This window comes from Prionailurus bengalensis, chromosome A2 (genome assembly GCF_016509475.1).
Source record: "Prionailurus bengalensis isolate Pbe53 chromosome A2, Fcat_Pben_1.1_paternal_pri, whole genome shotgun sequence".
NCBI classification, from domain to species: domain Eukaryota; kingdom Metazoa; phylum Chordata; class Mammalia; order Carnivora; family Felidae; genus Prionailurus; species Prionailurus bengalensis.
The window spans coordinates 126,294,229-126,582,586 of NC_057348.1; the positions used below are offsets into that span (position 1 = coordinate 126,294,229).

The following is a 288,358-nucleotide window of genomic DNA, read 5'->3' on the forward strand; positions in this document are numbered from 1 at the left end:
CAGTGTGGAGGTTCCTCAAAAAATTAAAGACAGAACTACCCTATGACCCAGGAATTGCATTACTAGGTATTTATCCAAGGGATACAGGTATGCTGTTTCTAAGGGACACATGCACCCCAATGATTATAGCAGTACTATCAACAATAGACAAAGTATGGGAAGAGCCCAAATGTCCATTGATGGGTGAATGGATAAAGAGGTGTGGTAAATATATACAATGGAGTATTACTTGGCAATCAAAAAGAATGAAATCTTGCCATTTGCAACTATGTGGATGGAACTGGAGGGTATTATGCTAAGTGAAATGAGTCAGTCAGAGAAAGACAAAAATCATATGACTTCACTCATATGAGGACTTTAAGAGACAACACAAATGAACATAAGGGAGGGGAAACAAAAATAATATAAAAACAGAGAGGGGACAAAACATAAGAGACTCTTAAATATGGAGAACAGACAGAGGGTTGCTGGAGGCGTTGTGGGAGGGGGGATGGGCTAAATGGGTAAGGAGCATTAAGGAATCTACTCCTGAAATCATTGTTGCACTATATGCTAACTAACTTGGATGTAAATTTAAAAAAATAAATAATAAAAAAATAGTCATTAAAAAAACGTTGAAATATTTTAAAATGGGCATACATGAATACATGTGCTTCTTTTATAATGGGTCTAATAATGACAGTTATTTCAAAATATTTATGGCCATAAATGATATTTTAAGAAATGGTCAATCCTCATTAATCAGGATTCTGTATTTGTGAATTTGCCTACTTGTTAAAATTTATTTGTAAGCCCCAAGTCAATACTCATGGCACTTTTTCAGTTATTTGAATGGTGAAATTTTCAGTCATTTGACCTGTATGTTCCCAGCTGAGGTTGAATCAGGCAGTGCTCTGCCTTCTTGTTTCAGCTTTTACACTGTAAATAAGTGTCATTTTCAAGGTATATTTATTGTCATGTTCCGGGCATTTTTATGCTTTTCATTGGTGGTTTCACTGTTTAATATGCAAACGCAGTGCTAAAGTGTTCTCGGGTGTTCCTAAGCGCAAGAAGGCTGTGATGTGCCTTATGGAGAAAATAGATGTGTAGATAAATTTCACTCAGGTGTGAGTGAAAGTGCTGTTGGCTGTGAGGGGCACCCGCTTGGCTCAGTGGGTAGAGCGTGTGATGGTGACTCTTGATCTAGGAGTTGTGAATTCAAGTCCTATGTTGGCTGTGGAGCCTACTTTAAAAAAAAAGTGCTCTTGTCTATGAATTCAAGGTTAATTAACAACTATACATTAAATAAGGTGTCTTTAAACAAAAGCCACACATGAAACAAGATTATGTATTGATTGGTTGATGATAATGTTGTGACCAGAGGCTTGCAGAACAGAATCCTGAATTTCCCTTAGGAGCAATGGTTCACTATTTGCTAATTCAGTGTTCCGGATGACTTTATGGAACATAACGCCTATGAATAATGATAACTGACTGTGTCTGCAGCAAATATAATGTGCTATGTAAAATATTAGTGACAGAAATACGGCTGTCTTGTTGCCTACATTCATAATAAAAGGAAATGGTCTTTTAGAAGGTCTTTTACTTTTTATTTTTTAAAATGTTTTATTCTTTTGGAGAGAGAGAGCATGAGCAGGGTAGGGGGCAGAGAGAGAGAGAATCTTAATTTTAAAAAACCTTTTATTTATTTTTGAGAGAGAGAGAGAGAGAGACAGAGACAGAGGGACAGAGTGTGAGGGGGGGGAGGAACAGAAAGAGAGGGCGACACAGAATCTGAAACAGGCTCCAGGCTCTGAGCTGTCAGCACAGAGTCAGACATGGGGCTTGAACCCAAGAACCATGAGATCATGACCTGAGCTGAAGTCAGACGCTTAACCAATGAGCCACCCAGGTGCCCCATAGAGAGAGAGGGTATCTTAAGCAGACTTCACGCTCAGTGCAGAGCCTGATGGGGGCTCAATCCCACAACCTTGGGATCAAGGCCTGAGCCAAAATCAAGAGTCAGACCCTCAACTGACTGAGCCACCTAGGCACCGCAAGAAGGTCTTTTTTTTCCCATTCAAATTCATAAGCACTCTTAATTCTGGGGGAGTAAGGTCCCCATGGACTGTAGTTAAGAATCTCTTTTCTAGTGGGATTAACTTGGTGACAAAGTAGGGTGGGGAAGCAGTTCAAGTTCCTGGGGCTTAGATCCTGCTATGTTGTGTATCAATACAATCTCATATAAAGATTTTTTAGCTGATCTACTTTGACTGGGGGCCCTGGAAATTTTTTTCACCAAGGCCCAAACCCAAAAGGCTCTATCCCAAATGAAAAATGCCTAGCAGTGGTGGTGGGGAGATAAAAGTTCTTGATAATTGTTAATGCAGAAAATGAGGAGTTCTATTTCAATAGCAAAGGGTAGACAGGTCCTTCATCTGAAAACAGGAGAAACAAATGACGGTATAGTGTTGAGGTATTTAAATGAAGATTATAAAGGAGCCCATGCCTCCCCACCAAGGGTCTCCAGGAGGATGGCATCTTCTCATTGATTGCTTTCCTTTTTTACACTTTCACACTTTTTACCCAAGTGCGATCCCGTGAGGCTAATTTAAATATGTCAAAAAAGAGGCTCCTTTTGTTTTTAAATAGCAAGAAATAATGGTGTGACTTGGAAGGCAACATTAATGTCTCATTCATTCACTCACTCATTCATTAATGTATTCACTCATTCACTCATTCATTCATTCATTCATTCCCTCTTCATTTAGTACTTCTTACTGAGCACTTATTGTGGGGCAGGCATTGTTGTAAGGCTGTGGATACAGGACAGGATATAAATCATGTGAACATGACTGACCAGGAGGTTATCTCCTGGAGCTTCTGTTCTGGTGCATCTGCCCAGGAGGCCACTACAGGAATGAGGAAAGGGGATGGAGAGGGATGTGAGCCACCCTGAGGAAATCCTTCACTTGCCTCTCAGAGGCTAGTACTCACACACTGATTCTGAAAAACTGGAGGCTGAAGACAGTATCTCAAGAGGAACCAGTGCAGAAATATAAGAATAAAGCTGTCCCCTACAGCTATCTTGTAAATTCTGGACACTCAGAAGTTATAGGAAGTACACAAAGCACTTTATGGGGACAGAACATCCCTAAGCTAGAGAGAAAGACGTGGTTGAATCTCAAAGAAGGAACATGTCTGGAATGGAGTGGAATATACAGATGGAGGTAGAAGTGGACATACCTCACCTAAGGGCTCCTGACCCCAGGATGAGGGTCTGGCCTTGGACTCTAGTTCTTAAGGAGATAATAGTGGTATTTAGTACTTATTTAATGCAGTATTTGTGTTATATATATATATATATATATATATATATATATATAAAGTGAGATGGGAGCACCATTCTCTCCTTTGATTTCATGGGACCATGCTGTAGGAGTGAGGTCAGGGCTCAGGATCCAGGCACCGCTGCCTCCCCACCTGCACCTGTTCAAGTGGAGAAGGGGAATGGTGGTACTGGTGATATTATTCCCCAAGGTGGGGGCTTCAGTCCCTAAGAGAATTTAAATAGGAAAAAGTGGCAGGGACAGAGATAACCTCTAGGGTTGGAGAAAGAAGGTGGTTGGCCTCAGGATAATTCAGTCTGGGAACCCTTTCCCTGTACTCTCTGAATCTCCCTATATACTCCCTCCAGTTTCCTCCAATTTTTAAAATAACTCTAGTCCTTCAGGGCCTTCTGGGAAATGACTAGGTCTAAAATGAATTCTCTATCCCCCCAACAAGAGCAACAGCAATACAAGATAACCAACTTCACAAGTAGTCTGGGAAATAGAAATTAGAATAGCAATAAAGTAGCTTGGAAGCATTTTAAACAGAGGGAAGATGAAATAGAATTCTTTCTGAAGGAATAAAAAATTTTACTGCTGTGTTCCCTGGGTATATCTTGAGACTAAACGATTAAGATTTCAGATTAAAAAAAAATAAAACACTACAACAAGTATTGGTATTTTGGTGCTTAAAAAAATAACATGAGATATTGGAACACCAAAACCAATGATGTACTTACCAAGACCCTGTTAGGGGACACATCCCGCAAGAGGAGACAGATATACCAGGTTTCCAGAGCCCCACACCTCCACACCCTCATAGTCTCCAATTCGTTCCCCTCATCTGTATTTCTTGCTGGCACCAAGCAGTCTCCTGGCAGCATGTTGGTCCCCTGTTGATCCGCCTCCCCAGGACATGTACTGGTCATGCTAAACCAAGGATTCTGTCCAAGTGACAGAAATTAATGGTTTGACAACATTTTGAGTGTTTTGGCCCCTAAAACTGAAGCTCGCCCGCAAACTGGCAAATTAATCTTGTGAGCAGAGGCAGACTGACCATAAAGCTAATAAAGATTAAGTTTTAGGGTCCCTTCCAAAAGCCTAGAAGGGGACCAAGCAATGTGTTTGCATGGTTATATAGTTTGTAAAATTTGCAAAACTGGGATATTCTAAACACAATTGCTTCTTCTCTGTTATACTTTCTTTTACATCTGGTGGCTGTGGGATAGCCATGGGCATTTGGAGTCAGTTGAAGTGGATATCCATTTAGGTTGGATTTAGGTTGAAATATTTATATGGTTTGCAGTCATTTCTGTGCACAGCTGGGTTACTGCTAGCCATTGTGGTATAGGAGGGGCTTCCAAGCGTGCCCCTACTGTCCATCAGTATTGTGACAAAGGTGCAGGGCCAATGGGCAGAATCACAGTATGAAATTATGCTACAGCTCCCAGCGTGGGAAGTGTGTGGGTCATGGAGGAGAAACAGGGCGTGAAATGCACAAAGCTAGACGCTGGTCCATGTCAATGGATGGTATACAGTGAGTGGGAGATTTGGTTTGTATTGGTGCCTAGTCAAAACAGAAGTATAGGGGCGGGGGAAAACAAAAACAAAAAACCAAACCAAAACAGAAGTATATTCGTATGAGGAATATATTCAATAATAAAGCATACACAATTATACACACACCAACATTTTAATTTTGTCTTTATTGAGACAAAGATTTAGGTTCAGGTGCTTTATTTGGGAAGCATCCAAGAAAGCAGGAATGAGGGAGCAATGAGTGATAGTAGGCAGGAGAAGGCACCATCGAAGGCATCATTGCTATGAACAAAGGGGATGATTCTGTCCCTGAGAAGCACACTGAATGCCTCCCAAACTGACCACTAAAGGAAGATGCTGATGCATTTATTCACGGTTTCCTGGGACTGCTGGGGTAGACCTGCCCCACATCTCTGGGCTCTGTCAAGCAAGTTTTGAAGGCAGAATGTGGGAAGATGTGCTCATGTGAGGTGGGATGCTGGCAGTGTGATGTGGGTCTCGATATACACCCACTGACCCCTGAATCCACGGCTGCATCAGATATGGGCAAGGGAGGTGACACACCAATGAGAATGGTGTGCAATAGAATTTACCAGAATTCCTATGCTTATATGGACACAAAACTTTAACAATACTTGAACAACACTACAAATAGGGAGTGTGACTGTAACAGATCCTACTCAAAAGAAATTGGATAGAGGTCTTCCCAATGTGACAATTCTAAAAGTTTACATGACTTTACGAATAATGAATTGTGGAGCTGCAAGAAACTCTTCTAAATTATCAGTTAAAAAGCAAGGCATTTCACTTTTCTGTCCTTTCTTTAGACAATGATATCACCAAATCATTGTTCTGGGAAAAGACGATGAGATTGTGCAGCCAAAGAAAGAAAACATTTTAAAGAAAGAAAAATTGTCACATTTTTCAATCATCTGGATTTTAAACAAATTTGTAATTTGTTGTGATTTCTTTTCTCATTCTAAATAAACATTCAAGTCGGTACCTAATTTTGTGTTTATAGTCTTGTGCTCTGATGTGAGAGTCCTTGGCAGCCAGCCACAGCCTCCCTAGGGGCAGTACCCACTTGCTGGCCATCTTGAAGAAGCAGCAACAGAGCAAGGACAAGTCCTGGCACACCAAGACCCGGGGTAAGTTGCCGAGCACTGCTGGACTTCTCGTTTGTTTTTAGAACAATTAGCTTGAAAGGGCACACTCTCTTGTTTGGAATGGCATCCAAAACACTTTATTAAAGGTTACTTGGAAGGTCAATTGGAGGGAACTGATCCTTGAAACACACAGAATCATGCTGTCATTTAGATATACTCCAAAATCAGAGAAAATCACTTTTCAAAGTTGCTGCTGGAGTAACCAATGAGTCTGTTAAATGGCAGCCCTATAACCATTTGTTGAATGAATTTACCCAAGTTTTTGCCTCACTGAGCTTTCCAGGAATGCATATCCTGAAGGCACTCAGTGGCCCCCTTGATCTCCAAACACCTGTTCAATCTGAGGGTTGAATGGATTCTCCTTTCCCAGAACCTGGGGCCAATGAAGTTCCACTTTCTTCCACAAGCGATCTGCCAACAGCAGCAAAGCCACCTGCAAGAGAGAACCCAAAGGAGGAATAAAAGGAAAATTACAACAAAATAAAGAATTTAGCAGCAGGATTTATTGTATTCTTTGTATGGTGGGCAGACTCCAGAATGGTCCCCATGATGCCTACATTTGTGTCTTTGTATGATCCTCTTACCTTGATGTGGGTGGGACCTATCACTTGGTTCTAAACATGGGATATGGATGTCACTTCAGTGATTATGTAACATTGTCTAAGATTCTGCTTTGCTAGCAGTCTTGCTTGGGAGACTCTCCTTGTGGGATTGATGAAGTAAGAAGGCTCGTCAGGAAGTCCACACGGCAAGGGGCTGACATCCAGCAAGAAGCTGGGTCCTCAGTCCTACATCCACAAGGAAATGAATGAATTCTGCCAACAACCCAAGTTATTCTGAAGTCAATTCTTCCTCAGGTGAGTCTCTGGATGAGGACGTGGCCCGGATGACACACCTGGATGTTAGCCTTGTGAGATCCTGAGCAGAGGAGCCAGTTAAACTGTGCCAGCACTCTGACCCACAGAAACTGTGAGTTCTGGATTATTTTGAGCTGCTACCTTTGAGGTGATTTTTTATTTAGTAACAGACAGCAGGTGCACATTTTCATTTATCTGTGGGCAGCTAATACCGACTGCAGGCCTCAGTCTTGGTTGGATCTTGGGATGGATCCTTCCTTCAAGGAACTCCAGTCTAGGCAGGGAACCAGACATGCAAAATGACACCACCAAACCCACAGGGGGCGCTGTGCGAGGCTGCAAGGGGAGGAGGTGCCAACTCTGCTGCGGGGGGCAGGGAAGGGGGGGCAGGTCCTCTCTGAGGAGGGTGATGGCAGAGCTGAATTTTCAAGGGAAGTTCACCAAGATGGATTATGTGGGAAACATTGCACCTGGTGGAGGACACAATGTGTGTAAAGACAGATGGTGTGGGAGAGAATGGCATGGTGGGCAACTCTGGGGGCCTGGGAGATGAGGCTGCACGGTCACTGGGTTGAAGCAGGCTGTGAGCACGAAGAGTGTGGCTGGGGTGCCAGGGTGAACAATGATTGGCTTAATGCACAACAGGCCTGTCTCTGGCTTTCCCAGCTTAATGCCCACTCTCAGGTTGCTTTGTTTTACAGCAGGTCTCCCTTCACTCGTGATGTTAGCAGGATACATTCTTGGTTGTCCAATCCTCTGGCTTGTCATTAACATGCTTGCGATGAGGAGCCTTTCTCTGCAGATAATGCCTTATTTAGCAAATGGGGCCTGGCCAGGTATTGAGGCCCTAGGTGGCTACATCTCCAAAGGGTTTTTTAATACTGAAAGATAAATGTGATTGCTGAAGACCTTAGGGGGGGGGCACACATTATTCATGGCAGATGCTCAGGGATGTCCCCAACTTTACTCAGAAGCATGTGGACTTTGTCTCCAAAGGGCAGGTCCCATTCACCATTCCTATAGGCAGGGCCTCCAGCTCCCCGTGTGATGTTTGGCAGCCCCCTTCTACTCTCTGGGCTGCAATTCTCTCACTTGCAAAATGAGCGGACTAGAGCAAACGGTCTAAAGACCTTTCTGGGTCTAAATGGTGTGTAAGGTTTTAGCAGTTGTTAGAAAAAACTAGAACTGGCTTAGTTGCTACATTAAATAGCCCCAGTATTTTAATACATTCCTGAACCTTCTGAGGTACACCCGAAATTCTATCTATCCAGCAATGTAATCTTGATCATATCCATGTGGTGTCTAATAGAAACTCACCCTACCTACCCACCACATATACACATACCACATACACACCCCTAACACCACACACATCACATCACACCACATACACCATATCCACCCTCTTCCCCCACATCACAGACACACACACACACACACACACACCCCTCTACACTCATACCACCCCTCCCCCTAGGCTAACTGTCAAGCCAGCAGATTCCTGGGAAGGGGGTGATCATCTCTCACATGCTAAGCAGTGTCTTCGAAGCTCTTGTGGCTGTTTTTCCTGCTATTTCTCAACGAAGGAGGCTGCTGCCATGTCTGTGAAAGATCACTGCTTCTTCTTTTATGTTTTTTGCCTTTCTACTTGGTACACCTAAGCTGTCTTCTTAACAATTATGTGAAACCAAGGCATTTGTGGTTATTTATTTCCCAATCTAAATTAATAGAGGAGGAGATGGGGTGAGGATACGAAAAGGAAAGTTAAAAGGAAGGAGATCAGCTTTCAGCATGTGGTAACTGGTTTGAAAGCAATTAGTTGGCTGTCACTCTAATGGAGATGAAAATATTTATGAATGTGCACTGCTAATATATTGGGTCTAAAGTGAGAGTGGCATGGCTATTATTAAACTAGAGACTTGTGATAAAATGACCCACTATAATCATTCACTCATGTGACAAACATTTACTGAGCACCTACCATGGGCTTCTCTTATAACCAACCTCCTATTATAACTCCCATGATGCACAGGGCAAGGCACAGTCACCCTCTACCCTCATTACTCCAACTTAGCCATTCCTTGAACATGAACCTTCTTCTGTGCTTCCCTAGTCATGGTTTAAAATAGTAAAGCAATACCTATTCACTGGAGAAAAATTTAAAAAGACAATTAGGCAGAAAGAGAAAACAATAAAAGTCATCTGTAATTATAATAGAGGTAGCCAATGTTAACAGTGGGTGTAGAGCCTTGCACGTGCACACACATACACACACAAATTGAATCCTTCTGTAAATATCATTTTATAATCTGCTCTTTCTGAGGTATAATTTACATACAGTAAAATTAACTTCCTGTGATAAACAGCTTCATGAGTGTTGACAAATGCATACACTTGAATAATCGCCCCCACAATCTGTAATCTGCTTTTATTTACTTTTCTTTATATTACAAACATATTTCTGTGTCACTAAAGGTAGATCTACATCATTGTTTTTATTCAGTGCACAGTACTCCATCACATGGGTGCAAGATAATTTACTTCACCGGTGGAGACTTTTGTCACACATCTCCCTAACATTTGTCCTCAGGACAACGGACAGGGACAGCCTCCTCCTGCCAGCATACACAACCTCTGCAGCACGGAAGGGGTTCAGAGGCTGCCTTGCTCAGTAACCCTACCAAACACATGCATGGGATGAAATCTGGTCTAGCAGAAGGCTAGCTAATAGGAGGTTGTAGTTAAGTGGGATTTTCTGGTTAACGGAGGTAGGCCCTTCAGAGTCTCTTCCTTTGCAGTTGACTCAGCTGTCTGCATGCTCTTGCAAGGCTCCAGCTGCAGTGAGTCCAGATAGCTGCCGCATGGGTAGTGCTGCTCTGGTCCACACACCACTGCCAACTCCAGCAGGTGTGCCCCTTCCTCTGGCTAAGCCCACATCTGAGGAGCACCGGTGCTTTTTTTGCAGGCACACCTGCAGCCTCAGTGCTTTTGTGGGATATTGCCACGCATCTGTCCACCTGCTGCTGCTGCTGCTGTTTAGGGGTCCTCATGCTACCAAATCCATGTGGTGGTCAGGGGTCCACTGCAAAGGCTCCTCTTTGAGGTTTTCATGAAAGGAGCAACAAAGCAGGGTGACTTAATGCCCCAATGTCCTATGTGAGTTTGGCAAAACAGGTCTTTCAGTTTTTATCTGTAGCCCCAGAATCTCTCAGGATTGAGGTGTGAGTCCAGAGAGAGGAGAATGGGAGGAAACTGGTGTAGTTTCTTGATTGGATTCTTGCTATTAGCCACCATATGGCTTTTAGAATCTCTCTCTTCTGATGACAGTTTTTAAATTGAGCCACACTTCTTTGCTCAACCACATTTATACTTATGCTGAGTTCTTCTCCAGGAGAGCCTCTGGTCCTCCAAGCAAACATAACTGTGTGGGGTCCACCCCACAAGTTCATGAGACACATCTGGACACAGCAGAAGCCCAGCAGTGGTCACTGCTGCACATAATCCAGGATTCTTTCACGTGCCTGTTTCATAAACTAATTTCATGTATTTTGCTACAAAAATAGAACTCTTTAGTAAGACAACTATAAAATCAAACCCTAAACAGTAACTACCTTTTTGCAATATTTAAAAGAAGAAATGCAATTCAAAGCAAGATTGCATAGGTTTTACCAAAAGCTTATCATCCCTGATCCCTTTTAAGTTGAACCCTGGCTAAATTTAACTCTGGGGTTTTATGAGACCAAAGTTAAAAATGCACTCTGAATTTATTTTTCCTGTAGGAAGAACATTTCTGGGCTATTTTGGTAAGATTGCTTTTTAAACGCCTGCAGGGAAGTCCTAACTAACCACAGGGAAGGCATGGCTTTGCTTCTCGGGGCTCTTAATCTGCCCACAAACACAGTCTATTGGACCTGGTTACCTTTGGTCCAAATTAATTTTAAATTTGTAAACTGACAACATGACAATGATGTAAGATGGATTTAAATACTTACATGTAAGGAAAAAGGTAAAGTCCCGGCTCTAGCCCCTCTGTGCTGACTCAGTGTGTCATTCCAGAAGCACTGCTACTAGCTGGCTTCATGTAGAAAGCAAAGTGAAGAGATATGGTCCCTGGTGCCTAGGCAGGGCCAGCCTAAAATGACTGGGTTTGAGGGTTCCCTGGCCCAGAAGGCCCTCCTCTCCACCCTACCCACTACCAACATTGCTTCCTTCTTAGAGGAACTCCATAAGTCTGCTCAGGACTTCGGGTTCCCAGGGGCTTACATGCTGAGATAAACAAACCCCTGAAGACTATTAACATTTAATAACCAATTATATATATATATATATATATATATATATATATATATATTAAAACCAAGTATATATATAATGCAAAACCAATCCTTTGATTATTTATCTTATGTATGACTCTAGTATTGTACAAGGTCCAGGGCTCAAGAGAAGGTGGAGATGATGTCATGGAAACTTTATTGCTTGCAACGAGAGGTTTAGGAGGATGGTTTGAGTTGCTGTTGGCTTTATGAGAGCAGAGGGCTGTGCTGAGCAAAGCTGCTAAGGCAGGAGGGGTCAGGTATGTTTAGCTGAGTGGTCTCAGAGTAGTCAAGGAATCTGGACTTGATGTATGTCTGTGGCTCTTTCAGCATTTTTTATTTACTATTGTCTGGTTTTAGGCAGAGATCTCCTAAGTGTCTCTTCAGAGGCTTAATTTCGCAGATATTTTAAAAAGTGATTATTTGAACTGGTAGAATTGTTGCCGCTTCTACAGGCCACAGACCTGGGTCTTGGGTCTTTGCAATATCATTTCTTTTATAAGTCAGGCTTCCTTTGCATTTTGTCAGCAGTTTGGCTGCCGTTTTCCCCTCTTCACTACATCTTCTCTTGCTGGAGGCAATGGGCAATGGCCACAATTTGATCCCATGGCCCAATCTATCCTTGAGAGTGCTTCCAGTTCTCAACTAGATGCTGGTGATTTCCAAACCTGTGTCCCCTAGCTGGGCCCCTGTCCTGAGATCAGAACCCATCAATTTGATCTAATGCTGATTTAGACAATTCCGTCTGGATTTTGTGCAGGCACCCCAAATTCAGAATGCTCAAATCTGCCCCTTCTTCTTTGGGGTTCCTTGACTTGGCATTTTTCATTTCTGTTCATCCAAATGTCCAATCCTGTGAGTCATCTCCTTCCTACCCACCAAACCCCATCAACCATCATGTCCAGCATTATAACCTTCTATGTCTCCCCCTCATACTAAAGAAGTTATTTTTTAAATTTCTGGTTCTACATTTGGGGAGTGAGATGAAAAGATAAAGCAGTTCTCAGTCTATATTGGGAGATTTCCTTTGCCTGGTTATTTCCATCAAAATATAAGCAAAGATGGTGGATGTAATTTGGTTAAAAAATTATAATGTATCAATCATAACACAACTCATGTTTGTACTTAAACTTGTCTTCCTAAGAAAATTGGAGAAGTTGAGTCAATAGTGGTTAGACACTTCCGCTGCTTCTCTAGCAGAATTTTAGGAAGAATAGGCCAATAAGATAAAACCTGTTCCCCCTTTGGTGTTAAGGGACCAGGGCCAGCTGTTTTTGCTTGGATAGGAATTGGTGAGACGGCATTTGAACAAGTCCTGAATCTACTCCTTTGGTTGGTATTCTGTCCATGCCATTAGCATGAGGTCCTTAGACCAACATTGCCCATCTTGCTCTTTTAAGATGGAAAAGATGTGGACTCCCATAGCTGACCATGTTTTGTGGACCATGTGCTTGTGTGTGTGTGTGTGTGTGTGTGTGGCAATTTTAAGTGTTAGTTTTTAAACTATTAACATAAGGATCTAAAAGGATCCATTAACACTGCCTCTGCTGTAAGGTGCTTCATTGGGAGGGGAGTTTGCAGGTTCATCCAGAGGCTCCTCTTCAAGGCCTCAAGTCACAAGTCTATCCTGTTGTGCTCGCATCTGCAGCTCCCACCCAGACCCCCTCCTGAGCTCTAAGCTTGCATATTATCTGCCAAAAGGACATCCTCATTTTGGATGTCCTGTAGGCTTCTTGAGTCCAACATGTGACAAACTCCTCAAACCACTCCATCCTGTGTGTTCTTTACCTCAGTGAGCAACAGAATCATCCATCCAATCTCTCAAGTCATAAAAAGTGTTACACTAAGCATCTCTTTCTCTTTCACCCTCACATCCAATAAACGACCATGTTCTGTGGACTCATCTGTGAATGGAACTCCAATACAAACCTTTCTCTTTCTGCCTATTCCTCCTGGGCCATCACCTCTCACACACAGAAGCTTCCTCCAGATGGTCTCCCTCCCTCTAGTGGGGCCCTACTGCACCATTCTCCAGGATGCTACCACAAGTCTGGTTATTTTTCTTTCTTGCTTAAAAACCTTCAGTGGCTCCCTCTTCCCCACAGGAAAAAGGTCAAATCCCATACAGGCGTTACGTAATCTGGTCTCTGAATACTTCTCTTGATTCCTCTCTCTCAATCCCCCTCCCATACTCTATGTTCTGGCCTCACTGCGGCACTTTTACTTCCTCCAACATGCCCTGTTTTTTTTTTTTTTTGTTTTTTTTTTTGTTTTTTTCATTCAGGTCTTGGCCAGTGCATTTTCTCTGCTCAGAACACTTTGTGCAGACCCTCCCTCTTCTTTGCACTTGACTAGCTCTTGGTCTTAGCTCTGAGTGGGCACCTCTGAAAACTCTTCCAAACACCCCTCTCTCCCATCCCATCCCTCACAATGCTCCCATTATACCGGGCTTGCACAAATGGAAGCATCAACCACTTTCTATTTAATTATCTGTTCACTTGTCATTCTTTCCCTCTATACTATAATCTCCTTAGATGGCAGGGGCAGTTTCTTGTTCACTCTTGAATTCTTACTGTGTTTGATATGGGGTGGGCACTCAATAAACATTTTTGGATGGCACGTTGCAGTCTGGACTCTTCAGTTCAATATACATGATGAATAGGCAGGTTTTCATCATGGCTACCCATTGGTGCCCACTTGCAATGTGGCTCCACCATGCCATCATCCACTACCAGCATGTGAACAAATCTCTCAGGAATAACATACAATTATGGCACATACCGATTTTCAGCTTTTTTATTGTTATTCATTCATTTATCTATTTATTTATTTATTTGTTTGTTTGTTTATTTTGAAGTAGGCTTCACGTCCGACGTGGGGCTGGAAGTCACAACCTTGAGATCAAGAGTTGCATACTCTACTAACTGAGCCTACCAGGTACCCCCCCCCCCCCCCCCGGTTTTCAGCTTTTGACCCTGTTCTCAATAATTAGTTATAGGCAAAACTGTTTGAGTGCAAGATAAAGCCTTAATTTGACACACTTTGAACCCTAATATTATTTTAAGTGTCAGGGACAGGATGGTCTTTTGATGGATCAGACAAATAGGTCCAGAAGGATAAAACAAAGCTATTTTTGACCCTCTGCTTTTTAGTCTGTTCCTAATTAACTCCTTCTATATTTCTTTATATCCTCAATTCTCTACAGAATCAAAAAGGTAAAATTCTGTGACTTGTGGGAATAACAAGAACCACTACCTAATTATTGCCAGAAAGTCTCCATATTAAAAATTACTCTATAACGAAAGTCATCATTTCTGTGGGGAGAAGAAATCTAGTATTTAGCCAATTCCTAGGCAATAATTCTGTTGGATCAGTTCATCCAAATGAGACACAGGAAAATTAGATATTCTGAGGTGGATTACTTAGATTTATTTATTTATTTATTTTTGGTTGTTGAAAACAGGGAGATTTAAATGCTTACTTTAAATTTTCCCAGCATTTGTGGGACTCCACTGTATATTCATCTGTCAGTGGAGCGGCACTTTTTTGTTTTTCCCAATGAGGCAGTTCTCAGCCCTGTCCGTAGGTGCTCCCTGGAGCCTACAGTGCATTTCATTCAAGCTCCTGAGGGGATGGCCAGCTCTCCCTGTGGCCCAACTGACCACTGAGACAGGGGCCATGAGGAGAGCACACCAGGATGCTTCTCTGGTTTAGACCCTTGTCACTGCCACACCGTACCCACCAAAGGCTAGGCCAGAAAGACTACAGTTGCAAAGGATTGCCAGCTTTCAAAATTTGAAAAGTGACAGAATTACCCCCATACTTATTCATTTGTTTTTTAAAGGAAGAAACATCATGAGCAAATCTAGTATGCATAACAGATAAAAGTGGAGCTTCCCTTGTTGAAGTTCGGATAAAGGAGAGCATGAGGTAGGAAGGGACAGAGTCCCTCCAGCTCCCCTTGCTCTGGGAAGAGGCCAGAGTAGAACTACTTTCTAGAATTGTACCTTGGAATCCTAGATAAGAAACAGCTCTTACTGCAGGATATTGCTAAGGACACTGTTCTCCTCTCATTCAGTGTCCTTTCTGGAAAGATCCATAGAAGAAATTTCTCATAGGTCTCTCTTCCAGGAATCCTTGTGATTGTTTTTGAGTATGTGACTTATTTATTTATTTATTTATTTACATATTTATGTATGTATGTATGTATTTATTTATTTATTTTAATGGGGGCCATGACTTATGACTCTTTTTACATCAGTCCCTAGACCACACAGCTGATTTTGTAGGCTCTCACCAGCAGTTTCTCAGGACCACCCTGCACACATTTTATGAACTGTAGACATTAAGTGAGGAAGCCAGGTATCATTTCTATCTTATTGGCTTTTTACTCTGATTTTCACTTTATTTTACTGAATCTTCTATTTTACACATGTGAATACATTACCTCAAATTTTTTCTGGAACAAAATGGGATAATGATAAACATAGATGCATAACTATATTTTAAATATAACCCAAGATATAGCTTTCAGCCACTGCTGTGTGATTGCACTTACCTCATTGGGGTGGAATCCATCGACTGGTTCAATGAGCTGCCAGGGCTCCCCGCCTCTCTTCTGCCACTCCTCTGTCACTGCAGGGCACACACACAACCAGAGGATTAACTGCATGCTTCTATGAGTGACCAAGTGACTGCCATCGATGTTAGAGAGCAAGGACCAAGTGGAAAATGTCAGAGCTGCCCACCACCCCTGGGGCGATGCTTACTCAATTGTGGCTGCTCTGGGCTATTATCTCTGTCTGGAGGCTTTCTGAATGGAAATGATCTTCCCATTGTATGGTCTTCTTCTTTTTCCTAACTCAGGAAGAAAATGTGTGGGGGTATTAGGTGAAGGTGGTTTGTGCAGTGAAGAGGGTGGTGAGAAAAGGTGAGCTCTGAAATATTCAACATCAATGTAAATTTACCTCATTTCTCAGTGGGTGAGTATTGCAAGAAAAGGAGGGAAAATTAAACATTTTGTTAACATCTCTTTATGTAGGCTGCCATTTCCAGATACTGCCTGTGTATGTCAAGAAATCACCATTAAAAGTCATAGTTTCCCAGAAATATAATTACATAAAATTATCTCAACATCACATTTAGAGTGAGTATGGCAACAGAGGAAATATTATGAGCCCCAAAGTGATGAAAAGCAATAAAACTGCCCTTCAACAGGAGTAAGAGACCAAGAATGTCAGTTGCTCCAAGGCAACAGCACCATTAACTCTACAGTGTAATACTACACAGCCAGGAAGAACTCCTCAAGGAAATTCCAAGTCCCTAGAGAGCCTCCAGAAATAAATATTTGAAATGTACTGCTCCCAGCATCACCAATACCTTCACTTCCTTGCTGTCCAGAGAGGGGAGCAAGACATAGATTTTTCCAGTTCTTCCCCCTCCACCTGACAAAGACTCAAGAGCAGGGATGTGCGCTCTCTTCGTTCCCCCATGCCCCTCATCTCACCCCAAGGGAAGGAATGAAAATTCTACTGGAAGCTTTGACTGGGCAAGTGAAGCTTGTTCCAGAGCTAAATCAGTACATTGCTGCTTTTGTAATTAGTCCTAATATCACAGTGTGCCACCCCTGCTTGCTATCCAATTCCTGTACTCTGAGGGGCTGCAAATACTGCTGCTCTTCTCAGAGCTCAGGGAAAAATTCCTGCTGGTGGTTTCAATCCCTAGACACAGGATCACCAATTTCTGTTGTCTTCTTTCCTGGCAAAATGGCTGCCCTTGAGCCATTCCTTCATATTTTGCATCTGGATTTTATTGGGAGTCAGTGACAACATATTCCTTCCTTCCAGGAAACATGTTCCTGCTGCTGCACAAGTCCCCATCCCTCACCGCTACGAGGGAGTCCAACTTTAGAAGAACTGGCTTAGCATATAGAATAATCCAGTAAGTGTTAAAATAAATGCCACAGGTTACCAAGGCTACGATCAGACTATTAAGAGTGAAAACCATTGTTTTCTCACATGATTATTGTGTCTGCAAGGGTTACCAGTCATTGCACATCTGCAGACATCAGTTTTATAACACTTAAAGGGAGAATCGATAACTCACAGGCAAGAGGCTAAGGTTTTACCTGTGTTGTGCCCAGTGTTAGACAGAGTGACCCTTTTACATTTGTTTATGTCAGGGGGAAATTTTGCTTTCTTAGAATGAATGCAACACCAGACAGTGGTCTTATTTCTTCGCTGATTTTAGAGGTGGAGTTCCAAGCAGGGGCAGCATGGGAAGGTGGTCTGTTTTCCTCTTACTTGGGACCATAATTAAAAATAGGTAAACAAATTGCTATTTGCTCAGAAGACCCGAATGAAGCTTCTTAAATGATCATGAATGATCTCTCAGGATTTGGTGCATAACGTATTTTCTGTATCTGCAAAGTCAAAGTAACTCTGCTAATGACCAGCTTTTCAAAGATGCAATAGAAATCAATGAGGAAGAGTCACAAAACACTTGATAGCATCTTGATGAACAGTAACACTGGTAGATATTTAAAACAAGAAATCTGAGCTCTGGTCAGTACCGTGAAGTCATTGGTTGTTTTACAAACATACACATGGGAAGAACTAAGAACCCAGTTTATTCCAATTGAGTTGTCTTGGAAACTGAGGGCAGGTGGTATATTTAAGCTGTCAGTGTAAAAATGGCCTTGTCGGCCAAGCAGCATTTTCCTTCCTCTGTTTGGGAGGTGTGGTACAGACAAAGAAAAAGGACATCACCTGCTCAAGCTGGCATTTCCTGAAGGAAGGAAAAATTGCTTCCTCTGTTTAGCTTATAACCAGTGAGAGGATGAGTCAGCAAGAGACAAAAAAGAGTCTTTGGAGATGAGCAATAGCCTTTCACGGTGGGACTGAGGCTGTCAGAGTGGAGAACAGATAGGTCTCATGCCTGTCCCTCAAAAGACAGGGACCCTCAGTTGCAATTTGCTCTGCCACAGGGTGTGGACATGTAAATTTTGTAGGAAAAAATGAGGATATTTGTGATGCAACAGTCAGCTCAAATACAGCACTGAAAGGAGCAGGGAGATTTTCTTGTGACCATTAAGATGCCGGTTTATTTTGGGATGAGCACTGGGTGTTGTATGGAAACCAATTTGACAATAAACTTCATATATTGAAAAAAATAACTGAGAACAAACTGAGGGTTGATGGGGGGTGGGAGGGAGGGGAGGGTGGGTGATGGGTATTGAGGAGGGCACCTTTTGGGATGAGCGCTGGGTGTTGTATGGAAACCAATTTGACAATAAACTTCATATATTGAAAAAAAAAAACTGCAGGCCTGGGAGCCCTGCATTTGTAACTAGAGCCCAGGTGGTGTGGATGCTGCTCATTCTGAACCCCACATTGAGTAGCAAGGGTGTGAGGGAACGGTGCTCTTTCCTGGGCACTGACTATGTGTGTACCAGGCACAGCACTTAGGGGAATTGCACATTTATTTCATATAATCATCACAAAGATCTGTTATGAAGATATGGTATCCCCAGTTCCAGGTCTGGAAAGGAGAGTTTAGACATGTTCAGGGAACTGCCTACATTCCCAAAGACAATAAATGACAGAGCTAGAGATTACTTTGGAAAATGAAAAGTCCCATGTGAATGTTAGACATTATTATATTTTTAATAACTTTATCTATATTCAAGGTTGATGATCATCAAAGATCACTTGGTGGTGCATTTGTTTACACCAGGAATTCATTAATGAGTCCTTAGCTCTGCATTTTAATGAGAGGTTATTTATCAAAATGTCTCTCCCCATGAGAGAATTATGTATCACCCGGGCAGGAAATCTAGTTAAGGGAGATCAGTCCTGTTGAAAAGATGTTCAGACTTGAAGTGTTAGAGTGTGCAATGCAGTACTTGTCAGCTAATGTAAAATTTGATAATTCATGATGGCCATCTGCTTCATCCCAGATGCTGGGGCTGGGGTTGTTGGTGGTGGGGAGATGGAGATGATAAACTCTGGATGAGACACCTTCCATCATTTGCATACGCTGTAAAGCTTTCCATTAGCATCATCTCAGCTGGCAGTCAATCAACAGGAGGTTTTTCTCTTGTATAACAAGTGCTTAGCAATGAAAACGAGGCTGAGAGGAATAAAGTCAATAAATAACAATTTTTCAGAGTCAAGATGTAAAGGATAAATCAGTAGCTCCGATAATCATGCCTATTTTTTGCATGGCCGTCCATCAGTGACCCCAGTGTCTGGACAGAATGCTAGGAAAGAAACAGTGATATTCTTTCCAAAAAGCTGGGATATGGATTGTCCACTTTACCACAAGCAAATCTGAGGTCCCTCCCTTAAAGACTCTCATAAGTTACATCATGTGTGGGGTCTGGGAGTCTGCACTGCTATTGAGTCTGTAGGTAATTTCATGTGCATCTGGGAGGCACCGCCTTATCCCTCTTTTCTGCCACACTCATCTTTAGGTAAGCAAGGCATTGGTAAACAGGCAAGAATGAGTTAGGTGATTCCACTGATCTGCTGGCTCCTGGCCCAAATTTGTTTCCCACTGGTCATTGGCTCTGTTGCTTCAGGAATTCTAAAACGATGCTGAAATGAATAGGTGATGATAAACTTCCACTCTCCCAGAGAGGGTCTCACACTTCACCTTTTTCTAATACGCAGAGCTATTAGTATGTCAGAACATACAGGAGCCTCCCCACCCAACCTACTGCCTGTTGCCTTACAAACACTTTGCCCAGTCAGGCTCTAAATTGTAGCTGCTACTTCTGTCTTGTGCCAACACCTCCTTCCAGCAAAACTTACCTTCTTGGAAGTCAAAATCTGCATAGAAAAGATCGAAGTTCGTAAATTTCTGGCTGGTTGCAATATTTTTCAGTGTATTGGAGAGTTGTTTTGCTCTCTGAATATAAAGGAAACAGGGAGAATTCTGTAAAGCCTACACTTCAGTGAGACAATTCAGGCAGAACAAAGAAATTGATAATCATCACCCTCACTCCAAGCCCTCAGCAGTGGGTTGCTCTGCACATTACAGTCTAGTCATGTACAAGTGGCTAACGAAGACACAAAACTGTTAAGATTCATTAGGAATAAATCAGTGAAAATTAAAGTAATAAGATACCGCTTCTTTCCCATGGGATTGGCAAAGAAAAGATGAATAATCATGATAATACAGAATATTGCTACGGGAGAGGTGACTGAGAATGTCAATTCGTTTAAACTTTCCAGAGAGCAATTTGGAAATAGGGATCAAACCCTTAAATCTGGCATACACTTTGACCCAATAATTTTTCTAAGAATTTGTCTGAAGGAAATAGACAGGGTATAGAAAAAAATATATACACACACAGGTTCATCACAATGCTATTTTTCATATTGAAAAATTGGAAACAACCTATATGTCCAACACTAAGGTGAAAAATAAATCATGGTATATTCATATATGGTATACTTTAAAATGATTATAAAATTATGATGTGGAGAATAACTTATGAATGTTAGAAGGCACAAAACAATATGTGTATTCTGATACTATGTAGGCAAAACCCCCAAAATATCTATGAAGGTAATATTGGAAAAACATACATACATATTGACTTTGGGTGGTGGGATTTGGGGTCATTTGTGTTGATATTCTTTGTGCTTTTTTACATTCTCCAAGTTTTTTAAATTGAAATATACTTCTTTTGCAAAAAAAAAAAAAACAATAAATCTCTTACAAAGAGATTATTCACCATCAGTGAAAGAAGTGTATGAACCATGGATTCCATCAGAGAAGAGAGGAAGGCTATCGAGTACCTGGTCCTCATGTACCTTGGGAGAACACCAGTCATACATGGGCCTATCCTTGCTCACTTCTCTCTATTCCTACAAATACGCCTATGACCAGCTTCAAAAGGGGTGTATGTGTGTACATGCATGCACAAGAGAGGCAGGCACACACAGAGACAGTGACCGAGAGACACAGCAAGAGCCAAAGACCCAGAGCGAGGCAGAAAGAGAGAGACACGGCACCCCACATTCTCTCGACTTCTCAAGAACCCTAGAAGTTGACATTTTTATTCATCAGCTTGGAGGCCATTGCCCTGCCCAAATCCCATTCGCAGCAGAAATGCTGCAGTAAACACCAGGAAGGAATAATCAAAGATGGCATCAAAAGACCTACTACAGTCCTACCTCTGAAGTGAGATTCCGGAGTGTCTTGTTGGAGGACATCCAGCTGTGGCAGGGGCTGACCTGAGAGTAAGAAAACACCACTTTGATGACAGAGGAACAAGGCCTGTAACAGGGAATGTGGCCTTGGAACAGGTCAGTGTGGGCTCACCTGGAGACAGTTCAGGAAAGAGTAGAAATGTGCATAGGTCACATCCTTATTCAGCTGACCTGGAAGACAGAGAGGTCTGGTGTGTTGTACATATTCAAATATAGCAGCCAATGAAACACACTTGTGGGTGACCATGTCTCTCCTGCAGAAGGGGAGCACTGCCAGGGACCTCCCCCGATTTTTCATTCAGCATTGCTCTTGAAGAACACCTGTGCATTCTTTCTTTCTGAGCGCCCTACAAATTCAGACCGAGCTGGGGAGTGGCCCTAGGGACTTTACTCCCATCTCGATCTTCTGGAGTGACTAGGGCAGGCCCTGAAAGGCCTGACCTTATTTGGAACCTAGGTAGAAGGATACAAAGGTACCATACAGACTGAAACGCCACTGACAAAGGACTTGTGGAGTGGTGGCTTTCTCCTGGCAATGATATGAGATGCTAAGTTCCCCTGGGGCACAGAGGGCATTCAAGATGGTAATTGATCAAACCCTTCTTTTCAACTTTATGTAACCCAATTATCTGCCCAATTATCCCATGCTAAGGACCTGCCAGGACATTCTGTGTGTCTTAAGTTCTGACCATGCACTGTCCTGCAGTTTATTAGACTGAAAGCCTACAAAAGAGCTTGGGTGGCCATTGGATGGGAAAGGACAGTACATCATATCCCTTCACAGACCAGTGCATACCTTATTTGAGCCCTAATTAGTAGATATACCCTACATTTATTTTTTGGTGCAGGTTAAAGAGGTACATAAGAATAAAGATGGGGGTGCCTGGCTAAGTCAGTGAGAAGAGCATGCAGTTCTTGACCTCAGGGTTGTGAGTTTGAACCCCACATTGGGTGTAGACATTACTAAAAGAAATAAAATAAAACTTAAAAAAAAAGAATGAAAGTGTTAAGTGCTATATGTGAGTTCATCCAGAGTCTTTTCAAACATCAATTACAGGCCCAGAACCGGTGGGGGTTATTTCTTCTCTCTCCCCACACACCGCCCCTCTCTCCCCACCCCCACCTCCCAGCCTATCCACCCACAGAGGCAATTTGACTTTCATGCTGGGGCTGAGACACGAAACCCAGGCCCTCCCAGATCTCAGGGCTGAATAACTGATGTCTCATCCATTAACACTTCTCTCCCGCTTGAAAAAATAAAGGAAAATAATAGGACCTATCTCGGAGTGAAGAGAAAGATTGAAGGTGACGGAACACAGTCTTATTTTTCACTTATACCTCAGATCGGTTAGACTGAAAGATAGATTCAATTTTCTTGTCACAGAGGAAAAATATATTCTCTCTGTGTGGGTGAGTGAATCCAAGACTGGAAAACCACAGGCTTATTACCACTATTAAAGTCACAATGACACACCAGGCCTCCTCTCTTCTCCAAAGGTGTCTGCATCTTCATATTTTAGATAAATCCCAAGCCACTGGCTTCTGTCTTTGCTTTCATTTTCTGCTCAACATGGAGCCCTGAGCTCCTGTCTTTCTCCAAGATCCTGCTTTCTACCACTGAGGCTTCTTTTCCTCTATTGTGTATGTGTGTGTGTGTGTGTGTGTGTGTGTTGTAATTTGTCTTTGTGGGGGCGCCTGGGTGGCTCAGTTGGTTAAGCTTCCGGCTCTTGATTCTGGCTCAGGTCATGATCTCAGGGTTTATGAGGTTGAGCCCTCTGTCACTGCAGAGCCTGCCGGAGATTCTCTCCCTCCCCTCCCCCGCACTCTCACACACTCTCATTCTCACAATAAATAAACTTAAAAGAAAAAAAGTGTCATTTGCCTTTCTGTATGTGTTCCCATCTGTCTTAGCCTAGACAGCTGCAGCGGCTGACACCTCCAATCTCCACTCCCCATTCTCTATCCTCCGTGTCCCAGTGACTTGGCTCTTGCTCCCTGCTGGTACTACCTCTGAGTAGTAGTACTACCTCTGCAGCCTTCCCTCTGCCATCTTGTTTTTTGTTGTTGTTGTTGTTGGGCTGGGGCTTTGTAATAAACCTTAAGTAGCTTAGCTGGGGCCCTGTCAACCTGCTTGGCCCTGATGAGTCCCCTCTCCCTGAGAAGTGGCCTCTCTCTCTTGCCCTTGTCCAATGGCTGAAGCCTTTTTAACCTGGGGGTGATGGCACCTAAGGCCTGACTATAAGTAAAGCTCTTGCACCTTCCCCTTTCCCACCTGGATTACTCTGCTATCCAGAGGGTCCAGAGATTGTCCTTCTCCTGGATATTGGGAACTCATCTGCTGACTCTCCTCGAGGGGTTAAGTCTTGACATAGCCTTGTTCCATCCTGGCTTACTCTTCCCTCCCTGCTGTCCTACTGCTGAGGTCCCAGCACACCTGAGCATGAGACCACAAGGTGTGTCTTTCTAGGCCTTCTCCCAATCCCTGTCCCCCCCCCCCATTTTCTTGCTTTTCTGGCACTAATTTTAATTAGACAAGTCAATATAGGAAAAATCCTTAGGTGAGTAGGTGGGTCTGTTGAATAGGATAAAGGCATTCTAGTTGTACTTGGGAGGTAACTGGGAAAGATGTAATGAGTTGGTTTCCCTTCTCTCTGGGGTTTCTGCTGTGGAAGGTAGGGTGACTCTGGGCTGGCCATGTGGAAGGTCAGTTGGGAGTGCTTGTGATAGGCTTATGGTTTAAAGAAAGGGAAGCGGGAAAGTAGTTCTTTTCTCTACTTATTAGTGCTGTCAGTTCACTCTTTTTAGGTATTAGTTTTTATCTCTGTAATTTTAATGGTATTTTTGTAGATTGAGGAGCCTGGTATAAAGAGTGATCCTACCTACGTGTCATACCTATAAAGAGGCAGTGTCTGCAACATCCTGTTTAGAAAGTGAATCTGGTGAAGAAAGCTGGTCAAGAATGCCAGGACAGGGGCAAGAGGACTAGAATTATCAGGGCTGAGGAACTACCAGTGTGTGTGTGTGTGTGTGTGTGTGTGTGTGTATAAGGGGTGGGGAGCCTGTGGACTGGCATCCAAAGATTAAAGGGCATGTTTTACCCCTACTGCCTAGAGTAGCAGCTTGTGTCTCAGTCATTTGTCAGTTCTTTAGGGCAGAGTCTTTGGCATTTACTCAATGCTGGGACCATAATTGAAATTTTAGGCACCATACCAACAAAGATCAGCTACACCTCCATGAAGTACCATCTGAATGTATAAAACCTTAGTAAAACCACATGAAATCAGACAGGGAGTAAGCCAGTAATAAAACAAGAGGCATACTACAAGGTATTTTAGAATATATTAGGTTTCAAGTTTAAGAATAATTGGGACAAAATTAAGCTGTTGTTGATGTTTTGTGGCAGAGGTCTTTCAAGGAAGGCCTACTTGCAGGCTTATTTGTAGCCAGAAATCCTGAACTTTTTGATTATATAGTCTAATCCTTCAGGTAGCTCCCAGCCTATGACTTGTACCAGTGTCATTGACACAAGGTGATTTCACTGTCAGGATCTATATTGTATTTTCCCCAATGGAGTTTTCTTTTCTCTCTCTTTTGAGGACAAGGGCTCCATTTTAGTATCGTCTTTACCTCCAAAGCGCATAATAGGTATCTCCAACATATTTATGGAAAGATTGCCTTTCTCATAGACTGTGCCCGAGAGGACTTATCCCTGGTCAAACTTGAAAAGATCTATGTAAGTAGAATCCTAATGTGTGAGATTTACTTTCTGGTGATTCTTCAAAAAGCCTATGCATCTTGCTAGGAATTTTAATTGCTGGTAAGGATTGTGGGGCTGTCACAGACGTTGGCATTGAGGCATTGACTGGGTAGTGACTCAAATAGGGCTAAAAGATGCTAAGAGGGATTTATTACCCCCTTCTCCTTGGCAGGAGTGAGCTAGGAATCTATTCTTGCCCTAGGCCTCCATTACCTGCCGATCTGATGTTGTAGCATTGAAACTTTTCCTAGGTGAATGGTCAGGCTGAGTTCCTACCTGTCCTACTGAGGCAGCAGAGAATGTATCACTGACCCAGGGGATCTCCTTGACCCCTTCTGCTTCCTGAAAGCAGGCAGCCAGATGTAGGGTTTGAAATCATAAACTGTGAGATCATGACCTGAGCCAAAGTCAGAGACTTATCCGACTGAGCCACCTGTGCACCCCCTGACCTCTTTCTTGATCCTTAATGGGTGGCTACAGTCAAGTCTAGAAGTATCCTCATCGTGTTTCTAGGCTCAAAGACAGAAGTAAATGGAACACCCTGTTTATTTGCCTACACAATCCTTAGCACTGTGCCCTGGGAATCAGACTTGGCATTTGACTATTGACTAAGATGAGACCGACCCTAACCTAGGCAGAGCAGCTAAACCCTGAGGCTGGCCCAGAATTAACCTGCTTTATTGCTGGCACATGTCTAGTGGGAGTAAAGGTCCAAAGATTAGATTTGAAGCCAGAGCAGAACTGGGACATAGGGTGATAGCCCTCCCCTCAAGCCTCTCATCTTATGTGAGTTATGTGCCAGCTCAAGGAGAAATGGGGAAGCTGGGTAAATCCCACCTACTTTCCTGGGCTGTCTAGGAAGGACACTGATGCTTCGTTGAGGAATTTATAATTTATTTCCCATGGCAACCAGGCAGCAGGGATAATTTAAGATATGAATAATAACTTAAAAACATTAAACAAATTTTAGAGGGTTTCAACTTTCTTCCTAATTGGATTTTTTTTTCCAAAACCAGGGTTGTTTATATATAACAAATTTGTTCTACCTTTTCCTTCTTCCTCTTTTGTACTGTGAAATGCTAGTGCCTGATTAGTGGCTGGAGAAAGGCCATTTGAGAACAGGGCAAAACCTAAATAAAACAGGGTTTCTCAACCTTGGCACTATTGACATTTTTAGTTGTGGGTGGTTTTCCTGTGCATTGTAGCATGTTTGGGAACATCCCTGGATTCTACTCTTTAGATGTTAGTAGCACACCCTCTCCAGTTGTGATAATGAGTAGGATGGGTAGGTTGTCCCTGGATGAGAACCACTGGCCTAGGGAATCCACCAAAGTGATTGATGAGTCCCCCAAGTCACCTTCTTTCCTTCCCTTGTTCCCTTCCAAATTGCATGGTGTCATTATTGCATACTGTGGTTGAGTGAAGTGAATTATGCATCATATATGAGAGAATTTACGGAGTTGTCTAACCAGAGTTCATGGAAAGAAAATGGAATTTGAAGTCAGAAAACCCAAAGTCAAGTCACCGTTGATGTGATAGAGTAAATTGGAAGCACATCTCCCCTGCCTTCAACTCCTCTTCCCCAGGCATTTCTTAGTATGGGAGAAATCTAGGAATCTGAAAACATCTGTTAGGGGAACTGAAATTTTCAACCCCAATGACTCAAAGAGACATTCTCGGCCCAAATAGTTGTCCTTTGCATGTTCAAGGCAGTCCAGAATGGAGTTAAGCTCTGTGTAAACATGTTACTATCTCTAAGGGTCAGCGTGAAAGCTGTGGGAACAGAAGGAATATGTTTTCCTCGTTGGAGGCTGGACAGTGTTTTTCTTGGATGAAAATGACATTTGGGGCACACTTGATAATTGAAGAGCAAAATGACTTCAGTCTTATTGGTGGGAATCCTAGAAAATGGGTATTTATTGTTGTCCCCCTGGTGACGGGACCAGACTCCTTTGACAAGTGGTTAGAGGGAAACTGCTCATTTTGTGTGTGAGGAGGGGTGGAACTTTCTGAGGGAGGTGGTGGTAAGGGGTTGGCTTAAGCAAGGACTACAGGAGGAGCAGGAGGAGGAGGAGGAGGAGGAGAAGAAGATACTGGAAAGATACAGAGAAGTTATTAATACAAGGGAAAGCTCTCCACCTCCACCCTCTAAGGTGGGCACTGAGGAAGGAATTTCAGGTTTTTCCCTTTAAATTGCTCATCTGACTCATTAGAAACCGCTTGGACCTCCAGAACACTTTAGTAGGAGTTGGTCTAAAGAGGAGGATATGGCAATATCAGGGAAGGGGCAGACCTTTTAATGAGAGATTGGCACAGGCGTTGTTGACGTGGGGCTGAGGGGAGGGTACACAGGCCCCTTGTTGTAGGTGCCTGTCAGAGAGGACTGAGGCCAGCACTTCCCATCCCCCTTCCCTGCTTAATTTTCTCTAATAACACTTATCATCCTCTGACACGCTCCCACTGGAATATAAGCCTATTGGTTTTGATTACTGTGTTCACAGTTATGCAGTGCCCAGAACAGTGCCTGGCACATAGTAAATATTTCTTGAAAGGACTTTCTCCCCCCCAACACCGAGAGAGCCCTGCTACACCCACGTTACATATACAATAAGCTATACAACATTTGGCAAGGTGCCTGCCTCTCTGAGCCTTAGGTTTTTCATCTATAAAATGGAATTAGTGAAAACATCTTACAGGATTGTTTTAAGGATCAGCATGTCAGCCCTTCCTGATGTGAATTACTACTACTTTTACACTGTTTATAAAACGTATGGATGCTAGAGATGTTATTGGAAGTTTCTGGAGATCTTTAAAGTGTTTTAGAGCCAAGGATTCCCAGTGAGTGTGGGAGCAGGAAGCAAGGCCGCTGGAAGATGTGTTGTGTAGAATTTTAACTGTCCACCAGAGTCCACAGAATTTGTTAGAATTCTGGCCACCAGGGGGCACTCACCATTGAGATTTGGAGAAATCCTTTTCCACAAGAGCTTTATCCGCTTATTCTAGATTTCACTTTTTGTTAAAGGAGTTTCTTGATTTAAACTCTTACCTTTCAATTTGTCCTAATTCTACGTTAAAGATTTCTGCCCTTTCTGACTTTGGATCCGGTTCTGCTCACCTTTAGATACTGACCTTTATATCCACACCTCAGTGCTCTTGCCCTTACCTGTTCTGACCTGTGCACTGTGGTGGCATTTTAGGTGTATTCCTATATGGCTCGGACCACATATATTTGAACTATGTATAGCTAACATTGTTAGTTAGTAAACTAACTATATATAACTAACATTGTTAGTACAATTAGCAAAAGTATCTTCAAACTAATACCGAGAGGATAATATCTGTTGTGCAAATTATCCCAGAGAAACGTTCCATTTGGTAAGCCATATAAAATAACATGGCTGCCATTTGGCAGGTGGGAATTTAGATACTTCAGAGTCTTCATGACACTGGAGTATAATTTCTTAGGAGTAGTCATTTCTGGGACTGGGTCAGCTTTCCTGTTGGTGAAAGAAACAGAAAATATCTTAGTAGATAAGGATAAATGTGTACACACACATGATCCCCCCTGGCTTCCTCCCCACGCCCCATACATACAATGTAGTAGCTATTGGTGCTATTTGCAAAATACTTTGGGCTTCCTGACTCTCTTGTGGTTGGGTGGGCCATGTGACTGGTTTAGCCTATCAGACTGTGAGCAGAAGTGTCATACGTCACAGTTGGTGATATGAGAGCCTGTAAAATGCTCTTTGCCATGAGTCTGCACTATGTTCCATATAGCAGCTGCTTCACTAATCTGAGTCCTAGAATAGAGCCCCATGGTGATCCCTGGTGGACAGTGGAGTATGAGTAAATGTTTTTTGCTTTACGCGACTAGGATTTGAGGCTGTTTGTTCCTGCAGCATGAGCTTACCTATCCTGACATACACAGTTAATGGAATCATAGGAGTCTGGTATTATTATTTTTTTGACCCTTTGAATTCTGTAACTTCGTCTTTAAACTCTTCACATATATCACAGTTAGGAAAATACAACCTCTCTGAGAAACAAAATGACATTATGTATCCACACAACATCCTTCTTTTCTACATTGAATGTGAACATACACACATTTAGGAATATATCAAGTTTGAATTAAGCTACTAACTTGCATTATCCTGGGAGTAGATAGAATTTTCTAAGATTTTCATCTACTCTTTAGGGTTAAAACTGCCTTTTGTTAACCTAAATGGAATAAAAAGTTGTTTTCTATTTTGAGCCCTTAAAATCCCAAAGTTACATAATGATCTTATAGTGGTTTGAGTGGTGTCCCTCAGAATGTGACCTTATTTGGAAATAAGGTTTTTGCAGATATTAAGATGATGTCAAACTGGGTTAGAATGGGCCCTCAATCCGAAGACAAGTGTCTTTATAAGAAGAGAAGGTGTTACACAGACACACAGGGAAGAAGGCCATGTGAAGCTGGAAGCAGAGACTGGAATTATGTTGCCACAAAACACAAGGAAGGATTTCCCTTAGACCCTTCAGAAAGAGCATGGCCCTCTTGAGACCTTGATTTTGGACTTCTAGTCCCTAGGACTGTGAGAGTTGTTTGAAGTCACCCAGTGTGTGGTATTTTGTTATGGCATCCCTTGGGAACTTAACACAAATTCCAAACCAGGCGGGGCGCCTGGGTGGCGCAGTCGGTTAAGCGTCCGACTTCAGCCAGGTCACGATCTCGCGGTCCGTGAGTTCGAGCCCCGCGTCAGGCTCTGGGCTGATGGCTCGGAGCCTGGAGCCTGTTTCCGATCCTGTGTCTCCCTCTCTCTCTGCCCCTCCCCCGTTCATGCTCTGTCTCTCTCTGTCCCAAAAATAAATAAACGTTGAAAAAAAATTAAAAAAAAAAAATTCCAAACCAGGCAAAGGAAGTCTATTACTCACAGGCTGGACTCAAGGCATGAGTGACATGGAAGGAAGGGACAGAAAGAAGCCCTGGGTAGATCCACTTTAAAATTTTTTTTTCTTTTTTAAGGTTTTAAGTAATCTCTCCACCCAAAGTGGGGCTTGTACTTACAACCTCCTGAGATCAAGAATCACAGGTTCTACCTACAGAGCCAGCCTGGCACCCTTCCACTGTTATCAGTTTTAAGGGAGCTTCTAAATGACACTGGAAATGTACCAACATTTGAAGTTGGCTTAACTTTTGACCTTGAAATTTATAGTAACATTTCCACAAATGTGCAAAGATGTACATATAAGTATTGCAACACTGTGTGAAATAGTGTAAAGTTAGAAAATGCTAAAAAGCCTGGCTACATAAATTATAGTACACTCATGAAGTAGAATGGGATACAGCCAGTAAAAATAATGAAGTAACTAGATACAGGTGATGGTTATACAACACTTTGAATTACTAAATGCCATGGAATTGTTCACTTTAATTTAATTTTTTTAAATTTGCATCCAAATTAGCATATAGTGCAACAATGATTTCAGGAGTAGATTACTTAATGCCCCTTACCAATTTAGCCCATCCCGCCTCCCACAACCCCCAGAATTGTTCACTTTAAAAAGGTTAATTTTATATTATGTAAATTTCACCTCAATAAAATAATTTTTTTTTTAAATAATGAAGTAATCTGTAGGTGTTAGCATGGAAAAGTATTGTTGATTGAAAAGAACAAATTATAGAGTAGTAAGCATAATATTATCTCATTTCAATGAGCATTAATCAGTCTGTAAATTAGAATTTGCATAGACAAAATCTGGATGCAAATACGTTAAACTGTTTCCATTGGTTAGCTTGGAGCAAGGTGGTGGGGGTGGTTGGTAGGCAGTGATGTTGGGGAAACTCACTTCCTATGCCCTGTATTATTTGAACTTTTAATAACAGATGTTATTTTGTAATCAGAAAAATAACAACAATAAAACAGATTCTCATATTATTTTTATTCTTTCTAAAGTAAGGGGGGGGGAAACTGGACTCTACCTAAATTTTAATGGGAGGAGCAGAAAGCATTGTAATTTTACGTCATTTCCCCTCCCACCCCCCCACCTAGTTCACTTAGTCAAATAAAATCACTTTCTAAATTGCTGCTATCCAGAAGGGACAGGTTGATCCTGGATGCGAGGTTCACTTTGGCTAATTTGTGACAAGCAATATATACCCATACAGAGGAAAAGGCAGAGAAAGTCTGATTTAGGGGTTGTGGGTAGGGTGCTAGTTGTGGATTATATACATGCTTCTACACTACATAACAGGTTTCTTATACCCCCCTCCCCCGCCAAATAAAAGAAAAAGAAAAGAAAAGAGAGAAAGAAGAAAGAAGGAAAGAAAACGTTGTCCTATTTTACCCTAGCATATAGAACAGACTGCTAAATTCATGTTTTTTTACCTTGGGAAAAAATATACTACTTTATGAGTAAAAATCTTCCTAATTTGCATATAAAGCTCTCATAAGGATTTGACAATAGGTTGCCTACCTACCAAGCGCAGAAGGCTGGGTAGGGGTTTTGGCTTGACTTGCATAAGTGTAGAAGTGCTAGAAGGATCTCAGTTCGTGAAGGGGATTTAGGCTGCCTTGTGGGTTGGCTCAATGCAGGAGGACCCACCCAGAGTAACTGGTTTTATTTCACTGTGTGTGTTGAATGTGACAGTGAGGATGAAAGGGAAGCAAGCTGGGTGTCTATACCCTATGTTCAATCACCAGTAAGGGTACCACATACTGCTTATTAACTTTTGCCTTGGTACCTCAGTTTTGTTTTTTTGTTTTTTGTTTCCTGCTGATACACTAGCACTTTGGCACGAAGCAATTATGCTGAGCTATGGCTCTCCACTCACATAAAGCCAAGATGAGTTAAGATGGAGAAAAGTCTCCCAAACTCCCTATTTAATGATTATTTTTTGGCTAGAGACACAGACCTGATGATAACAAAGAATCTGAGCTAATTTGTGCTTTTGCACCAGCACCCCATAACTGAACCAAGCATTACCCAAATGACTAATTACTCAGTGAAATCAAAATGGAAGCCTTGGTGTTGCTAATGGAACATTCTCCAGTCATCTTTGCTCCATCATGTACAGCACATTGATATGTGCATTGTCAATCAAACCCTTCGATGTGCATAGCAAAATTACCTGATTTTTAAAAAATTTTTCTTAATGTTTATTTATTTTTGAGAGGGGGGAGGGGGAGGGGCAGAGAGAGAGGGAGACAGAATCTGAAGTAGGCTCTAGGTTCTGAGCTGTCAGCACAGAGCCTGATGCGGGGCTCGAACCCACAAACTGTGAGATCGTGACCTGTGCAGAAATCAGATGCTTAACAGACTGAGCCACCCAGGTGCCCCCAAATTAACTGATTCTTAAAAAAAATTTTTTTTAAGTAAGCTCTAGGCCCAATGTGGGGCTTGAACTCATGACCCTAAAATCAAGAGTCACATATTCTACCCACTAAGCCAGATAGGGACCCCAAAATTAATGGATTCTCAGTTCAGGCAAGGGCACATGGGTCTAAGTGATAGGTGGTGGGTCACTTCTTCTGGATGCCATAGAAGGTGCCTTCTGACTCTGTCCCTGAAAAATCCTCAATGCCATTTTGGTCTGGGTACTGTTTCTCCTCTGGTGGTTTTTGAGGAGAATTAGCATTAGCGTTTTGGAGACCACAGTTCCAGTGGTTTGGGAAACATCGCTTAGGCCTTCTCTGATGTCCACCAAAGGTTGAATAGGCTGAACTGCAAGCGTCTAACACTCTTCAACCCACGTTTTCTGGAGCCTGTGTGGGGTCCACTCTGCCAGCCTGGATTTGCCTGCACACCCCAGCACCCTGCACCCCTTCTCACTCATGGATGAGCTCCTGCCAGTCACCCAGACGGAGAGGTGAGGGGTTAGGGGAGCTGAGCTCACAGAGGGAAAGCCTGGGACATGTGAGGCTTCCACCGGGGAAAATGATGAGAGAGCAGCCGGCGCCCTCGGCTGTGCTTTCAAAGGTCAGGAACACACGGCAGGGGAAAGACAAAGAGTCTCACCTCCTGGGTGGCTCAGAGCCTGTCCTTGTCCTAATGAATTGTGTCTGATCATGAAAATAAGCCCCGTGACTTGGGTGCAGGGCCGGCTGTGATCTTTTCATTACCCTGGCAGCTATTCCAGCCAGATTTCATCTGGCTGATGCCAGAGAGATGTGCCCCCTCCTAAGGATGAAGGCAAACAGCCTCTGTGGAAAATAGTTCCCAGAACCTGAGCGAAAGCCCAGAGGCTTGTCATGACTGAGTGCTCGGACCTCATGCACAGCTAGCATTTGAGCTTCTAAGCGGCCAGGCAATATAGTCAGCCCTTTCTACAGGCCAGCCAGTTGTAATCACATCTCTGGCCTCGCACTCACCCCCGCTCTAAGAGGCGTCTTGCCATAGACTGGGAAGGAGATGGGAACGCACTGGGCCCGCACTACCTCATGCCTAGAGATCCTGGGTCCCTGGAAGCGGGTGTGCCTTGGAGCATGCTGGCTGCTTGGGAACCTCCTTAGCCTTCCCATGGCCACCCATGCCTCAACTGAGGAGGCCGGGAGATAGAAATGCTCTGAGCATTTCTTTCCCTGCCGGTTTTCCTACCATTTGAGTAGATAGAATGGATTGTTTCCCTCTCCTTGGGGAGCACGTTGGTACCTACCAGCATATTGACTGGTTTCTTCTTAATGCAGTGCTGATCATCTGCCCTAGGTGACATCAGAAACACTGACATTGCAGACAAAAAGATAATGCTTGGGGGCAGGGGAGGCAGACAACCTGTCATAGGGGGGCCCTGGTTCTTTCCATTAGGTGAAAAATGTACAATTAATTATTTCTAGGTCCACTCTAAAGAAAAATGGACCATGTCAATCGGTGTGGATAGTACTGGATGTTTTCAAAATTCTATCACATTGTTGACAATTGCAATGTTCTTGTCAGGGATGTCATGTTGGGATGGGGGCGGAGGAAGGGTTTATGATGTGAGGCCCTTAAGGACATTCCCATTTCCCATGCTGCCCCTGCAAGGTTCTGCTGCTGTAGCTCACTCAAATCTTCCCTATTTCCAGGAATTTTTCTCCTTCTGTATCATTGACCTTCCATAGTTTTTAAGGGGAGTGACAGGAAAGGCCAGGGGAAGCTGGGTTAGCTTTGGCCAAATTGACTACAATCACAATGAGAAAGTTGGATATGTCTATGTTACCTTTCTTCTTAAATTCCAGATACTAAAAGCTGTCTTCCAATCCTGGCCTTCATTCATTTAGCAAGTATTCATTGAGTAACTGCATGAGTTGAGTGAATTGAGAAAGAAGCACATAGCTACATTATTTCAGTACATGCTAGCTAGCATCCTCATGTAAAAAAAAAAAAAGAAAAAAAGAAAAGAGAAAAGTCAAGCAAATATCCCCAAACTTGTTCCAGGACGGACTTATTATGCAACTCATTGCTAGCTTGAGCTTTTTATGAAATTGCTTTGCTCATTTTGGGTTGTCTACTCCACCTTGACGTTCTGGCAGATGGGGAGGTATAGCTGCCATCTGCCTTTATTTTTCTAACCCCACCACAGGACATTGCAAAGTGGGCACCACAGGGACATCCCACACTGCCAACACTGTTCTTTCACCCAAATGCTTGCTGCTTCTCTGCCCAGATCCCTGGCGGGGGGAGTGGCTGGCACAGGTCTCTGGCTGATGTCTGCCTTGCCCTTTGGCTCTTTGGAAAAGGAAAAGCAGGACTGGGCTGGAAGGGCCTCTGAGTAAGCAGGTTCTGTTGCAAAAGTGCAGTTTCAGGGGTTTGGACTCTTGGAGTCAAAGCCGCTTTCCACAGGTGTTCTTTACTCAGTATCACTAGTTTGCTCTCTATCCCCCCCCAGGGGAATATGATCCAGAGGCTAGCAGGGCACTGGCTGATCTGACATGGGTTCAGTCTGTTTGGTGATGGGACTGGGGTTCCTGAAGCTCAGTGCTTCTCCTTCTAGAAGCTCCTTGTGGTCAGGCACTGTGGCCTGTTTGCCATAATGCCCCAGAGCCTGGCACAGCATTTGGCACATCATAGGTCGTTAATACATACTTTTCAAAAAGCGACTGTCTCAAAGAAAGCAAATAAGGCAAGTGTGGATTGTGGAAAGAGCACAGAACTGAGTCAGAGAACCTGGTCTGCATCTCAAACTTGCTACTCATTCAGTATTAGTGAGTTCCTTCACCTTGCTGAAACTGTTTGCTCATCTGTAAATTGGGGACAATCATACTTTTGTCTTAAGGCTGCTGTGGGGATGAGATAATATAGAGTGGTGCAGCTCTTGGCTCATGGAAAGTTTTGTGGGTGTTTGCTATTTACCAGAGAGTTCCATGTGGCTCATCACAGAGGTTGGGACTTTGGTCCCCAGTGTGTTGCTTTGGGAGTCTTGGGGTTCTGGGGAGGGAGGTAAACCAGCCCAAGGTGTGCCAAAGCAGGGTCTGGCACTCAATATCTTTGCAGGACAGCATGGTATCTCTTGGCCTGAACTCACTTCACTAATTAAGTTTACAGCTCCTTCGCTGTGAGAGTTCCAGGGCTCTCACAACTTGTGGAGTTATTGGTGAGGGCAAACACATTTTCATAACATTGAACTGGGTCTTTAACACAGACTTAGAAAGCTTGGTGAGTGAAAGCAAAGGGTGGGCAGTGAGTAGAATGACCTCTTTCTAGTACCACTTGGCTTGGAGGCCAGCTCTGCCATTAATCAATTAATCAAGCAAGTCACATAATGTCTCTTGGCTCTGCTTTTCTGTTTTCTAAAATGGTGGGTGGGTGGGTGGCTACTGGGGAGTTGTTCTAGATCTGATCTCACCTTTTTTTTTTCTTTTTGGCCACAATCACAGGACAGATGGCATTCACATGTGCAGCATATTCTTAGGGGTACACACAATTTTTGAAAAACCTTCCAAAATGGTGTGGGGGAATTAAGGCATTCAACACTTTGAAATCACTACTGATATTAGCAGTTTAGCAAAACTGCTTTCTTACTGTGGGCCATGGGCATACATAAAATTGGCCATAAATGATACACAGTCCTTTTGCAAATGCTCTAAGCCTATGCTGTCTCTGCCATGAATACCTATATCAGAATATAACTGAGGAAGCTATTCTTATGGGGTAGCAGAAATTCAGCCTTATTTTATTTAAAAGGCCGTTATAGGGGCGCCTGGGTGGCGCAGTCGGTTAAGCGTCGACTTCAGCCAGGTCACGATCTCGCGGTCCGTGAGTTCGAGCCCCGCGTCGGGCTCTGGGATGATGGCTCAGAGCCTGGAGCCTGTTTCCGTTTCTGTGTCTCCCTCTCTCTCTGCCCCTCGCCCGTTCATGCTCTGTCTCTCTCTGTCCCAAAAATAAATAAACATTGAAAAAAAAATAAAAAAATAAAAGGCCGTTATATTCAGTTTGGATTCTTGGCTAGTAGCAGCATCTATCTTGTGCTACAATTGAGAACTTGTAGCATGACATACCCATTTGTTGTGAGTTGGAACAGAGAATTAATGGATTGGATCTTTTTAAAAGGGCCTTTCAGTTTTACAGGTTGGTTCCGTTGATTTCACATATGTCTGGGACTTGCTAAGACAGAGAAATTCAACTCAACAGCAGGTACTGGGACGCAGTGGAGTGCAGTGGAGGACAAGGAATCCAGAGTCCAAGAACTTTTAAAACTTTTTTTCTCCATAACTCACCCATTGCAGACATCGTTTCCAATCATGGCGTATATAATGATGGCTGGATGATCCAACAGTGGGTCCCTGGACACACTGAGAAACATAGATGGGATATGAATGGCAAACACTCAGAAGCCATGCTTTGGAACTGATGTCACAGCCTGGATCTGTGAAAGGATCTTTGCGTGCCCCCCCTTTTGGATAACATTTTGCTATTTTTCTTTCATTCCAGTACCACCATTCTCTTTCCCTCTTCTTGTGTATAATCTGTAACCCACTTCCCCATTAGGGAAAGACCACAGAAGTAAACAGAATTGAGAAGAGTGGATTGAAGTCTCCAGTAGGCACATGTGATGCCATCTTTTTAGGACCTTTCCCAGCGTTTTTCATCAAGTGTTACTTGGTTACTTCTGTCCAGATTTGTAGGACATCCCAACATCTGTGTATTGAACTTCAAATTCAAGGTTTTCTCAAACTTTCTCTCTGGGAACCCAGGGCCTTGCTTCTGAATTTTAAGCTCAAAATGAGCACATAAAGCAAGAAAATGAAATACATTTTTTTGGTCTTTTGTTCAGCAACTTTGGCCAGACCTAAATTTGATCCCCTTTGTATGTGTTTTTTTATGATTCTTCTTAAAGAACATATGCAAATTAATCACTTCCTATGCCCACGGGTCCAAGAAGTGATAATGTCCCAATGTTTGGGAGTGGCTAGTAAGGTACTGGTACTCAGTACAAGTGATTACAGGGTAGCCACAGAGGGTTTTCATTCTTTGTTTTTAAATCAGAAACCCAATCTAAAAACAACTTCTTATATCCCACTTTCACTTACCTTTCTATAAATCTGTCCAGGTTTTGGGAAGATGCACCTGAATAATTAAAAGACAATAATTAAAGGTAGTGAGCTCAATTCAACACGATTGGGATGATAGTCTGATTGACTGAAATCATGGAAGAAGCATCACTGTGCAACCAGACATTGTCTGCACCATCACACAGATGGGAAAGCTTCATTCTCCTTAAAGAGTTTTCTGTTTATGTGGCATTATATTAACATGATCCTAAATTCTTTGGATTTCCAAGTCTCAAGATATTTCCTAAGCATGAATGAGTAAGCTTTCTAGTAGATGTGAGAACATGATATACATCTATCACCAAAGAGAAACTACTCCAAAGATCGTTAGGTGAGGGATGAGAAGAAGTAAAAAAGGATTCTTTGAGAACTAGCCATCTCCTTAGAAAGCCCCAGTTAATCACCTGCTGGGATCCCTGCTCACTCCTGAGGCTCCTCCTGGCTGGCTGGTCTGTTCAAGGTTCAGATTGTACAGCTGATATATTTAAACTCCTGTGATGAATGACCACCCTCCCCCTCTCCTTGCTACCACCTGTAATGTATCTCTTCTGTGAAAATTGTATTTATTGGATACTCATTTTATTGTGGACACACTGTTATGTACTTATATTATTAGTTCATTTACACCTTGGCACAACTGTGTGAGGTAGGTATAGTAGTATTCCCATTTTATAGATGAGAAAAGTGAGGCTTACTTAAGTGACTTGCCTAAAGCCACACAACTAATAATATGGAGAGCTGCTTAAACCCAGTCCCTTCTGTCTGTAATGCTGAGCTCTGGCACTGCTCCTTTAGGCTGGGAGTCTAGAAAGAGTGAACCCATATAGGTTTATTGCTAGTTTGTCCCTTGGAGGCTGGCCGGCAGTAACGAGTAATCATCAGCTGGGTGACAAGGGACGAGGAAGATTCTCCTACAATTTCAAGCCTTAGAAGCCTGGGGACAGGTGCATCTTATGACAGAGTCAGTGAGTGTTCTTAGAGATCTGCAAAGAGAAAAGGGGAGTGCACAGCCATGAAGGCCATGATGGCCCGTGTTTCCCTGAATCAGTGTGACCACAAAGTGACTGCCTCTTCTTCAAGTGCAGTAGAATCAAGCTATATGGGCAGTGCTGATGTTCCCTTGGTTGACTCAGGAATGTCAGCACATTAAATGGATGTTGCTTTATTTCCCTTTTTTTTGTGTGTTAAATATACAACCCATAAACTTCACCATTTTAACTTTTTTGAGCATCCAAGTGGCTTTAAGTACATTCACATTATTATGCAACCATCAGCATTATCCATCTCCAGAACTTTTCCAGCATCCCAAATTGAAGACTTATACTCATTAAAGAATAACTAGGTCCCTCATATAGGTGGAATCATAATATATTTGTCTTTTTGTGCCTGGCTTATTTCATTTACCATAATGTTTTCATAGTTCATTTGTAACATGTGTTAGTATATCCACTTTTTTAAAGGCTGAATAAGTTTCCATTGTATGGATCTATACATTCATCCATTGATAGGCACTTGGTTTGTTTCTACCTTTTGACTATTGTGAATGATGCTGCTATGAACATTGGTGTGCAAGTATCTGTTTAGGTCCCTGCTTTCAATTCTTTTAGGTATATACCTAATTTAAATTGCTGGACCATATGGCAATGCTATGCTTAATTTTTTTTTTGAGGAACTGTCATACTGTTTTTTTATTCCCTTTATGTTAGTGAGGTAGGGTACATTTGATATGAACACAAACATAGAAATTAAGAGCAGTCAATTCATCTCGGCACGCATGCATCCATTCACCCTCTCCATTGGTTTGCTGAACACCTACCATGTGCCTGACATACAGTAGGGAGTTGACAAATGGGTTGAATGCAGACTCTATGTCTGAGGAGCAGCATTTAAAGGGGGTAAACACATAACTGAGTGCTGGTGAAAGTTTTAATGCCCATCCAAACCCAACGAGAATGTGCCAGATTTTACAACACTGAGTCCTAAATGTACAGACTCAAAGACTTTCTGGGTGTTAGAGGGTTCCCATCGTTCTCAAGAGGAAAGAGAAGGAGGGCAGCCATTGCCTGCTGACATATCCCATGGTGTCTCACTCATCTCATTGGCTGGCCTTTCATTCAGTTCCAGCCCCATGACTCTCAACTTCCCATTTTCAATAGGATAACAATCAAGAGGTGTTTAATTCTCACTCTTTGATTTTTCTTTTAATGAGAAATGAAAACTAATGAAAGCTCAAGCCATGAGTGGGAAAAAAATTAAAGGACCAGGTCAGGCCAATAATTTTCCTCATTATCCAGACTGCAGCTGGGAATTTGAGGTGCTGAGCACCCACAGAGTTGGAGGGAAATGAAAATGAAAACCTGTCATGGCTTGCCACATGGGCCGCCCCCTCCCAGTGCCCACACCACCCACATCCCTTTGCTGCTCAGGACAAGGATGGCAGGCCAATTGCAACTGGGTGTGGCGAATTTCAAAACAACAATCACAAACTTCCACTCAAGGGGAGAGAACATGCCTACTCTTCTTTACTCAAATGTTAAGGGTTTTTTTTTTTCTGCTGAATATTTATAATATGAGCACAGAATTTTCTGTTTCCAGAGTTGTTGTGCCTTCTATGATTTATATTTCCTTTTGGGAATCTCAGTTTTATGAAATTATGTAATTAGGTAATTTCCACATCACTCTCTCTTCTTAATTCCCGTTTCCTGTTGTCCTGCTACCCTTTTTAAGCCCCATCAACATTTGCTGTCTCTCTCCCTCCCAAGCCCTCTTGTCTTCCTCCTCTTGTATATAGACTTCTTCTCAGCTGCTGATTTTACTGCTGCTGTTGTAGAAAATACTGAAGCATTTGGAACTGGAAGATGTGAGCAGGAAAGAAAGACAGCCCCTAGCCTGTGGGATGTGGCAAAACAAGGGGGACATTTGAAGAACTGTAACTACCCTTAAGAGATCCATAGTCTGGTCTCTACAATTATAGTGCAGAGAAATGGAAAAGGTGTGACTATGAAATAGGGACATTTTATTTATTCATTGAAGTGGTCCAATGGAGAATTAAAGGAATTCTTTCCCCAATTAAAGGAAGAAGGGGGTCTTTTTTGGCCATCAAAGTCTGAATTCCGGCTCATTTAGTGCCTTTTTTCCTAACATTTATTTATTTTGAGAGAGAGAGAGAGAGGGGAGGAGGGGCAGAGGAGGGAGGGAGGAAGAAAGAGAGAGAGAGAGAGAGAGAGAGAGAGAGAGAGAGAGAGAGAATCCCAAGCAGGCTCTGCACAAATTGTGAGATCATGACTCACATTGAGCTGAATTGAACTGAAATCAAGAGTCAGAAGCTTAACCGACTGAACCACCCAGGAACCCCTCATTAATTGCATTTTAAATGAGGAATTGTGCACTGCAAGGAGAGAAGAAGGGTTTCACATAATCTCAGCATTGGTTGTTCTCCCATAAATAAATTTCAGTGTACATTTCCACTGCTGGATCAGTGTTGACCATAGCAGCAATTCCTTCATATTCTGGGCATTCAGATCAACTGGTAAGATGCTTTTCATGGTCTTATAAATGAGCTTGTAACTTTCTGTGCCTGGCCCAGAACAGAAGTGCTCTGTCTCAAATTCTTCATGGGAAAAGATGAAGTATATTTATATATTTTAAAAAAAAATTTTTTTTTCAACGTTTATTTATTTTTGGGACAGAGAGAGACAGAGCATGAACGGGGGAGGGGCAGAGAGAGAGGGAGACACAGAATCAGAAACAGGCTCCAGGCTCTGAGCCATCAGCCCAGAGCCCGACGCGGGGCTTGAACTCACGGACCGCGAGATCGTGACCTGGCTGAAGTCCGACGCTTAACCGACTGCGCCACCCAGGCGCCCCAAGATGAAGTATATTTAAATATAACAGGTCTTCAGAAATTAATGCATTAACTTGATAACACTTATGGACTACTTCCTGTGTGCCAGGCATTGCAATAGATGTTGGGGACACATCAGTAAGTAGAACAGATACAGTCCCTATTTTTATGAAGTTTATAGTTCTGAGGCAAATAATGAACATAAAGTGTGAGGATTCAGAGAAGCCCTGAAGAAGTGTTAAGCTGTGCACTGAAAGAAAACTAGGTGTTTCCTTTCTTGATGTTCGAAGACAATAACTTGTTAATTAATTTACGATAAAATATTTGATGCTTTTTTATACATGATGCAGAAAGAAATCCCAAGTTTAAGGCCATTTTGCTATAACTGTCTGAATAGGACAAGGGAAGATCCAGGTTTCAAGTTCTAAAGCTTATATAACTTGAAGAAATTATAAAGAATCCTCTTTAAGGAAAAGGACACAAAACAGAAAAATGAGACCTGACATAAAGGGAAGCCAAAGTGGGAAGAAAGAAGGGTCTGAACCAATTGTGGTTAGATATCTTAAGTTGGAAAATTTTACAAATTCATATGGTCGCCAAGCTTGGGAGGCCCTCAAGCTAGAATATCATTAGCTTCATAACTCTGCCTCTTGATGCTCCTTAAAGGTCATGTGTGAAGTCTTGGGGCATCAGTGCCAGGTGGGACCTCCAAGAGCATGTGATCAGGCAGCCCATTTTCCAGATGAGGCCCAGGGGCAGAAAGAGACTTGCTCAAGGTCCTACAGCTAGTAAGCGGTAATCCATTTCGGATGTCAATTTAACAATACACATCAGTTATGATTGAACTAGATCATTTTAGTTCCTATATGAGAATATGTGAATTATATTATTCATTCTTCTATGAGACCATGTCGCTGCCAGGAGACCCCTTTCCCACTTCCTGAGTGAGAACTGAAGGTTTTTTTCTCTGTGCCTCTGTCCACGTCTGGGTTTTGGGGAGCCTTGAGACTAGGTCGGGAGATATCAGAAGACAATAAAATGCTAACCTCACTGCTGGTTTGGTGGTACTCATTCTGGTCTTCTTCTTCAATCGACCTGCTACTATTTACTTTTCAGAGTCTTCTAGCACCTGCTCCATACTTTCTGACAAGGCTTTATAGCAGCTTTCAGGGGGGCAGGCTGGGTGGAGCATACTTACTCTATTGTACCCAGAACCAGAAACCTAAGAAGCGTTATAGAGAGTATAAAATGTTCATGGAAAATGTGCTATCATACACAGACATAAAGTAAATCTAATAATGTTTTTTAACTTTCATTAGATTTTAAATAATGCAGATTTTGCTCATATTTTTATAATTGAGGAAGCATTTTGAAGAGTATGATGTATATACATCCAGTTAAAAAATCAGCCACAAGAAATTTAAATTCTTTTTCTCTAAAAATGTTGCTTGCAATAAGTAGAAACATTCAGACTAATACATTGACCTTGAGCTCAAAATAGTAGGCACTTAATAATTGTTGTGACAGTTTTTGCTGGTGTTTCTACTACTGAAAATGCTTTCAAATTCACAAGTGTGGTTCTGAATTTCTATGACAAGCTAGATAAATGATTCCCCAAAACATATATTTTTTAAAAGAATATAATCGCCTTCCCAGAATGGCTCTGATCTCCCTCATAGTCTCATAACTTGACACAGCTTCACAAGCATCCCTCAGCCACGCTGAACTTCTCTCTTCCTCTTTCTCAAAGATATTTTGCCCTTGGAGCCTCTTTGCACTGAGTCACCATCTCCCTCTGCTTTTTGGATTCCTATTTTTTTTTTTCCTGCAGGGAAGTCTGCTCAAACGTACCTTCTCTGTGAAGTTTTCCTCTCCTTCTCCAGGCAGAGGTAAATATCTCTCACCTCCAGAGACCTCAACCTACCTCTATTTTAGTGTCATTTCAGAAGAACACTGATTGTCTCCTTATTTGTCTCTCTTTTCCATGTAGTTATGATCTCCTTGAAGGCAGGGGCTTTGTCTTGTCCATCTTTCTATTTCTAGCACCTATTACAATATCGGAGAAGAAACAGAGGGAGTAGTGGGGGCAAAATCAAGTGGAAAATGAGAGGATGGGAAGTAAGAGAAGACCAAAGGTAAAAGGCACATCCCAGCATGCTTTGGAGCTGATAAAAAAACATGGCAAATTCGTTTAAGCTATCAACACAAGTAGCAGGGAGCTTTCCCCACAATGTCCTTTATCTCAAATCCTAAACAAATGAGCTCTACTGAGGGGCCCCTGGGTGGCTTAGTCTGACTCTTGATTTCAGGTCATGATCTCACAGTTCATGGTTTTGAGCCCCATGTTGGGCTCTGTGCTGACAGCACAGAGCCTTCTTGGGATTCTCTCTCTCCCTCTCTCTTTCTTGCTGCCCCTCCCCCATGTGCACACTCTCTCTCGAAATAAATGTTTAAACATTTAAAAGGGGGGGGGATCTATTGAAAGGAGACCCCCTAGGACTTCAGCAACCTTTGCCATTGACAATTACATAAAAAAAGTAGAAGATATTTGCTTCTGAATTTGCCCTCTATAGGTGGGGAGATTCAAGAGGTACAGGATGGAAATCTTGACCTAACAGAAGAAATGAAAACTCATTCTCTTCACATTATAATCATTGTCAGGTGCCCTGCTTCTATCTAGGTGAGTTGCGTGGAACAAGGAGAAGCCAGGCAGGGCTGTGTAGATAAGTGCTAAGAAATAGTTCCACTTGGATCAGAATGTCTCCACTGTTTAATGATTCTTTGAGATTGAAAGCCTTGAAAATATTAAAAATGGGAACAAATCCTCCTAATATAAGGAGGGAAATGTGCCCCTCTATACAAAATGTATCAAATTGAAATGTTTTTAACTCAAAAGTTTCTATTAAAATCAAACAGTGTATCTTGGAGATACGTTTGGTCCTTAGGATAAATAGGAAGTTTTGATACCTTGCAGGCATTGAGCATATCTGCATTTACCTTTTAGATCAAGCAACTCAAAAACTGGTATTAAAACCTGGCTTTTTTACTGCTAGGAATTTATCCAAGGGATACAGGAGTGCTGAGGCATAGGGGCACTTGTACCCCAATGTTCATAGCAGCACTCTCAACAATAGCCAAATTATGGAAAGAGCCTAAATGTCCATCAAATGATGAATGGATAAAGAAATTGTGGTTTATATACACAATGGAATTCTACGTGGCAATGAGAAAAAATGAAATATGGCCTTTTGTAGCGACGTGGATGGAACTGGAGAGTGTGATGCTAAGTGAAATAAGCCATACAGAGAAAGACAGATACCATACGGTTTCACTCTTATGTGGATCCTGAGAAACTTAACAGGAACCCATGGGGGAGGGGAAGGAAAAAAAAAAAGAGGTTAGAGTGCAAGAGAGCCAAAGCATAAGAGACTGTTAAAAACTGAGAACAAACTGAGGGTTGATGGGGGGTGGGAGGGAGGAGAGGGTGGGTGATGGGTATTGAGGAGGACACCTTTTGGGATGAGCACTGGGTGTTGTATGGAAACCAATTTGTCAATAAATTTCATATAAAAAAATAAATAAATAAAAAAAATAAAAAAATTAAATTAAAAAAAAATAAAAAAAATAAAACCTGGCTTTTTTTTTTTTTTTTTTTTTTTTCTGTGAGCACACTGCATCATGGCTCCCAAATAGAAACATCCCAGTTGTTTTGTTATAAATAATTTCTCTCGTTGCCTCCCAACATTCTGGGTTGAGATTAAAAACTTGACCCAGTGGTTGGGTTTACTAAATACTTACTGAGGGCCTACTTCTGCTTGGCAAGATAATTTCTTTGCTTCTCTCCTGTGCTCTGTGGCTTTTAAAAAATTGTTTTAAAATTTCCATTTTAAAATCATTTCCAAGAAGTTAACATAATTTTGAAAGGTTGAAATAGTTTACAAAAGTTGCAAAAATAGAACAAAGCATTTGCACATATCTTTTATCCAAACTCCCTGAAAGTGAACATCTTTCACAGTCATGGTACAGTTATCAAGATCAGGAAATTCAATACTGTTGTCAAATCTATAGACCTATTTAAATTCACTGATTGTCCCACTCATGGGTCAGTCCAACTCAGACTCAACACTTTCTGGGTCAGCCCAACTCAGGATCACATATTGTATTTAGTTTTATGTCAGCCCAGTCTCCTTTAACCTGGGCTAATTCTTCAAAGTTTTATGACCTTGACACTTTGGAAGGGTACTGACCAATTATTTTATAGAACACCCTTCAATTTGGGTTTGTCTTATGTTTCCTCCTAATTAAATTCAGGTTGTGCATTTTTGTCAAGAATACAGTAGCAAGTGCTCAGACAGCTAGTTAAAGCCACAGAATCTGTTTTGTTAGAGAATAGAGACCATGGTGGGGGGAAGTGATAATAAAAATAATACGTTCTTGTATGTGTAACTGAATTCAGCTCTACCTGGATTAATACTCATTTCTAGTTTGTTTCTTCATCCTTCTTTTACTTTTTTTTCTTTCCTCTCCCTTTCTGAGAGGATCACTTTCGATAAAGAGGGAAGGCTAACAGAGTGCTGGGTCAAGGTATCTAATTCTGATGTTCAGCTGCCTCTGGGCAGGTATGGGTCATCTTGACAGTGTGACAGTGAAGTGAAGATAGTGGCTTTAGAAGCCAGAATCTGAAAGAGGGACAGCATGGCATGGTTGGGAGCAGGCATAGACACTCTCTGACATGGCTTGTACGAGACAGACACGGGTTTACACTCTACCACTGATGAGCTAATGGACTTTGGGTGAGTTATTAAACTTATCTAAGCCCCAGTTTCCTCACCTGTAAAATAGGGTTGCTTTGTGGATTAAATGGGGATAAAGTATGCAAAGTACTTAGCATAGTGTCTGGGTGAGAGAAGGTACATTTTATGAACTAAATATTTGTGTCCCTCCAAAATTCATACGTTGGAACCTAATTCCCATCATCATGATATTTGGAGGTGGGACCTTTGAGAAGTAATTAGGTCCAAAGGATGGAGTTCTCATGAATCAAATCTGTGCCCTTTAAGAAGAGGCAGAAAGCTAGGGCGCTTTCTTTCTGCCATGTCACAAGAGGATACAAGGAGAAGTCAGCAGTTTGCAACCCGGGAGGGGGCTCTCACCCAGAACTCCCCCTGCTAGCACTCTGATCTTGAACTTCCAGACTCTAAAACTGTGAGAAATAAGTTTCTGTCATTTATAAGATAGTCTATGTTTGTTGTTGTTGTTAAAGCAGTCTGAACTAAGCCTGCAGTACTTAATATCAGCTAAAATCTATAAAAGTAGTAATAACAATAGCAACCTCCAAACCTCTCCAGCTAAATCCACCCATCCTGCTAATGGATGCTCCTGAGGAATCATGCCCTGACCAATGGTCCCTCCTAGATGGTATTCCCCAGGTAGAACACAATTAGCTGGCCAGGGCCTGAAAAGACATCGATGTATTCTTTCTGGCTTGGAGCAAGGCCTGAATGGTGGTGTTTCTGTGTCCAAGGCAAGCTCCTTCGACAGTTCTCTTGCTTGTTGAGGAAGCAAGCTGCTTTCTGGCAAATCTCTGCAAGTCTAACAGCAGGATGGATGGTTCTCTCATGTTCACTCTTACTAGAACATCCCCCAAAAGTGTCTTCTCTCCTTCTGCTTCTCAACCCGGGCCTGGTCACCTTGTAGGAGCTCTTCCCACTTTTGACTTGTTGTACATTGAAGTCCTACTTTTACTTGCACAGTCCCTGGTCACTTAAGACCTGGGAGGGGGTCCGAAGCCTCAAATGGCCACAAGGGCCAGGTAGCTAAGCCCATAGTCCACCTGAAGGGCAGGCCACTACTCAGCTCCAACCAATCGTTGCCAGGCAGGGGTGTGGCTGTGTTGCCAGAACTGCTGATTTTCAGACATAGATAAAAATGGGATTTTTATGCAAGAGCTCTCGAGTTTTAAATATGAGCAACAAATCAGATTAAAAACAAAACACTTAACCATGGAGTGACCCTGAAGATTGCTGGTCTAAAACAGTCTGATTTAGAATTTCAGAGCCATGGAGCTTGGATGGAAGTTGAGATTATCTGGTTAAAGCCCTTTATTTTACACAGAGGGAAACTGAGGCTCAGAACAGGGAGGGACTCACGGAGGCTATGGAGCCAGCCAGTGAGAGGTCAGGACCTGAATGTGGTCATGCATCCATTAATGGTTAGTCTTTTTTATCCTTTGTGCCTATTACAGCAGCTGGTGCTCAAAAACACCAGCAGACTTAATATCAGCATGGAGATGAGTTTAGGGTTCGCCTCTCCCCTCACTTTTCACTGGAGAGCAACAGGAATGAGTTGTACTGTGCTGCGGTGCATGAATGAGGTGACTTGCTTTGCCGGTAATCTTGTGGGGTTCATCTCAGAGCAGTGATTTGTAGAAGAAACAGTTGAGCGGCCATCAGGAGGGAGCACGAAGCTGAGCTCATAGCCGTCATGGACACGTAGTACCCTGCTCTCTTCTTCCTCCCTCTCCCCTCCCTCTGCTTCTGCTCCTCACCCCTCTGCTTCCCGCCACCTCCCGCTTAGCCTTCCCAGCACCTTACCATGTAGATGGCCTGAATATAAATTTCATACGCTGCCCTGAATTTTGCCCCTTTACCCTAGTTTCTCTGGTCTGCCAGATTCTCTCCCACTCTCTAGATGGTTTAATGCAAGCTGAAAGAAGGGAACCAGCAAGTTCTTGGAGTGGGGGAGGGGCAGTGGAGTTCAAGCTCAAATCCGGTTTGCAGCAAAAGGATTGAGGTGGGGTCAGGTAGGTAAGGCTGTGACACATGCTGTGTGGCAGCATGTTAAAATTCTCCAAGTTCCGGGGAGCCTGGGTGGCTCAATCGGTTAAGCAACTGACTTCGGCTCAGGTCATGATCTCACGGTTCGTGGGTTTGAGCCCCGCGTGGGGGCTCTGTGCTGACAGCTCAGAGCCTGGAGCCTGCTTCAGATTCTGTGTTTCCCTCTCTCTCTGTTCCTCCCCTGCTCGTTCTCTGTCTCTCTGTCTCTCAAAAATAAATAAAAACGTTAAAAAAATTAAAAAAAAATTCTCCAAGTTTCTTATCTATATACTTCCAGCTGGTCCCCTGCTCCCACTTCTGGCGTGTGGGGGAGCACATGCGTGCACAGAGAGGGGTGGCCTCACACTGTGTGGGAGATCAGGCCTGGAAAACAGAATTCCTGTAAGCACTTTTGACTTTCTGAAAACAAAACGACTCCAAATAGGGGTTTACACTAAGGTTTTGCTAAACCTGCAGAATCAAAGTGAGGAAGGCTACCAGTGACAAAAGACATTCCAGGCTAGTAAAGTCTCCTTGGGAAACTGTGGAGATGCTACGCGTGGCCCAGGAACGGGTAGGTCAGAGTGCCCACCTCTGTAGGCTGTGTGCTGTGGCCATGGGGGCTCAGGGGCTGGGATCTGTGTGTCTTTTAAAGCATATGAGTCTTGTTTATTTTAGAAGTGGATGACTTGTGAATTTTTGTTTACTTAAAAACACATGTTGAATACTCCTTTAACATTTGTTTTTCTTCTACCTTTTATTTTAAAAATGAAGTATAATCTTGCCAATCGTGGCTTTTGCCCACTGTGGAGGTATTCAGGTTGGCAAAGGATTACTGTGTGTGCTTTTCTTCTCTTCAAAGGCTAAATGTAACTCCTGAGAGTTATTTGAGTTTATAAGAAAAAAAGTGTGTTGGCTTGACTTTTCCCTACTACGTGCAGCAGAGGCTGAGCTCAGTGCTAGAGTACAAATATGGTTCCCTCGGGGCTCATGCTCACTATTGCACTGGAAAGTTCCACTTGAAGCAGCTTCAAGCCAAATAAAGGGTGACCAGAGGCAGCAACAGAGGACTTGTGTAAGGTGGCAGGAGTTTGGCTCTGCTGGACGTGTGAATGGGAGCAGTGAGATCAGGCAAGGACAGTGAGGGCTGAAATAAAAGCTAGCATTCATTGACTCTTTACTGAGCATGAGGCTTTGAGGCCCAATGCCAAGGTCTCCAAACGTGGAACATGCAGCATGGGTATGAGAGGTAGTTTGGGGGTCCATGTTTGCCTCACTGGACTCTCAGATGGATATTGATTGGCATCCACATTTATAGGTCTACCTCTGAGAGGTGATCATATTTGAAAACCTTCATCTGCTCCTCCACCTTCTAGAATATTCTAGGGCTCCCAGCTCAACAAGTCAAAGCTTGTTTTCCAGACTCTACTACCCCACAGCTTCCGTCCTTTGCCCCACCCATCCTTACTGCCCCACACTGTAGCTCTCACTTCCCTCCACCCCAATCCTGCCTTTGTCCTACTTTCCTCCAGCCTTGCAAGGGGAGCCCTAGCCCACTGCCCAGGATGCACCCATTCCCCAGGGCTGCCTTGAAGTCCTGCCCATTTCTCCTCTGTTCCTGGCCCCAGCTCCCCTCAGTCACTCTCAGACCTGCTGTCCACCAGGCTCCAATCATTTCCCATTCTTATCCCTTGCTCAGCCTTTTCCTCCCAGAGGAAGAGCCCTCTTTTTCTGTGAGATTCTCCTGGTCCAGCCAGCTGCCCCTCACCCATGACCCTGCCCACTGCTGTCGCGAGGGGCCTGTAGACCCAACCCCAGATGTCCCCTTGTTCTGTCCTTACACTCGGTGAGCAACAGGCTTTCCCATCATGGGTGTTCATCTTTTAAATGTATTTTTGTGTTTTCAAATCTACTTTTTTTTTTTTAAGAAACAATGTACATTGAAAAAGTGACTGATATTTTGAAATGCTGAGGAAATAATAGGACAGGTGGTAGGTGGAGTTTGCAATGATGATGGACATTTAGAAAGCACTGCATTTTTCCCATTCAACCTTAAATAGCCCTGTGAAGTTCAAGTATGTCCTGTTATCCCCACTGTGCAAAGTGGGCCCCATCTGGGTTTTGTGATGAATTCTGCATGTCATGTGATGTAGTTTAAAAATTGGCTTTATTGGAGAAGGGGCAAACATACAAGGCAAGGCTTGTTCCCTGAACCCCATCACTCACTGGCTTTGGGTGCAGCCTTTCCCTCCGCAAAATAGGGTGAAGGCGACCTACTGGGGCTAGCTTGTTGTCTAGGCAACCCAGAGTGACATCCCGGGTCAACTTTGGCAATTGCGTGCATTGAACCATGACCCACATTCTATAGAGATGCAGAAATGGGCCAGGGAAATTAAACTATTTGTCTAAGTCACACACCAATTCCAGCGCCTAAATTCAAAACCAGTCTACTAGTTTACATGGCAAGGAAATGAAATGATTTTAGGAAGCAACAAGAGTGGGATACCTCTGCCATTTGTTCTCTGGGAATCGCTTTGCATCTCTGAGAAGTGAGGTGACATTCTGTGAGGACCCAGCCAACCACAAGGTGTACTGACCCTTTCCCTGTCCCTATGCGGCCCCGCTCGGCAGGTCCTCTGGGCAAGCTGGGAGCTGTAGGAGTTTGCTGCAAATCGCCTTTGCCCATTGTAAAGATTTAGCTGGAAGCTTTCTGGGCAATCAGTACCCAACTTAAAGATGACTTTGGCATTGTACATCTTAAAATGCTTTATAATCACTGGCAATGGTTCATGGTAGAGGTATCTCTAGACATTTTCCAGGTCTTGTTCAGAAACATCAAGATGAAACTAAGAGCTGTTTCTTTAATTCTTACTACACAGTTTTTAAGAAAGTCTTTAATATTCCATTCAACTCTTTCTTCTCTTTCTCCTTTCTCCCTCTCTCTCCACCACCCGCCCCCTCGCTGGTTCTGAAAAATAAGTGTAGCCATAAATATGCAGGGCGTAGAAGGCTGACTTTTCCTATATCCAATAAAAACCCTGGGGAGTAATTGAAATAACTTGGCACAGCTAGTCAGGTTACATTCTGCATAATAGCAAAGAAAACCCATAGTGAGGAAAAGCTGCAGTAAATAGGAAGAAAGGCTGGAAGTAAAACCAGAACATTAAATAATGAGTAATTATGAGGAACTAAAACAATAACAACAGCAGCAATAAAAACCCTTGTAGAATTCCATCCTTAGAAAAATAGTCAAGGAGCATCTTCAAAGAAGATATACTAGACAAAGTCTACATTTTAGGCATTTCTAAGGATTGCAAATTTAAAGAAAAGGAAGGAAATAAGCCCTCCCCCCACTTACACTCTGGCACCTATTTATTAGACTTAACTCTGACAGAAGGCACAGGTTTTGATCCCATTTTGACATGCCTGTTTTTTTTCATGATTAGGCTTCTCTCCCATCTCTTTTTCCCTGTTTTATCTTCACAATCTGAATTTTAAAGGAATGCTGTCAAGACAGCATACCACAAAAGGAGAAACATCTACTACAAATTGTACTTTGTATTTTTGGAGCATCTTACTTTGGTCTTTTTGATTTTACAAAAGATCACTGCATTCATTGTGGGTAGAAAGTAATGTTGAGTTGACAAGTCTGGGGCTTGGGAGAGAGGGAAATGCTGGCATCGTAGGCACAGGGAGCGTGCAGCTTAGAGTCCTATTGCTTGTTCCTGTCCTAACCTGACCCCTTCAACTATGGGATCCCAGGCAAGCCCTTCACTGTTCCTGTACTCACTTTCTTCTAGGTTTTGTTTTGTTTTTTTTTTTTAAGTTTATTTCTGTGTAAACATAAAACCTTTAGAAAACAGAAAAGTATATATAAAAAAAAGATCATCCATAATTGATCAAACGTAATGATTTTGGTATATTTTCTGTGATCTTCATATGTGAAGCTAGTTTTTTCTCTTATTTAAAAAAATATAGTAGGGGTGCCTGGGTGGCTCTGTGGGTTAAGCATCCAACTTCAGCTCAGGTCATGATCTCACGGTCTGTGGGTTCGAGCCTTGTTTTGGTCTCTGTGCTGACAGCTCAGAGCCTGGAGCCTGCTTCAGATGCTGTCTCTCCCTCTCTCTCTGCCCCTCCCCTGCTTGCAGTCTGCCTCTCTCCCTCTCAAAAATAAATAAACATTAAAAAAATGAAAAAAAATAAATAATACACTATAAATTAAACTATACCATCCAACTTTGTATCCCGATTTTTCTTTTGACAGTGTTTTGTCTTTCTAAATAAAAATATATGGCCTCTTCACCATTATTTTCTAGAGTGCGTGATATTGAACACAGGTGTTTTTGTTCTTTGTGTTTTATTATACATTGACAGAGAGCTTTTGACAGCTTTGGGGTTGTTTGTTTAGCTCACTAAAGGAAAAGAGAAAGTGCAAGGGGCTGATATTCACTTTGTGTATATGATGATTCACAGCCAGGTTCAATTCTAACTTTCCACTACATTGTCCATTGTGTTCATCTGCAGAGAGGTGAGGCCAAGCTCTTTCTGTAGATCATCTTAGATCACAGACCAGTGACTGTAGTATCTTTGTTGGTGTCTGAGTGTGGTGTAACAAGCTGGCTACAGATCCCAGCCCTGCAAACTTCTCTGTGATCCCAGGCCATGTTCTTGGTCTCTGTATGTCTCTGTTTTCTCAGCTATAACAGTGTGGGTATCTATCATTAGAATTCCTCAATTCTGAGAAATACATTTTAGCACATTTGACATTGGGTTGAGTCCTGAAATCAATGTGTACACTGTAATTCTTCCTTCCTTTTTCCTCCCTCAACACTCCCTTGAGCTATTATAATCAGTGGTATCATAGGACTGAAGACATATACTGATACTTGCCTTACAGTTTGTTGAAAAAAAAAGCTGAAATATTATACGTAAAGTATTCTTAGCACTTGGTAAGAGAGTAATAAATAGCAACTATTATTTCATTAGTAAGAAAACTTATATTGTTCTTAGACTAGCAGAACATTTATTCTGTGTAGAATATGTATGATAAGACATACATTATTTGCTGCTCATATATTTGGTTAAAACTTGTACTGCCCGGAAAAAGCCTTAGCACTCTTGTGAATTGGAAATGGCACAGGGATGGCAAATAGGTTTAGCTTTACATGCCAAGTCTAACCTGTTGATGGTGATTGTCAGATGTGCTGTATCGTAGGAATTGCTGAGGCAGAATCTGGGTGTAGCAGAGAGGAGCGCCAAGGTTGACTAGTGACATCTTAGGAAGATGGAGTGGCAACACCCACCCTAAGTGTCTGCCATCTCTACATCACGGTGTCACAAAACACTACTTGGCAATTCATTTGGCATTATCCAGGCATTGGTTCATCAGTCAGGAGTTTCACTGAAGTCCTGTGGCAATGGACTGTCTCTGGGTCCAAGGTGGGAGCTGAGAACCACGTAGGTGAGAGGCAAGGACACTGATGTCCTGGGAAACATGGGAAACTGATGGAGACCTGCAAGTCTCCACAACACTCTGAAAATACATTCATTTTCTTAATGGCTTTGGGGATTTCAGATATAAACACTTAGCCATTTATCTTAAAACTCCAATCTCAGGGGTGCCTGGATGGCTCAGTCCGTTAAGTGACTGACTTCAGCTCAGGTCAGGATCTTGCGGTTTGTGAGTTGAAGCCCCGCGTCGGGCTCTGTGCTGACAGCTCAGAGCCTGGAGCCTGCTTTGGATTCTGTGTCTCCCTCTCTCTCTCTGCCCTTCCCCCACTCATGTTCTGTCTCTCTTTCTGTCTGTCTCTCTCTCTCTCTCTCAAAAATGAATAAACATTAAATAAAAAAACTCCAAATCCCACTAGAAATGTGGGAGACTTTGCATCACAAGGAAGGGCAGAGCCTTTGCAATGATCTTGATTTTACTCAGCCCTTGTTCTGCTAAGGCTTGCTTAAGTCTTGCCTCCTGAGCCTTGAATGCCCTGCCTTTCTAGAACTTTGCTTGTGGATGACTGACCTGCTCCCTTGCCTTGGTGTACATCCTCACCACATCTTTTTCTTTCTCTCCTCTGCTGTAGGTAAGATGCTGTATTTGAAGGGCCCTGGTGCTGGAAAGGGAGACTGTTCATTTTATTAGGTGGCCCTTGTTTTCTAACTCAGCTTTTGTGGAACTTATGAAATAAAATCAATCAGTAAAGGCACACTGCTGAAGGCTTCGATGGAAAGCTACATACCATTTCTTGAAATATTCTGGTAGTCTCTGTGATTGCAGTGGTTTCTTTTCCGTAAGCGAAGGTAAATAGAATTTTCTTTAATTCTGAAACAAATACAAAGGTGTATATCAGGACAAATACAAAGGTGTATATCAGGACATTCACACAATTAAGTTCAAAAACCTTTATTTTATTATGATTTTTCAAAATGGATCGTTCAAATGAACTCAGAAGATCAAATCTTTGCACACATGTTTTCTCTAAACTGTCAATACATTATTAAGAGTTGTGGGGTGCCTGGGTGTCTCAGTCGGTGACAGCTCAGAACTGGTGACCACTTTGGATTTTATGCCTCCTTCTCTCTCTGCTCCTCCCCAAGTCACGCTTTGTCTCTCTCTCTCTCTCAAAAATAAATAGACATTAAGAAAATTAAAAAAAAGAGTTGTTACAAATAACAGTGCTATAAAATGGTTTGCATCAATGTAGTAAGACTAAACTTTTTCACTTTTGTGAAGTTCTCCAGAGTCATCCCTTTCTAATCTTTTTTACCAAGAGCTACTATAAGTTGCTTGAGCAAAGGTCATCTTGACAACTGTGTCCATTTTTAAATTTTATTAGGTTTTTTAAATTTTAATTCCAGTAGAGTTAACATACAGTGTTATATTAGTTTCAGGTGTGCAAGATAGTGATTCAGTGATTCTACACATTGTTCAGCGATTTTGAACCTGACCTTCTTCCCTTTCTTCTTTTGGTTGCTATGAGGCCGTGGCACACACCCTTGTTGTCCTTCAGATCTAGCTCTCCCCTTCATTTTAATAGAAGTTTTAGTAGGACATGATAATGTCACAGTGATGACTGCTTTACTCAGCTTCCCTTACAGCCACAATTGGCCACCTCACTAATTTCTGGACGATCAGATAGAAGGGGAAGTATCCAATTTCTGGGAATATTTCTTAGGAAACAATTGGCAAGTGCCCCTTGTTCCTTCTTTAACTTCTTTCTCCATTTTGGTGCCCAGAGTGATCCCATCTTGGACTATGGGGGTATCTCCTACATTGGGAAGGCAGAGGGGTGAGCTGCAAGAACCCCGAATCCTTGAGAACCCGTGGAATTGAGCTCTCACACTAGAGCCGGATTCCACATTTCTGAAATTTTACGTGTGAGAGAAATAAACTAAAATATTATTTTATTTTAACCACCCATATATTGAGTTTCTTTGTTTAATTGTAGCTAAATCTAATACTAATGGACACAGAGTTTAGAGACAAATTTGTGACCAGTATCAGCTTATAACTGCATGTATTTTAAGTCGTTTTCTTGGCTTCTCTTTGTCCCATCCTTGATTTTCTATCTTCTCTTGCCAAGGTTTAATTTAAGTCTAATTTAATGTTATATCCTTTATACTTTTATAGGCTTCCCTAAAATCTTTTTTGAAACAAGACCAGGTATAGACTAATGAATGATAATTAAACTCAGAAGTACTTGATTACTCCTCAAATGTTTGTATCTTCTCTTTATTATAATAACTTCATATCTCACAACCTTACATAAATCATCATTTATTTTTAAGTGTTATGTGAGCCTCACTTATTATATTTTAGTGCTTGCCAACTGTCTCAGTGTTTCATAAAGGTAAACATGTATCAGGTTGGGAACTTGGGATGCACTGAAGGAGTATTCATTTCGAAGCCTGAGAAAACTAATGATAACATTTTTTGATAGACAAGCAAGATGTATGAGCAATATTTAAGTATGGGATTTTTACTTTGTGGTAGAATTTTTAGGCAAATGATTTATTTTATTTTTAAAAATCAAAGCTACCCATGCAAATAATTTTAAAAAGCCAAAGTTGTTTTACTTGAGTGATGTTTAATGGGCCCTACTATGTTCCAGAGACTGCTCTAGGCACCTGGGTCATACTGGTAAATGAAGACGATGAAAACCACTGCCCTGTATTGTTGAAATTCTATCAGGAAAAAAACAGTAAGCATCCTGAATGAACAAATTAGAGAGGATGCTGGAAGGCGGTAAGTGCTATGAAAAAAAGGAGGCAGAAGAAATAGGGTTAGAGTGGTCAGAGCAAGGCTCAATGAAATGGTAAACGTAAGCAAAGACAGTTAAACTATTTATGTCTATAAAGCTTATAGTGATTAACAGCAATCCCACACTCCCCTACCTTCCCCATTTCTCCACTCCCAGAGGCTACTAATTTCAGCCTTAACTGACTCTTTGGGTATATTCTTTCTTATCTCTAAATAACATACTTTCAAGTCCACTTCTTGATTTGTAGTCTATTTACTTCCCACCATAGAGCAGGGGGTTTGGCTATTCACAATTGATGTATGATTGCTTTCTCTTTCCTTCTAAATTCTTTTATTTCCCTGGAGTTAATAGTTGCCTTTTATTTGTTTGCTTAATTTTCTAAGTATTTATCATCAATTTACCCTCAAATTTTTTACAGTTGTTTGATCACCTTTGAATATACTCTAATGGATAATTTATTCATTTTATCTTACAGAAATCTCTCCTGAAACCTCTGGACCTGCTTCCTCTGGACTTGCTTCCCTCTCACCCTAGTGCTCAGTAGATATCCTGAGAGCCCCCATCTTCATCATCCTGGAGATTGTCTTCACTTCTTCCCGGCTTAGTAGATCTATTTTCTAGAAGACCACATTTTTATTGTTTCTGACGGAGAATATTTTAAAGTAATGTTTGAAGGATGTGAGGAAAGTAACTTATTTTTTTTTATCATTTGTATATCTAAAAATGTTTCTATTTTTTGAGTTGGTGAGGTATAATGTGGGCCCAGAAACAGCTTACACCGTAAGTATAAACATAAATAAGGTAAAAAAAATTTAAAAACATATATAAGGTTAATAAGACTTGTTGGGGAGAAACTTCAAGTTCCACTTGGTCTCTGAACACTCATTATCTTATACAAAGGTCTTTAAAATTTTTTTTTAATGTTTATTTTTGAGAGAGAGAGTGGGGAGGGGCAGAGAGAGACAGAGACACAGAATCCGAAGCAGTTTTCAGGCTCTGAGCTGGCAGCACAGACCCCGATGTGGGACTTGAACTCACAAACTGCAAGATCATGACTTGAGCTGAAGTTGGACATTCAACAGACTGAGCCACCTAGGTGCCCCTAGAAAGGTCTTTTAAACAGGACATAGCTAGATATATCAAGGACAGCCTACATATTTTTAGGGAAAGAGGGTTCTGGTGTTTGTAAGTCACTATTTAACAATAATAGTAGATTTATGGTATAGGAGATTATCTGTTAAACAGGAGGAGTCCCAAACATGATGAATCATCTTCTTGCTAGGGAATCAATAGAAAGAAGGAAATAAACCTCTGAGACCATCAGAGTTTGTCTCTCATTGACTGGTGTGGTAGATTAAAGATGGCCTCATTATCTTTGACACCCTTACCCTTAAATCTTGGCTGTTATATGACTTTTTGACCAACGGGGTACGTTAGAAGTGATTCTATGCCAATTATGGCCCCATTTTTAAGATTCCTGGCAACTTTGTTCTCTTGAAGCCCTGATTCACCATGTAAGAAGTCTGACTATCCTGCTGGAAACCATGTCAAAAGATCCCTCAATGGAAATAACCAAAATGTCTTTCAAAAGGTGAATGGGTAAACAAAATGTAGTGTATCTATACAATGGACTATTATTCAGCAGTAAAAAGAAAAGAGCTATCAAGTCATGAAAAGATATGGAGGAAGCTTAAATGCATATTGCTGAGTGAAAGAAGCCAATATGAAAAGGCTATATTCTGTATGATTCCAACTAGGTGGCACTCTGGAAAAAGGCAAAACCATAGACACTGTAAAAGATAAGTGGTTTCTAGGGATTTGGGGAGAGACAGGAGGGATTAAAAAATGGAGCACAGAGGTTTTTGTGGGTAGGGGCAGTGATACTGATATATGATACTGTAATGGTGGATACATGCCATTATGCATTTGGCAAAACCCATGCAAGGTTCAACATAAAGAATACACCCTTAGGTAAACTGTAGACTTTAGTTAAGAATAATATATAAATATTGGCTCTTCATTTATAACCACACTAATATACCACATTAATGCAAGATATTGATAATAGGCCAAATTGAGGAGGAGATGACAGAGTATATAGGAACTCTGTATCTTCTGCTCAATTTTTCTGGATATCTAAAACTGCCCAAAAATTAAAGCCTTTTTTTAAAGTCCCTATCTGGAAAGGAAGCAGGACCCAATATTCTACAACAAACCCAATATTCTAACTCTCCTTCTCAAGCCTCAGTTATGTGAGTCAAGTCATATCTGACCCTTTAACCCAACCACTAGGTAGATACCATCAAGTAACCATGGTCAATATCACACAGAGAGGAAGAATTGGCCAGCCACACTCTTCCTGAATTCCTGATACCCTAAACTGTGAGAGGTAATGAAAATGGTTGTTGTTTTAAGCCACTAAAGTTTGGAGTGTTTTGTTACACAACAATAGTTAACCAGAACAGATGGTTATAGAATTCTAGGTTAAAATCATTTTCCCTCAGAAGTTTGAAGCTATCAGTTCATTGGCTCCCAGCCTCCCAGTGTTGTTGTCTGAAGCTGCTCTGTGCCTCCATCCTTTGAAAACCTGCAGTAGCATCTGTTCAAGAGTTCTGAAATGTTGTGATGATAGGCTTGGGGTGGCTCTATTTGCATTCACAGTGTTAGTCACCCAGGGACCTTTTCAACCTGGAAATTCACATGTGTCAGTTCTGAGAGACGTTCTTGAATTATTTCATTGATGATTTCTTCCTTTCTTTTTTTCCTTAGAACTCTTATTATTTGTATATTGGGTCAGCTGGACAGGTCTTCTAATTTTCCTAGCTTTTCTGCCCTATTTTCCATCTCTTTGTCTTTTGTTCTATTTTCTGGAGGATCTCTTCAATTTCATCTTTAATCCTTTTATGAAAACTATCTTATGCCACTAGCATAACTTCCAAGTGATATTTTTTGTTTTTTGAATATTTCTTTAATTTTAGTGTAACATTCTTGTTACACGAATAAAATATCTTTTCTTATCTTTTTGGAGATACTAATTCTAGTTATTATTGTAAAAATTTTTTTTAAATGTTTATTGATTTTTGACAGAGAGAGAGAGACAGAACATGAGTGGGGGAGGGGCAGAGAGAGAGGAGACACAGAATCTGAAGCAGGCTCCAGGCTCTGAGCTGTCAGCACAGAACCCAACACGGGGCTTGAACCCACAGACCGCGAGATCATGACCTGAGCCAAAGTCAGATGCTTAACTGACTGAGCCACCCAGGTGCCCCAAATTCTAGTTATTTTTTATAGGTAAGATATTAGAGTCTAAGAAAAATGTTTCTCCCTTAGAAAATAGAGCAATAGTTTATTTTCTTGAAGTTGCTTCATCTCTTTTTGTGTTGTCTTTCCACATTCAAAGTTTCCCTCTGATGTCCGATGATCCTGGATTCTTTGTTGGCTTGTACTTAAAAGTGGAAGCTGATTAAAAACTTCAAAGCTGATTGGAAAGTGGACCTCTGGGTGTGGCTTTTTGACTCAGATCCTCACTGTAGCATGGGCTGGTGGGGACTTTCTCGGGGAAGCCCTGCTGTCAGTGTCTGGGTCTTTCCTCCCTGGGATGTGTAGACTCCCTACAGAAGGATCTTCTGCCCTCCAGCCAGGTTGCCAGCACTCTGGGGCTAGGGGTGGGTGGTTCGCAGCATTCAGTATGCATGTGGAGTGGGGTGCTCCTCTTTTCACTTATGTCTGGTGTCCCTCAGTCCAGAAGCTTTTGATATTAGCATCTCTAGAGAATAAACCTCTAGACTTATACCAGAGTAAGGAGAGGCAACTGCCCACCTGTGTGAAGTTGGGAAAGAGTCTCAGGTCTAACTGCTTCTTCAGCAATCTTTCAATCAACCCTTGTTTTTACTCTCACCTCAATTTCTAGAGCTACCAAATATAACCAATCCTCAAGTCTTCTGGGGAATCTGCAGCGTAAACCAGGTTGCTTCTTGACATTCCTTCCCACTGGCTTCGGATGCAGCTTTCTGAGTCAACTGAGTCAGTTACCACTTGTTCTGCTTTCTGGTTTCCAACGTTTTGTGGCTGTTGGCTCTTCCTGTTCTCTTTGTCCTTGTGGACAGATTCATTTACTGTCATTTTAGTGGAGTTTCTCAAGGGACAGAAGTAAATGCTTTGCTCAATCTGCTATCTTACCCAGAAGCCCGAAATGAATACTTTATACTCTGTGTCATTTACGCCCTCTGCCTTGACTGTTTTATTATATTTTGAAAAAAGCAGATGGGAAATGGACATTAGATCTGAGTTCAATCCTAAAATAATTTCACGGTCAATAAAGAGGGGTTATTTTCCTTTGGGAAAGTAATTGTTACCAATATTTAGCCATAAATGTATTTTTGATAATTCTAAAAATGGAATTTATGTACCGAAATACTGTTTTGCTCATGACCTGCTCATGGAGAGCGAATAGTGTATATTAATATTATAGAAACAGTTAGTTGCATCTGTCTTTGCAATAATACAAAATCTTTGCCAATTGGTGAATAGTTTCATTAACATTTCTGACCAGAAATAGTATCTAGACTTTTGAGATTAAGGTTCTGTACTAGGCACTAGCAATCATTTCACATAATCAAAGGTATCGTTTTCTTTCATCCCACCTCAAATGCATAATCTGTCTTATAAATACTAGGGATTGAATTTCTCATGGAGTGTTCAGGAATCCCGAGGAGACAGAAAAATCAATACAGTATTCTGAGAAGCCCATAGCACAATATTTTTGAGATGCTAACAAATTGAGAATGCTTGATAGAAAGGCATCTGTATACAGGGTCAGGTGAATTTGAATTAATAGGAGAAACCAAGGATACTGTGCATAGTAAAGTTAACTGTGATGACCTTTCTGGTTTCAAATCTCCCCTCTTCTTGCTCCTCTACCCCTACTTGGACTCAGGTTTTTCAGTGTGACCTTCTGTTTTTTCCCTTTGCCCTCTGTTGTACATCAAAACCAAGCCCAATGGGCTGGTAGAAGAGGCAATAGCATCAGTGCTGTAGTTTGATGGGGGCAGAGAGGAGTACTTGAAAGTTCTCTTTCTCCTACCTTCCCCAATGCCCAAGATGCTGGTATCCTCAATGTATGGGGCTGAGGTGGAAGCATGCCATATTCAATTCCCTCTGTGACTAGCTCTACCTACTCCAGTGCCCAGGAAGTACAGGCATTTCATGTGAGGACACACTGATCTGCTTTTGATTTCTAACATCAAAATTCAAAACAGGTAAACCTAACACAGAATGTCTACTGGTTGCTCTCCCCAACATAGATTCAGGTAAACACACATACACACACAAACCACTTTCTCTGAGGGCCTTCTTATGACCTACCACCACCATACCATTTCACTATGACCAAATGGAAAACAAAACAAAGAAGAAGACCAAAAAATGAGCCTTATGCATGATGCAGATAAATTAAAGGAGTCAAATTTAAAACTGAAAAAAGTCATCACCTTCTATGTTGACTCAAGGCAGAATTTACTTGGAGAAAGGCAACAACAGCTTCCCCAAAAGGCTTAGCATATCCAAGGTTTTGGGGATAAATTAAGTCTGATACTATGCAAACAACAGTGATGTATCAGGTCCTGGTGAAGTTTCTGAGGCTATTTCTGTCTCTCTGCAGAGCACTGCTAGTTTGGGTATAAGTTCTGACACCCTAATTAAGGCGAATCGTAGAGAATGAGACACATGAAAAAGACTAGGGCATGTGGAAGACTAGTAGCAGAGACAGTGAGAGATACATGGTAACATCTAATGTGAAGGGTTAGGGCAGGGGAGTGGATTAGGATAAAACTGAATCATTTAGAGACCCGGCAGGCTTCATCCAGGGCCCACTACTGCTGGGAAGCTTTAAGAAAAGAGTGAATAGTTTTCTTTCTGATGTGGGTGGAAGTCAGACTAGCATGGGGCCGGGGAGATGGATTAAAGAATTCTTAAAATTCCTTCTAGTTCTTTGATACTAGATCCCTGTGTAACCTCTAATTCACCACATCATGGAACAATGAAGATTTCAGCCTCAGAGAGAGATAAACATGTAGAATATGACTCGTTGTGTATTCAGAGAGACTAGCAATGGGCTAATTATGCAGGGGTGTGTGCAGTGGTGAGGCTGGCTATAGAGGAGGTCCTAGGAGTTCAGACATGAAAAGATTAGTCAGACAGCATGATAGATTTTGAATTTGGAGCAGCAAATAATGCAGGAAATAGACTTCATGGGCATTGTGTTCAATAATTCATGAGCTGCGGTACTCAGACAAGGCTTCTTACCTGTTAAGTTAACTTCCCACTAAGGTTCCTTCCTCTGTCCTCTGAACTTAGAGCAGCTGTAACTGCTTCCTTCCTGGCTTTTCTTGGCCTCAGATTTGATTGTAGGCCACTGCATCAGCATAAATATTAAACTATGATAAACTGAGAGATTTAAGGTGTTGAGGCTTATAATGTACAAAGATCACTTGTGATACACAAAAGATTGTTTTAATAATCTAAACAGCACTTCTCAAAGGATGCTGTGAAACACTAGTTTCTTGAAATGTATCTTTCTCATTAAATGCATACATATAGAGAGAAAGGGAGAGAGAGAGATTTTCTACATAGTTCGGCGGTCAAATAAGTTTAGAAACGGTTTCATATTATACCTTGGAGATACATAAGGTTTTTTGCCTTATTAAAGGCTCTAATAAGCCTTATACTGAATACATGTGTTTCTCCTTATTTAAACCAGCATTTCCAAAACTTAGTTGCCCTAGGAATCTTTTAAAAAATATGTATGACATCTTGTGGAACTAATGTTTCACAGAAGTGTGTTGGGGAATATTGATGAACTATTTCTTGCTCTCTATGTAAGCATTGAGATGGCCTAAAATCTCAGGTTGAGTTGGTTATAGGAATTTTGCTAGAGAAATTTGGAGGTTGTTCATTTACTTTGATCAACCTGGATTGAAAAATTATATCATTCTGGACAAAACTTCACACCGAGGCTTGACTTATCTATTATTGACCAAATTCACTTGTTAGCAGATCTCTCATTTGTTTTATTCCTTCTATCTGGCTATTGAGTTGATTATTTTACTTGAAAATTGTTCTCTCCAATTTGTTGACTGTGTGGTTATTTTAATACTTAAATGAATTTTGCTAGTTTCTTGTAGAACATTTATTATAGAACATGCTTAGAAGTCCAAGGGCTTAAGCTACACTGATTTATTTTTACATGCATCACATCATGCAGCTGGTGATTCAATTCATTCTGTTTATATTCCTTTTCCCTTATCCCTAGCGTTTTCCCTGAAATGTTAATTCCTGCAAATCTGACTTGATTTAGGCAATCTGAGGAAATGCAAGGGAAGGAGGCTTGTAGATTGTAAAGCACTCTACAAATGTAAAGTGATATCAATATGAACTTATTCAGTAGTTCTTTTATTGAGTACCTATTATGGTGCCACATAATGTGTCAGGGTCTAGGGCTAGAGAGCAAAGTCAAGCCTAATTCCTGTACTCAAGATGCTCAGAGTCTGGGGTGGGGTGGGCGGAGTGGAGAGACAATACATAAACTGTTTTGACAAGTGAGGTGACATTGAGGTTGAAGGAGCACACTAGGAGCACAGGAGAGAATCATCCACTCAGGTGGGGGTTGGCCTGAGGAGGCTGTCTAAAGGAACTGATCCCTGGGTGGTGAGTGTGGAAGCGTGAAAAGGGTAACTAGATAAGACAAAGGTGAGTGTAAGTGCTCATGAAGAGATGCTCAAACTCACTAGTAACCAGGTTACATATTATCAGAATAACAATAAAATATTGTTAGATTGGAAAAAATTAAGAAGATGGACAATCTTCAGTATTGGCAAGGATACAGGGAAACAAATATTCTCACAGACTATTTGTGGGAATATAAATTGGGATAGCTTTTTGGGGAGATGATGAAAAATTAAAATGTATACATTCAGATCTATCCATTTTTTCTTAGATGTTTATTTATTTATGTAGATTTTTTTTAACATTTATTTTTGAGAGGCAGAGACAGAGCATGAGCAAGGGTGGGGCAGAGAGGGAGGGAGACACAGAATCTGAAGCAGGCTCCAGGCTCTAGCTGTCAGCACAGAGCCCAACACGGGCTCGAACCCATGAACCATGAGATCATGACCTGAGCTGAAGTCAGATGCTTAACGGACTGAGCCACCAAGGCGCTCCTCTCTCCATTGTTTTCTAAATAAATTGTCACATGTATTCATAAAGAGAACTGTAGGATGTTCATTATGGCATTATTGGGTATCATGAGGATTTGGAATGGACTGTCCATCAGTACGATGCTATGAAATACCACGCAGAATTGTTCAAGAATGGAAAGTGCTTTGAGAAGTATTGTTAAAGCAAAGCATTAATTTACAGTGTATTATACACTGTTTAATGCCACTTATGGGGATATTTTAATGAAATATTTCTTTATGTACCGATTTACACATGTAATCACACAGAAGGGATCTGAACAAAATCACGCTAAATTGATAATAGGGCTTTCTCCTGGGAAAGGGGGTGGAATTGGGGGAAAGCTTTGGCTTTTTACTATAAATATACCTCAGTATGTTTTGTAAGATGAAAATGTATTCATTATTTGAGTAATTAAATTAAAAAGTGAAAATTTAGAAATGAGTGGAATCAAGGGAGAAGTTTTGCAGGTGAAGAGATTTGTCAGTATATGGCAGGAAGAGTCCTTGGCTAGGAGTTACGGCTTCTACAGATGGTCCTTCTGGCCCAAAGGGCAGTGCACTGAGCCTTCATTCCATCCCTTCTTGCTTTCTCCATCCTTCCTTGCTTCCTTCCTTCATCCACCTTTCTTTCCCTGTTGGAACTTCCTCTCACTAACAGCATACTGTAGGATTTCTCATCTAAAAATGATTCCCCACAAGCTATCACCCCTTTTCTCTTCTCCCTTTAATGGGGAAGGTTTTAATTTTTTATTTATTTTAATATTTATTTATTTTTAAGAGAGAGAGACACACATAGAGAGCATGAATGGGGGAGGGGCAGAGAGCGAGGAAGACACTGAATCCAAAGCAGTCTCCAGGCTCTGAACTGTCAGCACAGAGCCCGACCGGAGAAGGTGGAGAAGCTCGAACTCAGGAACCTTGGGATCATGACCTGAGTTGAAGTCAGGCAGTTAACTGATTGAGCCACCCAGGCGTCCCAAAGGGAACTTACTAAATAAGTTGTTGATGCTCACTTCCCTTATCACCTCCTGGAAACTACTCTCTGCAGTCAGGTTTCCATCTCTCCCCACTGAGACATCTCTGGCCAGTCTCCCTTGATCACCGCCCTGCACCCACAGTCCTCTTTCTCTGTTCCAGTCCTCCTCTGCCTCTGGCAGCATTTGGCTGAAAGTCACTTCTCCTTTGGAAACACTTTCTTCCCTTGGTCTCTAGGCTGCTGAACCCTTCTAGTTTTCTCTCTACTTTGAGAGCTATTTCTTCCTTTTTAAAATTTATTTAGAGGTTTATTTACTTAGAAAGAGCATGAGCAGGGGAGGAGCAGAGAGAGTGAGAGAGAGAATCCCAAGCAGGCTCTGCACTGTCAGTGTGGAGCCCCATGCGGAGCTTGAACTCATGAACAGAGAGATCATGACTTGAGCTGAAATCAAGAATCCCACCCTTAACCCACTAAGCCACCAGGCACCCCAAGGACTATTCCTTCCTTATCTTCTCTTCTGAACCTCTAAATGTTGGCACTCCTCCCCCCAGCTTTTGTCCACAGCCACATTTCTTTTTCACACTCATTCTCTGAAACAGAAGTTCTCAATTTGTTGCTCTCAGAACCATTTTATACTCTTAAAGTTACTAAGGAACCCCGAGAGATTTTTAAAGAAAATTAAATGTGAATTATACCTGTCAATATTATATGTTAGAAATCAAAACTTAGAAATTTAAAAGAATATTTAATTATTGATTCATTTAAAATAATAATAATAATAAAAATAAACCCATTACATGTTAACATAAGTAACATATTTTTTTCTGAAAAATATATATTTTCCAACCCTTCCTCCAATTAGTGGGAAAAATGGCATCGTCTTACACTTTTTCAAATTTCTTTACTGTCTGACTTAATAGAGGACAGTCTGGGTTCTCATCTCTGCTTCTGCATTAAATCTGTGGTGGTATGTTGTTTTGATGGAATTATGTGAAGAAAGTCTCATCTTCAACATACAGTTAGTTGTAAAAGGGAGTAACATTTTAATATCTTTTTAAAAATGTTTATATTTATTTTTGAGAGAGAGAGAGCACAAGTGTGTGCACATGTGCACGTGCATGGCAGAGGGGCAGAGAGAGAAGGGGACAGAGGATCTGAAGTGGGCTCCATGCTGATAGCAGAGAGCCTGATGGCTGGACTTGAACTCACGAACTGCAACATCATGACCTGAGCCAAAGTCAGACCCCTAACCAACAGAGCCTCCCAGGCACCTCTACTTTTTTAGATAAGTATGGACAGTCTTCTTTGATTCTATACCAAAACTTGAGATGTGGTATTACTTTAAAGATTGATTAGTTGTCATGTGGAATCTGAAATTATATCAATGAACTTTTGCACCACATCACATTAAAATGCATTGGTCTATCTTGTACTTTGAATGGATCTTTTACCCATGCATGGTTTTATACATCATATACTGGTCATTTAGAAAATATTGGCTCACTGAGTTATGTGGATATTATAAATGTTGATACATTTTATGATACAATATTGAAAAATCATACTTGTTGCTAGCACTACATATCAGGAAAGTTTTGGGTATTAGGAAGCTGTCAAGTTCATAACAGAAAATACAAGTTTTCAAAAACTCAGAATTTTCTTTGAAAGCTGAAATTTTATGATTAACGGTCAATACTGTCAGTTGTTTTCCTTGAAGCTCCTTCATTTCAGATATACTATCTGCCACATATCCAATCTGAATAACTATAATTTATTTTCTAGATCTTTAAATAAAACCAGTGTTCCATGAAAAACTGACTAATTCAGCTCTCAACTCCCTCACAAAAGTGCTTTTTCTTAAGAAAATAATATTTTTTCTTATGCAGTACAAGTGCTTTATGCATACCTCCCATTTCATCTGATGAAATTATTAAAAAATCATGGACATACTTTAAAAAAATTAATAATTCTTCTGCTCAGTAGGTGAACTTTTCAGGGGAAGCTGCCCTCCACCCCCGGGCTATTTTTTAAAACGAGGGTTGTGTAGAGGTGAAGATCACAGTGACTATAAACATAGTTTGGCGCCACTGCCTTTATTCATGCTCAAATGTCAACAATTTCACCCACCATGTTTTTGTGCCATCAGTACCAATGGCTACACAGTGCAAAAGGCAAATACTGTTTTGGTACTGTTGTGAAAGTAATTTTTACCTTGTGGATCCCTCGAAAAGGCCTGAGAGACCCACCTCTCAGCAGTCCACAGACCACACTTGGAGAATCTCTGATGTAGACTGTATTTCACTCCAATCAGCCTCACCTAACTTCAAATGACCACCTCTCTGGCTAATTATTTGTTTTGCAAAGTATAATTATAAGATGACTAATCATTTGCACTTACATCACATGTAATTTTTGAATAATGGATTTAATAAGGTTATTAAGTCCATTAGTGTTTAGTACTTACATGTCTTTTTTTAAAACATGAAATTAGGTTAGCAAATCTTAGCTGCAAATCCCTTCTCTCCAATTTTCTGTTTTTAACACCCCAAGTGACTTGGTTTGGAATTATACACTGCTTTTCAAAATTGTTCTCTCATATAACGTCTATTGGGTTGGAGAGAATAGATAACCTTTAACACTCAGATTCTAGGACACCGCTCATCAAAGATGTGTGTTTAAATGTCCTTGAATAGCATTACTGTGTCTCTTTTCACAGTAGCTTTGTCTATTTCTTTCTAAGCGTGTACTATGTTTCTGGCCCCAAATAGCAAATCTAAGCCAGTGGCAGAGGGAGAGACATTTGTTCTACAAAATTCCATGTAGTTGGCACCCACTTATGTTGACCTACTGATCTTACTCTTCTCTTTCCAGCTTGATATGGTAACTTCGGTAATTGCTTTTGGTTCCCTTGGCTTTCATGACTTTTAATGGCTAACTTCACCTTTTATTTTTAAAGCTCTGATTGCTGCCCTGTTTTTCCTCCCTCTGCTCTCCAGCTTTGAAGGACTTCTCTACCATTTACCCCTGGCCTGTGGAACTCCACTGACTGGACCATCTCCTGGACCCACTTTCAGAAGGGGTTTTGGGCACCATAAATGCTCACGTTAGATGTGGTTAGGTTCAGGTGCTTATGTTTGTTAAGGGTTTGGAGTTACCAGGTTCTCTTTCTGAGGTTTGCTTAGAGGAAATAGTACCCATAAAGGACAATCAATTATGGAGTGCTACTTAAACCAGTAGCAGGTCAAGTAGCCAGCACCACACAGTGCAGGGCTTATGATGCAGATGCTCAAACTTTATGGCACAACGACCCTGGCCCTAGAGAAATATGGTTCCTAGAAATTTTCAGGCTCTGACCCATAAAATTAGCCAAGTCTTATCTGAAGGCACGGTCAGTTAAGGGGTGGAGAAAAGCATATTTGGTGGGGAGAAGCAGGAGCATATTTTCTCAACAGTTTCCTCCAATGTTTCTAAACCAAGCAGCATCAGGAAGGTAGGATGTGGACTTCAATAACACGTTGCCCTAAAGCCACTAAACTTTAATACTGGGGAGAACTTCAGAGATTGCTAGGTGCAACTCAACTTCAACATATAAATGAGGTCCAGGACTGCTGTATATTCCACTGAAGGCCATACAGAACCAGAACCCTTGTACCTGTAAAGGTGGTCTTCCTCCTACTCTACCACACCAACTCACAGGGCTCTGGAGTTTTAGATAATTGCTTTAACTAGAAGTCCTTCCTTCCTGAATTTTGGTATTGTTTCCCATACTTCCATATGTGTTACTGGGCTTTGTGTTCTTTAACTTAAATAGGATTTTTCTCTTACATTAATTGCTTTTGAACATGATCTGAACATGAAGTACTATTTTTAATTTAAAAAAATACCCATTTCTTCTCACTTACAATTATAGTTCCCTTCTCTAATGTTGGCTATTGGGCTCCCAGCTCCCATGCTACCAACCTCATAGGATGGGTTTTTGTTTTGTTTTGTTTTCGTTTTTTTTTTTTTTTTTTTTTTTTTTTTTTTTTTGTCTTTGAACCACTCAATTACTTTCAGAATCACATTGGGAAAATAAAATAAAACACATGGTTTTAAACGATATTGCTTTTTGAATTTTCTTGAGCCTAAGAGTCAAGAGAACAGATTTTTGTTAACATCGAATCAACTGAAGGATGTAAAGATTTGTGAAAGTAAGGGGTTGTATTTGTCTTTTAATGCATTCATGTAATTTCAATTAGTTACATTTACCTCATAAAAATATTAAATTTTGAGGGAGGAGGGTATGTTGGAAAAAGAAAAGGAAAGTAACCATTTTCTCTCCCAAGCAACATCTTTTTGCTTTCTTTCTTTCTTTCTTTCTTTCTTTCTTTCTTTCTTTCTTTCTTTCCTTTTCTTTCTTTTTTAAGTTTATTTATTTATTTTGAGAGAGACAGAGAGCACAAACAGGGGAGGGGCAGAGAGAGATGATAGAGAGCCAATGCAGAGCCAGATGTGGGGCTAGAACTCACGAAACTGTGAGATCATTATCTGAGCCGAAACCAAGAGTCTAATGCCCAACTGACTGAGCTACCCAGGCACCATGCATCCTTTGCTTTCAAAGGTACATTTTCTAAAGAACATTGTTAATACCCAAAGCATGATGCTGATCACAGATAATAAGAAGCACTATCTACAGATCCAGTTGAAGAGAGAAATCCATAAATTCTATCCCATTTTGATAAGCATTTGGACTCAGAAGGACATTTGCTCAAAATGCCCATGGAAGCTGCCCATGTCATTCATACATGTTGCTTTCTGGGTCAATATTCTTTTCATTCTCCTGATTCCAGCAGAAGAGGATCTTCTAATCTCTAATCTAATCTTCTAATCTCTCTAATATTTTTTACATGCTTTATAAATCTTTGTTCTTTTAAGAAGGGGATTGGCCCAGCCTAGATTATCTGCAGTATATAATTTGCATGAGTTTATAGAAATGGTTTAACAGGACCTACTGCTGGGAGGGATGTCTTGAATGGTGACACACACATGACTATCATGCTGCTATGTGTCTGTTTACTGGCGGAATCTGCTACAACTCAGATTTCAGAGAATTTCCTTTTCTGTCAAAAGGAACTGAATAGATTTCCCCCATTCCAGCTGGGTGGCAAAGAACACAGGCATAGTACACACAAACAGGTGGCAGAAAGAGCTCTTGGAGAGAAACGACTAGATAGCCTGGGGCCCCACAAACACATAGAGAGAAAAGCCCTTGCAGGGTATGTGACCCTACAGCATGCCAGCTGTGCTGCGCACATCCTTAGAAACACAACAGATAAGGACAGTACCTGGAGTCAGTGATGAGTAAGCTGCAGAACCAGATGGAAGTTTTGTAAATGGCAACACAGAGCCTGATACAAGAAGGTGCTAAGTCAGCACCAACTACCTTAGGATAGGGATGACTTTCACCTAACGCACACTTAGCCAGTCACCTCCTTTGTGAGATGGTGTTAGAATGTCTCTGCACAGCCCTTATAAGGATTATAAACCATGAGTGGCTAAAGACTGGCAACTCTCCTCTCCCTTTGTCCCCACTGCCTTTCTCCTATGGGCATCTGTCTGCTGCTGGGCTCTGATAGGATGGTGGTGGATGCAGCCATGGGACTGGAGGGCTAGTGGGATTCCGCACTGAGAAGGGAGCAAACCCCTAGTCTGAGGACAGAAGAGACACAGAAGGACATTGGCTCCCCCTGTCACCCCCTCACTAAAATCTAAAAACAACTGAACAGCCTGCTTGGGAGCAGGAGCTATTTTGGGGCAGAGTTTTTGGGAAAATTAGATGTAGGAGATGTGGGGCAACTGTTGGTGAGTGTGAGCTATAAGTGGAAGAGATAAGGAAACCAGTTTTCCCTTCAACTGGGCCCTGCTGAGTGGATTCTTCTTTCACTCTTTGGATGACTCCAAGGAAGATTTAAACTACTTGGCAATTGTTTTATTTTTTATTTTATTTTTTTAAATGTTTATTTCTGAGACAGAGAGAGACAGAGCATGGGTAGGGGAGGGGAAGAGGGAGAGGGAGACACAGAATCCGAAGCAGGCTCCAGGCTCTGAGCTGTCAGCACAGAGCCTGACACGGGGGCTCGAACACACAAACCATGAGATTATGACCTGAGCCGAAGTCGGTCGCTCAACTGACTGAGCCACCCAGGCGCCCCATCGGCAATTGTTTTAAACATCAGACTGGTATTTCCTCAATGGCAACCTTGTGAAGCTTTAGGTCAAAAGGTGGCTGAATTTTATAGGGTTCAACATAAAGTTAAACTTCCATTAAAAGTGTAATAAACTATATCCATTTCTCATTCATAATGTATTCCTTTGTTGTTGTCATAAAAGCTTTAATTTAGAGAAATCTCCAGGTGTTTTTGTACTGGATTGGTGGAGGCCAGTTAAATTTTTTTTTCTCACTTTCAGTGTTGACAGTGGGGAGATAGGTAAGAGTCTTTTTCCAGAAAGCTGCTTCAGCTTGGCTATCTCTGGATGTGTTCCAGATGACAAAAACAATAGCAAGTGCAGCTGAAGAAAGAGAGGCTAAGCCTGGTGCTCAGGGGGCCCCAGACCACTGGGAGTATGGGGCCCATAGAAAGGGAGCCCCTGATTGACCTTTGAAACAATGCATGCCATGTCTCCCCATGGAGAGGGCTTCTCTGATTCTTAGTCATTTCTCCATCCCATCGCTATTCTCTCAAAGTGACAAAGACTACAGAGAGCAACATTCCTGCAGGTAGAATGAAAAAAAAATCATAAAGTTTGGGCATTGGGGACCAGGAGGACCCCTGCTCACCAAATTACTCTCTGGTGTAGTGTTCCATGATGACAGATCCCACCATTTCACATTAATGTGGGTCCCTGGTCAAGTTTCTTAACCTGTCTATGTAACCCTTAGATTCCTCAACTGTGAAATGCAGAAATTAATGCCAGCTCCCTCACAAAGAGATGAAATGAGAAAAATCTCTACATAACACTCAGGGTAGTGATTTGCATACAGTGAATGTCTCATGAAGGTTACTTCTTGCTCTCCCTATCACTGATACTATTAACATTATTACACTAACCTCATTTTTCATGTGATTAAACTTGAAAACCTACACCTAAACTTGAAAATGCATCCCCTTTGCTTTCCCTATATTCACAGATGATTCCTACATTATTATCAATGCCCTTTCCTGAAGATTGGTTATCATTTCCTGTTTTTTCTCTACCTCTTTCATTACATCAATCTTGTAAATCCTTTAGGGTTTGGGCCCCTGGCTTGACACCCCAAAAGGAAGAGGCTATTGACTAATTCTATGAATTATTTCTTCAATGAATCTGTAGCTCTGTGTTGAGAGTTGTCTTGTGACACATCTTTCTTGTATTATCATTATTTGTACATTTGTCTAATCTGCCCTATTTGATTTTAATTGGTTGCAGAGATAGGTCAAACCCCATTTACCTTTGAAACATCTGTAGCATATATTCCTGATTAGGTAGTAAGTATTTAGTAAGTATTTTTAGATGAATGAGTGAAGACAATAAGGTGATAATCGAATAATTTATTTATGATATATAATGTCCTCCATTAAATAAAAAAATGGGGTGCTAACCTATGAATGGCTGCCCCCAGGCTCTGAGTCAACACCTAATCACACATAGCAAATTGGGTTTGTGTGTCACTCAGATTTGCCATACATTGTCTCTACCTTCAAATCCAGAGCATTGAAGCCAGGGTGATTCCAGGACCTTGAGACTTGTCTATTAATTTTAGCCATTACCTTTATGGATATTAATTTCTGAGAGTAAATAATCAAGTAAACTTTCTTGTCCCTTGAATGAGAAAAAGTCAGTAATGTGTTTATGTCTTATCCACTAGAGGTCAACTCTACAGCCCCTGCAATGAGAATATTCCCTCCTTGTGAACACTGATAAAATTCAATTTGCATTACATCCCCCTGCATAGTGGACTCTATGTCAGTGGTAGGTTTCTTGTATGTTACTCATGTTCTAGAAGCAATTCCTAATAATTCTCGTTTCAACATCTTGGGAGCAAGCCCCATCTCTTGTTCTTTCCTTACATAGATATGTTGAAATGTTTAAAGGTACTCAAACATACATACCCACTAATGGAGTCCAGAAACCCAGTAGCACCAGAGATTTGGGGCCAGTTGAGCTCATTGGTAAGAGCTGTTGGTAAATTGATGAAGGATTTCTAAAGAAAACATAAAGTGGTGATTATAAAAATGGTCATTTGTTTTTTACAGGTAGTAACATTATCCATTGCCTAGGCGGCGTTCTCTGTCTTTCTCACTCTCTTTTTCTTAATCTATTTCTTTAAGAGCTTTGGTATATAAAGCGTATGCCACTCTATCATCAGGGACTTCACAAAGATCAGCATCACTCATGAACTGGCTTCCATTCAGCTTCTGTGAAAGATGCGAAATGCGTGGCAGCTTATACTCATCCCTCATTTGAAAGGGATGCTTCAGTAGATGGGTACACTTTCCACTCTTTTAAATTTGCTGAGATTTTCTCCATATTTATTTTAGATATTCAGGAAATCAACTGCCCAAACAATAATAATACCCAAGCCCCCAGCAAGAATGCCTTCCCTGAGTTCAAAGCCATGTCCTCAGTCAATAAGATAGTGTCTCCTGACCTCCTTGGGAGTCTCAGGCACCTTTGAGAATCTAATTTTGGTTTCTTTCCTCACAAAGATGCACATATATTCAACACGGCCTATGATTTCAAGGGGTTCACATACCCCCTGTATCTCTTACACAGTCTCGGGTTCAAGAACTCCTGACACAGAGTGTTGGCAAAACCAGGATTCATTTGAACCATGTTTCCATGGCTTGTGCAAAATCATGGAGAAAAAACATTGCCAGCTATGTCCCCTTATTATTCCTTTTATAAATGTCCTCTGGGATAAACCTCTACTCTGGTCTAATTTCTAGAAAAAGCTTATCTAGACTGATGTTTTCAGAATAGGGTTGACAAATTTAGCAAATAAAAATAGAGGATGCCCAGTTAAATTTGAGTTTCAATACACAAAATGTATGGGGTGCCATTGGTTAAGCATCTGACTTCAATTCAATTCATGATCTCATGGTTCATGGATTCTGGGACCCATGTAGGGCTCTGTGCTGAAAGCTCAGAGCCTGGAGCCTGCTTCAGATTCTGTGTTGTCCCCTCTCTCTTTCTGCCATTCCCCTGCTCTGTCTCTCTGTCTCAAAAATAAATAGTCTTAAATAAAAAACCAGGGCGCCTGAGTGGCTCAGTCGGTTAAGCGTCTGACTTCAGCTCAGGTCACGATCCTGCGGTTTGTGAGTTTGAGCCCTGCGTGGGGCTCTGTGCTGACAACTCAGAGCCTGGAGCCTGCTTCAGATTCTGTGTCTCCCTCTCTCTCTGCCCCTCCCCTGTTCACGCTCTGTCTCTTAATAATAAATAAACATGAAAAAAATTAAAACAAACAAAAAACCCCACAAAAAACCCCCCAAAATGTGGTGTCTATATACAGTGGAATATTATTCAGTCTTCAAGAAGAAGGAGATTTCTGACCCATGCTAAAAGATGGGTGAAACTTAAGGACATTATGCGAAGTGAAATAAACCAGTTTCATAAAAAGATAAGTACTGCATAATTCCACTTATAGAAGGTATTTACAGCTGTCAAATTCATAGACACAGAAAGTAGAAAGGTGGTTTCCAGGGGCTGGGAGTGGATGTAGAATGAGGAGCTGCCATTCAATGGGTACAGAGTTGTAGTTTTGCAAGATGAAAAAGTGTTGGAGATTGGTTGCACAGCAACGTGATATACTTAACACTACTGAACTGTACAGTTAAAGGTGGGTAAGATTATAAATTTTATGTTGCAAGTATTTTATCACAATTTAAAAAAATGAGTACATAAAAGATTGAATTTCAGGTAAACAAAGAATAATTTTTGGCATAAGTGTGTCCTGTGCAATGTTTGGAACATGTTTACACTTAAAAAGTTGTTTGTTATGCATTTGAAGTTCAAATTTAACTGGGTGTCCTGTATTTTACCAGGGAATCTCAGTGTGGATACACACTCTGAAATCCAATGCTTCCTTTTTGCCCTGGCTGACAGGAAGCCTCAATGCCTGGCTGCAGGAAGCAGTTTATCTCAGGTACATAGTGTCTTCTCCTCCATGTGCCCTTGGGCTTCTCAACATTGAAAACCTATGCCTCCTTTGGATAAACATGAAAACCTTGGGTTTTCCTTTAATGTTTATTTTAAAATGAAAAATAAACTAAGGATAATGTCTAAAGGCAAATCCTATCAAAGCAATTGTGGCACAGAATACAAGTTTTCAAATTTCATATGGCCCTTCCCCTGTTTGCTTCCTTAGTTATGATGTTACTTATGATGATCCTTATCCTGTCTCCTAAAGAGAACCTAAATGTGGAGGCTATGAGGGAAGGAAAAGCCACACTTCTCTCTCATTAACCACTTGAAAATGTATCATTATTATTTTTTCTGATTACAAAGTATACTTGTTATAGAACTCAAATATATAATAATTTACAATATAGAAAGTCTCTCATCACTTCCCCTTAAGAGATAATCATTGTGAAGTAACCACTGTTAACACCTTGTGAGCTACCTATCGACATCTATATCATATCTGTATCTATGCCTATATCTATATCTATATCTATATCTATATCTATATCTAAAGCTATCTATAGATGAACATTATATATGTGTTCAGAATAGGGTTGCCAATGGTTATGAATCTACCATCATTCTTTAAACTTGGAAAACCTCAAAACTCAAGTAGTTTTCCTAGTGTCAGGGTGTGATGGTTCCTACCATCATATAGAGAATGAGTACTCAAAATAAAATAAAATTTATTTCTCAACTGTGGACTGTAATGGGTTGAATTGTGTCCTCCAAAAAGGCATGTGAAAGGCCTAACCCTCAACATTTCAGAATGTGACGTTATTTGTAATAGGGGACCATTACAGATGCAATTAGTTAAGATGAGGTCATACTGAAATAGGATGTGTCCTTAATGCACTATGACTGGTCTCTTCACAAGAAGAAGAAGAAGAGACACAGAGAAACAGGGGCAAGACCATGTAATGATGGAGGCAGAAACTGGAGTCAAAGAACAAGTCAAGGAGCACCAAGGATCGCCAGTGATCACTGGAAGCTAGAAGAGAGGCATGGAACAGATTCTTTCTCAGATCTGTCAGAAGGAAACATCCTGCTGACACCTTGATCTCAGATTTTCAGCCTCCAGAACTGTGTGGACAATTTTTTTAAAAGCCATTCAGTGTGTGATACTTTGTTGCAGTGGTCCAAGGAAACTATGGCATGGTCTGAACTGGACAATTTGCTTGCAGTACTTATCATTCTTATTCAGAGGTCCAAGATAACGACCTTCTACTGTGTTCATTTACTTCTCAAAATAAGTCATGTAACAAACAAATAAGTTCACACATAGCAGTTGTCCTGTGGTGCCTTGCCCTGTTTTCCTTGGCTCTATGAGCTTTCTCCTTCCACATGTCAATCCCAAGGACCCCATCCTTATTCTTATCCCAAGGGTGATTTTCAGCACAGTGGGGGCAGGAAGTGGAAGAGAGGTGACCGGAAAGGATGGCTTCTTGGGATTAACTATGCTGGTTAGCAACAAAATAATGTATTATCATTAATAATTATAATAATTATGTATTAATAAAATAATAATGTGTCAATTATGGTTTATCTCTATCTAAGGAGCAGAAACAGGCGATGGAAGAGAGGCTCCTGATGAATCTTGAAGTACCATGCAGTTCCAGTGACTGGCACTTTGTCACCCCTTAGCAGGAGGCACCCGCCACTTTCTGCTCAAAACTCCACCATTATTGTGAGTCAGATACTCTCTGTTTTGGTTTCTGTTCCTCCTGCCACTATAAATCAAGTGTCTTCTCTGTTTTTTTTTTTTTAATCTTATTTTTTCCCTAGGTCTTTCTGTTTACCATGTGTGTTTGCTGTAGGATTTGAGAATATTCAATTCTTCCAGAGAAGACAAGAAAAGTAAACAGAATGGATGAAACTCATAAGACTTGTTAGGCAGAGATAGTGAATAAGCAGGTGGCTTGTGATATGTAGACAGAATACGTGAGCTGTGTTAAGTGAGTCAGTAGCCTATAGAGCATATTGAGTGTTAAAGGAACAATACAACACTCCCCGATACCACACTCTCTCTCTCTCTCCTTTTTCTCAGTCCTCTGCATCATGACAACCCCAGATTTAGGGAACTGGGCACGGAACTAGGCTTCTGATTTGGGATGGGCCTGCTCTCTCTTTCATAGGGAGTTAGACAGGAACCCTGCTGGCAGGGAGGTGTGCCTGATGCTCTCTGCAGCCTGGAGCAGTAATGGAGGGGATGGCAGTTCTGAAGCGTGCCAGCCAAGTAGGGAAAGGCTTTACTCTAAAAACGCAGAAGCTCTACTTCTGTGTCTGGCTCTACAAAGACAGTGAAACTCCACGGTTTGGATATGACACATTGGAAATGGGTTCCATAGTCTATCCAGCCCCATTCTCAGTCAGGGGTGGGTGATAAAGTGTTTATCTTCCCAGTGGGGGTGGGGGGTGGGGAGAGCAGATGTTGAGAGAGAGTTAGGACAGAGGAGAAAATGGCCAGCAGCCTTGTCTTGGGTAGTGGGGTCTCTCAATTCAGTCTCTCTGGATCAATCCCTTCATCTCAAATATCTGGGAGAATCCTGGATTTCTTGCTGCTCTTGAAAAAAACCCCAACCAGTCCTGGAATCATCCCCACCAGGATTTAAGCTGGAGCAGATGGCAGCTGATGCTGAATCACAGCGGGGACCAGGGTGGCTTTGTATCTCACAGCCGAAGTCCTGGAAAGCCCAGGAAGGTCAGCTGCATAGGTTTGTCCTGGTCACTCAATTAACCTTGAAATAGCATGCATTTGTGCTTTCCTGGTTAAATGTTTCAGACTTCATTTATGGTGTTCTGGTGAAGTTTTACTATTCTTGGCTGTGCAAAACCAGGGGCTTTACCTTTGTGTCAGTTTTGGTATCTCCGATGGCTGTAGAATATTACTCTCTTTAACAGGAATGTTGGGAGGGTCAAAGGACAGTGAGGGGAGCAGCTTGACAAGTAGAAGCTCCACACTGTGTAAAGAATCATGTTTGGGTGGATTATATACTGTCCCTTCCAAGTGGATTGTCCCAGGTTTAAGAGGAATGAATTTTATTGCAGATAATAGAAAACATTTGAGCAAATAGAAGCCCCAACATACTTTTTCTTCCTTAGTAAATTTGGTAGATAAAAATGAGAAGTAATGGCCATTAATAGCAAAGGTTTTATAGACCCTAGCAAAAAGAGAATGTTTAAGTCATATCACATTAAACACTAAAAGCCTTATTCACGCAACATTATACCCAAGATATTTCAGGCATTTAAGGCAGGAAAGATGCAAATTAGGATCTCCCTCATCAACTCCTGCTTATTCCTCTTGAGCATTTTATGTTCTCAGAAAACTTGTCTTAAATGTACCTTAAATGTACATATGTAGAAAGACTTAATGTTTACCAAGAAAAATTTCCCAAATTTGTAAAGAGCATCAGAAACTCAATGAGTGATAAGTCAACTGCCTCATTGCTTCAGATTTTCTTCTGATTTTATCAATGATACACAATGTTTTATGTCATAATTGACATGTATATACCATTTTTGTGTAATATTTTAACATTACTCGTGTGTGTGTGTGTGTGTGTGGGTGTGTGTGTGTATTTCCATGAATTGAGAAAGCCCACTGGTTCTCATTTTTAATGCATATTCAGTAAATATAAAACTTTGGATTTGGGAATATTTTAAGCCCTAACTTCAATAAGCAACTTATATTTGGGTTTCTTAAAACCATATGAAGTGACAGAGAATAATGGCATCAACCAGAAGTTCATTTGGGTCTGTCAATCTTCCAATGATAAAGGGAATATTCTTGGAGCCTTTATTTCACTGTTTCCATTTGAGCCCTCTCTATCCGACAGTGCCATGGACAAATTGTACAGTGTATTCCCTTCTATAGTACTGTTAACTGGGTTAGATCTAAGTTGTTTATTTTCAAATAATACAAAGTCACTTGGAGGAATCTGTAGCTAACTTCTGTTGGAAAAAGATATGAAAAATACCATCAGTTAAATAAGTTCTTTTTTTAATTTATTTATCAGAAACTAAACTCTCAAAGCAGACAGGTTTTGTTGTTTTACTCAAAGAGGAAAATGGCTCTTAGGTTGGTCTTTTGATAATGGAGCAAGAATCTCAAGGCCTAGGAATCAGAGATCGCTGTTTAGCTTTGGGACCACGAGCCTCCAAGCCCTCTTGGTCTGCCACTATTTCATCTATCCTGCAGGTGGCCTAGATGAGGCTGTCCTCCTGCTTTATGCCTTTTTCCCCCTCCTTTGAAAAAATTTTAAATTTACTTATTTAAATTCAAGTTAATTAACATACAGTGTCATCTTGGCTTCAGGAGTAGACCCCAGTAATGCATCTCTCACAGATGACAGCCAGTGCTCATTCAACAAGTGCCCTCCTAAATGCGCATCTCCCACTTAGCCCATCCCCCCCCCCTCCAGCAACTCCCAGTTTGTTCTCCATATTTAAGAGTCTCTTACAGTTTGCTTCCCTCTTGGTTTTTCTTATTTTTCCTTCTCTTCCCCTATGTTCATCTGTTGTATTTCTACACCTTTCAATCTCACAGGCCTGCTCTATGACCTCCTGCCTTCTCAGGCCACTGCCTGGGACTCAGTCTCATCATCCACCCTCCCCCCCTCCTATCTCCCGCCACTACCTTAGTGCATTTCCTTATAGAAATACCAAGTCATGAAACTTCAAGGGCCCTTCTTGTCCCTCGCACAAACTTTCTTGCTCTGGTCCCTTTCCTTTAGGCTTTGATATGTGAATAAATCCTACAAATGAATGTATATTCCTTCATGATGCTTGAATGTGCTACATTTCCCAGGTAACTGCGTTTTAGGCCAGAGGAGAGAAAGGACTAATAATGAATTCCCCCTACATGCCAGGCACTGAGACGGGAAACTTGTACACACTGTGTAACTTCATCAAACAACTCTGTGAGGCAGGGGCTAGTCTTCTTCCTTCCTTCCTTGGTCCCTTCCGCAAACACTGTTTGAGCAACTACCATGTCTCAGATGCTGGATACTACCTTTTAGAAAAGGAACAAGCATCCAAGCCTCAGATGAACAGCGGTAAATTAAATGAGCACACCTCAACCTACTTGGAGATACTAGAAAAAGCCCATTTTATGGTGGCACCTCTTGTCACTGGTCCCGGGCCACAGAGGACTCTTGTCACTGGTCCCGGGCCACACACTTTCTGTATTTTCTGTGCAGAAACTGGGCCATGTGGGACTCAGGAAAACTCTGGCAAACAGAACTCAGAGGGAGTTTGGGTGACTTGCCAAGGTCACAGAGCTGGTACGTAGTGGGGCTCGGATTTGAACACATGTTCTGGTGGGATTAGGAAGGGAGAGGCTTGGAGCAGGCCAGAAGAACCTCAGCTTTCAGTAACCCCTTGTATCTGGTCCTTGCTTTCCCCCTAAGCTGCAAATCTCATGGAATCACAAACTTGGCTAAGCTGGATTGGCTAGTTGTTGAAAATGAGGCTTCCTGGGTGTCTACTGAGAGGATGGTCTCTCCGATACTACTTTGGGTAAAAGGTTCAGAAATCTACAGATAATCCAGGAGTGGCTGCCATCTTTTCCTCTCTGTTTCTCTTATGTGGAAGCCAAGCATACCTTATGAAGAGTACAGAATGAATATTTTTGGGATACATACTGAAATGATATGTGAGCCTACACAGACACATACATACACACCCCACTCACATATTCCCAGGGTCTGTTCTGTCCTCACATCTGCTGGGGAAAGGCAGACTCAGAGAACCACTACCAATCTGGAGGTTTATCTTCCAGTGCAGCTGGCAGATGAAAGTCTGGGAGAGCAGGGGAAGTATATTTCCTCTGGTTTCTGCCTCTCAATCTCAGACTTTACTCGGTCAGGCAGCATCAGTCACATAAGCTAATACTTTGATATAGACAATTTCAAGAATGTAATTAAACTCTGAGTTTGATTCATAAACCTTAGAATCCTGTATGCAGTGAAATGAGTCTCCTATTGAGGTCCTGGTGGCCCTATAATTCATTAAACATACAGAGAGAGAGAGAGAGAGAGAGAGAGAGAGAAGAGAGGAGAGAGACAGGGAGAGAGAGAGAGAGAGAAACACATCAAATGCCATCCTGTGCTAGGTACTCTGTTTACCACTGCACCAAGCAGTAGTAAGTTCCTCCTTTGTGGAGCTCACAGTCTAGAAAATAAACATTTCCTCGCTGGGTACCTTGAAGACTTTCTTTAACTCTTCTGTATCTCAGTTTCTTTGTCTATATGATGGTCTAATAACAGCACCTATCTCATCGGGTGGTCTGAAAAGACAATCCATTTAGAATTATAAGTGTTCAATGAAAGTTAGCTCTTAGTGGTAGTGATAGGGAAGTCCAGAGTGATAGAAAGGACAACTGTCTCATATGTGGGGGTTTGAAAAGGAATCTTGTAAGAAATGTTATCCCATGTGAATCCTGTGAGGTTACTGAGAGGGAGTCTGACAAAAAGGGGCAGGGGAAAGAGTTTAAGCACTGGCAATACCATATACAAAATTCCACAGCTGAATCCATCCTATTACATACAAGGAAGACCAACAAACTCTGCCTGTAACAAACCCAAGAAGCATATATGCCAGTTCTCTATTGCTCTATCTATTGTTATGACCAGTAACAACTGCTCAGCTCCTGGGATGATACCTATTGAAGGCACATTTAAACTTTAGCAAGAGCTAAATAAGTAGTTTTCAGGTAAAAAACGTATAGCATTTCATCTTTGACCCTATGCCAGTCCAAAGCCTTATGGGGCAGTGAAGAAAGTCAAATAAAGATTTCTAGCAAAATGTGACCAGTAGACATAAAGAGGACAGAATGGCAGGCAACAATCTTTCATCATTTTGCCAGAATATAGCTCTTTTTATTTATCTATTTTTTCACCTTGTCAGCTCCTCTTAGTCTCTTTCATTCCCCTTTTCTTTTATTTATTATTTAAGGTCTAACCCCATCATTTATTTATTCGATGAATGAGTTGAGGGATGCATTTATCTAATAGCCCCACACCAAATGAAAATGCATTGTGCAGTTGGATTTCTTCCACAAAATTCAAGTCCTTCCATCATTATTTCTAGAGTGATTGAAGAACTGTATCCAAATTCATAAAACTGAGAAAACAAGAGTTTAAAGTGTCCTGCTGCTATGCAGAAAAAATCACAACCTTTTCTTTCATGGAGCCAGTGGAACACATTTTTTCACAAACAGAAAAAATAACTATTCTAAGGGCCAGGAACAGGCAACAAGGCACGCATATCATAAAATTTCACTCTTCAGATACCTTCATTTGTAAAGGTTTGGTCATTTTTTTGAAGCATTCAAGCTGCTATTTGTCTGGGGTGGGGTAGTTTTCATTTTTTGAGAGGTAACATCAAACATTAGACTCTAGAAGCCCAAAGTCCACAGCCAAGCTACAGGGGAAGCCATCACGGGGGCACCTAATGACCAGGCCAGAACTGGGCTGTCACTCCCCACTATCTAGCTCATCAAAAATGATCTCATTTTCTTCCTCTCCCCTCTTTCACCTTATACCAAGAAGCTATCACAAAACCTCGCTGATTCTATCCTTCCAACTTGCACATGTGACGGTCCTGGGTTACTGCCACAGCCTCTGGCCAGGGTCCCTGCCTTCTCACACTCCCCCCACCATCTTCAGCAGTCTATTCTAGAATCTTGTTGGGGAGCTTTGTTAAGATATGGATCCTGTTTGGGTAGATTTGTGGTGGGGTCTTAGAATTTATTTTTAATAAGTGCCCTAAATGGCTGCAGTGACTGGCCCGGTTTGGGAAACACTGCTCTTTGGGCTACAGTAGCTATTCAAAGTCATCCTCCACATGGCACCACCCACTGCCCCAACTTCTTCTCACATCCCACTCAACTACCTGTGGGCCACTCAGACCTTCAGGCCCGTCACAAGCTCTTCTTCCTGCTCTGCAGTCTTTACTTATCAATTGCTACTCATTGGTCAAGCATTAGCTAAATCCTGACTTCTTTGGCCCTCCTTCTTTTGTGAGGTGCTCTTCTCACTCTCATCACACCCTGTGCATGCTTAGCTAATTACACCTAACATGCCAGCACTAGGGTGGAGTAGGCCAACTTTTTAGTATAAAGGGGCTTTGGTCTCTTTTGTGACTACTCAGTTCTGCCATTGTAGTGGAAAAGCAGCCACTGACAATATGTAAATGGATGTGCATGTTGTGTTTCATTGAAACTTTATTTACCAAAAAAAGGGAGGGGCCACATTAGGTTCAAGGGTCATAGTTTGCTGACTTCTGCTCTAGGCTCCAATGTATTCAGTTTGTGTCTGGGATCCATGTTTAACTGCATTATCTTGGGTAAGTTAGTTATCCTAAGTCTTCATTTCTTCATCTATAAAACACACATAATAATGGGGTCATTTCAGTGCTTTTTTCTCTCAGAGAGAGAGACAGAGTGCCAGCATGGGAGTGGGGTGGTGGGGGGCGAGAGAGAGAGAGAGAGAGAGAGAGAGAATCTTAAGCAGCCTCCATGCTGATGTAGAGCTTGATCCCACAACCCTGGAATCATAACCTGATCTGAAATCAAAAGTCAGACACTTATCTGACTAAGATGCCCAGGGGTCCCTCATTTCAGTATTAAATGAGATAATACTAAGTACAATGCCTGGCATTTGGTAAACATATGGTAATATTTGCTTAATGTAATTATTATAATTGTGAGTTTATCTATCTTTCCAACTAGACTTTAAGCTCCTTGAGGTTAGAGCCGGTTTTTCACGTCTGTGGCCTGAGTTGTTCACCCTTATCTATTTTCTGTGCCTTCAATAATAGAACTCCCACAGTGTTAGCTGGGCACATGGCTGTACTTCCCAGCCTCGGTTACAGCCTAGTGTGAGCATGTGACTGAGTTCTGGACAATGAGGTGTGTGAGAGAGTAACACGTGCCACCTCTGTGTCAAATACTTCCAGAGGATGTGTGTGTCCTCACTTGGTCCTTTTTCCTTCCTACAGGAGGGAGGTGAACAAAGCAGGAGCAGCCACCGTGAACCCAGAGGTGGAAGCTGCATGTTGAGGATGGCCGAACTATCCTGCCAGCCCTGGACTGCTTCCCTCTGGATTATTATATGAAAGGAGACCACATTTTCATCTTAAGTCACTTAATTTGGTGATTCTTTGTTACAGCAGCTGAACCTATACCCTGCTTGATTAATTACTAGTCTTTTAAGAAGGGCTGACCCACCTGCTATTCTTTCTGGCTCTCAAATATGTTACCAACATGCAAACATGAACTTTTTGCTCCTTATTGATCTATTTTTGCTCGGGGTCTTTATCAATCAGTCTTTAAATTATTGGCTCAGTGTTGCTGTCCTCAATTTCTCTCCCTGGAATCTTTGGACCTTCTCTTTCAGAATGCTCCCCTTGGTTTTCTTCTAGGAATTATGGCTTAGCCAATCTGACCAATCTGTGAGCCATTGCCTTGAATAGAAAATCCCTAGGAAATCACTCAGAAGCCAGGCATTTGGCAAGGGCTAGGCTGGGTGATCTCCATTCTTTTTACCCCAAGGAATGGCATGGAGGGAATTAGCTGAATGAATTAATGAATGACTGGAGTGTAGCAATCAATTCCAGTCATCCAAAATTATTTCTAAATGCCAGGGTTTTCCTCTTTCCACATCCCAACTGATTCAAGACTCTAAATGTTTTTTCCTATGATGAGTCAGTTTCCTGAGACCCAGTTTATGGTTGAGGAACTTGAGGGAGAGCAAAGCAAAGTGGTAAATATAATTAACTAGGGGGCAAGAAATTACATCTAGTCTTCGTAGCGCGCTGGATCACACAGGTGTTTACCGACTCATGCTGCCTCTCCCTGAGCAAATCTCCATCTAATGTGCTGGGAGAGCAGGCATATGGGCTGAGTAATTATAAATGCCTTTCAGAAGTATGGTGCTTAAAATAATTTCCTCTTATAGTTTTTCATAACACCGGGTGTTTGTCTTTTTAATTCTTGCAGAAGGCAGTGAGGGCTAAGATCACACATGTTTTCAGAAGAATGAGCCTGCAACAGCATCCTACTTTGCTGGCAGGTAAGAGCCCCAAACGCTCACCTTGAGTGGGAAGAAAAGGGCATTACATTGATCCGGCCTCAAGGCAAGAGCCCGTCTGGCCTGTGCCCGTGAACAGAGAATGGGAATAGAACATTCTGTCTCTTGTGGCCTGATAACTGCTGGAGAAAAGGATTCACCATGGTGAATACAACTCTCTTTTTCAGGCAGAATAAATGAAGTGTAACTAGAATTGAGGCTTCTCTTCTCACTGCTTAGCATCTTTAATCTACTAGCCGGCAAGATGTCTGAGGAGCAGAAAATATAATTTTGTCCAATTTTACTGAACTACAGTCTTTCCTCATCTTGAAAAAATAATAATAATAAAGTACTCTAATTCTTAAGTATTTCTGGAGTCGACATGAATCTAGCCGAGGTAGAATTTCCATATTTTATGTGCACCATGAAAATCAGCCTTTATGCTTAATGGAAGCTTTGGGCTCACTGTAAAATCCAGAGAGCAGGAAGCAGGGCAGGTTAGGGAGAGTCAGGGTGAGAGCTTTGATACTTGCCTGTGCGGTCTGTGGGCTAATAAAGGTCAACCAAACTTGATCTACACACTCATCTCAAAGAGTCCAATGAAGCACATGTGGGCTTGAAAGATTGGAGCCACTTTGCTCTTGGGTGAATATGCATTTTCTGCAGCCAGATTAAGGATTCATTTTGTCCTTGACACAGCACGAAATTCAATCTGCGCCTACTTACCCTACAGACAACAGCCTGCTGGGGGTCGTGCTAAGATTTTATAATAGTACAGGCAACAGCCTTCGCTAGCAACATAAACATTTGGGAAATTGTATTTCAGAATCTCTTCTCCCTCCTCTTTCCCCCAGCCCCAACCCGTCATGCAATTCTGGTTCAGTGAAATGCAGCATTTAATATTTTGGAAATAATTTTCGAACAGATGGGGAAGAGGCAGGAGGGCAGCATCTAATGCTGGCCTTGATGATCTCTCTGCCTCCCTTCCGTTCTCAACAAAACATCTCAAGCAGTGAATGTTTTTCCTTTGAAGGAAAAAAAAAAAGCACGAAAGTGTTTTCAAATCCATTCGTTTTTCTTTGCAATCTTTCTAAGTTGAGATCTTTCCTGTGGCACGGGAAGCTTATTCCGGATCTGACTACTAGGAGACCTCGGAGAGAAGCTAGGGTTGTTTAAGGAGGGAGGAGGGGAAAAACCAGCTTTCTGCCCTCAGCCGAATGAGGCTCAGAACCTTTGTTTCTGCGGAACCAGTAGGGTGATCCTTCACACTCTCTTTATTGAACTACAAATATCTTTCCAGATGAACACACTCCTAATCTAATTAGCTGTAAACAGGCCTCTCGGGTGCCACACTGCTTAACTAGAGGATGGCAAGAAGGGCGGAGAAGAAGAGGCTGTGGCAGGAAAGATACCCACCACTGTGGATTCCTTTCCATAGGCACAGTTGGGATGGGGTGATGTATTTGCAGCAGTGTTTTCTGCTTTTAGGGAAGCAAAGGCCAAGAAATGTTGAAGTCTCATAAAGGGCAGAATTATGAAACAATGAGTAATTGGGTTTCTACAGCACTTCCCTCTCTTTCCAGATGATATGATGTATTCCTTGGCACAGGAGAGAAAGCCAGGGCACCAAAAACGTGGGGTCCTGAAGGGTTTGGTTGATGGTACCTATTCCCACTGTCAAACCCTGAGTGAGGACACACAGCTGGGTGTATGCCACAGTTCCTTACCCGAGGAACCTTGAGATTCAAGCATCAGTCACACGCCTTCCTCTAGCTTCTGGTAAAATCCCATCTTCCTTTTTGTTCCCTAGCCTTGGTGTCAGCAATGATTAATCTCTTCAGAAACTACCTTTGAGTTCTAATACCTATGTAATCAGTTGTGTGTATGAAATGCAACTCCAGTGTAGCCAGTCTCCTGTATTAAATCCCTTCGGTTGGAATGCTTTTATTTTCCTGATTGGTCCCTGCTAAATGTTGACTCTGACGCTGACTAGAAACCCAAGGCTCCATCTGCTGAATTAGCCAAAAGTTTGGGGGCTCTCTTCCTTTGTGGTGACATTACTAAAAGACTCTCAAGTAGTTAGACCCATGGGCAGAGGGTGCATTCTCAGTGGACACTCTCTTGGGGAATCTCACACATTCTAATATGCTCTGGAAATCTTGGGTTGAGAGGCTAGTCCACACTATGCTGAAGGATTCCCATTTTACCCTAAAACATTTTATCTTAGAGTACCTCTTTCCTGGAACTTATAGATGTAAAGAATTTGGAAAACCACTGCAGTACTCCACAACCACATCTTTCTTTTGTAAATCCTCAAAATTTGGACATTAGAAGCAGTAGGAAAACTGTGACAATGGTTCTCAAAATACGGTCTGGGGGGATCACTGGGGACCTTTGAGACCCTCACCAGGAGTTCATGAGCACACTATTTTCATCATAATACTGAGACTTGATTTGCCTTTTTCACTTTCCCTTTTATTTCACTCATGAGGGTACAGGGTAGTTTTCAAGAGGCTACATCCATATATATTAAAACAGATTGAAGAGGGAAGCAGATATAGGGATCCAGCTGTCTATAGGCAGATATCAAAGAGATTCACAAAAATGGGAAAGAAAACTACTCTTCTAACTTATTTTGTTGTTTGTTTTGGAAAATAAAGTTATGTCATAAAAATATGCCTTTTATATTGATGTATTTCTTATTGTTATTGTCAAATGAATTAATGAATAATTCATGGCTGAACCTTCTGACTGCAGAGGGTGGTGGGCAGAGGGAGAAGAGGTACAATCAGTTATGATTCTTCTGGCTGGGCAGATGTCCAAAGCTGGCTCCCTATAACGAGGGCTCTGAGAGGCCCTGCTGGGAACATGGGACTAACCTCCCAGGCAGCTAGTGCACTCTCCTAACCCCATCTAGCCTTTTAGATTTCATGCTCCAGGCCCTGGTCATCTGGAGGTTACCCTCCACAGTGAAGTCATCTGCAGGCGATCTTCTCCAGGATTTTTAATCATCCAGGCTGGCTCTCCCTTCCTGGGGTCCACATCCTTGCCCCAGGACACATACTCTTTCTATCCTGTTGCCTCAGTCACCATGCTTACATTATTCACGAGAGTGTCAGACACCAGCCCCTGTGACCCCAGTCTCTGGAGACAGCTATCTGAGTCTGCTAGTGGTCACCTACACTGAGGGGAAAACACGTTCACCCTTCCCCCAAGGGGAGAGCTGAGCTCCACTGCCATGCTGATGCCAGCCATTCCCTGCCTCAACTCATAGACCTCCGAGGTTGGGCCTTAAGCTACAGGTTGCAGAAATGATTTTCACTCCCTTCTTTTGTATGTCCTGTGGAAAGTGGGAATAGTTGGGGCCTCAGTTGAAACTTAGGTAGAAATAAATAGTCCAGTTTTTAATATCCTATTATAAAACTATCCCAAATTTCTGATGAGATAGTCATCATTATTTATATTTTTTAGATGAGGAAATTAATTTCAGAAAGGATAAGTGGCTAAGCTAGGACTCGAACTCAGATCTGATTCAAGGTCCAAAATTACTTTAAATAGAGATAACTTAGGGGCTGGAAATGCCCCTCTGGGCACTTGCTCTTGACTCAAGGTGTCAGTTTCATACATGGCTCTCATGCTATCAGTTGGGTGGCCATACATCCCAATTTGTCTGGACCAATCTAGGTCAATGCCCATTGTCCTCATATAATTATCAGTCATGATCCCTCTTCTCTCAGGTTTGGACAACAAATTACAAGTTCACCATAACCATTAGGGGTTGGGGGTATTGTGCAGAAGAACCAGAGGCACCAGAAATTTCTTAGGGGGACAGACTCTTCCAGAAGAGTCTTCAAAAGCTGGCTTTGACCCTCTAGGGAAGATCTGCATTAGAGGGGTGAAGTCAGTGAGGCAGTCTTTCCAGATGCAGGGATGCCTGAACAGCCCTGAGTAAAGCCCAGCCAGGTGGGACACTGGCTCTGCAGGGTGGTCTCTTCAGGAGCTGGCTGTAAAGTCCACAGGGTGGGAAGGGTATGAGAAAAATACATGTCCACTGTTAATTCCAGATAACTTCTGCATTTGTCCTTTTCTTTTCTTCCCCATTGTACTCTTGTAGCTTAGAACACTTTCACTAGAAGATAAACAACTAGCTGGTCTCCTTTCCTCTTTTCCTCCCAATCCAATCCATCCTGCTATTGAAATCAGAGTGATTTTTCTAAAATTCAAATAAGACTGCTACTATTTCTCAGTTAAAAACCCTTTGGTGGCTTCCTGTTGCCTTCAGGATAAACTCTGAGTTCCTTAATGTGGCTTCAAGGGCCTTTGAGATCTGGCTCTTATGCACCTTCCTAGACTCTTCTCGTACCTTCTCCACCTTGCTCCCACCTACCATCTAGTTCAGCCACACTAAACTTCCCAGAATGCTGAACCCTCTTACTTGTGAGCCTTTGCGTGTGCTCTTTCTGCTGCTAGCACACTCCTCACTGCTAGGACCAAACTGCCTGAATTCCTTCTTTCCTTGGGTGTGGGGAGTGTGTATGCATCACAGCAGATCTGGAATTTGCTGGTCTGCATTTCCCCCCAAGGCCTGAAGCCCTCTGAAGACCTGGTTCTTTCCATCTTCTTCACCTCTGTGTCATTAGCCCCTATCACACGGCTTGGCATGCAGCAGGTCCCAGGTTAGTATTTGGTGACATTTTGTTTACTTGCCACAAGCATTAAAAGTCAAATAATCAGGGTGCCTGGGTGGCTCAGTCGGTTAAGTGTCCTACTCTTGATTTCGACTCAGGTCCTGGTCTCATAGTTCGTGAAATCAAGGCCGGTGTCACTATCAGTGCAGAGGGTGCTTGGAGTTCTCTCTCTCTCCCTGTCTTTCTCTGCCCCCCCCCCCAAAATAAATAAATAAATTAAAAAAAAATCCAAAAGCCAAACAATCAAAACACAAGACATCAGAACTCAACATATCTCATGGATGTCTGCTAGGCACAGTACTCATGCATACTCTGACTCTCTGTGCAAATGAGGAGGTTGTATAGATAATAGGTTTTAAAAATGAGAAGTTTTTTGGGGGGTGCCTGAGTGGCTCAGTTGGTTGAACATCTGACTTTAGCTCAGGTCATGATCTTGCAGTTCGTGGGTTTGAGCCCCGTGTCGGGCTCTGTGCTGACAGCTCAGAGCCTGGAGCCTGCTTCTAATTCTGTGATTCTGTGTCTCCTTCCCTCTCTGCCCCTCCCCCCACTCACACTCTGTCTCTTCTTCTCTCTCTCTCTCTCTCTCAAAAATGAATAAATGTTAAAAAAATTTTTTTAAAAATAAATAAAAATGAGAAGCTTTTTTAAAAAAAATTTTTTTTAACGTTTATTTATTTATTTTTGGGACAGAGAGAGACAGAGCATGAACGGGGGAGGGGCAGAGAGAGAGGGAGACACAGAATCGGAAACAGGCTCCAGGCTCTGAGCCATCAGCCCAGAGCCCGACGCGGGGCTCGAACTCACAGACTGCAAGATCGTGACCTGGCTGAAGTCGGACGCTTAACCGACTGCGCCACCCAGGCGCCCCAGAAGCTTTTTTTTTTTAAAAAGAAGTGTGATCCATAGTAGCCCAGAAATGAATCAGCTCAATATCCAGTCATGAACAGATGGTTCAGTAGATTATGGCTTGTATACTGAAAAGGATACTATAGAACCCTGACAAATATAATGAATGTAAAGACTAAGTAGCAATGTAGGAAAATGATTATAATTAGTGCTAATTGAAAGAAAGAAGAATGGCCAATTGCATACTTGCTACTCTTGTGACTACATAATGTGTGTGTGTGTGTGTGTGTGTGTGTGTAGTGAGGGTGGAGTTCTGGGAAGGAGAGGAAAAATACTTCTAAATTTAAGATGGTGGGGATTTTTTTTTAACCTCTCAAAATTGGTTCTAATATTGACTTTAAATCTTCTTTTTTTACCCCAATAAGAATAATATTAAAAGAATACTTTTAAAAACCAATCTGATACTCCAAAGTGTTAAAATGGTTCTCTCTGGGTGGTAGAATTAAGGAGAATTTTAATGATTTCTTTTTTTTTTTTTTTTTTTTAAATTTTTTTTTGTTTCAACGTTTATTTATTTTTGGGACAGAGAGAGACAGAGCATGAACGGGGGAGGGGCAGAGAGAGAGGGAGACACAGAATCGGAAACAGTCTCCAGGCTCCGAGCCATCATCAGCCCAGAGCCCGACGCGGGGCTCGAACTCCCGGACCGCGAGATCGTGACCTGGCTGAAGTCGGACGCTTAACCGACTGCGCCACCCAGGCGCCCCATGATTTCTTAATAATTTCTATATTTGCTTATTTTTCTCCATTGAATATTTAACATTTATAATTAGACAAAATCAATACTACAAATATTTACTTTCTTTTGTCTCTCTCTTTGGGAAGATATACTTCTTTCCCCATTATCTTGGGCATGGCCATGTGACTTGCTTTGACCAATACATTGATGGTGGACATGATGCAGCAAATGTATTTGCGTAGGGGGCCTTGCCCTCTTGCATTTCTGCCACTACCACGAAAAGAATATGTTCTGGATAGATTCTAGGAAAAACCAGGAAAAATGAGAGACACGTGGAACAGACCTAGACCCAATCTTTAGCTTGGATCCAAGACCAACAGAGTCTAAGTTAGGACAGCTGACTCTAGACAACCCACAGATGTGCGAGTGAGAAGAAATGTGGATTGTTGGAAGACATTGAGACTTGGGGTGGTTTGTACAGTATTATTTTGAGAAATAATATTTTGATAAATCTTCATTTTTAATGCTAACTTTCTAAGCAAAATCTCTTTTATTCTTGTCACATCTTCCATCATATAAAAGGCATTCCACAGAAGTGGCCCAGGCTTGGAATGACCGTGCTAAATTTTAGCTTGAAGAAGAATGTTAACCTAGGGAGAACTTCTAAGAACACTAGAACATCAGAGGCTTGATGACAAGGTGACAAAATGACACTAGAACTGTAGTGTTGTCCCTAGCTTCAACGCATTATCAACATATTGGTGAGAGTCATGAATCCCAATTGCTATTATGCCCGATCTGTGTTCCACATCAGCTCTATGTTACTGTCATTCTCATGGTCATTTCTCAACACTATTTATTTATTGCCAAAACGTGACAGGGGATGGGGTGGGAACTACAGGTTTCCCTGGCTATCCAAAAGCGGAGTGTTCCGAAAGCTCAAGTTAGGCCACATTGCTTTTCTCAAAGACCTACATTAGTATAGTAACAGCTTTTTTCGTGAAAGTGAAAATTTTCTTTAGATTTCTTTTGCTTGGCAAGAAAAGGGGACTAATATAGGTCTTCTGTAAAGGCAAAAAGGCATAAAACAAACTTTCAGAAAGCATGGCATACCTATAACCTGAACCCCAACCAACAAATGCCGAGTTGCAGGATTTCAAATCAGTTTGTTGTCGCAAATCCCAGATTAAAAAATGTTACAATTCAAATCCCAATTGTCAGAACTCCAGGATGGGGCCAGCTGCTGGGCTTTTGAGAGTGATTTCTTTTAAAGTGGCTTCTCAGCGGGTCTTTCTCTTCCCCAGAAATTTAGCACACTGCAGAACGAGCTGCCAGTTCTGGTGAGAGTTTGTGAGAGGCCGTTCTTTCCAGGAGAAACCCAAGGTGAGAAGCACCGTCCACCTCAGCCTCCAGAGGCCTGGATGTGGGGTAAGGAGGACAAGCACCAAAACATGGACCAGTTTGCTTAGCTGCCACCACGGCCCTGCATGAGTGCATGTCAATCTCCTTTTCATTTGGGTTGAATCTAACACAGAGCTCCAAAGCGTTTGCACAGCCCTCAGATCACTGAAGCCGCATGGCCTTGCCTGAGATTGTTCCTACCATCATTTATAGAGTTTCTGGTTATGTGGCTTGTTCAAGATGACAATGACAGGAAGTGATTCTTCCACCTGTTGGCTGTGTGGCCTTAGGCAGTCTACTCAACCTCTCTGAGTATCTGTCTGTACAGTGAAGTTACGTTCTAACAATACCTACCTCAGAGGGCTTTTACAAGTATTAATAAAGCAGTACTTTGGTGTTCTTTAGCTATTTGCTCAAAACAAAACACAACAATCCCCCAAATCTTGGATTACAATATTTGGTACATACAAAGTACAAATCCACTGAAGAAAAATAAGAAAAAAAGTTACCCAGTGTTCTACGATCCAAAGATACCAGTGTTAACATACCAATCTACAACCTTCTAATTATTTTCTGTTTTTTTATTTTTTATTTCTAAAATTTTTTTTCTCATGTTTGCTCTTAAAAGTAATTCTTTGATGAATACTCATGTATATAGATTCTTTGGCGAATGATCATTTTTAGAGGTAAATTTCCAAATATAGAATTAATGGTCCAAATCACAAATGTTTTAATATCACTTTATATGTATTATCAAATTGCCTTTCAGAGAAGTTCTAGCAACATAAACACTGTTGGTGAATGAACATCTCCATTTCACTATATTTTTGGTGAAACTAGTCCTTTATCATTTTTTAATCTTTATCTGTTTAACAGATGATAAATGATATTCTATTGCTGTTTTAATTTGTCTTTCTTTTGTTATTTTTAAAGATGAAACTATTTTTCTTTTCTTTTTTTTCTTTTGCATGGATGTTTGTTTGTTTATTTATTTATTTATTTACATCCAAGTTAGTTAGCATATAGTGCAAAAATGATTTCAGATTTCTTAATGCCCCTTACCCATTTAGCCCATCCCTCTTCCCATAAGCCCTCCAGCAACCCTCTGTTTGTTCTCCACATTTAAGAGTCTCTTATGTTTTGTCCCCCTCCCTGTTTTTATATTATTTTTGCTTCCTTCCCTTATGTTCATCTGTTCTGTATCTTAAAGTCCTCATATGAGTGAAGTCAAATGATATTTGTCTTTCTCTGACTAATTTCACTTAGCATAATACCTTCTAGTTCCATCCACGTTCTTGCAAATGGCAAGATTTCATTCTTTTTGATTGCCGAGTAATACTCCATTGAAACGATTTTTCTATTTAGTGGTTATGTTCTTGATTATTAACAAATAAAATTTATTATTTTCATGCAGGAACTGTTTGTTATTAGGGGATTTAAATGTTGCCTTATATTTTATAAATTTGTCCTAGTTTTTCATTTGTCTTTTAACTTTATGGATTTTTTGACATTGCATACATTTGAAAATGTTATATAATGAAATCTAGTAATATCTGGAATGGTAATCTGGAATATTTCTTAAAATAATTTGTTTTTTCAGAAGGGCATATGTCTGTTGTTTTCCGAATCTTTGAAAAACTGAGAATAAATTTCTGTGGCCCTCATGTAAGAACAAACAATATCTTGGCAGTTAGGGCCTTTTTCACACACAATCCTCAAAACATCATAGAAACCACTCCACTATTTTCTGAAGCTTAGAATTGAGAGGTAAGTCTGACGCCAAAAGGATTTTTTCCTCCTACTGTGTACCCTGTTTGTTGTTGTTGTTTTGGGGCAGAATGATCGCAAGTTGTTTCTTTATATTTGGAATTAAAAAAGAAAAAACAAGACATGGTAAAGAGATGGTCTATTTGATACTTTGGCCTGGTGCTCAGTGCAGGTTTGGGATTGAAGACAAGGATTCTCTCAACTCAGGAAAGTTATCTTTTATTATTTATTTTGTCACCACTCCCTCTCTGGCTGATGTGTTCTCTTTTTTGGGGTTCCTATTCGATCTCCAGAACCCATCCTGCATGCCTCTTTTCTGAGTTCCAGAATTTGCCCAGCCGGTGGACTGGTTTGCCTATCTTACTTTTTGCATTGTCCAACTTGCTAGTCAGTGTTACCACTGGATTCTCACATCAGGTAATTACTGTTCTTTCTCCCAAAAGTAGTCTTTCCTGATCTCAAATTGCTCCTTTTTCATGTGTACAATCTTCTCTTGACTATTGTTGAGAATCTGAATTTAACATTTTACAAAATGTCACTCTCTCTCCTATAGCAAGCTTTTTTTCAAAAGAGCACTCTTCTTTTGAGATCACGAGCATTTTTTTTATATGTCCAGATGTTTCCCTGTCTGCTCATCTTTACAAAGGGAGGGCTTCTTCTGAGAAGAAGAGGTCAAGCAAGAATTTATAATTCCTGTAATTTAATTTCTCTGAATCAGAGTTTCAGGGTTCCAGGAGAGGAAAAAGGGAACCATGCCCAGAGATGGCCATATGACAAGGGCTTCCCCATTGTGATGAAGTTTCCTTTCCACCTGGCGGGGCATCATTCCCCTTCTCTAATGGACAGGATAGTTCTTGTTATGAACCTGTGGTGACAATGCCCTCACATTTCTTATCACATTGTTTGCAATGAACTGAGCTGAAATGGCTGTGGATGTGCCTTTTATAGCAGATTTTGCTGAGGAGGGAAATTTGCACCTGTTTGGAGTTGGCATCCCATTTACAGAAAGCAAGGGGGAGCAAACACAAAGGCCAGCACATCCGGGATGATTACTGCCAAAATTACTTACCAAAGACATCTGTGAAGCTGTGATCCATTCGGGAGAGATGTGGAAATGAGCCCCTGCTGAGTCTCCTAGCAAAATGATTCCCCTGGGCTGTGAACCTGGGTGGGACAATTTATTTGCATTATTTATGCACTCGAGTAGCTTGAGCCTCCAGATTGGGTGGTTAGGAGACTAGATACCCTGGTGTGTATTTCATGCACAGAGCATCATAACAGTGATGCATTGCCGCTTTTCAAGTGTTGGGGAGTGAGGGAGATCGCATTTCGGAGCTGAATGAGATTTCTAGGCCATCAGAACTGCTAGCTAAGCTGTACAGATGCAGGTGTGTTTCCTAGCTCAGCATAAAACAAACTGCCATGCAACATCACGAGTGAAGGATGGATGAATAAATAAATCAAAACTTTATCTGAACTGAGAAATACACCCTAAATTTTAGCTTTGGAAATTGCTCTCTTGAATTCTGTTATAATTCATTTGAAGAATTCCTCTTATCATGGAGCAATTTTGATTCTTCAAAAATGTTATGGTCTTTTAAAGCCTTTAATCCATGTACACAACAGCACTGGCTGGACAATCCTGGCTGATTCATGGGAGATGAACATAAAAAGGTACCTGTGCAGGCCTATTTGGAGGTTAGGAATCACTTAATCTGCTTCTGAGGCCCATCTACACAATCCATTTACCCGTGGGTGATGCATGTACTCTTTTAAATCCCTTAAGATGCTGAAAGAATCAACTGATGCCTCCCAGAGTCAGGGACACCTCTCTCCCCTAGCTCCAAATCCCCCAAATCATGCTGGAGGATTGTCTAGTCTCATTTCAGTGGCTCCTTATCTTGGGCATCGGTGACAATTAGCTCTCGGACTGAATGCTGAGTGACTGAGCACCTGGACTGAGAAGGTCCAGGACATCAAGGAGGGCTTGGGATGTGGGGTGTCCAAGAGGCTTCCCACAGTGATCCCAGAGCCTCACATGAAGATCTTTTGCTTAGATCTGAGTTTGTTTATTTATTTATTAGTCATTTGTTCATTCATTGTTTATTCATCCAATAAACATTTCTAAACTGCAAACTATGCACTGAATCTTTACATTTTCTATTCCCTTTCTACCCCTCTGAGATTTTAAAGACAATTAGACTAAGTTGATTGAGGGCAAGGACTGTATCACATTTGCCCAGGAAAACTCAGAGCCAAGTATAGTATAGCCTTGGTGCAGAATAGGAATAGGTATTCAGGAAATATATGTTGGATGAATGAATGAATGAATGAATGAACAAATGATTGAAATGCTTTTAAGTTTTACGGAAAAGCATTGCATAAACATAAAAAGTGGTGCTACCAGAGGGTATTGTTTGAGATACTTTAGGTATCACCAGGAGCATATTTTCAGTAGTGTGTCGGTGATTATAGGTTTCTCCTAACAGTACTGGTAGCTCAGATGTCTGGGGAATTTGGGCTTTCGAATGCAGAGCTTTTGCTCAGCTATTTTTGGGAACTCTCAATGGCTGTAACTTGGAGGTCTCCCTCAAGTCACCCAGATACGAATCTTTAGCCCAGTTGACACAGGGACTCAGTCAGGATAAGCCTGGATGTCTGACCTTGTAGTCTATTGAGAAGGACATGAAGAATATGAGAAATGATCACCTCTATTTGTTTTCTTATTTGGAGAAGTGCTAGATTTCAGTTACCTTGTACTCTATCCTAAAGCCCTTTCTGGCCTGATCGTTTTGGTTTCCAATCCCCACATAAAGGAGTCAGTTAAACAAATTCAGTTTTGCTTTTTCTAGATCCATTTTCTCCTGTCTCCATTTTCTGCAATCTTGTTCATGTCTTTTTCTGATTTTTTCATGAAAATAAAGGTCAAATGGTCAACTTTAAATTGTAGCATCAGGCATTTCCTCACTTTGGGTGGTCTGCTCCCTTCAATCTGACTCAGTCTAGAAAAGTGTCCTGTTGTAATAATCACACGAATTTACGGTTCATACCTTCACAGAACTTCTTCTCATATGGAATTCCATCTTTTGGATCAACACCCTTTAAAAGAGAAATGATGAGATTAGCTCTTTGTTTTAAGATTTATGAGACACATACACTGAGGCCTTCCCTAATGGCTTTAAAAAGTACAAAGGCAAATAGGTGGATAAAACCCATTAATGTCTTTTGAGCCCTTAATTCAACGTAGCAACACTGTGTAAATGAGGTGGGCTTTAAGGAGCTGGGGCAGGAATGAGGAGGGATCCAGAAGCAGGACTAGCAGATTCAGGGCAGCGTCTGGAGTGCTGCAGTGTGACCGCGAGGGGGCGCTGTGGACCCACCGGGTGATGGGGCCACAGGTCAGTGTGTATTCTGCAGTCTCTGAGCTGGACCTCTAAGTGTCCTGACATCTCCACTTCCTAAGGACTGATGCTTCCAGAGCAGCGATTCTTGCCAGGGCTGGATCCCTCCCCACTGCCACCCCCCATGGACATTTGGCAATGTCTAGAGACATGTCACAACAGGGGGAGGGGGAGTGACTGGCATCTAGTGGGTAGAGGCCAGGGATGCTGCTGCACATCCTACCATTTCCAAGGGACCTGAATTTCCAAGACTCCAGTACTTGGTTGGGATTTCTTCTATTGTTCTAATTAATTATGTATTTTCATACTTGATTTTGTATTTTGGTATTCTTTTCCTTCATGAGGACTCTCAAATCCTATATTAGCTCAAGACCTCACAATACGTGGGGCTGCTGCCATTGTTGTTTTCAGGTAAGTGCTTGGCCTTCCTCCTTTCTTCCCTCTTTCTGCCTGAAAGCTGAAAATCTGATATTCATAGAGAACTGGGGCACCAGCATTAGATGCCTCAAGAGGTGGGTAGTGGGGTAACTACAGGGAAGTTTCCACCCTGCCTGGCTAGCTTCATGAGACAGAAAAGAAATGGCTGGATGGCGTGGTGGCAGCAAGAGGTTTGCTCCAATAGCTGGGTCGCCATTTGGTAACAGCGTTCTTTATTTAATGTCCTATGACTGAGCACAGAATAAAGGGGTTAGCGGTGGGTGACCTTAGACAAGCTTAACGGGGCTTTGACTGAGAGACCCTCAACTCTCATCCAATCACTGACATCATGTGTGATTGGAGTCTACCCTCCTCTTTCAAGTTGCAGAAAAAGATTTGCTTTTGTCTGTCACCTCCTTCTTTAGGTCTGACTAAAGCCAATAGGTTTTTAAGGAGGGCAGAAAGCAAGAGAACAGGGTTAAATTTGAATTTAGTTGCTTACCCAAATGCCATTACAGTTTGAATCCTCATGTACATCCCAATTATCTGGCCTAAGAGGAAAACATCAACATTGGTTTTCAGCATATACTTATTGCTCTGCGAATGTTAGCTGAATGAATGAATGAATGAACGAATGAATGAATGAGTGAATGAGTGCTCAATGAAGTGTCACCGATAGACAACAGGTTCTTCAAAGAGGAGTGACACACATTATTGTCAGTGGCACACAGAACCCTCCACTTGGCCTTGTTGCCATGATCTTGATTTTGGATATTTTCTGGGCACCCTGGACCAAATCCAGCCTTTTAACAACGGCCTATATTCATGCACTGTGTTGTTGTGGAACAGTGCTGATGGGCAGAGTGAATGAATCTGCCATCCGCCTTATTTACATAGGCGAAGCCATTACAGTGATGCCTCTAAAATCCCACACATCTGGTAAATTGAATGCTTTGGCTCTGTAATCACAGCTAAAATGAAGATTGGCGTATCCCCGCCCCCCCCCCCTTTTTTGGCATATCCAGTTTTTGAACATCAACCTGGGACTAAAATGTGACATGTGCTCCATTCACAGGACCTCTGTCCTCACTCCTAGGGGGAGAGGCTGCTGTTTCTGGGCTCAGTCCTGCATGCAGAAGTCGTGCAGAAGGCCAGACACATGTCCACCATAGCCTGCTGCCTTGCTTCTCTCTCCCACTAGACGGTAAGCTCCGTGAGAGGAGGCCCTTCTGCCATTTTGTTTACTGCCTCATGTTGGACAATTAGCAGGTGCTCGATGAGCATTTCCTGGACAGATGATGAACGAATGCTGTTCTTTCCTCACTGAGCTTTACTTCAGTAGGGACAGGGAGGTCCCTTGTCTCTGCAAATACAAATCCCCTAGGCTGGGGATGGGATTATGCCTCAGGCCTCCTTTATAGAAGTAATTTTCCAAATCAGTGACCAGTGGAGACGTACCTTCTGCCCGGGTATGCCATCTTGTTGCTGTCATTGCAATCCCTCCCTCGCCAGTGATAGCCCCTCAGCGTCTGAAATTGAAGAGCATACACAGGAAGGGTCATTTCCACTGTTACTATCCATGAGGAAGGACAGTCAGAGCTGTCTGAGGGGTACTGACATGTGCAATTTTTAATTTGCATGCAGTCTAGGAACACTAGAGATTACTAAGAAAATGAAGATTAATATGCTAAGACATGCTGTGTGAGGTGACCAGGGCTGATACCACGTAGTGTGTGTGTGAGTGGATGTGGATGTGCTGTTGGGTGTGTGCCATACATGAGTGCATGGGAGTGTAAGTGTGTGAATGTGTATGTATGTGGGCATGTGTGTACTCACAGGTGCAGTTATGTGGATGCATGCTGTACATACACGTGTATATATGAACATGCATGTGTTCGTGTGTGTGTGTCCACTTCCACAAACAGCAGGAACGTCCAACTCTCTGAACTTTATTAATCACCAATCTTCTTAGCCTCCAAAGCAATTTTTTTTTATTTGGTCAAATAATGAATTGTTTTACTGGACAATTTCAAAATCTCTAGCAAAACTGGCTAATTGTGTGGATTTATTATGTGATTGACCTGCCTTGATCCTTGATTTGAAAGAATCAAGAGTCATGATAATGTCAAACAATGTTTTTGTTTCCCCCATTCCCAGGTAGCATATCTGAGAATCCCACCAACTTTGGGGAGTTACATCTGTTACTTGCTTGTTTGCTTTCACAGCGAACATCCTGATATCTAATGTGCTCTAAGTCAAACATGTACACACTCATAAACACACACACGCAAGCTCTAAAGGTAGGCTTAAGAATTTCCCAAATAATTCTCAACACCTTTCAAATTAACTGAAACACCCAGCTGGAAATGGCTTCAGGAGACAAAAAACAGTCTCAGCCTAAGACCCACTCTGATGGTTCATGTATTATTAAGATGACAAAAAAGTGCATAAAAATCATAAAATAGTGCATTGTCAAATAATTAATACATTCAAATTGAATTGTCTTGTCTTATTAAAGGAAAGATATTTGTAGAAAGCAGTACAATATTTAATGAACATCTGGTTACTCTTAACAATACTTACTGGAAAAACACTGTATTTGTCTGAATCTACATCTTTGAATGGCACAGAATTTTTTATAGCTCTAGAAAAAAGAAAACAAAACAGCTGGTGAGCTAAGAAAAAAAAGAAACCGTGTTTGTGAAAACAAACAGAGACATTTCAGATATGGCTATGTTGAGTATGTGTGATAGAAGTCCATTCTAAAAATAAAATTAAGTGCCTCCATGATATGGAAGAGTGCCCGCCAAAGTTTGCCAATCTCTGTTCTCCACCTAATTAGAACTATTTTCTCTCTGATATTAATTTGGCCCATATGGAGAAACGAAACAATCGAATCAACATTTTGGAGAACACGGGATATTGAGGTTGAGATGCCCAGAAAAGAAGGAGACTGCATTTTTGGTCCAATGAGCTCAGCGCTACAGATTGAATTTGTGCCATTTTACACATTCTGTGATGGAAGTCTTTTCTTAAAATTCTACTCTTTTAAACCACTAACTCTAAGAATCTTGAGGCGCTTTAGCTGGCAACGTTCACTCCCATTCATGAGCCCGGAAAACCAAAGACTCTGATGTGATTGATGACCAAGCAAATTCATGCTAAAGCCACAGACGCCTCCCCCAAGTGAGGCTCTCCCCCTGCATCTTCCCTACCAAACTTGTCCCAGCTTCTGCAGGGCAAACACTGCTTTCCCTCTCTTATGGGGTAGCAGGGTAGTGCCATCATATGGCAGGCTGAGGCTATTTTTAGAGCCTAGAATGTAGAGAGCAACATGATCCTTTACAGGATTTGTTAAATGGTCTTTTGAATCAGCAGTTGTGAGAGCCTCAAGGCAAATGGATTCAGCAAGAGCCAGCACGGAGACTAATTGGTATCACAGAGCCTGTCTTATTAACTCTGGGATGGTGGTCCCACCAGAAGTCTAGGTGGTAGGCCTCTCTAGGTACTTTTTCCCAATGTACATATTTCCCCCATGTACCTCTTGGACAGCTAGCGTAGTCTTTAGTTGAGAAAAGAAGGAAACACACACACACACACACACACACACACACACACACACACACAGGGTATAGACCCAAACAGTCATATTTTCAGTCTGGGAAAGGTGTTAGGTGAAAGGTCACAGTTAGTCTGCCTCCCTTGCCATCCTGAGGATGAGAGTTTGAAGAAACAACGAGTTGCCTCTAGAATTAGAAAGCGAATTCATTAAATTAAACTTCATCTGCTTATTTTAAAGGCTCAAAGTAACTAACCAAAACCATACTTTCTAATTTTTTTAATGTTTTTATTTTATTTTTGAGAGAAAGAGACAGAGTCCGAGTAGGGGAGGGGCAGAGAGAGAGGGAGACACAGAATCCGAAGCAGGCTCCAGGCTCTGAGCTGTCAGCACAGAGCCTGACACGGGGCTTGAACTCAGGGACCATGTGACTTGAGCTGAAGTCAGACGTTTAACTGACTGAGTCACCCAGGTGCCCCTCAAAACCATACATTCTAGACACAAGGGGGTTGATTGGTCATTCAAAGTAGCATAAACTGCAATTTATATAAACTCCACAATCTCTTATTCATAGTCTCCAATCCAAACAGCTATGAAAACAGTTTTTTTTAACTTTGCAGAAAATTCATTGGTGGAAAACTTGATCTGAACTGATATAAGGCAATTCATAGGCTTTACCCTACTTAGTGTGAATATTTATACATTTCACTGCTGAAATACAAATATGTTTTCTCAGAAGGTACTGAGAGTGTTAGGTGACGTAAGGTATATGCACCATATGTCACTTTTCTTAAAATCCGGAAAATTCTGAATTTCCGATCACATCCGGCTCCAAGGTTTTAGATAAGACATTGCTTGATGCTCACTAACATTACCTGTGCAAAACTGTATCTAAATTTGATACTTCATATATCCTTACAGGTGTCTAGTTGTATGCTGGAACATTCATTCATTCATTCATTCATCCCATATTCATTCATTCATTCATTCATCCCACAGGCATCTTTGGAATCTCTGCTGTGCACCAGACATGATACTAGATATTAGGGGAGAATATATTTCCAGAAGAGCTTAATGATGGGTAGGAGTAAACAATGCATCAATAGATAACTACAGTATGATGGAGAAAATGCTATAAAGTGTTGTGCACCAAAAGGGAAAACACTTCTAATACTATACAAGGGAGGAAGTGATCTTAAGTTGAGATTTAAAGGATGAGAAAGCATTTTCAAAGCATGTAATTGGGTGAAGAATGTTCTAGCAGAGACGTAGTAGAACATAGCAGAGTTCTAGAAGAAAAGTCATAGGAAGCCTCTTAACATAGTTCTGGGTTCTGAAATTAGACTCTCTGGGTTTGAATCCCAGGTCTGCTCTCTACTTGCTATATAACCTTAGACAGATCATTTCATCTTTTGTACCTGTGTTTCCTCATTTGGAAAATGGGGCCAGTATCTGTGTCTGCTTCCTAGAGCTGTGGTAAAGACCAAGTGAGTGGTCCATGTGAAGCGTGAAGATCCATGCCAAGGATGTGGTAAACACTCACAAAACATGAGCTCTTTTTGTTATTTTGTGCAGTGGTAACAGTTATTCCAAGGATAGTTTCTAGGGCTGGGCAAACAGGAGTCAGGCATCTGCTCTTATGACATTTTAGTTTCTGGAGCCATCTCAAATCCGATCCATGGACCCTCTTCAGGTTTTCAGATTTCCAGGGACACAATATTCTACCCAATGGTCTTGTTGGCTGGAGCAGCTAATCACCCACTCGGGGACGAATGTAAAATATATTTCCAATAGAGCCATTGCTCATTACTGCCAGTTGTTGAGCTAGCAGGCTTGATCCAGTGAGCAACTGTAATTGCAGGTGAATATTATTCATTACATAATAGAGTAGCTATTCAAGTTCAAACTCCCTAAAAGCATTTCATGAAACTGGGGCATTACAACAAAAGCAAACTAGGGAGAAAAAAAGTTTCCACATGTAGCTGCCTCACAACTGAGTCCCAGGCAGCACTCCAGGGCTGGGAATGGTTCTGTTTCATATGCATGTGGCTGCATTACACGCATCCCTGCAAGATGAAATGAGAGCAGAGAAAACCAGGAAAGAATACACCATGGCTCACCTTGGTCGTGGGGATGGGGACTGACATGGTTGGAAGGAGTAGGTCATGGGGAAGAAGGAACAACTAAAAAAGGCAAGGAAAATAATGATGAACTACAGGGAATTAACATAGGATAGGATAGTCTGTCCATGTTTACGTGAAATGATCCATAGGCGGGTTAATGCATATGGAAATTAAATACAAAGAAGAGATTATTAAGAGGGGACTCTCTTGACTTGCCATTGTTACGATAAAAAATAGTATGTAGGCACTGTCAATGCTGACCAGAACAAAACAAAACGAAAACAACAAAAAACTTGATTGTCCCCATGGTAGGTAGTAGTCTGGTATCTTACACAATAAAATAGTGTCTTTTCTTGACTTATGCTCTACTAACTGCAAAGCACTGTGGTAAGTACAAGGATAAAAGTTTTGCTGAGAATGGTGTCCCTGATCTCCAGGAGCTGTGGGTATGTGGGAACCTGATGGGAAGCTGCAGTACCAGAGCTTGATGCAGGAGCAGGCACCGGTGAGCTCAGGGTACTAAGGGAGAGCCCAACGTCTAGTAGCAGAGCTGGAGAACTTCCCACGGTGGAGATACCTCACTGTATTTGGCAGGCATTAGACCAAACAGGATGCTGGCGGGAGAGGCACAGAACAGGAAGGCATTCCTGCAGGAAGGGATTCTATCAAAGGATTATCTAGTAGAAGACACGTAGGTCTTGTCTCTACCACCTGCTCACTGTGCTTAGTGGGTCAGACACTCAGTGTGCTAGAACCTACTTGCTCATCTAAAAGTAGGGCTAAGAGTCAAGGGACAGACAATTGGGTGGCTCTGAGAGTGGCCTTTGCAATCAGGCTGCCGATTCAAAGGTCAGATTTATTTATTACTAGCTCCATGACCTTGGGAAAAAGACTTTACCTCTTTAGATAGGGGACAATAATGCCATCTGCCTTGTAAAGTTGCATTGACAAGAGTTCCTGGTGCACAGACCTTACTGTCCAGTTATCCAACTTTCAGTTATTGTTATTACTGAGCCACAGGTTGTTTTGAAGAATAAATGAGGCTGCATTTAAATGTGCTTTGTAAACCATAAAGCACTGAATAAATTGTGTTCTGGTGCAAATTATATTCAAAGCACAATGATTTTTAGAAAGAAAATGCACCCTGCTTTTGCTTTTTCATAAAAGAAAAATTTCCCTTTTAAATTGGGCCAGGAAAATCCCTGGCCACAGATGCTCTTGAATTCAATTTTTCAAAGGTGGTTCAATTGAAGAGTTGTCACTTTGGGTCCTGCTGGCCCACGTTTGACATAGAAAATGCAATGATGCCTTCAGCAAGAAGGGGACAGGTGTCTCAATTCAGCAAGATCTAGGCATGATGAAATGACTGGGGACCTGGGGAGCTGGCTGCATCTCAGCCTTCCAGCATTTTCTTTCATGTCTTCTATTTCCCCTCCACTGCCCACGTCCTGGTGCTGTGTCCACCCCTATTCATGAAAAGTCATGTTGATACTGTTTCTGGGACCCAGGCCAGCACTTTGCACAGCTGGCTTGCAGGAGCTCATGTGGGCAGATGAACCAGGAAAAGTTTTTCAACTCTTGGATCTCCAAGAAGCTTTGAATATAGGTCAGAAGATAGTTTTGTCCTCTCCTGGGGAACTTTCACAGCAGAGGGAAGATGTTTAGTGGATGTAGCTGCCATGAAACTCATGAGATGAATGATGGAGAAATGTAGGAAAAGTCATGTTGAAATTCTAACCCTGGGTCCCTGTGAATGTGACCTTTGTTTGGAAATAGGGTCTTTGTAGATATTACGAGTTAAGATGACACCATTAGGCTGGACCCTGATCCAATATGACTGCTGTTCTTATAAAAGGAAAAGGTGGACAAACAAGGGAGATGGCCATGTAGGCCATGTAGATTGAGTGTTGCACCTGCAAGCGAAGGCACACCAAGGATTGCCGGCTCCACCGGAAGCTAAGAGGCAAACTGGGGCACCTGGAGGGTTCAGTCCATTAAGCATCCGACTTTGGCTCAGGTCATGATCTCACCGTTTCATAAGTTTGAGCCCCATGATGGTCTCTGTGCTGACAGCTCAGCCTGCTTCAGATTCTGTGTCTTCTTCTCTCTCTGCTCCTCCCCCACTCACACTCTGTCTCTCTCTCAAGAATAAATAAACATTTAAAAAGTTACCAAAAGAAGAAGCTAAGAGGCAAGGAAGGATCTGACCCAGTATCTTGGAAGCAATCTCAGAGGGAGCAGAGTCTCAGAGTAGTCCCGCCAGCACCTTGCTTTCAGACTTCCAGCCTCGAGAACTGAGAGAGGATACATTTCTGTTGTTCTGAGCCATCCAGTTTTGTAGGTATATTATTACAGCTACCCTAAGAAACTACTGTAGCCTCTCAGTCCAGATATGCAGCCCAATTCATCTGCAAGCCCTCGCAAGGAGAGCCAGGCAGGACCAGATACACCTGGCTGCCGAGAGAAGCTATCTCTTTAAAACTCAGTGTCCTTCACCGTGAAATGGAATAATAACAATCTCTACTTTGTGGAATTGTGAGGACTGGATACGGAAATGTTTGCAGGCTCCATGTCCAGCGCCTACAGCAACGTCCGTGTACTATGTGACCCTCTTAGCACACCGTTCCATCTTTTAAAGTTCTGGACAGTGATTCCTATGACACCCAGCAAAACCTCAGACTCAGAGTAGAGCTGGGGTATGGGATTTTAAACGGAGACAGGAGGTCGTGGGAATTTGGGACAGTGTTTTTGTTATTGTTGTTGTTTAAATGTTTGTTTTTGAGAAAGAGAGCGTAAGCGGGGGAAGAGCAGAGGGAGAGGGGACAGAAGACGCGAAACGGGCTCTGTGCTGACAGCAGTGAGACCGACATGGGGCTTGAACCCACAGACCGTGAAATCATGACCTGAGGCGAAGTTGGATGTTCAACCTACTGAGCTACCTAGATGCCCCAGGGACAGTGTCTTTGTATTTGCAACCCTGTTCAGACACATCTGAGTCAGAGTCTTTAGGTAATAGGTTGCACCCTGTGATAAAATGGTCCCTTTCTAGCCTCATGAGTGCCTTGCACTAAAGATGTTGAGTCCCTTCCATGACGAGTTGCCAGCCTTGACTGTGTCTTACACAGCAAGGAGGGGCTGTCCCCACATGCAGCACGGGTGTGCACCAGGCTGCCCAGAAGTTTCACGGGTCACAGCCCAGGATAGAAGTCAGGCCTTAAGGTTCAAAGATAACTACTATGCAGTGTATTTCAGAAATGATTTGTTCAGAGCTCATTTGTCCTTTAGTCTCTGTACAAGTCATGAGCAACAAACACTTTCCCCTTCAGGAAGACGCTTTTAACATCTGGCGATCATTTCAGTCACTGGAAAACAGAGACAACCAAAGATGCCATCTCATGCCAATACTTGGGGAGATAGAAATAGTATACATACAATTTAATCTTCTGACAGATCTTGGCCAAAAACGGGAGGGAACAAATATCAGCACTGCTTCTGGAATATTTCTGGAGAGAAAAAAAAGATGACAAAAAAGTTGCTTAGTTCAAGGAATGGCCCCACAACTTGTAAAGGCCTTTCTTCTCCCGCCGGCCCTATAGTCTGGATTTCTGGACCCTCTTTCCTTCAGAAACTGGGCCATTGTATTTAACTTAATTTACTTCTTGTTTCTGTGCCCACACTCCATATTCACTCTGTCTCTGTGCCTTTGTTCTTGCTGGGGGCTCAGCCTGAAGGCTCCCCCTTCCTCACACAGCCAGCCACTCCTACCTTCACGTACCCTCCACCTCCTCCCTAGAGGATCTGGCCCCTCGTGGTCCATCCCACTTGGGCAACAACATTCCTCTCCCTCCTTGTACTCAAGGGCTTTGGGAAAGGGTTTGAAACAAAGAACATTTTCAAATAGAATAAGCCCAGCCTATTAGGAGAGAAAATAAAGACTAATGGGGAGACATGGCTTGGGGAGAAGGAAGAAGGAAGTCCCCTTTCCTTGGGGCGGGGGTGGTGGGCAGGAAGTGGGGGCAGGTGAGGTGTGCAGATGAAATTCCTCAAGCTTCCTGAGCAAGGGATTTCAGACAGCAGTTTCCAGAACTCTCTAGCTGTGGGACAAATTAAAAGCCCTGGCTTTTCACTGGGTGGTACTCTTACAGTGATTGTGGTTTCCATGATGTTTTCCTCAGATGAAAGAAAAAGACAACACGGTAGAAAAGTTAGAAAGTAGCGTTTATCAGTGAAGGAGGAGAGATCATTGATTTTGCCAGCCTACAGAGTCCTTCAGGTGGCTATGAGTTGTATCAATGGTGTTGGTGATATATTAACCCTGGCAGAGGAGAACAAGGCAACCTCCTTTTCACATTATAAATGAAGTTTTTAAGTATCTTTGTGAAGTTTGCCTAACTTTCTAGGATGAGAGAAACAATCCTGATTGGTGCCTCCATCCATATGCACGACACGGAGACAGAAGAGGCTGTCCTTGTCCTCACTGCAGTCACCGTCTAGTGGGGTGGAGGGGTGAGTATCTCAGCTCTTATCATGCTTTGTGAGGTTTGCAGGGGTCTAGGCATTAACGTGGCTATCTAGGAACCCAGAGGAGGAGGCAAGAGATGAGCCAGAAGTCAAGTAGGAAGGTAGATGTTCTAGGCTTTGTGACCCCAAGTCTGGTCCACAGACTTGCCACAGGTGCAATGTGTGAGCCCCACCCTGATCTACTGAATTGGAAAGCCTGGGGTGGTTCCCTGGAACCAGTGTTTGCATAGCTTGCACAAGGTCATTCTGGTGCTCGCTGAAGTCTGCGAACCACTGCTCTAGCTCCTGGCTGATGCAAATGTGATCACCAACCAGGAGCATTGACCTTGTCTGGGAACTTTGGGAAATGCAGAGTCTCAGGCCCCACAGCAGAGTCCACCTTTCACCATGGTCCCAGGTTACTGGAGCCATCACTGAAGCAGGAGAAGCGTGGCTGCTGGCACAGGGAGCCCCCCACACGACGCCATGGGAGTATCATCATGCTGGGTGTGGCACCTCGGGGGGCGGCTGAATGTTTCACCCTGGCTGGCATGTAGGGAGCCACGAGGACATGGTGAACCATGGAGGAAGGAGACATTAGGATAAGTCTAGGCTGCTGCACTGTGTGTTATCCTGTGGGGAATTCCTGAAGACATTAAGCAGAGAGATCACATTTGTATTTTAGAAAGATAACTCTGGGGGTGAGAGGGTGTCCTGGAGGAGGTGAGCTGGGGCAGATGGACCTGTTGGCAGATAAACACCCTGAGGCCTGATCCTGGGGTTTCTAATCTCAACACTACTGCTATTTTGGGCTGAGCAATACTTTGTTGTGGGGCTGTCCTGTGCCTTGTGGGATGTTTAGCAGTATATCTGGGGTCTAGCCACTAGATGCAAGCAGCTCCAAAATGTCCCCAGATGTTGCCAGATGTTCTCAGGGGAGGGGTGGGGAGGACAAAGTTGCCACTGGTTGGGAACCATGGTTGTAAAGATGAAAGGAGAGGGTGGTTGCGAAAAGGAGGGGTGTTTAGAAGGTTGAGTCCAGAGACCCGGCTGTAGATAGACTGTCAGACAAAAGCCAGCATAAAATTATACTGAAACATCAGTGGCAGTTTGGAAATATAGACACTTTCAGAGTTCAAAGTCAGGTTGCATTTGAATGTTCAAGCTACATCTTTTAATATTTACTTGAATCTGAAGGCCTTGGTCTAATTAACCTAATGACAAGGTAGATTTTAACACAGATGTAACCAATTCATCAAAAAAAATTATATGGACAGTCTTATAATTATTGCACAAGAGGTAAAATAGAATAAAATGTTATAATTGCACAGCTGTTCACTGTCAGAATTCAACCTGAAGGCTGCAGCTGTCTTTGACATTCAGTGGGCAGAAACTCAGTCTAGGATGTGGACAATAGATCATGAGGCTTGCCCAGGGACGTCTCCCACCCCCAACCCCACCCTGAACTCCTCCCATTGAGACAGAGGTTTTAATAATCCAGTCCTTTCAGTCCACGATATGGGAAAGACTAACCTCTTCTAATTTACTTGCAAAGAGGAATGAGACAGACACAGAGGGATGTTACTTCTGCAACCCTCCCTTGTAGTGTGCCAGCCCCTTCCTTTCAATTTGAACTTTGCTAGACAGAGGCAACATGTAGGCTGTGATTGATTCAGCAATGGTTTTAAAATATTGCATCTGGCTGCACGTAATCCCATTTAAGTGAAATTCTCAATCTGGGCTGTCCCTGGGCACAGAGGTCATGTAGCATCTTCACTTAGCAATCTATTTAAACTGGTTTCTGCTTGTATCTTGAGCTTTTCCACACACCAAGGTGTTAAATGAGTACAGAACAATACACAGGGGTTGAATAAAGAAAAAATGTGGTGACTGGGGTAAACAGAAGGCCAAAGGGGAGAGAAAAACTATTCTTGCATACACAGCAAAACTGAAGTTGAATTTCTGCATGGTGAAGTACTTTGCAGCCCTTGCCATGTATTATTTTGCTTGGGTTTAATTGCACTGGGGAGGATGATTCTATTAAGTTGGTAGGTTTTCAATCAGGGATGTCATGTACAGCTGCACAGGTCGTGCACTGCACAGTTTTAATATCTACGTAGCCTGTGATGTGAATGGTGCTTCCTGAAATTTAGTACTGAGGAGGTCTGGTTGAGAGCTACTGGCATAGTGGAGAAGGTAGGAACTCAGAAGTAGCTAGATATCGATTTAAATGATGGGTTTCTCACTTACTAGCTATATGGAATGAGTGAATTACTTAACATATCTGGTCTTTACTCCTCTCATCTGTAAAATGGGGTTGATAACAAAAATATTATTGATTGTGTATGAATTTTTGTGAGAATTAAATAAATTGATTCCATAACTCAGGTACTCTAAGCCCTTAGATGCTCAGTTTTCTGCCAGCCTCACTGAGATGCAGATGTTTTCTGGAACATCCCCTTCAACAATACTTAACCTCCCCCCAGTCTAACAGACTGCACTGAAAGGACATGCAACCTACTGTGTGCTGCTTTCTGCATCCTAGCTGGGTCTGCAGGTATGTCAGCCATCACAGTGGAATTAATTGCAGCCAATATCAGCTGAGCAGTAATTCAGAGACACTTATTTGCATTTTCTGATTCCTTTTTCCTTGATCGCTTAAATCCAGAGGGTAAATACATTGGAAGAGGTTTTTGAGGAGTTTCGTATTGTTGTTGGGTGAAAAAAAAAACCACAACTTTTCTTTTTGGCTTTTCACAAGGAATTACTGGAATCCTGCTCCATGGATTGATGCTTGCAACTCTGATGACAGAAATGAAAAATTGGAAAATCCTAATTAGCCTTTGAGCTAATGCCAAGGCAGTTTTTGCTAGTGAAGTTAACAACGCTGGGAGAGTAAGTTTCTAGAGGCATGTTGAGGAGAAGGAAAGAAGAACTGTATTGTTCTCTAGTTTTGTTTAGAGTTCTGAAGGTGGTCAAGGGTTTCATGTGGTGTTTCAATTTCTTGTTCAATGGCTTAAGCAGATTAGCTAAACTGGCTGCTGTTAGCCTTTAATTACTCACTGAATTAAATAATGATTGGCAACACAGACATTGTGATTGATTAGTTGATTGTGTAGAAATGCCCGAATAGTGCCATTCACCACGTCTCAGCCTTACATCAAAACCCATCTGTCCCCCATGAGCAGGGTTGCCAGGTAAAATATTGCACTGAACATACTTACACTAAAAATTATTCACTGTTTATCTGAAATTCAAATTTAACTGAGCATCCCCTATTTTTATTTGCTAGATCTGGCAAGGCGAGCTGCAAGGGCTTTTCCTCCTCCTTATTTCTGTGTTGCCAAATCAATACCACCTGAGATGTATCGCATCAGGGTGAGTGGCGAGCAAGGTGGCGAGCAAGGTGACGAGGCAGAAGCCAAGGACGAGGGCCCGACCGTGCCTTCTCATCTCTGATGAATGCTTCCTTATTGCCGGGACCTTCAGCCTCGAGGGAAACCTGGTTCTTTAAAGGTTTTCTTTTCTGCTTCCTTTTCGCGTTGGGGCTGATTTGCATTCAGGGCCTAAGTCCCATACTTGACTCCATGATAAATGATTTAAACTAAACATGGTATTGATTGAGTGCTTGGTAAGTTCCAGGCGTGCCACACATCAGCTCTGTTGGTCCTCACACCCATGCTTTGAGAAAGGAACGCTGCTGCTGTCTCTATCCTGCTGACAGGAAAACCGAGGCTCAGCTCAAGGGCAAGTATTTAGGAAGTGGAGGGTCAGGAGGATACAGCCTCCTCCAAAATGGTCTACTGGAGAGCAGCACTCCTCAACTGTGAGTCCCAGAGGACTTCTGGCAAATGCAGGAGACAGTTTTGGTTGTCATGACTGGGGAAGGGCGTCATGGCTGCTGGCATCTAGTGGGTGGGGGGCAGGGATGCTGCTGTGATGTGCAGGAGGGTGCCCACAACAAAGGCGTAACTAGCCCCAATGTCCGTAGTGCCCAGATTGAGAAACACTACTGCGGAAAAAGGGGGAGGGGCTCACCTTCCTACCTCAACCTCACTGCAACAATGGTGGGAGCGGGCTTGGATCTGGAGTAGCCCCTGGTCTTTGGGGCACGCGAGCAGGGGTGGGGGAAGACTGATGCGTCAAGGAGAACAGAGGCATTCTCCTCAGTTGCTTACCAGAGCTGGGGACTTCTTGACAATCTGTCTCGCCTTCTCTAGTGTAAATTTCCATGGCTCCTACAAAAACAAAGTTAGACAACATTACGGCTTGTGTCTCATCTTTCCTTTCTATGTCTTTTCCAAAGTTAGGATCTTTAAAGTCTGTAAGTTTGCAGTGAAGAGATTATCCCGTACATTTGTGATAAAATAATTCACAAGAAGGCAATTTCATGCTAATAACCATCTTTATTAAGGGATTTGCTCTGTGCCAGATGCCGTGCTAAGTACTTTGCAAACACGGTCTTATTTAATTTCACAACAGCTCTGAGAGAGATGACCTTTTTATAGATGAGGAAATTGAGAAGCAGAAAAGCTAAGAAACTGGCTGATGATCGCAGCGCCAGTGACTGGAGAGACATAGTCTGAACCTCTGCCTGCTGAGCTACTGATGTCTCTAAGTAACCGATCCTTGGGTCCAGAAGTGCCACAGCAGGAGGTGGCCAACGGTGAACCTGTGTAATGCAAGGTAACACCCTCGTCTCTTGTTCACCTCCTCTTCCAGTTCAACATCCCCGTTTTTTCACCATTTCTAGAGCATCCAAGTGCATCTTCTTAGTTTACATTGCAAGTATAAAGAGTTTGCTAACTGTGACCAGTAACAATTGTTATAGAATTCCATTTTTGTAGACTTGTGGGCAGTTTGGGGGATGAGTAGCCCTGGGGGTGAGGGGTGGGGGGGGGTCTTTGCTCCCAGCACTGCTTCCCAGAGCTTTCATGCTCCCAACACGTCCTGACCCTGCCACAGTCTTCCTCGTGCTGCTTTCTGTGACACCTGAGCATGGGTGATGGTTTGCACATCTGGGTTCAAACCCCGGCTCTGCTGTTTATTAGTTGAGCAAGTTATACTCTGAGCCCTTCGGTATCCACAGAGGTCCTTCACATGTAAGAAAGCCCTCTTGTTATCATCTGCAACATGGGAATTGATATCCACCTACCTCATAAGGGTGCTGTGAGGATGATGGGACATCATTCATGTAAAGCCCTAGGCCAGAGCCTTCCCCAGTAATCCCCAGCTCAATAATTGATAAGTTGGTTAGGAAACTTTGGTCTTTCAGCCCTAGATTTCCCCTTATCCTAATCGATAAGGAAGCTGGATTAGGGAAGAGTGTCATGGTTCTTACTGCAGGAAACTGAGGACATTGTCCCTGCATTTAAGCAGAAAGAATAGGTACCAGGAGCACCTGGGTGGCTCAGTCAGTTGAGCATCTGACACTTGGTTTCATCTCAGGTCACGATCTCACAGTTTGTGAGTTCAAGCCCCATCATGGGCTCTGTGCTGACAGCACAAATCCTAATTGGATTCTCTCCCTGCCCCCCACTCTCTCTCTGCCCCTACCCCCTCTCAAAATAAATAAATAGCCATTTAAAAAGAAAAAGAAAAAAAAAGGTACTGAAATGGGACCTTGGAGGTGGCTACCAGCAGGAGAGGCCTCTTGGGAGATGTGACCATTGTTGCTAATGCATGTTCAGGACTTGTGTCCCTACTTGACTCTGTTGTGGATTCTTCCCTCCTGGGAGACACCTTCTTCCATTACAGAGCTCCGTAGTATTCTGAAGACCTCAGCCATGCTGGGTGAACGTGGGCAGAGGAATGAACGCTCAGTGTGAACTTGGGTTGGAATGGATTTTCCAGCAGGGGCTTCAGGAAGGAAGGTAGCAAAGCCAGCCACAGCACAGCCTCTCCGGGCTGGCTCTGAAACACTCTCCCTGGCTTCTGCCCCAAATCACACTCCTCCAGCTCACGTTCAAAGGATGGCAAACCATGGCTCTTGTGTCAGAGGCAGCAGGACCGCTGACATCTAAGAGCGCATGTTAGCTACTTGAGAAAGGAGGCTGCTCTCCAGGTCAGTCTGGTCACCAGGACGCTCTCGTACAATGTATGTTTCTTAAAACATTGAAACGCTAACGTGTCGGTTGGTGAACAATTGTGCCCCTGAGCCCTTGAGTGTCCCCACCACAGGTCTGGTCGTTCAGCCTCTCCCTAGGACTCCCTAGACTTCCTTAGGATCAGTTCACAAAGGGTCAAAGTTGTGGTACAGCCTTATTGGCACCTGCAGACTGGGCTCCATCACCACACCCAGCGTCCACTCTGATCGGCTGACAATAGGGACAAAACAGACCATTGAAATCCTCACTTTAAAAACATAGATGCATGAATGCAATGTTGGCTTTTTCTGGAAATTCTGACAAATCCTGGAAACTCTCTGGAAAGTCAGCATCTCGGGCAGAGATCTAAGCATCTCGGACACTAGATCTAAGTGCAAGTTTCTGTTGTGGTGCCCTTTCTTGGCTGCTCTCGTTAGCCTAAAAGTCATTCTCTGCGATACTGAAACATGCTGTTGGTGCCCCTCTGCCTTAATTACATGCGCTCTGCTTCTCTGCCTTGGAAATACCTCTTTTGTTCTAAAGCCCAGCTCAAGCCTAATACAGTCCTTGCTACATGCTAGGTGCTCAACACATATAGAAATAAAAAGTGAAAGAAAATAGTTATGATATTATGTTAACCCAGGAAAACAGGCTACTAGATTTTACATGCACAGAAGAAAAGTCTTGCAAAGAAATTTGCCATCATACTTGTGAGTGACAACTTTTTCCTTTTGGTTCTTTGTGTTTTCTAAATTTTCAATAATGAGCACAAATTCAGCAATAAATGCTTTGTAAAGAAGAACTCAATATATGTTGCCCTGTTTCTTACTGAAACAAAACAAAAATATGCTTCCAGCATAGAGATGCAGTGAGGACCCTGGAGATCTGGTGGTGAAGAGACATTCCTGCTCTCCCAGAGTTGCCAGTCTGGTGAGGAGACAGACCAGGAATGAGCATTGCAAGAGCAAGGGGCCAGAGAGATGGCCTTGGCAGAGTCTTCATAGGACAAGCTGCTTGGATCCCCTTCAGAGACGTAATCTGAGTTTCATCCAGCTCAGTTCTCTGAGGGGATCAATGTGTAGTGAGGGACAAAGACAAGCAATCCAAACAAACAAACAAAAAGCCAAGTGGCAAGTGCTTCACCAAATGCCTTCTGACCCCCTAGTGCTGTGAGTGACGATGCTTCTGGGGTTGCCCCTGGGAGCCCGAGGGCAGGTTCACCTAGACTGGCTCAACCAGAGCACCACTTTCTTCCACAGTTCAAGTGCATAAATGCCAACATAGAAAAGAGAATCTAGATACCAGGCCTGATCTTTTTCCCCCAGAAGAAAATGGATGTAAGGATTCAAAGACATTTGGAAAAGCTCATTTTTTGCTTGTCATTATGATAGGCAAATGGGCAAATTGTTAGCAATGTGCAAATGAAGATAATTGCTATCTCTCCCCGGTAACCTTTCACTGTTGGCAATGTACAGCTTAAGGCATCGTTTCTAAAGTATGAAGACCACTCTTCTGTCCTCTGAAAAATTAAAACTCCAGAATGCAGATACAACTGTAATTGGGGGTTGGAGAGAGAACTTGTGAATAGATGGTGAGCTGCTTATAAAACTTTGCTGGTTGGAAGCCATACTGGTGTTTATGACTCGGCTAGAGCAATCTTCTGAGGCATGGGCAGATTCTCCATCAACAATGAGGGGCTTGGTTCTGAAGTGCTCATTTGATCCTGAAATTTTTATGGTTAACTCCTTCCAGTTTCTCATTACTTTCTCCCTCTGGTTTTAGTGTCCCCCTTATTCCCACTTCAAATTCCCTTCAGGGTCTATTTAACATCCTCATGAGTGGGTTACCAAGGAGGCCCTCACATAGGCTTACAAGATATAAGCCCTCAGCATGGAAGCTTAGAATCTGAAGAACCATGGATACGTATATTGGATTTCTTTACTCAAGAACTTGGAAAATTCCAAGGACAATAGGGCATGGTGTCGTAGTAGGCTACAAGAACAGAGAGGCTGACCGTCTGCAACATCATCAGAGCACATAGGAACACAAATCTATGGTAGTTCACGGAACACTTTCGTCTAGAATGATTTAAGTGTTCCTCCAAACCAGAGCCAGCCCAAAGTCTTCAGACAAGAGGAGAGGCTTGGTAACTACTGATCTTCAGTGGAAGATATTTAAATATCTAGTAGGTCATGGTCTCCGTTGTTATTTTCTATTTGAAATGCATTTGGACTCTAGAGTGTTTGTGGGTGTGGATGCTAGCTTTGCCATTTACTAGTTGTGGGACTTTGGGCAAGGTACTTAAGCACTCCAAGCCTCACTTTCCTCATCTGCAAAATGGGGATCATAACAGCATTTGTGTGTGTGACTATTGAACAAAATAGCACTTGGAATAGTGCTTTGCATATAGTAAGCATGGCATTAGTGTTAACAATTGACATATTTATTTTGGGTTGTTATGCCACCAACACATAGCTGGAAAAATTACAGTAATTACAACATCAGCCTCCCAAAATGTATGCTATTGTTTCCATGATCTTGAAAGCCACCCTGAGAGGAAAGCATTATTTTTCCCTTTTACAGATGAGAAAACAGAGAAGAGAGGTTACATATTGTAACCATGGTCATTCTGCAAGCAGAGCTAATGGTACTGAAGTCTCTAGGCTCCAACTCCTTTCCCACCATTGCCACACTGTTTTCTAAGAATGAAATAAGCCCAAATTTTAACACAGGCAAGGAAATTTGACTTCTAAAATTTCATTGAGGCTTAAGGGAATGGCAAGGGAAATTCACATGGAATGTGGATGGTTTAACACAAAGGATCACATGGTCAGGGGAGAGAACTGATTCTGTATACCAGGGACCTACGCACCTGCGGTGAAACTCATGTACAAGCATAACAGCCAGCATGTGACTGATAGTGAAAGAGAAAGAAATAGACGTTCAGTCAGTCATTACTTTGTGCAATCATTCATTCTATTCATTCATTCCACAAACACTTATTGTTTGTCTATGTTGTGTGACATATTACATACTAGAGATGTAATAGTGAATGAGACATAATCTTCTCAACAAGGGTGTTATAACCTGGGAGAGAAGATCGGAAATAAGATGTAATTAGAATACAACGTAGCAAGAGTTAAGTAATAATTATTATTATTCCTATTTTATAGATGAGGTAAATTAAGTCTTAGAGTGGATAAAGTTCAAAGTCACAGAGCCAATGAGTGGCACAATCCAGATTCAGTTCAGACCCTTTTGGCACAAAACCCATGCTTTTAATCCCCCTCTGGGGGACGTTAATAGGTATGCTAGACAAGAAAGTTGTTTTAAGTTAAAAAAGTTTGGGAAATCTACGAACTAAATACTCCTCTGAGAGAGCCATAACACACATTAGTATTTTCAAGGCTTTCAGCCACTTTGTGGTAAGAAGTACTATGTAGAAAAGCATTTCCCAAACATTTAAATGTTTCAGCCAAAGCATAGCATTGTATTGTCTACGGTAGGGGAAAATGTAAACAAGATAGCATATCGGGGATTCTCCAGAATTCAGTATAATTTCTCTTGACATTTTGGGAGTATTGGTGAATTGGACAAGACATATTCATTAATTGGGTCTTCTCAGGTTTTGTGATGTTAAGGAATTAAATTCTGGTACACTTAGGAGTGAAGGAAGTAAAGAGAAATAGTATTTTTAGGCACAAGTTTCTACCGTGAATAATTTTTAGTGATTGTGTTCTCTACTATCAATTATAGCAGCAGTAGATTTAAAAATTACAGAAAGTGCCTTTTGTTCACTTCACACTTTTGACAGCAGTGACAGGTTCCCACAAAGGAGAAAGCCCCTGGGAAGTGAAACGAAGATTTTAGATGCGTGTTTTTTATTGTCCAAGAGCAGGCATTATGCAGGGGTGGGGAGGTGTTGAGGGTGGGGGAAGATCACTGATCTATTCGGATCTTTTCTAAAAGTTCATTAGGACAGGTTTCTCCACACCTCTAAATTTAATTGTATAAGTTGATTCACAAATGGAGCCAGATTTGAGAGAAGCTCTCTCCAAGGATTTGACCACCCACTAGAGGCAGTGAGTACATAAATAACTGCCGAGTAAGGCAGACTAGTAGAGCCAAGAGAAAGGGGGGAAAAGTGCTTTGAGGTGACTTCAATTCAGTAAAAAGACAAAGGCAGGAGGAAGCTCCTCTGTTTGTAAGGTTTTATCAAATAGTGTCATATCTGGCTTTTGGGTAGGATTTGCTCATCTATTATTGTATCTACATTCCGCTGTATCCTACAGTGGCTATTTTCCAATATGTAGGATAAGGCACACCAAAGCCCAATTTGATTTTCATGTTCTGACAATTCCCAGCTCTGAAGGGCATTTATGATTTCTAGATGTGTGGAAAGAATGAAGTCAGTTCAGCCCACTTTCTTCTTCCAGGGACAAGAGGGAGGGAAGGAAGGAAGGGAGGAAGGGAAGAAGGAAGGGAGAGAGGGAGGGAGGAAGGGAGAAAGGAAAATGTAAAAGAAAAAAGCCACTATATTTAAATCCATTCCCTTTGATCACTGAATATCTCTTCCTCATACTCATTTTACCATTAGCTAAATGTTTCTCTTTCCTATTAGTACCATCAATATATTTTTTTTTTAATTTTTTTTTTCAACGTTTATTTTTTTATTTTTGGGACAGAGAGAGACAGAGCATGAATGGGGGAGGGGAAGGGGCAGAGAGAGGGAGACACAGAATCGGAAACAGGCTCCAGGCTCTGAGCCATCAGGCCAGAGCCCGACGCGGGGCTCGAACTCACGGACCGTGAGATCATGACCTGGCCGAAGTCGGACGCTTAACCGACTGCGCCACCCAGGCGCCCCTACCATCAATATATTTAATCATACTATCCACATCCTTTCCCCAAGACAACACCTTTTTAAACAGCATTATTTTAAATGGCACTCTTCCCATCCCAATATTTTTTCCCCCTGACATTATTTTCATTGATTTTACCACCATCACCTCCAGCAGCATCAATGCGCACAGACAGAGGTTCTTTCTTCAATGCTGCCACGTCTGTGCCCAGGCATTGTCTATGCTGCATCTCTACAATTTATACCAACTCAGCCAGGCAGGGATTAACAGTTCTCATCCCACTTTAGAGATAAAAAGTCAAAGAGTCAGTGCTGGAATTGTCCAAGGCTTCACAACCAACACTTTTGTTTCATTTTGACTGTTTCTTCCCTAGTGTCTGTGTATGTGAGGAAGCTCTCCAGCGCTAGACTCTATGGGCTGTTCTTATTACAGGAAATTGTCCTACTTTTTAACCCCATGATTTCTAGCAAATTATTGGGTTAGTTAGATAGTGAGTGTGGTTCAGTCATTGGGTTGTTTTAGGCCAATTGTTTTGCAACATACTCCATTATTATTATTATTGTTGTTGTTGTTGTTTGACTATTATTCTGTTTGCATTCAGGTTGCTAGATAAGTCTTGCCCAAGGTTTCACAATTAATTTGTGTTAGTTTTCTACTTTGCTTAAAGCAACACAAATTTACTATTTCCTAGCGTGGAGGTCAGAAGTCTGGAATGAGTCTGAGGAAGCTAAAACCAGGTGCCAGCTGGGCTAACAGTCTGTAGTTTCCAGGGGGAATCTGTGGCCTCCGCAGTGTCTAATGGCTGCACCCCCTCCTTAGCTGATGGCCTCATCACTCTACTTCTGTTGTCATATTTTCTTCTCACATTCTGACCCTCCTCCCTCTCTCTTATAAGGAAGGACCCTTTTAATTACATCAGGCTGATCCAGATAATCCAGGATAATTTTCCCTCATTTACCGGTCTTTAACTTAATCACACCTGCAAAGTCCCCTTTTCCATGTAATGTAACATTCACAGATTCTGGGGATTACGATGTGGACCTCTTTGGAGGGGGAGCATTGTTCTGTGCACTATAGTGTTCATTCAACACATACTTATTAAATGATTAATGAGTACAGTGAGTTGTGGTGGGCTTTGGGGAAATTGCAGGGAAAAGCATGTGTTTGGGGAATAAAACAGCTAGGTTATCTGTTCTCATGGAGTTTATATCTTAGAGCAGATGTTAAACAATAATTTTACGATTATGTAGTGTAATGTACAATTGTTTGATTATAACTATAATACATTCTGAAAGGAGGAGGTATGATGAAAGACAAGAAGTTTGGAGGGTCTGGCTTAAGTTAGGGCATCAGGAATAGCTTCTCAGAGGAAATGACTTGTGAACTGAGTTCTAAAGTGGGTGACTAATTAGATGAAGACGAGGGTCAAGAGTGGATGTGGGAGACCACTGATTGAAACCTTAATATTTAACATATCTTTCGGAACTGTTCGAATTCGCTAGTCTTTCTTTTTCTTCCTTCCTTTCCTTTCTTTTCTTTGTTTCTTTGTTCCTTCCTTCCTTCCTTCCTTCCTTCCTTCCTTCCTTCCTTCCCTCTCTCCTTCCTTTTCTTTCTTTCTTTCTTTCTTTCTTTCTTTCTTTCTTTCTTTCTTTCTTTCTTTCTTTCTTTCTTTCTCTGTCATTAACTTTTCTTGAGCTTAGGGAAGAAAGAAGCATATGATGAAAAAAGAAATACTTATTTTTAAAAATTTTTTAAAGTAGGCAAAGAACACTTTCAAATCTTGAATACCATATAAGCATCTTTCTTAGGATCATTTCTTCTACTTATCAGAAAAGGAAATTAAAAAAAAAATAGTGTTTATTTACTTTTGAGAGAGAGAGAGAGAGAGAGAGAGAGAGAGAGAAAACACAAGTGGGGGAGGGGCAGAGAGAGAGGGAGACACAGAATCCTAAGCAGGCTCCAGGCTCCCAGCTGTCAGCACAGAGCCCAATGACAACAGGGGCAAGGCCGGGGATGGGGTGGGGGCGGGGAAGCAGTGGAGGAGCTAGAATTCAGGAGCTTGAGATCATGACCTGAGCCAAAGTGGGACACAACCAACTGAGCCACCCAGGCACCCCTCAGAAAGGGTAATTTAAATTTGCATTATTTCTGCTATATTTTGAAGATTTTTAAGGTCTCTATGAGTTTAATGACTGCCAGATTAGTCTTTAAGCAAGTCTAAGTAGATAAATTCTCCAAGATTCCTAATATGGGCTCACACCAAAATGCAGCATGGAATCTCTATCAAGATACCGTGAAATGCCCAGAGAAATGATTCAACAGTAGACCGTACATCCAAGCACAGCATCTAATGCCTTCCTCTGTTCTCTTAGAGTTTTAATCCTCTCAGTCTTCAGGGAGCAATTTAATTTAGTGGCCTCTGATATTTATAGCCTTTCTGTTTCTGCGATAATTTCTTATCTAATGACCTTCAAAGGGTTTTGTAGAGGCAAAAGACATAAGAGATAGTTGGAATCTCATTTAATTTTCACTTTGTTAATTATGAGAAAAGGATCAGTATTTCCTCCTACAATTTTGGTTCTTTGATCTTCTTTTTCTGTAAACTAATTGTTTGTGGACTTTTCTCGACTTTTTTTCTTTTCAATTTTATATAAGCTCTTTGAATTATGGAAAAATAACTTTGTGTGGCATATTACAAAAACATGTTCCCGGGGCGCCTGGGTGACGCAGTCAGTTAAGCGTCCGATTTCAGCCAGGTCACGATCTCGCGGTCCGTGAGTTCGAGCCCCACGTCAGGCTCTGGGCTGATGGCTCAGAGCCTGGAGCCTGTTTCCGATTCTGTGTCTCCCTCTCTCTCTGCCCCTCCCCCGTTCATGCTCTGTCTCTCTCTGTCCTAAAAATAAATAAAAACGTTGAAAAAAAAATTAAAAAAAAAAACATGTTCCCAGTTTACCATTTTTTTAACTTTGTGTATGGCAGGTTTTTTATTAGTCACATGTATTCATATTTCCCTTTGCAACTTTTGTGTCACAAATTACAAATAAAATTGCTTAGATTTTTCTTCTTTTATGGTTCCATTTTTAATGATTCAAACTTTAATTCATTTGGGATTTACTTTGCTATAAGAAATAAACATTGAGCTTAAATTTTATTTCCAAATGGCTGGTCTTTAGTTCCACTGAGTGAATAAACTAGTGTTGTACCACTGATCTGAATGTTATTTTTATCAAAAACAAGAATGTGTTTGGGTTTATTTTTAGGCAGTATATTCTGTTCCTCTTTAGGCTGACTCTTCCACATCTAGAAGGCCATATTCCCCTGTCATTTATCTCATTGTTCAAAATCTCCTGAGATGTTTAAATAGGAATTTTAAAAACATTGCCAAATAACTCCACAACCGACAATTTGCTTGAATATTGATTTCTCCTCTGTAAAATTAGGATAATAAAATAAGCTTGCAACTGTGTGGAAGGACTTTAGATGCTATATGACAAGTACCTAGGCCAGCTTTTGTTATGTGTGTCACAACTTAAATTGTGTTTGCCATTTCCTTTTATTTTTCAGCCCCTAATGTGTGTCTGTCACACAATGGGGGCTTAGTAAAGGTATATTGCGAGAATAGAAGAATGACTGTGTATGCCTAAAAACCTATCAATTTCACCCAAGACCCTTTTGACCCTAGTACCATTTCTGATTTCAGTTGTCAAAGATATGATTGTCTTCTGGGCACAAATATGGGTTTATTAAGGGAGGTAGTCTGCAAAACTTTATTAACTCTTCCAGAGTATTGAGGTAGTACACACACAAGAATACCCTGAAATTGTAGGTTACTCTTTCCCTGGAATATATGTTCCTTTCACAAGCAACATTTGATTCTCTAATATTTTGCCAAGTCACAGTTAAAGATCAGCCATCATTCAAGAAGGAACTTTCTTTAACCTGAAACTGATGATCACAAAAATGGCTTCTTTATTATTTAATATTTTGTTTTCCACTAAGCTTGGACATGTGAGAAGACACTCATATTATACAAAGTTATGATGGAGAACAGAGGAAGAGCAAATATAAGCTGGAGAGGTTGACCAGACAACCAAATAGGAAGAGAAGCTTAGTTATTTCTATTTAGTTTAGGCTTTGAGATATTAATTTGCTAGAATTGTCCATGACAGTAGCCATGGAGGCTCCAATGTAGTGATGATGACAGAGGAAGTAATTTTTTTCTCTTGTTTCCTTGTTTTTCCTTTTTTTCCTATTAAACTGAGAGCGCTGAATTTATTTTTAAATTCTGTAAACATACTCCTCCCCCCAAAAAGGCAAGTCATAATTATAATGTTGGGAGGATAAAGGCAGACTTTAGAGACTTGGGTCTTATAAAACAGAGATGGAGTAGAGAAGTTTACCTAAATACACACACACACACACACACACACACACACACACACACACCCCACCATATTGGACAAAATGGGACTCACTCAAAAAGTTTGGGGAAGATTAGATAACACATTTAGAAGCACAGTGTGAGCTCACAGAGCTAACTAAGCTCATCATTATGAACAGAAGGGCACTGTTGATTGTACCGAGTGAAATTTAGTGATTCATGAATCTTAGAAAATGTTCAACTTCCTATCCATTTTTAATCTTTCCTAAGCCTTACTACCTGAGATTTTCAATTAAAAGAGACACCAGATGTTTTATTCTACACTTAATGTTTAAAAATTTAAAGTAAGTTCCTGGGATCAGCTTTATTTCTCAGTTGAACAACAAGAATTTGTCATGTGACACTTTCTCATAAAAAGAGTGCAAACTTCCTCCTCCTCAAACCCTTTTATGTCAGCTTCATGGTAATTTGGGTCCCAAGGAAGCATGAATTCCCTGTCTATGCATACACCCCCACACACTCAGCATTGGAGAGCTCTGGTTCCAGCAGCAATCAGACTCACCCTGGAAAAGCCATTTCAAAGTCGGGATTGCTTTCCTAAGGCAATGGTTCTCCCTCACAGTGGTTTATTATTTTTTAAAATAATTTTTAACTTTTATTTATTTTTGAGAGAAAGAGTGTGTGGCTGCGTGCCCGTGTGGGGAAGGGACAGAGAGAGAGAGAGAGACAGAATCTGAAGCAGGCTCTGCACTATCAGTTGAAAACCCTACATGGGGCTTGAAGTCACGAACCGTGAGATCATGACCTGAGTCGAAGCTGGATAATTAACCAACTGAGCCACCCAGGCGCCCCTAAAATAATTTTTAAAATTGGTTTTAATATGGTGTCTGCATTAGAATCACCATTTGTGCAAGATGAGACAGGGAGATGAAGACAAATGAGAAATAACTGGGAAGTTTTTCATGGCTCAAAGATGACATCATTGATAGATGTCATCATTGATAGACTTAAAAAAAAAGATCATAATTGTATTTCATGTTTAACCCCAAATAAACTTTATGTAGTGCTTATTTGAAACGATATTTTATTTTTACATTGGAGTATGTTTAAGGTATGTGTTAGCATATTTACATTTTACTTATATTTATGAATTTTTGTATTTGAAATGTATTAAATACTCCGATTTACTGATTTCAAGTACTTAAAATATATTATGTGAAATAAATAGCAAAGTATCCTGAAATTTTACTCCATATCTGAATGACTCTTCAGCTTGGCATCAGCAGCGCTTCCTATCTGCCCCTTGTCTACATTTCCAGCCTCCCTCCCCCATCCCTCTCCCAGGGATAAATATGTCTATCTATGTTTCCTTTCCCAAATAGAGCTCGATCTGGCTACCTCTCTTCCTTTGCTTGAGACCCCTTGTTCTACCTGTGGTGTTTACATTGAACAAGCACAACTGGTAGAATGGAATCTTAAAGCAAATTCATTCTTGACTCCCCCTCCCACTGCCTCACAGAACTTTAAATGGGTTAGAGGCCCTGGGGAAATAAAGAGAATCTATCTCCACTAGAGCACACACTCTGAATATAATTCTCTTTTAATGTAGATCAAAGTGATGTGAAGTAGGTCTTGAGTATGCCTTTGAGATATCTGTGAATGTAGCATGTCCCTGCAGCTCAGGGCTGGTTAGGAAGGGCATCTGCTGCATGATGTAGGGTGTGCCTTGAGGATCTCAGTGTTAGGGGACCCAGGAGCGAACAACATAAAGCCGAGGAGGCTCCACTCTTGACCCAATGGGTGCACTCTAACACTGATCTAACAAAGATGATTCAAGGTACACATGAAGGAACCACGTTCAATTTTCAGTGTCCAATTCCTGCTTATGCACACACACACATACACATTCCAGCAGCAGGCAATGCCTTGTTTTGTATGCAAATGTAAAGGAGCATATAAATAATCCCCTCAAAGTAGGTAACACAAAACCATCTGGGTGGTCTTTACCATGCAGTCAGCAATTTTCTTCTTTCTGTTCCTTTCCTATCCTTGTCTTGTCCTCCTTTCCACCTCCCCTCACCTCCCCCACCCCCGCCCCAATCCTGGTGCCAGCTGAACACTATAGATTGTTTCTTGCTCAGTTAATCATGGATGGCGTTTGTCATTTTGAGAACACAGTAGATAAAGGTATGAGCCGTGGCTAAAGGATTGGCAAAAACTGGGCTTGGAATGTCAACTGCACTGTAGATGATGAATAGGCAGTTTGCTGAGATCCCTAAATGTGATTCCACTTTTACTTTTGATCCTACCAACATCAGACTCCATTGCTCTGCACTGCTAGGTTCTGCCATGCCAGCTCCCTGGAGCAGAAAGGCCTCCTTCTTCCCTCCACCCTGCAGCATGCATTTCACAGGGGCAATGGCTCCTGTCACTTCATTTGTATTTTACCAGAATCGGAAACACATGCAAAGCAGGATACAAGCAGAGTCTTGCGTGTGAGGAATTACTGGCCCAGGAGCAGTGGTTCAATTAAAAGTAACTATACCCCAGGAGTAGCAGTGAGGCCTAGAGCACCATGGGGAAGAACTTGGGCTTTCAAGACAAACAGGCCCAGGGCTGAATCCTTTTATTGTCACTTATTAGCTGTGTAATCTGTTAATTTCTTCTCTTCTCAATTTCCTTATCTGTAAAATAGACCCCTACCCCATAAGAGCACTGTTGAATGAGATCACATGCATCAAGGTTAGTGCTGATGGATTATCCAGATACCAGGCATGTGCCTTGCACAATGGAGACAGCAAAGACGGACAAGATGCAGAACTGCCACCTCTACACGCTTACATCTGAGTGAAGAAATCTATGTAAACTTCATATTTTAATATCTCTGGGCCTTCCTTTCCTCCTCTATAGCATGCAGACAACAATAATACCTATCATAAGATTAAATGATTAATATATGCAAAGCATGTAGGGCAATATTGGCACGTTGTAGTATTTGAAAAGGAATTTAGGATGACGGTGGAGAACAGAGTTAAATTTTGTGGAGAGGGTTAGGAATCATTCTACAGAGAAGTTGACAGAGACACGAGCTTGCAGGACGGGTCTTGTCAGCTGGGTGGAAGGGATGATTGAGAACAAGGGTGCAGAGGTAGGAAGGTTAAGGTGAGCACAAGAGAGAGCCAGTCACTCTATCTTGGCTGCAGCAGGGGGTCCACAAGGATAATAGTGGAAGTCCAGGAAGGCTTTTGGAGAATCCTGAAATGCTAGGTGAAAATGTGTACCTAATTGTGTAGGCAATACTGAGATCATAAGCTGGGGGAAATAATATGATCAGAGATAGGCTCTGGGAAAATTACTGTGTCCATGAAGTAAGGGAAAGCAGAATTTCCGTCAGGGGTGCAAACGAGAAGCTAGTGGCGCAAACGAGAAGCTAGTGGCACTTTGTTTATTCATTCAACAAATATTTCTTTGTTATGTGTGAGGCACCATCCTAGGTGTTGGGCTTACTGTGGGGAGCGAGGTGGCGTCTGTCCATGTGGAGGTTATATCCTAGTGGGAGAGATGGATAGACAGGCAATCACCTGGGTATATCATTTAAAACAAGGCAGGTTCAGTGGAGGGACCTACAAGAGCTTTGACAAGAGGGGTATGTAAAATGAGTCAGGGATGTACTCCCTGAAGAAGCAACATATAAGGTGAAATTTGAGGGATGGGAAGCCCATCAAGGTGAAAGATGAGGGAGAAGGAGAAAATGCTTCCCACGTAAAGTCATTGAGTTGGAGTGACAAGATCAAATTTATCTCATAGAAAGGCCTTTCTGGCCTTGGTGTGGAAAATTTTTTGGAAAGCAGGCAAGAGCAGAATTTGGTTGGACTAACTAGGAAGCTAGAGCAGGAATGACATCCAAGGATGATTGTGAGACACCTTCACGCCGGAATACCATTACACATCCAAAACACGATGAACCTTGCAAACAAAAGAAGTCAGACACAGAAGAACATACTCTATGATTCCATTTATATGACATTGAAGAACAGAACTTTATATGAATGAACTAATATGTGGTGAGACATTTTAGAACAGTGGCTACTTTGGGGGTGAGTATTGACTGGGAGAGTCATGATGGAGGCTTCTGGCAACAGGCTGGAAATCATTTGCATCTTTAGTAGGTAGGTAATTCTACCCACTAATTCACACCTGCTTTGTAGGTGTAATTTGTGTGCCAAGGAAATGAAAAGAAGGACTGATATACACCATCAAAAATACACACTCAGTGTGTAATGTTAAGGAGGAAAAATTATATATATAACATTATCATAACTCTGAAAAAATCAATATAATAATATTATTTATTTACAAATTAAAAGGTAAACATACAACATTTTGATATTGGTTATTTCTGGTGGTGGGATTTCAGCTGATTGATGTGAAGAGACACCCCAAGAAGGATTTTCAGAAACGTAGCCAATTTTCAAGAGACTAAACCAACCACTGTCAGCAGGACAGGGATATGAATCCCAGTTCTAGTCTTTCCTAAGGGAGTGAGCTTCAGCAAATTACATAACCTCTTCAGCCTGGTTTCTGCAACTTTATAAAAAGGGTCATAATCAATACTGGTGCCTCTATCCCAGAACTGTTTGGGGGACTAAATAAAGTGAAGTGTAAACACAGTGCTACGTAGTGTAGTGAGTCCTCAGTAAATATTGCTATTAAAGAAATCTTGGAGGCAGAAGAGAGTGGAGCTGCCCACATTTGCATGGACTGCCCCTCTTCTTCAGGGCGCCTGTGGGGACGGGGATTTGAGGAGGAGGGCAAAGGTCCAGAAGAGTGACTATGGAAACATCAAGCTGACCCAGGAGCATGCCCTGCTGGGGTGCAAGCTGAGCAGTTCTGGGGTGAAATACCCCCCACTCCATCTCAGCCAGCAAGGATGCTTGAAACACTCCCGAGTCAGGAATTGCAAAGGGTGTTGATGGGAAGACAAGGAAATGGTATTTCGAGGATAAACTCCATGGAGTACGAAAATAAAGAATGTCATTTTACATGGGATAGTTTAAAGTTGAACATTTTGTGACTATGTATAACTGTGGGTGTGATGTATATATAATGTGATGTTATTTAAGGAAATGACAAAAAACCCTTATCGTTTGCCTTTGTACATAGAGACACGTTTCTCTGTGCATTATCCAATAGCGAATATTATGATACAATATTTACATGCTATTTGAATTCATGAAAAAAATTTTTTTAAATTAAAAGTGCCTATCCCTTCTAGAAACCAGTGGATTCCAAAGCTTCTCAGGTGGAATTAGGGGAAATTTAATTGGCACATAGTCAATGACTGAGGAAGCACGTCATGGACACATGCTCCAGGTATTTGAATCTCTATCTTCCCTCTCAAGGAGACAAGCTTATGATAGTTAGGCAGCAACATCAGGTTCATTGGTTCAGGCCACAAAATATTAAACTGACTTTATTTCCTTGAGAATAAAAAGGAAATCACATACAAAACAGAAACCTACTGTGTAATACACAGAAAAACTACATTTCTGGGACAGGGGGCATAGAATTTTCTTTTATTTTATCATTTAATTTTATTTTTACAGGCAGATTCTGAAAAATCAATACTTTGAGGCAGAACTGGATTTAATATTATGCTCTCATTCAGAATGTGAGCTGAGAATTGTGTCAACATTTGCAGCCCTGTCCGCCTGCATTTCAACTGAAAATTGTCCAACATGATATAACACACACGGGGGGTTCTGAAGAGCTATCTCTGAATAATAATGATATTGATAATAATTATATTGGCTACCGTTTTTATCAACACTTTTTAATGTAGCAGGTATTGTGCTGAGCATTTTGGATGTATTAGCTCAACTGTTTCCCACAACAAACCTATGAGGGAGGTATGTTAGGCATTTTATTATACCCATGTTATGTGTGAGGACAATTAAGCTCAGACTAGGGTGACCAATGGCTCAGGTTTTCCCAGGATGTGAGACTTCAGTGCTTAACCCAGGAAAGTCCTGGGCAAACTGGATGAGTTGGTCTCTGTGACAGCGTTCTGCTTGATTTTTTAAATAGCAGAAAGAGATTTAAGCTCTCCTCTTCTTGGCTGGTTAGATTTCCCACCTACTGCCAGCTGAGCTCTAGATTACAGTCTATGATAGTTAAGTAGCCAAAACACTCTTTGGCAGCATGGGATGAGGGTCTAGGTTGAAACTGGGGAATATTATTTCACACGATGTAATTGGAAATGTCGTCTTGTCTCTCTCTGTCCCCCAACCGTTGAGCCAGTGAAGCTGAACCTCCCTTTACAACATGTCCAAAGGGCTTGCAGGTTACTGTAATCTGACATTCAAAGTGAAAACCCACTTACCTTTGGAAGTGGGTAGAGATGACACAATGGTTGGCCAGGGTCCTGCTTACAAAACTTCAGGGTGTGACACACCACATCAGCATTCATATCTGTGCTAAGCCTGGAGGGAAATGGGACAAAACAAAGGCTATTTAAGATCTCTCAGGCATTTAGGAAATAGAACCTATTTCAAAGGAAGGTAAATCCCCAGAATGGATTCTAGCATGGTCTTTGAGTCCAGCCTGGAGTAGCTGCCAGATCAAAACGATTTCCTGCCACGTTGCTCTCTTTTCTGTTTGAAATAAGGTCCTGGGGGGTGGGAAGGGGGCATGGACAGCACTGAGCTGTGGTCATCCTCTCACATGGGCACTGTGATTCTTTTCAGGAGAAGCCACAAATAAAATTGGGAAAAGAAAAATGGATAGGTGTATAATTTGATGGAAGGAATATTTTAAAGTTTGCTAGGTCTTATAGCAAAAAATCATTTATAATAAAGCCTTAACACCTAAAATATTTTCTTAGGCATAATCCAAATCATGTTTCCCTTTATTTTATTTAATTTTTTTAATGTTTATTTATTTTTGAGAGAGAGAGAGACAGAGTATGAGTGGGGGAGGGGCAGAGAGGGAGAGGGAGACACAGAATTTGAAGCAGGCTCCAGGTTCTGAGTTGTCAGCACAGCTCAAACCCATGAGCTGTAAGATCATGACCTGAGCCGAAGTCGGACGCTTAACTGACTGAGCCATCAGGTGCCCCAATCATCTGTTTCCCTTTAAAATAAATATATTTCTAGGGGTTCCTGGGTGGTTCAGTCAGTTAAGCATCTGACTTTGGCTAATGTTGTGATCTCACAGTTCATGGGTTTGAGCCCTGTGTTGGGAATCTCTGATGTCAGCACGGAGCCCTCTTGGGATCCTCTATTTCCCTCTCTCTCTGCCCCTCCCTTGCTTATATGGGTGTGCTCTCTCTTTCTCTCTCTGAAAAATGGATAAATATTTAAAAAAATAATAAAGTAAATATATTTCTTTACCTTATGGGAGAAAATACAATATGTTTGACTTTCCACACCCCAGGATGGTGTAAGGAAAGTGCTCTTTAAACATTTTGGTTTATGTCTAGTTTGAAGGTGCTAACACAAACCTTCCACATGCATTTTCTACCTGACACTCCCAAAATTCTTCTTACCAAGAAGAATGAGTACAATGTGCTGCTTCAAATGAAGGAACAAACAGAGTATGGATTTTTAGTAACTTTTCCCAGTAAATCATTGATTCAAACCCAACCCAACCAACCAAAACAACAAAAAGAATCCACAAACATACGTTGGTCATACCTAGAGACTAATCTCAGAAAAACAGCTCTTGATTTTAGAAGATACTTTTTGGGATTTCTTCCCAGCTCACATGATCATTTAACTGACCCCCTTCTTCCACAGGGGTAGGTTCCTAGCAACTATGTTGTACTTACTCCCTATATCTTGGCCAGTTGATTGGACCTGATTTGATGACTGTTCAAGTAGGATCAGTCAGATTCTCTCCTATGGAAATTTGGAATTGGTATTAACAACTTCAACCTCATTCGGAGCTGTTCCCAGAATAACAGGAGCTATAGTAACTTGGGACTGTAATGTCATTTTCTGCCACATGGACTGAGAAGTTGGAAAGCTAATCTGTAGGATAGGATTCAGGGGTCAGAACCCAGTGTGTGCAGTGAGAAAGCCTGGGGAGAATGTGCCCCTGTATTCCTGGTGGCTTCCAAGTCCTGCTTCCATCCCTGTCTGAAGCCTGGTAAGATGGCTTCCCAAGCTTTTGTGAGTACCTGAGTTAAGAGGGAAAAAGAGAGTCATCTGTTTGGCTCCACGGTTCCTTGGTGAGAGGTAGAGGGGAAGGTAACTTAAAATATAAAAGGAGTTCACATCTTCTAAGTTGTGGGGCAAGCTGTATGTAGCAGATAAAGTTCATTAGCAAACTAATGTCTACCAAGGGTCAGTAAATCAGGAGAGGTGGCTGTTTTCACATATCTTTTCTCAACTTAATGGTTCATTTATTTAACTGATGACTGCTGTCTTTATGGGGGTTTGATATTTAGTGGACTCAAGAGGGTGATAAATAGGCTCTGCTTAACCTTTTTTTTTTCTTTAAACCCTACAGCCATCCCATCTGTGGTAATCCAGGACCACTAACTAATCATATGATATCCAAGACGTATTCTCTTTCTCTGCAAATAGAGCACAATTTCAAGTAAGTGAACTTGAATATGGGAGTGGAAATGAAAACCCCACAGACAGTGAGGTGGTCTCTACATTGAGGAATAGGAGAGGGGAACAGGCATATGGTGTTCTTCCCAAGGTCCTCCAAGATCAGATCTTTGTCATCAAAAGACTGAAAGTGAGAAGCACTCCTTTGGACAAGAATAGAAAATGCTGAGCCTCATAAATCCAGACAAGTGTAAGACCATTAGAATGTGCAAGATGTAAGGAAGTGGCAAAATAGCACATGTGCTCTTTACCAATTGTGGGATAGAAAGCCTAGGCAACACATAAAATGTGAAATCCCTAGGAAATCTCCAAATTCAGAATATCCATTCCCACTCAACATTGTTTTCTTTTTCCCATAGTAGCAAAAAGACCAAAATGGTCACTTTTTAATTTACTTCCTTTTACTACCCTTACAGGTACAGAGGTGTGGTAGGGGACTGGGGAGGAGGGAAGAGGCTTCAACACATTTGGCAGAGCTAATTAACAAGTCTAATTAAGATCATGGTAGAATGAAGTCAATGATGATGATCATCACCATAAATCAAAGAAGGGAGCAAGGTCAGGGTTAATAGACAGAGTAACAGCCTATGGCAGGGAGTGAGGACAGGGACTTCCACACATGAAAGCTCTCAAATTTAGACCTTGACATCACTTTCAGAGAAAGTTTATATATTAACATATAGTCACAGAGATATATTCACAGCATTGAAAGAAGATCTTCCTTATGCAACTTAATACTTTTATCCCATTTCTGGACCACATGCACAGTGTACTATGAATTTATTCACTTCTATAAATCTTGTACAGTAGTCTCTCTTTTGCCTGTGGTTCTGCCTCCCATGGTTTCAGTAACTAGTAGTCAGCCATCGTCTGAAAGCAGATGATTCTCCTTCTAACATATCGTCAGAAGGTCAATAGCCACCTAACTTACCTCACAATGCCTACGTCATTCATCTTCCTTTATCTCATCCCCTGGGCATTTTATCATCTCCCATCATCACAAGAAGAAGGGTGAGTACAGTGCAATAAGATATTTAAGAGATAGAGAGAGAGAGAGAGAGAGAGACCACATTCACATAGCTTTTATTACAGTGTATTGTTTTAATTGTTTTATTTTATTATTGTTGCTAATATTTTCCTGTGCTTAATTTATAAATTAAACTATATCACAAGTATGTATGTATAGGAAAAAATAGTATATATAGTTCAGTACTATCTGGTTTCAGGCAACTACTTGGGGGGTCTTGGAATTTCCCCCCTCTGGATAATGGGGGACTGCTGTAATTATCTTGTGAATGGCACGGATATTGCTTTGTGTTTGGGTGTCTAAAAACACATTAATTACATCTAAGGTGTACTATGTTATAAATCCTGTTTCACATTTTCTTCTAAAAAATGTTAGTAGTTTAGGCCCCCCATTTCCTAGTTTAGAATACAAGAGTTTATGATTTAGAGGAAAGCAGAAGTAAATCCCAGGAAGTAAGGTGAGATGTACAGAAGATAAGGATCAGGCTTGCTATGGCAACCAATGGCACAATGGAGGTCAAGACCAGGCAGAGGAAGACCCAGCACCTGGCTAAGACCTAGCACTGGCTAGGATTGGCCGCTCCTGGAAGCAGCCCCTCCCTGTATGATCCAGGTTCTTGGGGGAATGCCTGAGTGCTCAGGTGACTTACTTCCCAACAACATCCTGTGGCTTGCCCATGGGTAGGAAATGTAATTGCTGAATAATTAGTCCATGAATCATTGATAATTGACTGGTGTGAAATAATGAGGAGGGATGCCTTCTGGGTTAGAAAACACATTTAATATTGGAAGCCTGAAATTGAGGTAAAACTAAACCATAAGATTGTCATTTTCAGCACTTATATCAACCCCAAACTGTATGTGATTGATCAAAAGAAGTTGTAATAAGAGCACACCATAAGAGGAGAAATGTCTATCAGCAAACACCTAACACAGGTACCGGAAAATTCCTTGCAAACAAAACTGATGGTAGACAGAACCATGAAGGGGGATCATTTATTATATCTATCTTTCTTCAAATGGCCCACCCCTACTACTGAGAATTAGTTGTCTCGTGACTTTGAGTTATCACAAAGGAAAAAAATGTCTCCCTTCACTACCACCTACTCAGAGAGTGGCCCTCTGTTTTGGTGACTTGCTGGGCCCATTCTTCTTTAACACCTTGTGTTAATTTGCTGTTATTTGAGGTGGGACTGTTGTTTGTACAGTTCAAATCTGTAGTACCTAGGACAGTGTCTTGTCTGTCCTCTCTCATCTTTGCCTTAAATGTCTCTTAAACTTGCCACTCTGGCCAACTACAGAAGAGCAATGGGTTTCTTAATCAACCCAGGCAATGGCCCTTTCACTCCCAGCATGCTTGGTAGCTAATCTCTGGCTCCCCCTTTTGGGTATCTGCATGCACTCTCCTCTTTAGCTTCTATGACTTTTTTCCATGTACCTCTCTGGTTCCATGATCTAGGCCCAACAGAACCTCTCCGCCAAGCTGACATTTCTGCCAGAGCACCTAGCTCATAATAGGTATATAGGCAGATTCAATAAATAGGCTAAAAAGTTTTTCTTTTCCTGTTTTAATATGTTCAACCAATTTCTTTGGAGCTGTCTAGTCATATCATCTGCAGTGATAACTTTATTCTTTTAAAATAATTAGTTCAACAAACATTTATTGAAGGACTTCAATATATATTGAAGGCTCAAATATAGCACCAAGCCCTGAAGATACAAAGCCCTCTCCTTCTCCTCCTTCCCTCCCTCCCTTCCTTCTTTCTACATACTCAGTATTTTGCTAAGTATCTGGAAATACAGAGATGAATGAAATGCATCTCAGAAGGTTTTCAATCTAGTTAGCAACTCAGAAAAAGTAAATGGAGAATTAAATTACAAACAGATGTGGTAAGTGCTGTGCTAGGGGTTTGCACCGGATACCAGGAATGTGTGTGTGTGTGTGTATGTGTGTGTGCACATGCACGTGTGTGTGTGTGTGTGTGTGTGTGTGTGTGTGTTGATGGTAGTGGGAATATCATCTGTCTTATCCCACCCTAAGGGCTAAGGTCAGGCAAGCTTCCAGAGGAAGTGACCTTGGAACTGAGGTCTAAAGAAGTAGAATTTGTCTGGGGTAGAGGTTTTGAATGAATCAAGCATGGGGGAACATCTTATGCAAAGGTCCTGAGGCAAAAACCTCTTGGTGTGTATGGGGAGTTACAAGTGGTTTGGAATGTGGTGTGCTGTGGAACAGCCAGGGATAGTCTGAAAATGTCCTCAAGGACTGATTTATAAATAGCCTTGTGTATGTGGCTAAGGAATCCTGCAAATAATGTGAAGACTGAAGAATTTTGTTAGTGCCATATTAGTTTGGCATTTAAAATATATTTGGCCAGCTAGAATGTGGATTATTGACTTGTGCCAATGGGCAAGTCTGGAGTCCAGTTAGGAGGCAGTAACAGGAATAGAAGTATGAGATAAAAAGAAATGGTCCCTGCCTTCCCAACACTTGCACTCAGCGGCTCATGAGAAATCATTTACCATAATAGCGTGAGATACATATTAATAGAGGCAGGTGCACAGCATGACCAAACACTTTGGACTTTATGATTTTAAGCTCCTTTTGTCTTTAAAATTCTGCAACTCTGGCTACCTAGTTGTGGGGAATGGTGCCTCTGAGCCTATCTGTTTTGAGGCTAATGGCATATAAAAGAGGAACCACATAAGAATGTTCATTGTAACACTGTTCACAAGAGAGAAAACCAATAAACAACTCAAAAACCCATCAATGGGAGAGTGAAGGAATAGATTCTTGTAGAGACACAATGGAATATTCTATACAGGCAGAGTGAGTGAATTATAGCAATGACACAACATTATGGATGAATCTTAGACATATAGACCCAAGTGGTAGGTCCCCTAGACATAGGAACTCAAGTGGTTAGTCCCGAAAGATTACATACAATGTGATACTGTCTTCATAAATTTAAGAAATGATGAAAACAAGGTATATTTTAAAGAAATATATGTAATAAGTACACTAAAATTCTAATTATTTTATGTAATTATATATTACCATTAATTATAATTATTAATCATTAATACCTCAATTCATTGATATTTAATTAAGATTAATTTTCCATATTACATATTGACACATATTTCTTATATATTATTATACATAAATATACATAAATTTAACATATTAACATAACTCTGTGTGTGTGTGTGTGTGTGTGTGTGTGTGTGTATAAACTATAGAAAAAAGAAAACAAGAGAAAGATGAGCATGGGATTTATTACTTGGGTAGAAAAAAGCATGAGAATGAATGAAAGAGGGACTGGGTGGTTAGAGTAAGTTATAACCAAGGTCCTAGATTTAGTTTTGGGTGGTAGGTTTGGATGCTAATTACATTATTCAAAATAACTAAGTAACTAAATAAAAAATATAAGAAAGTCATGTATGGATTCTTGTTGAGAAAATGTCATGAACAAGACGGAATAGGATTTATCTCATCCAGTGCCCTTGAGCTCAAAAAAGAAAGACAGAGAAGAGAAAGAAGGAAGCAGACATGTGATAATGGCACACACAGGGGATCCTGAGAGGCAAGGGCTGGGGCTAGGGAAGTAGGGAGGGGCCAGGAAACCCATGAGGGAGGACAGAGGAGAAGAACCTAAGATGATGTGGCCTTGGAACCCAGCTGGGATTGAAGGGAAAGACTAGTACACTTTGGGGAGCTCAGGGTAAGGGGCCAAATGCCTGGGTCTGGACAGTAGGATCTAGTCACTTGTTAGTAAAATTTCTTCTGGAAGGCTCTTGAGGAGAAATGAAGCCAGATTCCATGCCTCGAATGATAGTGGACCTGAGTCAGGTCTGAATGTTCCACTATGAACAAGAACAGGAACACAGCTCAAGTCCTTGTTCAGTGAGTACATCCTGCTGGCAGAGGAGTCAGCTGCCTCTCAGCTTTCCTGTTTCACTCATGTCCCAGCAACTGAGTAAGGTCAACGTGCCAGCATACTCACAGTTTTATGATGTCTGGTCCAAACATTTCTATCACTAAATAGCAGGTTGCCTTCAAGAACAGCTTTTCTAAAAAAAAAATAAAGAAGGGGAAATAGATTATTTTCATAATCATCTTTACTAAGAATTGATGATGGATGATTAATTTATCATTGATTCCAGTGATTAATTATAAGGGTTTGAGGGAAATGTTACAGTTAATGTATTCATTATTTCAGGTTTATGTGAATGCTACTTTGTTTACAGTACATGACAAAGATTACCAGTTTATTACAGTTAAATTTGGGGGTTTTATTTTCTTTTGTACAGCAAGGAATGTCTGAATGTTGGTGAAGATCTCCTTTGTTGAAATAAAAGAAACAGGACTCACGTTAAAGTAAATAATTTAAAATATAGCTTTGCTAAAAATACTCTTTTCTGGTGTTCATTTGGAAAAAAAGATTTCACTTTGCCTATTTAGTTTTTGCTGTTAGTATTCCAGAGATAAAAAGAGATGGTCAAAATGTCCCTGCACTGCCATCTTCACCAGAGAACACACACACACACACACACACACACACACACACACACACTAACAAAGCAATCTCCTTCCTCTCCATTGTGAGAGTACAGGGATGCTTTGTGAGTTGATCAGTTTGCACAGTGAAGCCTGTTTATTCTCTGGTCCTGTTTTTCCAGTTTGTAAGTCCACTGTGGAGCCTTGGGAATTAGGACCTTAGCACAATTAGGACAGATGGGCTGTCCTGGGAAGAGATGGGAGTCTCTCTCTGATGAGAATTTATCTCGTCATGCTCATCTCAAACTGCACTACCCACACCTTGCTTGGAGGGTAGGGTAGTAAAAGAATAGGATAAGTATGGGAAACACTGTCTGGTACTTCATTTTTACTCACTAGTAAATAATGTAAATACTGTTATATTACAATAGATCTATTCATAGGACCTTTTTTCCTACAATAAAGCAATGACTTCAAACACATTGCGTTTGAAGTAGGAACTTAAAATTATATCCCCACGTTGACTTTACAGAAGTGAAAAGAACCATGGGGGAATACTATGACACTGCATGACCGCACCTTAGTTAACTAGATGAGATGGACAAATTCCTAGAAAGACAAACTGCCAAAATTGACTCAAAAATAGACAATCTGGATAGATCTATAACAAGTGATTGAATTAGTAATCTAAAGCTTCCCACAAAGAAAAGCCCACAACCAGATGGCTTCACTGGTGAATTGTACCAAACACCTGAAGAAAGCATCTGAATAGGTTTTCTCCAAAGAAGATATATAGATGGCCAATAAGCACATGAAAAGATGCTCAACATCTTTAACTATTAAGGAAATGCAAATCAAAACCAAAATGAGATACCACATCATACCCACTATGATATGCTATAATAAAAATGACAGATAATAGGGGCACGTGGGTGGCTCAGTTGGTTGAACGTCTGACTTTGGCCCAAGTCATGATCTCACATCATGAATTTGAGCCTCACTTTGGGCTCACTGCTGCCCGGGCAGAGCCTGCTTCAGATCCTCTGTCCTTTTTCTCTCCACCCTTTCCCCACTCATGCTCTGTCTCTCAAAAAAAAAATTTTTTTTAATGACAAATAATAGCAAGTATTGATTTGGAGAAATTAGAATCGTCATACACTGCTGGTGGGAACATGAAATGGTGCAGCCACCTTGGTAAATGGTCTGACATTTCCTCAAATTGTTCAACATGGGGTTACCGCATGATACAAATCCACTCTTAGGTATATACCCCAAAGAATAACAAATATATATAAACACAAAAACTTGTGCATAAATGTTCACAGTGGTATTATTTAAAATAGCCAAGAAGTGGAAACAATTCAACCCAAATGTCCATTAACAAATGAATGAACAAAATGGGCTACATCCATACAATAGAATATTCAGCTGTGAAGAGTAATGCAGGTCTGCTACATGCCACACATGGATGGACATTAAAAACATTATGCTAAATAAGAGAAACATAATTCCATTGATATGAAATGTCCAGAAGAGGCAAATGCATAGGGACAGAAAATAGGTTAGTGGTTGTTTAGAGCTGGGGAGGATGGATAAGGACAACTTAGAGGTGTGAGGGTCCTTTCTAGTGTGCTGAAAGTGTTCTAAAATTCACTGTGGTGATAAATGCACATCTCTGGGAATATACTAAAAGCCATTGAATTATACATTTTAAATGGATGAACTGCAGAAGGCGAGAGAGAGAGAGAGAGAGAGAGACTCTTAAGTTGGCTTCACACCCTGGGCAGAACCCAACCCAGGCTCGATCTCACAACATGAGATCGTGATCTGATCCAAAATCAAATGTCAGATGCTTAACCAAATGAGCCACCCAGGTGTCTCCTCAATAAAAAGGTTCTATAATAAAAACCTCTCTTTCCCCTGGGTGCTCCTTTACAGGGTCAGTGCAATGGAGAGTATCAAGAATCTATGATGTCATAGGATTCAGAGACCTGATTTCAGCAGCCATGGACCTGCTTCTGACCTTTGATTGCTTACCCCTTCTGGGTTTCCGTTTCCTCATCTGAAAAATGTGGGAATGGAATTCAGTCTCCTTCACTAGACCATCTAGGGAGTTTGGAGAATTATGTAACAGATATTGAAAATTACATGAATTGGCAAAGCACTCTGGAAGCCAGTTTCAAGTATGGCCAATGTAGAACTAGTTGAACCAAAAGCTGGGCAATATTTACTCTTGCAGTACTGCTTGAAAGACAGAGGAAATTCATCTTCTTTCTGGTACAATAAGAGATGTTGGGGTGTGTGTGTATTTTCTTAGAACCTTGTTTTGTTCAAGTTGAAATGAGTGGCTGCAAGTTTTCCTCGCTCTCTGAGTAGGACCATCTGAATGATCAATTTCTCAGACAGATTCAGTGATCATTTCTCAGATGGCTTCTGAAATGGTTAATAGGGAGAGGCTCCTGGAGCAATGGAATAAGAGATGGCCCCTTGAGAGCTAAATTATAGATCAGCACAGAAAGGTACAGAGTGGAGATGTGCCAAGCCTCCAGAGCAAGCCAGATAGGGCCCAGTCAGCATGATCAGATGCCACCTCACCGTTACTGATACAACCACGGAAAAGATTGGTACTAACATATTGCTAGTCACCTATCTGATATGAAATGTATACAGTTAAACCATCTGTGACCAGCAAGGTACAGAGCATTGAGTTTCTACAGTGTCAAACAGACTTGGAACAGCATAGGAGGGGGAAAAAAGTGGCCATTTTCAAGGGCAAAGGAGGGTGAAAAAGGAGCAAGTGAGCAGTTGTCACACATTAGATGTACACATGTGTGTGTAAATGAAGCCCAGGACATTCTAGGTTGTAAGTCACCTTCATGTTTTCCATGACGAAGTTTCTCATAAGACCCTTTGGAGGGAGTGTTTATGTTTACTCTCCTTCTACTCTCCTTCTAGAGAGTTATGTTTACTCTCTAACTAGTTCCTACTAGTTTGCTTGTAGACTTTCAGAACCTAAGAAACATGAGGAGAGTTGCCTTCCTTGTTTTAAATCTACATGTGTTTTTAACTATCATATTCCACGAAGATAAGATTTTTGCATAGGTGACCCAAGAAAGTGAAGTTCTAACCAGGCTCTCAGGGCATATGAGTCTGCTAACCCCTAGTGAGAATGATTCCATTAATCATTTTTCCATTAACGATTCTGATATTCTTCCAAGGTGTTTACTAATGAGAGCCAGAGGCAAAAGCAGCAGGTGAAACTGAAGGTCGGTAATGCTTCGCACAATTCAAAAAAATCGTCTTCCCAGGCAAAGAAAGGCCAGCCTGATTTACTGAGTGATTATTCTCAAGAATGTCGCTTACATGCTTTCAGACCGCTAAAGTTATGTCTTCTGAACTAGTTCTGCTTTGGAGGTAAAAGCAATACTATTTAAAAATAATAACTGTGTGTTGAAGTGTGTAATTTCACTTCCTCTGTCCCCCATTCTCCTGGCACACCAGGCAGAAAGCAATACTGGATGCAAATAGGCACTATGGCTCAGGCCCATTTCGTTTTCAAGAAGGAGAAATCCTGAGCTAGGAGGCAGACTATCTTTGTCACCCTCTACAGTTTGTGTGACCATCCTACACACAAATGTACAAAATACATTTATAAAATGGAAACAGTAATGCCTGCCATGCCTTTATGCATGTCAGGTGAAAGAGCTTTTAAGCTGAACTGAATATATTATTTCTATCCACAGGTAAAATATTAATTAATAACATGAAAACAACTGCAAGCACCATTCTTAATCCTTTGAAATTCCTCCAGTTGAAAGGAAACCCACCACTGGAAACTGAAATACCAAGTTCGCCGCTCTTGGGAAGGCGTCAACTTTTATTTTACCAGAATCTGACTTTCAACCTCTTATTCACCTTAGCAGACTCTGAAGTTTCCTGTGATGAGTCAGAAGGAGCCAAGATGGTACCTTGCATACCAGCGATCTTGGTCCATGTTGTTTTTCGTTTAGCTAGTATAGTAAGTGAAGATAATTTAGGAAGAAAGATTTTTGCTGAGCCTTTCATTTTTGAGCAACATAACTTTGCCTAAATAAAGAACAAAACTGGGTGTCTCCACAAACCCCAAAACACAGTTAGGCAAGGATAAACCACTCACATCCGCAAGACATGTGGGTTATCAACATCTGGGTGGGAGAAAGTAAAGGGAAGCAATAGAATACCAGATAAACCTGAGAATGGGGGTGTCTCCAAATAGTACATAGGTATTGCCTAGAAAGTATGGTGGGCCAATTAAAGAAGGGAAGCTGAGACTGGGTGGGGTTTTGGCCACTGTGATGGCAGATGACTACAAGGGTCTTAGGGGTAGAAGGACTAAGGGGCTGGCATGGCCAGGCATCTATAATTTCTAGAAACTGACCTACCAGAGATTCCTTTTAGGATGGCATCCATGCTGAGGAGAAATTGCTGGGTTTGGAAACAAAACCGAGCTGGAGAGAAGCAAAGGAAAGAAAATCCAGACAAAAGTGGTCAAGGGAATAGTCAGAAACACCAAAAGTATGCTCCTGTGTGTGTGTGTGTGTGTGTGTGTGTGTGTTTTCACACTACATAAGAACACCAGAAAAAAGTTCTGTGCATTTAGAAACGTACCCTGAACCACTTCTCTTTTTAAGAGTTTTAGAAAACTAATTTCATATAAAAATGAGCAACAGAAATGTATCTAGGTCAACTCCCATACAAAGTTATTATAAGAGAAAAAAGAATAAGGAACAGAATCCCATCCCTATAGAGAGCAAAAGCATGCCAGAAAGTCAAGTCCAAATAAGGATTAAAACATAACATAGTATTTCAAAATGAGCTAAGAAGCATTAATAAAATGCTTTAAGTCATGAAAGAACAACAGAAATCAAAATTAGAAAACTCAGACATGGACTAAAAGAACACAGGGAAGAATACAAGATTATAAGAGGAATGAAATCTAAACCAGAATGAACACAAGAAGTGAATACAACAGCTAATGTCTTAAGAAAAACTTTCAAGATAAAAAATAAATGAAAGGATAGTAGTATTCAAGCAATAGGCAACATATCAGGGTTAGGCAAAGAAGATTCAAAATATGGATACTAGAAATCCCTGAAAAAGAAAACCAAATCAAGGAAACTGAACAAGTAAACAACTTTTCTGAAATTATTTAAAAAATGTATTTGAGAGCACACTGCATGCCTGAGAACATCAATATACCACAACAAACACTGAAGCATATTCTAGTTAGATGACTGAATTTTATAGAAGAAAGGAAAAAAACCTCCTTTGAACTTCTAGGCAAAAACAGCAAGTGACTTATAAGAAAAAGGAAATTAGATTATCAGTAGGCTCTTTAAAGACACATTTAAGATACTTAGAGAAAGAAATTATATGGCAAGGATTTATGTATCCAGAAAAACAACTGACTTTCAAGTGTAAAGGGCACAGGCAGCTTGTTATTAAGATGCAAGAATTCAGGGAATAGTGTTCCCGTGAGCCCTTCCTGAGGAATGAACTGTAGACAAGTTGACTAGAGAGGCATCCGCATAAAGGCTGGTAGTGAACGTCAATCAAATAGTTGCTGATGGGACTGAGACCAAATGGGGGTGAGAAGGGCATGGATATGGTATGGAGTAGCCTTATGCTCAGGTCATAGAGAACAATGATTACAAAAGGTGGAGAAATGGGAACAGTATACTTAAAAGGCAGTTTTGGTTGCCTTCAGTGATTATAAAGTATATTAATGGTAGCAGTATGAGGATTGATATTGATATTCTGAGACTGTTATATGTCTAATGAGGGATAGGTGAAAGAGTAATTATAGGATATTTTGTCCCTTTGTCCTTGAGAACTAGGACTTTGGCTGTGGAAAGAAAGATATGGATATGACACAGGAGAGATTAAGAAGAAAATCCTGCTAAAAAAAATCCTATAGTCCTGAATTTGAATTTGAAGTGTCAGTATGACCTCATGAGACATAAGACATGAGATATATATCTATATCTATCTATTCTATATCTATGTATATATCTATCTATATATCTATCTATCTATATCTATATCTATATCTATCTATATATCTCATTATATTGTTATAATGATAGTTTTTAAAGAAAACTAATTGCCTACTATGGGACAATAATAGAAAGGCAGCGAATCATTTGAAAATTGGCAAGTAAAGCAAAGGAATCAGGCATTTATCCTGCCTTTCCTACTATGAACAATACCATTATGGACTGTGGGAAAAACGTCTCTAAAATATGATGGGAACATGTTGGTGGCTCAGTCGGTTAAGTGTTCAACCCTGGATTTTGGTTCAGGTCATTATCTGATGGTTAGAGAGTTTGAGCCCTGCATTGGGCTTTGCACTGACAGTGTGGAACCTGCTTAGGATTCTCTCTCTCTTCCTTTCTCTGCCTTTCCTCTGTGCTCTCTCTCTCTCAAAATAAATAAATAAACTTTAAAAAATTTTTAAAATATGATGACGATGAGGCAAAGTGTCTCTAATGTACTTCCACCACTAAAGATAATATAAATGATATATTAGAATAGCACAATTTTGCAACCCCCAGTAAACTAAGAGATCTGGTTAGTGACCATCGACAGCTGCTAATGTCACAAAAAGAGAAAGCCACTTATAATGGCCTCCTAACTAAAGTAAATATCACCACTTATTGTCTTGCCAAAGAAGTCAAACTGGAGTCTGATCAAGCCTCTGGATCTAGCTGCAATTTTCAGGAAATAAAGAACACAGAGCAATATATTCAATCATACCACAGGGAAGCAATCAGCAAAACCCAGACTGTGGGAAACTCTACAAGGCAAATCCCACAATTAAATTAAATGGAAAAGGAAGGGATGAAAAGAAAACTTATAGATTAAAACAGATTTAAGAGACATATCAAAAAATATTTTTTGAGAGTCTCATGTGCTACCAGCTGAGCTAGCCGGGCAGTCAAAAAATATTTTTTAAAATGTTTATTTATTTATTTCTGAGGGAGAGTAAGAGCAGGATCAGGGAGAGAGAGAGAGAGAGAGAGAGAGAGAGAGAGATAAAGAGAATCCCAAGCAGTCTCCATGCTGTCAGCAAAAAGCCTGATGCTGGGCTCAATTCCAAGAACCGTGAGATCATGACCTGAGCAGAAACAGCCAACTGAGCCACCCAGGCATCCCAGGCCTTGACATATCAAAATTTTAAGACTAGGCAAGACTAGGGTATAGCAAATGCCCACCTGGAAGATAAAACTACAAAGCAATGCCAAAAAAAATGAGTACAGTAAAATTCAAGATGTTGTTCCTTTAGGCAAAAGAATGGATTTATGATGGAATGGGGCTTCTAGAGTAGCTACCTATCTGTTTCTTCTTGACCTGGGCTATGTTTACAAGGGTATTCACATTTTAATAACTAATAAATTTATACATCTATTTCATGTGGTTTTCTAGGTTTGATTTGTTTCCTCCAAAAAAGGTTAAAAGATTACCCACTGAACAATACCATACATTGTTTATGGATTCATACAAGTGAATATGAAAGTATTAAATTTGACAAGAACAATACCCATAAAGCTCATGTGAGTGGTTCCCTCTGGGGAGATGGAAGGAGAATGGAACTGGGGGTGAGAGGAAGCCAAAGGCTGCTTCAAGTCTATCTGCCACGTTCTAATTCCGCAAAAGAAAGATGATGTAAATAAGTCAAAATCTTAGCAATGATCAATCTGGGACGTTGTAAACACTCGTGTTTGTGTATTATTCTTAGACCTTAGATTGAATTCCAAGAAATTTAGCTTGTGAATGCATATTGTGACTGAATGCAATAAATTCTCTGAAAATGCTTTGGTGCTATTGGAACAGCATGCTATGTAAACCAGACACAACCACCATTAGTCTGGCTTCCTTACTTTGAAAAAAATCATCCTTGATTAATTTGTTTCTTAACATTCAAGGAATGACAATTTGACTCTCAAAGAAGTTCATTCATTGTGGCTGTTCACCTAATAGTATTCTATAAGGGAAATAGAATCAATATTTTTTCAACTTTGTGGAGATGGAGAGAGAAATATACAATTTGTTTAAATCATCAATCATCAATCCATTCCTTTTTTTATTTTTTGAGTATGGGTCAGATGATTTTATTGAGATCCAATTCAAATACGTGGAAAGTTCCCAGATTATTTTCCCATTTGGGTTTTTTAAAGATCAGTTGTCCTCTCAGCCTAAATAAAGCTCTGTGTGGGTAAGGCTGTACATGTATCTGGGAATGTACATGTGGTTAAATTAACATAAATCATTGAAAATTATCCATTTTTCATTATTTTGACCTTCTTGGTACTTAAGGCAATGAACTCCAGTTAGGCAAATCATTATAAATGTGAGATACGAAGCAACAATTGGCCATTCTACATTTTATTTCCTAAATGTCCTCAACAGTCTCATTCTGCCATGGTGGAAAATGAATGTCAGGGGAAAAAATTGCCTCGAGTGGTTTGTGTGTGTGTGTGTGTGTGTGTGTGTGTGTGTGTGTGTGTATTTGTTTTAATTTCTATGAGCCCCATAAGAATATCAACTCACACAAATAACTCATATTCTCCTCCATAAGTGTGTGTAGGGTATAAACTCGCTCATGATGACTCAAAAGTCAGAAAACAAATCAGACCCACAGCCACATGACCCTTTCTGTATTTACCAGGAAGGTAGCTGCACAGTCTCTCCATTGAGGTCTCCACCGTGGAGTTGTGAACTTGAGCAAGCTGTTCAATCACGGATACCACTGCCACACAGGCTGCAAGGAGACAGAAGAACATGTCAGCAGTGTCATGTAGAAAACTGTGCTGGAGGGCCAGGGGAAAGGAAGGGATGCGCGTGTGTCCTTGGGAACACCAACCTTTCCAAAACACAGAACTTTTGTTTGCCAAGCCTTTTAACATCTGCTGTGTGCATAAAGGCACCATGAGTTGTAGTGAAATGTAAAGTGTGCTAAGAAGATTGTATGTTTGAGGGCCAGAAAGACTGGTTGTCTGTTCAGTTTTGCCACTTGTAAGCTATAGGACTTTGTGGAGGTAACTGAATCTTTGTTTATGTTCATTGCTTTTCAATCGCATAGAAGACAGACATGGCTTTTAAAGGAGACAGTGTGGAAATAAACAAGTCAGCAGAGAGCAGAAGCTCAATAGACACTGGTTTCTTTCCTCCCCCCTTTTCTTCCTTTCTGCAGCAGCTGGTTTCATTAGGATTAGGATCATCCCCACCCCATACATACTCAGCTGTGACTTAGGGTCAGGTTTTTAATTTTAGAAACGTGGTGGAAATTGCTCAGCTTTAGAGTCAGAAGACCTGGAATTGAGTCCTGCTCTTGAATCTTGGACTCACCATCCAGGCTTTCTAAGACTTGGTCTCCTCACTGCAAAGTAGGTAATAAGTTTCCTATAAGAGGCTGTAATGATTCAGTGAGATAACAGTGCAAGTGAACATGCCTTTGAAATCATAACACGAGTGTAAAGTATCATTTCACCTCCCAGCTAGAAAGCACTCTGCTTGAAAGCATATGCCAATATACTAAGTGTCTAAAAGGAACCTCAGATTAAATTAGAAATATATTACTTCACCAACCTTGGTATATATATGTGAAGGCCCAGAAATGCCAGGCTGACACCCCTTAGAAGTTTCTATCACCAGCCTTGATCTCCTGAATGCCTGGGAAAGCCCAAACTTCCTTTTTCCAAAGAGAGGGGACTCTTTCTTCTACACACAAAGGGTTGGTTGGTCAAAGATCAGTAAGTCTGTGAGAGGAAATTGTTAGGCCTCAGAGAGACAAGAGTGGCATTTATTAGCAGTGGTTGGTTTCCAAGGAGGAAAAAGAAGGCTTATATCCCAAATGAAGAAGTTCCAGGGTGCCTGGCCCAGTAGTAAACTCGCCATTAACCATCTGCTCAAGGTGCTGGGAACCCAAATTCACATAAAGCCAGATTTCTACCAGGACTCCTTGAGGGAAGGTGGCTGGTAACAGATGTGATAGTACAATTGAGCATTTCTAGACAGAAAGAAATAAAATCTGTAAAATGCAGGATTGTCAATGAGCGAGATACTTTCCCCTTTCTAGACACTGTAACAGCTGATGAGGCTTTTGGCCTCGATTGCTCTGTATCCTCAGATAAAGCCAGACAAAGCTAGGCTCACCTAATCTGAGCGTGATCTTGAAAACCACAATCTCACTGCTCTGAGAGCACCTGCGCATTTATCAACACCAACTATCAAGGTTGATTAGATGTGCTTTTAAGTAATCCATGCATTGAGGGTTCTATTACATGCAATGAAATTTAGTAGCTGATACTTATTAGCACTTTATGATCTAAAAAGTATTTTCATGTGTATTTTGTTTTATTTTAAAAATAACATTTCAAAATATAATGCAATGCAGTCTCATTTTAGAAAACAAAAAATACCGAATATTGTAAATAAAATAAACATCATTTAACTCACCCAGAGATAAACCAATTTCACTTTTACTTTAAATATATAAAATATATTTAACATATGTGAATATTTTCAACATTTATAATACTTTTACCCCCTAATTTATGCCTCTGCCAATCACCTCTTAAGTAACAGGAGCTAAATAAATTTTAATAACTGCAATTGAAGGACAATGATAAATAATGAGATTGCAGTGTGGTAAGAGGATGCAGTGTGGTATAGTTGAAAAGGGAGAGGCTTTGAATTAAAAAATAAACTTGGGTTCAAATACTGGATGGATGAGTTACAAACAGTGTAACTTGAACAAGTTACCTCTCCACTGGAACTTCATTTTTACGAGTTTAGATTTGGATCAGAAGTTCCTTGAAGGTGGGAGAAGGGTCTTACTGTCTCTAACTTTGAATGCCTGATGCAGGGTGTGGTTTGGAGTCAGGGGACAGAGATGTGTGCTGACTTGAAGCAAGCTGACTGGAGAACCGGCAGAGTGACATTTCAGTTGTCAGTTACTGGGGGTCTCCGTAGGAAAAGGTTAATGAGTGCACCTGAAGTTGTGTTCAGACTCAGTCATCTCCCCAACAACGTCGCTTACTCTCATTCCATCCTGTTGCAGGGCATGACTGCACTTCTCATTCTGGTGTGAAACAACCAGTGCCAACTCTTGAGTCAGACAGCGGATCTGATAGCAAATAGTCACGACTTGCAGCTGGGGATCACAGAAGGCGGTGGACATGGGGTTGACATCTTGCATAACAATCACTTTGTGTGGCATCTCATCAATGAGCTGCTTCACCCAGCATGGACTTGAAACGAGGGTATGCATTTGTTTTAATCCAAGGCTTGCAAGGATCAATGCAAAGAGAATTGTGCCACTCTTTGTACTTATAGATATGGGTTTTGTACTTATAGATATGGGTTTTTCTTTTACTCAGAGGAATCCCATCAAGGACTCTTATGACTTTGGTGGCTTCTTAGCACTCCTTGCTAAAATTGGAAATCATTAGATAAAAGGAGCCAAAAAAAAAAAGTCAGCTGTCTCTCATGGAGTGGACCTTGATATCACCTCTGCTCTGCCCAGTGAAGAGTTATGATCAAAGGGCTCTGAAGAAAACTGGGTAATGGGGTTTGAAATATGTAAACGCCCAGGTTGGACTCAGCTTTGATTTGAATCATGCTCCCTTAGACATCCTCACCCATATCCAGGGGCCTCAACTCCCCTTCCAGCTGGATTGTTAATTTAGGGTCTGCAGCGCAGTGTGTTCTGAATCCTTTAGTTGGCAAGAGTGGAGAAATTGACTTGGCTATAGTTTCTAATAAGAGGTTCCACTGTCTTGACAGGCTAAAGAATGTTTTCCCTTAGACGCATGGGCAGAGTAATTCTTCGCATTACAGACCATTCTCTGGCTGCTGATAAAAGGCCTGGCTCTGCTAAAGTGAGTTTGTCCAAGCTACTGTTCATTTACAGAGAGCGAGAGTGGTGCACTTTGCTCAATGGTCACCATTTGAAACCTCACATATGGAAAATCTCTTCTCAGGTGGCTTCTGAAAATAATGAGTGTAATAGAAACAGACACTCCTGATATTGTAGGAAAAGAAGTGAATGGGACCCAATAAAAACATCTGCCACAGGGATCTGCTTCTGGACACATTCCTCTGGTAGGTTGCAGACTATACCCAGAATCCTTTTGAAATGAAACAGGACTCTTGCAACTCTAATTATAATCATATCCATGCTGGCTGGAAATTCAGCCAACTGCAGAGAGACGGCTACAAGACTTCCCATTTGTGTGAAGCCCACACTTCATCGAAAAGCCCAGAAAGTACTAGGCAGTTGTCAGAGACAGGGTCAGCATGACTATCCTTCCTTTTTGACCCTAAGTGGACACATAAATAATTCATCACATGGCTAGAGTGTGCCCTGCAGTTTTCAAAGTGTTTTGCATACATTATCATCTCATTCAAACTTCACAACAACTCATAGATGTAGAAATCATTGCTCTCATTTTACAGACCAGCAGACAGAGGCTCAGAGAGGTCAGCTATCTTGCCAAGGATGTGGCTAGTTAACAGGAGAGCTGGGACTGGAACACAGTATGTACTGAGTTCCTTCTAGATGGAGGCACTGTGCTGGGCTGTGAGTAGGTACTGAAAAAAAACTGATATGGTTCCTGCCCTCTTAGAGATTATGCTGTAATGGAGAAAAGTGATGGTAAGCAAACAAACACATAATTATAAATAATTTTAGGAGCCATGAAGAAAAGGAACAGGGTGAAATAGCAGAGGGTAATGAAGATGGGGTGGTATAAACCTTCTGAGCTAGAGCCAATAAAGAGGGCTTATCTGGAGAACGCACACAAAAAATGGCTAATATAATGGAAAGGATCATAAGGAGCTGGGGGCAAGCTTGGTAAGAAGTGGGGGGAGCTGATGCCACTTCATGGCCTAAAGCTAGGAAAACCTGGCACCAGAACCCAATGGTGAAAGATGAAGTGCAGGGAAAGGAAGATGTCAGTTTCATGGGCTTTGTAGACTGCAAAAGAGCCAGGGATTTTTCCAGAGAGCAATGGGGAACCATGGCTGGGTTTTGTGGAAAGAGCTGCTGCTATTTGATCTATGTCTTAAATTATCACGTTGGCTGTCACAGGCAGGAAGGTACTTAGGGGGCAAAGGTGGGAGCAGAGAGATGAAGTAGAAGGCTATTTTGGTACCGGAGAGAGATGGTGGTGGATTGGAGAGTAACGAGTGGCAGGGGGGACAGAGAAAAATAGACAGATGTGGGATCTATTGTGGAGGTTAACCCAATACAATTTATTAATGAATTGGCATGTGAAGGAAAGACGTATGAGGACAAGTGAGAATAAAAAATGATTCATTTATTTGTGGTTTGGGCTCCAGGGAAGGGTCGAGCACAGGTTTTGGGACCATACCACACCTGGGTTTGGGTTCCTGAGTCCCTATGCACCTGGGTGACTTTGTATGTCCCACCTCCCACCACAATAGCGCTCCTCAAGCAGCTAAACTCTGTTTTCCTCAGATTTCCCTGCTTGTGTGGGAGCAGAAGATATGGCTTTACATGTTTACACTCTCCTAGGCCTTTCTCATGTTGGTGAAAAGAAAAGGAAATAGGGTATGAAAATAGTCACTTAAAATTACCTTCCTACCAGTTTTGTTTCCCTACGATAGTAGTTACTAACTAGTACACAACCCAGATATGAATATTACACCTTCACCCTTTTCTTTTCCTCGTCTCATGAGTCCGGACATGGATAGGGAGAGGTTGGTAAGAAGAAAAGAGAGTGGAAGGGAGTAATGAAGGGAGAAATTATGTTATAGTAGAGAGTAGAAGAATTTGGGGGTCAGACAGACCTGGGCCTGCTTCTCTGACTTATGAGCTGAGGAATATGGCAGGATGATTAACTTCTCTGGACCCAGATTTTGTCACCTACCAAATGGAATAATAATGCTCACTTGTGTTTTACACTAAACATGGCCATCTATTCCAGTCCTCTGAATCTGGCCTTGTAACGTGTTTTATCAGTAGACCATGGAGGAAATGACAGCATGTCAGATCTGAACTCAGGCCTCAAGAGGCCTTGTAGCTTCCATTTTTGCCCTCTTAGAACGTTATAGCTGTGAGCTTGAACCTGCTGGAGAGGCCACATAAAGGAAAATCAAGGTGCCCCAACCAACAGCCTGCCAACATTTGTGAATGAGGCCATTCTAAATCATCCAGCCGCTGTCATTCTGCCATCTACCAAGTGAGTGCAGCAGCAGGAGTGAGCCCAGGGGATCTCCAGTGGGAGGATCACCCAACTGTGTCCAGCCCAAAATTGCCAGCCCATAGAATTGTGAGCTAATAAATGATTTCTGTATAAGTGTGGAGTAGTTTGTAATTCACCACAGGTTATCTGCCATACCTGGCAAAAGCATTGTGGGAATTAAGTGATACAACACACAAATGCATATGCTATCTAGCAGAGTAGGCATTTAACAAATATCTACTGTCAGTTTCTACTCCAGCTGCTGAGCCAAGACATATTCTCTGTGATTCTTTTTAAAATAAAAACTCAGAAACTTATCTTTGAAAAACATATTGCTGTACCAACAGTGTTTTTACTTTTCTATAGCTGAATTTGCTTTTATTGCCTGTAGGTAGTATTTTCACTACATTTGGGCAGATTAGGGTCTGTGGCTTAACCCCACCATCACCTAGAACATTGTCTTTATGAGAAAATGTGCAGTGAGTTCCAAACTGCCAAATTTCCCAAGAACACTGGCAATGAGAGAGGCACTATATTGGGCAATTTCCTAGTGAGAACAGAGGCTGGGGGTACTCAAGGGTGAGGAGTATTGATGAGAGGAAATAAGCAGACTGTGTTGAGAGATCCAGGATGGTTGGCCTAATTTAGAAATATATAAAAAGCTAATAATAAAGAGATGAGAGTAAAGACAGGAACCATTCCATCCTGTTTTTAATTCAACACATGTTTATTAGCACCTACTATATGCTCAGAAGTTTGAGGATACAAACATGAATAAAAGAAATCACAGACCAGGAGGAAAGCCTGATGATGAGAAAAACAGTCTAGTTATGGCAACCTGTGAGTGCTATGGTAGAGGGAACTGTTAGTGTTTTGGAAGCATAGAGGAAGAAGAAACTAACTCTGGGAGGGGCCAAGATTGCAGAACAGCATGGAAGGTTTTTTGTGTGTCTCTCATCCTTGAAATACAGCCAGATCAACACTAGACTATCCTGAACACATACAAAACTGATTTGAGGATTAACACAACAATCTGCACAACCTAAACCAGAGAACTCAGCAGGTATGAGGTGTGGGGAAGTGAACTGGGGGAGAGAGAAGCCACTAAGGTCAGGGAGCTGTTTTTTTGTGCAGAGAGAGGACAGAAACAGGGGTGGGGGCAGGGGGTAGAGTAGGAAAGCAGCTGGAGAGAAAAGAAAGAGTATGCAAGGGACTGAACAAAAAAAGGGGAAAGGAGAAAGGAGAGGGTTTAAATTCCATTAAGACTCTATAAACAGAGGGAGTACAGAATCTGAAACTCCACAGGTCGATACCTGGTGGTGCTCTGTTGGGAAGGGCAAATACCCAGGAGCAGAGAGCGAGGTCCGAGGGGGTCTCAGTGGACCCTGGAGAACAAACACATTTGCTGGTGCTGGAACAAGGTCATTAAGGGTGAAGCCTGGTGCCAGATATGTGTCATGATTTTCCATAACCCCTGAAATGCTGCTGCTACACAATCACGTGAACTTTTTCTGGGGCAGGCCGGCAGTCTGGGGCAGGCTGGGGCCACAGTCTCTGGACATCAGTGGCAGCACAGTCCCGAGAATGTCCCTGGGTGGGGCCGGCACTCGGCCATTGCTCAGTGAGACCCTCACCTAGAAGGTCTGAGCGGGTCAAAGCTTCAGTCCTTCAGAAGTGAGGGGTTGGGAAACACAGCCGCATCAGAGATAAAACTCAGGAGGGAGGTGCCACCTGGCAACATGACAGCTTGGTCACAGACAGTGTAAAAGTGGGGAGTAGACAGAAGCTGGAGACAAAGGACAGGTGCGCAATTGCTGGCTGAGAAAAGCACAGAGTTCCAATACTAGACACTGGTTAGGTGGGTGATGCCATTTTCACCCCTCCCACGCATGCGCATACACAACTACGCCTGCCACAACAATCCACTCCAGTAAGCTAAGCAGCCCCACCTAGTGGAGAGCAGAGCCCTTACACTAAGCCCCGCCCAACTGGGCCAACGTCACTCTTCAGGAACACCACAAGTCTCTGCACTTGCTTAGTTTACGGTCTATAACGTGCTTCATACTTTGACTTCTAGGGGAAACTGATGTAATTTCAATAGTATTACAGCATATTTCCTGGTCCATCTATTCAAAATTTTTTCTTTTCTTATTCTTGAATACAGAAAGAGAAAATATTTATTTTTATTTTCCATTTTTATTAAAAACAGTTTTAATTTTTTCTACTATATTTTTTACTTTTTGGTAAATTTTTCAAATTATATTTTACTTACATCATTTCACTTTATTTCATTGTATTCTTTTTTTTCAAACTTTTTTTCTTATCTTTTTGTTTTTTCTCTAATCTATCAAGCTCCTTCCAACAACCAGACCAAAACACACCTAGGATCCAGCAACTTTTATTTGATATTTTTGGGGTTGTTTTTAATTTTTAATTTTAATTTTTTTACCTTATTAATTCCTTTTCTTCCTTCAAAATGATGAAATGAAGGAATTCACCCCAAAAGAAAAAACAGGAAGAAATGACAGCCAGTGACTTAATCAACACAGATACAAGCAAGATGTCTGAACCAGAATTTAGAATCATGATAATAAGAATACCAGCTGGGGTTGAAAACAGATTAGAATCCCTTTCTGCAGAGATAAAGGCTAGTCAGGATGAAATAAAATATGCTATAACTGAGCTGCAATTTCAAATGGATGCCATGGTGGCAAGGATGGTTGAGGCAAGCAGTGATATAGAGGACAAAATTATGGAGAACAATGAAGCAGAAAAAAGAGGGAGACTAAGGCAAAAGATCATGATTTAAGAATTAGAGAAATGAGTGACTCATTAAAAAGGAACAACATCAGAATCACAGGGGTCCCATAACAGGAAGAGAGAGAAAAAGGGGTAGAAGTGTTATGTGAGCAAATCATAGTGGAAAACTTTCCTAACCTGGGGAAAGACAGAGACATCAAAATTCAGGAAGCACAGAGGACTCCCATTAGATTCAGCAAAAACCGACCATCGACAAGGCATATCATAGTCAAATTCACAAAATACTCAGGCAAGGAGAGAATCATGAAAGCAGCAAGGGAAAAAAAAAAGTCCTTAACCTACAAGGGAAGACACATCAAGTTTGCAGTAGACCTATCCACAGAAACTTGGCAGGCCAGAAAAGAGTGGCAGGATATATTCAGGGTGCTGAATTGGAAAAATATGCAGTCAAGAATTCTTTATCCAGCAGGCTGTCATTCAAAATAGAAGGAGAGATTAAAAGTTTCCCAAACAGCGCCTGGGTGGCGCAGTCGGTTAAGCGTCCGACTTCAGCCAGGTCATGATCTCGCGGTCCGTGAGTTCGAGCCCCGCGTCAGGCTCTGGGCTGATGGCTCAGAGCCTGGAGCCTGTTTCCGATTCTGTGTCTCCCTCTCTCTGCCCCTCCCCCATTCATGCTCTGTCTCTCTCTGTCCCAAAAATAAATAAACGTTGAAAAAAAAAATTTAAAAGTTTCCCAAACAAATATTAAAGGAGTTCATGACCACTAAACCATCCCTGCAAGAAATTTTAAGGGGGACTCTCTGAGGGGAGAAAAGATGGGGGGAAAAAAGATCAAAAGCAACAAGACTAGAAAGAACCAGAGAATACCACCAGAAACTCCCAACTCTACAAGAAACATAATGGCTATAAATTCATACATTTCAGAACTCACTCTAAATGTCAATGAACTAAATGCTCCAATCAAAAGACATAGGGTAACAGAATGGAAAAGAAAACAAGATCCATCTATATGCTGTTTACAAGGGACCCACTTTAGACATAAAGACACCTTCATATTGAAAGCAAGGGGATGGAGAACCATCTATCATGTCAATGGTCGCCAAAAGAGAGCCAGATTAGCTGGATTTTTTTTTTATATCAGAGAATCTAGACTTTAAAATAAAGACTGTAACAAGAGATGAAGAAGGGTATTATATCATAATTAAGGGCTCTATCCACCAAGAAGATCTAACAGTTGTAAATATTTATGCTCTAAATGTGGCGGCACCCAAATATATAAATTAATCACAAACATAAAGAAACTTATCGATAATAACACCATAATAGTAGGGGACTTTAACACCCCACTTACAACAACGGACACATCATCTGAACAGAAAATCAACAAGGAAACAATGGTTTTGAATGACACACTGGACCAGATGGACTTAACAGATGTATTCAGAACATTTCATCCTAAAGCAGAATATACATTCTTCTCCAGTGCACATGGAACTTTCTCTGGAATAGATCACATACTGGGACATAAATAAGCCCTGAACAAGTATAAAAAGATCGAGATCATACCATACATATTTTCAGACCACAATGCTATGAAACTCAAAATCAACCACAAGAAAAAATTGCGGAAGGTAACAAATACCTGGAGACTAAAGAACATCCTACTAAATAATGAATGGGCTATCCAAGAAGTTAAAGAGGAAATAAAAAGTACCTAGAAGCCAATGAAAATGATAACACCACAGTCCAAAACCTCTGGGACACAGCAAAGGCGGTCATAGGAGGGAAGTATATAGCAATCAAGGCCTTCCTAAAGAAGGAAGAAAAGTCTCAGATACACAGCCTAACCTTACACCTTAAAGAGCTGGAAAAAGAACAGCAAATAAAACCCCAAAACAGCAGAAGACAGGAAATAATAAAGATTAGAGCAGAAATCAATGCTATCAAAACCAAAAACAAAACAAAACAAAATAAAAACAAAAAACAAAAAAACCCAACAACAACAGTAGAACAGATCAATTAAACTAGAAACTGGTTCTTTGAAAGAATTAACAAAATTGATAAACCCCTAGCCAGTTTGATCAAAAAGAAAAAGGAAAGGACCCAAGTAAATAAAATCAAGAATGAAAGAGGAGAGATCACAACCAACACAGCAGAAATACAAGCAATAATTAGAGAATATTATGAGCAATTATACACCAATAAAATGGGCAATCTGGAAGAAATGGACAAATTCCTAGAAACATATACACTACCAAAACTGAAACAGGAAGAAATAGAAAATTTGAACAGACCCATAACCAGTAAAGAAATCGAATAGTAGTCAAAAATCTCCCAAAAAACAAGAGTCCAGGGCCAGATGGATTTCCAGAGGAATTCTACCAAACAATTAAGAAGAGTTAACACTTATTCTCTTGAAGCTGTTCCAAAAAATAGAAATGAAAGGAAAACTTTCAAACGTTTTCTATGATGCCAGCATTACCTCGATTCCAAAACCAAAGTCCCCATGCAAAAGGAGGACTATAGACCAATTTCCCTGATGAACATGGATGCAAAAATCCAACAATACATTAAAAAAATTATTCACCACGACCAAGTGGGATTTATACCTGGGATGCAGGGCTGGTTCAATATCTGCAAAACAATTAATGTGATTTATCACATCAATAAAAGAAAGGACAAGAACATATGACCCTCTTAATAGATGCAGAGAAACCATTTGGCAAAATACAGCATCCTTTCTTAATAAAAACCCTCAAGAAAGTAGGGAAAGAAGGATCATGCCTCAAAAGCATAAAAGCCATATATGAAAGACCCAATGCTAATATCATCCTCAATGGGGAAAAACTAAGAGCTTCCCCCTAAGGTCAGGAATAAAATAAGGATATCCACTCTCGCCACTGTTATTCAACATAGCATTGGAAGGCTTAGCCTCTGCAATCAGACAACACAAAGAAATAAAAGGCATCCAAATCAGCCAGGAGGAGGTCAAACTTTTACTTTTCACAGATGATATGATACTCTATACAGAAAACCCAAAAGATTCCACCAAAAAACTGCTAGAACTAATCCATTAATTTAGCATAGTTGCAGGATATAAAATCAATGCACAGAAATGGTTGCATTCCTATACACCAATAATGAAGCAACAGAAAGAGAAATCAAGGAATGGATCCCATTTACAATTGCACCAAAAATCATAAAATACCTAGGAATAAATCTAACCAAAGAGGTGAAAAATCTATACACTGAAAACTATAGAAAGCTGATGAAAGAAATTGAAGAAGACACAAAAAATGGAAAAATGGAATATTCCATTCTCCTGGATAGGAAGAACAAACATTGTTAAAATGCCGATACTACCCAAAGCAATCTACATATTCAATGCAATCTCTATCAAAATAACACCAGCATTCTTCACAGAGCTAGAACAAACAATCCTAAAATGTGTATGGAACCAGAAAAGACCCCGAATAGCCAAAGCAATCTTGAAAAAGACAACAAAAGCAGGAGGCATCACAATCCCAGACTTCAAGCTGTATTACAAAGCTTTAATCATCAAGACAGTATGGTACTGACACAAAAGCAGACACTCAGATCAGTGGGACAGAATAGAAAACCCAGAAATGGACCCACAAACGTATGGCCAACTAATCTTTGACAAAGCAGGAAAGAATATCCAGTGGAATAAAGACAGTCTCTTAAGCAAATGGTGCTGGAAAAACTGGACAGTAACATGCAGAAAATGAACCCGGAACCCTTTCTTACACCATACACAAAAATAAACTCAAAATGGATGTAAGACCTAAACATAAGATAGGAAGCCATCAGAATCCTCGAGGAGAAAGCGGGCAAAAACCTCTTTCATCTTGGCTGCAGCAACTTCTTACTCAACACATCTCTAGAGACAAGGGAAATAAAAGCAAAAATGAACTATTGGGACCTCATCAAAATAAAAAGCTTCCGCACAGCAAAGGAAACAATCAGCAAAGTAAAAGTCAATCAACGGAATGGGAGAGGATATTTGCAAATGACATATCAGATAAAGGGTTAGTATCCAAAATCTATAGAGAACTTATCAAACTCAACACCCAAAAAACAAAAAATCCAGTGAAGAAATGGACAAAAGACATGAGTAGACACGTCTCCAAAAATGATATATGTATATATACACACAATGAAGTATTACTCAGTAATCAAAAAGAATGAAATCTTGCCATTTGCAACTATGTGGATGGAACTAGAAAGTATTATGCTAAGCGAAATTAGTTGGAGAAAGACAAATATCATATAACTTCACTCATATGAGGACTTTAAGAAACAAAACAGATGAACATAAGGGAAGGGAAGCAAAAATAATATAAAAACGGGGAGGGGGATAAAACATAAGAGACTCTTAAATATAGAGAACAGAGGGTTGCTGGAGGGGGGATGGGCTAAATGGGGAAGAGGTATTAAGGAATCTACTGAAATCATTGTTGCATCATATGCTAACTAACTTGGATGCAAATAAAAAATAAATAAATTATTGATTAAAAAAGAAACTAACTCTGCCTTGGTAGCCAGTGATAGTTTCCTGAAGGAGTTGAGTGTTAAAAGAATGGAAGGACCTTATTTGACAGAAAAAGGCAAGAAAGGCCTTCAAAAAGAGAGGAATCGCTTTTTTAAAGACTTGGTTGTGAGAAAGAGAAGGGTTGGCCAAGGCTAGAGCTCAGGGTCCATGGGAAAGACAAAGTGAGAGAGGTAGAAATGGATCCCATTGTGAAGAGCCTTGAAGGGCAGACCATAGAGCATGGGGTCCAAATTCTGTAGAGTCTACAGTGTAAACCAATGGTTTCAAACATTTTACCTTGTACCCCCTAAAGGAAATTTGAGAAACTATGTACCCTTCCCACATTTTAATGGATGTTAATGTAATATTAATGGATATCAATTTAAAAAGATGCAAAGAGTGTATAAATCTAGGCAGACTATAAATATTAATAGTAAAAATCATACATTAATCTCTATGTACCCAAAGGAATCTAAATACTGTAGTGATTCATACCTACTCTCATCCACTTAAAAAATATAAGCTCAAGCACTTTTTTCACAATGAGAAATTTATGTTGATAATCCCTCTCCTTGAAATCATATTTCAATAAAAAGTCTACCTCCTTGAATTTTTCTTCCAGTATAGAATTGTATCCCAATGTAATATATTTTTATGGTTGAATGTATTTTATTGATAGCACTGTTATACTTCTTAGCACTAAAAATATGAATAAAATTTAAATGGAAATTTTAATTTCCTGTGAATATAACTCTAAGTTTTAAAAAATTCTTCTGGATAGTTTTAATTATTAGTAAAATTAACTTTTCTCAGCAATATGTATTGTCAATTTAACAATTCCTAAATAATAAAAGTAAAATTTTATTGGAATTGCACTTCTTAAAGAGATGATTGCCCTTTTCAATTAGTACTTATGTCTGATGAAGAATATTACTTATTCATGTAAACAGGCAAAGTTCAGCATCATGTCTGTTCCTATTTTTCATTTTTAAAGAGGCAAGTGCTGAGAAAACATGTTCACTTAAGTAAATGAAATAGAAGGACTTTGGGTAGAGAGATGCCACTTTATTCTTTAACTCCTTCTAAGTTAAATGTCAAAAGTCTTAAAGTGATCTATCATTGGCAATTATTTCAAATGATCTATCACCTGAAAACTCCATTAAGTGCCCCTTCAATCGTGTTGAAAGCAAAGAACTAGAAACCACCTGACTTGCAAAAACATTTGTTACCAAATCAATGAAATCTTCTATTTTCTCAATTTCTGGGATATATATATATATATATATATATATATATATACACATATACATATACATATACATATACATATATATGTATATATATATGTTTTACTAAGACTCTTCTTTTAATTATATCTATTATAATTCACCTCGAGAGACCTTGTTAGAACTTAATACACTCAGAAAGAACTGGGAAGTTGAAATACTATTCTTTTCAATACACTTTTGTGTATATAATATTGTAAGTAAAACCTTTTATCTAAATGCATACTTCATATATATTTTTGTCAAATTTGGAGCTACAGATTTAGTTCATTAGGTTATGAGAAATGTCCTCTGTATAAACCTAAATGGCAAAGTCAGACCTTATCATTAAAGTAACTAATCAGATTATCTTTCCAAAAATATATGACTTCATGTTTCCTTTCACTTCTATTTTTGAATTTTAAGATACGTACTTAGAGATAGAGGATGGATGGATAGAAAAACAAATGGATGAATGGCTGAGTGGGTGGGTGGATGGATGAATAGAAAAGGATAGACTGATGATGGATGGATGGATTGATAGGTAGATAGATTAGATAGATACGTAGGTAGGTAGGTAGGTAGGTAGGTAAGATAGATATAAAAGATGAAAAAAATTGAAAAATTTCCACTTGCTAGCAAAGACTTATTACTACCAAAGTTCTTTTGTTTTTAAACAAAGTTTATTTATTTATTTTGAGAGAGAGAGTGAGTGTAAGCAGGGGAGGGGCAGAGAGAGAGAGAGAGAGAGAGAGAGAGAGAGAGAAAGAGAAAATCCCAAGCAGGCTCCAAACTGTCAGCACAGAGCCTGCAGTGGGACTCAATCCCACGAACCCACAAGATCATGACCTGAGTCAAGATCGAGAGTGGGATGGTTAACATACTGAGCCACCCAGGCGCCCACCAAAGTTTTTACAAATGTTTTCTTGAAAAAAAAAAAAGTATTGATTTTAGATTGTCTACTTAGCCATCCAGATTTAGAAATCAAACAAAACAATAAGACGAGGTCCCAAACTCCATAAACACATACCCAGACCTTTTTGAAAGGAAATATAGCAAAATATCAATAGTGATCATCTGGGTTTGGGGATTACAGTTGATTTTATTCTTCAAAAATATTCTTTGCTGTTTCCTAAAATCTCTATGAAAGCCACACATTCTTTTATAATTAGAAAAAACCAATACATAGTATTTTATCAGATAATTTCTCATTGAATAAACTTTTTAATAGTTGCCTTCTACCTTACCAAGTTCTAGGAAAATGTGAAATGCCATTTTCTACGATACTTTCATTGTTTCAGCTCTCAGCTGCATGTTTTTACAAGCTATATCTCATTTAATCTTCACAACACCCTCATGAGATTGGTACTTCCCATTTTACAGATGAAAACCAGGAGGCGCAGAGAAGTTGGGCAACATACCCAAGGCCTTTCAGATAAGCAGCGATTCTGCTACTAACTGGCTGACTGGTGATTTTAATCCAGATCAGTTGAACTTTGAAATACAAATGCTTCTAAGTGTCACACTGAACATATTAAAATATGGGATTTTGAAAGTGAACATTGTCAATAACATCAATTAAAATAGTCATTGCTATATTGAAATCTACACAGTTTGTGCATATTTTCTCACAATATTCTTTTCAGTTTCCAATGATGTTTCTGGGAGAGCAAAAATGTTTAAATTTAATAAGGTGCGATTTAGAATTTTTTTAAATTTTTATATGGTTCTTTTGATGTCATATTAAGAATCTTTGAATCCAAAGTCACAAAGATTTTCTTATAGAAGTTTCATAGTTTTTGCTCTTACCTGAGACCCAGAATTTATGTTGAATTACTAATTGCAAGTGATCTGAAATAGGAAATCAGATAGTGTCAGTTCTCCAACAGTGTTTTTCAAAATTTTTGACGATTATAGTTTCTTTGTGTTTTCATATGAATTTTAGGACCAGCTTGCCAATTTTTACCAAAAAAGGATGTTAGGATTTTGATTGAAATTGTGTTTATAGATACAATTTGGGGAGTAATGCTATCTTAATACTATTGAGTTTTCCAATCCATTAGCATGAGACATCTGTCCATTCCAATAAAGCAGTCTTAATTTCTCTCAGCAATGGTTTGTAGTTTTCAATGTAATCACATTTCTTTTTCTAAATTTATTCCTAGGTATTTTTTTTTATTATATTGTAGATGGAATTGTTTTCTTCATTTCAATTCTTGAAAATGTGTTGGTAATATAAACAAATGTAACTGACTTTTATATTAATCTTGAATCCTGCAACCTTGTTAAGCTTTCCTATTCATTACAGTCATTTTATTGTTAATATCTCAGGATTTTCTATATTCAGGATTCTGTTGTCTGAAAATAAAGACAGTTTTACTTCTAAAGATAGTTTTACTTATTTCTTTCCAACTTGCATGCTTCTACTATTTTTATTTCTTTATTAAACTGAAGAGAATTTTCCAAAAAATGTTGACCAGCAGTGTTGAAAGTAGACACCATTCCTGTGTTCCTGATCTTAGGAGGAAAGTATTTAAGTCTTTCATCAATGAGTATGAAGCTAGCAATAGGGTTCTCATAGATGCCCTTTATCAGGTTAAGAAAGTTCCTTTTTATTTCATAATTTGTTGAGAGTTTTTGATGTGGATGGGTGATAGATTTGCCAAATAATTTTTCTATTTCTATAGGGATGATAATGTAGTTATAGCCTCTATTCTATTAATTAATGGGATATCCCATTAATTGATTTTTAGATGTTAAAACGACCATGTATTCTTAGGATAAACCCCACTTGGTCATGGAGTATAAATCATTTTATATGTTGCTGGATTCAGTTTGTTAATATTTTGTTAAGGATTTTTGCTGATGTTGAATTTTTCTGTAGAATAAGGGTATAGAATTATGAATTTCGGAGGTGGCTGGGTGGCTTAGTCGGTTAAGCATCTGACTCTTGATTTTGGCTCAGGTCATGATTTCAGAGTCGTAAGACTGACTCCAAGTCAGGCTCTGTGCTGGGCATGGTGCCTGCTTAAGATTCTGTCTCTCTACTCCTCTGCCCCACCTTGTGCACACTCTGTCTAAAAAAGAAAAATAATTTTTTCTCTAAACACTACTTTAGCTACATTCCATAAAATTTTATATATTGTGGTTTTTCATTTAAGCCAAACTATTTTTTTTAGTTTTCCTGTGATTTCCTGTTTTCTTATTATTATTTTTTTTTTTTTTTAATTTTTTTTTCAACGTTTTTTATTTATTTTTGGGACAGAGAGACACAGAGCATGAACGGGGGAGGGGCAGAGAGAGAGGGAGACACAGAATTGGAAACAGGCTCCAGGCTCTGAGCCATCAGCCCAGAGCCCGACGCGGGGCTCGAACTCACGGACCGCAAGATCGTGACCTGGCTGAAGTCGGACGCTTAACCGACTGCGCCACCCAGGCGCCCCTCTTATTATTTTTTTAAAGAAGCGTGTTGTCTTATACACATTTGATTTTTTTCCAGATTTGTTCCTATTGTTGATTTCTAATTTAATTCAAAAAATATTTGTATGATTTCCCATTTTTAAAAATGGATTGATACCTGTTTTTTTTTGCCTAGTATATGGTCTATACTGGATAATGGGCCATGTATAGTTAAAAAATAATGTATAGTTTGCTGTAGCTGAATGGGGTGTTCTCTAGATGTTAGTTGGGTCAAGTCAGAGTTGCTCAATCTTCCATATCCTTACATACTTTTTGTCCTTTGTTCTACCAATTACAGAGAAAGGAGCATTGACATTTTCAACTGTATTGTCGAATTGTATTTTTTTCTAATTTTTTAATTAAATTTTTATCTCGGGTTTTTTTGACTCCATTATTAAGTATATGTACATTTACAATTATGACTTCTTCTTGATATATTGAGCTCTTTATCATTATTAAAAATACCTCTTTGTCTTAGGATGATTTCATATCTTAAAGTCAATTTTGTCTGATACTAATATATTAATTCCAAGTATCTTCCATTCAACCTTTTTGTGTTATTGAATCTAAAGCATCTCCAGCAGACAGAATATAGTTGGATCTTGCCTTATTTATCTAGTCTGATCATCTTGTCTTTTGATTGGCGTGTGCAGTTCACTCACATATGTCAGAGCTATATAAAATAGCTATATAAATAGAGAGATGGATACATCATAGCTTTATGGGGATTTTACTCAGCTTGATGCTTTGCAACATTCTTTTTTTTTTCCTCTTTCCCATAGTACAATTAATCTATGTTCTAGTTTCACACCCTCCCTCCCCACTAAAATTTATTCACATTCTGCCTGAAGAAAAGCATACTGTTAACTTGAGTTCTTTAGGTTTTGCTCACTTTGTGACCTTTCCCCAAAGTGGTAGATCTCTCTCTATAGTGTCTTTATGGCCTTTCTTTTCAGAGATGTGACCCCCCAGAACAGTCCAGGAAAATAACAGGCAAATGTGGGTATAGTGAAAGTGTAGATGATCAGAAACCTAACATTTGTGCCAAGGTTGGGGTTAAATTCTATGATAATATAGAAATAAAAGTATGGGAATTAAGGAGGGGAGAAGGTGTGAAAAGTGGGGGGCAAAGTGCAGGGGGCTACAGCTATAGCTGGGAACCAGTAGGTGACAGGCCAGACCAGCAAAATCTGAAGGCCCCAGCGGGTGACCTGGGGGATGGTGGGGGGATGGAGATGAGCAGATGCTCTGAGAGCAACAGTGGATATTCCCTTGCTGAGAGGAGCCCATGATCTACACCAGCCATGACACCCCATGGGGACAGAGGCCTGCCCTCAGAGGCCAAGAGCTGTAAATGTCAGAATGGTACATAAGCCCTCCTTCAGAATTGAGACCAGCCCTAGCAAGGAAAGAAGAGAGCCCTGAGGTACCCAGAGGAGACCAAATTTAAACACAAAGCGGTAAGATGAAGTTTTTGTGCTATCAGCAGCAACAGCAGCTTACGAACAAGTGTTCAGTTACAGAGAAATAGAGAAAATGAAATTTCTGTATATAAAATTGTGATCATAAATTTTCAAACTTCTCTGCTGGCTCTATCTAAATCTTTCCTATCTTTGTCAGTAACACTGTCATCTTACCATTCACACTGGCACCCCTTTCTCTTTATCATGCAAGCTATAAAGTCACTCTATGTGAGATGTGGGGGATGGGGAGATGGGGTTTTAACTGACTCTGAAGGTATTTTATATATTTAACCAAACATAGATGAAGGGTGGGGGGAGGTAGGTGTTTTTTTTAACCTTTTAGAAGTGCTTAAAAAACAAACAAAAAACTCAATGAATTAATTTAAAATGTCAATGACTTAGAAACATAAATATTACTTTGCCCCTAAGTCACCCATGGAAAGAAAATGATGTTTTGTAAAAATGAACATGGCTTATTATTGATTCCATAACATTTGGAAAGTGGCAGAAAGAGGCACTGCTTGCTCAAGCACAGTTGAATCAGCATTTGCTTAGTGATCAAATGGGATGTATGGTTCCATGCAAACAAATTGTGGTAAATTTGGAAGGGGGCCACTGAGGCTTTGCACAGCTTAGTTCTGATTTTGGAATATATTTAAGAAGGTGTCCTCCAGGTGTATTGGTTCGTCCTTCCTGCAAAGTTTTCTCGTGGGACTGAAGCTGAAGGTGCTTGCTTATGACAGAGATGTTGGTGCAATCACTCAGTAACTTCTGTGATGGCTTCCTTTAGAGTATCTCTCCAGTCCCAGCAATCCTCACTTCTTGGAGAGCTGTCTTCTCACCCGTGGCTCTGACAGCCACATGTGTACAGCGAGCTCTCCTCACTCCCACTTGCCCTTATTCAGTGGCCTAAAGACTGAGCCCAGTTTCTTTCTGCCAGGAAGCTGGATTAACAACCAGAAGGAGAGTCCATCTTGGTGTGGACTGGACAACTGCAGGCAAACTCTGGACTGTGGGAGCCCATAATTGGCCAAAGGGCCTAGAGCAGTGAAACCAGCTGGTCTATATAGGGTCAGAGATGGAGGTACTGAGAGGCCAGAAAAGTACTCCTTAGGACACTGACAGCCATCATTTTTTGGCTCCTGGCTCAATTTATAGGCCTAATTGTATTTTTCTGCCTTTTGGTTCTAAAATTCATTCCTGGGATCCTCATAGGAAAGCTTTCTCTCTTTTTTTTTTTTTTTTTTTTTTCTCAGCCTAACTCAAGTTGATTCCTGTTACTTACAACCCCAGCAGTTATACTCCGGGTCACTAAAATGGTAGTTAGAGACCCAGTGTCTGACAAACAAGGTAAGGGGATGGGCACATGACAAGAAAGAGACAATAGTTTCAATAAATTTTTTTTAAATATGGGATTTAGCTATGATACAAGAAAGCCCAAGACAAAAGAAAAAATAGATAAATTGGACTTCATCAAGATTTAAAACTATGCTCCTTCAAGGATACTATCAAGAAAGTGGGGAAAAAAAAACCCATGGAATGGGAGAAAGTATTTACAAATCTTGTATCTGATAAGGGATATATATCTAGATTATATAAAAAACTTTTATCATTCAACAATAAAAAGACACAACTCAATTAAAAAATGGGCAAATTACTTGAGTAGACATTTTGTCAAAGAAAATATGCAAATGTTCAATAAGCACACGGAAAGATGTTCAACATCATTATTATTTTGGGAAATGCAAATCAAAACTACAATGAAGTATCACTCCAAATCTACGAGGATGACCATAATAAGAAAGATGGATAATAACAAGGTATTGGCGAGGTTGTGGGAAAATGATATCTTCATGCACTAATAGTGGGGATGTAAAATACTGTAGTGTCTCTAGAAAACAGTTTGGCAGTTCCTTAAAATGTTAACTATAGAGCTACCGTATGACCCAGAAATTCCACTCCTAGGTATGTACCCAAGAGAAATGAAAACAAATGTGCACACAAAAATTTGTACATGCATGTTCATAGCGGAATTATTCATTATAGCTAAGAACTGGAAACAACCTATATGTCCACCAACAATGACTAGACAAACAATGTGGGGCATATCCATACAATGAAATATTATTTATTCCTAAGAAGAAATGGGAGTGCCTGGCTGGCTCAGTTGGAAGAGCATACAACTCTGGATCTCAGGGTCATGAGTAAAAGAACGGGGTTGGGTGTAGAGATTACTAAGAAAAAAACAAAAACAAAACAAACAAACAAAAAAACTTAAGAATAAATGAAGTTGGTACATGCTACAACATGGACAAACCTTAAAACATTATGCTAAGTCAAAGAAACCTATACAAAAAGGCCATATATTGTTATCATTCCATTTATAGAAGTGTTTATAGAGATATGAGAGATTAGTGATTTCTAGGGGTTGAAGAGAGGAAATGGGGAGTGACTGGTAATAAATATTGGGTTTCTTTTTAGAATGATAAAAATGTTTGGATTAAATATTGATGATCAATATACATACAACTTATGAATATAACAAATAAACATTATACTTTAAAAGGGTAAACTTTCTAGTACATGAGTTATATCTCAATAAAGCTATAAAATAAAATAGTATTTAAAAAAATGTGAGGAAGAAATATATTGCCCCTACCTAATCACTGAAAAAAAAAACCCCAAAAAACCATAATCACACTGACAGTGAAATCTAAGGCCAACTTTTAACTGGCTGCGTAAACTTGGCCAAGTTGTTTATTTCTCTAATTCACAGTTGTTTCCCCTGCCAAGTGGGAATAATGATAATATATATCCCATAAGGTCATTTTAATGATTAAATGAGATACTTCGTATAAACTTTTTGGAAGACTGTTAATTGCACATACACGCTCAATAAATGTTAGCAGTCTTATATTCATTAACTTAACAAATGTAATTCTTGTCACTGGAAAACCCTTACTTTCTTTATACACCACTCCAATGAGCCCAGATGCAACTCAGAGAAAAGACACAGGGCAGCAGGGAGAAATGCCAGGAAGCTGCAAGAACGGCTGCAGACCAGTAGCAAAAAACCTTTCATGAGTAAGAAACAAATATGATCACTAAATGCGCATCTTCATAAAAATGGATGGAACACAATTAATTCAGTTGAGCTCCAGGAAAAACTGGGAAGCAGAACTACTTCCATGTGTTAAGAAGGTGACTATAAGTATTTTATTTTATTATGCTTTTATAAATCAAGGCAAGTGTATACTTTTATAGTCAAAGTAAAACTTTATTTTGGAATGGTAATTAGGAGATCCCTAGCTGCTAACAAAGATGATCCCTTACTGCTCAATCGGATGATCAGAAATCCAACTGCCTAACCAAGTTTTCTCAAGACTTCTGTCTGTAGCCCAGCGTCTCTCATCAGGAGGGTAAATGCAAGCGAAATCTTTGGGAATACCTGAAGCTTCCTTCTTTGGCAATACTTGGGTAGAAATATTTCTAAAGTTCTAAAACTTCACCCCACCCTTCTTCCTATTTTGTCCTTGCTCAGTGATGTTATGACTATGACGAGGTTCTTGCAGTCACCAGTTGCTTGCTTCGAAATGGTTTGCGTTTGCTCTGTGTTTCTTGGCTTTCTGCTGGCTGTACCATGGGTGCCACAGTTCAGAGTTCTTTGACAGGTGGAGTATTATTGTGAGCACTAAGCTCTCAGTTTGTGCTTCATTTCAAAGAACTGTAATCTTTACAGTCCAGAGTTTCATTTTTATTTCCCCCTAAACTGAACAGTGAACTTGCTGAGGACAGAGGCGTTTTAAATATTATTCTCATTTGGGGCACCTGGGTGGCTCAGTCAGTTAAGCGACCGATTCTTGGTTTTGGCTCAGATCATGATTTCACTGTTTGTGAGTTGGAGCCCCACATTGGGCTCTGTGCTCACAGTGTGGAGCCTGCTTGGGATTCTCTCTCTCCCTTTCTCTCTGCCCCTCCCCCACTTGCTCTCTCTTTCTCTCTCTCTTTCAAAATACATAAACAAACTTAAAAATTGTTAAACACTGTTATTCATCTTTGTATCTCTAGCACAGAGCACAAGGTCTGGCATGTGGTGGCCATTCATTGACCATGTGGAGAGGGGACACATAGGAATGTTTGGGAAGTGCCTTTGTGCCAGTGAGTGTGAAGTCAAATAGTCCTGCTTTTTTTCAGAAAGTAGCAGAAGCCCAACCAGAAACTCCTTGTATTCTCCTGCCTCTCTTCCTCTTACCTGACGTTCTTCCTCCTACCACCAGCTGCGAATGAGCTAACCCCACATTCGGCCCTGCAAACCCGAGCACCCTCGTATCCTCATGTCCCCTTTCAGGAGACACTCCCTCCCCCTGTTGCTGGGACCGTCGGTGTTAATGGCTCCCAGCAAGTGCCTTTGCAGGTATTGCCTCCACTGAAAGGAGCTGCCCCCTGGGGTCAGTTCATATCCAGTGACTGTTCACTGTTGGCAGTTCCAGTGTCTGGACCCACTGCAGGCCACTTTGAAGGGCCATTTTAGCTCCAGAGTGGGATTGGCGTGCGTGCATGTGTGTGTGTGTGTGTGTGTGTGTGTGTGTGGCTATTACATAGCCCACATTTTCCTTCTGCCTATTCCTGCTGCTTTACTCCCTCCTCATGGTGTTTTCCCCAAGAGCACACCTCAATAAACACCCCTGTGTGCAAATTTCGGAGCCTGTTTCTCCAAGGAACCAACTCAAACAGTGAGACCCCAGCTGGGGCAGCCTGCAGCCCCTGGCTCAGGACAGTCATTGCCCAGTAAATGTTGATCACATGATGGACACATCTTGCACTCACCTTTCTTCTTAACCATGTGGACTGGCCAACAACTCCAGGCAGTTAGCCAGAAATTGCGAATTGTGGAAATGGGTGCTAACCCATCATCAAACCCAAGTAGCAATAGACTCCCTGAGCTCTCGGGGCCATGGAGTATTTGTATGGGCATCCAAACGAACACCCATGGCTAATGAGGATGGCCACAAATTCCTTAACATTCCCACGAAAAGGAGGGAACTATGTCCCCTACCACTGAGTCTCAGTGGAGGGACCAGGAATATGGCAGAAGTCATGCTGTCTGATGTCAAAGACCACCTTCTTTCTACTGTGCAACGCTGCCTACTGTCCTGAAAGGGGTAAGAATTTCAGGCTTTTCTAAGGGTTGTCCCTCCAAGAGAAAAAAAAATACAATCACCAGCGAGGTGGAAGACTTACACAACTAATTCAAACTAGCCACTGGATAGCGTCCTTCTGTGCACACATATGTGCTCACTGTCAGGCTCAAGGTTTTCTATGTTGGGGAGGTTATTGTCACCTTACTTGGAATTCAGAGCTATTGATGTCACTAAATAGGTGATTTACTATGCAAGCAAAGTATTTGACCCCATTGTTATGCCCACATAAAAAATATGCAAAACACTTACATACCTAGACAGGTGTGGCCATTGGGGTTTCTCGTGCTTGGGGAGTCATCAGAGGCTGGAGATGCCGAGGTGCGAAGCGGCAGGAGTAAGAACAGAGGAGTCACCAAAAGGATATTCCAGGGGGACTTCATCTTGGAGCTGTGCACCACGAGAGACCAGCCGGGCTGCAGAGGCTGCCCGCTGAGGGACTCTGAAGCTGAGGCCACAGAATCTGTCAGTCTGGCTTCCCTTCTCCACTCTTCCCTCTGTGATACACACACACACACACACACACATACACACACACACACGTCCCGCACTCTCACATACAGACTTTTCATAAGTGTGAAGGGAATAGAAAAACATACAAACACTCACAGACCCGCTCCTTCCTTTTGCAGAAGCCCCGAGAGAGAGCCAGCGGCCTGGGCCCCCGGAAAGAGCTGCAGGGAGTCCCTGGTGAGCAGGTTCTCTGAGTTAAAACTGAAGCCAAAGGAAAAACCCAAATGGCAGCAGCTGCAGCCACATACCCTTTTATATTGCTGGCTGAAGTCAGTCGTAAGCCTCAGGAACCTCGAGTCTTGCCGGAATCATCCTGTGGGGTGGTTAGGAGGCCTTCCTCTTTCATTCTTGCCAAACAAAGCAAAACTAAAACTGAAGAAAAAAAGACCCACAGACACACAACTCTAGCAGTTTGGTCAGCCGTGTCCACAGCCTGTGGAAATGATAATTTGCTGTATTCACAAGTTATTTCATTTTGCTCTAAACAATTTTGTGTGGTAAAATCGAGCTCCTTATTTTGTTGCTAAAGAATATTCTGATCAAGTATCTGTCTTCCTCTGGAGGAGTTGGACTATTCCTTCCAGGGTCAAGTTTTGCCAAGGCCTTCTGTTTGGTGTGCAGGGAATAAGCAATGCAGACAAGAATGGACTGTCAGCATGGCTGGATTTTAAACCTAACGTGAAAAAAAAGATGTGCTGTAATTAACCCACTTGTATTTACTCAGCTGTATATGATGCATCTCTTTTCTCCAGAATTCCACAACGTGTTTATATTTCCCACCTCAGATGATTTGTTCGTTTTCCAGAGACTGATTTTCTGTTTTGAAGATGAGAACTGAATGCAGTTTTTCTGGAGGAAAAAAACTGAACCAGATCATAGATAGAGGAAAGACATATCATCTGAATGCTTTGTTCTAAAACAGGATACAGCGAAGTCACATGCCGTGCTCAGACGAGATAAGGGGATTGGGTCAAAGTACCACAATCTAGATATGCCTGGGAGATCCTGCAATTTTTACTCTCCTTGTTTAGGCTCTGAGGAAAGCTTATTATAAACTTTATGAAATGTTATGAAAGCTATCAGACTTGGTAGACATTTCTCCTTCTCCTCCTCCTCCTTCTCCTCCTCCTCCTCCCCCTCCTCCTCCCCCTCCTCCTCCTGCTTTTACTTAAGGAATAGCATTTTAAATAGCAGGCAGAATTTTAGAGTTGTATTCTTTCCAGGATGTAGGAAATACCAATTTTTATGCTTTGAAGAATTCTTTGTAGGCATTAGTTTAACAAATGCTAATTCATCAAAGCTCTGAATCTGCAGCAGAGATATCACACTCCAGAGTGTTCCCCTGCTTATGTCCTGGCACACGTTGGGCCAAACAGATGCATGATGTCCTTGGACCTGTGACTTTCTTTGAGGCTGAGCTGCTGGTTCTCAAGGTCCCTGACTCTGTGACCAAGGCAAGCTCTGGAGGTCACTAGGACCACCACAAGAGGCAGGGCCTAGAGAAGTTCCAGGGACTTCCTGGAGAGACAGACCAATGGAATGATTATGAGCACATACTGCAAAGACAGACCCATGTTCAAATACCATACCTATTGTTTACTTCTGAGTAATGTATTATGCCAGTAATGTAGCATTTCAATGCATCGGTTTCCTCACTGATAATTGGGATAATAATGATATTTGTCTTACAGGGTTGCTGGAAGGATTAAAATAGATGATGTATCCAAACTATAAAGCAGTGTACCTAGTAAGAAGTAAGTGCTTAGTAAATCAAAGCTCTGGTTATTATCCCAGTAGGAATGTGATGAAATCTGCACCCCAGGCCAGCCTTTGTGAGAATTATAAGACATCGTGGTAGTTTCAGGCCAAGATGTGGGGAAATGGCATGGATTGGAAGAGGCAGCATTTATTGAATGCCTTCTATGTGCCGGGCAGAACTCCAGGAATGCAGTCTAGTTTGCTAACCCATAGGTCAGTAAGGAATTTTCAGGCAGCTTCCAGAAGAGCACTTGGCACAGGCTCTGGGCCTCCTGAGGTTCTGTTGGTTCTAGATTTATAGCTGTGTGCAGGCTGGAAGCAGGCCTCTCAGGGTGAAAGGAGTTTCTTAGTGGAAGGCTGTATGCAAATTTTAAGCCTTGTTATTCATGTGGGTGACCTGGGCAGTTCTAACCACAACCACCCCAGGAACAGTGAGCCCTGAGACAACCTGGTGTGCTCAGGCTTCCAGGCTGGCCAAACTGGGAATTCCTGGTTTAGCTGTGCAGCAAGAAGCAAGTCATTTGCCATTTCCAAGGTGAGATTCCTCAGCTGTAGAGGTGTATCCCAATTATACTTGACACACAGTAGGTTTTCCATAAACAGAGTGATTTTCATGCTTGAAGATCAACTTCTTACCGGGCAGGGTCAAAAGCGGAACCCAGAAACGAGGAAGTGATTTTGCTAACTGATGCTGAAGTGTGTGTGCCTGCACACCACCAGACAAAACCTTTGTGTCACCAAGGTGGTGTCCCTCACAATGGCGTCCCTCGCAATGGCCCGTCTCATTTCTCCCAGCAGGGCTGCCTTTGTTCATCAAGCATTGAGTGCAAATGACCCAGGATCCCTGCACAACTTGCTGACAGGCCCTGGATATACCCGTGGTTTATAACAACTAGCTGGGCCCTGTGTGATATCCCTAGAGGACCCCTGCTGTCAGATGCTCCAATTCTGATTTTCTCAATATCTGCCTCTGGGAATAAGATTTCTTCCTTGCAGCATTTTGCTACTTTGCTCAGGGAGTTTTGATTCAAACCACAGTCCCTGTAGCAGAAGGCTGAGGGTTTATAATTCCCAAATACTACACCTGTGGTTCTGGTTTGTTCTGTCTGAATATGCTTCCTGATTACTTTTTGACCTACATTGGCCTCAGCTATCTCATTCACAGCGAGTCCTTTAATCAGGGAAAAGAAAAAAAAAAAGACCCTAATGACAGGAAATCTTGTAAAAACTAGTGCTATCACAAAAGCATGTCTTTGACTTTCTCCTGTCTCTGACACCAAGGGTACTTTTTTTGCTTCTGGTTTCCCAGGATTCTCTGCGGTGGTCCCTGGCTCAGACCCACCAACCCCAGACTCTTTGCTGAGCCTCTTCTCTCCAGTCAGACCTTATTTATTCTAGCTGTAGCCAATCCTTCTTTCTGTTATGTGCTAGGGAAATAGCAAATTAATCTATAACAAGCCTGCACATCTGCTAATTAAAAGAGTTATGAATTTAGGATGTGGGGACCTACATTTTTACTGTGGCTTCATCACTTCCTAGCTGTGTGCCCTTGGGCAAATGGATCCACCTCTCTGGGATTAGTTGGTTTCACTATAAAATGGGTCATATAATGCCAATATTATAGAAACATTGTAAGGATTAAGGAGACAATGAGAGTAAAAAAATAAAAATAAAAACAAAACAAAAAAACAAACCCTAACAGTAAATGTTAGATAAATGTAAAGCTAACAATCAATTAACATTATCCTTCTTAAGTAATATTGGAATTTTAACATGCTCTGGCTTTGCACATTTTCGGAGAACATTTAAAGGCATTTCCATTTTAGTAATGCACATACGTAGATACAAAGTAGGAATTCAGAAAGCCCCAGGGGAGTGTTAAGATTCCCCAGTCCAGGGAGACTTGTGATGCAATTTGAGAAGTAAGCACTAGGTGGGCGGTAGGTGAGTGTGGAGACAAGGAACCCCTCTCCCAGAGGTATGCTGGTAGCTTCCAGTAGGAAGAGCCATGCACCAGGAAATAAGCCAAGGATCCTCTAGTGATGGGTGGCCCAGCAGCAGTGCAAAGCAACCCAGACATACAACAGGATGTGTGCTCCCACACTCCCCACTAACCCTACCCACTCACTCATGTGCTTCGAGGTGGTTGAGATTTGTAGAGATAGTTATCTGGCAGGGGTGTGCCATTTATAACCATGGCCTTCTAAGGAGGGTGAATTCTATTAGATATAACTTGTTTTTGTCTGCTGGGCACCTGATAAAAGTTTGGAGAAAGGAGGTGCTGTGAATGAACTGCTTTTTATAAATGAGGCAAAAGAATGTGGACGTAATCCAGAAGGAACAGGGTACAAGTAGAGAAATGAGAGCAAAGGGAAAACAGGACAGATGACACACTAGGATCTTTCTGGCAAAACAAACAAACAAACAAACAAAAACCAAAAAACAAAAACCAGAGAGAAGTGCTGCGAAGTGGGGAGGCAAAAGCCTGAGTGAATAGAAAGGTCTGTGGTAGATTTGCAAGTTGTTTGCTGTGCCCCATGGGAAATGATACTTTGCCCAGATCTTGAATGGATTTTTGTGGAAATCAAAGAGAACAAGTTTCTTGTTTGGATTAGGGCTGGGCAGAGCTAAGAATGTACCCATAGAAGCAAGTGCAGAGGCAGAGGGACGAAGAGAACAAGAGCTCAGGAGTTCATAGGTGTCTTTGGGGAGGGCTTTGGATTCTCATCTGCTATAGATTGGGGGAGATGATGGTCTTAAATCACTCTTACCTACATCTATAAAGTGTACAGTTAAGTTTTCACACAGAGTAAGATAAAATAAACATTGCTGAAATAAGTGAGAAGCTCATTCATTCATTCTTTTATTCATTTTTAGATAAAAGAGGTCCAAGGGTAGGCAGTTCAGTGCTACTCTGACAGTCCCATGGTGCCTTCAGGGACCTAAGCTCCTTATTTTCTGTCCCACCCTCCTAGAACTGATTTTCATTCTCAAGATCAGCTAAAGATCTAAAATAGCTGCTAGGGCTCCAGCTATCTTACCTATATTCCAGGACAGCAGAAGAAAGCAGAAGGAACTCACACCTTCTCTCATAAAGGCGTTTCTTCCCAAGTCTCCCTCAACACGTTTGCTTACATTTCATTGGCCACACCTGGCTACAAGGGATGCTGGGAAATAGAGTCATATGACCACTCGTAGCTGCATGGGAAGCTAGGGCAGGTGGTCTCTATTCTTGTGGTGATGTGCTCAGCTAAAGATCAGGGTTCTTAAAAGAAGGAGAAATTGAATTGGAGGAAACTGCCCACCATGTGTATTATACATAAATGCATGTAAACATTTTTCTTGCTGAGTTGAATATGTTTGATTAGGTTGTATGAGTTTTTGGACGGTAGAATGAGGAAGCATACTAGCCTGTCCTATTCCTCTCAGTGGAATTTTCTTTGAATGCTGAGAAGACTATGCTCCCCAAAGGCGCTTTTCTCTCCAGCTCTTATCCTAGAGAGCTCATGGAAAGATGAGCTGACAAAAATCCTCATGAAAATCACAGCTGAGATGAGATGGGCTAACTTGTGGTGGGGGACCATCATGAGTAAGACAGGCTCCCTCCGTACTGGGGAGTTTGCCACTACGTTATAAAAAAAACATGGAATAAATCTCTTCTGGAAATACTTTAGTGAAGGAAGACCAAGGAAGATGTAGTAAGGTGCAAATTAAATATAAACAAAATGCTGAACACAACTTTGAGGTTCTTGGTGCAGGACGCCGCACTTGTAGAGGGCCCTTGGATTATATGGTCAACTAGAGTGGCCATGGTCAGATGTCCTGGGAGATTAAGTGGCCAAACAAATGGCAACCCTGGGAACTGGCCTCAGTCTGAGGGGATGCTATTTCATGGCGAGGGCCCCAGATGCACATGGCAAGCTCAGACCACCAGGTCTATTGCAGTCTTCTTCCCAGCTCCTACAGAGAGCCTGGAGGTCTCTTGCTGATACATTAAAGTCATTGTATCAAGAGTCAGTGAAAGCGTGAAGAGAGAGGAGAGATCATGAGATTGCTTTGCCAGTGCCTGGCACAGAGCATGCTTCATGGGCTGCCTCGGAATTCCTGCTGATGTTTCCCACGAGAGGGTCGTTGAAGGAAGAGAGGGTGGGGATGAACACATTTGCATGGATTTGGAAAATAAATAACCAGAATAAATGTATCTCTGAATGACCTTGTGTTAAGATAATATGAGCCTTTAGAGAAAAAGAAAGACATGAGGAGCTCAATTAAATATAAAATGAGAATTAAAGAAAAGTAGTAATCTTAGTCAAAACACAGTCCATCATGTTATCCCATTGCTTACAACTGCTCAAAGCTCCCCAGGGCCACCAAGTGAAGGGTGAATTCCTAGTAGGGCTCTCAGTGCTGCTCATCATCTGGAGACTGTTGCGTCCCCAGCCACATTTCTAGTCATTTTGCTACATGCTCTGTGTTCTGGTGACACCAAATTACCAGTGATGTCCCTAGACCTGCTCAGCTGTTCTATGCCTCAGTGCCTTTGCATGAGCTTTCACTCTACCTAGAGTGTTCTCCTCTTTGTGTTCCAGGATAACTCCTCCTTTTCCTTCAAGGCCACCTCTTCTCAGAAGCTGTCCCTGTCCCTTGCCAAGCACGAGTGTTTTCTCTGTCCTCAGAGCCCCCAGAACAAAATGGGCAAGGCTCCCCTGGCTCTTGCTTCTGTGGCATGGCCTTTAAGGTGGGCATCTGACTCCCCTGCCAGCTGCTGGATAGTTAGCACTGTCCCCACAGAACATGCACCTGACTCAAGGTAGGAACTCAATAAGTGTTCATGGAGAATAGAAGGAGTGAACAAAAGGAGAAAAATATTTTAGCTGTTATAGCAGAATAGTGGAGTAGAATATATTTTTTTAAATGTTTAAAAATGTTCTCAGGAGTTGTATGTGAAAGGAAGAAACATTAAAGGCAGGCACCATATTTGGGGTTCAGAACTAGACCCTAGTGCAAATGGTTCCAAATCAGATCAGTGAAGGGCCGAGCCTCAAAGCAGGATTTGAGTGGCGGTCCCAAGCCTGGGCAGAGAGAAAACGAGAAGTGAGAGCATTATGCAGTCAGGGGTAAAATCTAGAGTCATGCAATTTCCTCCTGGTTTTTCACAGTTTTTGTAATAAGGTGGTAAGTTTTATTTCCCGAGAGACTGTGGACCTGAGCTAGCAGAGAGGAGTGGGGAGAGGGAAGCAAGGGTGTTGCCTTGCTTTATTCCAGAATGAGCTGCTCTGAGGAGCTGGGAGGAAGGGTTCAGCCAGCCACAGGCACTGGAAGACAGAGAGGCCTTTGTCCCCTCACTGGCAATAGCAGGTCCTCTGTGCAGCTTGAAGGTGCCTGAACCGCCTTTACAAATTACTTCTTGCCATGACTTGGGATGGGAGGAGGAAGACCGACTTAAATGGAGATTACAGAAGAGCCAAGGGAAGTGAGGGTTGGGGGGGGGGCCTGGGGTCCTGCCAAAGGGACTGGACGGTCAGTGTGAATTGGCCTGCATCTTTCTCCTCCTCCCACATCCTAAATTATGCTTTAAAAGTCACTCTTTCATCAAAAAAATTTTTTTTATTTTGAAGTTTTAGTGTATGTGTGTGTGTGTGTGTGTGTGTTGATGTGTGCATATGTATGTTGCAATGACTATGGTCCCAAATTCTTTGACACTCCCACTATTGTGAGATGGGGTTCATTTGCCCTCCTCCTGAATTTGGGCAGGTTCATGACTGCTGACCAATCATTCTGGAAGAAGTGTTTCTGGGTTAGTACCAGGCCCAGACTGTCAGAGGACTGACAGCTTCTGCTTTGGTTTCTTGGAATTCTGAGCTTCCACGTAAGAAGTCTGATTGCTCTGCTATAGAGACCTCGTGCAGACCCTGAGACCTGGGAGGGATATGGGGAGGGAGCAGTCCCCTGCTGACTCAGCTTTCCAGCTGTCACTCCAAAAGCACAGACATGTGAGTGAGACCAGCTTTGACCTTCTAAGCAAAAGTGACCCTCCAGACTAGCCAGCTCAATACCGACAAAGTTCCCCACCCCTAACACTAGTTGATATTACTTGGAGCAGAAAAATCTACCCAGTGGAACCCTGCCAGCAAAGAGATAATAAAATAGTTGTTGTTTTAAGACCTTAAATTTGGGGTCATTTGTTATTTAATAGTAGATAATCAGAACAGTGTGTGAGACGAGACTGAATTATGGTTGGCCAGCATGCATCATCCAGGTTGTTAAGGGTTTGAGCATATTTGCCCCATTTCTTTGGGTCTGTGCTTTCCAGAACACTAAGGTCCTTCATTTTAGATCAAAACAATCCAGAAACACTGGACTTTTCTAGTGATCAGAGGTGGTTCCTGCATGTCCCAAAGGGACAGCAACCCAGACTCAGAAGATGAAGGAACCATGTAAGACTTTCAAGGACAAGCATCTCCAAATTGCAAGCAAAGATCACATTTTCTGGCTCACAAGTCCCTTTCAAGTCCCCTGACAACATTTATGTTGCTTGCATGGGTATGTGGGTTTTTATTGCAATGAAGGTAAGGAAAGGAGAATGAGGTGAAAGAGAGGTTATCTGTCGGAGGCTTGTTAATATGTTGCAACTGGAGTAAAGACTAGGTTGTAGGATTCTTTGTTAACATTTGCTACCTTTGAACTAGGTTAAGGTAACACATAAGCTACTCTCAAGCACCACAAGGTTGATAAAAATCTCAGAGCCAGCAAACAAGAAAGAACTTTGCCTTGATTCCGTTCTCCCCAGAACTCAAGAGACACCATGTCTCCTGAATTAGGATAGAATCAGGAAACACATGCAGAACATTATAGAAACTGAAGGCGAGGAAGGTCAAGATGACTTTTCTGGAGTCGAAGCCCAGAATGGAAATCCCATTACTGATTTTTAAGTCCAGAATCCTTTATGCTGCTTTCTTCTATTCTGCTTTCAGGGGCCATTGTTTTTTATTTTATTTCATTCTATTTTATTTTTTAACTTTATTTTAGTAAATGTTTTATGGAACGATGTAAAAATTTAAATATATTATATATATACACACATTATATATGTTACATATATACATTATGTATATTACATTTATATATATTATATATACTACATATATACATTATATATTACATATATACATTATCTATTATATATACATTACATATGGATACATTATGTATATTACCTATACATATTATATATTACATATATACATTATATATGTTACAGATATACATTTATATTATATATATACATTATATATGTTACATATATACATTATCTGTTATATACACATTATCTATTACATATGGATACATTATATATATTACATATATACACATTATATGTATTATATATATACACATTATATATATTACATATGTGTAGATATATATACATGTTATATATATATAATTGTTAAATATATATTGTTGTTAAATAGGAACTGAATGTCAAAATACAACCAGGATAAAATAAATGTGTTCTAGTATAGCTACACAATTTTTAAATTCAACATTCAAGGAAATCATTTATGCATATGTTTTGCTAAAACAATATCTCTTCTCTTCTGTTCCATGTGTTTAGGCAGTGAGTCCTAGACAAAGGCATTGCCATTGGGCAAAGGTCCAGGTGCAGGTGCAGTTGGGTTCAGCCTCCTCATCCCTTAGACAGTCTGGATCTGCCTGAGACCTTGAGGGACACACAGACCCAGGTGAGTTGCTCCAGGCTGATGGGGATGTGAGTTCCCTTCAAGTGTGTCAATCTTGTGTCTCCTGGCTTCTCCCTGAAAGGGCAATCCTCCCAGATCCTCATCCACTTTATTGCAGAGCAGGAAGGTAGGCAGATAGCTACAGATAGAGGAGTCTGAAATCAAGAACTGTTGTATGACAAGGCTGGGAGCTTTGGGGTGAGCCCTGGAGCCCTGTGCTGCCTGCTGGCTCAGTGTCTGGGCCTGACATTGCTTCAGTCCCCTCCAAGTCTCCCAGCGCCAAGCTGATCTGAATTCCCATTAGGCTCCTGACACCATTTGAGCTCTTGTCCCTCTTTATGGAGCTAGAAGGCCTCATCCCCCACCTTATAGATAGCTGTTGGAGCCTCACTGTGCATGGTGTGACCTCTCAAACCACATCCCCTCTGTTCACATGACTGTGTGTGCTCTCCATTGTCTGCATTTCAGTTATGCCTTGCCCTCTGGACTGTACCTCTCCTGGGTTCTTGGTGTCTGTCTGAAATAAGCTCTGGTGCTCTATAGCCATTAGATCCTGAACTTGGGTCCCAGTATCTGCCCTGATAAGAGCCAGCCTCAGCGGCAGCATTGGGGCCACCTCAACTTTGTCTGTCTTGGTCTTACAAGCTTTTCCATCCATCTGCAAAGCTGAAGTCCAATCGGTTTTGCATCTGAGGATATCTGAGATGCCTGAGTCCCAGGCTTCCCATTACTTTAGGGTAAAACTGGAATTTTGCATCATTTAAACACCTCCTTCCTCCCCCTGCCCCGGAAAAGGTGTAAATGCTGCTGATGGTGGTCAGCTAACAAGTCAGCTGACCTCTCAGACATGACTAATTGCCTTTATGCAGAGTACGTCTGCCCTGTTTACTCTGACCAAGAGTCAACTCCAGACCCTCATCTCTTAGTATCCTGGGACTAGACTCTTAAAGGCCATTCATTAGACCTGCCCACCCACCCCCCCCCCCCGCCCCCGCCCTGGAATTCACTGCTTTGCTGGAGTATGTTTCAGGAGTGATTTAGTTCCTCCAAAGCCACCATGTCCTCACTGCTCTGTGGCATCAACACCTCTACTTTCCCAGAATTCAAGCCAAAAGAGAACGAGACCAACTAACCAGGTGTTTTTTGTAATATGGCTCATTTGAAGTCATCTCCCTGCAAACTGACCTGTGCAGGTAAAACACACAGCCAGCACCTTGGTTCAAAAGCTTTGGTGAGACATCTGTCCTGGAGGGTCCAAACCTCATGGCTACAGGTCACAATATAAGAAATCTACTTAATATCTGTCTCAGAAACTTTCCTTATACTCTGTGATGTGGGAAAGTGATTACACTTCAAAACAGACCTGTGGGTTTGGAAGGCTGCTATTTGGCGGTTCAGATACAAGAAACCCACGTGGAAATGATCCATGCCCAGCTTATCTCAGCTGTGCCAAAGACAATCCAGTTAGCACATGACAGCGGGAATAAGGCACTTGAATTCCATCAGGCAGGGAAATAGTGCATTTTCAACAAGACCAGAAAACTTTCACCCTGTCACTGTTAGCTCTGAAACCTACATCTGTTATTTCCATGGGGTCAAAAGTCCTAAATTATATGATTATGAATGGAAAGAATCAGGTAGTGATTTTATTTTGTATGCAAATTTTTACTGTAAATAAAATAAGTATATAAATAAACAAGAAAATACGGCATTGATGAAAGTCAAAATGTTTCAGTGAACAGCTTTCAGACTTTCAGCATGAAAACAATTATAAATAAAATATTAAAAGCTTCTACTCGATGCCGATAGTGCCTTTTAAATAAAATCGAATAAATTTCTTATCAGTGGTAGAATGCATTACAAGGCCAGCCGAATTTAATTGGACCCACAGTCTTTGTAGGGTTTTAGAAAACTCTTTGTTGATTGATTCATTCCGTGCATATTTATTGATCCCCTGCTATTGGTCAGCTTGCAGGCGTGAGAGTTAGGAAAACTTATGAAGATTTCTGTCTGCGTTGACTTTTTTTTTTGGACTCACAGTTGACTTGCTATGCTGTCTGGAAAATACATTTATTTAAATATGTTTACATTGCTTCTGCTTTTTGTGATTGTTTATGCACAGGGTCAGAGCAGGCAGCTGTATGCACAGCCCCTCCTTGGGAAACTCACACCCCCCACAATTTTCCCAGAGCAGAAATCCAGCTTTCTTTGTATTACTTTAGCCTGATATAAGAAGAAACAACTTCTTATTTCAGGACACTAATGACACCAGCCCTTTTTATCTTTCCCTAACTGATCACCTCATATAAAAATTTTCTTTTTTAGAGTCACAGACCTCACTGACAATCTGATGAAAGCTATGGGTCCTCTTCCTAGAAAGAAGTAACACACCCTTATTTGTTTTCTAAGGTTTCATAGATCCCAGGTCAAGAATCCCTGGTTTGGATGGCCTTACTTTTCCCAGTTTCTTATTCTGTGTTCCACATATGAGAAACTGCCATGAGCTGGAGTTTTCCTGTTTAAATTTAGCCACTTGGGTTGAGAAATTGTGCAAAATTTTGGTCATACCTACTTCTGTATTAGCACTGTGATATAAGCTCTTCCTATTGAGCAAGGGCATCAGGGCGGACACCGTCTGTCATCTGAGATGGAGGCTGTTGTCATGAGGCAACATGTGGGAAGCCCCAACCAGAGGCCTGGTCTCCTTTACCCAAGCCAGATACCATATTCTGGTTTTCATTTTGTCTTTTCAGTTTGTGGCAATAAAACCAAAGTTCCTTTGTATCTTTACTTCACGTATTTGAGTGACTCCTTTTATTCCAGTTTGTATTCCCCTTTTTTGCCTTTTGCAAAATCTGCTGGACACCCTACTTTGGGTGTTCAGAGAATGAACAGGTGGACACCCACCAGTTGTAGGCTGTCTCCCTTTCTCCTGCCATGAGGAAATGCATTCAGGGGATAGAATGGTGACATTAATTTAGAATTGGTTATGAAACCCACTTTTCTTTCTTTTTTTTTTAATGTTTGTTTATTTTTGAGAGAGAGAGACAGAGCACAAGCAGGCGAGGGGCAGAGAGAGACACACACACACAGAATCCGAAGCAGGCTTCAGGCTCTGAGCTGTCAGCACAGAGCCTGATGTGGGGCTCAAACCCACGAACTGTGAGATCATGACCCAACTGAACCACCCAGGCGCACCTCGTGTGTGTTTTTTTTCATGGTCTCTCTGTTTCCTCCTTCACTGTGTTCTCATAGACAGTATGCATGCCTCCCTGTTTTTGGTTGACATCTTCATTCTCTTGTGGGCTGAAAGCCAAGCAAATCATGATTAACTTTAAATTTTTTTAACGTTTATTTATTTTTGAGAGAGAGAGAGAGAGAGAGAGAGAGAGAGAATGAGTGGGGGAGGGGCAGAGAGAAAGGGAGACACAGAAACCAAAGCAGGCTCCAGGCTCTGAGCTGCCAGCACAGAGCCTGATACAGGGCTTGAATTCACAAACGGTGAGATCATGACCTGAGCTGAAGCTGACTGCTTAACCGACTAAGCTACCCAGGCGCCACTGATTAACTTTAAAAAAAAAGAGAGAAAGAGAGAAAGAGAAATAGGCTTTGAATGAGAGCTTAAGGAAATTTATCAAAGGACCTCCTGACCTTTAGGGGTTTTACTAAGGCATCCCTTTTAGGAAGGAAATCACATAAAAGGGTTTTGGGTCAGAGAGAAAGGACCGGGAAAATCATATTCCTTTTGAGCCGGCAAAGTAGAGAAGAAGAGTATCAGAGAGCAGAGCAAGCTCAGACATATATAAAATGACTCGTCTCTCTCCAAGCCCTAATTGAGGGTTGTGGGTGTTGGAAAGGTTGAGGGGGCAGCCAGGATCGCAGAGGTTTTACCCTGTTTTGTTGTTTGGGACCCTACACCATCCCACAGAGGGAATCTCTCAGCTGCATGAGGTGCCTGTGGCAAAGTGAAAAGTGTGGTGCAACAGATGTGGCATGGAGGGGTCTGAATTAGTGTCCCCCAGCTAGCTTCAGCCTAAGTGTTGTGTACTGGGGGAACTCAGACAAGGCAGAAGTTGGCTGAGGATGTGGGTGATGAGGTTTTCAAGGTACAAAGAGATAGTATGGGGCAAAGAGATCCAGGAGCCAAAGGGGTGGGGCAGTAGCAAAGTCCAAAGTGGGGCCAGTGCTGTGAGAAGGGCCATGTAGCTGACATGGAGCTCAGAGACCAACGGCAAATTCACTAGCTATAGATTTCAGACTCAGAGGCCAGCAGCAGTGCAGGGGACATCCTCGTGAAAAACAGGACAGCCAAAGGACACTGCAAGAACTGAGCACATATAGTAGGAGTCCACTCTTTCCCATGACCCTGACATCTCCTCATTTGCCATCTTGAAAAGGAGAGGGGGGAGATCCAGAAGATTGAGCACATATCCAACAGAGACGTGGTCACTCCAAGAGAGACTATTCCAACTCACAGAGACTGAGATATTACTAATTGGCAAGTTTAAATTGTAGCCTCCATTATACCTGTTAGAGTGGCAAAAATAAAAAAGACAAAGAAATAACAAGCGTTGATGAGAAGGGGGAGAAAAAGGAACCCTAACACACTGTTGGTGGGAATGGAAATTGGTGCAGTCACTGTGGAAGAGTGTGGAGTTTCTTCAGAAAGATTAAAGATGGAAACACCATATAATCCAATAATTCCACTACTGTGTATTTACCCAAAGAAAATGAAAACATTAATTTGAAAAAAATATATGCGGCGTCGCTTATAAGTCTATTGTAGCATTATTTATAATCGCCAAGATATGGAAGCAATGTAAGTGTCCATCAATAGAAGAATGGATGAGAAAGAGGAAGACGTGGGATGAAGATGTGAATATATATATATATATATATATATATATATACATATACACATATATATACACGTATATATATATATTTATATGTCATGGAATATATGGAATTCCTAATATATATTATGGAATATTACACAATCATAAAAAAGATGACATCATGTCATTTGAGACAACATGGATGGACCCAGAGGGTATTATATAGGTGAAATAAGTGAGACTGAAAAACACAAATACCATATGATTTCACTCATAAGTGGAATCTAAAACAAAACAAAACAAATGAACAAACCAAAACCAAAATTAGACCTATAAATAGAGAGAACAAACTGGTGGTTGCCAGAGGGGATAGAAGTGGGGAGTGGGCAAAATGAGTGAAGGGGAGTGGGGGATACAGGCTTCCAGTCAGTATGGAGTGAGTAAGTACCAGGAATAAAAGGCCCAGCATAGGGTACATAATCAATGATACTGTAATAGTGACATATGGTGACAGATGGTAGCTGCACTTGTGGAGAACAAAGCATAACATATAAACTGGTCAAACCACTATATTATACACCTGAAACTAATATAATATTGTGTGTCAACTATGCTGAAAAAAAGATGCAAACAGAGTAAACTTCACGTGCATTATCCACAGGTTGAAAGGAAGATTCCATCATTAGTCGAAAATAAGGAACTCACATCTTTTTCACATGAACTGGCAGTGTGTACAATTTTGGATCCCAGTCAACAGGGCAATGATAACAAGGAAGAAGGGGTGTGTAATGAAGTGACCCAGCCCTTGACCTTGAATTATGATGTCTGAGTCCAGGTTGTGCATGGCCACAGAATGAAGGGCTAGAGCCATGGCAGGATCACATCAGGAGGACTGGGGAGCAGAGTCAAGGGTGGCTAACTCAGCTGAGGGGACAGAAGGACCTCACTAAGGGAGATGGTGTAGTCCTGGGGGTGGGGAGTGTGCTCCCTTCTTGCAGGGTGTGAAGCTCCTCTACACCAGGAAACCTGTGCATTCCTCAGGTTCTTTTGCTTGTAAGTTACAGGAACCCATGGGAGCCGGCTTGGGCAAAACCTAATTCTCAATGGAAGGATACCACAGAAGCTCTTGGACTCCAAGAACAGAAAAGCCATGGGGCCTCGGGAAGCACGGGACCCAGGCACTCCATAAGGAATCTGCATGGGTATCTTTACTGTTTTTCTCTTAGCCTCCATTTCATCCTTCCCTTTGGCTTTGGACCATCTTCCCCAGTTTCCAGCCTGTAAGGCCACTGACAGCTCCTGAATTTATATGTTGCAGTCCCAGTTTCTCTCTGCCTCGGGTGAAATTCTTCATGAAGGGATTCATTTACCTCTTCCAGATCCATCTACTCTGGCTAGGAGAGAGGGAGGTTGTGTGCAAAACTGCTCCCAAAGCCACGTTGTGTGTAGAATGGGAGGAGTGAGGCATGAATAAGAGATCTAGGCTCTTCCCTCCAGGCCACTAGGAAGGGTCTGGTTCTGTCTCCACTGGGTTAAGCAAATTCTAGAGAGCAGGGAGAATGACTCGAGGGAGGGGAGGGGGCTGGGCAGAGGAAAGCCCTCTCCCACTTTCCCTGGATGGTGGGAAAGCAGAGTCAGCACTCTGCCCACCATAAGCTGAGAGGTAAAGGTATGGGGGGTGTGACTCCAGGACCCCTGGCACATTTTATTTCACTATTTCATGATGTCACTTTAAAGAAATGAAATGAAACTTTCACTAAGGGAAAAGAAAATTAATGGTGGGGTAGTTATCCGAAGGCAGAAAATTTGTTAAACGCTACACCGGGATTTCACAAGAGGTTGATGGGCTGATTTTCTCATGGCTCCTTAGTGAGTCTTAGGGAAAAATCATGATATAATTTTAATGTGATTTTGATTGCTTTATTCTTAGGTCAGCCTGATACGTTTCTCATGATGCTAAATTATTCATTTTTATAAGAAGCTTTCATAAATAAAAGTATAAGGCCTGAGGTGTCCAGGAGTTTGGAGAATGAGGATGGAGATAAGTGTGGGGAGAAAGTGAAAGGTAGCCAGAGAGAGTGGCTTTGCTCTTTTCCAGAATCGTGGCATCAGAGAAAGCTGGCTTCAGGCATTGTATACAGTCTGACTTTCAGCATTGCCCTGCAGCCCAAGACCACCGGAGTCCACTTGTAGTCAACAAAATTATTTGTATTATTAATCTTGCAGCAATGGAGAATACATACCCCGAGAAGCTCAGGAGCCTCTCAGAAGGGAGGATAAGGAGAGAGGGAGGGGTACTTAAGAAGGTTTTAGGGGCTGGAGTTAGTCACAGGAAGGTCTTGGCAGGATTTGATGAGATTTTGTAAACTAGGGAGTGTCTGGAAAAGCCAGCAGTCTTATCTTTGGGACACACAAGTCTGTGCAGAGTTACCATTAGGGCTGTCTCTCCACGGTCTTATGTCGGTGCACAAGAGTCTGGAGGAGCTGGTGTTTGAAGACTGAGCCCCAATGGTCTGTCATGATTGATCTGTTTTGTAAGGATAGCTTATGTTTCACAAGTGTAGTTTCTGTTTTCATTCTCAGGCCTCCCCACTTTAGTCTGGCTGTTGGCAGGGTCTGTTTTCATTTTATCCCTATTTTTCTGTCCCGTTGTCACAGTTGTACAGACAGGCAGCACGTATAACATAAAGAGCTCTATAGCTCTGTAGCTGAATAACCTCCCACAAGATGACTTCTTTTATTTGCAATGGAGAACTGGCCATGGTGCTCACTTCCAGAAATTCGGCACTCACTCAGCAAATTATCCGATTTGATCACTCCCCCCTCATAGGTCTACACCTTAACTGTGCATGTGTGCATGACAAACATAGTATGTCTTAGACTTAACACCCAATTAAGCTCAACAAATGGCCATTTCAGGAACCAATTATGAGTTCTAAGAACTATCCTCTCTCCCTCTCTTTTGAGACTCTTCCTCAGGAGGCCTGGCCAGGATGCCGGCATGGCAGGCTGTTTCTTGGGGCTGGATCTTATAGTGCGTGCGCTGGTCAAGAAGTTCAGCAGAACCACAATGAAATACCACCTCAAACCCACTAGGATAATTATTATTTTTTTAAAAAAAGGAAAAAACCAAGTGTTGCCAAAGGTGTGGAGAAATTGGAACTCTTGTGCACTGTTGGGGGGAAAGTAAAATGGTGAAACCACTGTGGAAAATAGCATGGCAGCTCCTCAACAAATTAAAAACAGAATTACCATATGATCCAGCAGTTTGACTTCACAGTATATATTACCCAAAAGGATTTAAAGTAGGGTCTCAAAAAGTTATTTGCACTCCCATGTTCATAATGAAGACATTATTATAAGTGAAATAAGCCAGTCACAAAAGGACAAATACTGTATGAGTCCACTTATAGAGGTACCTAGAGTAGTCAAATTCATAGAGAAAGAAAGCAGAATGATGGGTTAGGGAGAATGAGGAATTGTTTAATGAATACAGAGTTTGTGTCATAAGGGAAGCTTCTGGAATGCAAATGTTCTCTATCTGGATAGTAAGTACGTGGTACTCACTTTGTAAAAATTTAAGTCCAGATTTATGGACTTCACTATATCCATATTACACATTAAGATTAAAAAAAAAGTGAAATAAACACACTGTTTCTAGGAATCACCCACTGCCCACATACCAAGCCATGCACCAACACTGTCCATACTTGGCTTACCTGTGGCTTTTAGATGCAGTAGGTCCCTTTTGATCGTGAATAAAAGGAATATGAGTGAGACATTACACACACTTATCTTGGCCCTCTCTTTATTCACAAGTCATTGCAGTCATTACTCTGAGTTCAGAGTCAGTCTAGACTTCAGCTCAAGCATTGCTATTGTGCTGTTAATCCTAACCCTTCTGAGTGCAGCATGTGCTATATGTCTAAGATGGGAATGATCAACATTACTAATAAAATTCTCTACTAAGAACAGTAGTGGGTCAATCTTTTAAGTTAGGCTTACTTGGAACATATTCACCATACCCACATATACAGGTACTGTATTAGGAAGAAGAACTTCCCAATTCTGGAGATGCAAAAACTACCCAGTTCTGATCGTTAGGAGACAATACATTTATCTCAAAGGATTTGCTAGCCATGGAAACAAAATGAAGCTCAACAATGGAATGCATTCAACTTATCTTTATTGGGCAGTGAAGAAACTGGGTTTCACTTTTCTTCATATGCACGTACACTCAGAGGAGGCATGGATGTTCAGATATTGTTCACAAGCCACTTTACTCCTTTCAGTGAGCAACCAAAACTCTCGGTATGGTCTGAGTGTAAATCAGACGTTCAAGAACATCAACTCCAGAAAGGGCTTAAAGTACTTTCTTTACATGGGCCCATGCTCCAACGGTGTTAGTAGCTCATCTATTTCCTCTTGGGTTCACTGAGGTGACAGTGGCCTGGACTCTGAATGGCTGAGAGGTTGGGGATGGTTATACACAGGGAGCTGCCTTATGGCTTTAAAACATTGCTAATAGTGTCCTTCCTAGGGGATCTTCAAAAGTTCCTGAGCTAATGTCACAGTCAGCAAAGTCTAATTGCTCAAAAAGGACTCAGAATCATCAGCCTTGTGGCTAATCCACATTACAAATTATTTGTGGCAAATGGACTCCTAGCCTGTCTGCCTTGCCCCTCAATCCTGGATTTGTTTCCATCTCTTCATTTCTCTAGACTCTCTGGGAGTAAGGTATACAGTCATGTCATCTGTGAATAGTGACACCTTTCCATTTTTCTTCCAAGTCTTCCTATTTCTAAATTTTTCTTTTTGCTTTTTTGTATTGGCTAGGACTTCCAGTTCAATGATAAATGAAAGTAGTGAAAGCAGATATTCTTTTCTTATTCCCAATCTCAGGGGAAAGCTTTCAGTATTTCCCTGGCAGATGTGATGTTTACTCTTTTTTGTTGTCGTTGTTTTATTTTTTGTATTCCGTAATTTCTGTTAAAAAATATACTTAAGACTTACTGTAGAAAATGTATCTTTTTTTCTCTGACTGCTTTCGGGATCTTTGCCTTGTCTCTGGTGTTAAACAATTAGTTACTTGTGCCTAGATGTGGTTTCCTTTGTATTTATCCTAATACTTAGGGCTTGCTGTGTTTCTTGAATCTAGCCTCTTCTTGTTTTTTTTTTTTTTTTTTTTTTTTTTTTTTTTAAAGAAATTCAGTTTTGGAAATTTCTTTGCCAATCCCTTCAAATATTATGTCTGTCTTATTCTCATTCTTTTTGTCCATTTTTTTTACTTTACCAATCTTATTTATTCATTTTAATTAAATTAATTAATTAATTTACTTACATCCAAGTTAGTTATCATATAGTGCAATAATGATTTCAGTAGATTCCAGTGACTCAATCCTTATGTATAACACCCAGTGCTCATCCAAACAAGTGTCTTCCTTAATGCCTCTTACCCATGTAGCCCATCCTCCCACCCATAATCCCTCCAGCAACCCTCAGTTTGTTCTCTGTATTTAAGAATCTCTTATGTTTTGTCCCCCTCCCTGCTTTTATATTATTTTTGTTTCTCTTCCCTTATGTTCATCTGTTTTGTATCTTACATTCCACATATGAGGGAAGTCATAAAATATTTGTCTTTCTCTGACTGGCTAATTTTGCTTAGCATAATACTCTCTAGTTTCATACATGTAGTTGCCAATGGCAAGATTTCATTCTTTTTGATTGCTGGGTAATATTTCATCATATATATATATATATATATATATATATATCTCACATCTTTATCCATTCATCTGTCGATGGATTATCCATTTTTGAACATCAATTATACACTCCCTGAGTGTCTTCACTCTTTTCTGTATTCTTATTTTCCATCTTTTTTCCCCCTCCATTGTTTTCTCCTTGTGGTTCACTCCAGATATTTTCTGTTGGCCAACTTTCTGTTAAACTAGTTCATTGTTCTTCCATGTCTAACATGCTGCTAAACCCATCTGTTGAATACTTAATATCATTTACTACATTTTTTAGTTCTGGGATTTCCATTTGATTTTTTTTCATAGATTCCAATTATCTGATAAAATTCTTCATTTTCCAATAGTTTTTTTTTTTTTGGTATATATCATAGTTATCTTTAAGTTTGTATTTGATAACTCAAACATCTATGTGATTCTGGGTGACAGTCTATCTTCTGGGACTTTTGTCTTTAATCTTCAATGATTTCTTTCTATTTCCTATTATTCATATCAATTTTTTATTGAATATCAAAATGTATGAAAAATAGCAGAAGCTCCAGATGATGTTATTTTCTTCTGAAAGATGTTGCTTACCTCTGGAAGGCAGACAAAGTATTGGCACATCATCTGTGTTTAGTGGCATCAGATCTATTTCTGGTTTCCCCTACTTATAAGTTGTGTCTTTTAAGAAATTCAACAAAAACTTAGAGTTTTATCAGGGCCCCTTCTTTCTTTGTGTGTTCTCAACTCATTTTTTTTCTTTTTTATCTCTAGCATTTCCAGAAATCAAAGTTTCTGCTTAGATTTTTACCTTCTCAAAAATTTCTTTCTTCTTTGTTTTTCAGTATTGAGCTCCACGCAAACACAACATACGGGACAGAAAATACCTCAAGAGCACAGAATGTCCAGCTCATGTCAATGCATTCCCTTCTCTATAGGATTTTCATAGTGTGAGAATTAGGCCTTGATAAGGAAGCATGGCATCCTTGTTTTTTCCCTGATGACTTCTAATAGTTGTTATTTTATCCAGCTTCCATAGTTGCTTTCAGTGGGAGACTTGTTTGACACCAACTACTCCATCCATCAGTCAAAAGTGGAAGTACTCTTGTGTTCTGGCTTCTAATTGATTCAACATTACAGACCCATTAAAAGCTCAAGATGAAAAATGTGAAATATTTTATGTCATTTTTATGAATGTTTTTATTTTTCTGCCTTCACATTTTTGAAGTATGATTGCCTAATGCAAAATGGGCCAATCTTAAATGTGTAGTTCAATTAGCGTTGACATGTGTATACCCATGTAACTGTGTCATTTAAGTTTTAAATGCATTTTCTTTGTATCACCTAGCTTCATCACTAAAACAGCTTGGGCATGATAGTCAAGACTCATAAATCAAACAAATTTTCATAATTTGTAATTTAACAAGGTTTATTTAAGCGACTGTGTGAATTACCAGTGTTCCCTACACCAACACACAACCACGCCTGGCTCTTAGATGGATAAATGTCTTCTGGATTGAAGTAAATGGCTGGCTTTATTTTAAAAATTAAGTTGCTCAAGTCTATTCCTTCAATAATAAATAACTCTAAGTTCGGCAATTTTATTTGAGTTATTTTTAAACCACTTTTTATTATACCAATAAATCAGTATTATTGTTCAAAGATGGAAAAATGTAGAAAGGCTTCCCCCAAATTTCTTCACCAGCAAGTCTATTCTAGGTATAACCAGTGTTTATGGTTTGGTGTATACTCTCCCTGTCATTTCATACATATACCTTTTTTGAAATAAAAAATAGTGTCATATTTTTATAAACTTTTTTCTCTTAAAAATTTATGAACAAACATCTGTCTCATGTCAACAGTTATACTTCCATACTTCCCTTTTAAATAGATGCGTGTAGTGTATTGTATGGAATTTACTTTAAAAGTACCCAATTGTTGGCACTTTGGATTATTTCTATGTATTCTCCATTAGAAACCACACTGTGTTATACATCCCCAAAGTGAAAAAAATTCTCAATCTACTAATTATTTCCTCAGGATAAATTTGTACCAGTGGAATTGCTTAGTCACTGTTTTACACATTTTAAAAGACTTTTTTCACGCAATAAAGTTTCCCATGAGGAATCTTTGCTAATCTGCACTTCATCAGCCGCATAGGAGAGGTCTTAATTCACCCCTTACTTCACCTACAAAGGCAGAAAATATTCATTGCCCTTTTAATTTGTGTTTCTTTTGTTACTATGGTGGTTGGGCTTTTATACCTTATGTTTATTCTCCCTACATGTATTTTTCTGTTTTCGGATGGCTGTTTATATATAGATTTTTCTTTGTGGACAGCTCATGATTTGCTTACTGATCCATAGTAACTGTTTATATATGTCATATGCATGAAAACTGTCGGACTTTTATATATGCTACAGATTCTGTCCTGTTTGCCACTTGCCTCTGCTTACGTTTCCCGCTGCAGGGCTGTAGGCAGGGCCCCAAGAACGAGATGTCAAGCCGGAGGGTGTCAGAGAGGGCTGAGGCTGGAGAGCTAGGCACGGGCCAGGTCACCCAAGGCTGGTTGATCACTCAAAGGACCCGGGAGGTTCTATGGAAGAGGAAGGAATTTAAAAATACATAGGGAATGTGGGTGCCTGGGAGGCTCAGTGGGCTAAGTAAGGGACTTCGGCTCAGCTCACGATCTCGCAGTTTGTGAGTTTGTTTCCAGAATCAGGTTCTCTTATGAGAGCTCAGAGTCTGCTTCAGATCCTGTGTGTCTCTCTCTCTTCCCCTCCCTGACTCATGCTCTTCTCTTAAAGGTAAGGAAAATTTAAAGATATCTAGGGAGGGAAGTCTTGAGGTTTTGAGGCAAGTAAGAGGGACGGAGGTTATGAGGACGAGACTCCAGTTCCTCAGGGTTGTGGTGGGGGGGGATGGCGGGGAGACAGACAGCGGTGTCTTGATGTGGGGGAGGGTCACTAGGTGCAAGCGTGCCTGGAAGGAATGAGATGAGCATTTCTGTTGCCGAATGAGATGAGATGAGTTGTTGCCTCAGTGTCTGTGACACTCAGGTGTTCAGTGGCCTTTGGGGCCCCACAGCTGAATATGGTCTGTGTACACCGTGGATTGCCCACTGGGTCAAATTTAGTTAAAGAGGAATTCATCATCAGCCTCCATCAAGTGTGGTCTGCTCCTCTTTGGTGCTACTTGATCTCTTGCCTGGTGCCAGCAACCTCACGACTAAATTTAATAATCTCAGTTCTGCTTCTTGAGAAGCCACAATCCCAAGGAGAATGAAGAATCCCGCAGATCACTTTCCCTTTACATCTGGTTGAGGGCCAGAACTTGCCTAGGGGCCTTATTTACTTTCCTTCTCTATTCTGGGGTTTATGTGGCTAAAGGTAAATGTTCCTAGAGTTGTGCATGGATTTCCTGGTGGAATCTAACCCATGGCTCACCTGTTTTCAATTTTCAGCAACTTCTTTGACTCCAGTGAGGCACATCCTGCGGACGATCTTGCAGCCTCTGGTGAATTAGTCCCTAGAGAAGGCACTGCTCTGATGGACGGTGGCATCAAACACTGTTGCCACACAGACAAGTTTGGGGCACTGCAGGTCAGGTCATCGCGGTGGGCTCGGGGTGAGAGAAACGGTCTTGTAGTTCTGGGGGGAAAACAAACACAAGGTGGGTGTGGGGTGGAAGGAGGGTGTATAAGAGTGGGATCTAAACGGAAAAGCTTGCAAGAGGTTCAAAACAAAACTTCTTAATTCTGCAGTCCTCCATATCCACAGCTATTATAAAGCTCGCATTTGGGCTCATTCTACAAGTCATTAATCATCCACGACAAGGCGTACTAGCTCGTGGTCACATTAGAGTTCTATGAGCATTTAAAACTTCTTCCTTGCATGCAGAATGGCCTGACAGGAAATCTCTGGAGAGTTAGTCCATGCAGAAGAGGCTCCGCATCAGTTCTGTGCCCGAGATCCTTGGAATGCATGTGTGCATCTTCTCTCGGTCGCACTAACAGATCTAAAGATTCCGCAGCCTGCCAGGCAGCTCTGTCCTGGGTGCTGGAGAGGGGCTGGAGTTTGGGGGAGAAAGGAATGTGGTGTATCCCATAAGAAAACTTTGCATCCCTCTGATACTTCATACTACCTCTTCTTTTTCATTTATACTTAAAACACTACCAGCACCTACTTTGAGGCACACCATTCCAGGCATGGAACATTCAGAGAGAAATAAAACACAGCCCCTGCCCTAGAGAAGCCAATGGGCAAGAGGAGACCATAGACACATCAAAACTTACAGCTCGGGGTCATTGTTTCTGTACAGCTGCTTGAATAAGGTCCTATGGGGCCATGAAAAATAATGCAAGTAGCTCCATGTGTTCAGGCTACACAGACATCTATGCAACATGGACTTTCACAAGTAAGAGGGATTTCAGCATGCAGAAAGTGTGGAGGGAGAAACTGCGAGGCAGAGGGAGTGACAGTGAGTGTAGACACACGAGGGTGCCTGGATGGTGGCTAGTGCAGAGGCTGGCAAGAGGGGAAACATGGGAAGATTGCAGTTGGGGAAGAGGCTGGAGCCACAGGTGTGCACTTTCTGTTGAAGAAGGGAGAAGAAGTGCCCCTTGGGTCATCTTAGGTTGTGTGTAGCGAGGGGTCTGGAAGGCCATACAGAAGTGGACGGGACATAGAGGGCTATTTCCCATCCTTTAACAGACAGTGGCAGTAGAAACTGGAGAGCTTATCCTATTAGCTTTTAATTTCATTTCATTATCGACATCAAATATTTATGCAGCCTCCGTAGGGAAGTGAGTCCCACAGTCAGTCAGGGGTAGAAGCTATAGAGGTTAATCAAAAGACGCAGTCCTTGGGTCCTTATGTTTGCAATTTAAAATGGATACCCTGGGGTGGAAACGCATGAGAAGAATTAATAGTGGGACAGATACAACAGTTTTGCTAATCAAATGTTAGCTACAAGACTTTGCTGTGTTCTTATATTTGGTTAGCACCTTAGCACAATGGCTTTTAAACACTTTTAACAATGGCCCAAAGTAAGAAATATATTTTATGCTGTGACCCATAACCCATGCAAAAATTTCACCAAGTACTATTGTGATGCACTCTGATATTTTATATCCTCTTTTATTTTACTGGCTTTTAAATGCTGGTCACTGACCCTCTAAATCAATTTCATGACCCCTTGATGGATTATAACTTGCAGCTTGAAAACTGCTGCCTTCCCATGTCCGTGAAGGGGAGATTTGTGGGGAGGGGAGAGAATGAGATCACAGATTGGGGGGGGGGCACAGTAAAAGAGTAAGCATGCCTCTAGTGAGGGAAGGGGTGATATGCACAATCGTCCCAGTAAATTTATATGTCCGAAGAGGGGAATGGAAGATCAAGGGGGACTGCACTAAGAAGAGAGATTTGCTTCAAATTGGAACATAATTTCTTGATATGTGATAAAGGTATGGAGTAGTATTGATGAACCTGTGTTGTATGGAACACTTGGAGATAATAATAGATATTCCTTAAAAGAAATCATTGAGTGAGGTAATAACTTTGGGAAATGCTAAAATTTATCTCCTCAATTTGGATTACCACAAAGTATATTTAAAGAGCTGAAAACATTTCCAGTAACAAAATCATTTTATCCTTTTTTTAAAACCCAGGATTTGATTTACTACAGAACTTTTTCTGCTCCGTAGAACACCTATTACCATTTCATAGAGCAGTTTGGGAAGCTTGCATGTAGACAGACATCACTGCAGAAGACCGAGCAGAGGATATGGAGTCAAATGGGAAAAGGTTAGCGTCCACTGGAGCCTCCCTTCTTGTGAAGGTTCTAAGCAAGGTGAGCATTTTCTGTAAAGGGCCAGATAGTAAATGTTTTAGGCTTTGTAGGCCACTGTCCTCTGTTGTAGTTTCTCAGCTCTGCCGTTGAACTGTGAAAGCAGCCATAGCCAATACATAAGGGAGTGAATAGGTTGTGTTTCAATTCAACTACATTTATAAACACCGAAATTTGAATTTCATATGGCTTTCCTGTGTCAGGAAATCTTATTCTTCTTTTTATCTTTTTCCCCAATCATTTAAATATGCAAACACCATTGCCTGGCTCACCATGGATTTGGTCTGCCAGCCCCGGTCTAAATCTTCAGCGCTTGCCTCTTCGCAATTGCGAGGGAGAGTCCAAGATAGGTAGACTGTTCCCTTCCCCCCCCCCCCCCCAGCTGCAAAACTCTGCTGAAGTAGCCTTAACCCTGGGAGGAAAAAGTGCCAACATGCCTAACCCCCTAAAGATTTCTGCTGTCAGTTTTAAACTTGTTTCTCTTTCTCACACTCGTAGGAAACAGCATGGATTAGGCTGGGAAGACCTGGTCAAGGAAAAGTCTCCTTGTTTGAGGGCCCTTCATCTGTCTCCCATCCTCCAGGGGCATGCGTGTCTGGCTCCTCTTGCCCTGCACCTCCATATCTGGTGGCTGCTCTGGCCAGCAGCTACTCAGGGCTGCTCCTTCTCGATAATTTCCACCAGAGCCAGAGGAAAAATGATTTGGAGTCTCCAATCTTAAGAAAAATAAATTTCAATTCTGCATCCTACTCCAGGACACTTACCCTAATATAAAAACTAATGTGTTTTCCTCCCCAGGAAGTATTCTAGTAAAACCAATGCTCCATGAAGGGCCTTGCTTACCTGGTTTGAATATCAACTCCCAGCACAGCACCACTTACCCTATGTGTGGAAGTATAGGCTTGTGTGATAGACTGCAAAATCCTGGCACTTAGCACCCAACAAAATCTGGTCCCTGCCCATCTTTGCAGACTCCATTCCCACAAAATGTCTTCTACTTACAGACGTGAGCCCCGGTGGCAGCCCTTCAGAAAATTTTCATGATCTTGTAAGCTGATGTGATTTCTGTTGCCGATGGATCTTAATATTTCTATTTGATGTATTAGTACATATTTATACATCTTTTTTTTTTTTTTGCTAAATTCTGTCATAAGCTCCTTGAGGCCAGAAGCTATAATTGATAATATGTATATTATATCTTCCTATGGTAACAGAATCTAATGTGTTCTCCCATAATCCTTGACTCCCAACATTACCCCTTTGTGGAATCCTTCTCCTCAAGTGTGGACTCAAGCTGTGACTTGCTTCTGACCCACAGAGTATAAAAGGTGATGGGATATCATTCCTATGATTACCTAAGATGTTGTCATGCTAAATAGACTCACCCTAGAGATGTTCCTTCTGGCTTGTTGAAGTAAGAGGCCATATGGGGGGAGGGGAGGTCTAGGTGGCAAAGACTACAGGTAGCCTCCAGCTGACAACTGGCAAAAAGCCAGTGCCTCCAATCCTACATCTATAAGGTAACCTCCGCTAACAATCTGAGTGAACTTGGAAGAGGGTTTCCTCCAGAGCCTCCAGTAAGGACTGTACCCCAAATGATACCCACCTGGATTGTAGCCCTAGGAGACCACAAGCAGAGCACCTAGGTAGGATGTGCTTGGATTCCACTTGGAAACTGAAATAATAAATGTATGTTGTTTTAAGCAGCTAAATTTGTGGTAGTTTGTTATATAGCAATAGAAAACTAAGACACCCCCCTCCTCCTCTGGACTGCTTTGACAGCTGTGCCTTGTATGAAGGACATGCTCACTGAAGACGCACACCATGAATTCTTCCCAAATTAGCTTCTAGCTCTCCACACCCGTAACAGATACAAGCCACAGTAAAGTTTGAGGCAAAAACCTAAGCTTGTGCCACATATTTGTTAGTTTCTTTTCCTGCCTCGACCATCCTCGTATCCAGGGACATATAAACAACATAGTTGAAGAAATAAAAGTAGGAAATCAAATCACTGGAGGAAAAAAAAGGAACACGAGGGCTAGTGTACTTGTTATGATGAATCATCTCACTCAAAACCTGAGAGTCCTGGCAGCTCGGTGAGGAAGAAGAAACAGCTGTGAGACGGAATGGCCGTAGCAGCCCTTCAGAGGAGACCATATTTTGTACTGGATCTGGATTTTTTTCCTGTTGTCCTTTAGGGTTAGAGCATGACCTGTAAAATTGGACTTCCTCTGGGCAGAGTTGCCTTATGCCTGAGGGATGAGTATCTTTGAAAGTTCATTGAAAAAGATTACATGTGTGTGATATATATATGTATATGTGCATATGTATGTGTATGTGTTTGTGTATGTGTATGTGCTTGTGTATGTGTATATGTTTGTGTATGTATATGTGTATGTGTTTGTGTTTGTTTATGCATGTGCATATGTACATGTGTTTGTGTTTGTGTATATGTATGTGTGTATGTGAATGTATATGTGTTTGTGTTTGTGCATATGTATGTGTATGTGTGCGTTTGTGTACGTGTATGTGTGTTTGTGTATGAATATGTCTATGCCTATGTTAAGAGCTGCAGAACTACTTTTTGTCACATCACTACTCCATCCAAACCTCTTCCTACACTAAGATGACCAAACTCTGGCAGGGCTTCTAGTAACATAAGGCCATGTCCCTAAGATGACCCAGTTCTCACTGCTTTTTTGAGAAAGTTCAGGGCTGCCAACACGGTCAAGCACTGGATGAAACAATGATTTACTCACATAGAAAGAGCAGAGACAGAGCTAGATCAGCTCCAATAATGTGTGTTGGACTCCATGGCTAGTGGAGGTCCCCAACAGTTGACACGAGGCAATGGGGCTGTGCTCACCTATCTTTTGCTGCGGTGGAAGGGCCTCCACTCTTCCCCTAGAGCTGGAAATACTGAAGGCTGAAGGTGTGCCTGAGGATGGCTGACACATGCTGACGCAGAAGGAGCACATTACACCTGAAACAAGGAAAGATATTCCCACACAAGGTGACAAGCCCAGTGCGGACTGTGTGGGCCCCTTATCTCCCGGTAAGGACTGTTCCAGGCCCAGGGCCCTTTCTTATGCGGCTGAGCAGACTGTACACATGAGATGCCTTGCTTAACAATTTACTACAAAGGGCTTACAATTGACAATATGTGGCAGTGGCATCTTTCTCAAGGACCTGAAAGCAATTTCTCTGGAATGTAATCATCAGGAAGAATAGGGCCTCTGTCCCCCAGTTTCTGTGGGAGGACAGAATCCTCATTTGTCAGCCTCAATTACCAGCCAGCAAACACAGCTGACTTGATGAATTTAACTGACCAACCTGTTGTAATTTTTCACATCCCTGACCACCCCTCTCCCGATTCCCTCATTCCCCTTTGACATGCCCAGTCACCACTGCACAAATTGGAAGGGAGCTCAGCTCTTTCTCAGCTATCAATAGTTGCTGAATAAAATCTATTTTAGCATTTTAACGTCTGGCTTTGTTGATTTTTGACTATATGTATATGTAGGTATATGTATGATATGCACAAGATTTTATAGGAGACCAGAAGAAGAGTCTCCACACTCACCTAGGGAGGCAGAGATGGATTTCTGAGGGTTTTAAAACCATGTCAAGAAAGTCTGTTACTAGAGTATTTGGGAGAAAAATAATTATGTAAATACTGGCAGCCAAATTCTTAAAGGAAATAAGCCACGTTTTTGCTTGTCGTTTTGTTTTTATTTCCTTCAGCAATTAACTTGGTAGCATAATTTGGCCTATTAGATCAGGATCAATCAGAAGTGGAAATAACTGCCCTGCAAATAAAGTAGAAAACATTTTGCACTTCCAAAGGCAATGGGGGCAGGGGGTTAATGGAGAGAGTGAGGACCCAGAGAGGCCAGGAGGCAGGATTTGGGAGAGTCCACACCAGAGAAAAGTTCCCAGTGGCAGGTCAGGCAAAGGATGTTAAAGAACAGGGTTCAATTATTCAAAGTTGTTTGTTGTGTGCGCATCCCTAGCCCCAAATCTGCACATGTAACCTGCACACCAATGCCCCATCTTTTGGCTCTACTTTTGTTCCACAAGAGGCCTGACGCATGATGCAACACTTAATTACGTTCCCCAAAGGAAAATCCAGTTCACAAACATCATCGCAGATGATTCCAGTGGAAGAATCAGAAAGAGGTTTTACATCATGCAGTCTTCATCTGTTCCCCTCTGATCTGTCCCTTCTTCCCCCGGCCTCACACACCTGCTCTGCCAGCCAGAAAGAGGAAGGACAAAAGGGGTGTACTTCTCCAGAGTTAGACTCAGAGGCTCGTGAACTGTGCAGTCACATAAGGGCCCAGGAGCAAAGAATCCCTTTTGAGATTTAATGCTCTGCTTTCATCCTCTTAAAACGGTTAATATCTTATCTGTGAATCTCTGTTTTGTTAGTCTGATAGGACAATAGAGCCTGTGCCCGAGCACAGGAGACAGGTGTAGTAACACATCCACTGTTCTCTGCCTCCCCATTCAGAGTCAGTGTTTGCAATACCCCCATTGGTACAGAATTTCAGTGGACCCTGGTGCATGGGACTTCAGCAGGACTCAAAGAGAGAACAAGCCAACAATTTCCATGGCTTCCACTCAAACCAGAACTTGTTTTGAATGCAGAAGGAAGACAATGGTGCTCTAAGAAACATGAAAGACCAAAGAACCCCATCATGTCCTTGCTCACCTGTGTGATGTCAGAGCAAGATGTGATCAGGAGAAAAGTAAGTCTTTCAGGAACCCCAGGAGATGCTGGTAGGGATGGAGGTGGGAAGAGGAGAGCCATGATTTCCCCCTAAAGTATGAAGGAATTTCAGCCTTTAAAATGAAATATCAAAGATCAGGGAGTCTCCAGATGGCTGGAGGACATCTGAACAGTTAATGTCTATGGCTAAGTCCCCAGGAGGATGAACGCTATTATTGGAAGTCAGTTGTTATTGGTTATGGTAACCCTGGCTGCTAGATGTATAGGTAACCCTATAGATAGGTAACCCTAGATATAATAAGAGTTCATCTCTCCCTTTCCAGAATGGAAATTCCTGATGATTAAAGGGTGGGTATCCTTCAAGTGGAGATGAAAGGACCAGGATCACTTCTTCATTGTGGCCCAACCACCTTTATCACTCAGCTCTCCTGGTGCTGTGGTCCTCTGCATCAGTCTGCACAAGGGAAAGAGGTCTGTTGGCTCAGGCCTAGAAGTGACACTGATGACTTCTGCTCTCATTCTATTGGCTAGAACCCAGTCGCATGGCTACAACTTACAGCAAGAGAGGCTGGGAAATGTGGTCTTACCTGTGTAGCCAGGAAAAAGAGGAAATGGATTTGATGAACACTAGCCAATGAAGAAGTAGGGAAGGTACTCCAGGAACTAAAGAGATGGAGGGCAAATGGCTGTGCGGAAGCAGGGAACTCCAACCCTACTGTGGTTTTCAGAATGCTTGTAACAGAGTTCTCAGCCCTTCCCCACCCCATGCGCACCTGCACGGGACTAGAGATGGTTGGAGCATTTAATGTGAAGAATGATATGAGTATCTGTAGAGGATGGGTGGGAGGCTCTCCTCTTCTCCTCCCTGCCTTCAAAGCAGTAAAATCAGTAAGGAGAGAATCTGCTAAGGTACCAAAGTCATGTGCTTCTTGACAACACAATCTCAGTTTATCAGAGGCTAGAAGTCAGTGCTGCAAGTATAAAGAACTGGCATTTGGCTGGTATGTTCTTTGTCTTCTCTCCACCTTGAGCCTCAGATGTGCTGGTGGTTGACACCACAGGAACGGAAGGCAGGATCAGATTTCAATGGGACTACCAGCAGGCACCTTACAACCTAATCTGTTCTCCCAGGCACACCCAAGTTACGCTAATGGTTTTCTCAGGCTGGTGCTGCTATCTTCTCTTTCAAATGCCTAGAGGAAGAGCCCAGAGCTTTCCAGGGAGACTGTGACATCCTCCCAGAAACATTATCCGTGGCCAGGCTGAGGTGTACTAAGGGTGAAGGACCCGGCCATCTGCATTAACCAAGTCTAGCCAAGGAAATTGTTTCTGTCTGCTGGGGCTTGACAAATCAATTGATCTATCACGCTGTTCCCTGGGTTTCCTGAGAGGAAGGGCTCAGCTTTGCTGCACAAATACATCCAAGTATTGAGCTTGAGTAATAGAAGGTTATCAGCAATCATATGAGAAAAGAGCCTTTCTCTAACATCACTTCTCAGCACTAAATTGCAGAGAAATCCATGCAGTTTAAAGGGATGAACCTGCCTCTTTACACTAAGCATCTCTCTTTAGTGATGCTGTCCCTGTCCTTCCCGGAAAGCTGCACAAGGGGCACTGCTAAAGGTTACTAGTCAATGCCCCACCTCCCTTCCAGACCCCTTTCTCCTGTGTCGCCTTTAGTGATGTTTGTGCAGTTTCTCAGCCTTCCCCACTGCCTCCATCAAGTTACCACCAAAACGTCCCAAAGCCACTTGAATTGACAGCTGCTGCAATCACAGGTGGGACTGGCTGCGTAATTGGCAGGGCCTACTGCAAAATGAAAATCTGGGACCTCTTGTTCAAAATGCAGTAAAAAGTACCATTAAAGGTCCTAAAATACAAAGCTTGTTTTTTCCTCCACAGTTTGTCTCTTACTTTGTTATGGTATTTAAATTTTTTTTGGTTCAGTACTAGTATAAGTAAAGAAAAATGAAAATTCTACATTATTAGTTTGAATTTACTATTTGTACTCATACTATGCAATACCAATGTTTTTTTTTAAATGTTTATTTATTTATTTTTTGGAAGAGAGAGAGTGGGGGAGGTGCAGAGAGAGGAGGAGAGAGAGACAGAATCCCAAGCAGGCTATGGCCGGCACAAAGCCTGATGCCGGGCTCAAACCCACAAACCATGGGATCATGACCTGAACCGAAACCAAGAGTGGGACGCTTAATCAACTGAGGCTCCGCTGTGCAATATGAACTTTAAATGCAAATATAAAAGCATTTACCTCTTATGTGAAATCACCAAAATTGCACAATTTTTATTTCATATCTCATATACATACATGTATATATGTTTCATTTTTATAAAACACTGGAAATGCTGAACAAAAACCCCTCACTATTTTATTTCACTTTATATGTGCAAATCTACCAATATTCTCTATCTTTGGCTCCCAGATTTATGAGGAAGGAGTGAAAGAAAAGGTACTATGGGGTGCCATATCTTTTCCTTTTCCTTATATGTGCTCATTTTCAGTACATGGTTGGCTACTGCAGGGAAGTAAGAAGAGTAAGAAAGAATATGACAGGATTCCTTGGTCATTCAGGTTTCTTAGAATGTGATTGCCTTCTTTTTGTATTCAAAGCAACTTCTGGCTTGAACAGAGAGCAGAGACTCGCGGGGCTGTCAGCACCCCCTCTCTCTCCACTGTAGACAGAACATGCTTTTTTGTACTTGCTTGGAGTCTTGCTTGACTCCATGAATGGTGGATCCTTCTGGATTCTCAGCTCATGCACATCTCAAAGGCTACATGCAAATGGTGCAGCAGAAGCAAGAACACATGCATACAGCACCTGTCACTTCTGATCATTCCCGTGTTCCATTGCCCCTTTGGATTTCACATACAAAACACAAAGTCAAAGATAAAATTATCAAGAATTTCAGAATGAAAAAAAAAAAAGAATTTTAGAATGACCACAGCAGAACATAAACCAAGGTTTCTTCTGAACGTGACCCTGTGTGGCTGCATAGGTCACCCATCTGTAAAACCAACCCTGATGGTGAAGCACACCCAGAGAGAGTCAAGCCATATAATAATGGCTGGTCCTGCTTGATTTCCCCACCAAAACATTGATGACAGTAGCCAAGGGAGAGCACCGACATTTGCATCTTACTTTACTTGCATGGATTTAAAAAAAATTCTTGGATCTTGATAGACAATAAAATATGAGGGCTAAAAATCCTGCACAGTTATGACAGTGTTAACTTAGATGTCATTATAATCAAGACTCCCTAAAGAGCATCCATGGGGTTCTCATATTAATTTCACCAAAGGACTGGTAAAAAGCCTTAGTTTGGTGTCACCAAGAGAATGTTCTGGTCTGTTCCAAACTGTATTTTGGTGTCAAAAGGCCTACTCCATTCTTGTTCCATAGCAATCTTTGCTGTAATGTCTACAGGGGGCTTTATCCTCTGCTTCTTCTTATAAACATATGCATTGTTCTTGTTTAAGTGGTCTTGTTATCATAGAATGAACATATTTTTTCCACCTTTTCCAGGCATAGAAATAAAACATATTTGTGGTTAAAGATTAAAATGATACAGATAGTATGGAGAATTTAGAAATTTCCCATCAAATAATCTGTAAATATAGCGGCCATTAACATTTTTGTGAAGATCTTTCCTGACTTTTTCTATTCACACACACCTGTACTCCTATATTCAGGCCACACACACACACACACACACACATTTTATTTGTTGTTTTTCCAAAATGGTAGCATTCTCTACATACCATCAGCAGCTTCTGTTTTTCATTTCAGTATTGTCATCATTTTCCCATAGATCTACAGATCTCCCTATTAATATACAATATTACAATGCATAATTGTAATATTGTTTCTTTATCCGATTACATTGATTGATGTTTAGGTTGGGTTTTTTTTTGTTATTTTGTTTTGTTTTTATGTCTACAAAGTGAAATAAGCACATTTAAGGGATATAAAAAGAAGGAATAAATTCTCTTCTTGCTTATCTCAATAGAGATCGATGATGATGTCTGAATTATCCTTCCAGTCACCACATGATCAGATGACAAACATTCTAGTCACCTGCCAAGTGCACTCCTGGAGCCCATTCCTGGCCTTGCCTGCTTGGGTGCCTTCTCCTGCACAGACCCTGTAGCAAACTCCAATTGGGTCCCTCCTCCAGCCTACTTCTTTTTCATCCTGCAGCCAGAGTGGTCCTTCTAAAAATAGTTTTGCTGGTCTCATCTCTACTTAAAAACCTCTTCAAGGGCACAAGGTGGAGGGGTCATGCACAGAAGCTTTTGGTGTCTTTCTTTCATCAGATCCTAGTCCAACCTCTTTCTGCTCACTTTATTGTTGATGTGAGTGGACTTGCCTTATAACCTTCATGTCTCATTTTATAAATCATTGGAAGGTGAAGTTCAGATCATTTTGCTTCCCTTGTCTTTTCTTTTGACACATTGGCTCATCCTCCAGGATTCAGCACTTGAAACGTGCTCTAGCTATGGAAACTAGTTTGAATGGGAATATTAAGTGGAATTAATTATTGGCCAGAAGTTAGATTTTGGAAATTTTAGAAACATTTTCTACTTTTTCGCCACCTGAGACTCAAATTATCGTTGTTACTGGAAATGGCTCTGATTGATTTAGCCAAAAGTAAACAGAAAGAAAGAGTTACAGCAGGAGGAAGGTAGCTCAGTGAGTTGAAGAAAAGGCTGACCAACTTGAGTTTGGAAAGTAGGAGAGATCAAGCATGGTCAGTTTTGGACAGTGCCATTGCAATGTCTTCTTTGGAATTAAGATTCCCTGAAGAGAGAGAGAATTGGTTTACTGGGGGTGGGAAACCTATTGGCTTGGGGTATCTTGAGGTCAGGGTATTAATTTCTCTGGCTCCCTCCTTATTAGGCTGCAGGTTAGCAGTGGCTGTAATCCTTACTGGAGGTTACAGCTCTTTCTCAGTCCCCATAACTATTCCCTCTTCTTGAGTTCCAGGGGTTGCTCCCTGATGTTGCTAACCCTGTGTGGCTTCTCTATCCCTTATTGATTTCTGTTAAATCTACCCACACTTTTGTAAAATATCCCTATATTACATTCTCCAATTACCCTAATTTGGATGTACTACTTGTTCCCTGCCAGAATCTTGACTTACACAGTAATTAGTACTGGGAGAAGTGGGCCCAGGACACAGCCTCTGAAAAAAACAAGATTCCAAGATTGGGTTGTTCAAAGTTGAGGAGTGCATAGATAACCTCCTTGATGGGAGCAGAGGGAAAGGGATAAGCCACTAGTAATCATTGGCAAGCACAAGTGTCTTCTCTTACCCAATTTTCATCTGGTTATTTTCCCACTTTCAGAAAAGTGATATACTCAATTGGCAGAATACTCACATTAGCTCTCTATTATGTGGAATGAAGATTGTATAATAGGAGGAGCCAAGTGGAAGCCCCAAAATAATAAGCTCAATGCAATGTGGCATTCTTTGGAGGAACTGCAAAGATTAGTGCCACCATCAGAGACTTGGGAGATGCAGGGGTGATTATTCCTACCACATCCCCATTTAACTAGTCTTGCTTGGCAGATCCAAGAGCCAGATGGGTCTTAGAGAATAATGGTAGATTGTTCCAGACTTAATAAGGTGGTTATGGCAATCACAGCTGAGGTTTTGGATATATCTTTATTAGGAAAAAAAATCAATAACCACTCCTGGCACCTGGTTTTTCAGCTATTGATGTGTAAATGCTCTCAATAAATAGGTAGGAAAGGTGGCTGTCAGTCACTCCTTTTTTTGGCAACATTGGTGCTTATTCAATGAGCCCATGTAGAAAGTGGAAATAGAGGCAAATATGGAGGCTTATTATGGATTTCTTATCCCCGAAGCTTATTTGGCCAAGGCCACTGTTGATTGCCCAGCTTTTCAGCAGCCATGGTCTTTAATAAAGCACAGAGTAGACAGTGATTTGTCCTCACAGGCATAAATGTGTATCTCAGATACACTTTTGCTTTATTTTATCAGAATTCTTCTGCTGGCATTCCTATCTGTGGACCTACAGATGCCTTATCCATTGACATGGTATCTCACAAAAGCACTTATTTGGTGGCAAAGGATGTGTGGCAAAGGACTCTTACCTTTACCATTTATGACTCTCCTGTCACCCAGAAGCAGATGGCTTGATATTAATGGAATGGCCTGATGAAGAAAATCTTTCACAAGCAGGTGTCTTAAACCAGTGGTCAATAGCTGGTGGTATGTTCTCTGTAGCCAGAATGCAAAGGCCTGGGAATGAAGAGAAATGAGAGTGGCTGGAGTATTGTTTGATGTTATCCCCAGAACCTTAAGAGCTGTACTCTGAGGAGAAATGTTCCATCAGAAAACAGCATCACAGTTCAACTAAATTGGGAGCTGAGGCTATTCCAAGGCCATTTTTGAGCTCTTCATGTCGCTGAACTAACAAAGAAGGTGGGAAGTGGTCCCTTTACTGGCTGGGGTAATTGATATAGTGAACTTGTCAAACCAACTTCTGAAAATACTGAAATAAATTCACAACCAACTGAAATAAATGTTTAAACAAACTACCACAAAAGGAAGTGGATAAATGTAAAATATTTGTCAAGGACTTCTTCAAAGAAGCAGAAAGTAAAGTCCCAAGAGTAGGGAAATAATTACCTTATTCCCCCTCTTCCAAGGGAAATATCTGCCAAGATGTTCTGCCATCCTGGCACATATGTCTTTCGATTTTGCAAGGCTTCCATGGCCATCTTTGTAATTTGTTCTTCATATTCTACATAATCTTTATTCACAGCCACATCAGGATTTGATGACTGGCCCATAAAGTAAATACTGAGCCAAAAAGTTACAGGCTTTGGCCAAGACTAAAATAATTGCCAAAAAATTCTTGTTTGGGAAGAAGGCAATTTTTTTCTTATTGGCATCAGTGTTCTACTGCTTTCTATTGCAGGATACCTTAAGCACCATGATTCTGCAAAAACACTGCACTGACTTGACATCAGAGGGAATGACCACTAAATCCCCTGGACTATTGGCTAGTGGTCTGCCAAATATGGTGTGATTCAGATTCAGATTCAAGGTCATAGATCAGGAGTGATAAAGCAGTAGCAGTGAGACAGTAGTATGGTCTGGAAGCTGGGTCGTTGTCCATGACTGGAGACAGACAGCTTGGCAAGGGAAAGATCTTGCCATCCTTTGTCTGAGGGTATACAGTGGTATTCGGAGAATCTGCAAAACTACATTAGGAGCCACGGGCAAAGAACAGTTGTGATTATACCAGCTAGATGAGACTCATGGCTATAATTGTTTCAATAGTCACCCAAAGGCTACTGCCAGCTTTTAAGATGAAGCTACCTTCTCAAGTCTGCCATGCCTGGCCAGATTCTACAAATGTAAATGGTCTTTGATGATTATGCCCTCACTGTCCATATCTTCTGACAGAGGCAGTATTATCAGTTGCTTGGAACTTGGGTTGAGCATATAAATCCTAACTCTGACATCTACTGGCTGTGGGTCCCAAGACCTATTACATAACATTTCCCCAATTCTCAGATTTCTCATAAGAAAAATGGGAATCATATTTCACAGAACTAGAACAAATAATACTAAAATGTGTAAGAACAAAAAGGGAATCATGATATTGACTTCATAAGGATATTGGAAGCATTAGATAAGATCATATTTGTAAAGCACCTTAAATAGTGTATAGTGCATATCAAGTCTCGATAAATGATAATTTCGTTTATCAGCATTATCATAACCATGAAGGCAGTTTCTCTAGAGTCCAGAGGGGAGGAAGATTCAAACAGCCTTGGAGCTGGTCTTCTCTTTGATGCATCTTTCATGAACTGGGTTGGGCAAGAGTTGCACTAATAAAGACTCTGAGATGGTGAAAATGAGAGGAATATATTTGAGTCATTGGTATGACCAATGTATACTATAGTAAAGACCATGATGATTGAAGGCCACCTGCATGAAAGATGGAAGAGATATACCATGGCAAGAATACTCTTAGGAAAATGACTAAGGTTAGAGGAATAAGACAACCAGAATAGGAAATGTACTGGGAAGAAAGCCTCAATGGTATTTCTAATACCAAAGAAGAAGCAACCTAAAGAGCGAGGTGTCATTCAAAATGAGGACTAAGAATGCCATTGAATTTGGCAGGAAGGAGGTCTCAGTCTCATTAAATGAGCAGTTTCCATGAAATGGCACATATATTGGTCAGAGTTCAACTAGAGAGGAAAATCCAGTAGGATACATATGTTGATTGTAAATATTGTGGATTATAATATTTATTATAATTTGTATACATTATAAATATTAATATAAAATGTGTTAGTTATTGGTTAATTAATACAAATATTAATGATAAATATAATATGCTAGGGTGCCAGTGTGGCTCAGTCGGTCAAGCGTCTGACTCTTGATTTCAGCTCAGGTCATGATCTCAAGATAGTGAGCTTGAGTTCCACATCAGGCTCTGTGCTGACAGAGGAGATCCTGCTTGGGATTCTCTCTCCCTCCTTCTCTGCTCCTTCCCTGCTCTCTCTCTTTCTGTCTCTGTCTCTGTTTCTCTCAAAAATAACTAAACATTTAAAAATGCATACATAATATGTTAATTCTTCTTAATATATTATGGTATTTATTACAAGAAGTTGAGTTACATAATTATGGGGACTAAGTTAGCTACCCCAAAGTCCATAGGATAGGCAGTTGAGAACAAAAGACCATATCAGGCTAGAAACCCACGGGTCCAAGCTGAAACTTATTGTCCACAGGCAGGCAGGTAGGAAGGAGGATCTAATGGGAAAGGGAAACCATTGCGAAGCTAGCTGCTCTCTGTGGTCTCTAGCTCAGGAAAGGCCTAAGCTCTCTTTTAAGAGGTTTTTAATTGATTAAATAAGGCCCATCCACAATCATCTCCCTTTTGTTGAATTTCAAGTCAACTGATAAGACCGTTTACAGTTTACATCTATAAAATCCCTTCACAGTAGCATCTAGATTGGTATTTCGTTTAACTGGGAGAACATGAGAAAATAGCTGCTTCTGTCCTTCTGTCCTCAAATTCACAGAAGGGAATATCCCTTGTAGCCTGCCCTAACTAGAGATACTAGAAAGGTAATTTTCTGGTAGTTCAGAACAAGAAAGAGAAGCAGCTCGAAGAGATATGTGCAAGGGATGATCTCAATGGAGAGCAAAAGAATGAAACCGCAGTTGGAGAGGGTAAGTAGGAACAAGACCTCATTGTTGTCTAGAGAAGGATTCAGTGCTGGGAGAGGCAATTCACCGTGGGCCCTCAGCCTCCCTACACATTCTTGCTGGGTATGCCCAAAATGCAAGGCCCAGCCTCCTCCATACGTAGGATATTTCTCAGAGTTGTGTTTGCAGAAGGCAATCTTGAGGGATGATGGTAACATCTCCCCCAAAGAACAGCCTTGCCTTCACTTGCTATAAAAGCAATAAATCCCTAGTTTTAGTGTTCCCCTCCTGTAATGTAACCCATACCATGTGTGGGCACTCACCATGGGCTTTCTCTGTCTCCTTCATGGGCCTTGGTGGTGGAGATTGGGAACCAACTGACATAAACCAACATAAAGCTCTGACTACTACTTTTGTCATGAATCATAAAGGTCTTTGTCTCTTTGGCCACGAGTCTTATGTCTTCTGCCAGCATCCACAAAATAGTAACAGGCTAGTTAATTCGTGTGTAAGCAGGCTAAAATCTCAGACCCTTCAAGATTCTTGACACCCAGATGAAGAGAAACACACTTCTAGTAACTACTAAAAGCACTAGACTTTAAATCTATCAGAAAACCATTCCCAACAAAATTTTTAAAATTTAAAATTTTATTTAAAATATTGGTTTATTGGTCTTTATAATCTGGAAAGAAAACTAAGCATATCCTCACCTAAGCTCCAAAGTCTAGCTCAAATGTATTTTATGGACAGTGGAATAGTCTAGCGATCCAGTTGTAGAATCTTAAGATCTTGGCTTGACTGTAAGCAATGAGCCTTGTTTTCCCCAAGTCTAAACTGGGGACACTAATACCTGACACTTGCAGCGTTACTTCATGGGTTATGTGAGAGCATGCGTGGTATACAAGTGAGATACTGTGGACATCTCACAAGTGTTGGTTCTCTTTTCTTCTCTTTCTTCTCCTATCTCACACACAGCCTTAGAATTGTTTTCTAGTTTTTGCATAGATTTTGCCTATGTTTTTACTCAAACCACTGACATTCAGTATTGTCTGACCTTGAGATACCTTATAGAAGATCCAACCATTAACTGGTTTCCATATTTCTCTCTCAAGAGTTCAGTGACTTACAGCCTAGCTTCTCCTTTTCAGTCTATGTTTCAATCCACAGTCTTTTTTATGGTGCTGCTCTCTATGTAATAAGTGCCATTTTCAAGCACTTAACATTTACAAAGAGTGTTCAGAGCATCATGTTATATATGGCAACAATAGGATAGTCATCCACTCTATAGACCATTAAGTGGAAATGTTACGCTGTCATCCAAGGTTGCACCTTACTTTTTCCAAGGTCGTTGGTAAATGGCAGAGCTGGAATATAAACCCTGCTGTTCTGACTCTGAGTCTCGTGCTCTTCCCCGCCTTATCGCCTGCTATATCACTCTGTTTTCTTCCTGTGTCTGTTTGGCCCACCTCTGGGTTGGTTTTTCTGAGGTCTCTTTTTGACAGTGTTTTTGCAATAACCCTGTGTATTAGCCAGGGCTCTTTCAATTTCAAGTGACAGAAATCCCACTTAAAAAAGATTTATTGGCTCATGTACAGAGAAGGATGGGGAATAAGTGGTGTTAGGCACTGCTGGGTCTGAGGGCTCAGAGATGTCATTAGGGTTGTTTTGTTTTTTGTTTTTTTTGTTTTTTTTTTTCTCCTCTCCACTTCTCAGTCCTGCCTCTTTCTGGTTTTGGCCCCATTCACTTCCTGCAGATGTGTTTCCTTTTTGTGGTGGCAAATATGGCGGGCAACAACTCCTACATAGCTTTCCACTGCTTCTTATTCTAGGGGAAAGAAAGTCATGTTCTTCATCTGTCTGTATGAAATTGGCTCCATTTGGATCATGGACCTATCCATGGGGCCAATCACTGGCCAGGGTGAAGGCGTATCATGATCAGCCAAGCTGGTGTCACACATCTATTCCTTCACCCAGGAATTGGCGTTCTATGTCTGCCAGTTCATGAGGGTCACGTCATTAGAATGGGGCAGCATGACTCAGGGGTAAGAGTCAGGGAAGGGGATACCTGAGAGCAAAGGAAAACAAAACACAATAGAAGCAAACTGCACCCCTCCACACCAGATGGCCACCAAACCTTACAGTCCAGATTGTCACCGATAATTCAAATTTCAAATATTATAAAAACTGATATATGTTTTCCCTGAATTTTTTACTTGAGATTTTATTCTTTGCAGCAAAGACTATCCACTAAATTTCATGTGATTTAATTTAATACCTGTGAAAACCTTTTCATAAAACTAAATTAGAACTCGGGAGAAAACGTGCTTGTCAGACCACACATCCTGATTTGGAGCTCATAAAACGTGATTCTGCTCAGTAAGGACAGCAGAGTTGATGGGCTTGTCGGGGGGGTGGGGGTGGAGGTGGGGGTGGGGGGGTGTGGGGGGGGGTGTCTGTCAGTTCCTCCACCTGCCCACCTACGGGACTCCATTTCTTGGCGGGGAAGGCAGCCTGCTCGAGCGCTCATTGAATATATATTTAATGGTGCGACATTTACACGATGCCAAGGAGGCTTTGAAATGACTAAATTTAAAATAGATCTTAATACCTAAAGCAAGAGAGAGAGAGCAGAAGGAAATGAAGCACATTCTGTGAGTTAAGAAGACACATTACAAGGAGCTAAAACCAAATATGCCTGCAGATTTCCAAAATAGACATTTATTGTGTTGTTTCCCATGTTTTTGTCTCTGTCTCTTCCTTCCCCTCTACCCTAGAGGTATTGGGCAAATTAGTGAACAATAACAATGATGATAATAATAACAGCAATTACTCCTGTTCACAAAGTACTTACTCTGTGCCAAGCACTTTACCAAGATTTTTAGATACAATATCTCATTTAATCCTCACAATCACAGAATGAGTATGATCCCTGTTAATAAGATGAGGCAGGAGGTTTAGGGAGATTAAGTGTCTTGTCCAAGTTCATTCAGTTGGTGATACTTTTATTCATTTTCTCTTTCTATTGCAACAAATTACCACAAATTCAGTGTCTTAAAACAACACGTGTTTATCATCTTGCAGATGTGGAGGTCAGAAGTGTGAAATGGGTCTCACTGGGCTAACATCAAGGTGTTGGCAGGCCTGTCTTCCTTTCTGGAGGCTCTAAGGGAGAATCCACTTTCTTACTGTTTCTAGCTTCTAGAGGCTGCCCTCATTCCTTGGCCCATGGCTGCTCTTCATCACCAAAGCCAGCAATATTAGACTGAATCCTTCTTACCCTGCCATCTCTCTGCTTTCTCCATCTTTTGCCTCAATATACCACTTTTAAGGACACCCGGAATTACATTGGGCCCACTAGATTATCCAGGATAATCTCCTTATTTTAAGACCAACTGATTAGCAGACTTAATTCCATCTGCACCATTAGGTCTCCTTTGCCATGTAGCCAAACATATTCACAGGTTCAGCGGTTCTGGACATGGAATCTGTAGGGGCCATTATCCTTCTTTCTATAAGACTGTCCTGATTACTCTCCTCCTGATCTCCCTTGCTCCTGATCCTTGGACTTGGCATTTGAACCCTTAGTCCCAACTTGCTCCTTCAGCACTCTCTAAAGATACTGGCTACACTCCCAGCCTCTGGCTGTTAGGCTCCTGGTACTTCTGTTAAGATGGCTCAATCCCAGACACATGTACACATATTCACAGATACACACAGACTTCCTCTAGGGAAACTTGGAACATACTGAGCTTCTCTGACTCCTCACTGAGTACACATTTGCTGAGCCCCAACTATATGCACTTCTGCCATCAAGATGCTCATAATCAGAGGGAAAACACACAGGTAAACCAGTGATCACAGACCTTGTGGTAAAATGCGCAGAGTGCTGTGGGGGCAAAGTACGGGGGTGAGGGGCATATTAGGGAAGGATTCAAATGGGGACGGTCACTTGACTGGAGTCCTAAGTCATGAATAAGAATAGTAAGGCAGAGATAGAGAGGGGCAGACTCTAGACAGAGGGAACAGCACGTACATAAACATGGAGAGTACAAGAATGTGGACGCTTTGGAAATGCAACTAGCCTGGTTTGAATGGAAGACAGGATCCAATTCAAGATGAGGGCCACATGGCATGAGGAGAAACCAGTTTAACTAGTTTCAGTAAAGACGAGGGTAAAGTAATAACCCCAAAGTACAACACCCCAAATAAGATAGATCTTCTCTCTCACGGAGCTGTCTTGCTAGCCTAGATTGGTGAATAGCTTTGCTATGTGATGGTCAGGAGCCACCGGTGCATAATTGAGAACAGGTCACTGCAATGTCTGGTTCCAGCTTAAGGGAACAGAAAGTGAAGAAGTCTGGGGCAAGCAATTTCCTTTTCAGCAAGTAAGGCAGGGCTGGATTAAGAGGACATTACCAGCCATGTGACAGCATTTAAACTTTATCCTGAAAACAATAGGACATCATTAAGGGGTGACAGATTTCATTTCAAAAATGCAAATTCTAGCACCGAGCAAGAAGAGTAGACTGGACAAAGGCAAAACTAAGAAGTAGGAAATCCATTTTATAAAGATGCCTTTAGCAGAAACCCAGGGGAGAAGTGATAAGAAAAGAGTAGATGGAATTGAGTTTGTGGAAGCAAATCCATGAAAGAGTTTTAAAAATGAGAAAGTATTCAATTGTTAAATGCTACAAAGATGTCAAGCAAAAAAAGGACTGGGTTTGGCATTAGGAGGCCATTGATCAGCTCGCTGAGAGGACTTTCAGGGGAGTGTTGGCACAGAAGGGGGTGGAGAATTGGAAATAAGGAATGTAGAAAAATTTCCAGGATGTTTGGTTAGGACATAGGCATATAAGGTAGTAGTTTCTTTGTGGTTGTTTGTTTATTTGTTGGTTTTTGTAAATATGGAAGAGCTTGGAGATGGAAGGTTGAAGATAAATGTGAGAAAGGGGTAATTAATGAACAAAAGTGGTTAGCAGGCGGGAAAGAACAGGATCCAGGGCCCAAAAGAGGAAATAAATTCAGTGACAGAGGATAGATCCAGAGCCATAAAAAAGCCCATTTTTCCCTTCAACTGAGACATTTAGAGAAAATGCCGGAAAGGCTGCCAACCGTCAGCGTAATGATGGAAGATCATAAACCAAGGGCAGTAAGGTCCATCTGTGGTCTAAGGGTTTACTTCCCTTTTAGAAAGTTAGTACTGGATGCAGGACAATTTTCAGCGATTAGTAAATTTGACCACAAGGCAAGACTATGATACGAGTGGAGTCTAACTATTACTATGACATATAATTAATTCCCTGCGGGTACGACCAGAATTATTTTAACAGCCACAAAGAGAAGGACTGGAATGTCAGTTTGCTTCCTCTCAATCCTCTTCTTCTTCCCACATCCCCAAGTGTTTTCCCCTTAAGTGGATTCTGTACTAAATCATCATAATGATGGGCCCTCCTTAAGTCAGTTTGTTCTTCTGCCTGTGGCATCCATTTCCGCTCTCCTAATTCACGGAGTTCCACGTTGTTATTGAAGCATTTCCCTGGGGATCTTTTAGGTGTCTACATCCTAGTTTCATTTTAGCATCTTCATTGTATCTTTTGCATTACATCAACAGTCTGTTAGTTTCAGACTTTGCCTTATGGTACCAAGTCGATTAATATATGATTTTGAAAACGTAAATATGCACACATACGACAAAGTGCATCAAAGTCGACAGAACAAAAGAAGCGGTTTGTGTTGGCCCACCGGCTGCAAAACCATGCCGTATAATAAGCACAGCACCTATAAAGAGGAATTGGGTTTGGTTCCTGCCCACTCAAATAATGTGTATGAATTTCTCGGTGGGATTCATTGCAGGCATTCAAATGCTGGTTTTCTTTCTTTCTTCACTCTCACAGGGTTCACTTTCAAATGGGGAGACGTAACTATGGCATAAATACTTTTAAAAGGAGGGGAAGGGAACTATAGAGAAATAGGATTCTATACATGAAGGAACAGAGACAGGAAAAAGCTCACAGCATTCAAAGAAGAATAAGTAAAAACAAGTCCGCCCTGCAGTGTTCTCCAGGGCCTTGTTAACAACCACATTCAGATGTTAATAAATCATTTTTACTGAAATTTTTTGGGGATGGGAGAGGAACCTGGATTAAAGTTATTTTGTTTTGCGACATCACCAAATAAGGATCTAGGCTATTAAATTACACAGCAAATGCCCATTTTGATTTGGCTTGGTTGGCTACTTATTTATTTATTTATTTGGACAAATACAGTCTGGATTTCATTTCCCAATGTTCCTAGTGGCAAACTTCTTGGTAATATTTGAGAAACATGCTTTGGTATATGACACTTATTACCTAATAGCCTTGTGATCTGGGTTAAGTTATAAAATCTTTCTTCTTCAATTGCCTTATTCTCATAAGGTTGTTAGGATTAAATAAGATAACCATATAAAGTCCCCTGGCACATAGTAAGTGCTCAATAAATGGTAGTCACATTGGAGGAGGTAATCAAGAGGACATGACAGGCAGCTGACTTGAGAGTTGGACCCAGGCAATCAGAGGCTCCTCATTCCCAGTCCTGTCCTTGGCATATACACTCTGCCTATCATGCCCACAGTAGGAACAGCATGAGGCATCAGTAGAGACAGTCCGCCATGTATACATGCACTCTCTCACACATTTGTGAAATGCATTACATTTAGTGTGTGTATGTGGGTATTTGAGAGAATTAGAAAAGAATGTGTGTCTCCTTTCATTCTGCCACTTTATATTCATAAGAAAAAAAGAAATACTGAATAAAATGTTAACTAATTTCCCCAGATTACCTGGTCAATATAACAGTGTGTGGGGAAAGGGATACTGATAACAGGGGGCCCTGCAACAATGGCAACAATGGCAACAATGGATTGAATATCCCTTTAAAACTAAGCTGATCCTATGATTATTGTGTTTGTTTGTAATCACAGCCATAGCTCAGGGGTAAGAAGAGTAGGCAAAGCTCTTTGCCATTACTCTAAAGTATCTAGATAATAACAATAACCCTGCTATTGAAGTAGCAAAAATTATAAGGATATCTTTTATAGCATGGTTAAAAGTGGGGAATATGGAAAAGAATTTAAATTTCCAAGAATTGGGTAAACAAACAATGACAAATTCATACAATAGAATATTTTTCAGCTATAAAAATGATGCTGCAGAACGGTAGACAGTAACTTGGAAAGGTATTAAAACATACTGTTAAGTGAAAACAGCAAGTTATAAAACATGTACATTCAATTATTTTTGGCTAGGAAATACCACCTATCATTTATTCACCTCGCTTGCCATCAATCACCCACATATTGAAGTGTATGCATCAAACTGTGAAAACTAGTTATCTCAGTATGAAAAGATTATTGGTCATTTTATGTTTTATTTTCTTTTTGCTTATCTTTATTTCTTTGGTATTTTTTCTATGTTGACTATCTCTTACTTTTTAGAATGGTAAGAAAAATAAGAAAAAAATAAGAAAAATAAATACTATGGACTATAATGAGAGAGAGTCACAGTGAAAGAGAGTGAGCAACAGTGTGAGAGGGAGTATGTTTATGAAAGAAGAAAGAGAACATTCATTCAAAGACAGACTGGTGTCTCCGGGCCTGAAACTCTGGTTCTGGCTTTCAACCTACCTTCTACATTAAAGTCATTCAAGCCTTGTTTCCTGATGGATAACCAATACTTTTGGCTATGATGTGTCTCCCTATGGCTTATACCTATAACCTGAAACTGACTCCAGCCTACGTTCCAGCCCCGCTTGGACCCCACCTCCCTAAACCTATGTAGTTATGATATGAGAAGATTTTGCTCTAACTTGGAAGTTGGACCTTAGATGATATACCAGCTGTGTCAATTTTATGATTGGTGGGGATTATTTACAATACATATACATATACATATACATATACATACATGAAGTAAACCTCTAGTTGATAATGGAGGTATAAATTAATTGCCAATTGCCATTTATTAATGCTCTTAGCGCTTTTTTTTCTTGACACCTAGATCAGTTTTCTGAATTATATTACCTGCCCCTGATCCCTGGCATATATTATATAAATGTGAGTATAAATTCTTGTAAATTAAAACTTATTTGTAGATAACATTTCAGTAACTGAAATTTTAATATATTGGGAAGTGATTTTAGTATTTATAGCTTTATTCCTTAATGTTAAAAATTAAACATTCAACATTACTTTAAAGCTGGTTTTCTAAATCTTTTCACTTATTCACCAATAATGAAGAACAAAATTTAACTCATCTGGTTCAATTTTTTAAGTTTTTTGTTTATTTCTGAGAGAGAGAGAGCACAAGCAGGGGAGGGGCAGAGAGAGAGAGAGAGAGAGGGAGGCATAGAAGCAAAATCAGAATCTGAGCTGTCAGCACAGAGCCCGATGTGGGGCTCGAACCCACCAACCAGGAAATCATGACATGAGCTGAAATCAAATGCTTATCTGACTGAGCTACCCAGGCACCCCTCATCTGGTTCCATTTTAATGAAGGGATGGTGCTATGGGCTGAATGGGTCCCCCTAAAATTCATATGTTGAAGTCCTACCCCTCAAAATGGTGGCACTAGGAGGCAGGCTTTAGGATGTGATCAGATCATGAAGGCGAAACCCTCCTGAATGGGATTAGTGATCTTCCCACTAAGAGAGATCTTTCATCCCTTCCACTATGTAAACTTAGAGCCAAAAAACAGCTGTCTAGTAAGTGGGTTCTCACCACAGAATCAGACTACACCTTCACCTTAGACTTCCCAGCCTCCAGAACTGTGAGAAATAGATTTCTGTCTGTTAAGCCACCCAATTTATGGTATTTAGTTATAACAGCCCAAGCTTACTAAGACAAATGGTTTGCTGAGACATGTGCAGGGTCGAAGGAACAAAAAAGGATGTGGAGACATCCAGGAACCAGCAGTGTAGGAAGTTGTTAATTGGGTCTTAGATGTAAAGGGGCAAGAGGAGACAGTACAGCTTCTGGAGCCTAGGAAGAGCTGGTGCCATAGAAAGGGGCCACACAATGGGAGTTGTGGTTGTGGAGGACACAGCCATACCAGAAGCAAAGTGCAGGAGAGGGGCACGGGAAGAGGTTACTTACTGTGTCTGTCTTTCCATTTTCCAACCTCTCATTGCCTGTAGCCAACGGGTGGCCACCTGGCAAGAAAGCCTGGGCGATGTGGTCTACAGGGGTCAGGACAGGGACCAAAAGAAGAGGATGGAGAACAAAGAGTGAATGGCAAACGGGGAAATAAAAATAGTGTATTCACTCCACACATTTTTTTTTAAACTCATTGCTATGTTCCAGACATTGGACTAAGTGTACTTGATTTGCTGAACTTAGTTTGAGGTTTGTGAATAGATGAGTTGGGCACAGCTTTAGAGGAAATCTCTGTTTTCCTGAATATTATTTCTATTTACAGTATTTCAATAGGGACAGCGCTTCATGGATTAGACTTTCAATGAGCTTTGCTACCTTTTGCTTGTGCTTGCTGTTCTACATAATGGCACACTTTGAAAAGCCATAAGTATAGAACAGGCACGACTTTGTATAATTAAGCTCAGGAGTAAAATCTTGGAATTTTACATAAGGGATGTTTCTTGGCTCTTTGTTGGCTTTTAAGAAAAAGGACAAATAAGGACACAGAACACAGGAGATAGGAGGCAGGAACCAAAGCAAATAACTTAATGAGCTATTCAAGAGGGAATTCACAAACTGCTTCCTAAGCCTTGATGAGAAATATGGAGGCATGTTGGTGAGGCGCTCATATTATTATTACTGGGAACATGTTGTATGGAGAAAGGCAATGGATTCTCAAAAAAGAAACATTCTGATAAAAATCAGAAATTACAGAACATGTTGCTTCATTCAGAGCTATACAATCCACACCATGGAGTACTGAATTGGCTGTATTCTGCCCTCTGGCAATTTTGGAAAACATTTCATTGCTTTTTAAGCACTATCCCCTTCCCTCCCTTCAGAGAGGCCAAGCAGAAGACTTTGGATAGTACATCTTACATCACACAGTTGATTCATTTCTTTGCTACTTTATAGAAACTAGTATTTCTTAATGAATGTATAAGGTTTGAAATTTAGAATATCCACCTTCTGATTCAGGTTCCATCACTGTGTAAACTTGGACATGACACTTCATTTCCCAGGGCCTCAAGTTCCTCATCTGGAGAGATCAGCTGGAAAACACAGGGTTTACCTAAGCTTTATGAAGTGATTGAATGCATGAATTGTAAAGAAAATTGTATCAGTACGTATCTATGGGTACATGGTCCCACTTGCGAATAGGGGATCAATACCATTCATCAGATTCCCCAAGAACTTTGTGTTCCCTAAAAACAATTATACAAATCTGAACCAAAAATATTAAGCAGACCCAATTTAATTTTAATTTTTAATTTTTTGAGAGGGAGAAGGTGCACACACGCACAAGTTGGGGAGAGGGGCAGAGGGAGAGAGAGAGAGAAAAAGAGAGAGAGAGGGAGAGAGAGAGAAGAGAATCTCAAGCAGGCTCGATGCTTAGCACAGCTCAGAGCCTGACAGGGTAGGGGGGCTCGATCTCACAACCCTGGGATCATGACCTGAGCTGAAATCAAGAATCAGACACTCAACTGACTGAGCCACCCAAGCACTCCAGGAAGACCCTATTTTAAACTAAGAAATTCTACAACTTCATAAAAAATCTTTGGTTTACATAGCAATTTCAGAGCTGTCTCAAGTCCTTTTCTTGAGCTTCAATTTATAGCGGTTTTGTCAATTCTAGCTTTAAGCTTCTATTCTCTTCCCAGTTTTAATGATCTATAACCAAATAAATCAGATTTTTAACAAGGAGATAAGCCATCAAATATATTAGAAATATTCACGTTTAGAAGATCATTTTTAATATTAGAAACATTCACATTTAAAAGATCATTTTTACAATATAAGTAAATATGCCCTATTTTATCTGTTTTAAAAATCATCATTTTAATATTTGGTTTCTCATAACATGCAAGGAACTGTAGCTTGAGATATTTAATAGAATTTTGGAGTAAGAAGTTCTTGCAGCAGCACTGTCTGAAAGAACTTTTTGAGATAATGGAATGTTCTATAAATTTGTACTGCCTGATACAATGGCTGCTAGTCATATCTGGCCACTGAGAACTTGCAGTGTGGCTAGTGTGAATGAGGAATTAAATGTTTGATTTAATTTAATTTAATTTAAATTGTCACACATGGCAAGTGACTACCACATTTGATAACATAATCTTAGAGAATGCCCCATGTAATACATATCAGGAGTTAAAACCTCACGGCACCTCCTGTGATGCAGAATTTCTCAACAGAAACACTGTTGAATAGGGCCAGATAATTCGTTGTTTGCAGGGAGGGAGGTTGCCCTGTGCACTGGAGTGTATTCAGCAACATCCCTGGCCTCTCCCCACTAGATGCTGTTATTACTTGATCCCCAGACGTGACAATGTCTGCAAACATTGCCAGTTGTCCTCTGGAGGTTATAGTCGTCCCAGGCTGAGCACTACTGCCTTTAAGTAAGTTTTCCTTGAGCTTTGTCTTGAAAGTACTCAGGGACCAGGCACCTTACCAGATGGACCAATTCTGTATTGGATTCTTGAAATTATTAGGACATTACTCCACATAAGTGGATGCCCATAAAGTCTCTTCTCTGGACTTAGTTCTTGTTGGCAATTCTAGTAAACTCTTTGTTGAGGAAGAAGGCGGATATAAACAAGCTAGTTGAAATGTGTATTAACAGGAAGCTCAACACATAAGTGGTTAAGAGTGTGAACTCTAGAACTAGAGACAGGGGTTCAATTTCTGGTTTTGTCAGGAGCTAGCTGTGAGTCACATGTAAGGTAATTCAGTTCTCTGTTTCTTAGATTTCTCACGTGTAAAATAGGAATGATAATAGTAATGAGAGTTGTTTTAGAATTACATGAGAATGTGAATAATATGCTTGGTTATTATTATTTTAAGTAATAATGACAAGAATATTCTACTATCGTGTTGTGTTACTTGTTATAATATTTTACCACATGTGATCCTCCCAATGATTTTATAGATAATGGTGTTCCATCTGATAAATGAAAAATGTGGAGGCTCTCATAATTTCAGTGGTGTGCCCAAGTGCATGCTTGGTGAGTTGAGAAAGCTAGATTCAAACCCAGTTCATTCAGTTCCAATGTTAGTGTTCTTTCTGCTATACACAAAGAATTCTGCCTGATCTCACCATCTTACGTTCCGTGTCTGTGAGGGGTCAGTCTATGTGTACCAGGTATGGAGAGTTTTACATAGTCATCAGGGATTTATTTATGTAACCATTGGAAGGGCCAAGGTGTGAAAGTCAGAGAAGCAACCCTCCATGATCTCAGCATGAAACACCAAAGCCAGAAATTCTCAAGAACTGGTGGAAAGCTGTTGTGAAGCTGCATCTGACCATGCATCTAGACACAATCACCTCTGCAGGATAAGGCCTCTGCTTCTCTTCTGCTTCCAGATATCTCTCACTGATGCTTTTACCTGGATCCTGCAGAGAATGGCATTCTGGGAAATGTAGTTCCTGCTTTGCTTCTGCAATGCAGAGGAGATGTAGATGGGGATGGTAGTGATTCTGAGCTGGCAACCAAGAATCCAGCACCTAGCTAAGGCATTCACATAGTCACCAGTGGATTATATGACCCAGGGTGATATGTGGGAAAGGTCATGGGACCAAATGCTCCCTTTAGCACCAATAATTATCAGTGAGTAAGTCATTTCACCTCTCAGGCTCTTTGCCTATCAGAATTAAGTAAAATAACACACAGTGAATGATTCTCACAGAATCTGGAACACAGCGAATGCTCAGTTAGTGTCGGTTGTTGCTCTGCACAGCTATAGACAGACAGGTATATTCTGAAGGCTATTTTCCCTGAGTGTTCTAAATGGTTCAAGGGAGATGATTTTGGGGCAGAGGTTACTAGTTGCCCCAATATCCACTCTTCCTTTCTTCCACAGTGATAGCCTGATGAAGATCATATTTCTGGCCTCTTTTGAAGCTCACATTCTCACCTGCATCTGTGGGGGGAGGTGCTGGTGTACCTTCCAAGTCTGGCCTTTGAAGGGAACTGGGCTCGTGTTCCTCGTCCTCTCCCTCTTTTGGCTGACTGGGATGCCGCCATGTTGGTGACAGCCAACTGTGGGCTAGCAGCCACGGATTGAAGGCAGCAGAACAACAAGCCAGAAGGAACTGGGCTCCTTGTCCCTCTGGGACTGCGTGTCAGCCAAGACAGCTTGGGCTCAGACTACTATGTGAGTGAGAAATACACTTCTGTCTTGTTGCCACCACTGAGGCTTCTTTGCTGTAGCAGCTTGGCCTGTCTTCTAACTATACACCATTGGATGCAGACACTCCTACATAATTCCTCAATTATTACATGAAGGCAGCTTTCTGTAGGGGTGTGAATGCTCACTTGAGACAGATTTCAAGCCAGAATGGCCAATATCTCACTTACCCAGCTAATTTTATTTGAAAGACAGGTCCTGAAAATGGTGGGTGAACAACAAAAGTGCAAAAAATCCAGGAGAGGCAGAGAAGCGTCTGGAACCAACGCTGAGGGAGCTCAGATACCTAGCAGGGGAAGCAGGCAGCCCTTTAAAACTACAAGGTGTACTGTCCAAGATGACAGTACAAGAGGGCTGCTAATAAATGCTTTCAGTGAAGAATTCAGGGACATTTCTTGGCTTTCACGAATAGTGCTAGTATTAAAAACAAACAAACCTGACGAATAGAGCAATGCTTCCCTCAGCTGAATGACTGGGTGATCATCTGTGCTTAGCAGAGCAGCAAGCATGCTTCCAATAATCATAATTTAAAGATTCCAAGTGATAAAAGCATCACATTGAAATATCTGTTGTCTGCATGCTGCCCTGGCTACACAGACACAAAGAAGTGAAAGGTATTGCTGCAGTCACTGGGATCTCGGCTGGCACGATTATCGTGGCATTTACTACGTCGTAACCTCATCCATTGTATAGATGTCCTTTCTCTAGACTGTGAGCCCTCTATGAATTATTTGCCTTTGTACCTTCTGCTCCTATAATGGTCAATAAATATTTAAATGGATGAATCTGTTCAACCTTTTTACTTTTCTGTGACTTGTTCAAAGTCAAAATTAATAATAGAAAAAATCTGATTGTTTTTTTTCTTCTATGTGAAGAGTTCTATTTTTTCCAGGGGACGAATGGCTAAATCTCTTATTAGGCATCCGCTAACCCAGATGCACACACGCACACAAACACCAAGGCATATATGCAAACACAAAACACACGTAAACACGGAGTCCCACACAGCACACACAAATTCACACACAAAAACATGGGTTCTACATTTGAATTTCAGGCAAATGATGAGCAATATTTTAGGATAAATGAGTTTTAAATATTGCATACACAAACACACATATGGGGCGTACCTACCTGAAAAGAATTATTTGCCGTTTACTTGAAATTGAAATTTTACTGTGTGCCCTGTATTTTTATTTGCTAAGTCTGGCAACTCTACCATGAACATACACATGGATATATGTGCAGAAACACAGACAGAAACACATAAGCAAGTACACACAGAGACACATACACCCCTAAGATTTAGTTCCTCCTAATAGATCTTGCCACTGCCAAACCGGTCATCAGATGACCTATCCCAGATTTCCTTAGACAATTGGGACATGTCAGTGTCTTGGGAGGGAAGCAGAAGGCTGATTCTCCACTCATAGTAGTTCTGCGTGGAGGAGGGAAAGGGGAGCCTTATTCTTCAGTTATATGACCAGTTGTTTTAGAAAGGGCATACTTCCCTCCAAATATTCTCTCTCTCTCTCTCTCTCTCTTTCTCTCACATGAATATCCACCCCCCCCCCGCCCACTCCTCATAATCAAGCACCACTTTGGCCATAATTAGCAATTCCTTCTACATGATTTTGTAAAGAGAGTCAAGCTCCAGAGAGAAGATTGTTCCCCCCCAGAAATCTATGACACTGAGTTTACAAATATGTTTGGCGATGAATGATAGGGTGGGTTTGTATGAAATTCCACATCTGTTTAGGGTGTCACTGTGTACCTTTAACTTAGAGATCCTCTGGGTAATTCTTTTTTTTAATTTTTTTTATTAAAAAAAATTTTTTTAACGTTTATTTATTTTTGAGACAGCGAGAGACAAAGCATGAACGGGGGAGGGTCAGAGAGAGGGAGACACAGAACCTGGAACAGGCTCTAGGCTCTGAGCCATCAGCACAGAGCCCGACGCGGGGCTCGAACTCATGGACCGTGAGATCGTGACCTGAGCGGAAGTCGGCCGCTTAACCGACTGAGCCACCCAGGCGCCCCCTATGGGTAATTCTTGACACCACTTACCTTATCACCATCTGCCCCATAACCCTTCACAATTAGTGTCTTAATGTCTATTGAGTCCATCTCAGCAATGTCTTGGATATGCTTTTTACCCTCCATTCTCATGGCTACTGGCCATTCTTTGTCTCTTACCATCTCTCACCTGGATGTTGACCTCAGCCCCTACTGCATCCCCCCAACCTGCCAACTAATTCATCTTCTGCAAAGATACCCGACTAGAACTCTCAGTGTGCAAGTTTGATCATAATCCTCCCTTCCTTGGAATCTTTTGATGGCACTCCATTTTCTCCACCATGAAACCTGAACTTTCAGTATGTCCTGAAAGGCCCTTCTCTCTCAGAACCCATTCCAACCTAGTTTCCACTTTCACCTCAGATATTCAGCCTGATCCCACCAAAATGAATGATTTTTCCCACAGATGGTCACTTCCATTGTTCAGCCTTTCTCCCATCATCATTCTCTGTGCGTGAAGCATTCCTCACCTCCTTCCTTGCCTACTGAATTAATTATCCTTTAGATCACATTACATATCCTCTCCAACCCCATCCCACAAGGCCTTCCACTCCTGTAGAATCAATTACTCCCTCCTCTGTGTACCCACGGTCTTTGACATATACTTCTCATTTACCATTATAATTATTTATTAATATTTACAAACCACTCTCCCCTCATCCCAAGCTTGTGAGCTTTTCTGGGGTAGAGGTTAACTCTTATTCATATATGAACCACCAGTATTTATGATAATGTCTGCCACAGAAAAGGGTCTTAGGAAATGATGTTGTTGGTAGAATGTTACTGGGCAGCAGTGTGGGTTGGGGTTACTAGCAGAGGCTTTGGAATCAAGAGACCGACATTTGACTCAAGAAAATACCATTTATCGGTCCCATGACCTGTAGCAAGTTATGTGATATCTCTGTGGTAGGCAGAATAATGTCCCCCATCTGCCCCCTGAAAAGAGGTTCATGTCCTCAGCCTCAGAACCTGTGAAAATGTTACATGGCAGAGGGAAAATAAGATTGCTAATCAGCTGACCTTAAAAAGGGGCGGGGTATTCTGGATTATCCAGGTAGCCCCACCGTAATCACAAGTGGCCTTAAAAGTAAGAAACTGAGGCAGAGAGAGATCAGAGTGATGCAGTGTGAGAGGGCTCAAGCCACCATTGCTGGCTTGGAAAATGGATGAGGGTCAGGAACCAAGGAACATGGGCACCCTCTAGAACACTAGAAAAGAAAAGGAAACATATTCTCCCCTGGAGCTTCCAGGAGGGCATGCAGCTCTGCCAACACCTTGGTTTTAGCCCAGTGTGTCCCATTTCAGACCTCTGACCTCCAGAACTGTAAGGTAATGACTTCATGTTGTTTTTAAGTCACTAAGTTTGAAGTAATTGTTACAGCAGCACTAGGAACCTCATACAAGCTCTAAGCCTGTTCCTTCTTTGGAAAATGAAGACAATGATAATTCCAGTCACACAGGGTAGTAGAGAGAACCGAATAAGCTAATTAAGTAACGCACTGGCATGGTGCTTTGCATGGAAAGGGTGCTGAAGAAAGGCAGTAGTCAAAGTAATAGCTATAGTATTAGTACTCCCACCAATAATATTGTCATTTAAAGCAGGAAGGGGGTAAATTGGGACTTAAAAGAAATACCCAGGAAGCAGCCGTCTGATTGAGTTGTTCATAATATGGTGACGAGAAGGGACTGAATCTGCTGCCCTGGAGATACCCCAGGACCCTCTGCAATGACAACAAAAGGAAATCACCACCACTCCCCTTCCCATTTGAAATTCTAAAATAATTATGGCTGTGCATTTGTAGGATGTCATTGGTTACACAGCTCTTTATATTAGCCTGTAGCTGGTCAGGTAGAGAGTCACTCTATTTCTCAATGATTTTTCTTGCATGGAGAAATTTCTTACCTTTGCCTTTTGAGAAAGCTCAGGATCTCACATATAATGTTTCAGGGCTGTCATAAAGGTAGAAGAGCTTGCAGCTTACATTCATTCGAGGATCAGATACTGTGGAAGTTGAATACAAATGAGCATTATTGTTGGTGTTGTTATTTATTATTATTATTATTATTATTCAGTAGGGAAAGAAATGTCTGTACAGGGAAATAAGTCAGATTACATTAGCCAGGTTATTCATTATGTATTTTATATGAACTTAGTGTGTTTAATATGTGTTTAATATTGTGTTTAATATGACTTTCAAGATTAGAGGTCTGTGTCAAAGTCAACACCATAAGACAACAAAGACTAAACATACAACTCTTTAAGAATCTATTCTAATTAGTTTGCACAAACACTTAGGTGACTTGTTTTTTTAATTGTGTCTCCTGGCTCTAACTGGATGGAACTGGATAAATGCATGATGTGTCAAACCTCAGGCAAAATTTCACTGATGGGCAGAGATGTTTATATTCAGGAGAAACCCTTAGCTAAATTGTTAGCAGACTAGTTAGCATCCACTCTCACCAGTACTTTGGTCTTCAACATAGAAAGCTTTGTTAATATAAATTTTCTGCCTTTTCCCATCTCACTCCCCAGTCTCATTTGGAGGGGCTATGGAGCAACAGAGTGGCCACAGGAAGCAAGGAAATGAGGCAGTGAGGGAAGGAACAGGGTAAAGAAAATGGGGCAATTGTTGAGCCCCCAATCTATATCAGGCTCCTACTTTGCAGATGTTAAACCCATTGAAACTTCCTATGGTCCTGCAAGGTAGCTCCCTTGTCACATACGGGATCCTGCCGAACTGTAAGCTTCATGACTATATCATCACTGTATCTCCAGGGATTAGTATGTACATTAATGTCTCAGTTGAATGACTTGTCAGAGGTTGTACAGACAGCGGTGGAGCCAACTTTTAGACCCACATCACATTTTATCTGCACATCAACCCACAGTGACCACATCCTGGACACCTGAGTTTCCCAGCCAAGACTTTAAACAGGGCAGTCATGGCACCTATCTTGCAGTGTGAAGAGTTATGGCATGAGGTGCTCCTTCTGACCTGCCATGTCTTCACTCACAGTCTGGGTCTGTGTGTGTTTGCACGTTGCGAGGCTGGCTGATCCTGGGAGAGAATGGAGATATATGGGAGGTGGAATCATGAACCCCACTCCTGCCTACCTGCCTCCTTCAATCGAACACACACATCTGTACTATAGTGTGCAGTTCTGTTGCTGTAAGAGTATGTGACATCTCAGGACAATATTACCCAAATTGCTTTAATCCTTCTGCTAAGAAGAAAAAAAAATAAAGCTGGCTTTTCCTCCCTCCAAGCAGTCCCATGGACTCTATGTTAGTCTAGTTCCTTTGAATAAAAGTTTACCCTGACACAGGAGTCAGTGTTGATGGGCTCTATAGGGTGGCTAGTTCAAAGACGATGGAGTGTCAGCCCTCAGGCAAAATTTCTCCTGGGGTGGAATTAGAGGGCTGAAGGATGACATCACATGGTAATGCTAATAGATTTGAAACGCTAACGGAGGGACTATCTTTGCTTTTGCTTTTTCTCTAATAGAAACATTAAACAGCAAACAAGTGTCATTTCTAGACACAGAGCTAGTGCTCAAAGAAATTTTGCAAACATTACCCAGTCTTTCTGGGTAGGAATATAGAGCTTGGAAAAACTGCCACAGTTTATTAATTCCATTTGTTTTCAAAGAATAGGATGATTTTTCATACGGCAATGTTAAAGAACCCTAGCCCATAAAAAGTGATTTTCCAAGGGTTTTCCTATACATATCCCAATTGTGATCATTTGTTTTTCATGTCTTTTAGTTTTCCTTTATTTCTGGACTAACACAAGAAAGTGTTATATGAATGTTATTTATTTTTTTGAGAGAGACAGAGAGAGAGCATGAGCAGGGGAGGAGAGAGAGAGAGAGAGAGAGGGAGAGAGAGACGGAGGGTCTGAAGCAGGGTCTGCACTGACAGCAGAGAGCCAGATGTGGGGCTCAAACTTATGAACCGCAAGATCATGACCTGAGCCGAAGTCGAAAGCTTAACCGACTAAGCCACCCAGGCACCCTAAAAAAAGTGTTATTTGACATGGAGAGGTGCATATGTCCACTGCAATTGTACTCTTTTCCATTAAAAATAAGCTTCTTTGTTTTATTTAATCCTTTGCCTTAGATTCTATATTGTCAGATACTATTGCCGCCCCAACTTCATTGTATTTACTTGGTGGATCTCTGCCTCCTTTCATTTAAAAATTTCAGATTATTTGCTTTAGTTGTATCTTGTTGTTGTTATTGTTGTTTTAAATTCCTGTTCAATGTGAAGCCTTTGTCTCATCATAGGGAAAGTAACTGATTTATATTCATTGTTTGATCTCTTTCTTGTCATCTCTAAGAATTTAATGTTTTTATGTTTCTACAGTAATATGTACTTTTTCACACTTAATGATGTATATTTTTGTTCTCTCTCCTTTGTTTTCTTGGTTGGCCTGCTCAGAATAAAATCCATTTTATCTATCAGTTCTGTTTCAAATTTATGAATTTCAGTTTATATGTTTATTAGTCCTTTTTTAGGGTCAGTATTTGGTAAAAGCATAGCCATATATTCTTACTCTTTTTGAAATGTCTTTGAGATAGCTTTGGCCATACCCCATTAAAATGAATCCATTCTAGTCATTACAATGACTTTCTAAATCATCCTTAATTGCAGTTTTGATTTCTTCTTTGGCTCCAGTGTTATTTAGCTGGGTTTTTTTTTTCACTTTCCAAGTAGAAGTTTTCAAAACCAGTTGCCATTAACTTTCAATTTTATTGCACCGTGATAAAAAATCTGTTCATATAATGTCTTTTTTGGAATTATTGAGATTTGCTCTGTGGCTCAAGATACCAATTTTTATAAATGTACTATCAATGGTTGTAATTAGTGTAATTCATGATAGATAAAAATAGAGATACAAGCTTATTAATTATATTGATTTTGCAAACTTTATAGTTTTCTCTACTACTCTCCAGATTCTTGGACATCCATAGTGAAATTTCCTATTTGTCATATTTTCTGTCAATTTCTCCTAATATATTTTTAAAATATTTTATTTTTTTGTTTGTAATACTTCTATATAATATATTCATATTCATTTTAACAATTAATTTCTTTCTGAATTTGTCATTTTATTTTGTACTTTTAAACATATTTTCCTCCTCTTTTGCTTTTTTTCTTTTCCTATTTTTCTCTTTCATAGGAAAAATTTTCCTAATTTTTTCCTTATTTCTTTAGAAATTAAAATTTGTCATTTTGGCATGCCATTGATAGTCTTTAAATTGAAAAAGTGTATATTTCTCAATTAATACCAAGGATGAAATAATGCATTTTTGATATTTGTATAAACATAACAGATTATAGTACCCTTCTCTTTCCTTCCTCCCTTTTTGCCTAGCATCTCTCCTTAGGTTTTGTCAATAGACAGTGGGCTTTCCATCCAGATTAGTAAGAATTGTCATGATTTTTTATGTTATTGATGAGGGAGTAGGGGGCAAGCTGAAGGCAAAATACAGATGAACAGCATTCCCCTCCCCATAAGGTGGAATATGTGTGATATTCCTCGGACACTCCTGGCTACTCAATAACAAAGGAAAGGGGTTTAAGTGCTTGCAATGGTAATGTGGGAAACTAAGGCAAATGAAAAGTTGCATTCCCTTACTGCCTACAGTCCATTGACAAGTCCTTGAACCTGGCAGAGCGGCCTCCCCCTAGGATCTCAGCTACCTGGATTGATGACATTTTACTAGGGGCAAAAGAGAATCTTAGCTTAACGTTATCCCAACCTCGAGGATCCCTTGAGTCTACTTCCTTTATCTTAACTCTCCCAAGACAGATGCTGGCAATCATACTCCAAGCTTATGGCTTCCTGATATACATCTGAAGTGTCTCATGACTGAGGTTTTATTAAACGGTAATAAATAATGTTTCCCTAGCAACAGCTAGCCCCTCAATGTCCTGGAAACCTTGTTTCCAAAATTCCTTAGAGACTCACTCTACCCCTGACCCCCTCCCAACCTGAGGGTATATAATGTGTTACCTATCACAACCCATGCAGCTCTTCCTGCCCCATGGGTCCTATCCCTGTGCTTTAATAAAATCACCTTTTTGCACCAAAGACCTGTTCAAGAATTCTTTCTTGGCCATTGGCTCTGAACCACCCCTCCATCACCCCAAAACCTCATCATTATGAACATTAAAGAATTACTCTTGACATTTGCATTGTCGTATTCCAAGTTTATATCAATTATTGAGACGAGTTCAAAATTTTACTTATTTTATTGCTCATCTCCATTAATTTCCTAGCCAACTTCCAGATTCAAGGTTTTGGTCTGGAGCATTTGTGCAATACTTCTTCAACTAATTTTTATTAAGGAAAATATGTGGATGCTATGCTTCTTAGTTCTTACATGTATGAGACTCTCTTCTGATGGCTCTTGCACATGTTAAATATCACTTCATTAGATGTGAAACCCTTAGGTCACATATTTCCCTCTCAAATGCTGTGGTTACTCTCTATTGACTTTCAGCATGTGGTATTTTTAACAAGTCTGGTGCCAACTGAGCTATTTTTATATTTAGGAGACAACCTGTTTTTAATCCTTGAATTCCTGTAAGATGTTTCTCTTTGTCATTTGAGTTTAAACCTTCTACCACATAGATGTGCATTCCTTTTCAGACATTTTGCCTAGAGACTCTTTTGTATTTCTTTTCAGATATTTGTACTTAGAGACCCTTTTGCTCTGACGCCTCCAGGCTTTTCAAATCAAGGCATTTATCTTCTATTATTTGTTTAATGATTGCTTCTGCTCGTTGCTCTGCCTTGCTTCCGGAATCTCTCTTTCAGATGAAACACACATACATACACTCACATAATCCTCTGGGTCTACTTTTCATGTCTTTTATATTTCTGCACATTGCACATTAGCTGTTTTTTTTTTTTTTTTTTTGGCCTGGCTTTTGGGAGTCTTAATCTCATCTTCTTATGCACTCACATGTGTCTAGAGTTTCCCCATCTGCTGAAGGCAGCTTCTATTGCATGTTTAAAAAGAACAAACTATTGACTTACTTTTAGTAATACAAATAACAAGTTAATTCATCTTATTAAGGCTAAAGCGATTCAAGTAAAACGAAAAACTGCCCTTCACATCTTCCCAACTCACTTCCCTTCCCCAAATTAAAAAGATGTATATGCATGTGTGTGTATGTTTCTATATCTTTTTCTGTATATTTACATCCATATAGAAATGTATGCTTTTGGGTTTTCTTATCATTATTTGCAAAGAATCTTCCTATTCATGCGGTTTTGCAATTTGTGTTTTTCATTCAACAACAAGTAGTGGAGGTCGTTGCATGCCGGCTTGGGTCAGGTTTCCTGGGAAACAGAAGCCTAGGGCGAGAGCTGCGTGTAGGGGGTTGATTGGCTACTGCTCTTAGGAATAACACCTGTGGGAGAGGAGAGGGACGAGATTGAACAGAGGGAGAAGGTAAACTGCAATGCAGCCACAGCAAAGCTCTCAGTCATCTCTTGGGGGGCTTGAAAGCTTCTCAAACTCGTCTCAAATTGGGGTCAGGGGGCCATTGGCACCAGAAATTGGATGTGAACTACCCCTAAAGGGGCCATGACCTGGTGTGAGGCAGATCCCTTGACCAATACCTACAGGTCTAATATTACAAAAGTTATGGGTGGTAACTTTTGAAGTAGATAATCTAAAAAAGAATACTCTGTTCCAGAGGCTGCTCATTGTAGATCAAATGATGAACACATCCATTTTGACTGAAATGTTAGTGATATAATAAAAAAAAAAATTTAACATGAACATTTTCAAATACACCAAAAGGTAAAGAACAATACAACAAACCCTCATATTACCAGCACCGAGATTCAACAATTATCAAGATCCTGTAATATTTACTTTTTTTTTCTTTTTTGAAGTATTTAAAAAAGAATCCCATCAAATATATACCATGGTGACTATAATTAACAATACTGTATTATATACTTGAAAATTAAGGGAAGAGATTTTAAAAGCTATCGCCATGAAAAATGATAATTATGTGAAGGGATGAAGATGTTAATTAACTTTATTGTAGTAATCATTTCACAAGACATTCACATGTCAGATCATCACGTTCCAGACTATTCCTTAATTTTTTTGATCTTTATCATGGAAATTAGGGAAACAAGGGAGTTAAATATGGGATTTCTCATAGACCTCATCAAACCTACCAGTTCAAACAAAAAAACCCATTTTTTAAAAATGTATACAAATGCAATGGATGAGTGAGCCATTACTTTTGCTTAAAAGTCATACATACAACGCTCTGGTTAGAATATGTGTCAAAAGAGTATAAATACCTCCTGTGTACTCTAAGTTCCATTACTAACTTAGCTATTGAAGCTTTTATTTTAAAATATTTGCTTATTCACCTTTCTCCCCATGTATGGGGTTCCCAGGGCTATTTCACAGCTTTTTGTTTCCTATAGCAAAATGTACTCTTACTATGAAACAGAGGTGTTCATTATCTCCTTTACTTCTTTTTATTCCTCATGTTGCTCCAACGTTGTCAAATCATTCTTATTTTTTTTCCTAAGAAAGGAGCACCACCTGAAACTAGAAGGCTCAGCTCTCTGGAGACGGTTTGTCTTTTCCTCTGTTGCCTTTAAAAAGCCTTTAATATGGTAATGTACAATGTCTGTCTCCCACTGCACCAGTTAATTTGGTTTCCTAACTCCTATCCAACCATCACTGTGCCAGGGAAATACTTTGTTCTGGGTCTTGCTCTCTAGGGGATTAACCCAAACAATTTAATTTCAACCCAGTGACATCTTTACCTTTTCAGAAAGTCCTGCCATAATATTACTGCATGATATAAATATGATTGGCGGAGTCACAAATCAGGGAGTCATGTGACCTACCCACTCTGTTCTCATACAAAGGCCAAGATTACACAAACCCCTAAAAGGCAGACATCTCCAAGGGAAACTTAAAAAAGAAAAAAAAAATCATTAGAGAATGTGAGCATGAGAAGTGGAAACAACAGGGACTTAGGAGTTTGACTTCTTTAAATTTCAGCCTTGCTGAATCTCAGATTCCTCTTCTACAGAGTAGGGATATCAACAATATTGCCCAGGACAGGTCAGAGAAGAGCCTCAACTAAGTATCTCCCCCAATACCCATCCCTCAGTAGTTCTTAAATTTTTTCATTTGCAAGTAATTTATTGGAATCTGTTTTACCACTTTCCATTGTGAAGTTACTAATTAAAAAAAAACTATTTTGTGGGTACTTAATATGTGCCAGGTTCTGCTTTAAGCCCTTTAGCTGCATTGTCATGGCACTACTACAGAATCGGTGCTGTTAGTATCCCTGTGGAAATAAACAAAGGCCACCCAAATGAGAACAAACAGAAGCTGTTCAAGGCTTGCTGTAGGAGAGGAGTCAGTCACCATCACTTGCATTAGGTAGATTCAGAGGCAGTCAGAGGGGTGGGAAAGCTTTAAAGACGGGCAGTCTTCAGGTAGGCTCTGACTGGAGGCTGTTGGCCGGGAAGCAAGAGGTGGGCTAATTTGACGTCGCGCATCTTATGTGATTTGCTTGGGGAGTAGACTTGGCTTTCTCTGGTTGGTTCTGAATTGGAAGGAAGGGTAAAAAACTAGAGAAGCTGGCAGTCATTGGCCACACGCTCCAGACCTTGTGGTTTGGATTCCCGGACTGGTTGCTGCAGATGTAGAAGACCAGAGTTCTACTGTCACACATGGTCTGACCATTGTCCGTCTGTATATTCGGTCTCTCATCCCCACCTTACAGTTGAGGACACTGAGGCACCGAGAGCTTAAGTGACTCGCTCAAGGCATTGCAGCCAGTATGGGCAGAGTTGGGATTTGGACCAGGCAGGTGGGCTCAAAGCCAGAGTCAGAGTCAGAGCTCAGCTCACCAGGCTCCACCCCAGCTTCTGCCTGTCAGCCCTGGGCCTCCCCCAGCTCCTCCCCTTGCCGTGATGTTGCCCAGAGAAGCTTGCGTCACTCTCCTTGCCTCCCTTTCCTCAGCTAGAAGATAATTAGAAAAAATAAAAGCCAACCCTTTCACGGGATTTTTATGAGAATTCAAGGAGCTATCTGCCGTGAAGTCGTGGCATACGGTAGATGCTCTGAATGTATATCTTACTTTTGAGAAAACAAGAATGCACTTTGTAAATACAGGCTGGTTTCTAAGTCCAGTTTATAATTATCTGTATCTTCAAATCTTTTTGTTTTTGACAAGGAGGTTGGGGAAGTTTATTTCAAACGTATTTTAGGCAGCTTTTCTCTGGAAAGAATAAGGTGTTATGACTATACATGCCCACTACTACTTTTAATAAAATACAATATCTAAAAACTTCCTCATCACTTCTTCAAATCCTTTGCATTGAAACTGTCCCAGCTTGAAGCATTTCGGCTGTTTTCCTTCCTCTGGCAGCCCCACGGCAACATCTGCTTTCTATTTACAGAGCCGAACCCGCAGCCCCGAGCCAGTCTGATTAATTAGAAATTACCACAGCAGGGTACATCCCTTCCTGCCCTCCCCAAACACAACAGTGAATCTTTTTTAATCCTCTCAATAACCAGTTCATATCCCCCAAGTTAAAGCACTTGGCCTTTATAGTCATCTTATTCCAGGCCAAATCAGAGGCCAGCGACTGGCCTGATCACATTCCTGGTTAGGCTGCCTGAGTTACTTTGGGGAATGAATGGTCCAAACCAGACTCCTGAGAACCTCAGGCAAGTGGGAGAATTGATATGCAGGAATATGGGATTCTCCAAGAGTTAGTACTAAGCTCATAGGGACAGAAAATACAGGGGAATGAAGGTTAAATGAGATCCAGAAAGTTATTTAGAGCGGACATCTCCTTCCAGCTCTGCACACACATCCTGTGTAACCTACGAATAAGTCACAACCTTAGTACAGCATTCACCCTCCATGGTCGCCAACGGGTTTACATGGAATTACAGATACAAGTGCCGTGATAAACTCCACCCACTCCAAGAAGGGCATGATATTTTTCCGAGGAAGTCATCTTACCAAATTGTACAGAAATTCCACAGCTGTAATTCACCGGTGCAGGCCATAGTCTGAGGCATAGATTGGCTCATGTTATCGTCAGAAGACTCTGATTTTTCTAGAAAAGAAAAATGAGAAGCTGGTTTTTTAACCTGCGTCGTTTAACCCCCAGCCACTTTCCATAATGCCTCATCTCTATAAGGAACCTGGAACACATGGAGGAAGAAGACTGGAAGCAAGATAAGATGAGGGGACTCTGAGTTTGTGCCTGACTGTGTGCTTGACATTATACACCTTTTTTTTTTCAAGAACTATTTTTTCTTTTTTTTTTTAATTTTTTTTTTTTAATTTTTATTTTTGGGACAGAGAGACACAGAGCATGAACGGGGGAGGGGCAGAGAGAGAGGGAGACAGAATCAGAAGCAGGCTCCAGGCTCCGAGCCATCAGCCCAGAGCCCGACGCGGGGCTCGAACTCACGGACCGCAAGATCGTGACCTGGCTGAAGTCGGACGCTTAACCGACTGCGCCACCCAGGCGCCCCAACATTATACACCTTTTGACATTTTGTCACTTAACACAAGAACTCGATGGGTTCAACATCACAAACAAGAAAACTGATGTTGATAGAGGTTATGTGAAATGCCTAAGGTTACACAGATAGTAAATTTCAACTGAAACTCGCAATGAATTCCTCAAGCCCATGAGCTATATGATACACTGTCTCAAAGGGAAACATCTGACCGATTTGCTTAAGCATGGAGAATATAAAATTAGCAACCTTTTTTTTTTTTTTTAAATTTCTGTGCTCCCAGTCTCTTCCATAACTTTTCTCTAATCCTCACCGCAACCCTATAGGAAAAGTGGTTTCAATTAAGAACTGCTGCTGAGAGGGACTGGCTTTCCCCGTGTTACACAATTAAGTGGGAGAGATGGGATTTGTAGCCAGGTCTGTCTGCTCCCAAAGGAACTGCATCTTTTCACTACATCACATGAAATGAGACAGACTGAAAAGTGATACTCACTCAGCTCTAAGCCAAAGAATGTCCTTTGAAAACATTTCTCAGTGCTTGAACTCTTGGCCATAGCAGCTCTGGGTCACAAGGAGAGGGGCTGGCCGGGCAGAGAGGCTGACAGAAAGTCTCTGGTCTGTAAAATCTCATTTGGCCTTTCTTTGTACTACCTTGTTCCCTTTCTGCTCTGCCATTCTCTCTATCAACTTTGCACGTACCATTGTCCCCGTGAGCCCATGAGCTCGTGAGCCCAGGAGTTTTCTTTTATTTCTCTGAGAATCTTAACTTCGTGGCCAAATGCACATAAAAAGTTTTTAGTGCAGATATTCAGATGGCAAGGGAAGGAGGGTTATCACTGGAGGAGGGCCTGTAGTCTGTATCCTCAGAGGACTGGGCCAGGAGGGGATTTTAGCCAGTCCTCAGTGCCGGTGGCTCAGAAACCTGACCTAGTGAACACACAGTGGGTGTGGCTTCATCTCTCAGAAGCTGAGTCACACTGATCACACTCATGAGTCTAATGGGTTGATATATAACTGCCAATTTACTTACTGAACTGAGGACTCACTGTACGGATACAGGAACTCTTGATGCTTACTACGGTTTTCTGTCCCCAGGATTGAACCAACATTTACTAGAGATGTCCTTGGCTATGCTTTCTTGCCAATGCATTCCCATCCTTGGAGAAATGAGTAAGTTCTGCCATGTAGTTTTCAAGTCTTGAACCAGGGAGCTATATTTTTTTTTTTATAACTTTAAAGTAAATCTATATATCTCCTGTAGATCAATTCGGTGTTGATCTTATAGTTTAAATCTAAACGTAATGTTCCTTTCATTTATAAGTTATGGCAGGAGAGGGCATCAGACTGCAGATTTTAGCTACTGACAACACTGAGCACTTGTTGCATGAATAAATTAATCACTAAGTAGGTGTTTATTCCCATCATCCCGATGAAGCTATTCTTGTCAATATAGCCAGTGACCACCAACTGCTAAAATATTGGTTAATTCTCAATTGTAAACTCAACAGCATTTCACACAGCTCATCTCTTTTGTCCTTGATTTGATTTCTTCACTTGGTTCCTATATCAATGGTTATCCCTCCAGAGCCTCTTTTACTGGTTCATTCTCTTTTTCCCAACTTCTTTACATAGACTGCCTCAGACTGTGTTCCTCTCCATACAAGGGAATCTCATAGTCTTATGGCTTTAAATATCATCTTCATGTGGACACTGCCCCATTTCTATCTCCAGCCTAGACTTCTCTCCTGAGCACAAGGTTCATGTGTCCATCTAATTATTTGACATCTCTACTTGGATACCTTATGAACATCTCAAACATAACATATCCAAACCTAAATTCCTTATCTTGTGGCTTATGTAACTGAGTTTTGGCCTGTGGAATGTGAGTGGAAGTATACGATTTTCTCGGTCTAGGCCATAAAATTTTTTTGTGTAATCCTCTGTTGATTTTATGTCTTGTGGCTGGAAGTTGAATCCATGGGTAATCTTGAATGAAAATGGATCCATACCAATGCACATCATAATGAAATGTAAAAACACTGACTATAAGCAGAAATTTTTCCTAAGAGGAGAAAATAGATGGCCTTCCCATGAATTCTATCAAATATTTAAAGCATTCACACCAATTATTTGAAACATCTTCCAAAAAATACAATAAGGAACACTTCTTAATTTGTTCTAAGAGGCCAGCATTACTCTGATACCAAATCTAAAGACATCACAAGAAAAAGTAAAACTACACACCAATATCCTTACAAATATAGATGTAAAATTCTTACCCAAATACTAGAAAACCAGCAGCATATTGAAAAGTTTTTACACATGACCTAGGGGAATTCTCCCAGAATACAAAAGTAATTAAACACACAAAAATCAATCAACAGAATATACCACAATGACAGAAGGAAGGGAAAAAAAAGACCTATATGATTATCATGATATATACAGAAAAAGCATTTGACAAAATCCAATAGCTTTTCATAATAAAAACACTCAACAAATCAGAAATAAAAAGAGAATTTCCTCAACCCAATAAAGGGCATTTATGAAACAGCCACACTTAACGTTTTTAAGGGTGAAAGGCTGAAAGCTTTCCATCAGAATATGACAAGAATGTCCACTTTGGCCACTTCAACTCAACAATGTGCTGGAAAGTTCTTGCCTGTGCAATTAAGCAAGACATCTAAATAAAAGGCATATTGACTGGAAAAGAAGAATTAAAGCTGTTTCTAACCATAGAGGACATGTTCTTATGTACAGAAAACCCTAAAACAGCTATCAAAAGTGATTAAAATTAAGAGACGAGTTCCTCAAGGTTACAGAACAAAAGATGGACATACAAAAATTAGTTCTATTTCCAAGTACCAGCAATGAACACTCTGAAATGAAATTAAGAGAACAACCTGATGTACAATAGTGTCAAGAAGAATAAAATACCTATGCATAAATTTAAGCAAGGAACCGCAAGACTTGTATACAAAAATCATAAAATATTGTTGAAGGAAATAGAAGAGGCCCAAAATAAATTGAAAGAGATCCTGTGTTCATGGATCAGAAAACTTAATATTGTCAAAATGCAATACTCTCCAAAGCAATCAACAGATTTAGTGCATTCCCTCTCCACCAAGGCCTCTCTGATGGCCTTTTTATAGAAATGGAAAAGCTCATCCTAAAATTCACATGCAGGTGTAAGGGACCCTGAATAGCCAAAACAGCCTAAAAAAAGAACAAAGGAGTATTCACACTTCCCGATTTCAAAACATGCCATAAAGCTTTGTTTTCAAAGCTAACACACACAGTATGGCAGGAAGACAGACATATAGATTAACGGGATTGAATTGAGAGGCCAGAAACAAACCTATGCATACAAGGTTAGCTGGTTTTCAACGGGTATGCTTTCAACGGGCATGCTTTCAACGGGCATCTTTTCAATGGAGAAGGAACAGTCTTTTCAACAAATGGTATAGAAACAACTGGATATTCACATGCAAAAGAATGAATTTGAACATCTACCTCATAGTATACACAAAAAGTAACTTGAATAGAAGCGCAAATGTAAGAGCAAAAACTATCAAACTCTTTGAAGGAACTGTAGGGGTAAATCTTCACGACCTCAGATTAGGCAACAGTTTCTTAAATATGACATCTGAAGGACAAACAATAACAGAAAAAAAATAAAATGGACTTCATCAAAATGTGCAAAAATTGTGCATCAGGGAATACTATTGCGAAAGTGAAAAAACCCACAGAATGAGAGAGAATTCTTGTAAATCATATATCTGATAAGGATCTGGTAGTAGAAAATATAAAGAACTCAAACAAGGATGCAAAGACAAACAACTTATTCTAAACATGGGCAAAGGACCTGACTAGACATTTCTCCAAAGAAGATAAACAAATCAATGTCAGTATCCATTAGAGGAATCCAAATCCAAATCACTTTTACAGCCATTAGAATAATAATAACAGCAGTTTAATAAAATGGAAAATTAGAAGTGTTGACAAGGATATAGACAAATTGGACACCTTGCATACGGGTGATGAGAATGTAAAATGTTGCAGGTTCTGTGGAAATTAGCCGGGCAGTTCTTCAAAGTGGTAAACATGCAGTTAGTATATGACAGCAATTCCCCTCCTAGGTGTATACCCAACGGAACTAAAGACAGATGTTCACACAAGAACTTGCACAGGAATATCTGTAGTAGCATTGCCTATAATGACCAAAAGTAGAAACAACTCAAATGTTTATCAACTGATTAATAGCTAAAGAGATGTGGCGTATTCTTACAATGGAATAGTATTCATCCATAAAAAGAATAAAGTACTGATATGTGCTACAACATGGAAGAACACTGAAAACATTATGCTAAGTGAAAGAAGCCAGCAACAGAAAGCCACATATCGTACGATTCTATGTATATGGAATGTCCAGAATAGGCGAATATATGGAGACAGAAGGCAGATTTGTGGTTGGCAGGACTGGGATTAGGGAAGAATGTGGAGTGATTGCTTAAATGGTAAGGAGGTTTTTTCTGGTGGGGGAAGGGATGAAAATATTCTGGAATTAAATAATGGTGAAGGTTGCACAACAGTGTAGATATACTTAGCAGAGTTTTACACCTAATGTGGTTAAAATGGTACCTTTTATGTTATGTGAAGTTCATCTCAATAAAAAAAAAACAATTCCAAAATGAGGGTGTAAACCAAAAAACAGGAACTTGGGATCCAGGAATCAGAAGATGAAAGAGGAGAGAACCCAACTGGATGACGGTGACGGAGAGGGCAACCGGCTCAGAGGGCTGGAGAGTATCCATGAGAAGATGATATTGGCATCATTCCCAGCATGGCCTAAAGTACTGGGGGAGATTTACAGAACTGAGTCTGGGCAAATACAAAGCAAACCGAATTTAAAAACAAGCCGGTCATTAATTTTAGAGAAAACAAATAGTTGTGCATATTCTGAGAGGCCTGAGAAAATTGAAACTTAAAAGCTTAAGTTATGGGAAACTGAAACCTAACCAAGCTTAACCAGCTTGTAACGCTTCTGTACAATTGCTTGGCATGCCCATGTATTCCTGATCAATCATTATTGCCTGGCACATCCGTATATTCTTGATCAACCATTGTTACTTGGCACATCCGTGTACTCCTGATCAATCATTGTTGCTTGGCACATCCGTGTATTCCTGATCAATCATTGTGATACCCGTACCCCCGGTTGTGGTCTGACCTGAAGGCAGGAACCAATCGAATACTGTTAAGTGTCCAACTTTAAACACCAACCAATCACAGCTCTGTAACTGTGGAAAATTCCTGATTTCCCCATGACTTGTTTGTACCTGTCTATAAAAGGGGTGTAAAAACCTCTCTCAGGGCCTCTTGGCATCACTGGCAACGGGGCGCAGAGGTCCAGGTTCGAACCTGCAATAAATGACCCTTGCTGCTTAGCTTTGACTCTGGACTCTGGTGGTTCGTTTTGGGGGTCTCTTAGACTCTGGGCGTTTCAATTCTACGTGGCTCAACTGAGAGTTATGTTTCTATAGTTATAATGTAAATGTTAAATACTGAATTAATAAAAAATTTTGGTGTAAGTGGGATCTGAGAGGAAGAAATGAGTGTGTGTGTGTGTGTGAGAGAGCGAGAGAGAGAGAGAGGGAGAGAGGTGAGAGGAAGAGTGAAAAAGAGGCAGGAGAAAGGCATTTTATGCTGCCTTCTGCTGAAAAATGAGTAGCCTTAAAAGTAGCTTTAAAAGCACTATGTAACTTACTGATGTGAGGGTGAAAAACAAGTAATTTGAGAAATGTGAGACTGTGGGTGGGGAACAGGGGATTGTTGCGGCTTGATTTTGGTGATAATCCTGGTAGGACTATTTGACTCTATAAGTATAGATGTATAATTTTGATAAAAATAAAAACTAAATTATAAAAATTATGGTATTTGATCAGGAGAAGATCAGTAACATTCTCCTTCTTTTCCCTGTTAATTTATTGTTCTGTATGAACTCCAAGACTGAGTAAGGGAGACAAATTCTTCCTGCATGTGGTCACGTGGGTCTGGAGTGTGTGTGCACGTCTGTCCATGTGTGTTCATGGGTGTGCTAAGATGTGCTTGTTCATTTACATGTGCTGAAATGAAGGGAGATACATCATACATATTAATGTAGACTGACTCATTAGCAGCAAGAAAGTAAATAATGTGATAGTTATGAGAAAAGACAAGAAACAAGCTAAAATAATGGAATTCATTAAGGAACCACAAGCAGATATTAAGTTTTTAAAAATCTAACTAAACAGCTCTCCTTTAGAATGTATTGGCATTGAGCAGATGAAACAATTGAGATATGAGCATGACTATTATTTTGTTTTACATATTCATTTTCTATAAATAGGGCAATCTGATAATTATCATTGTTAAAATAATCTGTTACTTATTATAACACTTACAAACATAATTACCAGTAAGTTCTTGTCAGCTTCTGAAACAAATCAACCAAAGAAGCACTGAATGAAATAAATATTTAAATTCCATCTGATATTTTTAAAAAGAAAATTTGTATTCCAAGTATATAAATTTGGGTGCTTAAAATCTAACAACAGTTTTACAAACTGTTTTATTTGTGTGGTAGCTTGGTGTTGGAGACTGTTGTATACTCCCAGAAAGAAACAAGCTTTGTCAAGATAGAATTCTGGAAGAGAAAGTGTGCACTGGATTTGAACCCTGGAATTTTGACTCTCCCTGTCTGGTAAGGAACCACCCAGCCCTAAAACTTTCTAGCTCAGACTGGATACAGGTGACCAAAGATAACCCTACCCCGTTAATGAAAACCACATGTGGCTGATGTACATGTATACATATAAACAATAAACTACAAAAAAAGTAGACAAAGAAATCTGAGGTTAATCCTTGGCTTCTTCTCTCTGAGAGAAGAAAACAACCATTCCTGGATGTTCCTTTCCTGGACATTACACATTGCTCTTGACAAAGGAGATGGCCAATTGTTCTCTTATGCTTCAAAACTTTATTAAGAAGTCTTAGCATTTGGTTGTGTTTCCTACAAATACCATATTTGCATTCTGAGTCTTCCTCACTGATTTCTAGCATGGGCATTCCTTGCCTCCAGTGCACTTGGCTGGTGCTAACTGTGGGTGTAGATTCTGTGATTCTCTGTTCTGGCTGTTACACCCGGGGCTCTCAGCTCTGATGACCATGTGCTTGGCATACTGTAACAAGTTGAAGGATGTTTTAAACTCCTTTTGGGGGGTAAAGTCAGTTGTGGCTTGGGCTGGAGCTGAAATCATCTCTTGTGAAAAAAAAAACCACAGGCACCAAGGTATTTTTTTAAGCAGCACCGTCATATCCTCCCAGCAGCAGGGATTCAGCATGACATCATTCAAACATTTCAAACTTCGTATCATCTAACTTGCAGAAGGGGCTTGAAGAGGTTGTGTAACCTATTCTCTTTTCCTCTTTCCAAGCTGGATTACACTATTAAAAGCTACACACTGAATAGATGCTGGTATAATGCCAGCAACTTCTCTGTGGTGTGCATATGCATGGGCCTACCCTGTTGGGGCCTACCCTGTTGTCCTATCTTCTGGTAACAAATCCCTTTTACAGTGGAGAACCCACTCCATGAGGTTTGAGAGGGTCTGATTTCCTATTTTAAAGTCTGATTTTCATTTTCCCCTATCCCAGATGTTTCCAAACTTGTTTGATTGTCAGACTTACCTGATCAGCTTTAAACAAGAGGCAGATTTTAAAAATGAACTCGAAAATTTGGGAATGAAGCCTAGGAAATGGATCTTTTTCAGAAGCTACCCACAAGGTTCTTAATAGAAGCCAACTTTGGAATGCACTGGTCTGCTTAAACTGTGGCAGCCATTAATTAAACCATTAGTTAAATGACCACATTTCTGATGGTTGCAGAAAGGCGGATAGTTGACAGGGTCACATGGCTTTCACAGTATCATATTTGCCCATTGCAGGGTATGACCTCAGCTCAGACAAAGGGAAGCAGAAAAACCTCTTACTTCCCACAAACAGAGCAGGATGAACCTAGGACAGATGCTGAAGTGACAGAATAGAGATGCTCCAACCACAGAGCAGATAGGTCATATCTTACAACAGAACCCACTTTAGGATCAAAGCAATTAGTGACCAATGTTTTGCAGGTTGTACTGGAGGGAAGTAAAAATCTCTTTATCATTGAAAATGGAAATAATGAAAATGGAAAGTGAACTAGTTTATAACTTGAGGATGAGGAACCTTGTTTCAAAACATAGACATCCCAAGGCAGATAGCACGAAGCAGGACCTACCATAGATGGGCAGCAGCTCTTAGACTATCCAGAGAAAAGAGCGAGCCAGAAGGGATCAGAAGGAAGGGTACTCTCTTTGCCACACAGGGCATCCAGCCTCCAAGATGGTCCCCAGTGATCCCTGCCTCCTGGTATTCACACCCTGGTAGAGTCCCCTCCCACAGTGTACCCAGTTGGTCTGTGTGACCAAGAGCATATGGCATAAGTGATGATATGTCATTTATGAGATTAGGTTGTGAAAGGCTACAGCTTCTATCTTGGGCACTGTCTCCTTTGCCTGTGTGCACTCTCCCTCTCTCTCAGATCACTTGCTCCAGAGTGGTCCATGTTGTTGGCAGTCCTATGGAGAGACCCACATGGGGAAGAACTGATGCATTCTGCCGAGAGCCATGTGTGTAGGCTTGGAAATGGATGGCTAAGCCTCATTCAGTTCTTCAGAGATGACAGTCCCAAATGACAACCTCATGTGAGCCCTTGGGAAGGAGTCACCTAGCTAAGCCACTCCTAGATTCCCGACCTTCCAGAAGCTATAAAATAATAAATGCTTATTGTTTTCACCTGCTAAGTTCTGGGGCTACTTCCTGCAAAGAAAGAGATAACTGATACACCATGACAGCTCTGTAGTGAGGAGGTCTATACACTTAACATCAGAAACTGCTCTCTGTCTATTACGACTTGTAATATGTTGATGCTTTAGCCAATTTAAAGCATATTATTTATATTCCGGAATATTGGCCAGTAAATCTCAACTAATCTTTTTGTCATGCTGATTCATTAACTCAACAAATATTTAATCACCTACAATACCGGATTCTGTTTCGAGCTCCATGAATAAAGCATGAACAAAAGTGACAAAGTCCCTACCCTTGTTCAGGGTTCATTTCATTGGTGACAGACTATAAAAAGTAAACAAGGAATTTAAAAGGTAATTTCATATAGTGCTCATTTTCATGAAGAAAAAAATGAGTGAGCTGAATGAGAGTAACAAGCTGCAGGGCTGCGGTAAGGCAACTTCTCTTGGGTGGGCAGGAAGGTCTGTCTGGGGAGTGGCATTCACCCTGAGACCTGGGAGTGAAAAAGAGGGAAGGTGTGGGAAGAGAAGCCTGTTGGTTCAAACTTTCCTCCGGAGTTCCCAGGGGTAATCTGAAACCAGTTCCCTTTGTGAAGGACAAAGAGAGACCCAAGAAAGAGGCAGGCCAGTCCAGATTGGTAGGTGATAGGTCTAATAAGAAAGGGAATTTATCTGCATGGCCTGTCTTCGGATAGTAGATCTCCACACCCACCTGCCAGAATCTTAAATTATATGGATGTCTTAACTGGGCTTAGTCATGTATATCATCCATGGTATACATGGTCTCAGCACTACATCACTATACTGGTAGCAGGGAAAGCAAGCAGAATGCAGATTCCAAGGAAAGGGGAGTGGTGAGGATCCTGGGTCCTTGATTGCCCAGGTCCGGCTCAAGGTCAACCGATGGTCACGTTCTGTCGAACACCACTGCCAACAGGCTCTAAGGTAGTGAAGTAGACCAGAAAGAAATCCTTCCTTACAGATTCCCTATCTAAACTCAGTGGCTCCTACCTGATGTAATGCTCTTTGCCACATAGGGTGGCGAATTGATATCGATGCCCAGGTGAGCAACATTCTCTTCAGCATGTTGCTAATTCACAACATAACATCCATGTGTTTGGCTTTGGCATATTACTAATCACAATTTCCTCTCTCCTCCAACAATTGCCCTTTTTGAAGAGCAATAGGAAATATTCTTACAGATTATTTTACTGGAATGTTGTTTTACAGGCTAGAAGAAAGATATTATTGCCCACTTTACTAGGTAGCATTTGAGAAATCCCTGGCTCCCCGCATATGGCAGTTTTTAATAAGCATTTTTTATACTCATTGTTTCTTATCTGTTTCCCCAAAACTTTGAAAAAAATTGCGAGTTTTAGTGACAAGATCAAATCTATTTTGTCACATCTTTTCGAGCGATTCTCTTGCCTAGCCTCTGGGGAAGCAAACCTACTGCCCTCAGTCTTAGCATTCCACACCTGCTATGTGACCTGAGGAGTGCAGTGGGAGTCGATATATGTCATCGTGACCATGCCTCTCCTTGCCTTGCTGCCACTAATTCTCCCATGGTCCCATTTTGTGAGTCTTGCCATTCTACTTGATGCTTGGAGAGCTTAAAAGCCTACGATCGCTGCGAGATGGAGCTGCTGTGCTGTGAGGCCATGAGGTCCCCCGATGCCCTGGCTAGCTCCTCTAAGCATCCGATGAATCACTCCTTCTTTGGCAGTCTGGTTGTGCCACTCTGTCCAATCTTATTATTTAGCAGCAGTTAATTTGGAGGAAGGGTATGTTTTGCATTTGCAGTGGGATGCAGTCTATCATCACTGTTAGCTTGATGCAAATACTGTGTGTACTAGGGTGAGCCTGGGAAGGCACTGTGACCCTTGGAGAGAAGCTGGCCTGTGCACAATCCTTCTGTTTCATATGACAGTGCAATGCCATTGAAAATCTGGCTAATTTCTCTTTCTTGCCCCCTAGACTCCCTGTGACATAAATTATAGTGGTGTTCAACGTGTCACCAGATTGGTAATTGAAAGAACGCTTGGCATCCTCAAGAAGGGTTCAGCTGGAGAGATAAATCTATTGCAACATGGTTGATCTGTCCTTCCCACAGATTTCCTACTCCTGCCTGGATGGTTACAAATAGACTAATAGAGTCATGAAGTATGGTTTATATTTAGATAAAAAGACAGAGATTCAGGAATCAAAATTAATTGTTGCTAAAATGATGATGATGTATAAGTTGGAAAGGAATTAGAGACACAACAAAAACACTAAGTTGAGAGAAACCCTGGATCAGTTTTCTTTAAAGGTTAACAGAGAGAAACATGTCAGCACAGAGCCCGAGGTGGGGCTCAAACTCACGGACCACGAGATCATGACCTGAGCTGAAGTCAGACGCTTAACTGACTGAGCCACCTAGACACCCCATGATGTTACTTTTCGAAGTGCTGAAAATATTCTGAAATTAGATAGTGGTGTTGTGCAACCTTGCGAATATACTAAAAACCACTGAATTGTATATATTATTATTTTTTTTTTAACGTTTATTTATTTTTGCGACAGAGAGAGACAGAGCATGAACAGGGGAGAGGCAGAGAGAGAGGGAGACACAGAATCAGAAGCAGGCTCCAGGCTCCGAGCCATCAGCCCAGAGCCCGACGCGGGGCTTGAACTCACGGACCGCGAGATCGTGACCTGAGCTGAAGTCGGACGCTTAACCGACTGAGCCACCCAGGCGCCCCTGAATTGTATATTTTAAAAGACGAATCTTATCATGTGTGAATTACATCTCAATTTTTATAAACCCTCTACAGTGTTAGCATATTATATTCATGAGCTTGTATTTCCACAACCATGAAGACATGCAAATTCTTTGTTTTACTGATTAGCCAACACAATCTGCCTGGCTCATTTGAACTACAGATTCCCGATGGTTTGAATGCATGGACCAGGAATCTTAAACTTTTCTTTTACACAGATGACAGCACTACCATTGAAAGCTTTGTGGATCACCAAACAATTTTAAATATTTAAAGCCAAACCAATAGATTGGGGGAGGTGAAGTGTTATGTACACTGAAGAGCATTAAAGCTTGGCTATTTCTAATTATTTGTAATTCATGTGCCCATAAACACATGTCTGTTACAGAATATTTGTCTAAAATAGGTCAACACTTGCCTGATGAATGGACATGAATCAAAGTTCTCAAAGTTATTCGTACTCTTTGACCAGTAATCTTACTTCTAAGAATTTATCTGAAAGAGTTAATTAGAGATGCTTATTCAAACTAACTGCCCAAATAATAAAGGAAGAACAAAGAGGGATGGAGTCAGGGCCTCCAAAGACACAATAGTGATTCTGAGCAGTATTGAGTCTGAGGGAGTCCACCTGCCCACCCTTTCCCCAACTCCCACACACTTACTGGAGAATAGAGAAATGTTGGTAACAGGATAGCATAAATACCAAGCCAGATATGCCCAAGGCACTAATTCAAGCAGCCCTTCCTCTTCCCTTCTCCTCTTCAGTCTTGCTATACTTACTTCAGTTGCTCAGGGCCTGATGCTCCCCAAGAGAATCCCGAGAGAATACTGATAAGCTTTTGGCTTCCACCAGTTAAAATCATCTGGGGAGCTTTGATCTGCGAATATCTCTAGAGGTGGCATGGGGCTGTGTAAATAAATGTTTCAAAATAGGACAGGGAAAGCAGTTGAAGTGTTAAAACAAGGACATTCTCATTCACTCGCACCAATGCATTCTCTGCCAAAATGTGTGATCTCTATTCTGTGGACACATAGAAGCTAAGTGAAAAGAATGGAAAGGAAGAGAAACTGGGCCACCTTGTCCCTCTTCGATTGGCTTCCAATTCTTTGAAGAGGAACATGGCAAGGCCAGAGGGGGTGAATTCCCTTTAGTGGTACTCCATGGAATTCTAACTTCTGTCTTAATGTAGCAGGAGACAGTGTCAGTACTTAGTGGCTACATTCTTATACTTGTTCTACTTTCTTTTATTATTATTTTTTTTATTATTTTTTCAACGTTTTATTTTATTTTTGGGACAGAGAGAGACAGAGCATGAACGGGGGAGGGGCAGAGAGAGAAGGAGACACAGAATCGGAAACAGGCTCCAGGCTCTGAGCCATCAGCCCAGAGCCCGACGCGGGGCTCGAACTCACGGACCGCGAGATCGTGACCTGGCTGAAGTCGGACGCTTAACCGACTGCGCCACCCAGGCGCCCCATCTACTTTCTATTTTAAAGTCAAAAGAGATTCAGACAGCATAAGGCAACATCCAAAGTGGTGTCCAATAACATTTAAAAAATTAATTAAAGCTATTATTATAAAAATAGCACGTTTATTATTAAAAAAGTGATATTTGGGGGCATCTGGTTGTCTCAGTCAGTTGAGCATCTGACATCGGCTCAGATCATGATCTCACAGTTCATGAGTTCAAGCCCCATGTCAGGCTCTGTGCTGACAGCTCAGAGCCTGGAGCCTGCTTTGGATTCTGTGTGTGTGTCTCTCTCTGCCCTTCCCCTGCTCGCACTACTCTGTCTCTCTCTCTCTCTCTCTCTCTCTATCTCAAAAAAAATAAAATAAAATAAACATTACATTTTTTTAAAAGTGATATTTGCCCCAACCACCCTGTCTCACTCCCCAGAAGTAATAATTATCTATAATAACCTCAGTGTTTTTGTATAGATAGATAGATAGATATAGAAATAGATAGACATTTTTTAGTACAATAAAGCAATTGCTCTCAAATTTTAATGTAAATGACACAATCATCTGGGAAGTTTGCCTAAAATGAAGATGAGGCCCAGGTTGTTGGGTGATTTTGATTCAGGTGGTCTGCCCACCAGTCTCTAAGGTGGTCCCCCATCATTTACAACTTCTGGTGTTCATGCCCTGTGATTTCCCTCCCATATTGAACAGGACTGAATTTTGTAACCAGTAGAACATTATAGACACAATGAAGCGTCACTTCGATAGCTCCATCAGGAAAGTTGTTGTAGCCCCCACCTTGCATACTTGGATCACTCACTGTGCAGGAAGCAGCAGCTGGGTCCTGAGGACAGTCCAGCAGCAGTATGGAAGGTCCTTGGGGCAGGGAACTGAGGCCTCCCAACAGCCAGCAGCAACTTGCTAATCATATGAATGAGCCACCTGGGAAGGGGGTCCTCTAGCTCTAGTCACGCCTTCAGATGAACACAGCCCCAAGCCAACGTCTTGACTGCAGCCTTAAGAGAGACCCTCCACCAGAATCAGCCACCAGCTCCGCCCTTCCTGAACTCCTAAGCACAGAAGCTTATGAAAAGATAAATGTTTGTTATTTGAAGACACTAAATTCTGTGGTATTTTGTTATAGAGAAATAGATAACTAACAACAGTTACATATTTTGCATCATATATTTTACGCCACAGGTGACTGAGTGACAAGTTAATACTCAAAATATCAAGGCTAAAGTTGTTTTGTTAATGTTTATTTATTTATTTGGAGAGAGAGAGAGAGAGAGAGAGAGTGGGAGGAAGGGCAGAGAGAGAGGGAGAGACAGAATCCCAAGCAGGCTCTGTTCTGTCAATGCAGAGCCTGACACGAGGCTCGAACTCACGAAACCATGAGATCATGACCTGCGCCGAAACCAAGAGTTTGGACGCTTAACTGACTGAACCACCCAGGTGCCCCAAGGCTAAAGTTTTTATAGATGTACCTTATTTTGCTTCCAGATGTTAACAGTGCTAAACATTAACACTTTAGAAGGTGATCTTTCCTGCTTTTAGTTAACAATACCATAGTTCTCTGGCAGAAGTTAGACATAGATCTCAAAACCCCCAAGAGATGTTTTTTTTTTTTCGTCAGTGATAGGCCCAAGTATATCCACATGAATAATTCATTATTTATTACCAACCACTATGCTATGAAATTCAATTGTATTATCTCCAATTTGTACTGTTCCTTCACTAGGTAAGTATTACCAACCCCATGTTAGGATGAGAGGACTGATGTTCAGAGAGATGAGTTAAATGCCTACACTTCCAGCTGGTAAGAGGAGGAACCAGAATTGACTATTTTTGCAATATCAGATCCAGGTTTTGTTATTGGCATTTGATTTACTACTGTGGCCATAGGCTTGGGTGGGAGTTGAGGTAGGTTATTTGCACTGGAACATTCTTTATACATAAGCGATCAGAAAATCAACAAATATTTTTTGAGTCCCTTTTGTGTGCCAGACACTGTGCTAAGGGCTAAGAAGTGAAAAAATGAAGGAGTGGGCTCTCCTTCTACAAAGTGTATAAATTGGGAGGCAACTTACCCAGATGTTACCCTTATTTTTTAGTAGAAGTCACAGAAGCTAAGAATTCCTTTAATAGCAGATGTTCAATACTTGCTAATAATAAATAAAGGAATATGAAGTGGTTTTTAAAAGCATGAATGGTACTCAGAACACATCTAGTCCAACTAACTTGTTTACAGAGGATGAGCTTGAAGTTCAGAGAGGGCATATAGCTAAAGAAAATGAAGTCAAATCTATGCCTGTGTGAGACTGAGTCCAGAGCTGCTTCCACTGAGGTCAGGTGGTCTCTAAAATCTGAGGGCTGTGACAGAAAGCCACCTCAGTTCTCTAACTTGTTATGAGACTGTAGACTGGCTGATGTCCCACCTCCAACTGCTTCCTTGCAGTGGTTCACAAACTTGCCTTGCGTGTTTGCCCCGACTGAGAAGCTTTTAAAACTCCAAAGCCCAGTTTGCACCCAAGCCAATTAAATGAGAACTTCCAGAGGTGGGCTCAAGTGGCAGGACTGGACAAAGCAGTCCAGGTGGTTCCATAACGTAGCCAGGTTTAAGAACTCCAGACTCAGATTTTGGTGACAGAGTTTTGCAGGCTCTTATAGGTTGTTTGTGTTACTTTGCTTGTCACCTTATAATAGGTTGGATAGTGTCTCCCCAAAATTTATGTTCTTATCAGAACCTCAAAATGTGGCCCTATTTGGATGTAGGGTTGTTGCAGATATAATCAGTTCATTTAAGATGAGGTTATACTGGAGCCCAGTGGGCTCTTAATCCAATATGACTGGTCTCCTTAAAAGAAGAGGAGGAGGGCCACAGAGAAGGACACACAGGGAGGAGAATGTCGTCTGAACACATGGACACAGAGAGGAGACAGCCCCGTGATGACACAGGCAGACGGGAGTTACATGGTGCATGCCAAGAAACCGGGTGTTGCAGGTAATCCCCAGAAGATAGGGGAGAGGCCTGGGCCTACTGACACCTTGATTTTGGACTCCTAGCTTCTGTAAGGGAATACATTTCTGTTGTCTGAGGTCACCCAGTTTGCAGGTTTCTTATTACAGCCCTAGGAAACTACACATACTTCCAGACCAGTCTGGGCGTGTTCGCACACTGGTTTGCATTTGGACGGTGCAGTTCCAGAAGACCAGGCCTCGGCTCTCCCTCAGTCACACTGACAGCCCTTCGCTCCCTCGTGGGGCTTCTGATTAGCCAGTTGTTCATGCTTTGATCCCCTACTTTCCATTCACCTCCAGATCATCCCAGCTGCTGAAGAACCTACCGGGCCTCCTCTGTCCCTGACCTGTAGGACCCCTCAGAGTTCCCAAATACCCTTGATGATGGGTCTGGAGAACATTTTCCATATTCTACTTTTTTCTCTGCAATCTTTTGCTCTTTCATCTTTACCAAGGGAAGGGTAGAGAATGGCATTTGCACACAGATGCTAGAAGCAGGGAGAACTCATTCATTTTCTGGCTCCATCATTTAGTGTCCATGTGGTCATAGAAAAGTGTTTTGACTTCTGTGAGCTTCAGTTTTCTAATCTCTAGAATGGTAGTAATACCTTCCATGCGGGGTTGCTATTATAAAGATGGAAGGGGGCCATGTTTACAAAGCAGATAGGGCAGTGTCTTCAGCACCGAGTAGGGGTCCTGTAACTTCTCTCTTTCACATTGCTCTTCCCAATCAACCCTGACTTAGCCTTCCAGTTATCTCTCCTAACTGGTTCCATTTCCTCTTCCATGGCTCTCATGACATGTATTCTTCCAAATGAGACTGTAACCCCTTGAAATCCTTCTCTTCTATGGTTCTTTGAATTCTCTGGAGCCAGAGATTATAAAACTCACAGCTCCTCGTAATGTGGTAAAGTGATAAACTGTCATTCCAGCTCTTCAGAGGCATCATGATTGGTTGTGAAGGAATTTCATTTTATAAGGTAAGAGGGGTGTGTGTGTGTGTGTCCACTTTATTTTAGAATTGTCTCAGAATTTATTTCTAAAAATCTATATTGCAAACTGTATTGGAGCCAGATGGAGAGGAAGGGGGTGTGCCCTTAGAAGGGAAAAGACATCCAATCTCTGTTTAGCATGGGACGTGGGGGAATTATTTCCAGAAACTTTTTGCCACAACAACAACAGAGGGAGCAAAAATGACTTCAAGTTAAGAAGAAACAAAAAAAGACATTGAAAGGGGAAAACCTAGTAAGAAGGTGATTGGGAGGGACAGGCTAAGTTTAAGGGTAGAGATTTTGAAAAGGAATAAAAGAACATAAAAGAATTTTTACATGAATCAGTAAATGAAGTAAAAGTGTGAATGGATACAAAGGAAAGGTTTAGAGATAAAAATGTAAATGATTAAAAAACCCAGAGCTAAAAAGCTAAAGTAAAACTCAAAACAAATTCAAATGTATGGAATGGAATGGAAGGCAGCATGTTAATGAAAATACAAAAAGAATAACAAAGGAAACTGTCTCTAAAACTCAGAAGGTTAAAGATTAAATAGGAAAGCAGGTAAATGAGATGAGACATTTTACTTAAAAAAATTTTAATGTTTATTTTTGAGAGAGAGAGAGAGAGAGAGAGAGAGTGAGCAGGGGAGGGGCAGAGAGAAGGGGAGACACAGAATCTGAAGCAGGCTTCAGGCTCTGAGCTGTCAGCACAGAGCCCAACATGGGGCTCAAACTCACGAACCATGAGACCATGACCTGAGCCGAAGTCGGACACTCAACCAACTAAGCCACGCAGGTGCCCCAAGATGAGACACTTTAGAAAGGAGGATAAAACACACTAAAATGACAGAACGAAAGGTATTTTAATGCTGATATAATAATAATAATAATAATACCACTAATGAAAAGCATAAGCAAACAAGTAAGTTGCAGCTGGTGCAATCTGCTGACTCTTCCAGGCTGTAGGTCTGGACCTTTAGGGATGAGACTGAGGTTCTCATAACCAGGCCTGGAGATCTGGAGCTGTGGCTATTCCAGAGCTTGAAGACCAAGTCCCTTAGGCAATGCCCATTTTTGGTTGATGTGCAAAGGCAAGGAAGAAACCAATAGTCTTCTTCCTCTCCCTCCATTTCCCCCACCATGAAAAATCTTACACTAAGACCCTGACTTACCGTTTTGCTTTAAGGTCACCTTCCTACTTACAAGAAATCTTCATTAACAACAGAGCAGTCATTGGGCTTGCCCCAGTGGTTAGGGAGAATGACAGGGAAATCAGCCTTTCTTTCAGACGGAGCTGCTCTTCTCTCACAGATACAACCCCTGGCGTGGCCCTCAGTGTTCCAACCCCCATGACCTAAATTCAACCACCCATCTTCCTGCAGATGTGTTCCTCCCACACCACCCTGCCCACCTTGAACTCATTCTGCTGTTTAATGTACACCGTTGTTCTAATCAATGAAGCGAGTAACCTCAGAGTCCCTCTGGACTGCTCCCTCATGTCTACTCCCACACCTGATGGGTCACCAGGCACTGCCTCTTCTACCTTCCAAACCTCTCTTCTGGCTTTATCACCTCTGCACTTGTCCAGCCCTCAATGTAAGTGAGAGCAATCCAAAGAGATAAGCAATGGTCCAGACATGAAGGACTTTAGGCTCCTTGTTTTCTTGCCAGGAATTTGAGAAGACAGTTTACAGAGATGCGTATTGTCTCAGAGGCAGAGGATATGAAGGAGAAGGGAAAATTGAGAGTCAGAAAAAGAATGATTAGCACTGGACTCAGGTCAATGTGCAGACTCCAGAAATGATTCCACAGCCCTGGGCATGCTTGGTGTTGCCCCACTTGACACACTTTAATGGAAGTGGTGTCATCTTAAGCAGTGGAGGTAGAATGTCAGCTTCTCTGTTGGTTGAAGGGGGTCTGGAAAGTCAGTCTTCAGGGCTCCTGTCTTGCTTAACATATGTTTTATTCAAAGAAAAATCAGAAGATCTGAGAGACAGCGGAAGGCTCTGGGGCCAGGAGGCTTTTTAACAATCTGGTCAATCCATCTCTGCCTTTATTCCTCCACAATGGAGGAATGGCTCTTACTGTTATTAATACAGGAGGATCCAAGTCAAGGGACCTCAGGACACAGCCCCAGAGCTTTTTTTTTCCCTTCACTAATCTGATTAGATACTCCATCTTCCGTTGCTATCTGATTCAGGCCAGCGCTGAGACACCAAGGCCTTGGAGAGAAGCGTTGGCACTTTCCTTGCATGGAGGCACTTTGAGTTTAACATGCTGTGAACTCACCGCATCTGGAGGGGGCTACAGGGGTGGGAGAGGAAGACATAGCTGCAAAGACTTCTGGCAACACCCTCTGACACTGGCATCCCCAGGAAAATCGCTGTCACTTGTTTGAAAAACAGCTTCACATAGATGTCGTGCTGACGGTAATCAGATTTAAAATTAGCCTTAACGTGCCTTCATCAAGGGAGGCTTAATTGCAGGGCCCAATCAGTAGACAAAATACTACAACGACAGTTTTGCTGACAAAGTGATTCTAACAAACCAGAGGATTTCGAAGGGGTGATATCTTCTCTGTGGAATCACTCAGTTTTGGGTGTTGCTAAAGCCCACCCCTGTTCAGACCCATCTCCTTATGCTCCAGGATTTATAAGGCTTATAAGGCTTTCCTTTGTGCAAACTCTAAGAACTCTTACCTCTTAGCTGGATACAGCAGGGGAGGGTGGGAAGCCCTCTGTTTACCAGCTCTGTGATCTCCCGGCAAGTTACTAAGTTACTTATCCGCTCAGCCTCAGTTTTCTCACCTTCAAAATGAGGGAAATAAGGTGCACCTCGAAGGACTGTTGAGAGGTTTAAAATAAATAAGGTATGTGAACCCATTTTTATTTCCTTTCTCCTTGCCAGATCCACATGGTTATGGGTGCTTTGGCCCTGATGTCCCTAACGACATTGCTGTTAACATTTTTTTTCATGATTTGCAAATAGGATCATTCTGTTTGATGCCAGCAGGCAGTGGGGGTATTTCCCTGTCCCCAAACTCTACATCTAGCTCAGTGGTTCACAATGGGGGGGCAATTTTGCCCCACAAGGGATATTTGGCAGTATCTGGAGACATTTTTTTGTTGTCGCAATTTGCTGGGGGTGATGGGGGGGGCAGTACTATTGGAATCTAGTGGGTAGAGTCCAGGGAGGCTGCTATCATTCTACAAAGCACAGGACAGCCCCCTACAACAAAGCATTACCTGACCCTGAGTGTCCTTAGTGCCAAGGTGGAGAAACCTGGCCCTAGAGGAGGGTATATATTCTTATCCCTGAGCTCCTCAAAGGTAAGGAATGTGCCTTACACACCTTCCTTTCTCATGAAGAAGGTTTGAAAGAGCACTGGGAAAAACACTCAAATGGAATTTCTCTGATTATTGAGTGTAAGTGGGGGAGATCACACTTCAGACTGACTTGGGCTGCATTTCTTTCCTCTTTGGTCTTCAGGTTGGGCTCTATTAACATTTCTCTAATATCCTGATTCATCTAATTTCCATTGACTTTTCCCTATTTGATTTATGGGATTGACTTGCTAGCCTTCCCATCAGCTAGTACCAGACACTGAGAAACATAAGAGATATCCTCGTATAAAAAGTTGAGGGTGCTCAGACTGGCCAGGGGACTTTTCCAGAAGTTGTGGGGAGTGGCCACACGAAACAAGATGCCAAACACTAGAAAAAGATGAATAGAGTTTCTGTATGGGACCCCAAGGAAACTTGGCTAAACTGTGGGCAGAGTGATAGGAACAGACTCATTTTCCCTGGCTGATTCCACTCAGTTGGAGGTACAAACACATATAAATATATGGCATATTATCAATAATACAGTATCTATCTATCTATCTATCTATCTATCATATATTTATCTATATATTAGTATACAGAGAAATGCCTTGAAGGGGAATATATTAAAATATTAATAATCAATATCTTTATTAGATCATTTTCCCCTGTGTACATGGTTCTGAATTTTCCAAATTTTCTATAAGTGTTTTATAAATTGAAAAACAACAGATATTATTTTTAAAAAGAATTTAAAAAGCCATTTTAAACATGTCTGCCTGAACCTTATATTCGGAGGATTTCTCCTTCTCTGTAAATTGCAAGTGAGATGTTGGCAAGCTGCCGCTAACAGATAAATTGCTCTCCCACCGCCCCAGCTAGGAGTCATGTCTGGGTAACAGCTGCTTCAATAATGACTTTATCTGGTGATAGATGAATTCATGGTTGCTTTACAGATGTTAAAATGACTTAGGCCAAACAAAATTGCACATATGACTCTTTATGGCTCCTCGCTTTGCTCATAGTAGGTGCTAGAAAGAGACAGCCCCTAGATGGGGCGGAAGGAATGATGGGACTCAGACGTTCTCTTCACAGAGGCAGGGTCAGCCCTGGGCACTTGCTCTTGGAGGGCTGTGCATACCTGGTAAATGGGTCAGCACAGAAACACTACCCCACAGCAGGCTCTGCTGAGGCCTGAAACTCCACTCCCATTCTGGCTCTTACTCCCTCTTCTGCTTTGCATTCTGTGGTGATAGCATGTTGCTCTTTTCCAAACGTAAACAGGAAAATGAAAAATATGGTCTTGAGAGGGAATGGTCTTCTTTCTCAAAGAGCCACTAGTCTGAAATGGGGAAAGTGCTAGAAAGCTGATTACAGGAAAAGCCATGGATGCTCCTCTTCATGAGGGAATGACTCAGTGGCACCTAATGATAGGGCAAGGGTTATTTTTTTAAATGCTTATTCATTTATTTTTAGAGCGAGAGCATGAACATGTGCAACCATGGGGAGGGGAAGAGAGAAAGAGAGGGGGAGAGAGAGAGAATCCTACACAGGTTCCATGCTATCAATGCAGAGCCCATAGTGGGGCTCCATCTCATGAACTGTGAAATCATGACCTGAGCCTAAGTCCAGAGTTGGATGCTTAACCAACTGAGCCACCCAGAAGCTTCACTTTTTTCTTTTGCATTTGAAGCACGTCCTCACAAGTTCTGGGCATATATTTTGGAGCAAAATCTTCATAAATACCTATCCTGGCAGCTTTAAAGGACCATGATGACCCCAAAGAAAATGGGGAGGTAGCTAACGAAGTTATCTAAGAGCAAATATAAAAGAGAGAGATAGGCCAAGAAGCGAAGAGTTGGTGGATCCAGGATAAATAAATAAAGGTTTGTGGGGGTATTTTGAGAACAGTAAGGAAGTTCTGTTACAACTAATTACCAGGGTAAGGCATTACAGACTCCAGATGAAAGATCTAGAACTGAGGCAGCTGTGAAGACTTGCTCAGACGTGAGGCTAAACAGGTAAGGCATGGCTTAAGGGACCAGGGACTGCAGCACCCAAGCAGGCTGGGGTACAGCACACAGTTCATGGGGTTTCTAGAGAAGCCTAGTGTTTTGGAGGTAAGGGATTCCATCAGCAAAATGTGATTGCCCACTTCCCCCCACTGAAGGGAGAACTGAAGGTTCAACTAGGATAAAAAAAAAATTGCTTGAGTATCAGAGTGTGAAGGTCCACCAAAACCGTCCCTTTGAGTTAGTAGAGCCCATGGAGGCAGAGAAAACCACACTCAGCCCCAGATTCACCTCCTTCCTTACTGTGTGAACTTGGAGAGTGACCAAAATTCTCAGAGCTTTGGACTTCTCATCTGGAAAATAAGTAACACTACCAACCTCTTGGAGATGGAAGGGACACAATGAATGCATGGAAAGCATTTTGCACAATGTCTGCCACTGGGTGGTGAGTAAATGGCAGCCAGGATCATACAGGCACCACATTTCTCATGTCCAATAAAGGCAAGTTACAGAGATTACCCCATTATCCTTGGCACCTCTTGGAATAACCCCTAGCTCCTTGCTTTCACTGTCTGCTGGCAATGCCTGACTCCTGCATGTTGACTCATTTTCCACTTTTAGTTCTATTCCTGCAGGTTGGATCACTGATCCTGGGTTTCCAGATACTATCCAGAGTCTAGCCCACTTATTCAGTATCCACCACTACCACAGAGGAAGGTAAGGGTAAGATTTGAATAATGAAAATTAGGCTTCATAGTAATTCTTGAAGAAGAGTGTGAAAGTTACAGTTAACTATGAGATCCATATGGTCAGCAGCTAGCTTTGGAGGAAAAATGGAATGTGTCCTGATTCTCAAACTCAAAGGGACCCAGTGTAGACATGTGTTTGCTGTGGATGTCTGAAAGGTCTTCTGTATTTATTATTTACTATTTTGACTATTTACTATATTGTAGATACTTTCTTATGAAACTTATAAATATGAATTAATATAATCCTTCAACAGTTGTTATAAAAGGATTTTATAAAGAAAGTTTTACAAACCAGAAAATAATTTACCATAAGTCACACAGTCAGCACTCATTATAACTGGAATTTGACATAGGATTTCAAAGCTTATATTTTCTTTTTTTTTTAAAGATTTTTTTTTTAATTTTTTTTTCAACGTTTATTTATTTTTGGGACAGAGAGAGACAGAGCATGAACGGGGGAGGGGCAGAGAGACAGGGAGACACAGAATCGGAAACAGGCTCCAGGCTCCGAGCCATCAGCCGAGAGCCCGACGCGGGGCTCGAACTCACAGACCGAGAGATCGTGACCTGGCCGAAGTCGGACGCTTAACCGACTGTGCCACCCAGACACCCCTCAAAGCTTATATTTTCTTAACAACTCTACCACCATGACATTGCACAAGACCTGGGATTTTTCTCTCTCTCTCTCTAAAACACACATACGATTAGCTAGAAAAGCACTCATGAGTTATTATTTTGGGTTCCTATTTTGTGCATTTTTTAAAAAATTATATTTCATATTATCAGACCTTGCTAAATCTCTTAGAATCTTTGGTCAATAGTATTACACGGTTCTAAAACTCAAATGAAGGACATGAGTGGGAAGATGGTGGCATAGGAGGGCACTGGGCTCACCTCGTCCTGCTGATCACTTAGATTCCACCCACATCTGCCTAAATAACCTAGAAAACTGCTGGAAGACTAGGAGAATGGCCTCGCTGGAGCCAAGCATAGACAAGAGGCCCATGGAAGAGGGTAAGAAGGGTGGAGAGGCAGTGCATGCTACAAGGACTGGCAGGAGGGAGCCAGGGCAATGGAAGGGCAGCCAGCCCGGCAAGGCAGAGCCCCCCAGGTCTGACTTGCAAGGGCGAAGGGGCTGGACTCCGTGAGTTCTGACAGCCAGCGGGACTTAACATCTGGAATGTTAAAAGTCAACAGCTCTGCTCTTGGAGAGCCGGGAGGGTGAGAGGACGCTGGGAGGGAGAATTGTTTAGCCACAGAAGGACAGAGCTCGGCAGGGGAACAAAGGTGCTGGCAAGTGCCATTTCTCTCTCCCATCCCCCAGCCGAAATTCCAAAGGGAACAAGTTCCCATCACTGAACTTGCTTGCACCATGCAAACACCCAACACTGTGCTTCTGTGGATCCATCCCTCCTACAGGTCTGCCTCCCTCCTGGTGCTGCAGGGCCCCTCCTGCAGGGGACCACCAATGGCAAAGCTAGCTAAGCCTGCCCCTCCTGCCCCTGTGCACCTTGCGGATCCACTCTGGCTAATATGACAGATCCCATCAAAGCAGCACCACAAGCCTGGCAGTGTGCAAGCAGCTCAGACAGGGGCCACACCACTCCACAGTGAGTCCTACCCCTGGGAGAGGGGAAGATAAGGTACATACCAGTCTGACTGTGGCCCCAGTGGTGGGCTGGGGACAGACATCAGGTCAGACTGTGGCCCCGCCCACCAACACAAGTTACTCTGAAAGGCACAGAGGAAGTGCCCTGCATTTGGGAGCCACAGCAGGAACTACTCAAAATAATGAAATGGAAGAACTCTCCTCAAAAGAGACTCCAGGAAGTAGCGACAGCTAACGAATTGATCAAAACCAATTTAAGCAATATAAAGGAACAAGAATTTAGAATAACAGTCATAAAATTAATCACTGGGCTTGAAAAAAGTATAGAGGACAGCAAAGAATCTATTGCGACAGAGATCAAGGGACTAAGAAATAGGAGGAGCTAAAATATGCTATAAATGAGGTGCAAAATAAAATGGAGGAGACCACAGCTCGGATTGAAGAGGCAGAGGAGAGAATAGGTGAATTAGAAGATAAAATTATGGAAAAAGAGGAAGCTGAGAAAAAGGGAGATAAAAAAAATCCAGGAGTATGAAGGGAGAATTAGAGAACTAAGCAATGCAATCAAATGGAACGATATCCATAACATAGGAACTCCAGAAGAGGAAGAGAGAGAGAAAGGGGCTAAAGGTGTACTTGAACAAATCGTACTTGAGAACTTCCCTGATCTGGGGAAGGAAAAAGGCATTGAAATCCAAGAGGCACAGAGAATTCCCTTCAGACATAACTTGAATTGATCTTCTGCACAATATATCATAGTGAAACTGGCAAAATACAAGGATAAAGAGAAAATTCTGAAAGCAGCTAGGGATAAACACACTCTAACATATAAAGAGAGACCAGTAATACTAGTGGCAGACCTATCTACTGAAACTGGGCAGGCCAGAAAGGAATGGCAGGAAATCTTCAATGTGATGAACAGAAAAAATATGCAGCTGAGAATCCTTTATCCAGCAAGTCTGTCATTCAGAATAGAAGGAGAGATAAAGGTCTTCCCAAACAAACAAAAACTGAAGGAACTCATCACCACTAAACCAGCCCGACAAGAGATCCTAAGGGGGATTCTGTGAGTGAAATGTTGCAAGGACCACGAAGTACCAGAGACATCACTACAAGCATGAAACCTACAGACATCACAATGACTCTAAACCCATATCTTTCTATAATAACACTGAATGTAAATGGACTAAATGCTCCAACTAAAAGACATAGGGTATCAGAATAGATAAAAAAACAATACCCATCTATTTTCTGTCCACAAGAGACTCATTTTAGACCTGAGGACACCTTCAGACTGAAAGTAAGGGGATGGAGAACTATCATGCTACTGGAAGTCAAAAGAAGGCTGGAGTAGCCATACTTATATCAGATAAACTACACTTTAAATTAAAGGTTGTAACAAGAGATGAAGAGGGCATTATACAATAATTATAGGGTAATTACATCAGGAAGAGCTAGCAATTATAAATGTCTATGCACCAAATACAGGAGCTCCCAAATATATAAAATAATTACTCACAAACATAAGCAACCTTATTGATAAGAATGTGGTAATTGCAGGGGACTTTAATACTCCACTTACAACAATGGATAGATCATATAGACACAGGATCAATAAAGAAACAAGGGCCCTGAATGATACATTGGATTAGATGGACTTGACAGATATATTTAGAACTCTGCATCCCAAAGCAACAGAATATACTTTCTTCTCGAGTGCACATGGAACATTCTCCAAGATAGATCACATACTGGGTCACAAAACAGCCCTTCATAAGTATACAAAATTGAGATCACACCATGCACTATTTCAGACCACAATGCTACGAAACTTGAAATCAACCACAGGAAAAAGTCTGGAAAACCTCCAAAAGCATGGAGGCTAAAGAACACCCTACTAAAGAATAAATGGGTCAACAAGGCAATTAGAGAAGAAATTTAAAAATATATGGAAACAAATGAAGATGAAAATACAACAATCCAAACGCTTTAGGATGCAGCAAAGGCAGTCCTGAGAGGAAAATACATTGCAATCCAGGTCTATCTCAAGAAACAAGAAAAATCCCAAATACAAAGTCTAACAGCACACCTAAAGGAAACAGAAGCAGAACAGCAAAGACACCCCAAACCCAGCAGAAGAAGAGAAATAATAAATATCAGAGCAGAAATAAACAATATAGAATCTAAAAAAAACTGCAGAGCAGATCAATGAAACCAAGAATTGGTTTTTTCAAAAAATAAACAAAATCGATAAACCTCTAGCCAGGTTTCTCAAAAAGAAAAGAGAGAGGACCCAAATAGATAAAATCATGAATGAAAATGGAATTATTACAACCAATCCCTCAGAAATACAAGCAATTATCAGGGAATACTATGAAAAATTATATGCCAACAAAATGGACAACCTGGAAGAAATGGACAAATTCCTAAGCACACACCCACTTCCAAAACTCAAACAGGAAGAAATAGAAAACTTGAACGGACCCATAACCAGCGAAGAAATTGAATCAGTTATCAAAAATCTCCCAACAAATAAGAGTCCAGGACCATATGGCTTCCCTGGGGAATTCTACCAGACATTTAAAGCAGAGATAATATCTATCCTTCTCAAGCTGTTCCAAAAAAATAGAAAGGGAAGGAAAACTTCCAGACTCATTCTATGAAGCCAGCATTAGTTTGATTCCTAAACCAGAAAGAGACCCAGTAAAAAAAGAGAACTACAGGCCAATATCCCTGATGAATATGGATGCAAAAATTCTCAATAAGATACTAGCAAATCGAATTCAACAGCATATAAAAAAAATTATTCACCATGATCAAGTGGGATTCATTCCTGGGCTACAGGGCTGGTTCAACATATGCAAATCAATCAATGTGATACATCACATTAATGCAAGAAAAGATAAGAACCATATGATCCTGTCAATCGATGCAGCAAAAGCATTTGACAAAATTCAGCATCCTTTCTTAATAAAAGCCCTCGAGAAAGTCAGGATAGAAGGAACATACTTAAACATCATAAAAGCCATTTATGAAAAGCCCACAGCTAATATCACCCTCAATGGGGAAAAAACTGAGAGCTTTCCCCCTGAGAACAGGAACATGACAGGGATGTCTACCCTCACCACTGTTGTTTAACAAGGTGTCGGAAGTTCTAGCATCAGCAATCAGACAACAAAAGGAAATCAAAGGCATCAAAATTGGCAAAGATGAAGTTAAGCCTTCACTTTTTGCAGATGACATGATATTATGCATGGAAAATCCGATAGACTCCACCAAAAGTCTGCTAGACTGATACATGAATTCAGCAAAGTTGCAGGATACAAAATCAATGTCCAGAAATCAGTTGCATTGTTATACACTAACAATGAAGCAACACAAAGACAAATAAAGAAACTTATCCCATTCACAACTGCATGAAGAATCATAAAATACCTAGGAATAAACCTAACCAAAGATGTAAAAGATCTGTATGCTGAAAACTATAGAAAGCTTATGAAGGAAATTGAGGAAGATATAAAGAAATGGAAAAACAGTCCATGCTCATGGATTGGAAGAATAAATATTGTTAAAATGTCAATATTACCCAAAGCTATCTATACATTCAATGCAATCCCAATCAAAATTGCACCAGCATTCTTCTCAAAGCTAGAACAAGCAATCCTAAAATGTGTATGGAACCACAAAAGACCCCGAATAGCCAAATTTTGAAGAAGAAGACCAAAGCGGGAGGCATCACAATCCCAGACTTTAGGCTCTACTACAAAGCTGTAATCATCAAGCCAGCATGGCATTGGCACAAAAACAGACACATAGACCAATGGAATAGAATAGAGACTCCAGAATTAGACGCACACAAGTATGGCCAACTAATCTTTGACAAAGCAGGAAAGAATATCCAATGGAAAAAAGACAGTCTCTTTAACAAATGGTGCTAGGAGAACTGGACAGCAACATGCAGAAGAACGAAACTAGACCACTCTCTTACAATATTCACAAAAATAAACTCAAAATTGATAAAAGACCTGAATGTGAGACAGGAAACCATCAAAACCCTAGAGGAGAAAGCAGGAAAAAAACCTCTCTGGCCTCAGCTGCAGCAGTTTCTTACTTGACATATCTCCAAAGGCAAGGGAATTAAAAGCAAAAATGAACTATTGGGACCTCATGAAGATAAAAGGATTCTGCACTGCAAAGGAAACAATCAACAAAACTAAAAGGCAACCAACGGAATGGGAAAAGATATTTGCAAATGACATATTGGACAAAGGGCTAGTATCCAAAATCTATAAAGAACTCACCAAACTCCACACCTGAAAAACAAATAATCCAGTGAAGAAATGGACAGAAAACATGAACAGACACTTCTCTAAAGAAGACAGCCAGATGACCAACAGGGAAATGAAAAGATGCTCAACATCACTCCTCATCAGGGAAATACAAATCAAAACCACACTGAGATACCACCTCATGCCAGTCAGTGGCTAAAATGAACAAATCAGGAGACTATAGATGCTGGAGAGGATGTGGAGAAACAGGAAACCTCTTGCACTGTTGATGGGAATGCAAACTGGTGCATCCACTCTGGAAAACAGTGTGGAGGTTCCTCAAAAAATTAAAAATAGATCTACCCTATTACCTGCAATAGCACTGCTAGGAATTTGCCCAAGGGATACAGGAGTGCTGATGCATAGGGGCACTTGTACCCCAATGTTTATAGCAGCACTTTCAACAATAGCCAAATTATGGAAAGAGCCTAAATGTCCATCAACTGATGAATGGATAAAGAAATTGTGGTTTATATACACAATGGAATACTACTTGGCAATGAGAAAGAGTGAAATATGGCCTTTTGTAGCAATGTGGATGGAACTGGAAAGTGTTATGCTAAGTGAAATAAGTCATACAGAGAAAGATGGATACCATATGGTTTCACTTCTATGTGGATCCTGAGAAACTTAACAGAAACCCATGGGGGAGGGGAAGGAAAAAAAAAAAGGTTAGAGAGGGAGGTAGCCAAACCATAAGAGACTGTTAAAAACTGAGAATAAACTGAGGGTTGATGGGGGGTGGGAGGGAGGGGAGGGTGGGTGATGGGTATTGAGGAGGGCACCTTTTGGGATGAGCACTGGGTGTTGTATGGAAACCAATTTGACAATAAATTTCATATTAAAAAAACTCAAATGAAAAGAAAACAAAATAAAAGAAGTTGGTGTCCTTAAGTTTTATTTTATTTTATTATTTTTTATTTTTTTTAAATGAAATTTATTGACAAATTGGTTTCCATACAACACCCAGTGCTCATCCCAAAAGGTGCCCTCCTCAATACCCCTCACCCACCCTCTCCTCCCTCCCACCCCCCATCAACCCTCAGTTTGTTCTCAGTTTTTAACAGTCTCTTATGCTTTGGCTCTCTCCCATTCTAACCTCTTTTTTTTTCTTCCTTCCCCTCCCCCATGGGTTCCTGTTAAGTTTCTCAGGATCCACATAAGAGTGAAACCATATGGTACCTGTCTTTCTCTGTATGGCTTAGTTCACTTAGCATCACACTCTCCAGTTCCATCCACGTTGCTACAAAAGGCCATATTTCATTTTTTCTCATTGCCACGTAGTACTCCATTGTGTATATAAACCACAATTTCTTTATCCATTCATCAGTTGATGGACATTTAGGCTCTTTCCATAATTTGGCTATTGTTGAGAGTGCTGCTATGAACATTGGGGTACAAGTGGCCCTATGCATCAGTACTCCTGTATCCCTTGGATAAATTCCTAGCAGTGCTATTGCTGGGTCATAGGGTAGGTCTATTTTTAATTTTCTGAGGAACCTCCACACTGCTTTCCAGAGTGGCTGCACCAATTTGCATTCCCACCAACAGTGCAAGAGGGTTCCCGTTTCTCCACATCCTCTCCAGCATCTATAGTCTCCTGATTTGTTCATTTTGGCCACTCTGACTGGCGTGAGGTGATACCTGAGTGTGGTTTTGATTTGTATTTCCCTGATAAGGAGCGACGCTGAACATCTTTTCATGTGCCTGTTGGCCATCCAGATGTCTTCTTTAGAGAAGTGTCTATTCATGTTTTCTGCCCATTTCTTCACTGGGTTATTTGTTTTTCGGGTGTGGAGTTTGGTGAGCTCTTTATAGATTTTGGATACTAGCCCTTTGTCCGATATGTCATTTGTGAATATCTTTTCCCATTCCGTTGGTTGCCTTTTAGTTTTGTTGGTTGTTTCCTTTGCTGTGCAGAAGCTTTTTATCTTCATAAGGTCCCAGTAATTCACTTTTGCTTAATTCCCTTGCCTTTGGGGATGTGTCGAGTAAGAGATTGCTACGGCTGAGGTCAGAGAGGTCTTTTCCTGCTTTCTCCTCTAAGGTTTTGATGGTTTCCTGTCTCACATTTAGGTCCTTTATCCATTTTGAGTTTATTTTTGTGAATGGTGTGAGAAAGTGGTCTAGTTTCAACCTTCTGCATGTTGCTGTCCAGTTCTCCCAGCACCATTTGTTAAAGAGGCTGTCTTTTTTCCATTGGATGTTCTTTCCTGCTTTGTCAAAGATGAGTTGGCCATACGTTTGTGGGTCTAGTTCTGGGGTTTCTATTCTATTCCATTGGTCTATGTGTCTGTTTTTGTGCCATCCTTAAGTTTTAATCATGCAAAAATATTCTGCAAATTAAGTAAGGTCTCACTTACTGGACTGTCAAAACACATTTAGAAAAATGTGATTTTTTAAATATTTTTTTTTGTTCATTTTTGAGACAGAGAGAGACAGAGCATGAGCAGGGGAGGGGCAGAGAGAGAGGGAGACACAGAATCGGAAGCAGGCTCTAGGCTCTGAACTGTCAGTACAGAGCCTGATGCAGGGCTTGAACTCACAGACCGTGAGATCATGACCTGAGCTGAAGTCGGACACCTAACTGACTGAGCCACCCAGGTGCCCCAAAATGTGTTTGGTTTTAGGTGACATATTTTGAGTGGAACACCATCAAACTAGAGTATTTATTGATGGTGAGCTATAATCCATGTGTCTTACTCTTTTCTGGCTGTTATATCAAAATACCACATACTGGGTGGTTTATAACAACAGACATTTATTTCTGACAGTTCTGAAAATTGGAAGTCCAAGGTCACGGTGCCAGCATGGTCAGGTCCTGGTGAAAGCTCTTTTCTGGGTTCCAGACCACTGATTTCTCCCTCTATCCTCACGTGAGGAAATGGGTGAAGTTGCAACCTGGGGTCTCTTTTATAAGGACACAAATCCCATTCATGAGGGTTTCACCCTCATGACCTAATCACTTCCCAGAGCCCTACCTTCTAATACCATCTCCTTGGGCACTATGTTTTTAACATATGAATTTTAGGGGACACAAACATTCAACCTATAGCACTATGTCACATAGGAAGGGTCAAAAGAAATAGGAGAAGACTGACAAGGACTATAATAGCTGTTTTCAAATATTCAGAATATTTCAGATATTTTCAAATATTTAAAAGTTGTCATGAAGAAGATGGATTGAATGTATGCATATGGCCTTAAGCGGTGCACACAGGATGTTAAATGAAAGGTAGTAAAGGTAATGAATGTTCTTTTATTCTTATATGTACAGTAGTCTCCCATTATCCATGGTTTCACCTTCTGGGGTTCAGGCACCCCCGCTCAACTGTGGTCCTGAAGCAGATGATCCTCTTTCTGACATATCATCAGAAGGTCAAGTGGTAGCTTCATGCTGCTGCCTGCATCATTCACTTCCCTTCATCTCATCACATAGGCATTTTGTCATTTTACAAAAAGAAGGATGAGTATGGTATATGATACCTTGAGAGAGAGAGGGCCACATTCACATAACTTTTGCAGTGTATTGTTATAATTGTTCTATTTTAGTATTAGTTGTTGCTGTTAATCTCTTACGGTGCCTAACTGATAAATTAAACTTTACCGTAGGTATGTACACCTAGGAAAAAACTTCATGTAAATAGGTTTCGGTACTATCTGCAGTTTCAGGCACCCACTAGGGGTCTTACAATGTACTCAGATAAAGGAGACTGCTGTGTTCAGATTTTTCTGCATCAGTAGGGGGGATTTTGGTAACCATTTGGGTTCTAGGCACTATAGTTTTCCAGCACAGGCTTGCTTGATGATGGTATTCCCACACTTGGATGGTCGGTTAGATTCATGACTACTGATATGACTTGACTCATTAAATCTCATCATCCAAATAGGCAGATAAGGGGCACCCGGGTGCCTCAGTCAGTTAAGCGTCTGACTTTGGCTCAGGTAATGATCTAATAGTTTGTGAGTTTGAGCCCTGAGTTCAGCTCTGCACTAATAGTGAGGGGCCTGCTTGGAATTCTCTCCCCCTCTCTCTTTCTGTCCCTTCCCCACTCCCGCTCTCTCTCTCTAAATAAATAAACATTAAAAAAAAGCAAAATAAGTTTTTCTTATTTCAAAGGCAGGGCATATGTATTACAAGAATCTGAAACAGATCTGGCAATAAACAAACAAGCAAACAAATCCTCCTAATTCCATCCAAATAGAGAAAACCATTAAAAACACCTTGGTATATATTTTTCTAAATCCTTTTCTAAGCATATTTAATATACACAGTTACATTTAAAAATAAAATACACCTTTCTTTGAGTGTGTGTTGCATCCATTAAATATAGCCAGACCAACACTAAACCATCCTGCACACCTAGAAAACTGATCTGAGGATTCACACAACAATCTGCACAACCTAAACTACAGAACTCAGCAGGTACATGGCACGGAGAGGTAAACTGGGGGAGGGAGAAGCTGCAGGGAGGCAGGGAGCCGCTTTTGTGGGCAGAGAGAGGATGGAGACGGGGGGGTGGGGTGGGGAGGAAGAATATGGGAAAAGCACCCCCCTAAAAAGCAGCTGGAGAGAAAGTGGAAAAGTGGAAACAGCTGCAGGGACTGAACTGAAAAGGGAGAAATGGAGAAAGGAGAAAGGAGAGGGTATAAATTCCATTAAGACCATAAACAGGGGGAGCGCAGAATCTGAAACGCCGCAGCTCCATACCTGGCGGTGCTCTGGTGGTAAGAGCGAATCCCCAGGAGCAGAGTGGAGTCTGGGGTTCTTCAGGCCACACGGGGAGAGCCGGTTCCCCTGCTGGGAGGACACCTAGTAGTGGCTGTGTGGGTCCCCCAAAGGCAGGCCCCAGTGGACCTGGGAGAACAACCACATTCGCTGGTGCTGGAACAGGTCATTAAGGGTGAAGCCTGGTGCCAGATATGTGTTGCGATTTTCCATGATCCAGGAAGTGCTGCTGCTACACTATATTGGGAACTTTTTCTGGGGTGGGCTGGCACCCGGCCACAGTCTCTGGGCATTGGCAGCAGCATGGTCCTGCCAGCATTCGTGGCTGTGGCTGGCACCTGACCATTGTTCAGTAAGACCCTCTGCAGAGGGGCAGAAAGGGTCAAAGCCACAGCCCCTCAGAAGTAAGGGTTTGGGAAAACCAGCCACATATGAGACAAAACTCAGGAGGGAGGTGCTGCCTGGGGCTTTGTCACAGACTGTGTAAAAGCGGGGAGTGGGTGGAGGCCAAAGACAAAGGACAGGTGCGTGATTGCCTATCTGGGAGAACAGAGTTCTGATACCAGAGGCTGGGTAGCTGGGTGATGCCATTTTCAATGCTCCCATGCGTGCACACACATACCTACAAGCACCACAACAATCCACCCCAGTAAGCTAAGCAGTGCCATATAGTGGAGAACAGAGTCATTACACTAAGCCCCGACCAACTGTGCCAACCTCGCTCTTCAGAAACACAAATCTCTCCACCTGCTTAGTTTATGGACTATAAAGCAGTTCATAGTTTGAATACTAGGGGAAAACAAAGTAATTTCAGTCATATTTCAGTCTGTTCGCTGGTCCATCTATTCTTTTTTTCTTTTTTCTCTTTTTTGTTTCTTTTCTTTTTCTTAAATACAGAAAAAAAATTCATTTTTATTAAAATATTTTTCTTTATTTTTTCTACTATATTTTTTACTTTTGTGTACATTTTCCCAAATTCTAATTTACTTCCATCATTTCATTTTAGTCTACTTCAGTGTATTCATTTTTTCAAATTTTCAAATGATATCCTTTTTCTTTTTTTTCCTTTCCCCTTTTTTCTCTAATCTATCAACCCCTTTTAAACACTCAGACTAAAACAACCTACTATCTAGCATCATTTATTAGATTTTTTGTGTGTGTTTGTTTTTAATATTTTAATTTTAATATTTTTTTAAATTTAATTTTTTTAATTTTAATTTTTCTTTAACTCATTAGTTCCTTTTCTCCCTTCAAAATGACGAAATGAAGGAATTCACCCCAAAAGAAAGAGCAGGAAGAAACGACAGTCAGGGACTTAACCAACACAGATACAAGCAAGATGTCTTAACCAGAATTTAGAATCATGATAATAGGAATACTAGCCAGAGTTGAAAATAGATTACAATCCCTTTCTGTGGAGATAAAGGAGGTAAAATCTAGTCAGGATGAAATATAAAAATGCTATAACTGAGCTGCAATCTTGAATGAAGGCCACGGCGGGAGGATGGATGAGGCAGAACAGAGAATCAGTGGTATAGAGGACAAACTTATGGAGAGTAATGAAGCAGGAAAAAAAAGAGGGAGATTAAGGCAAAAGAGCATGATTTAAGAATTAGATAAATCAGTGACTCATTAAAAAGGAACAACATCAGAATCATAGGGGTTCCAGAAAAGGAAAAGAGAGAAATAGGGGTAGGAGGGTTATGTGAGCAAATGATAGCGGAAAACTTTCCTAACCTGGGGAAAAACACAGCCATAACAATTCAGGAATCACAGAGGACTCCCATTATATTCAACAAAAAAACGACCATCAACAAGGCATATCATAGTCAAATTCACAATATACTCAGGCAAGGAAAGAATCATGAAAGCAACAAGGGAAAAAAAGTCTTTAACTTACAAGGGAAGACACATCAGGTTTGCAGTAGACCTATCCACAGAAACTTGGCAGGCCAAAAGGAGTGGCAGGATATAGTCAATGTGCTGAATCAGAAAAATATGCAGCCAAGAATTCTTTATCCAGCAAGGCTGTCATTCAAAATAGAAGGAGAGATAAAAAGTTTCCCAGACAAACAAAAATTAAAGGATTTTGTGACCACTAAACCAGCCCTGCAAAAAATTTTGAGGGGGACTCCCTGAAGGGAAAACAAAACAAAACAAAACAAAACAAAACAAATAAATAAAGACCAAAAGCAACAAAGACTAGAAAGGACCAGAGAACACCACCAGAAACTCCCAACTCTACAAGCAACATAATGGTAATAAATTCATATCTTTCAGTACTCACTCTAAGTGCTCTAATGAGTACATGACTCATTTAGTCAATGGACTAAATGCCCCAGTCAAAACACACAGGGTAACAGAATGGATAAGAAAACAAGATCCATCTACATGCTGTTTACAAGAGACCCACTTTATCTAAAGACACTTTCAGATTGAAAGTAAGGGGATGGAGAACCATCTATCATGCTAATGATCAACGAAAGAAAGCCAGAGTAGCCATACTTATATCAGACAATCTAGACTTTAATATAAAGACTGTATCAAGAGATGAAGAAGGGCATTATATCATAATTAAGGGGTCTGTCTACCAAGAAGACCTAACAATTGTAAACATTTATCGCCAAATGTGGAAACACCCAAATATATAAATCAATTAATCACAAACATAAAGAAACTCATTGATAAGAATACCATAGTAGTAGGAGACTTCAACACCCCACTCACAGCAATGGACAGATCATCTAATCAAAAAATCAACAAGGAAACAATGGCTTTGAATGACACACTGGAGCAGATGGACTTAACAGACATATTCAGAACATTTCATCCTAAAGCAGCAGAATATACATTCTTCTCCAGTGCACATGGAACATTCTCCAGAATAGACCATATACTGGGACACAAATCAGCCCTCAACAAGTACAAAAAGATTGAGATCATACCATGCATATTTTCATACCACAACACTATGAAACTTGAAATCAACCACAAGAAAAAATTTGGAAAGGTAACAAATATTTGGAGACTAAAGAACATCCTACTAAAGAATGAATGAGCTAACCAAGAAGTTAAAGAGTAAATTGAAAAGTTCTTGGAAGGCAATGAAAATGATAACACCACAACCCAAAACCTCTGGGATGCAGCAAAGGCAGTCATAAGAGGAAAGTATATAGGAATCCAGGCTTTCCTATAGAAGGAAGAAAGATCTCAGATACACAACCTAACCTTACACCTTAAAGAGCTGGAAAAAAAACAGCAAATAAAACCCAAAAGCAGCAGAAGACAGGAAATAATAAAGATTAGAGTAGAGATTAATGCTATTGAAAGCAAAAAACAAAAACCAAAAAACAAAAAACAGTAGAACAGGTCAATGAAACCAGAAGCTGGTTCTTTGAAATAATTAACAAAATTAATAAACCACTAGTCAGTTTGATCAAAAAGAAAAAGGAAAATACCCAAATAAATAAAATCAAGAAAGAGGAGAGATCACAACCAACACAGCAGAAATAAAAACAATAATAAGAGAATATCATGAACAATTATATGCCAATAAAATGGGCAATCTGGAAGAAATGGACAAATTCCTAGAAACATATACACTACCAAAACTGAAACAGGAAGAGGGGCGCCTGGGTGGCTCAGTCAGTTAAGTGGCTGACTTCGGCTCAGGTCATGATCTCGCAGTCCGTGAGTTTGAGCCCCGCGTCTGGCTCTGTGCTGACAGCTCAGAGCCTGGAGCCTGTTTCAGATTCTGTGTCTCCCTCTCTCTGACCCTCCCCCACTTGCACTCTGTCTCTCTCTGTCTCAAAAATAAATAAATGTTAAAAAAAACTGAAACAGGAAGAAATAGAAAATTTGAACAGACCCATAACCAGTAAGGAAATAAAATTAGTAATCAAAAATCTCCCAAAAAACAAGAGTCGAGGGCCAGATGGCTTTCCAGGGGAATTCTATCTACTAAACATTTAAGGAGGAGTTAACACCTATTCTCTTGAAGCTGTTTCAAAAAGTAGAAATGGAAGGAAAACTTCCAAACACTTTCTATGAGGCCAGCATTACCTTGATTCCAAAACCAGACAAAGGACCCACTAAAAAGGAGAACTATAGGGGCGCCTGAGTGGCACAGTCGGTTGGGCGTCCGACTTCAGCCAGGTCACGATCTCGCGGTCCGTGAGTTCGAGCCCCGCGTCAGGCTCTGGGCTGATGGCTCAGAGCCTGGAGCCTGTTTCCGATTCTGTGTCTCCCTCTCTCTCTGCCCCTCCCCTGTTCATGCTCTGTCTCTCTCTGTCCCAAAAATAAATAAACATTGAAAAAAAAATTTAAACAGGAGAACTATAGACCAATTTCCCTGATGAACATGGATGCAAAAATCCTCAATAAGATATTAGCCAACCGGATCCAACAATACATTAAAAAAATTATTCACCACGACCAAGTGGGATTTATCCCTGGGATGCAGGGCTGGTTCAATATCCACAAAACAGTCAATGTGATTCATCACATCAATAAAAGAAAGGACAAGAACCATATGATGCTCTCAATAGGTGCAGAGAAGGCATTTGACAAAATACAGCATCCTTTCTTGATAAAAACCCTCAAGAAAGTAGGGATAGAAGGAGCATACCTCAAGATCATAAAAGCCATATATGAAAGACCCAATGCTAATATCATCCTCAATGGGGAAAAAATGAGAGCTTACCTCCTAAGGTCAGGAACAAGACAGGGATGTCCACTCTCGCCACTGTTATTGACATAGTATTGGAAGTCTTAGCCTCTGCAATCAGACAACACTAAGAAATAAAAGGCATCCAAATCAGCCAGGAGGAGGTCAGACTTTCACTCTTTGCAGATGACATGATACTCTATATGAAAAACCGAAAAGATTCCACCAAAAAACTGCTGAATTGATTCATGAATTCAGCAAAGTTACAGGATATAAAATCAATGCACAGAACTCGGTTTCATTCCTATACACCAACAATGAAGCAACAGAAAGAGAAATCAAGGAATTGATCCCATTTACAGTTGCACAAAAAACCATAAAATACCTAGGAATAAATCTAACCAAATAGGTGAAAAATCTATACACTGAAAACTATAGAAAGCTTATGAAAGAAATTGAAGAAGACACAAAAAAATGGAAAAAGATTCCATGCTCCTGGATAGGAAGAACAAATATTGTTAAAATGTCGATACTACCCAAAGCAATTTACATATTCAATGCAATCCCTATCAAAATAACACCAGCATTCTTCACAGAGCTAGAACAAATCATCCTAAAATTTGTATGGAACCAGAAAAGACCCCGAATAGCCAAAGCAATCATGAAAAAGAAAACAAAAACAGGAGACATCACAATCCCGGACTTCAAGCTATACTACAAAGCTGTAATCATCAAGACAGCATGGTACTGGCACAAAAACAGACATTCAGATCAATGGAACAGAATAGAGAACCCAGAAATGGACCCACAAACGTATGGCCAACTCATCTTTGACAAAGCAGGAAAGAATATCCAATGGAATGAAGACAGTCTCTTCAGCAAGTGGTGCTGGGAAAACTGGACAGTGACATACACAAGAATGAACCTGGACCACTTTCTTATACCATACACAAAAATAAACTCAAAATGGATGAAAGACCTAAATGTAAGACAGGAAGCCATCAAAATCCCATCAGAGAAAACAGACAACAACCTCTTTGATTTGGCCACAGCAACTTCTTACTCAACATGTCTCTGGAGGCAAGGGAAACAAAAGCAAAAATGAACTATTCGGACCACATCAAAATAAAAAGCTTCTGCAGAGCGAAGGAAACAATCAGCAAAACAAAAAGGCAACCAACAGAATTGGAGAAGATATTTGAAAAGGATATATCAGATAAAGGGTTAGTATCTTTGATAAAGAACTTATCAAACTCAACACCCAAAAAAGCAAAAAATCCAGTGAAGAAATGGACAAAAGACATGAATAGACACTTCACCAAAGAAGACATCCAGATGGCGGACAGACACATGAAAAAATGCTCCACATCACTCATCATCAGGGAAATACAAATCAAAACCACAATGAGATACCACCTTACACTTGTCAGAATGGCTAACATTAACAATTCAGACAACGACAGATGTTGGCGAGTATGGAGAGAAAGAGGATCTCTTTTGCGTTTCTGGTGGGAATGCAAGCTGGTGCAGCCACTCTGGAAGACAGTATGGAGGATCCTCAAAAAATTAGAAAATAGAACTACCCTACAACCCTGCAATTACACTACTAGGTATTTATCCAAGGGATACAGGGATGCTGTTTCAAAGGGACACATGCATCCCAATGTTTATGGCAGCACTATCAACAATAGCCAAAGTATGGAAAGAGCCCAAATGTCCATAAACTAATGAATGGATAAAGAAAATGTGGTGTGTACACACACACACACACACACACACACACACACACTGGAGTATTACTTGGCAATCAAAAAGCATGAAATCTTGCTATTTGCAACTATGTGGATGGAACTAGGGGGTATTATGCCTAGCGAAACTAGTCAGTCAGAGAAAGAAAAATATCATATGACTTCACTCATATGATGACTTTAAGACACAGAACAGATGAACATAAGGGAAGGGAAGCAAAAATAATATAAAAACAGGGAGGGAGACAAAACGTAAGGGACTCTTAAATATGGAGAACAAACAGAGGGTTACTGGAGGGGTTGTGGGAAGGAGGATGGGCTAAATGGGTAGGGTGCTTAATGAATATACTCCTGAAATCATTGTTGCACTATATGCTAACTAATTTGGATGTAAATTAAAAAAATAAAATAAAATAAAATACATCTACTCCTATTCTATAAGCTACTTTTTTAGTTAACGTTTTTTAAATTTACTTTTTATTTTTTTATTTTCAAGTTACTTAACATACAGTGTAGTCTTGGCTTCAGGAGTAGAACCCAGCGATTCATCTTTTACATATGACACCCAGTGTTCATCCCCAAAAGTTCCCTCTTTAATGCCCATCACCCATTTAACCCACTCCCCCACCCCCTCCAGCAACCCTCAGTTTGTTCTCTGTATTTAAGAGTCTTATGATTTGCCTCCCTCTGTGTTTTTATCTCATTTTTCCTTCTCTTCCCCTATGTTCATCTGTTAAGTTTCTCAAATTCCACATGAGTGAAATTATATACCTGTCTCTCTCTGCTTGACTTATTTCGTGTAGTATAATACCCTCCACAACGCTGCAAATGGCAAGATTTCATCCTTTTTCATTGCCAAGTAGTGTATGTATGTATATATGTTTGTATTTATGTATATATATACACCACATCTTCTTTATCCATTCATCAGTTAATGGGCATTTGGGCTTCTTCTATAATTTGGCTATTGTTGATACTGCTATAAACATTGGGGTGCCTGTGCCCCTTCAAATCAGCATTTTTGTATCCTTTGGATAAATTCCTAGTAGTGCAATTGCTGGGTCATAGGGTAGTTCTATTTTAATTTTTTTGCACAACTTCCACAGTGTTTTCCAGAGCGGCTGCACCAGTTTGCGTTCCCACCAACAGTGCAATAGGGTTTCCTTTTCTCCACATCCTCACCAACGGCTGTTGTTTCCTGAGTTGTTAATTTTAGTCATTCTGACTGGTGTGAGGTGGTAACTCATTGTGGTTTTGATTTGTATGTTCCTGACGAAGAGTGGTTATTGACATCTTTCCTTTTAATGAAACACTTCATATAGTTTTGAGAACCAGTCATGTGCCATGGTAGAAATGGATGTTGCATAAATTATTTAATCCTGAGGTTTTAAAGTTGTATTTTTAAACACCGGAATCCCTTCTTAAAACAAAATCATACACAGCAGCTTTGCGTGTAAAACAGATAAAGCAAAACAAACAGAGCAGCTCTGTTTGATGAGAATTACAAGGTCAGAGTCAGTCATATTTTGAAAACTTTGTAGATATATTTGCCAAATTTTTTCTCCGGGAAGACTGTGAAAGCCTGTTTCATTATCATTTGTCATCGTTGAATGTATAAAAATTTCGTTGACAAAATTCTGTCTTAAGGTATTAATAATATGCCTTTTAAAATTATTTGTGACCATGAACTTTTTCTTTTTTCAGTGTCTATTCATGATTCTTTAAGGGTTTACTTACTCCCATTGTTAGCCCACATTTCTTTTGGGTTATTCTGTGTTGGGTTATTCTGTTTTTATTATTGACTCATTTACATATTAAGAGTAAGAACATGTAATCATATAGCCATTTGCCAATGTAGTAGGCCAAATAGGCATCTCATTTTAATGTGTATTTCTTCACTTTGTATGGCGGTGAATATTTTTTCATTACTATACTCATCATTCACCTTATATCTTGTTAATTGCCTGTTGATATCCTTTTCACATTTTTCAATTGGAGCGTTCATTTTTTGGGCGCTCCTTCTGTTATTTATTATTGAATTGACTTAGTTTTCTTTATTACATTTTTCTTCTATTGATAGGGAAGTCACACATTTTCATTTCTAATATTTTCAATAGTTAATCCTCAATTTCTAATATGCAGAATTGATTTAAAGCCTAAAGATGATCAGTATTCCTAAAATACTGAAAAATAAAAGATTAAAATGTTTCCAGTTACATTATGCCCTTTAATTTTATATTATATTCTTTTTCTGTATTTTAATTTCATGTTGTTTTAATACACCTTGAATTAGTTGTTACTATTGACTTTTACACAGCCCTTTGCTGTTAGATTTGCCCCCAACACTTTCCGTTTTCTTCTCACTCTTAGAGATCATCTGCCTGTGACAAAAAAAATTAGGTTTTTTTTTTCACTCTTGATTGTCATTTTAACTGGAAATTGATTTCTAGTTTATAATCTTCCACTTACTATGGATGGCTTCCAAGTGTTGTTTTACCTTTGATTCTGAGCACAACTTTTTAATAGCATTTGCTTTTCCTATGGAAATCCCCCTTGGCTCATAGAGGGTCATACCCAGAAGAGCTTTTCATTTATGTCTGCCAGGAGTCCAGCTCTGACCAGCCCAGGACCATGTTTTATGTTAGTCTTTCAAGTGGGCATTCTAGAACACATAGAAGCAGTATAAACGTGAACCCTAAAATCACATAAGTCACAGGCTGAAGGTTTCAAGATCTCATGTTGTCCTGTACCAATGGATAGATTTCTTTCCCCTTCTAACCTGCAACAGAGCCCTCTCAGGAGCCTGGCTTTTATGGGAAGAGGTCAGTTCCATCACTCATCTGGCTTGCACATGACCCCTGGTATCCAACCCCGCCTGGACATGAGAGCCCACACCATTGTCAAGGCATCAACACCCTTAGCCACAGCTCATTGCTTCCGATTTCAGTTCTCTCTTCATCGTGGGCACCTGTGGATTTCTTTCTTTAATACAAGCTAAAGTAAATACATTTAACCTTGTTTTTATTGTATTCAAGTTTTTTGTTGCATTTAAAGTAATTTTGGGGAGAGGATGTGTTCTATATTGTCATGGAGCCGGAAATCCTTTATACCTACTTTCTGCCTTACGTTATAATGATTTTCTTTGCTGACAACTATACAGTTAATTTTGAACGTATTCCTCAGATATCTGAATAGTGTACATTTATTGTAGATTATATATATTGAAATATCTACTGAATCCAGTCAATCATCTTAGTTAAAGCCTAATACCATTATTTAAGGTCTCTACATAAAGTATGGTGTTCATCAATTCTCTTGTGTTTATAATAGTCTTGGTTTGTGCATTTCAGGACAGTTTTATTTGGCATTAGACATTCTTGTCAGTTACATCAACATAGCAAATTGTACCAGTGTCAAAGAGAATTACAAAATAACTTTCATTGTCCACAGCCTTTTATCTTCTATTTTACTTGCCTGACATTTATTTGCTCCTTCCTTGCCATCTTCTCTCCCCATGTGCACCACTGTGACTTTGAATTTGCTGGTATATCTTATCTATCTCTGTATTTTCAATTACTCCCTATCTTTTTTTTAAAGGCAGAGTATCTTATAACTAGCAATTTGTCCAGATTTTGCTTTTTCCGGTAGCCTGAGGAAGATTTGGTCTTACATCTATTTTTGTATTTATACATTAGACTTCAAAAATGTATTCTTTTGCCTTTTATTTCTGTCCTTGCAATGATGGTTAAACTTCACCTCTTACAGTGCCCATGTCTATAATCTCTGTGGGAGTCAGTCTGATCCTAGAAATTTGACTGACTGGCATGGTCAGCCTTCTGAAAAGTGAAGCACCTCTGACACAGGTTCTGCCTGATTGCCCTGCCTCCAGACCCACACTTCTTCAAACTGTGTTTTGTGCTGCTGCTGGTATGAGTGTGGTGATATCAAAATGCAAATCTGGTCCTGCCAATTCTCCTACGTGTATATGTCAGTGGTCCCAGCTCACATACAGAATACATTTACATGGGGCCCCTGGGTGGCTCAGTCGGTTGAGTGTCCAACTTCGGCTCAGTGCATGATCTCAGTTCATGAGTTTGAGCCCCATGTCCAGCTCTCTGCCGTCAGTGCAGAGCCCACATCAGATCCTCTTCTGTCCCTCCCCCCTGGTTGTCTCTCTCCCTCTTTCTAAATAAATAAGTAAACTTACAAAAATAAAAGGATACACTTGCAGCTGCTTAGCATGCCATTCAAGGTCCGTCACCCTCTTTCCCAAGCTTGTCTCCCACTGTTCTCTCTCCCATGCTCATCTCTGTTCCACCCATAACATGTTTCCTCTTTCTAGGGCCTCGCACTCTTACCTCTTCCAGGAATGCCCTTTATCAATTATTTCAGAAAGTATTGATGGAGTCCAGTTAGATGCCTGGCACTGTGCTAAGGTAGTGGACAAGAGTGGTGAGAACAATCAGCCTGGTTCCTCCTTCACTGAACTCCTGGCTAGTGGGGAAGGCAGTGAAAGCCTCAAACAATTGTGACAGGGTAAGGAGAGGTGTCTGTGGGAGCACAGAGGAGTCCCCAGCCCTGACTTTGGGACCTAGGGAATAATTCCCAGGGAAAGCGATGACCAAAGTGAGGTTCAAAGGACAAGTAGGGAGTGAGCTTGGCCTTCTTTCCCTTATCACCTGGTGGTTTCCTGCCCCCCCCCCAAGTCTGCCAGACCTCACTTCCTCTGGGTGGGGGCAGTCAGTTCCTGTTTCAAGTGCTTGCTCAGTATATTGTACATTATGGTCTTCTTAGCCAGGGATTGTATTCATTTGCCTCTCTTTCCCGTTTCAGGCTATGAGCTTTTTGAAGGCAGAGTCTACTTCTCATTTATTTTTATATCCCTTTGCAGCGTGCTTGGTGCATAGAGAGTGCCCAAAGGAAGTCTTGTGGAATTTGATTCCTGGACCCTGCTCCTGCTGCCCAGCACCTCTTCTGGCCATGGCTTCACTCCATGCTTTCCAAACCTCTTTCTTTGTCCAACCCTTCCTCAGTTGCTCTACTACCAGGATCCTCTTCCAATTCTTCTATCACTTTGTCCCTAAACCCCCTCCAGCACCCAGATGGTCCCTTCTCTGGCACCTGTTTGCTTCCATCTTTCAAGGGGCTGTAGGGGCAACCCGTTTCTTCTGCAAAACAGAAAGACAGACAAATAGCACCTGCTAAGAGATGTCTATTGAAGGGATAAGTGCTTTTGATAGCACGTCTCCTCCAAAATTTGGTGCCAGGGAAAGGTTGTTTTCTTGTGATGGAATAAAACTTTTCCTTTTAGTAAGAACATGAGAGCTATACATCCCAGTTGGCTTCCTTATTTACACCAGCTTCCAGGAGGAAATTCAGATTTAGCGTTCAAGTTGGCAACTCTCTTTACATGATGTTTCTGGTAGAATTATTTCCTTCCTTCATCTGGCTGTGTTCTAATTATTTTTGTGAATTAAAAAAACCTACTTAACTTGAAGTGTTCATTTTACATTTCGATGTCAGAAAACATGTAATTACATTAAGAGAAAAATTTAGAGTAGAACTGTATTTTCATATGGGATTATACCATACCTCCTTTCCCCCAAATTTATTTTAAATTGTGGTTTTACGGCAAGTTACAGAAATCCTTATTTCAAGAAGTATGTTACAATTTTCCATTTTTCCTTCCTTTCTCTCCTTCGCTCTTTTATCTTTCTCAGAAAGCAGGCTGCATTGGTGGAAACACGTCATTTTGTTTGAGCTATACTAGAGATGGTTTGCTCACACCAAAGGAAAGAAAGGGGTGGGAGGGAAGGGGAGGCCATACCTGGGGAGGGAGAGGGACTTACTTCTTTAGCACTGATGGTTCTAGCCGCCCCATCCACAGTATTCTCAAGTAATGAGATTTCCATTTTATTAATGAGGTAAGCAGCCTCACAGTGGTTAAATGACTGTCTCAAGATTTTCTTTCTTTGTTTGGAGAAGTCCAACAAACTCAGTTTATGATCTCATCTTCTTATCATTTCCTAAAATCTCCTGTTCCTCCTCTCTTCCTGATTTTAAAGCCAAACAGCTCTATTATCTGCTTATTCATTCCAGAAGCCCATGAGTCCTTTGCATTCTTTTCTCTCCATGACTTCAGAGACAGCTATCCTGCCTCTTCAATACCTTTGCTCTCCTCTTTGCCATCGCCTGTACTGGAGTCTGGGCACAGTGGTTCTGGCTTGAGACTATTTCCATTCACTTTTTGCTAACATCTCTATTTTCAATTTCTCCTGCTCCTGTCTTTCCCCTACTTGGGTGTTTTGTCATTGCGATATTTCCGAATGGTATATCTGACAACATCCCTCCTCTGACTGCGCTCTCTTGCCCTCAAGTAAAAGTCCCCTGCAAGCTATGTCATGATTTTCATGATTTGTGTCTCACTCCTCTGCAGTAGTCTCTCCCATATGCATCCTACATACCAGTCACACCTAGTGACTTATGGCTTGTGAACGGTCACGGGTTTTCACACTTCCATGCCCTGTACACTTTGCTCTGCCTGGAGTGTTTGTCTCTTGCATGGGGAACATCTGCTCTCTTTTGAGACCAGACTCAAATATCTATTCTTTTCTTGCTTTACTTAATCCCATTATCAAAAGTGTTGAGCACAAGCTCCTTTCTAGTTCTCTACTTTGTACATATTTATATAGTACTATTTGTCACACTGTGCTGCAGTTATTTGTTTTGTATTTGACTAGCTTGATTATACATTTCTGATCTTACAGATTTCGTTCTTATTTTTGCAAACTCTAGATTTACATATCTTATTCTTGTTATATTCCTAGTGCTTAGCTCTAAGCACTTTTTTTTATTAGGGTATGGATATTTCATTTCCTTCAAGCTAAAGGTTTATATTAATTGTAAAATATCGCATAACTATAACAAAATGGATGAAAGGAATATATGTCATTGGAATACCTGCTGAGTTCATTGTAAGAGCAGGTGGTAGGACATGCTTTATTTGAGAATTGGAAGATGGCTTAGGATGGATTTGCAAATAGACTCAAGAAACATTAGTCTGGTACTTTTCCTTTGCAATGACTGTTAGGTTTTTCTACCCTTATAAGTAGTTGAGTCTGAGGGGGCCAATTAATTATCCTTCCTGCTTTAGGTTCTAAATAAAAAAATAGACAGGAATTAAAATATCAGCAATGACCAGTTTTATTGCAGGTAAAGCTGAACTGGGGAATGCGGTGTAGACCTGATGATAAAATTGGGCTTCCTACTTTACCCCTCCCTGGCTTTGGCCAATTCATCCATCCAGGCTTGGAAACCTGAGGCCGCAGGGGCTGAGCTGGAGGGGAAGGCTTGCTGTGTGGGAAGCGTTGTCAGTCAAGACACACAAGATGAGCTGTCCAAATATTGACAGCAACCCTGCTTCATATTGTTGCAAAATGAAAAAAATGATGTCATACTCTGGATCTCATCCATCCGCAGAGGAAGAAGATCTAAGGAGAGTTAGGAGAATGCTCTCTTCATAGTCGAGAAAGGGTTAGTTTCTATTTAATGTACCAAAGCAAGAGTGCCAAAAAAGACAGGGGCTGGTTCTTCCCAGCAAGGGTTCTAGGACAGATCAGTCTCTTAAACCTGGAGTCAGGACCTCAGATACCTTGATCCAAAGAATTCCCCTTTCAAGGACAGATCTGGTAACTTCAAAGTAAAAATAGTATGACTCTGTCTACTTTCTTTTACCTAATATTTATCATTTTATCATGATGATGGCTGGATCAATAAGTGTGCCTGACAGGAAGGACAGGTGGGTTAACGTCATTAACGCTTAATGACAAAGGAAGCATCTACTTGACAGTCAGGTGTGAGTGTTCTGATGGGAAGCATAATCGCCTGTGAATTACTATGGATTCTAAAGGACTTTTTTCCCCCTGCAATTTATGGAGGGCTCTGGACCATGTCATCTCAACTCAAGTCAGTCTGTAATTGCACATCTTGATGATGGTAAAGAGCAGTGACCTGAAGGCATCTAACACTTCTGCGGCAAGCCCAGAGTGACTTGTGCTGCAACCATGCTTAATTTGCACGCTTGGACCTTTCTGACATCCCTTCTGGCCCTCGGAGTTTATGATCCAGATACACCTCCAGTGGAAACTGACCTCAGAAAAATCCTTTGCTGGGCTCTGACCCATATCTTATTAACTCATAGTTAGGCTTATTTAGTTTTGACTTAATTTATTTCCGGTCCATGGGTTTGCATTCTTTTTCATAGCTAAATGTGCTCCCTCAAAGTATGATGTGTTGAATTTGGCCAGTTCTATACATTATACAATGGTAAGGAAGAAAAAAATAAAAGAGGAAAAGTCCTGGTCAGGAGGCAACAGTGTAACATAAATAGCCATATTTTCACATAGTGGGTCTGATTTTCTATATCAGTTGAGATGATCTTCTTAGAAATAACATTCCTTATTGATGCTCAGAATCTATGGTGACATAGCAGTGGTTAAGTCCCCTCAGCCAGTGGCGGACGTGAATCACCTGATTCTGAGGGCTGGGGTGGGGCCAAAGATGCCACATTTCTGACAAGCTCACAAGTGAAGCTTATGACCGAGTAGCAAGCACCTAAGTTAACCAAATCAAAACACAGGCTCCCCAACTCATCACAATTAATTTTATTCCACAGCATGTGTAAGGGAATGTTATTCTCAGGAAGATGTTTAGGATTAAAATAATAATTAAAAAAAACCTTGAAAGTACACACATTTATGTATCTCTTCTTTT

The 288,358-nt window shown here is 41.1% G+C and overlaps 2 protein-coding genes and 1 long non-coding RNA gene across 10 annotated transcripts in view; all 3 read right to left on the minus strand.

Moving 5' to 3' along the window:
* Nucleotides 1-4,995: 4,995 nt before the first annotated feature.
* Nucleotides 4,996-173,104, minus strand: AOAH (acyloxyacyl hydrolase). Of its 2 annotated transcripts, none has more exons than XM_043589264.1 (22): nt 172,689-173,104; nt 172,184-172,375; nt 147,686-147,781; nt 138,488-138,554; nt 131,222-131,321; nt 113,689-113,748; nt 108,443-108,513; nt 101,912-101,972; nt 100,787-100,857; nt 99,831-99,879; nt 98,561-98,609; nt 96,580-96,674; nt 73,926-74,017; nt 54,565-54,647; nt 37,649-37,685; nt 36,836-36,910; nt 28,485-28,657; nt 21,516-21,574; nt 21,368-21,427; nt 19,997-20,093; nt 15,742-15,818; nt 4,996-6,446 (listed from the first exon to the last, which is right to left on the minus strand). In XM_043589264.1, the coding sequence occupies exons 2-22, from the start codon at nt 172,308-172,310 to the stop codon at nt 6,318-6,320; spliced, it is 1,728 nt and encodes a 575-aa protein (XP_043445199.1). In that variant the 5' UTR covers nt 172,311-172,375; nt 172,689-173,104; the 3' UTR covers nt 4,996-6,317. The 2 variants fall into 2 exon arrangements, with proteins under 2 accessions (XP_043445199.1, XP_043445198.1); XM_043589263.1 differs by lacking the exon at nt 172,689-173,104 and adding an exon at nt 172,537-172,672.
* Nucleotides 173,105-193,924: 20,820 nt separating this feature from the next.
* On the minus strand, nt 193,925-201,741 carry LOC122486459. Its single transcript, XR_006298165.1, has 4 exons — nt 201,227-201,741; nt 199,967-200,035; nt 195,960-196,163; nt 193,925-195,109 (listed from the first exon to the last, which is right to left on the minus strand). It is a non-coding gene; the product is annotated as an uncharacterized LOC122486459 (long non-coding RNA).
* Nucleotides 201,742-288,234: 86,493 nt separating this feature from the next.
* Nucleotides 288,235-288,358, minus strand: part of ELMO1 (engulfment and cell motility 1) — a 536,725-nt gene continuing 536,601 nt past the window's right edge. For all 7 annotated transcript variants that reach the window (XM_043589269.1, XM_043589266.1, XM_043589268.1 and 4 more), the window contains one exon: nt 288,235-288,358. This exon is cut by the window's right edge and continues 1,268 nt beyond it. The gene's annotated coding sequence lies outside the window, so the exon portion shown is untranslated.

Bases quoted from the DNA above. Each gene is read 5' to 3' on its own strand.
- AOAH (XM_043589264.1), bottom strand. From the start codon at position 172,310: ATGAAGTCCCCCTGGAATATCCTTTTGGTGACTCCTCTGTTCTTACTC. The intron at 98,610-99,830 runs GTAAGCAACTAA...TCTCTTTTAAAG, and splicing joins CAAACTGTAATGGCATTTGG to GGTGTTGATCCAAAAGATGG. The intron at 6,447-15,741 runs GTAAGTGCAATC...TCTCTCTTGCAG, and splicing joins ATGGATTCCACCCCAATGAG to GTGGCTTTGCTGCTGTTGGC.